The 253372-nt window shown below is 45.0% G+C and overlaps 3 protein-coding genes across 3 annotated transcripts; 1 reads left to right on the top strand and 2 right to left on the bottom strand.

The window, feature by feature from the left end:
* The first annotated feature begins 9844 nt into the window (after positions 1–9844).
* MEGF8 (multiple EGF like domains 8) lies at positions 9845–146591 on the top strand. The gene is made up of 43 exons (XM_077456617.1): positions 9845–9939; positions 30446–30660; positions 34277–34440; positions 37254–37463; positions 38834–39014; positions 41275–41363; positions 47686–47899; positions 49633–49813; positions 52251–52399; positions 53978–54097; positions 54212–54372; positions 54486–54593; positions 56435–56582; positions 56673–56836; positions 60696–60890; positions 62946–63146; positions 65081–65308; positions 65389–65507; positions 67963–68094; positions 68192–68305; positions 74782–75024; positions 75905–76089; positions 78955–79165; positions 83315–83513; positions 97225–97360; positions 98879–99093; positions 101564–101674; positions 101753–101871; positions 104772–104976; positions 108683–108854; positions 111719–111882; positions 111990–112134; positions 114467–114698; positions 115619–115748; positions 119247–119457; positions 121437–121651; positions 122817–123024; positions 125377–125542; positions 125720–125912; positions 126917–127087; positions 129461–129591; positions 136423–136555; positions 139807–146591. Exons 2-43 carry the CDS (start codon positions 30474–30476, stop codon positions 141040–141042), a joined length of 8196 nt encoding a protein of 2731 aa, XP_077312743.1. The 5' UTR covers positions 9845–9939; positions 30446–30473; the 3' UTR covers positions 141043–146591.
* A 19497-nt stretch (positions 146592–166088) lies between these two features.
* On the bottom strand, positions 166089–180843 carry LOC143933658 (uncharacterized). The gene is made up of 5 exons (XM_077456614.1): positions 180762–180843; positions 172095–172344; positions 169697–169855; positions 167233–167369; positions 166089–166303 (listed from the first exon to the last, which is right to left on the bottom strand). The coding sequence occupies exons 1-5, from the start codon at positions 180765–180767 to the stop codon at positions 166160–166162; spliced, it is 696 nt and encodes a 231-aa protein (XP_077312740.1). The 5' UTR covers positions 180768–180843; the 3' UTR covers positions 166089–166159.
* An 11987-nt stretch (positions 180844–192830) lies between these two features.
* On the bottom strand, positions 192831–241864 carry LOC143933657 (cornifelin homolog B-like). Its single transcript, XM_077456613.1, has 4 exons — positions 241706–241864; positions 208293–208410; positions 206212–206348; positions 192831–197702 (listed from the first exon to the last, which is right to left on the bottom strand). Exons 1-4 carry the CDS (start codon positions 241718–241720, stop codon positions 197613–197615), a joined length of 360 nt encoding a protein of 119 aa, XP_077312739.1. The 5' UTR covers positions 241721–241864; the 3' UTR covers positions 192831–197612.
* Between the last annotated feature and the right edge of the window lie 11508 nt (positions 241865–253372).

The following is a 253372-nucleotide window of genomic DNA, read 5'->3' as shown; positions in this document are numbered from 1 at the left end:
GAAATCCACAAGGGCTTTTTTTTTAACACTACTATTCCTTTATATTGGCTTTTAAAATTTACAAATGCAGCAATTTAGAATTTGGATGAAATGTTTAGCACTGGGAATCACTTTTTGAAAGTTAAAAAGTGCATTTTATATACAACTATATAGATCAGACCAAAATGAGGGACACATGAGGAGGAAAGAGGGACAGAGGAGCATTTCTCCAAATCAGGGACAGTCCCTCGAAATCAGGGACAGTTGGGAGCTATGCACCGCTGAGAATTATATGGGCACTAACCTTACTCATTTCATCACTAGAGGAGGAATTTGTCCAAAAAGGAGCTAACTTCTGCTTACTACTTTGCCTCTGACCTTCCTGTTACTAATCATTTCCCCATTACTGACTTACCATACCTTGCTCTGCAGTGTGTCTGCAAGTTTGTGGTTGATAACAGACCAGGTTCAGGAAAAAGTAGCAGTATTTAGGGGTGCACCAATACCATTTTTTCTTTTTTCTTTTTTTTTTACGAGTACTCGCTGATACCAATTGCCGATACCTACCGCAACAGTTTAGTTTACACTTCAGCTGTCAGCAATGGTACAAAGCATTGAAAATTTATTTACAAATAAAATATTTTTTTTTTTAAATGTGAAACGTGTAAATATGTGGTAAAGGTGTAAAAATAATAACTAACAAAGCAAAAAATTTAATAAAAACACTGCCTGTCTGCTTTTTTTTTTTCCAACCCCACTGACAGCTGAGGGAGTCATTAGTTGTTAAGGACGTGGCGGTCCTGCTCCTTAAAGTAATTGTAAAGGTTCCTTTATTTTTTTTTAAAACAACAAACATGTTATACTTATTCATTGCAAGGGTTTTTCATAGAGCAGCCCCAATCCTCCTTTTCTGGCGTCCCCCGGTGGCGTTGCTGGCTCGTCCTCTTCATCGAGTGCCTCCTCAGAGAGCCGCATTCCAGGGGGGCACTCGTGCGGGTGCGTTCCATTGACACGGACAGCAAGACTCGGCCCCGCTCCCGGCTCCTGTGTCACTGGCTATCAATCTATCCAATGAGGACCAGAGACAGCGACTGGAGCTGCTGGGCTCATTCTTGTAGCTGGAAAGATTGGATTCATGTAGGTGAGGGGGGGGGGGGGGGGCTCTAGGAGACAGCAGAAGGTTTTTCACCTTAAAGCAGAGTTCCACCCAAAAATGGATCTTCCGCTTTTTGGATTCCTCCCCCCTCCGGTGTCACATTTCAGGGGGGGGGGGGGGAGCAGATACCTGTATAATCCAGGTATTTGCTCCCACTTCGGGGCATAGATCGCTGCAGTATCTGCGGCGATCTACGCCATATCTGGCCCCTCCTCTGTCCCCCCGCTGTCTTCTGGGAGACACAAAGGTCCCAGAAGACAGCAGGGACCAGTGAGATCCCACAGCGCGACTCGTGCATGCGCAGTAGGCTGTGAAGCCGCAAGGCTTCATTTCCTGATTCCCTTACTGAAGATGCCGGCGCCTCCACCTGAGAGCCAACAGACAGAATGGCTTCGGGTGAGGACATCGCGGGCGCCCTGGGCAGGTAAGTGTCCTAATATTAAAAGTCAGCAGCCAGTGACTTTTTATAAATTTTTTTGGGCAGAACTCCACTTTAATGCATAGGATGCATTTAGGTGAAAAACTACAAGACTTTACAGCTCCTTTAACAACCGATAATTGCTGGCTTTATTTATTTTTACAATTTAGTTGTCAGTGGGGGGGATCCCACTGACAGCTGAAAGAACCGAGCCTGAAAGTATTGGTTTCAGGTAGCAGAGCATTTGCATGAGTACTGATACTCTCACAAATGCTTAGTATCGGCACCGATACCAGTATCGGTATCGGTGTAACTCTAGCAGTAATAGAGTAGCAGCAAGCGGAAGAACCGATGGAGATATTCCATAAATTACACCTGTAATGGGAATTTGTCTGCAACCAAAGAAAATAGAAGATAGACATTTTTTTCTTTAAAAAAGTTGAAAAATAGTTTCTTTATTCATAGTATTATCTTCAAAAACCAAGACTGTGGTATATTTAAAAGGAAAAAGATTGCATACATACAGTAGGTACAATTGACAAAGGATCTATGTTACAGACATGTACTTGACAGATAGTGGTATGGCCAGTTGTTAGCTGGACCCCTAAGGACTTATCACCGGAGTAAAGTTTTACTTTTGGGGAATGGTAGAGATTAGAGAAGCTGCCCTTCTTAAGCCCCGTACACACGAGCGGACTTTTCAACATCCAAAGTCTGACGGAATGATTCCGGCAGACTATTCGATCGTGTGTGGGCTGCAACGGACTTTTGATTCGCAAAAGTCTGACAGACTTTAGAAATGGAACATGCTTCAAATTTTTCCGCCAGAACTCCGCCGGACCCAGTTCCTACCGAAAAATTTGCTCATCTGTATGCTATTCCGACGGACTAAAACCGACGCTAGGGTAGCTATTGGCTACTGGCTATGAACTTCCTTATTCGAGTCCAGTCATACGTCATCACGTTCGAATCCGTTGGAGTTTGGTGTGATTGTGTGTGGCCAAGTCCGCTCATTCGGAAAGTCCGTCAGAACTCTGTCAGAACTCCGGAAGAACTCCTTCGGAAGTCTGTCGGACATAAGTCTGGTCGTGTGTACGCGGCATTACACATATCAATTGGTACCCCTATTGGGTCTCCTCATGTGGCTTTGATAGATTACTCCTCTTCAATTATGTGTTGAGTCCATGCCTAGGAAATCTGTAAGGATCATAAGTTTAGTTACAGACAGATGGTTGTGATACTTCCCTGATGAAGAACGTATTTACCTTGTGTACGAAACGCGTTGAATTTCTCCAGTTGAAGCAAACTATGGAAGCAATACCCCCCCCCCCCCCCCTGCTACCAGTGCTTTTACTACAGTGTTAGTCCTTTTATTGTCAGCCTCATTGGCAATATCATGGTAACATCTCATGATCTCAACCGTGTTGATGTCCAGTGATTTGGACTGAATTCTGTTCCTCCCACAGTCAAGTTATTATTATCCAGGTTGATTTCAGTATTCACCTGTGTGTCCGCTTCGTGTGTTGCCTCTGAAGAAGCAGTTTTCACCACGAAACATGTAAAGAATCCAACATACATTCAATACCATAGATGCCCTCAACTTCGACTGAGGATATTACTCTTCCAGCAACACCAGCTTGGAATATTAATGATTTTGGAGATGTCGCTTTAATTTACATTTTTTTATATTTATGGTTATATGTCTTCATTATTAACATGTATAAATAAAACGTTATATTTTTTAAAATTTGTGTAATCTTTCCGTACCGAGATATTCTATTCAGTTCTTTTTAATGGGTACATGAGGCGTGTCCTTCAATTTTCTCTTTGACTAATAATTCTAGGATGATGGTACCCCCCCATACCTTTGTTAGATGTGTAAACCCCTAAGGCCTATATTTTTATTTATCCTTGCCATCAATGTTAGGGGACACTTCTCCACTGACCATCAAAGTAATGGGGCACCCCTCCCACTGACTACCAATGGAAGGAGGCACTTTGCCTCTGACCACCAACGTAACGGGCATATCTCCACTGATCACAAATGTAAGGGAAAACATCTCTTATTACCATATATACCATATATAAACATGTAAGTGGGCACTTCTTCACTGATTACCAAATTAGGAGGCACTTCACTGATTACCAATGTAAGGGGCACTTTTCTACTAATCTCCAATGTAGGGGGGCCTTTTTCCACCGATGGCTAATGTACAGAGGCCATTCTCCACTGACCAACACTGTAAGTGGACACTTCTACAGCAATAAGCAGGGCAAAGAGGCACCTCTCCTGCTGACCACCAATGTAAGAAGGCATGTCTCACCTGACTACCAAGGCATGCAGGCTCTTCCCCGCTAATCACTTTGAAAGGGGGTCCTTCTCCATTGACCACCAGTTTAAGGAGCACTACACAGACTACTGATGTAAGGAGGGTGTTCTTCAGTGACTACAAATGTAATGGGCATTACATTGACCCCCCCCCCCCCCAATATGAGCGGGCATGTCCTCTCTGACCACCAATGGCAGGAGACATTACAATTTTCACCGTCTGATTTATTTCACTATTATTTGTTTCATTTTAATTTCATAATTATTACAGAAAATAGTTTTGGCATAAAGCAGAGTCAATAAAAGAAATGGAACCACTTAAGTTGGTAGTAAATAGCCACAAAAAAAAAAAAATAGAAAATTGAGCCCCCTGCAGGTTTAAGTCATAATGTACTAATATGCACCACATACTAGCACATTGTGACAGACTTACCTGCGCATGCAGCCCTCCAGCACAGTGCGGTCACAGCTCCCTGGTCCTTCCATCTTCACCAGGTCTTCCTTCCAGGTTTGCAGGCTCCAGCTGTATGAATAGCCAGGAGCCGTGATGACACCATGCAGGATGTGTGCACGGGAGCCTAGGCAGGAGGCTCTGAAGGTATGGCATTGGTAGGCTGCTGCCTGTGGGAATATCTCCTAAACCACGGGTCTTCAAACTATGGCCCTCCAGTTGTTCAGGAACTACAATTCCCATCATGCCCAGTCATATCTGTGAATGTCAGAGTTTTACAATGCCTCATGGGATGTGTAGTTTTGCAACAGCTGGAGGGCCGTAGTTTGAGGATCCCTGTCCTAAACAGTGCAAGTTTAGGAGATATTCTCTGTGGCTAAAGGTAAGCCTTATAATAGGCTTACCTGTAGAAGATATCCCAAAGTCAATCAAACCTCAGCGCCCACTCCAATACTTATGGTAATTCTAGTGATGCTGCTCTCCTTGAGCGGGGAAACTCCAAATCACTACAAAGAAAAAAGGAGGGCGCAAACACTTAGTGCATTACCTTCAACACCAATGGAAATGTATTTAAAAACGAGGAAGGAAGCTTGTCTCCTGAAACGCATCAGCTTTCCAACCGTAGCGATTTGTCATCCATGACACTGGAATTGTGTATGACATGCGTGCTATCTTCTCATCTTTGTAAGTATATCTTTGGCAGTTCAAATTTCCATTGGTGCTAAAGGTAATACACCAGGTGTTTGCGCCCTCTTTTTTTCTTTATTGGCTTACCTGTGGTACAAGTTAAAAAGTGGATTTTATTTCCACTTCAAGTGGAAATTATAAGTGCACCAAATTCTTTATTCTTTTATTTATGATTAAAGTGTTACTAAATGGCAAAGCTTTTTTTAAAATTTTGGATAGAGTAAAGAAGGGTTATAACCCCTGTCAGGTTTTTTTGCCATCTGTTTCCCATTGGGGACATTTTCCTTCACTTCCTGTCCCATAGGCAAAGCAGTAAGTGAGGGGAAATCTCTCCAAAGCGAGGAGTCCAAAAGTCAGCAGAACTAGTGCCCATTGGAAGAGTTCACCTCTATTTCTGTCCTGATGTCAACCCAAAATTTGGGATTTTCTTTTACTTTTTAGGATAACGATAAACTGGACAAATGGAGAGGGTGAATCTCTTTAACGGGAACACAGACAGCAATAGAAACTGACAGGGGTTCTAATCTAGCTCTATTCTATCAAAAACGATATATATATATATATATATATATATATATATATATATATATAGATGTATATATATATATATATATAAAACTTTAATATCTACAATGTACTGATCATGAAATGCAGCAATATGGTTAAAGCCCAACTCTGGGAAATGTAAGAATTATGCTTTGCAGTGACTCTGCACCTACACTGTAAGGACTATTGCATTATTAATCCAGGGGACAAAGAAAATAAGATCTACCTGCCCAATCCTCGACTCCTCCATAATGCTAGAACAGTCCTCTTGTTATTTTCTGCTCATTGCTCCAGTGGTCCTGACACCATCAAGATGGACAGTCCACTGCCGGAGCGTGGAGGAACAACATCTCCCAGAGAGGTGGAGGATCAAGTAAGTTAAAGTGCAAAAACTCTTGCCTAGCCTAAATGAGCAGTTAAACGTTGCTATGTGGGTGCAGTCCCACTGCAAAGGATAATTTTTACATTTCCTGGCATTGGGCTTTAAGCAGGGCCGGTGCTACCACTAGGCAAACTAGGCAGCCGCTTAGGGCGCACTGCCGTCTAGGGCACCCAGCCGCTGGTTTCCCTCAACGTCTGCATGCTCCGCAGGCTGCAGCATGTAACTTGGTCTCAGTCAGCCACTCTGTCCGACCGATGGTGTAATTAGAGGCGCAGCACAGCACCGGATCCTGGAGGACATGTTGGGGGTCTTCCAACAGAACGGAATCAAACATCTCCCGGCGCTGCACGCCTCTATAATCATCTCTCAGAGAATCACTGGTGATTGTCCCAGTACAGCCAGCTCTGCCTTACACACAATGCATTCCTTACAGCAGGGGTGCCCAACTGCTGGCACCCTGATGTGGCTTGCCACTTCCTGCTCTGGGATGTTGGGTCGGCAAGCCAAGATTGCGTGTTCCCAAATAGCCATCCCTGAGCATCAGTGTAAAGAATGGAGCCAGCACTAGAGGAAGCAGAGCCGATGCTTCCTGTATAGCGCTGGCTCCTGTCACATGGGTAGGGCAAAGGGCATGGAGTCAGGGGCAGAACCATGGGGGGTGGCAAAATGAGGTTGTGCTTAGGGTGTCAAAAATACTTGCACCAGCCCTGGCTTTAAAGCGGGATTCCACCCTAAAGTGGAACCTCCGCTGATCGGATCCCTCCCCCCTCCGGTGTCACAATTGACACCTTTCAGGGGGGAGGGGGGTGGAGATACCTGTCAAAGACAGGTATTTTCACCCACTTCCGGGCATAGACTCCCGTGGGAGTCTACGCCATTTCCTGCCCTGCCGCGCTGTCTGCTGGGACACACACGGGTCCCAGTGACAGCGCGGAGATTTCCTATTGCGCGGCGCGGCTCGCGCATGGGCAGTAGGGAACCGGGAAGTGAAGCCGATTCGCTTCACTTCCTGATTCCCTCACCTAGAATGGTGGCGACAGCAGCCGAGAGCCGAACGATCGATCGGCCTCGGCTGCCGGCATCGCTGGAACCCGGGACAGGTGAGTGTCCATTTATTAAAAGTCAGCAGCTGTAGTATTTATAGCTGCTGGCTTTTAATATTTTTTTTTTTGGTGGAATCCCTCTTTAAGATAACTATAGCACTGACCCCCGAAGGAGCTGCTGGTTTTATTTGGGCTTACCGTTACCTCCTTGTTTGCTTCTCTGTCTAGGGTTCCCGTGGTAGATGGCCCAAAGAATGTCGAAGCTGACACTGAATCTTCTTTTGGGTTATTTATTTAGAACAGAAACAGAGTCTTTCAATGAAGGGTAGAGGGTTGGGAGAGAGTTCAGGTACTTGTATTGCAAAAATGGAAGTCTTTAGAGAAAAATCCAGAGAATAGCAACCGTTTCACAACTGGATTTAACAGCCCCCGGATAGACCTCCTCTCACTAGGCCTAGCAGCCGGTGGGATGCTCGACAAAGTCTCTGCCACAGACGTGTGATGTACACTTGAGCGTTACTGAGGGACGTAGATAAATTTAAAGAGCTATCATACCGTACCAGGTTCTCTCAGCTGATCCGGTGATACCGTATGAATGTTGATCCAGGTTGCGTCCTTCAACTAAGCCTCCAGGCTACTTCAGAGAAGCCAGCCTTGCGCACGACCTTCTCCTGAAGAGTCCTCCCCTGGGGTTCTTCAGTTGCTGGGCCTCTCCATTCAGATGAGATCACCCTTGGATCAGTAGGCCCCGAAACTTCACTTGGGCCTGTCCCTGCAGTTGTGTAGCTTCGGGCCAGCCGGCCCTGAGGCTCGGGATGCATGGCCCCACACCCCAGGCCAGGAGGGCAATGGGGGCTGGGTCAGGAGGATCACCAGAACCGAACAGACAGAAAATAAAGATGGAACACCGAACCACGTGGCGTTGGTACCTTAAATACCATCTCCCAGAATGCACAGCAGGAAAACACTCCCACTGGGCTGGTTTCCGAGAGAATAATGGCATTCAATGCACCCAGCTAGACTGCATTTCTACTCTTGCTGGCGGTGACAGCGACACCTGCGGTCAAGGAGGACCCAGTGCAACTGAGATGGGCTGGTACTGAAACCAGAAATTTTGACAAATAGTCCCGAAACCCAACTGTGGTTTCAGGCAAATTAACTTTTTAAAAAAAAACATAGCGCCTGCTCGTCGGGAGCCAGCGCTACATAACATTTTTAGCAAGTGGTCCCTGAGACTTGAAAATGATTTAATGGGTTTCTATTCCTTTCAAAACCTGATAGACTTCTTTACCCAGTGAAGTTGACTTGTACTAGAAGAAAAATCCCCTGGGGGTGGATTTTTAAGGCACGTACAACAATGTTTATAGAATAGTACAAAAAATAATTTTAATAAAACACACAAAAGAAATATAGTATACAGTATACATCTAAAATACATATCTAAGGGTATACATATACAACCGGTATTTATAATGTTATACAGCACTTGATTATGCCATGTCATTACTAGGATGGGGGAGGGGACGAGGTCATGTCATTACTAGGATGGGGGAGGGGACGAGGTCATGTCATTACTAGGATGGGGGGAGGGGACGAGGTCATGTCATTACTAGGATGGGGGGAGGGGACGAGGTCATGTCATTACTAGGATGGGGGAGGGGACGAGGTCATGTCATTACTAGGATGGGGGAGGGGACGAGGTCATGTCATTACTAGGATGGGGGAGGGGACGAGGTCATGTCATTACTAGGATGAGGGGAGGGGACGAAGTCATGTCATTACTAGGATGGGGGAGGGGACGAGGTCATGTCATTACTAGGATGGGGGAGGGGACAAGGTCATGTCATTACTAGGATGGGGGAGGGGACGAGGTCATGTCATTACTAGGATGGGGGGAGGGGACGAGGTCATGTCATTACTAGGATGGGGGGAGGGGACGAGGTCATGTCATTACTAGGATGGGGGAGGGGACGAGGTCATGTCATTACTAGGATGGGGGAGGGGACGAGGTCATGTCATTACTAGGATGGGGGAGGGGACGAGGTCATGTCATTACTAGGATGAGGGGAGGGGACGAAGTCATGTCATTACTAGGATGGGGGAGGGGACGAGGTCATGTCATTACTAGGATGGGGGAGGGGACAAGGTCATGTCATTACTAGGATGGGGGAGGGGACGAGGTCATGTCATTACTAGGATGGGGGAGGGGACGAGGTCATGTCATTACTAGGATGGGGGAGGGGACGAAGTCATGTCATTACTAGGATGAGGGGAGGTCATGTCTTTCCTACAATGGGGGGAAGGGGACAAGGTCATGTGATCACTAGGATGGTTTCTAGAAAATATTTAGAATTACCCTCTCAATATGTACATAAATCTCTTAAATAACTCTTTAGCCACTTGGAGTCCCTTGGCGTGTAATGGGAGTGTCATGCAGTGGAAGGGGCGGGTTGTAGTGGGGGGGCTCCAGGACAACTTTTGCATCAGGGCCCACAAACTTCAAACTTTGCCTCTGCTGTTGTCCATGGATTTATGTATTGCAAACAAGTGGATGCTTCATACAGTATGACAATCTATTAATATTGTTTTCGATTATTATTATTATTTGTAATGAAAATACATTTTAAATAGACAGCTGCTCAGTTCACAACTGGTCCAAGCTTTGTTGCAATGCAATTGCAATGTCATGTTACCTACGCTATTATTCTGCCCCTAGGGGGCGCAAAGAGAACTGTTGTACGGACATAGCAGTTCGCGCAGTCTCCACAGGTGTCGCCCTATCCCAATCATCCTCTATCAAGCTCTAGCGCTCTGTTCTCAGGCCGTGTATTTTCCGTACAGGGGGCGGGGTGTAGCGACTCTTTCCGGTGCGGTGCGCAGCTGGCGAGTTTTGGTTCCGGTTCATGTGGGAGTCCAGAGGTGTATATAGCGGATCGAGCAGGCGGAGGGTGAGTGTGCTGGAGGTGGGGGAGGGGTGGATACAGGATTGGTACTGGTGCTGGAAAGGCTGGGACGTCCAATGGCAGCACCGTTCCCAGCATGCACCGGGAGGCTCCCCATTGTTAGGTGGTGTGGCACTGGAAGTCCCAGCAGACCCTCCAGGTTGTGTATGGAGAGCCTAGAGCCAGGCACACAGCTTCATTCACCAATGAATTGTATATAATGGAGATATTTATTGTTTCTGCCCATCCAGGCCTGGGGTTTACACAGCTCTGCCAACTTGGGATTTTTTTGGTGTGGTGCAGCAGCACTCAGACTGGGAGAGGGTGATGTAGTACTAATGGGGTGTCCTGCATGCAGATGTTCAGCAAAGGCCATGTTGTCCTGAGGGCTGCTCCAGGCTCAGCATCCTTTCATGCTTCCGATGTCGGGTGCAGGACCCCTGAGGTCCGTTACACGTCACATAATCCATAACAAAGAAGGGGTTTAGATGGAAAACTATCTTCTGTGCACAAAAGTGCAGCTTTTATCTCTGCTTTGCAGAGTGGTCACCTTCCAAACCCCGGCCTGTGATTGGATAGTGAGGGAGCAGCGGCAGACCATCAAGCTCGGGTCTCTCCTCCATTCAGCATGCATCTTCACATATCAATCCATAACAGAGAAGTGAGGCCCCCCCCCCCCACCGTGGAGGGTAAATCCATTGAAGCAGAGCTACATCACCAAAAAGCTCCACATCCAAACGCGTTTCGTCTCATAGGGTTCTATGGCTAAGCCCCACCCATGGAGTGAAATGCGTTGAAACTTTTTGGTGACATAACTGTGCTTCAATGGATTACCTTCCTGGCTTGTACCAAGGCAAGCGTCTCTCCTTCTCCGTTATGGATTGATACAGCGCCATGAAAAAGTATTCACACCCCTTGAAATTTTCCAACGTTTTGGGCGTCGGCCGACCTGTGTCCACCGACATCCACCGCTCCATGGGGAGACCGGAGCGTCCAATCACATCCGCCTGAAAAACTGACCCACCCGGCTGAAAGGGTCCTTTGTCATGTTCCAACCAAAATTGTAAATGTATTTTATTGGGATTTTATTAGAGGTCGACCGATATGGGTTTTTCTCTGGCCGATGCCGATGCCGATATTTAGAAATCATGGAGGCCGATAGCCGATATATGATGCCGATTTTTTTGGGCCGATATGTTAGGCCGATTTTATTTTATTTATTTATTTTTAATCCCCCTTGATCTAACACACCTTTTCCACTGGGGCGTTTTTTAAGGCGCTTTTGGGCTAAAAATAGCGCCTGTAAAGTGCCTGCAAAATGGCTCCCCTGCAGTCTGCGTGAAAGACAGAGTGCTTTCACACTGAGGCGATGCGCTGGCAGGATCTTAAAAAAAAAAGTCCTGCAAGCAGCACGTTTGGAGTGGTGTATACCGCTCCTCCACCCCTCCTGCCCATTGATATGAATGGGCACCACTGCCAAAGCGCATGCAATGCGATTTGGCAGCGGTGCTTCATGGGCGCATTTAACCTCTTCCTTGGCCGCTAGCTGGGTTATATGTGCCCCACTAGCAGCCAAATAGCACCGCTAAAATGATGGTAAAGAGCCGCTAAAACTTGCGTTTTACCATCAACGTCTGCCCACTCCAGTGTGAAAGCAGCCTTCATAAGTGATACAGAAAATTTCTTACACTTAAAGCGGAGGTCCACCCTAAAGTGGACCTTCCGCTCATCGGAACCCTCCCCCCCTCCGGCGCCACAATTGGCACCTTTCAGGGGGGAGGGGGTGCAGTTACCTGGATAATCCAGGTAACTGCACCCACTTCCGGGCTAGCTCTCTGCGGAAAGGGGCGTACATTACGCCCCTTTCCGCAAGTGCCCCGCTGCCTGCTGGGAAACACACAGGTCCCAGAGGCAGCGGGGACCGTCCTCATTGCGCAGTGCGGCTCACGCATGCGCAGTAGGGAACCGGGAAATGAAGCCGAAAGGCTCCACTTCCTGATTCCCATACCCAAGATGGCGGCGGCGGCAGCACTCGAGTGTCGATCTAGAGATCGGCTTCGGGTGCCGACATCGCGGGCGCGCTGGACAGGTAAGTGTCATTATTTTAAAAGTCAGCAGCTGCAGTATTTGTAGCTGCTGGCTTTAAAAAAAAAAAAAAAAAAAAAAAAAACGCGGAGTCCCGGCGGACTCCCGCTTTAAACATTTATTAAACAAAACAAACCTCCAATCAGTTTACTTGTATGTATGATCTAGATTAAAAAAAACAAAAAACCTATATATTAAATAAAAACAGGTAGTCAAAACTTTTGGACAAAAAAAAAAAAAAAAAAAAATGGGCTAACTTTACTGTTTTTATTTTATTTTTTAAATGGTGTATTTTTTTCCCAAAAAAATGCATTTGAAAGACCTCTGTGCAAATGCCGTGTGACATAAAATATTGCAACAGCCGCTATTTTATTCCCTAGGATCTCTGCTAAAAAAATATATATATTTTTTGGGGGGTCTAAGTGATTTTCTGGCAGAAAATACAGGATTTTTACTTGTAAGCAACAAGTGTCAGAAAAGATTTAGTCTTTAAATGGTTAAACTGAGAACTTCTACACACTGAGATGACTTCATTCATTCAAGTGTAAACATTGTATCATTCTGTTCTTTTCTTGGCAGCCCAGAGAGGAGGAAAGTGTTGCTATGATGACTCAGACAACTCACACTGACTTCTTACAGAACTCATTTCAAAGTCCCGCTGTAGAATCGGCTTTTTATTAACATAATCGGCCGATGCCGATTATTTAAAAAACGGCAAATATCGGCCGATATATCGGTCGACCTCTAGATTTTATGTGATAGAACAACACAAAGTGACACATAATTGTGAAGTGGAAGGAAAATGATGATAAATGGTTTTCCAAAATTGTTTACAAATAAATATGTGAAAAGTGTGGCATGCATTTGTATTCAGCCCCCTTCACTCTGATACCCCTAACTAAAATCTAGTGGAAGCAATTGCCTTCAGAAGTCACCTAATTATTATATAGAGTCCACCTGTGTGCCATTTAATCTCAGTACAAATAGAGCTGTTCTGTGAAGCCCTGAGAGGTTTGTTAGGGAATCTTAGTTTACAAACAGCATCATGAAGGCCAAGGAACACACCAGACAGCTCAGGGATAAAGTTGTGGAGAAGTTTAAAGCAGGGTTAGGTTATAAAAAAAAAAAAATATTCCAACATCTCACGGAGCTCTGTTCAACCCATCATCTGAAAATGGAAAGAGTATGGCACAACTGCGATCCTACCAAGACATGACCGTCCACCTAAACTGACCGGGCCGGGCAAGTAGAGCATTCATCAGAGAAGCAGCCAAGAGGCCCATGGTAACTCTGGAGGAGCTGCAGAGATCCACAGCTCAGGTGGGAGAATCTGTCCACAGGACAACTATTAGTCGTCTCTCCACAAATCTGACCTTATGGAAGAGTGACAAGAAGAAAGACAAGAGAAGTCCTGTTTGCAGGTTGTGAGAAGCCATGTGGGGGACACAGCAAACATGTGGAAGAAGGTGCTCTGCTCAGATGAGACCAAAATTGAACTTTTTGGTCTAAAAGCCAAACGCTATGTGTGACGGAAAACTAACACTGCACATCTCCCTGAACACACCATCCCCCACTGTGAAACATGGTGGTGGCAGCATCATGTTGTGGGGACGCTTTTCTTCAGCAGGGACAGGGAAGCTGGTCAGAGATGATGGGAAGATGGATGGAGCCAAATACAGGGCAATCCTACGCCGGGCTACGCACGAGCGGACTTTTCGACAGCAAAGTTCTGACGGAACGAATCGGTCGGACAATTCGATCGTGTGTGGGCTCCATCGGACCTTTTCTGTTAAAAAAATTTGATGGACTTTAGAAATAGAACATGTTTCAAAACTTTCCGCCGGAAACCAGTTCCTATCGAGAAAACCGTTCGTCTGTATGCAGGTCCGACGGACCAACAATGACACAAGGGCAGCTGTTGAACTTCCTTTTTGTAGTCCTGTCGTACGTCATCACGTTTAGGCTGGGTTCACACCGCTGCGGGGGGGAGACCCGGATGTGATTCGCACCGCACTGCAGTGCAAATCACATGCGATCTCTGTGCGATGCGAGTTCAGCCATACAGATAGTATGGCTGAATTCGCATCGCACCCGCCACAAACTCGCACGGGACCCTTTTTTTTGGTCTGCAGCAGAATCGGATCGCATGGGTGTTCACACCATGCGATCCGATTCCTGTCCGAGTTTGCAGATCGCACTGCGATATGCGAACTGATCTGGGGGTGTCATTAACATTTCACTGACACTCCCAGCAGTTCGCATAGGGCAGTGTGAACTGCCGGCGGGAGGCATGCGATGCGGGAACCCACCGCGGATTCGCGGCGTTCCCGCATCGCTCCAGTGTGAACCCAGCCTAAATGATCAGACTTTGGTGTGATCGTGTGTAGGTAAGTCAGTTTCAGCGGAAAGTCGGTCAGAGTTCGTTCCAATGGAAAGTCCGGTGGTGTGTACGCGGCATTAGAAGAAAACTTGTAAAAGACTTGAGACTGGGGTGGAGGTTCACCTTCCAGCAGGACAACGACCCAAAACACACAGCCAGACCTACAATGGAATGGTTCAGATCAAAGCATATTCATGTGTTAGAATGGCCCAGTCAAAGTCCAGACCTAAATCCAATTGAGAATCTGTGGCAAGACTGGAAAATTGCTGTTCACAGACGCTCTCCACCCAATCTGACAGAGCTTGAGCTATTTTGCAAACAAAAATGTCCCTCTCTAGATGTACAAAGCTGGTAGAGACATCCCCAAAAAGCTGTAATTGCAGTGAAAGGTGGTTCTACAAAGTATTGACCCGGGGGGGGGCGCTATACAATTGTACCCCCCACACTTTTCACATATTTATTTGTCCAAAATGTGGAAAATCATTTATCATTTTCCTTCCACTTCACAATTCTGTGCCACTTTGTGTTGGTCTATCACATCAAATCCCAATAAAATACATTTACATTTTTGGTTGTAACATGACAAAATGTGGAAAATGTCAAGGGGTATGAATACTTTTTCAAGGCACTGCACCTGCTCCGCGTAATGAGTTTGTACAGAGCAGCCCCAGATCTCCTCTTCTGGGGTCCCTTGCTGGGGCTCTCAGCTCTTCCTCCCCTCCATGTGACCCCACAGCAAGCCCCTTAGACACACAAACACCGGAAGGCCCTGCCCCCTCCTCACAGGATTTGATTGACAGCAGCGGGAGCCAATAGAGTCTTGTGGGGGGGGGGGGGGGAGAGCGAGCGAGCAGTGATGGATCCAGATTGGGCTGGTGGCTGGAAGAATAATCTTCAGGAGCCTGAGCATTGCACCCCTCATCCACCGAACAATGCTCTGCACATTCAAATGCAACGTAATACATTTTATTCTTTTTGCAACATGGCTACATTTTTATTTATTTTTTTAAAACAAAAGGTGGACAATTCCTTTAAGACCCCCATCAGACTTTAGATTGGTGGCTGCGTTGGTTCAGAAAAAAGTGGTGACTGTTTATGAACTGCAGTCTTCAAGTCATTCCACAGATTTTCAATGGGGTTTAACCACTTGCCAACCGCCGCACAACGATGTACGTCCTATTTTTGAAGAGCTGCTGCCACAACCGAGATATCCATCTCTTCAGTCGGCGGTCGGCTGTATGTACGATAACGGTGGTCTCCGTGGCGGATTCGCAGCGAGATCACCGCTATCGGCGGCGGGAGTGGTGCCACCCCCCCTTCCGCCGCCCTCCCGCACCTTCCGCCGCTTACCGGAGCCGTCGGTAGCGGCGGAGGCGATCGGGTCCTTTCATCTGCTGGGCATAGAGACAAGTGAGGCTAAGATGGCCCCCACTCGTCTCTATACCATAGGAGGGCGTGAGTCCGGTCGCGGGACCCGCGGACTCGATCGCCGCGGGCATCCCCGCGATCGTCTCACGGAGCGGCCGAATGGAGGAAATGCTGTGTAAACAACATTTTTCCATTCTGCCTAGCAACTAGTGACGCTGATCTCTGCTCCATGTGATTGGAGCAGAGATCAGTGTTCACTAAATGAAAGCCCAACCCCCCCACAGTTAGTAACACACCCCTAGGAACACTTAACCCCTACACTGCCACCCACTGGTTAACCCCTTCACTGCCAGTGTCATTTACACAGGAATCACTGCATTTATATAGCAGTGATTACTGTATAAATGACAATGGTCCCAAAAATGTGTCAAAAATGTCCGATGGGTCCCCCATAATGTCGCAGTCACAATAAAAATCGCTGATCGCCGCCATTACTAGTAAAAATAATAATAAAAAATTATTAATAAAAATGCTATAAAACTATCCCTATTTTGTAAACGCTATAACTTTTGCGCAAACCAATCAATAATCGCTTATTGCGATTTTTTTTACCAAAAATATGTAGAAGAATACGTATCGGCCTAAACTGAGGGAAAAAAATGTTTTTTTTATATATTTTTGGGGGATATTTATTATAACAAAAAGTAAAAAATAATGCGTTTTTTTCAAAATTGTCGCTCTATTTTTGGTTATAGCGCAAAAAATAAAAACCGCAGGGGTGATCAAATACCACCAAAAGAAAGCTCTATTTGTGGGAAAAAAAGGACGTCAATTTTGTTTGGGAGCCACGTCGCATGACCGCGCAATTGTCAGTTAAAGTGACGCAGTGCCGAATCGCAAAAATGGGTCTGGTCTTTGACCAGCAAATTGGTCCGGTCTGCAAGTGGTTAAAGAGGTTGTAAACCTCTATTTCCTGGTTGTACCTATAAGTAAGCCTTATTACAGGCTTATGTATAGGTACAGGAAATACCTCCTAAACGTGCGCCGTTCAGGAGATATTTACCTTGTAGCGCCCAATGATGTAATGAAATGTTCACTAGCGAGTGCCGGCTTCGGCGCACATGTGACTCTTGACTCCAGCCAGTCACGTGGCTCTGGAAGGAAGAGGGGCGAACATTGATGAGGCCTGCAGCGGAGACAGCGCGGGCTTCGTTGCAGGTAAGTGTCACATAATGTGCTAGTATGCGATGCATACTAGCACATTATGCTTTTACTTTGCAGGGAACAAAAAAGATAGTAAAACCCATCAGGGTTTACTTCCTCTTTAAGCCCAGGTTCACATCAGTGTGATCACAGACATCGCATGTGATTGGCACCGCAGTTGCGGGTGCGAATCACATGCAATGTCTGTGAGATGCGAGTTCAGCCATACAGTTTGTATGGCTGAACTCGCATTAGATTGACACAGAAAAAAGTGCAGGGACTCGTTTTTCTCCGCACTAAAATCGGATTGCATCGGTGTTCTCAACTATGCGATCTGATTGCGAGTTCACAGTATGCACTGTGATCGATGAACCGATCCGGGGGTGTCATTAACTTTGTATTGACACCTGCAGAGGTTCGCAGAAGCTGTGGGAGAGGAGCGGTGTGGGAACCTGCGCTGGAATCGCACTGGTTCCCCGCATCACATCCGTGTGAACCTAGTGTACTGCTGGCCACATACATGGTCAAATTCCCCAACAAATTTTCTTTTGAAAATCAGAAATTTAGTGCGTTTTGTGATCCGATGGTGCCACCATTGATTCCGAAATTCGGCCAACCAAGCCTTCAATTTCACATCATGTTGCTATAGAAATTTTTTATTTCGTGGCCGGGAATCTTTTTTTCTTTCCAGGAATTTTCTTTTCTTGCACATGCGTGTTTCTTTTTTAATTTCTCACACGATTCTCCCATCAATGATTAGAAAATTTTTAGTTTTTCAAAAAATTTCCAACATGTTCATTTTCTCAAATCTGATTGCCGCATGAAAAATCGTCTGTTGCTGCAGCCCACCAATGGTGCGAAATGCAAGCAAAAATTCTTAGATAAGATTTTCAAAAGAAAATTCTTTCGGAATTCGATCCATCTGCCTTAGTCTTGGCTCTGACTAGACCATTCAAGGACATTCACCTTTTTCTCCTTCAACCACTGTGTGGTCATTGTTGATGTGCTCTTTATGTCATTGTCATGTTGGAAGGTAAACCTTCTTCCCATTGACAACTCTCTGGCAGAGGGCAGCAGATTTTCCCCAAGAATGTGATGGTATTTTGCCCCACCCATTTTTCCTTCTATCCTGACAAGTGCTCCTTCCCCGCTCCAGAGAAACACCCCCATAACAGGATATTACCACCTCCATGCTTTATTGTAGGAATGGTGTTACTTGGATGGATTTCCTCCAGACATATTGTTTGGCGTTGAGGCCAAATAATTAAATTTTAGGCTCATCTGACCATAATAACACCTTTTTTCCATGTGGCTCATAACCGCTTTCATAAACGCTCTGCAAAGCATCCTTGCAGTGAGAACAGTCTGTATTGATAATATATTGATGCAGTTTATCTGCATTGCAGAATGCAGCAGACTTCATGGTTGCATTTGATGTGAATGAGACCTTAGGCCTTAATATATTCATTCAAATTGCTCCGGGCTTCATGTTTATACTATGGGAAGAAGGGAGGGGAACACACACACACACACACACACACACACACACACACACACTCTGCTGGCAGCAAATCTCCAGGGGGAATGATTACACAGGATCCTATGACTTGTCTGGTTGCTGTATCACCCAGAGGTTTTTTGCTGGTGGTGTCCACTCCACATATCCTCATCCGATCAGGTAATGATCATCTTGAATCTTCAGACATCTTGTGTGTTGTTATGACCTCCTCAGCAATAGTTTGTTACAGGGACAAACCCCGCTACCATGCTAATGAAGGGGGTCTTAGATTAAGGCTTTATGCAGGGACATACTAAACTGCATATTGTGATGATGGGATAATTGGATTATTGGCTGCAATACTGAGAACTCTCACTAGATGTCAGTGTACTTTATACACATATATATATGGTAATGATTCTGTTGTTTCTCAAAATATGTTATTCATTCCTGCAGTGCTTGATACAATGTTGCAAGAACCAGTTGCTAATGTTTAAAGTGGTTGTAAACCCTTACAAACCACTTCGACCTACAGGTAAGCCTAGATTAAGGCTTACCTGTAGGTCCAAGAAATATCTCCTAAACCTATACGGTTTAGGAGATATTTGCCCGAAGACAGGCACCGCTGTCTACAGGGCATGCGCCGTAGACAGCGGCGCGCAGGCGCACTGAGCGCGGCATTTCCAACAACGGAGCTGCCGCACGTGTCGGCTCCCGTGCGCATGCGCGAGAGTGACGTCATTGCGGCTCCGCCGAATGACAGCGGCGGAGCTGCGAGACCCCACCGAAAAGATGGATGCGCCGGACTACAGGGGACAGCGGTGACTTCGCTGGCTCCTGTGTCAGGTAAGTGACACATAATGGAGTATTATGCGATGCATAGTAGTCCATTATGCTTTGCCTTTGCAGGGAATGAAAGAGGAAGTAAACCCATTAGGGTTTACTTCCTCTTTAACTGTTCACTTGCTAATGGAAAAATTACATTTGACCTGTTTTTGATGGTAATATGGGTATAATTATTATTTCTCATGTGGTTTATGGGAGGAATATCATGTTAACACCCTTTCTTTTGTTTAAAAATATCAAACATGTTATACTTACCTGCTCTGTGTAATGGTTTTGCACAGAGCAGCCCAGATCCAAATCTTCTCGTGTTCCCCGCCGGTGCTCCTGGCCCCTCCCTCCTGCTGAGTGCCCCCACAGCAAGCAGCTTACTATGGGGGCAGCCGAGCTGCTGCCCTGTGTGTTCATTCAGACACTGAGCCGAGGCTCGGGCCCCGCCCTCTTGGCTCTTTTTATTGGCTCACTGACTTTGATTGACAGCAGCGGGAGTCAGTGGTGCCCGCTGTGTGTTTTAGCCAATCAGGAGGGAGAGTCCCAGACAGTCGAGTCTCTCGTGCAACATCACTGGATCGAGATGGGGCTCAGAAGTAGCTGCTAAAACCTCCAGTGTAAAAAAACAAACAAACTCTTGCGAGCTACCATGTGAAAATCCAAATGATAATTAGAGATAATTAAAGGACAGCTGCTAGCATTGACCACGTCTCATATGCTTGCGCCAAATAAGCATTTATACCAATATAATGCTGCGCTACCCAAATGTAATCAAATGATAATCGTACTAAATCCTAATATTACTGACTGCAGTTAAATATTGGTGGTGAGATTTTCCATTCCTATGTAAAAAAAAAAAAAATAATATAGTGAACATAATAATGAAATCTTATGCGATTAAAATTGGGATCATAGACAATTAAAAATTGCAATCCTATGCGATACTCCTAATGTCAACCTGTGTAGCATACGCACCTCTATATACACATCTATATACACATGTTGCATTCATATGCAACAGAGAAATATGCAACTCTGTGCGATAATTTCAATAATTGCAGTGACAACCTTTAATTTACATAAATCTATATAAAAGTGCATTAATATACAATAATCAATCTAGAAATAAACAGTTCAATTTTACATACAGCCAATGCCCCTGTGTGTAACATTTTGGTGTTTACCCCCCCGAATTAGTTTATGTACCATAAATGTGGTAAGACTTGCTTGCTATTAGACTAGAGCTAAAAGCTTTTCAATGTTTTGCCCTCTGTGTCCCATCGGGGAGATTCCCCTTCACTTCCTGTCCCATAGCCAAAACAGGAAGTGCGAGGAAATCCCAGTTTGTCACCAGAACTAGTGTCTCCATTGAAAGATTCCCCACTGTACTCTACTTATTGTTGTCTGGAGGCACAAACAACAATAAAAGCCTGACAGGTAGGGCTATATCCGCAGTGAAAAATGACCAAAAATAGTTTTATCAGCATTTTGCCAATAGAAAAAAAAGTTGCAGATAATGGCATGCTGCGTCCCATTGACTTCAATGCAAAATTACGTGCTATGGGCTTCAGTGCAAAATCCCCCCCCCCCCCCCCCCCGTTGACTTCAATGCAAATTCGCATCCCGTTGACTTCAGTGCAAAAAACGCCCCCCCTATTGACTTCAATGAAAAATCTTGTCCCATTGACGTCATTGCAAAAACACCCCTATTGACTGCAATGCAAAATCGCATCCGATTGACTTAAATGCAAAAATACCAGCCACATTAAAGCAGAGGTCCACCCTAAAGTGGACCTTCCGCTTATTGGAACCCTCCCCCCCTCCGGCGCCACAATTGACACCTTTCATCGGGGAGGGGGGTGCAGGTACCTGTACAGCACAGGTATCTGCACCCACTTCCGGGATAGCTCTCTGCGGAAAGGGGCGTAGATTACGCCCCTTTCCGAAAGTCCCCCCACTGCCTTCTGGGAAACACACAGCTCCCAGAGGCAGCGGGTCCATCCTTATTGCGCAGCGCGACTCGCGCATGCGCAGTAGGGAACCGGGAAATGAAGCCGAAAGGCTCCACTTCCTGATTCTCATACCCAAGATGGTGGCGGCAGCACCCGAGAGATGATCGAGAGATCGGCTTCGGGTGCCGACATCGCGGGCACGCTGGACAGGTAAGTGTCACTATTTTAAAAGTCAGCAGCTGCAGTATTTGTAGCTGCTGGCTTTTAAAAAAAAAAAAAAAAAAAAACGCGGATTCCCGGCGGACTCCCGCTTTAATTCAATTTTATTATTTTTGTAAAAAAAAAAACAAAAAAAAAAACATGCCTTTCGGTTTTCAAGCAAGTGCATCCTGAAATTTTGGTTTCAGTTTCAGCACCGGAATTTTCATGTCGGTGCACCACTACTGACAGGTGTTCTAATCCTTCTCCACTTTATCCAAAATGGAAAAAAAAATGCCTTTAGGCTGGATTCACACCTATGCAGTTTTAGTGCTTTTTGCATTTTGCAGATTTGCTCTACAGTCCATTTAACATGGTTTCCTATGGAACACGTTCTGTAGTACAAATCTACAAAATGCAAAAAGCACTAAAACGGCATAGGTGTGAATCAGGCCTTAGTTATAGTTTAAGGATGAGAGTCCCAAATTGTATTTTTATAAAATGATGTGTTCAGAGTAGGAGCACTCTACATCCCATGTGACCATGTGACATCACATGCGGTGTAAACCAGGGCATGGGACAGCATTACTGCAGTCTTATCAGCTGCAGCTGATAAGACAAAGGCAAACATTAGATAATCAGCACAAGTAAATACTGTGAAATACTAAAAAAAAAAACGAATGTATAATCAAGAAAACAGCAACATACAGTGGATATAAAAAGTCTACACACCCCTGTTAAAATGTCAGGTTGTGATGTCAAAGAATGAGACAAAGGTAAATTATTTCACAACTTATTCCACTGTTAATGTGACCTATAAACTGTACAACTCAGTTGAAAAACAAACTGAAATCTTTTTTGTAGGGGGGGGGGAAGTAAAAATAAAAAACTAAAATAATGTGGTTGCATACGTTTGCACACACTCCCATAACTGGGGATGCAACGTTGTTCCAAATGAACCAATCACATTCAAACTCATGTTAAATAGGAATCAGTACCCACCTGCCATCATTGAGACCCCATTCACACCTGAGGGTTTTGTAGCTTGAAGCCTGAAGCTACAAAACGCTAGAGGGGAAAAAATCTATTCTTAATGGAGATGGTTCACGTCTCCACTCCATGTCGCCTGAAGCCGAACGCCTGAAGCTCAAACAAGTTCCGGACCCTTTTTTGTCGCTGGAATTGAGCAGATTTGGGCGTTTTTCTTCTTTTAACATTGGTGACCTTTTGCCCTGCACAAAATCGCGGTAAAAACAGCCGAGGTGTGAATGCAGCCTTAGAGCCCTTTCACACTGTGCCGCCTAGGGCATCAGCGGTAAAGCGGCGCTATTTTTAGTGCCACTTTACCGTTGTTTTAGCGCACTATTCCAAAGGCATTAGATATACCTTGGAACACAGCGAAGAGAGTCACAGTCCAGTGGAGAATATATGGCACATCAGTGACATTACCAAGAACTGGAAATTTCTCCAAAAGTCTTACAAAAAAAAAAGAAGAAATCTGGTTAGGGAGGCTGCCAAGATGTCTACAGCAACAGGGTTTGCTTCCTCTTTCATTCCCTGCAAAGGTAAAGCATAATGGACTATTATGCATCGCATAGTAGGCCATTATGTGTCACGTACCTGACACAGGAGCCAGCGAAGTCACCGCTGTCCCCTGTAGTTCTGAGCGCCCATCTTCTTAGTGGATCTCGCTGCTCCGGTGCTGTGATTCACCGGAGCAGCGATGACGTGACTCCCGCGCATGCGCACGGGAGCCAACACTCGCGGCATATCGCTGCGATCTGTGGCTTACCCAGTGCGCCTGCTCGCCGCTGTCTACGGTGCATGCGCCATAGACAGCGGTGGCTGTCTTCAGGTAAATATCTCCTAAACCGTGTAGTTTAGGAGATACTTCTTGGACCTACAGGTAAGCCTTAATCTAGGCTTACCTGTAGGTCAAAGTGGTTTGTAAGGGTTTACAACCATTTTAAAGGAGCTGCAGGAATATCTGCCAAGTATTGGCTGTGTGGTACATGTGACAATGATCTCCTGTATTCTTCATATGTCTGGGCTATGGGGTAGAGGGGGAAGACAGAAGCCTTTTCTTACATAGAAAAACATCCAAGCCCGGCTAAATTTTGCAAAAGCACACCCGAAGTCTCCCAAAAGCATGTGGGAAAATATGTTATGGTCTGATGAAACCAAGATTGAATTTTTTGGCCATAACACCAAAAGAACACCATACCAACCGTGAAGCATGGTGGTGGCAGCATCATGCTTTTGGGACTATTTTTCTTCAGTTGGAACAGGGGCCTTAGTCAAGGTAGAGGGGAATTATGAACAGTTCCAAATACCAGTCAATAGACACAAAACCTTCAGGGTCTGCTAGAAAGCTGAACATGAAGAGGAACTTCATCTTTCTGCATGACAACGACCCAAAGCACACATCCAAATCAAAGGAATGGCTTCAGCAGAAGAAGATTAAAGCTTTGGAATGGCCCAGACCTGAATCTGATTGAACATCTGTGGGGTGATCTGAAGAGGGCTGTATACAGGAGATGCCCTCGCAATCTGACAGATTTGGAATGTTTTTGGAAAGAAGAGTGGGCATATATTGCCAAGTCAAGATGTGCCATGCTGATAGGCGCATACCCAAAAAGACCGAGTACTATAATAAAATTAAAAGGTGCTTCAACAAAGTGTTACTGTAAGAGTGTGCACACTTATGCAACCATATTATTATTATTTTTTTTTTTTTATTCCCTCCACCTAAAACATTTCAGTTTGTTGTTCAATTGATTTGTACAGTTTATAGGTCACATTAACCACTTGCTTACTGGGCACTTAAACCCCACTCCTGCCCAGACCAATTTTCAGCTTTCAGCGCTGATGCACTTTGAATGACAATTGCGCGGTCATACAACACTGTACCCAAATGACATTTTTTATCATTTTTTTCCCACAAATAGAGCTTTCTTTTGGTGGTATTTAATTACAGCTGGGAGTTTTATTTTTTGCTAAACAAACAAAAAAATGCAAAATAAAAAAAAATAAAAAATCATGTTTAATAGTTTGTTATAAAATTTTGCAAACAGGTCATTTTTCTCCTTCGGTGGCACCGATAGGCACAGATAAGGCAGTACTGATGGGCACAGATAAGGCGGCACTGATGGACAAAGATGGGCTCAGATAAGATGGCACTGATAGGTGGCACGGATGGGTGGCACTAAGGGGCACTGATAGGTACCACTGATAGATGGGACTGATGGGCACTGATAGGTGGCTCTGATAGGTGGCACTGCTGGGCACTGGGCAGCACTGAGGGGCACTGGTAGATGACACTGATGGGCACAGATATGTGGCACTGAGGTGCAGCACTGTTGTTGAGGCAGATTTTGGGCACTGATAGGTGGCACTGTGGGCACTGATAGGTGGCACTGTGGGTACTGATATATGGCACTGTGGGCACTGATAGGTGGCACTGTGGGTACTGATATATGGCACTGTGGGCACTGATGTATGGCACTGATGTATGGCACTAGGGGCACTGCTGGGTGGCACTTTTATTAATAACTGGCTGGTACTGGCAGGGGGCAGGTGGACACTGATAAGTTGGCTATGATCGGGACTGATGTCCCGATCACAGCTGCCGGTGATCGGCTTTTTTTTTTCTCTCGCGCTATCAGCGCGAGGAGGAAAAATAGCCGATTGCCGGCTCTGTTTTGTCACATGATCAGCTGTCATTGGCTGACAGCTGATCACGTGGTAAGGAGTCGGGATCGACCCCTTGCTCGGATCCGTGATCAGGCGAGTCTCATAGACTCACAGGGCGCGCAGGCCGCTCGCACGGGACGGCGTCAATAGACGTAGTCCCGGCACAGGAGGTCCGCGCTGTAGCCGTCATTCGGCTATAGCGCGGATCTCTAGTGGTTAAAGGTGGAAAAAGTTCTGAAATGATTTATCTTTGTCTCATTTTTTTACGTCACAGAAAGCTGACATTTTAACAGGGGTGTGTAGACTTTTTATATGCACTGTGTGCAAATACAAGCAGCTGGTGCAAAACAATGCAGAGCTCAAAGAATGTCCAGTGAAAGACTGGAAGCCTGGAGACCTGTAAACAGAGAAGGTGCTATCAGTATCAATGACAGTTTCATCTTCATTAACATGGAGCTGCTAAACATTTCCTGTCCACTGTTTACAATGTAACTAGAGAAGGTTTAATGTCACCCAATTTCAGATCCCAGATTTAGCAGCATCTTTAACCCCTTAGTGACTGAGCGTAAAGCAAATCTTAAAGCGGTAGTAAACGCCCTGAGGTTTTTTTTTTTTTTTTCATACCTGCAAGGGAAAAGGCATAATGAGCTAGTATGCACCGCATACTAGCTCATTATGAAATACTTACCTTAGAACGAGGCCCCGACATCTCGCCCGATCCACGCCGAGGGAGATGACATGTTCCCTCGGCATGTCTTCCGGGTATCGCGGCTCCGGCGCTGTGAGTGGCCGGAGCCGCGATATCGTCACTCCCGTGCATGCGCACGGGAGACTTCTTTCCGGCAGGGTCCGGCGCCTGCCGGACTTTCAGCTGAGAATCCTCTGTGGGCATGCGCCGCTGCAGTCAGCGGCGCATTGCGAGGGGAATATCTCCTAAACCGTACAGGTTTAGGAGATTTTTTTTTTTTGCCTACAGGTAAGCCTTATTATAGGCCTTATTATAGGCTTTCCTGTAGGTAAAAGTTGTAAAAAAAGACTATACAACCACTTTAACGGCTGAACAGAATTTTGCAACTTTGACATGTGTTAGTAAAACTGTACATACCATTGCATATCCAGGTGAATTATACCTTATTTTTTTCAGGACGAATTGGGCTTTCTTTTGCTGGTAAATGTTAACTGATGTCTCCTAATTTTTTATTTATTTTTTCCTATCATTATTGAAAAAATAATTTTTCTTTTAATTTAGTTGTATATTTCTTGCTATTACCATAACTTACCATCTGGCGATCACCTGCTCCGGCTGTCCGCTTTACTGCTCCGGGGATTAGAAATCCCCTCCGCTTAAAGGGGTTGTAAAGAGAATTTTTTATTTTTTTAAATAACAAACATGTTATACTTACCTCCACTGTGCAGCTCGTTTTGCACAGAGTGGCCCCGAACCTCCTCTTGGTGTCTGTCTCGGCTTCCCCCCGCAAGTACTTCTCACGTTCATGCGAGCTCCCTCGCATGGTGAGAAGTACTTGCGGGCGCGCTCCCGTGATACAGCCGGCGACTATAGCCGCTCACTGTATCACTCGGCCCCGCCCCCCGGTGGATGTGATTGACAGCAGCGCAAGCCAATGGCTGTGTTGCTTTCAATCCATCCACTTAAGCCAGTCAACAGCCAGGCTGAGCGGGCGAAGAGGATGTCGGAGGTGAGCGCAGGACTTTTGAGGGGTCAGGTAAGTAAAACGGGGGCTGGGGGGGCCGGCACTGTCAGATGTTTTTTCACCTTAATGCATAGAATGCATTAAGGTGAAAAAATGTTTACCTTTACAACCCCACAATCTCCTAAACATACCTTTTATAAAGGTACGGATAGGAGGCATTCTAATTGGTCGGTGCCGACCAGTCAGAACCCATGTAGCCTGTCCTATCAGCGCTGGAGAAGAGGGGAGAAAGCCACAGGGATTTCAAATCCCCGGAGCCGTAAAGTGGATATCCAGTGTGTCAGAACGGGAGATCGCAGGAATCCAGGTTAGCAGGACCGGGTGCGATGGGGAGGGGGTCCAGGGTAAGTTCATTGTATAGATTTTTTGTAAAGGTGAACCTTCTCTTTAAGGCTCCACTCACACTTGCGCGACTTGTCATGTAACTTTGGACATCAAAGTTTTATGACAAGTCTTTCCCCATGTTTTTCAATGATACCCATTCATATATGCGCAACTTGCAAGTTGCAGCAACTTCAGAGTAGTTCATGCACTACTTTCGTCTGACTTTCACGCAACTGGAGGGTCATAGACTTCAACACTAATCCTCAGAAGTTGCATGAAAGTCGTACCTGAATATTATACTGTCACGATCAGGGGTCAGGCTCGAAGACCAATTGCTATAGCAGTTGCAGGACTACCACTAACCAGCAGGATAGGAACACAGGCAGTCACCCTGGCAGATGACATAGGCTCACCTGAGGTGCGGAGTCTAAGTACTAACTGGTTTTCACCAGAGCTCCAGATGGTAGAGATGGATTTAGCTGCCTGTTAGTACCAGGTCGCGGTCCTCAGGATCGCCCCACCAGGAGGGGAGCAAGCCGGGGTTCAGTAGCGGATGAGCAGGTAAGGATCAAACAGAAGCGTGGTCAGTAAGCAAGCCAAAAAGGTCGGTAACGAGTTGTTGCAGGTTGGGATCAGGCAGAAGCGTAGTCATGGAACAAGCCAAGGGTCGATAACGAGCAGTAGCAAATATAAACGGCAGCAGGGAAGACGGGAGCGAGATACAGGCTGGAGATAGCACAATATTCTGGCAAGGAGGAAGTGCAGAGACATGGCTTATATCAGGAAGTTCATGGGAGGAGCAAAGAGTTCAAGGTTCAGCTGAAATCAAGGTACAAGGCAGGGTTGTCTAAAGGATCTGACAAGGCACTGTCCAGCATCTCAGATAGCTCAGAGAGAAGATTCATTGCCAGACACAGCTGAGGTCCCGGGTTCAAGTCCAGGTCCTGACATATACAATGCAACTTGTGTGCAACAGTTGTCTATTATCACTGGTCAAAGTCATCTCCAAGTTGCACCCATCCAAAGTTGCACCAAAGTTGGCGCAACTTTGGAGTCGTACAAGTGTGAATGGAGGTTAAAGTGGTTGTAAACCCTCCCCCACAACTTTGTTCCATGTAAATCAGCATACAAAACTCTCATGAACACTGCTTGTAGATATCACCTTACTTGCTTAGTATTGTTGTAATCCTTTTTGTTCTTTATAATGAAGTCACTGAGCATGCCCAGATCTCCCCTGATTTACGGCACACTCTGTGTACTTGTCTATTTATTATCAGGACTTCCTACGGAACAACTCTGAAATCCCAGGAGAATGCAGAATCATTCGGAGCTTCCTCCTACACACCATGTGACCATGTGACCATGTGACATCACATGCAGTGTAAACCAGGGCATTGGACAGCATTACTGCAGTCTTATCAGCTGAAGCTGATAAGACAAAGGCAAACATTAGATAATCGGCACAAGTAAATACTATAAAATAAAACAAGTCAGCTATGAACAGGGAAGCAGGGTTGCCATAGAAACATTGGAATGAGAAGGAGGCTTGGTTAACAGTACAGGAAGTGCTCAATGTAAGGGGCGGAAATAAACTCCACTGTGGACTCAGAAAACAATACTTAAGATGGCGCTGCCTAACCCCTGGAAACAAGTTTTTTAAAGTTTCTTTAAACAGTAAGTAATATGTTATTTGGGCTGGATTACAGTGGCTATAGGTTGATAATTACTTATTATAATGGACTAAATGAAAAGAAGCATCAGAGTGGGAGAGTTTACTTCCTCTTTAACCACTTGCCGCCCGCCATATAGCAAAATGACGGTGGCAAAGTGGTTTTAATATCCTGACCGGACGTCATATGACGTTATCAGGATATTAAGGCGCTGCGCGCCCCCAGGGGCGCGCATCGCGGCGATCGTTGTTGCGTGGTGTCAGTCTGACACCCCGCAACTACGATCTCGGTAAAGAGTCTCCGACGGAGACTCTTTACCACGTGATCAGCCGTGTCCAATCATGGCTGATCACAGTGTAAATAGGAAGAGCCGGTGATCGGCTTTTCCTCACTCGCGTCTGTCAGACGCGAGTAGAGGAGAGACGATTGGCTGCTCCTCTGAAAGGGGGGGTCTGTGCTGATCGATTATCAGCACAGCCCCCCCGAGGATGCCCACACTGGACCACCAGGGATGCCACCAGACCACCAGGGGATGCCCAGCACAAGGTATGCCACCCTAGACCACCAGGGATGCCAGCCAGTGCCCATAATGAAGGCCAATCAGTGCCCATAATGGACATCACTGATTGGCATGCATTATTGTTTGGCACTGATTGGCATCCATCCCTACAATACTTTAAATTACAATGCCGCCTATCAGTGCCCATCCGTGCTGCCTATCCATGCCCATCCGTGCCATCCTTCCGTGCCGCCTATCATGCCCATCCGTGCTGCCTATCCATGCCCATTTGTGCCACCTATCCATGCCACCTATCCATGACAATCCGTGCCACCTATGAGTGCCTATTTGTGCCACCTATCAGTGTTTATCTGTGTCGCATATCAGTGCCGCCTATCAGTGCCACTTCATTGGCGCCACCTCATCGGTGCCCATCAGTGCCGCCTTATCAGTGCCCGTCACTGCAGCCCCATCAGTGCCCATCAGTAAAGGAGTAAACTTACTTATTTACAAAGTTTTGTAACTGAAACATGTTTTTTTTTCAAGATTTTCGGTCTTTTTTTATTTGTTTAGCAGAAAATAAAAATCCCAGAGGCGATCAAATACCACCAAAAGAAAGCTCTATTTGTGGGAACAAAATGATAAAAATTTAGTTTGGGTACAGTGTAGCATGACCGCGCAATTGTCCTTCAAAGTGCGACAGCGCTGAAAGCTCAAAATTGGTCTGGGAAGGAAGGTGTATAAGTGCCCCCCGGTATTGAAGTGGTTAAGGTTAAATTTGAAGGACACTTCATTATCTAACATAGATTTCTAAAACGAAATATCTTCTACAGATTTCCGTATAACTGGAAGCTCCTGTGCTGTGTATTGGTGACCATTCGTTTGTAGTCTGTTATTTTTAAATTGGTAACTGATTAATACGTTTCTCAAACACAGATCAGTGGATTGTCTGAATGTTGCGGTGAATGTAACTTGGGTTAAAGAGTGTTTCATCATCTGAGCTGGCACTGGAGAATGTTGGTTAATTAGTAACAATTCTGAATCAAGTATTCACTCAGCTTCTGTTTTTCTGATTAATCTCATGCTTCCTTTCCAGGTCCCCTACCGAGGGATGCTGAACAGAGATGGAGGCCCACGCTGGCTTGTGGATGTGGAGCTGGCTCCCCTGCCTCCTTCTACTGTCCCAGGTCCATACAGCCACATCGGGGGACTGCAAGGGGCACCGGACAGTGCTGCGTAGTGTGCCAGGATTTGTAAGCGACGGCCCAGGAAACTATTCAGTGAACGGCAATTGTGAATGGTTGATAGAAGGTATGGAATAATCAAAGTGGTGTTCTAGCAATGTCATGTTGTATCCAAGAAGTACAAATTTGCCAAAATTGACGTAATGTGATATTAAAGAGGGAGTCCGCCGGGAGTCCGCGTTTTTTTTTTTTTTTTAAAGCCAGCAGCTACAAATACTGCAGCTGCTGACTTTTAAAATAGTGACACTTACCTGTCCAGCGCGCCCGCGATGTCGGCACCCGAAGCCGATCTCTCGATCGTCTCTCGGGTGCTGCCGCCGCCATCTTGGGTATGGGAATCAGGAAGTGGAGCCTTTCGGCTTCATTTCCCGGTTCCCTACTGCGCATGCGCGAGTCGTGCTGCGCAATAAGGATGGACTCCGCTGCCTCTGGGATCTGTGTGTTTCCCAGCAGGCAGCGGGGGACTTTCGGAAAGGGGCGTAATCTACGCCCCTTTCCGCAAAGAGCCATCCCGGAAGTGGGTGCAGATACCTGTACTGTACAGGTACCTGCACCCCCCTCCCCCCCTGAAAGGTGACAATTGTGGCGTCGGAGGGGGGGAGGATTCCAATGAGCGGAAGGTCCACTTTAGGGTGGACCTCCGCTTTAAATTAGAACTATAGGCAAAACTTTTTTTTTTTTCATTTTGGATGTAGCGAGGGAGGGTTATTACACCTCTCGGATTTTTTTTCACCATCTGTGTCTCATTTCAGAGATTTCCCTTCACTTCCTGTCTCATAGCCAAACGGGAAGTGGTAGGAAATTCCTGCAAATTAAGGATTTTCTTTGGGGACCCCACAGGTCACCAGAACGAACATTCCTATCAGAAGATTTCCCCTCTAAAGCCCTGTACACACGGTCTGACTTTCCGACAGAAAATGTGCGATCGGATAGTGTTGTCGGAAAAACCGATCGTGTGTGGGCTCCATCTGACTTTTTCCGTCTGAATTTCTGACACACAGTTTGAGAGCAGGATCTAAAATTATCCGACAACAAAATCTGAACGTTTACATTCCGATCGTGTGTAGAGAATTTCCGACGGACAAAGTACCACGCATGCTCAGAATAAATTACGAGATGAAAGCTATTGGCTACTGGCCCGTTTATAGTCCCGTCGTACGTGTTGTACGTCACCGCGTCCAGAACGATCGGATTTTCCGACAACTTTGTGCGACTGTGTGTATGCAAGACAAGTTTGGGCCAAAATCCATTGGAATAAATCCGATGGATTTTGTCGTTGGAAAGTCCAACCGTGTGTACAGGGCATTATACCTTTCTGGGGGATAGCCCCAAATTTTAGATTTTATTTTACTGATAATGACAGAACATATAGGAGATATGGGACTTTAAAGGTGCAAATCATTGAAGACAACAGTACATAATGTAAAAAAAGTATATACAAATTTTATTAAATGAACAACATCAATAAAAAAAACAGTACATACAGTATAGTCATGACCATGGATGTGTGCAAGGCATCCTAATATTGACAATGATTTACTGTGATCACGTTCATGTTTTCGACATGTTTCGCCATATGGCTTCTTCAGGAAAGAACGTGAAAATTCATTAAATACCAAGACCTATAATTTGACAACATTAGTTGTGCAATGGAAACAGAGAAAATACACATTAATAAAGCAAATATGTACAAACTGTATTTTATATATATCGATGTCTGCACTTAAAGAGGAAGTAAACCCTGATGGGTTTACTTCCTCTTTCATTCCCTGCAAAGGCAAAGCATAATGGACTACTATGCATCGCATAGTAGTCCATTATGTGTCACTTACCTGACACAGGAGCCAGCGAAGTCACCGCTGTCCTCTGTAGTCCGCCGCATCCATCTTCTCGGTGGGTCTCGCAGCTCCACCGCTGTCATTCGGCGAAGCCGCAATGACGTCACTCCCGCGCATGTGCACGGGAGCGGAGACGCGCGGCATTGCGCGGCATCTTCGCTATCGAGGATGCCACGCTCAGTGCGCCTGCGCGCTGCTGTCTACGGCGCATGCGCCGTAGAAAGCGGTGCCCGTCTACGGGCAAATATCTCCTAAACCGTATAGGTTTGGGAGATATTTCTTGGATCTACAGGTAAGCCTTAATCTAGGCTTACCTGTAGGTCAAAGTGGTTTGTAAGGGTTTACAACCACTTTAAATGAAAGGCGAAAGACCATCCCCAAACAAGAACCAAAGGGCCATACCTCATATTGTGAGTCTAGAGGCCCGAACTGTATTGAATTTAAGATGAAAAATGGAATCCGCCAAAATGCTGCATCCACACTCCAAAGTCTTCAATGATAATGGTAAACAGAACAAATAGAGAAGGTGAATCTCCTTAACGGGGGCACAGACAGCAATAAAAACTGACAAGAATTCTAATCCCTCTCCACTCTATCCAAAACTAAAAAAAAAAAAAAAACATTTTGCCTTTAGTTATACTTTAAAGCGGGATTCCACCCTAAAGTGGAACCTCCGCTGATCGGATCCCTCCCCCCCTCCGGTGTCACAATTGACACCTTTCAGGGGGGAGGGGGGTGGAGATACCTGTCAAAGACAGGTATTTACACCCACTTCCGGGCATAGACTCCCGTGGGAGTCTACGCCATTTCCTGCCCTGCCGCGCTGTCTGCTGGGACACACACAGGTCCCAGTGACAGCGCGGAGATTTCCTATTGCGCGGCGCAACTCGCGCATGCGCAGTAGGGAACCAGGAAGTGAAGCCGATTCGCTTCACTTCCTGATTCCCTCACCTAGAATGGTGGCGGCAGCAGCCGAGGGCCGAGCGATCGATCGGCCTCGGCTGCCGGCATCGCTGGAACCCGGGACAGGTGAGTGTCCATTTTATTAAAAGTCAGCAGCTGTAGTATTTATAGCTGCTGGCTTTTAATATTTTTTTTTTTGGTGGAATCCCTCTTTAACCACTTGACCTCCGGAAGGTTTTACCCCTTTCATGGCCAGGACTATTCAACACTGTTCTAATTTAAATGGTCATGCAACACTTGACATTTATATAATATTTTTTACACAAATAGAGCTTTTTTTTTTTTTTTTTTGGTGGTATTTGATCACCACTGAGTTTTTTTTTGCCATATAAATAAAATAAGCTAAAATTTTGAAAAAAGTAAACAGTGTGAGATATTTAATAAGAGACACGGTGAGTTTGTTGAAGTTAAAAAAAAGTAAAAGTAAGTATAAGAAAAGTAAAAAAAAAAAAAATTCCCAATTTTTTTATTATTATTATTTTTTTTTTGTACATTATGTCACTGGTGCAGTACACCGTCATATGACTGGTGTGGTGGTGATTAGGTATACTGACTGGTGACAGTATGTTAAAAAAAAAAAGTATAAATAATGTTCTATTCAAATTTTTCTTTTTCTTTTTTCTTTTTTTTTTTTTTTTTAAACATACTTTCATCAGAGTAGTTAAGTGTCACACTGTACTACTCTGGGGTTCAGGGCGGTAGTTTCCTGGGGAACCACCGCTGACACTGCCCGCTGCTCACATGCAGAACCATGTTTTGGATATTGATCTTGACACTAGTGAGCTTCTATGCTAACTTTAACACCCACCATGATTTGCTCAAAACCATGAATTCATCCAGCACACTTTTTTTTAATATTTTTTAAAAATTTCATTATTTCAGCACCCAACAGCAATTACCGCGTGTTGCTCCGATTTCTGTTCATGGAGACAGAGTGTACCTACGACTACCTGTTTGTGTATGATGGAGATTCCTACAGTGATCCTCTGCTAGCTAGCCTGAGTGGGAGCAGCCTGCCCCCCACCCTGGAGGCCACGTCTGGGAAGGTAAAGGGTTATGGGGCATGTCTTGCAGGAGCAGAAAGTGGGGTAGAATGTATTCACACATATAGACTACACATTGATGTAACTATTCAGAACAGCACCATAATAATATTTTTTTATCTGCTCCCTGTTTTTTTTGTGCTATATAGTCTGTATTGGCTATCTACTGTATAATATAATGGAAAGAAACAGTAAGATACATAAGTGTAGTTAGAAGGAAAGTATGGGAATTGTTTAAAATCATACTTATCTAGGTGGATGCAAAATTGGTCCAATGCTGCCTCTGTCCCCCGCTGGCTCTAAGACTGAGAACTGAGCGAACGAACACCGCTGATCACTCAGTTCTCAGAGCTCCCTGAGGTGAGAGCTGGTGACTGTCAGTCACCGGATCTCTGCTCTGCCCCCCCCCACCCTCCACACTCACTGGAACGCTGGGCTGTGAAGGAGGTGGGATCGGCTGGCTCAGGCTCTCAGCAGCTCACTGAGAGGCTGAGCTGGGTGCTGGTCCAGGCATGTGGGCGGATCCTGACCATATAGTCGTGAGCTTTCCTGAGCCTGGACCGGCTCTGTGACATCAGCCGACAGCAGACTACAGCCCGCTGCTTGCTGAGAACATTCTGCACTCCTGTGATCTGATCCACAGGAGAAGTACAGCCAAACGAGCTTTGGCTGTACTTCTCCTTTAAAGTGACCTGGTCAGTAGCATAATAAAATCCAAAGGGCGCTTCCCTGCAATAGAAGGGGTATTGCATCACATCTCCAGTGGCCTGTGTCTCCCATGGCATTGTGTTTTCTTCCTTTAAGGCTACTTTCACACTGGGACGGAGGGTGTTAGCGGTAAAGCGCCGCTAGTTCTATACATAGCATCGCTTTTCGGCCACTAGCGGGGCACTTTTATCCCCCGCTAGCAGCTGAGGAAAGGGTTAAAAGTGCCCGAAAAGCAGCGATGCCGAAGCGCTTTACAGGCGCTTCGGCAGCGCTGCCCATTGATTTCAATGGCAGCCGCGGTTTAGGAGTTCTGTATACACCGATTCCTTTTTTCAACAAGCTTGTTCCAGAGCAGTTGGTCCTTTGATCAACTGCTCTCAAACAGGGTTGGGTATATATAGATTGAAATTTGTCCAGTCTTTACTCATCTGGCAGAATTTCGATCCATCTATGGCCACCTTAAGATTGCAGCACAGGACACGGGGAGCGCAGGATACACAGGCCATGGTAGAGGTGAGTACAATAGTTCTTCTAATACAGTAATATATTGGTTTGCGAGTAACGTGGTACACGATCATTTTGCAAGACAAGCAACATTTTTCACATTTGGACTTGATATACAAGCGCTGTCTTGATATACGAGCAGTAGTTTTAATGTAAAAAAAAAAAGAATTACACGCACAATGTTATGGAGTCGGTGTTAATCCATGTAAAGCCGCTGTGTATATGTGCAGTAAAGCCGCTGGTGTACAGTATACAGAGCTGTATGTGGCCAGAGGTCCGAGTGCTTTCTGGAGAACTCAGAGACACTCCCAGCTGGGTGGGGCGGGCGCAACATGTGTTTGGAGCACCTGGAGGTGCCAACAGTTCCCGAGTGTCTCCGAGTTCCGAGCCGCTGGGAGCTGCTGTAAACTGTACACCAGCGGCTCTACTGTACATATACACCAGCGGCTTTACATGAATCAACACCAGACTCTTTAACAATGTTCGTGTAATTTTATATATATATATATATATATATATATATATATATATATATATATATATATATATAAAACTGTTATTTTTTTATTTAGTTTTTGCACCACAGAGGTACTGTACGGTACTGTGCAGTATTCCTACCATTGATACGGTACTGTATTTTTAAGTGCAGGTTAATTTTTTATTTTTAGAGCACACTTTATACTGTATTTTGTATTTCCGTAATCCTTTTCCTATGAATAAATGGTTGTGGAACGAATCATTTGAGTTTCCATGATTTTTTATGGGGAAATTAGTTTTGATATATGAGTGCTTTGGATTCCAAGCATGCTTCTGGAACAAATTATGCTTGCAAACCAAGGTATTACTGTACAGGAAATTGCCCTTTTGGATTTTGTATGTGACTGGCAGGATTGCTTTTAATTGTTTTGTAAGGACTAGAGTAGAACCAACTGTAATCATTGATCTGAACACATAGCAGCATTTGTTAATTATAAAGGGTCAACCAAGAAATTTGCAGTAGTTATAGGTAAAGTCTTGCATGGTTTTGTCTCGAGGACATTTGCACTTTACTTTGCTTTATATAGCAAACCAAACCTGTGGCCAGATGTGACTATTTGCTTGCCTTTATCTGGCCCTTGAGGCAATGTTGACACCAACATTGGGGCATAATTCCTTCCACTGAAAACAAAAATGGGGCACTATTCCCCCCACTGACATCAACTATTTCTACCCTAATACCAAAGATCGGACCTTGTTTAATCCTGCTGGACACAGTCTGCCCCCCCTAAAGTCTAAAGTACAATAAATTGGCCTTCTCTTTAGAAAGTTTGGAGATCCCTGCTTTATAGAGTAGTGCTTCAATCAGAAATGTAGGCAAATTTTTGAATTCCCTTTTAAAATGCATATATGTAAACTGTCTTACCTGCCAGGAAATTGTAATTCTGTTCAGCCAGTTATCTAATTCAGACACCAAATGAATGGGCTGCCTTAACACAGTGCGTGTCAATGTATGGCTTTAAGCGGTGCATATACCTGAACTGTCCCATAACGCCATGCTATCTGTACTTGTCTCTGAGGGGTATTGTCTAAATAGTCATTAATCTCTTCTATAAATGTTTTGTCAGATGCTTCTTCATCTATTCAGCGACGCAAATTACAACTTGCTGGGTTTTAACGCCACATACAGCTTCTCCTTGTGCCCGCAAGGTTGCTCTGGACATGGAACTTGCCAGGAAAACAGCCAATGCTTGTGTGACTCGGGATGGGGAGGAGAAGGTTGTCAGGTGCCGGACTGCAGCACCTACTGTCACCACCATCATGGGATTTGTAACCAGGTACCTATGAGTAAATGTTGTGAGCTTGCTCAATGCTTACTCATGCTAATGACTGGAAAATATTCTCTCACTGTTTCTGCAGCATGTCCTCAGTCTCCATTCACACCTGTAGCATGTCTGCAGTCACTGACTATCGTCTGCAGTATGTGTTCAGTCACTGACCATCTCCTGTAGTATTGTGGCAGTCACTGACTATGTCCTGTAGTATTCTGCGATCTGAAGTAGCATGCTTGCAGTCACTGACCATCTCCTGTAGTATTCTGCAATCTCCAGTAGAATGCAGTCACTGACCATCTCCTGTAGTATTCTGCAATCTCCAGGAGCATGCTTGCAGTCACTGACTATCTCCTGTAGCAGGGGTGTTGCTAGAGGGGGGGCACCCGGGTGGTAAGCAATTTTTCACAGGCAATGGCCTGTGTTGGCGCTTCAGTCATCAAGGCATCATGGTTGATATGGTGTCAGGGTGAATGAAGCGCATTATTTCTATTGTTACATTGTAATATATAATAAAGTGATTCAACTCACCATAATGCAGAATCGGTGGGAGCCCTTGGCGTGTCACTTGCCACCGTCACCTGCCACCAGACCTGGATGATGGCTTGCCTCATCACTTGCCACTGTCGCCTGGCACCAGATGTGAATGATTGCTTGTCACGTCACCTGCCACTATTTGCAGATTGTTACTTGCCATGGCAGCCAGTGCCGCCAAATGTGCATTGTCGCTGCATTGGTGGCAGGCTGGCAGCACTGGTCCATTTAGCAGAGGCAGTTGTTTCTGAGTAAGGGCAGGAGAGCGGTGATGTGGGGTGGACGGAGAGAGGTGACGTCTTCTCTGCTCGATTCTGCTCCCTTCTGCCTCCCTAGCGCTCTCATGCAGCCCGCCCACCCGCCACCCGGCTGCAGAGAGGCCACGGCCAGCTGGTTAGGCAGGGACTCCTGCGGCAAGAGACTCTGGGCTATGGGCCCCAGATTTGAGGCTGTATGCCCCAGTTTCTGGGCTATAGCCTAAATAGCCACCCCCTAGTGACGCCACTGTCCTCTAGTATGTCTGCAGTCACTGACTATCTCCTGTAGTATTCTGCCAGTAACTGACCATCTCTTGTAGCATGCTGGTAGTCTCTGTCCTCATACCCTGGCAACATCCACAGTAACTTACAGTTTGCTTTAGCATTATATACATTGTAAATTACATGCAACACTTTGAAGTCAGAGGCTGCATGATCAATGATTTAGTGCTCTTTTTAAATTTTACTTTTTCTTCACAATTTATGCAATTTCTACACCCTTTCTGGGTCATTTTGCTATCATCTCTTTTCTGTTTATTGGTTGTCTTTGTTACTGTTTTAACATGTAGTTGTCTCTTTTTTTAGGAGACTCAACGCTGTGTCTGTTTTCCCGGGTACATGGGGGAACAATGTGACCTATCCCTCACTGATAACCAGGGATCTGGAACCTGGTACAATGTGAGCAGTCAGGATCCAGCCTTCAGCCCTCGCACCGCTGCCGCTGGAGCCTTTCTGCCCCCAACCAATGCTCTTTATATATTTGGAGGTAAGTTTGAATGTGTGGGGACAATCCAGTTGCTAATTTTATTGGCCATAAGGATCAAACTGTTGAGTGTGAAATGTATGGATTTGGTAGTTACTGTATCTGATATGATGTCTGTATGGAGGCTGGAAGTGATCTAAAAGAATATGACAGACCACGGCTAGTTTGGCACATAAGATGAAGGTGCCCCATGCACTATATAAACCCTCCTGGAGCATAAGGCCAAAATAGCTGGCATTGAAGTAGATGACTTATATGAAGTTACAGCACATAAAGGACATTTTTTTTTATACTTTAAAGATAAAATATATATATATATATATTTTGTATATTCATTATTTAATAGAAAGCAATATTTTACATTTGAACATGCTTGCAGGTAATATCAAAATTCACTGTGGCAGAAGAGCAAAACCATATCCGGTAAAAGAATATTATGGAATACATGGTCAGGACAAATAAGAGTACCATGTGGTACATAGCTGTGAAATTCTCAATTGTTTTTAATTAATTATTTTTAAAGGAATGCATTGCTGGGCCCCTGCAGGGTCAGGGTGATCGATTTTATCTGGGTGTAAGCCAGAGACCTTGCCATAATGGATGGCCTTACTAATTGCTATGCTGCAGCCAGAATAGCCCTCAAGCCCTCAGAATTACCTGGCCGTGCTAGCCCATGCTATGTTGTAGCAGGCACACCTTGGTCACAACTAGATTGCAATCGCTCATATGTACAGTATTCCTGCCTCATCCATCAACAGAACAGAAATGCCTTTAATCAAATACAAGGTGAATTATTACTGAATCCTACAAATTATCACATTGCCAAACTCCTTTTGAGAATGCTAGTTGTCTTACTGACTTTGATCTAAATCAGGAGTGTCCAAACTTTTTAAACAAAGGGTCACTTTGGAGGGGGGGGGGGGGGGGGTGGTAATGCAACAGTGGTCAGGTGGGAGAAGAAAGTGCCCATGGTGTCATTGGGAGTAAACAATGCCCCATCATTGCTATTAGAGTAATAGTGTCCCACCATTGGTGTCAGTGGGAGGAATAGTGCCCCATAATTGATGTCAGTAAGAGGAATAGCATCCCATCATTGGTGCCAGTGGGAGTCAGTGTCCCGTCATTGGTGTCAGTGGGTGGAATAATACCCCATCATTGATGTCAGTGAGAAGAATAATGCTCCATCATTGGTGTCAGTGGGAGGAATATTGCCACCATCATTGGTGTCAGTGGGAGGAATATTGCCATCATCATTGGTGTCAGTGGGAGGAATAGAGTCCCGTCATTGATATGAGTGGGAGGAATAGTGTCATATCATTGGTATGAATGGGAAGAATATTGCCCCATCATTGCTGTCAGTGGGAGGACTGGTACACCGTCATTGGTGCCAGTGGGAGGAATAGTGCTCCATCATTGGTATTAGGCAGAGTAATAGTGTCCCATCTTTGGTGTCAGTGGGAGGAATGGCGCCCCATCATTGGTGTCAGTGGGAGGAATGGTGCCCCATCATTGGTGTCAGTGGGAGGAATGGCGCCGTATCATTGGTGTCAGTGGGAGGAATAGTACCCCATAATTGGTGTCAGTGGGAGGAATAGTGCCCCATCATTGGTGTCAGTGGGAGGAATAGTGTCCCATCATTGATATGAGTGGGAGGAATAATGTCTCATCATTGGTGTCAATGAGAGGAGTAGTGTCCCATCATTGGAGTCAGTGGGAGGAATAGTGCCCCATCATTGGTGTCAGTGGGAGGAATAGTGTCCCATCATTGATATGAGTGGGAGGAATAATGTCTCATCATTGGTGTCAATGAGAGGAGTAGTGTCCCATCATTGGAGTCAGTGGGAGGAATAGTGTCCCATCATTGGTATCTATGTGTGGCGTAGTGTGGCAACATTGGTGTCAGTGAGAAGATTAGTGCCCCTTTGTCAGTCGCAGGTACTGTCCCCCACTGTTGCTGACAGTGGGGGGAAAAAATGCCTCAAGGGCCGGTCAAAAGCAAGCTTTGGGCCACAGTTTGGAGACCATTGATTTAAATGTTCACTCACTGACCTTGAATAAGCTTGCAGCAAATGAAGTTGGAACTCCTAATTTGCATACTTGTTCTGGGTTACTGACTTTTTTTGAGCTTTGCATTAATATACTAACCAGGCACCCAGAATTTTCGAAAGGTGAGTTCACCAGTGGCAGCCAACATATTTCCCCAGTATGAGTTTATACGGGCAGCAAGCTATATAGCTTATGTATTGTAAAATGTTTTTCACAGGTTTGGATCTGAATTCTGCTCTTCAGGATATGGCCATTTATAACTTCACGTCAAACACCTGGGAGAGAAGGACATACCATCCGAGCCCGGTATGTTTTACATATAATCACTTTGTGAAAATCAGTTAAATAATCATTATTTTTTTTTTTTTTTTCAAGTAGCCTGAGAAGACTGGTATACTTGTAATAAGATAATAGCAGCGTTAAACAGCAGAGACCGTCAGTGTAATGAACTAAAATGGCTTCCCTAATATACAAATATAAATGTATACTCTATAGAAAGAAGACAAGGCTTGATTTACGGACCTAAATTGTGGGTACTGTGCCCAAAAAGGCAAGAGGAAGCAGAGGGCAAGAGGAAGGGCCAGCACTGTTGAGCCAGTTATGTTTGCTCAAATGATTTCAGGCATCAGGAGTTCGCTTTTGAGGAGGGAAGAAAAGTGGGGAGAGGGCCATATCAGCATGCTGAGACCTCTTCATTGTCAAAGAACACACAAATGATACTGCAAGATATAGAGCTCCAGCAGTGTATAGTGCTTTTGCCAAGCTGGCTATGTAGACTGGCAGGGATGTCACAAGACTGAATGAATGTAAAGTATTTTGACAAGTTAAGAGCTCACTTGTATGTATTTCAGTTCTATATTGAGCTGCTTGACAAATTCAGCTTTAGCCCTTGTACACACGGTCGGAGATTCCATCGGAATGTGTCCTATCGGACCGTTTTGTCAGATATTCCGACTGTGTGTGGTCTGCATCGGACTGTTTCCATCGGGATATCTGTCGGACCAAATTTTCCAACTTGCTGGAAATATTTTCCGACAAACTGCTCCTATCGGACATACTCCGATCATGTGTAGCCTACTCCGACGGACAAAGTGGCACGCATGCTTAGATCAAATTCCTACATCAAAGCTATTGGCTACTAGCCTGAACGTAGTCCCATCGTAACAAAATTACGCCATCACGTTCTGAAAGATCGGATTTTCCGACAACTTTGTCCGACCGTGTGTATGCAACAGTTTCGGACAAGATCCGTCGGACAAAATCCGACAGATTTGGTTGTCGGAATCTCCGACCGTGTGTACAAGGGCTTAAAGTGGTTGTAAAGGCAGAAGGTTTTTGTTCTCACTGCATTCTATGCAGTAAGGTAAAAAAAAAACCTTCAGCATGCAGCCTTCACTTCCCTGCAGCCCCTCCTAAATACATACCTGAGCCCGATCTCGATCCAATGATGTGCACGAGATCCGAGGCTCTCTCAGCTCTCTCCCTCCTCCTTGGCTCAGATGCAGCAGTGGAAGTCATTGGCTCCCACTGCTGCCAATCACAGCCAGTGATGAGGGGGGCAAGCTCTGTGTGGAGATCGGGAGCAAGCATGCACGAGTGCCCCCGTAACAAGCGCCTTGCTATGGTAGCACTAGTTGGGAGGACTCAAGAGGGCCGGTGTAGGACCCGAGAAGAGGTGGATCAGGGCTGCTCTGTGCAAAACCATTACACAGAGCAGTTAAGTGTGACATGTTTGTTATTTTAAAAAAAAAAGGGAATCTTTACTATCACTTAAAGTTACGCTTGGGAGCGAGCACGCCCGGGTGCCCCCTTAACAAGCGGCTTGCTATGTGGGCACTCAGTGCGGGGGGGGGGGGAGCTAGGAGTGCTGGTGGGGGACGAAGAGAAGAGGTGATTGGGGCTGCTGTGTGCAAAACCATTACACAGAGCAGGTAAGTATAATGAGAAAAAAAAGTATTTGATCCCCTGCTGATTTTGTACATTTTCCCACTGACAAATTATCAGTCTATAATTTTAATGGTAGATTTACTTTAACAGTGAGAGACAAAAATAGTGAAATAGTGAAAAACAACAAAAATATCCAGAAAAACGCATTTCAAAAAAGTTATAAATTGATTAACTATTCGATCCCCTATCAGTCAGCAAGATTTCTGTCTCCCAGGTGTTTTCTTTGCAGGTAACAAGCTGAGATTAGGAACACTCTCTTAAAAGGAGTGCTCCTAATCTCAGCTTGTTACCTGTATAAAAGACACCTGTCCACAAAAGCAACCAAGCTATCAGATTCCAATCTTTTTACCATGGCCAAGACCAAAGAGTTGTCCAAGCATGTCAGGGATAAGATTGTAGACCTACACAAGGCCGGAATGGGCTAAAAGACCATCACCGAGCAGCTTGGTGAGAGGGTGACAACAGTTGGTGAGATTTATTCTCAAATGGAAGACACACAAAATAACTGTCCATCTCCCTCGGTCTGGGGCTCCAGGCAAGATCTCACCTTGTGGAGTTTCAATGATCATGAGAACGGTGAGGAATCGGCCCAGAACTACACAGGAGAATCTTGTCAGTGATCTCAAGGCAACTAGGACCATAAGTCACCAAGAAAACAATTGGTAACACACTACGCCTTGAAAGACTGAAATCCCACAGCGCTCGCAAGGTCCCCCTGCTCAAGAAAGCACATGTACAGGTCTGTCTGAAGTTTGCTAATGAACATCTGAATGATTCAGAGGAGAACTGGGTGAAAGTGTTGTGGTCAGATGAGACCAAAATCGAGTTCTTTTGGACCTGCCGTGTTAAGAGGAGGAGGAATGCTGTCTATGACCCCAAGAACACCATCCCCACCATCAAACATGGGTGAGAACCTTCTTCTCTCAACCAGGGCATTGAAAATGGGCCGTGGATGAGTATTCAAGCATGACAATGACCCAAAACACACGGCCAACAAAGGAGTGGCTCAAGAAGAAGCACAATAACCGGTTCCCGACCAGCGCACGCCTATGTACGTCTGCAGAATGGCACGGGCAGGCAAATGGGCGTACCTATACGTCCCTTTAAATTTGCCTCCCTGCCATCGCGAGCACGCCGCTGGCGTCACGCTCGCGTCCTGGTCGGGACCCCCGTGAATCCGGTCGCGGGTCCCGCGATTTTTTTTTTTACCAAAAATATGTAGAGGAATACGTATCGGCCTAAACTGAGGGAAAAAACATTTTTTTTATATGTTTTTGGGGGATATTTATTATAACAAAAAGTAAAAAATAATGCGTTTTTTTTTTTTCAAAATTGCTCTATTTTTGTTTATAGCACAAAAAATAAAAACCGCAGGGGTGATCAAATACCACCAAAAGAAAGCTCTATTTGTGGGGGGAAAAAAAAGGACGTCAATTTTGTTTGGGAGCCACATCGCATGACTGCGCAATTGTCAGTTAAAGCGGGGCAGTGCCGAATCGCAAAAAGTGGTCTGGTCTTTGGCCAGCAAAATGGTCCGGGGCTGAAAGTGGTTAAGGTCCTGGAATGGCCTAGCCAGTGTTCAGACCTTAATCCCATACAAGATATGTGGAGGGAGCTGAGGGTTCCAGCTACCGAATGTCAGCCCACGAAACCTTAATGACTTGGAGGATCTGCAAAGAGGAGTGGGACAAAATCCCTCCTGAGATGTGTGCAAACCTGGAGGCCAACTACAAGAAACGTCTGAGCCCTGATTGCCAACAAGGGTTTTGTCACCAAGTACTGAGTCAGGTTTTGTGAAGGGGTCAAATACTTATTTCACTCATTAAAATTTAAATCAATTTATAACTTTTTTTAACCACTTTCAGACCGGACCATTTTGCTGGTCAAAGACCAGACCACTTTTTGCGATTCGGCACTGCGTCGCTTTAACTGACAATTGCGCGGTCGTGCGACGTGGCTCCCAAACAAAATTGACGTCCTTTTTTTCCCACAAATAGAGCTTTATTTTGGTGGTATTTGATCACCCCTGCGGTTTTTATTTTTTGTGCTATAAACAAAAATAGAGCGACAATTTTGAAAAAAACGCATTATTTTTTACTTTTTGTTATAATAAATATCCCCCAAAAATATATAAAAAAACATTTTTTCCCCTCAGTTTAGGCCGATACGTATTCTTCTACATATTTTTGGTAAAAAAAATCGCAATAAGCGATTATTGATTGGTTTGCGCAAAAGTTATAGCGTTTACAAAATAGGGATAGTTTTATAGCATTTTTATTAATAATTTTTTATTATTTTTTTTTTTACTAGTAATGGCGGCGATCAGCGATTTTTATTGTGACTGCGACATTGTGGGGGACACATCGGACATTTTTGACACATTTTTGGGACCATTGTCATTTATACATTAATCACTGCTATATAAATGCAGTGATTCCTGTGTAAATGACACTGGCAGTGAAGGGGTTAACCAGTGGGTGGCAGTGTAGGGGTTAAGTGTTCCTAGGGATGTGTTACTAACTGTGGGGGGGTTGGGCTTTCATTTAGTGAACACTGATCTCTGCTCCAATCACATGGAGCAGAGATCAGCGTCACTAGTTGCTAGGCAGAATGGAGAAATGTTGTTTACAACGGCACTTCTCCATTCGGCCGCTCCGTGAGACGATCGTGGGGATGCCCGCGGCGATCGAGTCCGCGGGTCCAGCGACCGGACTCACGGGGTCCCGACCAGCGCGGGAGCGCGCCGCCGGCGGCGCGCTCCCGATGGCAGGGCGGCAAATTTAAAGGGACGTACATGTACGCCCATTTGCCTGTCCGTGCCATTCTGTCGACGTACATCGTCGTGCGCTGGTCGGCAAGTGGTTAAATACATTTTTATGGATATTTTAGTTATTCTGTCTCTCGCTGTTAAAATAAACCTACCATTAAGATTACAGACTGGTCATTTTTTTTTCAGTGGACAAACATACAAAATCAGCAAAACCTGGTCGGTATTCGCTCCATAAGATGCAGAGATATTTTCCCCCATTTATTGGGGTGGGGGGGGGAGTGCGTCTTATGGAGCAAAATACGGTATATCATTTCACATTGCAACGAATAAGCGTATGTGGAACCGATCCATGACTGCTACTCCTTTCTGCCAGTCCCTTCACTGGTTTCCACTACCCCACTGTATAAAATTCAAAATGCTAACCACAGCATCGCCCCCAGCTACATCATCAACCTCATCCTCAACCTCAATATCGCCCCAAGTCGTCCTCTCCGCTCCTCCAATGACCATCCTCTGGAACTCCCAGCCCCTACACTGTCCGGCTTTAGGAGATCCCTAAAAACTCATTTAAAGTGGAGGGCCACCCTGAAAAAAAAAAAAAATACATTAAAAATTAGAAAAAAAATCAGAAAAAAAAATGAAAAAAAATTATTTTTTTAATTTACCAGAAATGACTGTTGCTAGGCACATCATCCTAATCTGCCTCTTCCTCCTCCGCGGAGATCTTCTTTCTTCTCTCCTCCGTGCGGCGTCTTCTGGGTAAAGGGTCGCGCTGTGTTCTGGGAACTGTGTGTTCCAGAACACAGCGCGCCCCAGTCACAAAGCGCTGCGCGACTCGCGCATGCGCAGTAGGAAACGGGCAGTGAAGCCGCAAGGCTCCACTGCCTGTTTCCCTTAGATAGAATGGCGGCGCCGGGACCCGAGAGCCAAGGGGACGGGTCGGCCTCGGGCGGCCGACATTGCGGGGCGCCCTGGACAGGTAAGTGTGCTTATTAAAGAGGGATTCCACCCAAAAAATATATTAAAAGCCAGCAGCTATAAATACTACAGCTGCTGACTTTTAATAAATGGACACTCACCTGTCCCGGGGTCCAGCGATGCCGGCAGCCGAGGTCGATCGATCGCTCGGCTCTTGGCTGCTGCCGCCACCATTCTAGGTGAGGGAATCAGGAAGTGAAGCGAATCGGCTTCACTTTCCGGTTCCCTACTGCGCATGCGCGAGCCGCGCCACGCAATAGGAAATCTCTGCGCTGTCTCTGAGACCCGTGTGTGTCCCAGCAGACAGCGCGCAGGGACAGGAAATGGCGTAGACTCCCACGGGAGTCTATGCCCGGAAGTGGGTGTAAATACCTGTCTTTGACAGGTATCTCCACCCCCCTCCCCCCTGAAAGGTGCCAATTGTGACACCGGAGGGGGGGAGGGTTCCGATCAGCGGAGGTTCCACTTTAAGGTGGAACCCCGCTTTAAGTCAGCAGCTACAGTGTTTGCAGCTGCTGACTTTTAATTGTTTTTTTTGTTTTTTTAAACCGGCCCTCCTCTTTAATCAGGGAAGCCTATCCCACACCCACCTAAGAACTGTACCCGAGCCACCCACATCAGATCATCCCCCCCCCACAGCTATTACGGTACCTTTTGTACCAACCCCCCCCCCCCCCAATCCCTTTTGATTGTAAGCTCCACAAGCAGGGCCTCCTGTATTGAACTGTATTGTCCCCCCTCTACATTGTAAAGTGCTGCGAAAACTGTTGGCGCTATATGAATCCTGTATAATAATACTAATAATGTTTGTTTAAAAAAAAAAAAAAAAAAAAAAGCGAAGCTTTACTATCACTTTAAGTAGCTATACAGTTTTATAGTGGCAGTGGTTACTAAAATTTGTGTCGCTGATTTGTACATTGATGTCTCCTTCAGTCTGCTCGGCATTCCCACGTGGTGGTGGAGTGGAATGGTACACTGATTCTGTTTGGTGGGGAGTTACCGGGAGGAAAGCTGACCGATGACACCTGGGTGTTTCTGCCTTTGGAAGAGCGGTGGACGAACCTGACCCGCTACAGCGAAATAAAGCCCCCACCTCTAGCTAACCACGCTGCGGCAACTGTAGATAACTGGTTGTATGTGTTCGGGGGTAAGAATCTGACATTCTGAGCTCTCTTCTTGCTTTGGGGAAAAAAAAAAAACATTTCTAGTTGCACACTTTCGTTTGTGTATCCCCCTAATAACCACATAGGATATAAATACACTTTGTAAATACCCTTGCAAAGCTTGTTATTACCTTGTAAAAGTAGCAATGTCATCACAGAAAGCAGAGCTGTAGGAGGGACCCAGCAGGGCCCACCTACTACAGGCTGCTTCAGAAAATGACCGAGAGGGGCGGAGATGAGAACAGTTACCCAGCAGAAGGAGTGAGCAGCAGTGACGGCAAGGAGACATGCTGGGTTGCTACATTACTTCTCATGTGTCAAAAGTGCCCCATTTGGCTTTATTTTCAATGGGTTTCTCTGCATCGCTTTTTGAATATCTGGATTGACGGAAAAGCCTCTACTGTTGAAATCCTTGCACTTTGAGCTGCAGTGTCTGGGAGGGTGAGTGTGGGAAACACAAACTAAGTGGGATTTAGCTCGCTTTGAGGAGATAAAGGATTTTTTTTTCTTTACTATGAGACGTGAGTTTGTTTTACCTGTTGATCTCCATGGTGTGTTAGCCCTTGTACACACGGTCGGACATTCCGATGGAAAATGTCCGATCGGACCGTGTTGTCGGATAATCCGACAGTGTGTGGGCTCCATCGGACTGTTTCCGTCGGAGTATCCGACCGACAAAGTTTTAGAGCTGGGCTATAAAACTTTCCGACAACATGATCCGATCGGACTTTGTCCGATCATGTGTAGAGAATTCCGATCGGACAAAGTGCCACGCATGCTCAGATCAAATTCCTAGACCAAAGCTATTGGCTACTAGCCTGAACGTAGTCCCGTCCTAACTAAATTACGTCATCACGTTCTGAACAATCGGATTTTCCGACAACTTTGTCCGACCGTGTGTATGCAACACCAGTTTCGGACAAAATCCGACGGATTTTGTTGTCGAAAAGTCCGACCGTGTGTACAAGGGCTTAGACATGTCCTTGGGAGTAAAAAAAGGTTAAAGGTGAATTTCAGGAATTCAGCCACCTTCTAAAATCTGCTAGCTTACTAAGGGTTACTTTCAAAGAGGTGCATGCCACCTTGTGGACTTACCTCTTTAATTTAAAACTGCCAGTTTTACTGAGTGGGAGGGTATAGCTATTGCTATACTGCTGGCATTCTGACAGGAGGGACACTGCCTTCACCTACAGCAGCAGAACCTCCTGTCCCTCCCCTTTCCTACACATTCACAGAAGGCTTTGTATTTTGTGAATGTCTTCACATAATACAAAACTCTCTGTGATTGGGCAGGAGGGAGGAGGAGGCGGGCAAAGTGGCTGCATAAGACCTTGCAGCTGCAAGAGCTGAGACCAGAAGGTTGAGTGTCAGAGCACCAGAAGTATAGCCATAATACTTATAAGCTATAAGTATGGTAAATTAGAGAGAGGTACATGAGGGAGGATGCACTTCATTGGACTTAAACCCCAGTATTCCAAAACCTTATAAAAGTGTAGAAAGTGTCTGAATTACGGGAGTTCAGCTTTTAACTAGTTCAGTAAGTGACCAAATTTTACTCTTCTCCTTCTTTTTCTGGCATCGATTTTGATTTGCCAGCACCATCCATTTTTTTTAATAATAACTGTTATCTTAAATGTTTAGTGTATAACATTTTTACACTTGGAGGTTTCAGTTCTACATTCCTGTTCTGTATTTTTTCTCTCTTTCCTCTTTACAGGCCGTACAACTCGAGATATCTTTTCTTCAGAGATGTACCGTTTCAATCTCATTTCCTATGATTGGGAGCAGGTCCATCCAGCTGGAGGGAAGCCACCGGCTGCTGCTGGTCATTCCATGGTGTTCCATTCTACTTCCCGAACTTTGGTGGTTTATGGTGGTCACCGACCATCCACTGCAAGGTAAGTGGAACACTTTCCTCCCCCAAGCTTCATAAGCTGTCAGATCCTTCCTTTAGCTCTTCAATGTGCTCATGGAGTTTCTGAAAAAAACAAAACTTAAAGCAGAGTTTTTTTTTTTTTTTTTTACAAATACTGCAGCTACTGACTTTTAAACCAAGGACACTTACCTGTCCAGGGTGCCCACGATGTCAGCACCCTAAGCCGATCTATCCCTCGGCTGTTGGGGGCTGCTGCCGCCATCTTCAGTAAGACCCCTTTCACACTGGGGCGTTTTTCAGGCGTTTTTCAGGCGCTTTAGCGTTAAAAAAAGCTCCTGTAAAGCGCTTGAAAGAAGCCTTATCTGCAGTCCCAATGTGAAAGCCCAAGTGCTTTAAGAGCCCTTTCACAATGTCAGCGCCCGAAAAACGCTCGTAAAGCGCCACTTAAACTAGCAGCGCTTTACCAGCGTTTTTCGAGCGTTATTGGGGCGCTTTTAACCCCTGCTAGTGGCCAAATAAAGGGTTAAAAGCGCAAACAAAACGCTGCTGCCAATAGCGTTTTTCAGGCGTTTTACAGGCGCTTCCCATTGATTTCAATGGGAAGGGGCGCTTTAGGAGCGTTGTATTCACCGCTCCAAAAGCGCTGCAAAGAAGCTGCTTGCAGGACTTTTTTTGACGCCCTGCCAGCGCAGCGCCTCAGTGTGAAAGCACTCGGGCTTTTACATTGGGATTGCAGTTGCAGCTTCTTTCAGGCGCTTTTTTTTAATGCTAAAACGCCTGAAAAACGCTCCAGTGTGAAAGGGATCTTGGTGTGAAAGCACTCGGGCTTTTACATTGGGATTGCAGTTGCAGCTTCTTTCAATCACTTTACAGGCGCTTTTTTTTAACGCTAAAGCACCTGAAAAACGCCCCAGTGTGAAAGGGGTCTAAGGGAATCAGGAAGTGAAGTCTTGCGGCTTAGCTTCCTGGTTCCCTACTGTGCATGTGCGACTCGCGCTGTGCTATTCCACTGGTCCCTGCTGGCTTCTGGGACCTGTGTCTTCCAGAAGACAGTGGGGGGGGGGGGGTGGAGAAGGTGCTGGAAGTGGTGTAGATACCCGCGAGTGGCTTGGGTATCTATGTCTGGAAGTGGGAGAAAAATACCTGTATTAGACAGGTATCTGCTCTCCCCTCCCCCCTGATGTGACACCAGAGGGGGGGAGGAACCGGAAAAGAAGAAGTTACATTTTTGGGTGGAATTCCGCTTTAAAAAAAAAATACAGATTTTTTGAGTCGCCATTTATGTAGGCAAGTGCCTGTGCTCCCTGGGACACTACTAGGGCCTGGTAGGTGATTGAGAGGAGCCTGGGGCTGTCACATGGAGGGTCCAGGGGTAAATGATTGGGTTCGTTAAGGTTTGTGTCTTCATAGGACTCCCATGGGGCTATGCCATAACTACCTCCGCAATAAAAAGGAATGGTGCCTCCTGCACAACATTTTTAATTGAGTTGAGGGAGAAAAGATTTGCTTTATAAGACCCCTTTCACACTGGGGCGTTTTTCAGGCATTTTTCATGTGCTTTAGCGTTAAAAAAAGCGCCTGAAAGAAGCCGCAACTGCAATCCCAATGTAAAAGCCTGAGTGCTTTCACACCGAGATTCCTTTCACACTGGGGCGTTTTTCAGGTGCTTTAGCGTTAAAAAAAGCGCCTGAAAGAAGCTGCAACTGCAATCCCAGTGTAAAAGCCCGAGTGCTTTCACACTGAGGCGCTGCGCTGGCAGAGCGTCAAAAAAAGTCCCGCAAGCAGTTTCTTTGCAGCGCTTTTGGAGCGGTGAATACAACGCTCCTAAAGCGCCCCTTCCCATTGAAATCAATGGGAAGCGCTTGTAAAACGCCTGAAAAACGCCTGAAAAACGCTATTGACAGCAGCGTTTTGTGGGCGCTTTTAACCCTTTATTTGGCCACTAGCAGGGGTTAAAAACGCCCCAATAACGCTCGAAAAACGCTGGTAAAGCGCTGCTAGTTTAAGCGGCACTTTACGAGCGTTTTTTTTGGGCGCTGACATTGTGAAAGGGCTCTTAAAGCACTTGGGCTTTCACATTGGGACTGCAGATGAGGCTTCTTTCAAGCGCTTTACAGGCGCTTTTTTTAACGCTAAAGCGCTGGAAAAACGCCTGAAAAACGCCCCAGTGTGAAAGGGGCCTAAAAGTCTTTTTTTTTCTTCTGACAAATCTACTTTCTTCTAATTCAAATACTTTTTTAAAGGAGCTGACAGTCTCAACTTCCTGTTTGCCACATAGACACACAGGTATTAGGAAGAAATGTAACTATACAGAATATTTTTCACTGCTGACACTAGACCATCTAGATGAGCCATATTCCCCTTCAAAACATCAGCATTGTCAGTTCCCATTGCTTGTCTTGACCAGCTCCATTTAGTCTCAAATGGGTGATTTTAATATCTTTCTGTCTTTCTTCCAGATTCAGCATACGTGTAAATACCACAGATTTGTTCCATGTGGATCTAAATTATTGGACTACTCTGAAGCCACGAGACGGTAACCGCGGTGGGCCCCGCGAGAGAGCATTCCACAGCTCCACTGTGATCGGGAACTATATGGTGATTTATGGTGAGTTCTTTGGTGTGCATCTTTGACTGGTATCCCCACTTTGCCACTATACCTTGTAGGGTCCCTCTTATTATTTAAATAATACTTACTATTTCCAGTCAGGCTTACGCTAAAGTGGAACTTGAGCCTAAAGCCTCGTACACACAATCGGATTTTCGTCCGGGAATTGTGTGATGACAGACTGTTTGCCTAAAATCCGACCGTTAGCACGCTCCATCAGACAATTGTTGGCCAACTTTCCGCCCAACAAATGTTGGATGGTAGGTTTGTAAATTTTCGGAGGACAGTGGTCTGTTGTCAGATTTTCCTATCGTGTGTACACAAGTCCGTCACACAAAAGTCCAAAGTACAAACACGCATGCTCGGAATCAATGCTTACCAAACACGACATTAGCAGAAGGTGCCCATAGGGTGGCGCTCAAGAGCTGAAATTCCTCATAGTACGTCACTACGTTCGTGTTTGTAGGGAGACAATTGTGTGCGGTTTGTATGCAAGACAAAATCCAGGCACAAGCCCTTCGGACAAAAGTCTGATGCTTTGTTGCCCAATAATCCGATCGTGTGTATGAGGCTTTAGATTGAAACATGCTGGCAGGTAGATGTATATTGCAGAAGAGACATGTATTGGTCTCTTCTGCAGTAAATACTTCGTATCTGCCTGCTAGTGTTTTTTTTTTTTTTTGATTAATACTGAACTGTGTACGGAATTCTTGGGTGCTGAGTCAAGTTACTCACATGCACGGTGAAAGTTACTTTATCCAGGGCCGGCCAATCAAGGTGCCTAAGCCCCTGTACACACGGTCTGAGATTCTGCCAACCAAATCCGTCGGATTTTGTCCGTCAGATTTAGTCTGACGGATTGTGTCCGAAACTGTTGCATACACACGGTCGGACTAAGTTGTCGAAAAATCCGATCTTTCATAACGTGATGACGTAATTTCGTTACGATGGGACTAGATTCAGGCTAGCAGCCAATAGCTTTGATGTAGGAATTTGATCTGAGCATGCGTGGCACTTGGTCCAATCAAAATTCTCTACACATGATCGGATTACATCCGACCGGCCCAGTTGGACGGGAAATATTTCCAACATGTTGGAAAATTGGGTCCGACGGAGATTCGGACGGTCGGATTATCTGACGACACGGTCCGATAAGACGCCTTCCGACGGATTCTCCGACCGTGTGTACGCGGCATATGAATGCTAAACTCAGCGGAAAACCAGGTGAAAGTTTCAGCGTCGGCAAGGGAGCTTGCAGACCTCATCAGAGTGGTTTTAATAGAGTAGATAAGGGCTAAAAAACCTTATAAGGTTATTTTTTTTATTGCCTGTGTCCCACTGGGGAGATTTTCCTTTATGTTCTGTCCTGGGCATGCAACTGCAAATAAGAGTATGGCACCCAATTGTGGGTTCATCCTGCGAGCTGTGACATGATGAGAATATTGTTATGTTTTCAAATAAAACTTCATTCATTCACAGCTGCCACTGCTTTTTTTATGCACAAGGTCTTCCGGTACTCACTGTAGCTGTTTGTTGTCATTGTACAGATTACTGACTTTACATTCTTGGTAAATACAGGTGGAAATCTGCACATTCACTACCAGGAGGAGAAGTGTTATGATGAGGAAATTTTCTTTTACCATCTCGGCTGTCACCAGTGGGTGCCCAGTGATATTCTGAGACCGCCACCTAATCAGGGTAAGATGGAAGCAAACGTGAGTTCCTGGATCTTGGAAGTGTTCTGAGTCTAGGTTGTGAGAGTGAATGATTATTTAAAAAATGAAGGTATTAATATTCTGTTTTAAAATGCAGGCCATCAGAGTTTGGGCAGTGGGCGGTACTCTCATGTCGCGGCTCTGATGAAAGGTGGAGTACTTTTGGTGGCAGGAGGATACAGCGGTACTCCTCGTGGAGATCTGCTTGCCTACAAAGTGCCTGTGCCAGGGTCTGTGTACCAGCCGCCAGTGCAAGATGTGAGTATGAAATCGGTGTAAGGGACACGGAGCTTGGACATTATGATATACCATATATTGTTATATAAATATGTGTGTGTGTGCATAAATAACCATTTTTTTGGATTTTACAGTATCACCTAGACTACTGCTCCATGTACACGGATGAGACCATTTGTTCCAAGGATCCAGAATGCACCTGGTGTCAGACGAGCTGCCAGACCCCTCAGCCTAACAAAATTGTATGATACCAGTTTTTTTCTTCCTTATGGTCTTTCACCTGTTTTGTTATTATTTGGTCACCTAATGCCATGCTGTGAATTCTAGCGGTGGCATAATATATATGAGGCTAGTTGTATGATCTTCTGGAATTTTTGTTTTGGACCAATGGATTACTTTCAATACATATTTATTAAGTTAAATAAAAAAAGAAGTTGGGTAGCTCAGAAATGTTGGATCTATTAAAGCGAAAGTAAACCCAGTTTCAAAAAACGGTTAAAGAGGAAGTAAACCCTGATGGGTTTACTTCTTCTTTGTTTCCCTGCAAAGGTAAAGCATAATGGGCTACTATGCATCGCATAGTAGTCCATTATGTGTCACTTACCTGACACAGGAGCCAGAGATGTCACTGCTGTCCCCTGTAGTCCGGAGCGTCCATCTTCTTCCGGGTATCGCTGCTCCGGCCACTCACAGCACTGGAGCAGCGATGACGTCACTCCCGCGCATGCGCACGGGAGCCGCCACTAAGGGCATATCGCCGTTAGCAGCGGCATGCTGCTACCGGCGATAGTACGCCTGCGCGGTAGACAGTGGTGCCTCTCTTTTTGTAAATATCTCCTAAACCTATACGGTTTAGGAGATATTTCTTGGACCTACAGGTAAATTTCTGGCACATGCTGGGAATGTAAGACTGCTTTCACACTGTGGCGGGAGCGGTGTCGGCGGTAAAGTGCCGCTATTTTTAGCGGCGCTTTACCGTCGTTTTAGCGGCGGTCTGCGGGCGCTAGCGGGGTGGTTTTAACCCCCGCTAGCGGCTGAAAAAGGGTTAAACCCGCCCGCAAAGCGCTGCTGCAGCGGCGCTTTGCCGGCGGTATTGCCGCGGTGTCCCATTGATTTCAATGGGTAGGAGCGGTTTAGGAGCGGTGAATACACCGCTCCTTCACCGCTGCAAAGATGCGGCTAGCAGGACTTTTTTCGCTGTCCTGCTAGCGCACCGCCCCAGTGTGAAAGCCCTCCGGCTTTCACACTGGAGTTAAAGGGGTCGGTTTTTTTCAGGTGCTACGCAGGCGCTATTTTTAGCGCTGTAACGCCTGAATACCGCCCCAGTGTGAAAGCAGCCTAACTGTCACATGGATTGTGCTCTCAACCAAACTGTCAAACCATCCAATGGCTGGTGTCATAACTGATCACTTGTGCAGTATCATGGCAGCTGAAGATTAAATAGAGGCCAAGATGGCAGCTTCCTTGGCTGAAAATGATAGGAGGGTTTATTTCCACTTTAAGGGCTCGTTCACGCCATAAGTGTGTGAAAACTGATGGGAGAACTGCGCATATTTCACTTGCAGAGACATCAGTTTACATCAGTTTTTATGCATGTTGACACCAGTTTTCGATGTGCGTGTTATGTGCTCTATTCACACCAATGTTGATGTCATGTCAGTTCTTTTCCCCTGCAGAAAACTGCATACACATTGCAGATTCCTGTGCAGAAAAAATCCACACTGTGTGGTGTGAACAGGGCACATAGAAAACCATTGTTTTGGTTTTTGTTGTGCCCTTGCAGAACGCATGCAGAAAAGCTGTCTTTGTACCATGGTGTGAATGAGGCCTAAGTGCAAGTTTAAATAATGTAGAGTATTGAGTTTATTTTTTTATTTGATGCTGCCATTTGTCTGCTTTAATCAAAACTTAGTCAAGTGAGCAATGATCAATTAAACCTTTCAGTTGTCTCAATCAGTGGAGGCCAGTGTGGGATAAAGGAATCCTAGATTGGATCTTGGATTACATCTTGATGCAAGTGTAGTGGTTGTATGAACCTTACTATATTTATCTTTGCCCTAATCTGTGTCTGTTTTTTTGGCAGTGCCCAGACAAGAGCTGCCTAGGTCTGGCGAGACTCCTCTCTGATTGCCAATCATGTCTGGCGTTTAGCTCCAACCTGACCACCTTCTCCCATGTCCCACGCTCCTTTGGCTGGTGTGTGCAGAATGAAACCTGTATGCCAGTTTCAGGTACTGTCTTTTCTTGTGTGGGATTTTCTGTGTTGCTGTCTGTTTTTAATTGTACGTAACTTTTATTTTATTTTATTTTTTTTTCATCAGAACGTTCAAACTGTCGCGTAGGTCAGATTTCAGGCACGTATGGTTGGTGGGGCACCCATAACACCTTCATCACTTCTCTGGATGATTGCCGAGTCAACAACTTCTTGCCTGGACTTCACCTAATCACCTATCAGCAGCCACGCAACGAGTCTCAGCCTGACCGGGTAACACCAATGATCTCGTAGTTCTATGATGTGTGGTGATTTGTGGTGCATGCAAAAAATGTATAATCTGCATTTAAATCGTTGAATTGCGGATTGGTCCATGGCCATCTCTATGCTCCTGGGAGGGCGTAAGTGACGTCACTTCCAACATTGGCAGATTTAAAGCAGAGACCGATGTTTTTTTTTCTTTTTTTGCTCTCATGCTTTCCAGGGTAGAGGAGATATCTGGGGTCTTATTGACCTGTCATGCCTTATGCATATTACAAGGGATGTTTACATTTCTTCTAATAGTAATAAAAGTAATAAAGAAAAACAATGTAAGAGAGTGTAAAAATAAAAAATGATCATAAAAGAAATAAAAATAATGTAAACATTTTTTTAAAGCACCCCTGTCCCCTCGTGCTTGCACGCAGAATAAAATGCATACATAGGTCTTGCCCGCAGGTGTAAACAACGTTCAGACCACGCATGTTAGGTATTGCTTTGAACAGTAGAGCAAGAGCAATAATTCTAGCACTAGACCTCCTCTGTAACTCTAAACTGGTAACCTGTAAACAAATTTAAAGCGTTGCCTATGGAGAGTTTTACGTACCTTAGTTTTGTGCCATTCCATGAATGTGCACAATTCCAAAGCGTGGAATGATTGGTATCTATTTAGTTGGTGTAACATCATCTTTTATATTTCACTAAAAATTGGCTTATCTATGCATTAAAGGGGTTGTAAACCCCTTGTGTTTTTTTACCTTAATGCATCCTATGCATTAAAGCGGAGGTCCACCCTAAAATGGACCTCCGCTCATCGGAATCCCCCCCCTCCGGCGCCACAATTGGCACCTTTCAAGGGGGATTATCCAGGTAACTGCACCCACTTCCGGGATAGCTGTCTGCGGAAAGGGGCGTAGATTACGCCCCTTTTCGCAACTGCCCGCCCCTTGCGCAAGTGCCCCGCTGCCTGCTGGGAAACACACAGTTCCCAGAGGCAGCGGGGACCGTCCGGATTGCGCCGCGCGGCTCGCGCATGCGCAGTAGGGAACCGGGAAATGAAGCCGAAAGGCTCCATTTCCTGATTCCCATACCCAAGATGGCGGCGGCAGGACCCAACAGACGACCTAGCGATCGGCTTCGGGTGCCGACATCGCGGGCGTGCTGGACAGGTAAGTGTCACTATTTTAAAAGTCAGCAGCTGCAGTATTTGTAGCTGCTGGCTTTTAAAAAAAAAAAAAAAAAACGCGGAGTCCCGGTGGACTCCCGCTTTAAGGTGAAAAAACACCTGGCAGTGACTGGCCCCCCAGCCCTCCTTTTTTACTTACCTGGGCCTTGTATTTCCATTGGCAGAGACGCGTTCTCCCTCTCTCCATGGGGTGCCTGCTCTTGTTTGGATAGATTGATAGCAGTGCAGCCATTGGCTCCTGCTGCTGTGAATCAAATCCAGTGACATGGATTTGCTAGAAAATTAGTTAGAAAATTACTTAGAACACCCAAACATTTATATATATATTTTTTATATTTTATATATATATATATATATATATATATATATATATATATATATATATATATATATATATATAAAATATAAAAAATATTTTCAGACACCCTAGAGAATAAAATGGCAATACTTGCAATACTTTGTCATACCGGTCTTACAGGCACAATTTTTTGGGTTGAATGTTTAGAGTTGCAGAGGAGGTCTAGGGATAGAATTATTGCTCTCACTCTACCGAACGCGGAAATACCTCTCGCATGTATGGTTTGAACACTGTTTTCGTATGCAGGCGCAACTTATTTTTCTTTTTCTTATTTATTTTACTTTTTATTTTTTATTTTGACACTGTCCTTTTAAAAAAAAAAAATGTGGTCACTTTTATTCTTATTACAAGGAATGTAGACATGTAATAGAAAAAAAGCATGACAGGACCTCCTAAATGTACATTTACACAAAAATGCAGTAAAAAAAAAAAAAAAATTACCTTTAAGACCATTGGGCGGAAGTGACTCTTCACATCGCTTCCGCCATCCAATGGTGTGGAGTTGAGAAAAAGAATAAGAAAAAGAAAAATAAGTTGAGCCCGCATATGAAAGTCATGTGGTGCCTTTCCTGAGTTTTGACTGGATGTTACTCAAAACTCAGGAAGAGAAGAGAGTAGAAGTGCGTTTGGAGTCTTGTGACATCACAACTCCGCCCACTGAGCTCCGGCAAAGAGACCCACCCACCGTTTCCAGAGTTTTGCGGGGCTCCTACTGCTGAAGGGAGTGACATTTGCTAGGTAGGGATGCTTGCAGGAGGCCTGCGTGTGTGTGTGTGTGTGTGTGTGTGTGTGTGTGTGTATATATATATATATATATATATATATATATATATATATATATATATATACATTAATGCTGTGCTGTTAGTTTATACTGGGTGAGTGGTGGGTTTACATCCACTTTAAAGTGGTTGTAAACCCTTACAACCAACTTTGACCTACAGGTAAGCCTAGATTAAAGCGGAGGTCCACCCTAAAGTGGACCTTCCGCTCATTGGAACCCTCCCCCCCTCCGGCGCCACAATTGGCACCTTTCAGGGGGGAGGGGGGTGCAGGTACCTGTACAGCACAGGTATCTGCACCCACTTCCGGGATAGCTCTCTGCGGAAAGGGGCGTACATTACGCCCCTTTCCGAAGGTCCCCCGCTGCCTGCTGGGAAACACACAGATCCCAGAGGCAGCGGGTCCATCCTTATTGCGCAGCGCGACTCGCGCATGCGCAGTAGGGAACCGGGGAAATGAAGCCGAAAGGCTCCACTTCCTGATTCCCATACCCAAGATGGCGGCGGCAGCACCCGAGAGACGATCGAGAGATCGGCTTCGGGTGCCGACATCGCGGGCGCGCTGGACAGGTAAGTGTCACTATTTTAAAAGTCAGCAGCTGCAGTATTTGTAGCTGCTGGCTTTAAAAAAAAAAAAAAAACGCGGACTCCCGGCGGACTCCCGCTTTAAGGCTTACCTGTAGGTGCAAGAAATATCTCCTAAACCTATACGGTTTAGGAGATATTTACCCGTAGACAGCGGCACGCAGGCGCACTGGGCAGGCCGCAGATCGTGGCAATATGCCGCGAGTGTCGGCTCCCGTGCGCATGCGTGGGAGTGACGTCATTGCGGCTCCGGCGAATCACAGCGCCGGAGCCGCGAGACCCGGAAGTCGCTCCGGGATACATGGCAGCGGCGAAGAGGAAGACGGAGGAGGGGCTTCGTTCTCGGGTAAGTTATTCATAATGAGCTAGTATGCTATGCACACTAGCTCATTATGCCTTTGCCTTACAGGGTGCGTTTTACTTCCTCTTTAAGGATCTAAATTTCTGTTTACACTTTTAGAATGCATGAATGGAGGCATCATATTCAGAAGCAAGTCAAATTAAAAAAAAGTGAGTGCTTTTGAGATGCTTTTGTCATAGCATTTTTTTTTTTTTATGTATGGAGAAGAGAAGCAGCATGGATGTAAGCAAAACTATAAACTGAACTAACTTCCTGCTGTAAAAAATAGAAAGGAGCTAGAGTTTTTTGGCAGAAGAGACATACAAAATTGTTTTCATAAAAAAATAAAAAAAAAGAACTTTGCCTTGTACTCCTTGGAGTTTTTGTTTTCCCTGCGCACTGTGGAGTGTACATCCCGACTCATTCTTAACATGCCGAGAATAGATCAAGGTGCTGCAGATGATGCAAGTCCTGTGTGCATGTGTAGAAGTCACATTGTCAGTGGCCATCCAATGGCTTCTCCTTGGCCACGTTGAGTTGCCACGTGGAATGTGTCGTTTAGCTAATGCTTCCTGCTATAAGTCAAGTTTCATTCAGGTAAAAGCCTGTCTTACATTTTGCAGGTGTCAATTGTGCGCAGTACAACCATTACATTAAGTCCCAGCACAGAGATGGATGTTTCTCTGGTGTATAAAGGATTCATATACCCCATGCTGAGCACAGGCTCCCCCCCTGAGCGCGTCTCCATCTGGGCTCGCATTCAGCGCTTCTATGTTGTGGCCCGCCTCGGGCGGTACCCTGGCAGCACACAGATACTGGTAAGTGCTAGTCGCAATAAACCAATATAAATATCCGTGAGGTGCAATAGTGCACTAACCCTTAGCAGCCAATCAAATTTCTCAGGTTGAAAAAAAGACATATGTCCATCAAGTTTAATCAAAGGGAATAAAACTACTTCTTGATCCTTCAAAGGATATCAGATACTCTCTGGATTAACAGTCTACAGCAGGGATAAGCAATTAGTGCACCTCCAACTGTTGCAGAACTACAAGTCACATGAGGCATAGCAAGACTCTGACAGCCACAAGCATGACACCCAGAGGCAGAGGCATGATGGGACTTGTAGTTTTGCAACAGCTGGTCTACAGTGTTATCTCTCTTATTATTTTTAATAGTTAGTCATATGTTGTGCATTTAGAAACACATCCAGCCTTATTTTTGTAGCAATCTACTTATTTGGCTAGAACTAGATCCCATGGAATTGGAGGTTTATTCAAAATCTAGCACTAAACCTACTCTCTGCCACATTCTAAGCCTAATCTATCTAACCCTTTAAAAAAAAAAATCACTATACTTACCTATTCTGCAGCCGCTCCGGTTCGGTCCCACAATGAGCTGTCAGCATCGGCTTCTATGCTGAGGTGGGTGCAGGAGAGGCAGCCGACAACGGAAGCCCCATAGTAACTCTGTTTTGCAATCTTTTTTGTGAACTGTATATTTATCTATGATCAACCAGCTCACTCAGATCCTTCTCCATCATTGACTCAACCAGATTGCATTTACTCATAGATTGCATAAAACATGCCTGTTTTTATCCATAAAGTGCATTACTTTACATTTATCAACATTAAACTATCCTGTTTAGATTGTAAGTCTTGTAGAGACTTCTTTCCACTACTTAGCCGTGTGCAATCTGCAGACACAGTAATGGCACCAATACTGACCCTTGGGGTACACATCTAACCTTAGACATTCAGAGTATAAATCATTAATCTCTACTCTTTGATTTCTCTTTACGGAAGTCAGTAAAATAACAATTCTATTGGTTCCTATGAGTTAGTGAACTTGGCATATTGCTACCTACACTATTTAGTAATTTCTTTCAGGATTTTATGTGTTGTCCTCTGCATCTTTTTCTGCATTGTTTCTTCTTAATGGTAAATGTTGTTCATTTGCACAGTAAATAATGAATTAGTCCATCCAAAACTTTTATTTTAAAGTGTTACTAAACCCAGGAGCCTGCATTCACTATATCTGGTCTCCCACAGTACACAGAACATGGAAATGCAATCATTTTAGTAAATATAAAATGCTAAATACCTTTTCTCGTCAGCAGTATATAGCAGTCTTTTGACTTCTATCAGTGTGTAGTTAAAGAGAATCGTGGAGTTTTCATTCTCCTACGATTGTCCTACGAGAATGCAGGACCCCTGACCCTCTGTCTAAACAGTGCTGATTGGCCCTGTGCTGATCACATGCACTCTCCCAAGAAAAAAAAAAAAAACTCTCTAGCAATACACACCAAACTTAGCATGTGCAGCTTGTCCCCTAGCTCTGTAAATATCAGGAGATCTTGTATATTGGAGACAGTGGAAGAAGGGGAGGATCAGAGAAGACAGGATCAAACAGCCTTTTTGCACAATGCAAAGGATTAACACCTTAGGTTCCACATTGAGTATAACAAGCATGCTTTACTGCATATACAGACTGATTTTATTGTTATGGGTGTAGAAACACTTTAAGGGGATGGAAGAGGTATATCACCAGAGTCTCTATCAGGCATTGGTGGTGAGAGCTTTTACAATTAGGTCTTGCTTTCCCAGTTGTATCTGACATTGAGAATACAGTAGGAGGAGTGAGACAGCAGAGTTAGGTGGGAGGTACAGAGTCTGAAGTGATAGCATGGAGGTCTCCTTGCTTTGAAAAAAAGTCACCAAGAGATATACAAAGCCAATAGATGACTTTGACCGCGAGACTTCTCTTGTAACTGAAACATCTGTTTTGAGATAATGTCATTATTGAATTTTTTTTACTCCTTTTATGACTCTGCCATAACTTTGAAATCGTTGCCATGTTTCACCTTCTTTCCTCAGGAGGAAGTGGGCCGCTGGTCAGTACACCAGGATAAGGAGAGGCGGGCTCTGCAGAGAAACAGTGGAGAGCGGCTGTTTCCTAATGCAGAACGTGGAAGCCGCTATGCAGTGCAGATTGAAGGTTATCTCAATAATACAGGAAATGGACACACAAGTGAACTGAGCTTGACATGGGACCGTACAGGTGTCCATGGTGGAAGTGTAAGCTGATGTCCTTTTCCCTTCATAAGAAACGAAGTAGCTAAAGCCTAGTACACACTATCAGTTTTTGGTTGAATGAAAAAAACCTTACAGCTCAGGTCAGAGCCGCTGTACTAACAATACAATGTTAGTACAGTGATCTCTCCTGCTGAGCTGTTGTGTTCTGACAGGGGGACAGCCCCCCACCAGAACACTCGTCTGACAGAAGGCTTCTGTCGAAGCATCCACCATACACACGGGCCAAATGTTGGCTACATTTATTATTTTTTCCCCAGAGGAGCCTGCAATCAAATACATGTGTAACACGGTAACATGTCCCAAAGGTGAACTTAGCCTTTTAAGTGTGGGCTGCTTTTCTTCGTTCGCACTGGAACTGGATCGCATGGATGTTTACACCCATGCAATCCATTACAGGAAAACGTGCTGCTGCGCTTTTGATAACTTTTAATTGACACCTGCAACAGATCGCATAAGCACAGTGCGATTGGTATGCGGTGTGGGAGAGGCACAGGAATCGCTGCGTTTCCTGCACCGCATCAGTATGAACCAGCTGATAGATATACATGGTCAGATCTAAGAATGATCCTACCTTCACCCATCATGTACATCTATTAATACTACATCCATCATGCAGCAATAGAGAGTATCAGGTTAACTCTGTTGTGTTCTCCTGCTTTATTTTAAGTATGGGATAGGCTAAATAATTACCAAATATTACCACAATCATGAATCGGCTGTTATTTCATTCCTCCCTGCTTTTGTTTTTCCAGCAGGGATACTTGGGGGTTGATTTACTAAAGGCAACTCCACTTTGCGCCACAATTGCACTTGGAATTGCAGTCGCTTTAGATCTGAAATGAGGGGAAGCTCTGCTGATGTTATCATCCAATCATGTACAAGCAAATATGCAGTTTTTTTTTATCATCCTTGCATGTCCCCCTCAGATCTACAGTGACTGCACTTCCACAAAAGTGGTTTTGCCTTTAGTAAATAAACCCCTTATCTGTCATGTAGGTCCCAGTAACGATCCGTTTGCTGTTTGAAAGTTTAGAGGGGGGCGGTTACAACTCTAACAATCCCCCCCCCCCTCTTTTTGTCCCTCCTGTGGTGGTGCTTAATGAGCATGCACACACCTGAGTAGTACACAAGTTCAGGTACTGTGCTGTTTCTCTGCAAAAAAAGTGGAAAAATACATACATGGCATAGACATGGCTGGATCTAGGAGGAGGTGTTGGGGAGGGCTTTGCCTCCATCCTCCATGGATGCTGTGCCCATTGAGCTCCTTCTCACAACCCCTTAATGCACAGGCAGCACAGCTCCTCCTCCTCACACGGCACACAGTTCAGATGGATTCTATTACAGGCATCCTCTAGCTACACACTGTGTAGCTGCATGCTATGCTGCAGTTCTGAACTGTGAAGTTCCTATATTAAAAACAGCTGTGCAGCATATCATCCAGATACACAGTGTGCAGATAGAGTGTGTCTGTAGAATTTGATCTGAGCTGTGTGCTGTGAGGGCAGGAAGGGGAGAGGAGCTGTGCTGTGTGATGTCTCTAGAGCGATCAGACAACACCAGAGTCAGGAGAAGGAATGGGGGTGGATCCCAACAAGACTGTCAGCATGAGAAGGCTGTAGCTCCTCCCACCAGTATTTACCTTGATTTTAACAGAAAGGATGGAGGATTGGAACGATTTTTATGTATTAGTAGCTCACAGGGAATAGGTGTAAGCAAAATAAAAGGAAACTCATACTTCTCTTTTATTATATTAAACTGTATTTAACATTCTGATTTTAAAAATACACCAGTGATTTAAGGGGGAATTGCGTAATAAAAGCAGGGGCCACACCTCTGATCAGGAAGTCAAAACCTCAATTTCAACAAGGTTTTTTTTATATTGAATCACTATTTACTTCTTTTTGCTTGCTGTATAGGAGATCTCTTTCCTGTTCCTGGAACCTCATCGCTCTGAAGACTGTACCTACCTTTCCTGCTTGGCCTGCCTGGCAGATCAGAGCTGCGGTTGGTGCTCCAAGACCCGCACGTGTCACCACAGACTAGGTGTGGATTGGGCAAAATTCTGTCAAGACACGCCCCTGATTCTTTCCCCGAGTCACTGTCAGTTGTGCGAGGAGTATCGTGACTGTGAGGCCTGCAGCAGTGTAAGTGCTGAGATATACATAAGCAGGTGGAGTGTCTTGGCTGTAATAGAAAGGTAATTATATTGTTGTTGTGCTCCCAGGACCAGTACTGTGAATGGCAAATACACAGCAGCAAGAAAGGAGACTCTCTGTGCAGCCGCAGAGGAAGAGTGAGCGGTTCTATAAGAGCTCCCCAGGAGTGTCCCCGTGCCTGCAATCGGTGAGTTTTTTTTGCAAAGTAATGACTTCCCATATTACCAATTGTGTTATCCTGCCGCTGTTCTACTCTGACTGTCCTATGAGGCTGCATGACCCCTGACTGTCTGTTTGGACAGTGCTGATTGGCCGTGTGCTGATCACATGCATCCTTCAAAAAAAAAAAAAAAAAACTCTCTAGCAATACACACCAAACTGAGCATGTGCAGAGTGCCTCCTAGGGCTCTGTTCTGTCAGCAGATGGATTGGGGACCGTAAAAGAAGGGGAGGATCAGAGAAGACAGGGTCAAACAGCCTTTTTACACAATGCACAGGATTAACCCCTTAGGTTCCACAGTGCATATTAAAAGCATGCTTTACTGCATATACAGACTGATTTTACTGTTGTGGGTTTAGTTACACTTTAAGTAGGGGCAGTAAGCGATCAAAGACCAGCATGCAGGTGATCCCCTCTGGATGATAGTTTAAGTGTACACAGGGGACAGTGTCTGCCTAGCTGGTATCTAATGAGAGCCAGTCAGGGTGTTAGGTGTTGGAAGTGCTGGGAGCAGTGCTTACTGTCACTGTCAAGCTGGTACCACGCTGAACAGGAAGCATAGGGTGGGGGGGTGGTAACGCGTTTTGAAGGAAACTCTTTCTTCTTTAGGGGTCTTCTGTAGGATCTCTTGATCTCTATGTCATCTACATAGAACCCTCTTGTGTTTCCAGGATGGACCCCCACCCTCTCCATTTAACACTGAAACTGTGAGCTCATCTGATTGTGTGCTTTAGTATTACTTGTTTTTTTTATGAATCCTGTGTTCCCAGTACACATTGGTATTTCTGAAACCTCTTCCTTTTAAAACGTTAGTCCTGTAAGATGCCACATTTTCATGGTCCAGCGGTCATAATGCAACTTAGCATTAGTCAGGGAATGTCCAAATGGAACCCTACTCTATGCAGGGCATTTATATAATATCCATGCTTAATGGAGGATGAACTGTGGATAATAGATGTTGAATGTCCATATGATTTATATGTATGAAAAAAATGGCCCATAAAGATGATCCGTACAACCGTTTCGGCTTTAAAATCATGCTTTTATCCAGGAAACCACAGTGTACAGTACGCAAATGCAGTCGGTTGACGCGTTTCAGCCTACCTGGCTTTAATCATAATGCTGTGTAGGCTAAAATGCATCAACTGACTACTGTACAGTACACGGTGGTTTCCTGAATAAAAGCACGATTTTAGAGCTGAAACGGTTGTGCGAATCATCTTTATGAATCATTACTCTCAGATGGACTACTGCGGATCAAGCACCTATGAGCTCTGCTGATGGGGGATTATATGGGTAGTAGTAGCACTGAAACCTTTGTTTGCATTAATGAAGAAATGGCACCTTGTTATTTGCTTTCGCATAGGAAGAGACTTACTTACACTTAAAAAAAAAAAGAAAGAAATCCTTACTTTCATTGGTTTTCATCTGCTTAATCAGAACCTCTGACATATAGCAAACCTGTGCTTCATCCCTTAAGGGCAAAGAAATAGGTTTGCTTTGATGCCAAGTTCCTTCCTAGCCCACATATCCACAATGGCTTTGTCCCCCCCATAACTCTGTTCAGCTGCTGAGAGCAAAGAAATGCAGCCCAGTGACCCAGAATTCTCTTGCCAACCAATGAGAATAATACTTGACCAAGCACTCCATGAATGGAGTAAGTTGCCTTTCCTCCATGAAACTGCTGGACATTGTCTCAACTCTCAGGAGCTGCACAGAGCGGTGGGGAGTAAAAGTAAGGTAAGTATGTGCTGCTGGGGAAAGGGGTATACAAGCAAACATATTGCCCTGCCTAGCAGGGGCAAAGCATAGGTTTACTTTAAAGTGCTTCTTCACTTTGTGAGAAAAAAAAATTGTAAATGTCAGCAACTACAAATCCTGTAGCTGCTGACTTTTAATAACAGGATATTTACCTGTCTAATGATCCAGCGTCGTCCTCACCCAGGCCGGTTTTTCACTAGCCTTTGGGTTCCTGGTGCTGGCACCTTAACTGCAAGGAGACGGCTGTACTGCTCGCGGCTTCACAGCTGCGCATGCACGAGTCGCGCTGTGCTTTGTGGATGGTCCTGCAGTTTTCTGGGACCTGGCATGTCCCAGAAGACTGCAGGGAGGGAGGAGGGAGAAGAACTTCCACTTTAATCACCTAGGTGATCCGAGCAAAAGTGGGAGCTGGTATCTGTCAAAACTAGTATCCGCCCCCTTTTGGGTGAAGTTCTGCTTTAATTCATCCCTCTTTCTCATGTCCAAGTCTTCTGTGTCTGGCAAAAGTTATTTATGTCCTCTAGTTGCTGTTGGATTTACAGCATATATGCCTCAAGGGTGGGTGGCTAAAGGAGGGCTTCACTTTAATCTTTTGGTGTTTTTCTGTCCCAAGTTTTTATCAATGTTTGGTTTGACTTTAATAGTTGTCTGTTTCTTTCAGGCGTAGGACATGCTCTGAATGTCTTTCTAACTCCAGTCACTGTGCATGGTGCCAGTCTACTGAAAGCTGCTTTTACTTTGCTGCTTATCTGGCAAAGTATCCTTATGGTGACTGCAGGGACTGGTACGACAGGTATGTACCAATCACTATATAGTGTCGTTAGACTCTTTACAATGCCTTTCTCCAAATTTCTCCTAAAACCCCCTGCCAATGTCTCTCTCCTCTGCAGTGTCCACTCTGTGCCCCAGTGTATGGATTGCTCCAGGTTTAACACCTGCCGGGAGTGTTTGCAAAACTTTGAGTGCGGCTGGTGCGGGAATACTGACAACCCGACCTTGGGGAGGTAAGTCAATGCGCATATTTATGTAGGGTCGCTTCAGAGCTACAGAGATCCATTGGGGGAGATTTCCCAAAACTGGAGTGTGCAAAATCCGGTGCAGTTCTGCATACAAACCAATCAGCTTCCAGGATTTATCATCAAAGCCTAATTGAAGAAGCTGACGTTAGAAGCTGATTGGCTACCGTGCACAGCTGCACTAAATTCTGAGTGCTCCAATTTTAGTAAATCACCCCCATTGCATCTGCTGGATCTATGCGATTGGATCATCTTGTTTCGTTGCACAGCTCAGGAAGCACTTTAACCAACTTTAACCACTTGCCGACCGCCTAACGCCGATGTACGTCATCAGAATGGCACGGGCAGGCATAAGCACGTAGATGTACGTGATTTGCCTCCCGCGGGTCGGGGGCCCGATCGGGCCCCCGCCCGGTGCCTGCGGCGGTCGGTTTTCGTTCGGGAGCGATCCCGGACGAGGGGACGGCCATTCATTCATGGCCACCCCCTCGCGATCGCTCCCGACGAATGGAAATCCCCGGTGACATCACTTCCTCTCCTGTAATGTAAACACAGGAGAGGAAGTGATGTATTCTCTCCTCCGTGTCGGTATTTTTCGTTCCGACACGGAGGAGAACGGATCAGTGAGTTGCACCAACACATCCCACACACAGTAGAACATGCCAGGCACACTCACACCCCCCCTTTACCCCCCGATCACCCCCCCAATTACCCCTGCCCCCCAGTCACAGTGACACCAATGTCATTTTTTTTTTTTTTTTTTTTTTTTTTTGCATTGGTGTCATTTGTGACTGTAATAACTGTTAGGGCAGTTAGGGTTAGCCCCCTTTAGTTCTAATGTACCCCCCTAACCCCCCCAATAAAGGTTTAACCCCGTGATCACCCCCCGTCGCCAGTGTCACTAAGGCTGGGTTCACATTGCAGCGGTTTATGAGAACGAATGTGATTCGCACCGCACTGCAGTGCAAATCACATCCGATCTCTGTGCGATTCGAGTTCAGCCATTCGCCGCACCCGCCGCACCCGCCACACCCGCCGCACCCGCCGCAAATTCGCACGGGACCCTTTTTTTGGCCCGCAGCAGAATCGGATCGCATGGGTGTTCACACCATGCGATCCGAGTTTGCAGATCGCACTGCGATATGCGAACTGATCTGGGGGTGTCAGTAACATTTCACTGACACTCCCAGCAGTTCGCATAGGGCAGTGTGAACTGCCGCCGGGAGGCATGCGATGCGGGAACCCGCCGCGGATTCGCGGCGTTTCCGCATCGCTCCAGTGTGAACCCAGCCTAATAAGCGATCATTTTTCTGATCGCCGTATTAGTGTCACAGGTGACGCTAGTTAGGCAGGTAGGTATTTAGGTTCGCCGCAGCTTTTTATAGCGCTAGGGACCCCCATATACTACCGCATAAAGCCCCCTGATTGCCCCCTAGTTAACCCTTTCACCAGTGATCACCATATAACTGTTACAGGTGACGCTGGTTGGTTAGTTATTTTTTTATAGTTTCAGGGCACCCGCCATTTATTACCTAATAAAGGTTTAACCCCCTGATCACCCGGCAGGTGTCATTTGTGACTAATAACTATTAGGGCAGTTAGGGTTAGCCCCCTTTAGTTCTAAGGTACCCCCCTAACCCCCCCAATAAAGGTTTAACCCCGTGATCACCCCCCGTCGCCAGTGTCACTAAGGCTGGGTTCACATTGCAGCGGTTTATGAGAACGGATGTGATTCGCACCGCACTGCAGTGCAAATCACATCCGATCTCTGTGCGATTCGAGTTCAGCTATACAGATAGTATGGCTGAATTCGTGTCGCACCCGCCGCACCCGCCGCAAACTCGCACGGGACCCTTTTTTTGGTCCGCAGCAGAATCGGATCGCATGGGTGTTCACACCATGCGATCCAAGTTTGCAGATCGCACTGCGATATGCGAACTGATCTGGGGGTGTCATTAACATTTCACTGACACTCCCAGCAGTTCGCATAGGGCAGTGTGAACTGCCGCCGGGAGGCATGCGATGCGGGAACCCGCCGCGCATTCGTGGCGTTCCCGCATCGCTCCAGTGTGAACCCAGCCTAATAAGCGATCGTTTTTCTGATCGCTGTATTAGTGTCACAGGTGACGCTAGTTAGGCAGGTAGGTATTTAGGTTCGCCGCAGCTTTTTATAGCGCCAGGGACCCCCATATACTACCGCATAAAGCCCCCTGATTGCCCCCTAGTTAACCCTTTCACCAGTGATCACCATATAACTGTTACAGGTGACGCTGGTTGGTTAGTTATTTTTTTATAGTTTCAGGGCACCCGCCATTTATTACCTAGTCTCACTAGTGTACCCCTAAATTTAGGGGTGTCTACTTTCTAAAATGGGGTCATTTGGGGGGGGGGGTTGTGCCATCTTGGCATTTTATGGCCTTCAAAACTGTAACGCCCTTAGAAAGCCTGAAGGCGGTGCTTGGTTTTTGGGGCCCCGTACGCGGCTAGGCTCCCAAAAAGTCCCACATATGTGGTATCCCCGTACTCAGGAGAAGCAGCAGAATTTATTTTGGGGTGTCATTTCACATATGCCCATGGCATGCGTGAGCAATATATCATTTAGTGACAACTTTGTGAAAAAAAAAAAAAGTTTGTAATTTTCCCGCAACTTGTGGCAAAATATAAAATATTCCATGGACTCAACATGCCTCTCAGCAAATAGCTTGGGGTGTCTACTTTCTAAAATGGGGTCATTTGTGGGGGTTTTGTGCCATCTTGGCATTTTATGGCCTTCAAAACTGTAATAGGTAGTGAGAAGTGAACTCAAAAAATTACGCCCTTAGAAAGCCTGAAGGCGGTGCTTGGTTTTCGGGGCCCCGTACGCGGCTAGGCTCCCAAAAAGTCCCACATATGTGGTATCCCCGTACTCAGGAGAAGCAGCAGAATTTATTTTGGGGTGTCATTTCACATATGCCCATGGCATGCATGAGCAATATATCATTTAGTGACAACTTTGTGAAAAAAAAAAAAAAAAAAAAAAAGTTTGTAATTTTCCCGCAACTTGTGGCAAAATATAAAATATTCCATGGACTCAACATGCCTCTCAGCAAATAGCTTGGGGTGTCTACTTTCTAAAATGGGGTCATTTGTGGGGGTTTTGTGCCATCTTGGCATTTTATGGCCTTCAAAACTGTAATAGGTAGTGAGGCGTGAAATCAAAAATTTACGCCCTTAGAAAGCCTGAAGGCGGTGCTTGGTTTTCGGGGCCCTGTACGCGGCTAGGCTCCCAAAAAGTCCCACATATGTGGTATCCCCGTACTCAGGAGAAGCAGCAGAATTTATTTTGGGGTGTCATTTCACATACGCCCATAGCATGTGTGAGCAATATATCATTTAGTGACAACTTTGTGTAAAAAAAAAAAAAAAATTTTTTTTTTGTCATTATTCAATCGCTTGAGGCAAAAAAATAAAATATTCAATGGGCTCAACATGCCTCTTATCAATTTCCTTAGGGGGTCTACTTTCCAAAATGGGGTCATTTGGGGGGGTTTTGTACTGCCCTGTCATTTTAGCACCTCAAGAAATGAGATAGGCAGTCGTAAACTAAAAGCTGCGTAAATTCCAGAAAACGTACCTTAGTTTGTAGATGTGACAACTTTTGCGCAAACCAATAAATATACAATTATTGACTTTTTTTTTACCAAAGACATGTGGCTGAATACATTTTGTCCTAAATGTATGACTAAAATTGAGTTTATTGGATTTTTCTAATAACAAAAAGTAGAAAATATCATTTTTTTTCAAAATTTGCGGTCTTTTTACGTTTATATCGCAAAAAATAAAAATCGCAGAGGCAATCAAATACCATCAAAAGAAAGCTCTATTTGTGGGAAGAAAAGGACGCAAATTTTGTTTGGGTACAACATTGCATGACCGCGCAATTACCAGTTAAAGCAGCGCAGTGCCAAAGTGTAAAAAGACCTCTGGTCATTTACCAGCAAAATGGTCCGGTCTGAAAGTGGTTAAAGAACGTATAAAACCTTTTAAAGCCATAGGAGTTGATTTACTAAAGGCAAATAGACTGTGCACTCCAGTTGCTCCAGAGCTTAGTAAATGAGGTGAAGCTTCACTTTGCAAAGAATACTTATCATGCTATAAAAGAACAGGAGCATTTTTTTTCATGGTTACAACCACTGTAAGATAAAGAGGAAGTCTTAAAACTTCTGGTTATACTGCTACCAGCATGCCTCATTTTATTTGCTAGTGTCTTAGGAAAATGCATGTTGTTTTTACACCTCGACTGAAGTTTTTTGATAGCACCTTTTTTTTTTCTTCTGCAGTCTTTCCTTCAATCATGACTCTGCTATGCGTCACTGCTGTAGCTTCACCTCATTGTACTGTGGCCATTCTACTGCTTTTATAGTACTGCATCTGGCCCCTGCTGAACTAGACATGCAGGGATAGACTGAAAAGGGACCTTTGTGCACTGGGTTCTATGTAGGCCAATGACTAGACTACATTCTTGTATATGTTCGCTGCAGATTGATTTTCAGCTCCAGAGTAATTTCCTCAGCACTTACCCTGCCTCTGACAACTCGCTTATTGAGTAGGCCTTAGGATTAGGCCCCTTTCACAGGGGTGCCTCCGGGGAATGGAATCCGCTTGCTCAGCGGGGGGGATCGCTCCGCTGATCCCTGCTGAGCAGGCGGATGACAGGTCTGTCTCCAGTCACTACCCTCTCTCTATGGAAAAATTGGGTGAAAACAGACTGCCTGTCCATTTTCATCTGATTTTCCAGACAGATGGAAAATATAACACCCATCCGTCTGGATTTTGCGGACAGGATCAGATCAGATAGCGGCTGATATCAGCGCACATGTCATTGCTGACATCCACCGCTCTATAGGGGAGACTGGAGGGTCCGATTCAGTGCGCCTGAAAAACTGACAGACGGACCTGATCGAACAGCCCGTGCAAAAGGGTCAAGTTCCCGTTAATATCTACTCAGTTGTGCATACCGTTTTCTACATTAAATCGACATTCAAGCAAAGAAAGTTTTGTTTTATTCGTGTTTCACTAGTATGTAGGCTGGTTAGGCCGTGCATTGGAAGCTATTTCAAATTCTTAGTTTGCTTGGCTCCTTTATTTCCCTGCAGAAAGGGTTTGCACTGTTGGAATGAGTGCTGACATGATACGCTCTGGTTGAATATGCTACGTCATACGCGGTAAAGAATGATTCCAGAGGTTTTATCCCAACCTCTTCCCAAGTCCAAAGAGGACAATCGTTCAATTCTGTATCTCAAAGCTCTGAATGTCTTCACTCAAGTCCAAAAATTCTGCATGGAATCTACCAAATCTCTCATTGCCTCCCTTCACCAGGGAGACTTTCAAATTTGAAAATAAAAATTCAGTAAAAACATATTAAACAGAAATATCTGTATTATGTTTATGTAGACATTCGTTAAAGATTTATTTTATTATATTTAGCTTCCTAGTAGACACTGCATTATTTCCAAAGAAAAGCTGAATCCTGTGCTTCACAAAGACACATTGCCTACAATGATGCTTGCACACGGACAGAATGTCGAAAGACATTTGCCAGTTCCAAAAAAACGCCCGACATTCTGCCCATTTGTATGTCAGTCTGTCTGACAGAAGCCGGCTTCTGTTGGATGTGCATGCTAGAAAACCAGCAGCCGACGACTCCCAATCAGCGCTCTCAGCCAACAACAGAGAGTGCTAATAGGAGTGTTCTGGCGGGGGGACGTCCTCCTGGAAGAGCACAACAGCGCAGAGGGGAAGATCGCTGGACTATCCTCGCATGGTTGGGACAACTGACTGAGCCAACAGTTATGCCCTGTACACACGATCGGATTTTCCGACAGCAAAACCATGGATTGTTTTCCGAAGGGTGTTGGCTCAAACTTGTCTTGCATATACATGGTCACACAAATGGCGGAAATTCCGAACATCAAAAACGTGGTGACATACAGCACGTGCGACGAGCCGAGAAAAAGGACGTTCAATAGTCAGTTCAATAGCCTTCTGCACGATTCCGAGCATGTGTGAAATTTTGTGAGATGGACTTGTGTGCACATGATTGGACTTTGAAAATTTGAGAACCTGCTCTCACACATTTGTGTGCAGAAATTCCGACAGCAAATGTTCGATGGAGCATACACATGGTCGGACTTTCCGGCAACAAGCTCACATCCAACATTTCCTATCGGAAATTCCGATCACGTGTACGCAGCATTAGTGTGTACCCTGCTTAAGAAATAAGCCCTTGTGAAAACTAGTGGTCCTTTTTATGGAAAATCTCTCCCTGGGTGCTTTTCATGATGCATTTATTCTGCACACCAGAAGTGTGGTCATGTCTTCTAAGGGAAAAAAACTCCCAGCATTCCATCCCTCTGCTTTCTGAGTGGCTCATGGTTAAAAGGTATTCAATCATTTGCCCTGATAAGTTCTTCTTTCTCCCTCAGGTGCTTCTCTGGAGATTACTCTGGTGTTAGGGGATACGCTTCATGTTACAGAGCTCTGACGCTCGCTGGACTCCCACCAGAACCTGCTCAGTGGTCGTATGCTTATTGCCCAGATGTGGATGAATGCAGGCTGGGGATGGCCACCTGTCACAAATATGCCACCTGCAGAAACACTCCTGACTCCTACGAGTGTCACTGTGACCGTGGATATACTGGCGATGGCGTCACTCACTGCAATCAAACGTAAGTTCAGATATTAAAGAAAACATGGTCATAATAGTTTGGATTTCACTTATTAATAACATATATAGTTATAAGAAAGCAAAGTACATTATTTAGGATTACCTGTCACCCATGGAATCTCCACAAGCTCTATTAGTGCACACCGGTAACCCTACTGCGCATGCACGAGGCCCTGCTCCTCTCTCCTACTGGCCCGTTGATGGATGGAGCAGGAGGGAGCTCTGCATTGATGTCATGGGCCGTGGCCTGGACTCCCAGAAGTGGGAACAGGATACCTGTCAAAGACGGGTATCCTGTCACCCCCAAAAAGTGCCAATTGTGGCACCGGAGGGGGAGAGGAGACAAACGAGCGGAAGTTCCACTATAGGGTGGAACTCCACTTTAACTTTATTTGTACTCCTTAAAATAGAACTAGGCAAAACTTTATTTTTCCATTTTGGATAGAGTAAGGGAGGGTTATAACCCCTATCAGTTTTTTTCTTGCCATCTAGCCATCTGTGTCCCATTGGAGAGATTTACCCTCACTTCCTGTCCCATAGCCAAACAGGAAGTGAGAGAAAATCCCAACAATTTAGGGGAATCACACCCCCCCCCCCCCCCCCCCCCTGTCTCCATCCACATTAGAAGATGTCCCCTGGGGGTGAATGGTCTGAGGACAACCCAGAATGTTAGATTCTATTTTACTTTCACTTTTGATGATAACTGTAAACGGGACAAATAGAGAGGGTGAATCTCCCCAACGGTGGCAGAGGTAGCAATAACAAACATAACGGGTGTTGTAATCCTTCTCCACAATGTTTTGCCTTTAGTTATACTTTAAAGTTTTCACTTTTGCCTCTTTTACTTTGACAGTGATTTATTTTTTTTGTTTGCTCACAAGGTGTTACAATGAGTGCTCCCATGGCTCTTGCAGCGGGCCTCCATTTTTCGCCTGTCTGTGTGACCTCGGATGGACTTCTAACAGCACAACTGTGACAGAAAGTGGAGTAGAGTGCAGCGTGGACTGCGGGTGTAACTTCCACAGTACCTGTGCTCATGGACCAGGAATCTGCGATGCTTGTCAGGGTGAGTGAGGGTGCGGCAAGGAGTGTGCTATGCTTCATATACTTCAGAATGCAGCATAAAGTAAGTTGTTTGGGTGGATGGCGGTTGACTGGACAGTATGTAACGCAATGGGGTTGATTTACTAAAGCTAGAGAGTGCAAAGTCTGGTGCAGCTCTTCATAGAAAGCCAATCAGCTTACGGGTATTTTTTTTTTTTTTGTCGAAGCTTAATTGAACAAGCTGAAGTTAGAAGCAGATTGGCTTCCATGCAGAACTGCACCAGATTTTGTATTCTCCAGTTTTAGTAAATCAGTCGAAGTGTATGATTTAATCTGCATTCAAAGCAAGAATGAATTTTTTTTTTTTTATTGCAGATTTGTCCTGAGCGACTTGATAACCGGTCGTGGGCCACAATGAGTGGAGTGGGCAGCTGACAGATCCAAGTCCACTCTGTATATGCAGAGCAGACAAGGACACAGCCCACTCTACTCTATGGACCCTCCAGGCCACCCAGATGGGAGGGGAAAGATCCCCTTAGTTTTTTTTTTACCGGATTGGAGGTACACGGGTGTAAACAGACAGAGGTCCGTTTACATGTGCCACTCAATAGAGGTGAATGGAGGGTCCCATTGGGTCCCCCTGAAAAACTGACAGGTGGACCCGATTGGACTGATCGCGTGAAAGAGGCTTACGGCTGCTTTCACATTGATGTGCTGCGCAGTGCACCTGTGGCTTTCCTGCAGGTTTGCTGCACTTTGCCATAGACTTCTATTACATACTGCAGGTCTGCATTCAGGAGTTTTGGTGCACTTTCAGAAAGCGCACCAAACCCACAGGTAATAACAAAAGTCTATGGCTCAGTCCAGGTAACTTGCCGGTTATAACAGAAGTCTATGGCTCAGTCCAGGTAACTTGCCGGTTATAACAGAAGTCTATGGCTCATTCCAGGTAACTTGCCGGTTATAACAGAAGTCTATGGCTCAGTCCAGGTAACCTGCCGGTTATAACAGAAGTCTATGGCTCAGTCCAGGTAACTTGCCGGTTATAACAGAAGTGTATGGCTCAGTCCAGGTAACTTGCCGGTTATAACAGAAGTCTATGGCTCAGTCCAGGTAACTTGCCGGTTATAACAGAAGTCTATGGCTCAGTCCAGGTAACCTGCCGGTAATAACAGAAGTGTATGGCTCAGTGAAGGTAACCCTTTGAATTTGAAAGCAGCCCAGTAACCACTGCAGAACAGATATGTCCATACAGTATATAAACTGTGATACTAGTTATAAACTAACCTTTAGTAACAGTCTTCTATTCAGGTATCACTGGCTGTTGCTGTCCCAGGAGGAGTAAATTTGGTATCATTCCTCCCGTGACAAAAGCCTGCACTATACAGAAAGCATCTGTTCCACAGCCGTTTGCTTCCTCTACTGCCGACTCTATTCACAATACTGAATCTCTGGGAAGGGGGGGTCGACAACCTGCGATCTAGGCTTGCTGACCTGCCATCCCAGAGCAGGAGGGCGTTGGCGACATCAGAGGGCTCCGCGAGTCATGTGTGGCCCCCGGACCACCACTTGGGCACCCCTCACTTTTAGGAAACGTACACAAATGTAGGGAGAACATACAAACTTCATGCAAAAGTAGTTTTGTCAGAGAGCACTATGCTATTTTAACTAACCATTCAAAAGCATAGGGTGAGTTTTATTTTAGTGTAAAAAAACTTTTTCCTTTCCTTCCTTAATTGTGAAAGAAAAAGCAGCGGTCAAAAGTGTAACTTAGTAAATGCCACACAGTGTTATATACTAAAATTTACTAAATATAATGCACTGTGAAAAACCACTAACACAATGTAACAAAGTAAATAATAAACGTACAGTAAAGTGAATTTGTGAAAATTCACATATAAAGCAACACCTTATATGAAAATATAATTAATTAATCCAAATCATTAGTGCAGTATCCATCCCCCATCAACCAAAGTCCATCAAAGTGAAACTTTTCAAATAAAGTCTATAAGTGATGATCCAGAAAGGAACCACAAATAAACAGTGATGACCAGTGCCTCTTAAAGTGGAAGTAAACCCATCAATTTAAACAGTTAAAAAAAAAAAAAAAGGCATGCCGGGAATGCTAACTGCACATTGGCTGTGCTCTCAGCCAAACTATCAAACCATCCAATGGCTGGTGTCATAACGGATCACATGTGCAGCACCGTGGCAGTTCAAGATTAAACAGAGGCAAAGATGGCAGCTTCCTTGGCTGAAAACGATAGGGGAGTTACTTCCACTTTAATTAGAAAAATCTTGCAAGTGAATTCCTCCACCATACCTCGGTGTCTGTGACTCCCCCTATGTGATTGAACTCACCAGCTGAGAAGCCTCAGACCTGCTTGTTTGGCTAAAATCACTTTTACCCTCTTTCCAAGGGTTTAAATGGGAGATCCCCAAACTTGCAGTTCAGACAATGGATGTAATTTTCTTGGCAGTTCATATAAACACATCCATGCAAGTAAAAAAGAGAGATTGCCTCCAATTGCGTAATAAAGTGTAAAACTCTTTAATCACACATAAAAAAATCTCACTCCAATGCACTCACATGTAAAACACTAGTGACACGCCAAAAGATAAACTTCACATCAAACTTTAAAATCTGTTTACTGGAGCATGGATGGTCACGGCGGAATTATGAATTATTTCTCACCCCCTCCTCATTTCCACCCTCACTGTGCACTTATTAGTTTTATTTTAGCCAGAATATAGCGAATGGTATGATTAAATATATACAGACGTCTTTTTGGCAGCAGCAGGAAGAACATGCAATGTAAAAGTGTTGATAAATAGGTTTATTGTCAAGGTAGTAGTGTGATGTGTGTCTGCAATCTTTTTTATACAGATTGGACACAAGGGGAACATTGCCAGGAGTGCCAACCTGGCAGCTTTGGAAGTGCCACACAGAAGCCAGGGTGCCAGGAATGTGCCTGCAACAAACACGGGACCCCGGAAATGGGCTATTGTGACCGAGAGACGGGTGTGTGCTACTGTACAGACAACACTCAGGGAGAACACTGCGAAAAGTGTGCACCCGGGTACTATGGAGACCCTAGGTACGTTGACACATGATGTGCAAGATCTGTTTCTGTGCTCTGTAAAAGGGGATCCGATGTGTCTGCATTATTCTGGGGTAAACTTACAGTGCCTTGCAAAAGTATTCGGCCCCCCTTGAACTTTTCAACCTTTTGCCACATTTCAGGCTTCAAACATAAAGATATAAAATGTTTATTTTTTGTGAAGAATCACCAACAAGTGGGACACAATTGTGAAGTGGAACGAAATCTATTGGATTTTTGAAACTTTTTTAACTAATAAAAAAATGAAAAGTGGGGCGTGCAAAATGATTCGGCCCCCTTGCGTTAATACTTTGTAGAGCCACCTTTTGCTGCGATTACAGCTGCAAGTCACTTGGGGTATGTCTCTATCAGTTTTGCACATCGAGAGACTGAAATTCTTGCCCATTCTTCCTTGCAAAACAGCTCGAGCTCAGTGAGGTTGGATGGAGAGCGTTTGTGAACAGCAGTTTTCAGCTCTTTCCACAGATTCTCGATTGGATTCAGGTCTGGACTTTGACTTGGCCATTCTAACACCTGGATACGTTTATTTGTGAACCATTCCTTTGTAGATTTTGCTGTATGTTTGGGATCATTGTCTTGTTGGAAGATAAATCTCTGTCCCAGTTTCAGGTCTTTTGCAGACTCCAACAGGTTTTCATCCAGAATGGTCCTGTATTTGGCTGCATCCATCTTCCCCTCAATTTTAACCATCTTCCCTGTCCCTGCTGAAGAAAAGCAGGCCCAAACCAAGATGCTGCCACCACCATGTGTGACAGCGGGGATGGTGTGTTGAGGGTGATGAGCTGTGTTGCTTTTACGCCAAACATATCGTTTTGCATTGTGGGCAAAAAGTTGGAGTTTGGTTTCATCTGACCAGAGCACCCTCTTCCACATGTTTGGTGTGTCTCCCAGGTGGCTTGTGGCAAACTTTAGACGAGACTTTTTATGGGTATCTTTGAGAAATGGCTTTCTTCTTGCCACTCTTCCATAAAGGCCAGATTTGTGCAGTGTACGACTGATTGTTGTCCTATGGACAGACTCTCCCACCTCAGCTGTAGTTCTTTGCAGTTCATCCAGAGTGATCATGGGCCTCTTGGCTGCATCTCTGATCAGTCTTCTCCTTGTCTGAGCTAAAAGTTTAGAGGGACGGCCAGGTCTTGGTAGATTTGCAGTGGTCTGATGCTCCTTCCATTTCAAAATGATCGCTTGCACAGTGCTCCTTGGGATGTTTAAAGCTTGGGAAATCTTTTTGTATTCAAATCCGGCTTTAAACTTCTCCACAACAGTATTACGGACTTGCCTGGTGTGTTCCTTGGTCTTCATAATGCTCTCTGCGCTTTCAACAGAACCCTGAGACTATCACAGAGCAGGTGCATTTATACAGAGACTTGATTACACACAGGTGGATTCTATTTATCACCATCAGTCATTTAGGACAACATTGGATCATTCAGAGATCCTCGCTGAACTTCTGGAGTGAGTTTGCTGCACTGAAAGTAAAGGGGCCGAATAATTTTGCACGCCTCACTTTTCAGTTTTTTATTTGCTAAAAAAGTTTAAAATATCCAATAGATTTCATTCCACTTCACAATTGTGTCCCAATGTTGGTGATTCTTCACAAAAAAATAAAATTTTACATCTTTATGTTTGAAGCCTGAAATGTGGCAAAAGGTTGAAAAGTTCAAGGGGGCTGAATACTTTCGCAAGGCACTGTACATCTGCATTAACAGCTCAACTCGTTGGAAACAGTCTAAAGACACCATTTAAACCTATTGACAAGGTGTGACAACAATTTAATTCCTTGTCAGGCCAGAGTTCCAGGCTTTTCCCCCAAACAGATTCCTGTAACCTATTCAGAATTTCCAAGTAACAATGTTGGTTTAAACAATTTTACTTAAGCGCTGATACGGACCTAACTGATAAGTGAAACTGATGCAGCGGCAACCATTTCAATTTGCTCTGATGCCACATACAAAGTAATTAATGCAATAGTAATAGTGCGCTTAAACCCAACTTATAAAAATATATAAAATATAATAGGGTGCACAACAGTGAAATACACAAATAATCTGCAGGTGTACAAAGATAAATTGATGCTGTTATATCCTTCCTCTATGGCTAGAGGTATAATAAGGGTGCACACACAGTGGTAAAAGTGAAAAGAAAATCCAGAGAAATTCCAACATAAGTCACCACCACCTAAATAATATTCCTGCTCACCTTCAGAAAAATTAAATAAAACAAAAACCAAAATGACACTTGTCAAAAACGTGGATCCTTGCTACGATGAGCTTATGTATTTCCCCTGATTCAGATGTATTGTCTCTGAGATTCATAGATTCTAAAAAATTGCTCTCAACGGAAATAGAAAAACATCATTGCGCATCATTGCGTTTAAAATGTGATCGGAGCGATCAAATTGTAAACGGCCTGGGTGTAGAAAGATGGCCGCCGATTCGGAGCTAGGCCGAAGCCGCGGCCTTTCCTACGGCCAAGACCGTGGAGCGCTCAGCGGATCGCGGCATGTGCCAATCCGAGCGGAGTGACCTGTTCGGATCACGGATCAGTGACGATCCGTTGCACAACTGGTGTGTGACCCAGGCGAGTGCAAGTAGACATTTCAGAACAGGCTTGAATGTGAATGGCTGTGGTCTCAACACCATAGTGCTATGCTGCAGGCATTATGGGAATTAAAATGTCACACCTCTTACAGTATTTACTGCTGACCTGCCAAGTGAGTTTACATTCTGTACATCCAGTCTTGTGACTTAACTGCTTGGTTACATTATTATTGCTGTCTGTGTCTTGTTGTCTTTTGGACAATCACTCCCCCTTGTGTCTTGTCCTGCTGTTATAGTGACAGGAAGTGACGTGAAATCTTGTTCACAACAATAATACTTGACAGATGTTTTTCAGTCCTCCTAAGTTTATTAAAATGAAAAAGGTTACTTTCTGGACAAACAAATGGCCACTGCCCCCACCTATAACCGTCCTTAGCACATGGAAGGGCAACGCATGCAAAACAAAACCAAAGATAGAGGGCAGGTGAGCCTGGAGGGAGCCCACCCCTCCTTAAAGGCACCCAACATATAGTACAATGGCAGCAAAGGTATCCAATGAGTCCCCTCACCAGTGTTCCAACAGTACAAACTTGACAGATGTCTATTGAAAACGAAAAAGGTTACTGGCTGGACAAACGAATGTTCATTGCTCCCACCTATAACTGGCCTGCGCAGCAAGGAGCACATGGAAGGGCAAGCATGTCAAATAAAACCAAATAAATTCTTACTCGCAACTTACCAACGAGCCTGCAACCAACCAAATTATTCTGTCTTAAGTATGTGTTAAAAATGGGGGTTTAGTTTTCACACTTTGTGCTGGAGTTGTACTTTAAAGCGGAGTTCCACCCTGAAATTTTTTTTCTATATTTAGACTCATTTAAACCTATAAAGAAACATTTGGAGGAAAACTTTTTTTTATACAACCAGAAACTCCCTGTTGCCATGTTGTCCCCCTAATCTGCCGCTTCCTGGTCCATGGTGCTCCTCGTCACTTCCTCCCTTGCCTGTGCTCCTGGGAAATGATGTGTCATCATTTCCCATGAGTCTGTGGGCAGTACTGTGATCAAAAATCGCGTTATTTCCTGACAGGAAATGACGCGATTTAGGGCGGGTCACAGCGCCGAGATGTGTTTATCTATGCTGCAATAACAACGGGATGGGACCTTCCTTCGTCACCGCCTGTTGTTATGGCAACTTTAGAAACAATCGATGCTACGGCCGCCAGTGAATCGCGCATGCGCGAGATTGGGAGGTGCATGCACCTCTCCAATGCTTTTCCAGGAAGAGGTATCGAGTGTTCTTCACATGCCCACAATCACGATGGCAACAGCCACAACAGGAGGGAGAAAATAGTGAGTATGACATTTTTATTTTTGCAACATCCAAAATGAATGTATACAATGAAACATGTATACTTGTTTTTTTTATTTAATTATTTATAATGCTAAGATCAAATAAAAATAAATAAATAAACATTTTGTCCGGAACTCTGCTTTAACCTTTTCATAATAAAAAATCTATCTAGCAAACCTTGCTTTCATTAGCAGGATTGATTCATATTTTACTACTGCATCTGTTTTCATAGGACTGGTGGGACGTGTTATCTTGAGTGCCAGGGCCGTCAGCTGCTTACCAATGTGTCTTCCTCTGCTCTGGGATCTCCCGGCGGCTCATATTGTCTGTGGGTGCTGAACGTATCTTCTCACTCTGAGCCCTGTCACCCAGAGGACAACTGCCCGAGGCTTAGCTTCAGTCTGCAGCCGGACTTCAATATTCCCTGCACGGTAACCTATTTTGTTTTCTGCTTTAAAGGTGAAGTATGCTGGATTTTTTTTTTTGTTTTCAAGTTTACCAACTAAAGTTTTATATACTTTTTTATTTTATTTTTATTCTCAATTGTTTTTACTTAAACCATGGTACTTCCATGACCTATAGCTGGAAAAGCATACTGCAGTTTTTAATGAAAGCACAGCACTGGCCTTTTTTGCAACCTGTGTATAACTGACGAAACAAGATGGCGCCATCCTTGCTAGATGAAAGGGAAGGGATTGCGTCCTTTTTATGTAACTCACTCTGCAGTCTGTGTCTTCTGAGCTCCCTTCTATTTTGATCTGTTTCATAGCATTAGCTAATAAATCTGTCTTCTGAAAACTGCTGCACCTACTTGAAGCTCGCTATGTGATGGCTGTCAGTGAGAGTTTATCATCTACTAATATGCAATTTTTTTAAATTGTTTTTTTAAACGATCATTTTTATTGAAGCTTTGCACATAACATAACAGGTCTACACCTGTTTGTATAATTACATACAAAAAACACCATATAGAAAACAATGCAGCGTGAAGCATGGATACCACATGGGTTCAAATCTGCGAGAGCCCTTGGCATATAAAATATGACAAAGAGCCTGCTTTCAAAGAATGTATTACTCAAACAAGATATATAATATTCACACATAAGCCAATATATTATAACACGACAACAGACCCAAAAACAAAAAAAACAGTAAGATTTACAAGAAAAAAAAAAGGAAAACCATATACACCGCTTTAAACTACAGTGTAATAACCTAAAAGCCTCGGTGTCAGGTCACCTGAGACCAGGTGACAGATGCACTTCGTAGGAGTCGGAAGTGCACCGCTAGGTAGTGGACCTTAGGACTGACTGCTGCGGATTGTACCCAGGGAGATTCAGGACACAGGTCTACAGGATCACTAACACAGATCCCAATGGGAGCTGGAGCATAGATTCCCCAGGGCGCGGAGTCTAAGAGCCAGCGGGTGTTCGCCAGAGCCTCCAGTGGTGAGGATGGTCTTCGCTGCAGTCTGGCTCCAGGTCGCGGCCCCTAGGGTCTCACAGCTCACGCTCACACTAGACTACAGGAGAAGGAAGCAGCAGGCTGGAACAACAAGGATAGTAAGGGGATATGGCAGAGGTCAGGGCAACTAGCAGACAGGAACAACAGAGTACACGCCAAAGGTTCAGGGTCACAGGCAGACAGGGATGGTCAGAGACATGCAAAAAGTCAAGGTCACAAGCAGACAGGAATCGTAGAGAACACGCCAAGGTCGGTAACAGAGTCAAACGTAGAGCACACGGCAAGCAGGAAACAGGAAGCCAAACACACAATGATACACAATGGTTGATCAGCTCCGATGGCTTGCAGTGCACAGGTTAATATAGGGTTCCCTGATAGGGCCTGGGGTGGAGCCATGCTTAGAGGAGAGGTTATAAAAACCACCAGGTGGAAGTGGCTGGCCTCTTAGTCTGAACACATGAGGGGAGGTAAGCAACCAGAGGAAGATCACTGTATAACCATGACATGTCTAAGTATATTAAATACGGTAAAAATCTATAATTTGTGATAGAAGGTCCCAGTGGGGGATATCCTGTATTCCTGGAGGTGGAGGGCGCTCATCTGCGGCAACTATACAGTAGTGCCGATTACCGACCTGAATGCTGTATAACTATGGAGCTGATAATATAATATTTAAGGATGGGTATAAGGAACCTTTATACTAAGCCAGGGGGCACTCCTTCGCTCAGTATCCTGTCTCGGGAACAGTGCTAGACCAGGAGTACCCAGCCAAACGTCCCAGATAGTTATACATTTTGTCAGGCATCCTCTGTGTTGATATACCAATTTCTTCCCAATTAGGGTATCATTACCAAGCCTTCATCCATTCTGTATGAGAAGGGGGTGTTGTAGGGTGTTGTAGAAAGCCATTTCTGAGCTATGAGCTTTCGAGCAATAAATAATACACAAAGGATTGCAGTGTAGGTAGGAGTTTATAGTTCCTCATCCAACCATCCCAGTAGGCAGCGCTTAGGATCCAAGGGAAGAGTGAAGTTCAGATATTATTAATCGATTCAGGAACAGCTTTCCAGTATCTAATCAGCTTGGGACACTTCCATAACATACAGGTGCATCTCGAAAAATAGAATATCACCAAAAAGTTCATTTATTTCAGTAATTCAACTTAAAAAGTAAAACTCATATATTATATAGATTCATTACACACAAAGTGCCATAATTCAAGCATTTCTTTTTTTTTTTTCTTTTTGATGATTATGGCTTACAGCTACTGAAAACCCAAAATTCAATACCTCCAGAAGATTAGAATATTGTGAAAAAGTTCAATATTGTAGACTCATGGTGTCGCACTCTAATCAGCTAATTAGCTGAAAACACCTGTAAGCCCTTTTACACACGGTCGGACATTCCGACGGAAAATGTCCGATCGGACCGTGTTGTCGGATAATCTGACTGTGTGTGGGCTCCATCGGACTGTTTCCATCGGAATATCCGACGGACAAAGTTTTAGAGCTGGGCTATAAAACTTTCCAACAACATGATCCGAACGGACTTTGTCCGATTGTGTGTAGAGAATTCCGATCGGACAAAGTGCCACGCATGCTCAGATCAAATTCCTAGACCAAAGCTATTGGCTACTAGCCTGAACGTAGTCCCGTCCTAACGAAATAACGTCATCACGTTCAGAACGATCGGATTTTCCGACAACTTTGTCCAACCGTGTGTATGCAACACCGGTTTCGGACAAAATCCGTCTGACTAAATCCTACGGATTTTGTTGTCGGAATGTCCGACCGTGTGTACAAGGGCTAAAGGTTTCCTGAGCCTTTAAATGGTCTCTCAGTCTGGTTCAGTAGGTTATGCAATCATGGGGAAGACTGCTGACTTGACAAGTGTCCAGAAGACAGTCATTGACGTTCTCCAAAAGGACGGTAAGTCACAAAAAGAAATTGCTAAAGAAGCTGGCTGCTCACAGAGTGTTTTCAAGCATATTAACGGAGAGTTGAGTGGAAGCAAAAAGTGTGGTAGAAAAAGGTGCACAAGCAACAGGGATAGCCACAGCCTTGAGAGGATTGTGACGTAAATGCCATTCAAGAATTTGAGATTCACAAGGAGTGGACTATGGCTAGTGTCAGTGCTTTAAGAGCCACCACACACGGATTTATACAGGACAACTGTCGCATTCCTTGTGTCAAGTCACCTCTGAGCCAGAGACAATGTCAGAAGCGTCTTATCTGGGCTAAGGTGAAAAAGGACTGGACTGTTGCTCAGTGGTCCAAAGTCATCTTTTCGGATGAAAGTAAATTTTGCATTTAATTTGGAAATCAAGGTCCCAGAGTCTGGAGGATGAGTGGAGAGGCACAGAATCCAAGTTGCTTGAGGTCCAGTGTGAAGTTTCCACGGTCAGTGATCGTATGGGAAGCCATGTCATCTGCTGGTGTTGGTCCACTGTGTTTTATCAAGTCCAAAGTCAGCGCAGCCCTCTACTAGGAAATTCTAGAGCACTTCATGCTTTCCTCTACTCACCAGCTTTATGGAGATGCTTATTTCATTTTGCAGCAGGACTTGGCACTTGCCCACACTGCCCAAAGTGCCAATACCTGGTTTGATGATCATGGATTCACTGTGCTTGATTGGCCAGCAAACTCACCTGACCTAAACCCTGTAGAGAATCTGTGGGGTATTGTCAAGAAGATGAGACACCAGACCCAACAATGCAGACGAGCTGAAGCCGTTATCAAAGCAACCTGGGCTGCCATAACAGCTCAGCAGTGCCAAAGGCTGATCACCTCCATGCCACGCCGCATTGATGCATTAATTCATGCAAAAGGAACCCAGACCAAGTATTGAGTGCAAACTATGCTGTACATGGACATGCTTTTCCGTAAGCCAACATTTCTCTATTAAAAATCCTTTTCTTTATTGGTCTTATGTAATATTCTAATTTTCGGAGATACTAAATTTTGTGTCTTCACTAGCTGTTAGCCATAATCAGCAAAATAACAAAAAAGAAAGGAATTCTTGAAATATATCACTTTGTGTGCAATGAATCTGTACAATATATGAGTTTCACTTTTTGAATTGAATTACTATAATAATTTAACTTTTTGATGATATTCTAATTTTATGAGATGTACCTGTATGTAGAAGGGTGCCGCTATCTATTTCACACCTTGGGCATAGAGGAGTCTCCCATCTGTGCCATTCATGCAATCTCTGTGGTGTACGATAAGTGAGATGAATAATAAAAAGTTTGGTAAGCTTTTGGGCTGGTGAGAGAGAGACAATGGGGGTTATTTACTAAAGGCAAATCCACTTTGCACTGCAAGTGCAATTGAAAGTGCACTTGGAATTAAAGTCGCTGTCGACTTGAGGGGGACATGCAAGGAAAATAAAAAACAGAATTTTAGCTTGCATATGATTTAATGATAAAATCAGCAGAGCTTCCACTCATTTCAGATCTACCCCTTAGATTTAGAGCGACTGCACTTTCAAGTGCACTTGCAGTGCAAAGTGGATTTGCCTTTCGTAAATAACCCCCAGTGAGTACATTGCCTGGTATAGACTATTCCTTATCCAAGATATTCCTTAAGTCCTCTGCCCATCGAGTTCCAAAATTAGATGACATTGCTTTAGAGACCTGTAGTATAAAGGATCTATACAATGAGGAAATTAGCCCTCTCCTGGAGGATGAGGTCACAATCTGAGTAAGAATTATGGGATCAGCTAGTGACCAAGCGGTAAGTTTAGACTGAGCAGATATGACATGTCTAAGCTGTAGGTATTGATAAAAAAAGCCATTGGGTAATCCAAACTCAGCATTCAGAGTCTAAAAATCTTTCAATAACTGGCCATGATAAAGGTGTGGAATATATTTGACACCCAACAATGACCAGCTAACAAATCCTCATAGTTTTGTGAGTTCAGAATTATTACTACCGTATATACTCGAGTATAGGCCGACCCGAATATAAGCCGAGGCCCCCAATTTACCACAAAAAAACTGGGAAACTTATTGACTCGTGTATAAGCCGAGGGTGAGACATCCCTGTGTCCATCCCTGTGTCCCGTCCATCCCTGTGTCCATTCCTGTGTCCCGTCCGTCCCTGTGTCCATCCCTGTGTCCCGTCCATCCCTGTGTCCCGTCCGTCCCTGTGTCCCGTCCGTCCCTGTGTCCCGTCCGTCGCTGTGTCCCGTCCGTCGCTGTGTCCCGTCCGTCGCTGTGTCCCGTCCATCCCTGCCTACCTGTGCCAATCTGCAGCCTCTGTGTGCCATGCTCTCCTCGTCTAACAGACGGCGGCCATTCCTCTGTTCAAAAGCCGCGCCTCCCTGTCTGTGATAGGCGGAACACTCAATTTCCCAGCAGTCAGTGTTCCGCCTATCACGGACATCCTCTCATCCTCGTCCGTAGTATGAGAATGAGCGGATGTCCGTGATAGGCGGAACACTGACTGCTGGGAAATTGAGTGTTCCGCCTATCACAGACAGGGAGGCGCGGCTTTTGAATAGTAGAATGGCCGCCATCTGTCTGCTCGACACGCTGATCGGGCAGGCAGACGGCGATGACTCGAGTATAAGCCGAGGGGGGCACTTTCAGCCTCAAAAAAGAGGCTGAAACTCTCGGCTTATACTCGAGTATATACGGTAATATTGAAAATGTGAGTAAAATTGGTGAAACCCGAGTAATTAAAATGCTTTTTAGATTTACACCAAATTCTATTGATTAAGACCAGGGTGGGGTATTGGGTTAATGCCCCAAACTTCCCTGCCTCCGGATATTCTAAAAGATTATCATTGGACAGTACTTTTGTCAGAATAGTTTTAATAGTGTTAGGTGTGACCTCAACAAGTCACCTATTTGTCAGGTTATGTTACCGTTTCCCAATTGTTAGTTAGAGTTCTTATCTAAGCAAAGAGACACGGAGGTATTCAGTATTTCTGCTCAGAAGTCCGTCGTAACTCTGACTCTGACTGACTCTGGCTCTGAGCTCTTTATTACTTCTCTTTTATAGACAGAAAAGAGCAAACATCAGCAAATGTAAAAAAACAACATTTTTGCAAAGGAAAGACAATTCTCCGGGTGTTATCAGCTGATAAGACAATCTTCTGGGCGTAGACTGCTTTTTAGGGCTGATGCGGCCTCTCCTTATGCGTACGTGACTAAAGATGACGAGTCCTTATTTTACAGAGAAGGATAGAGAAAGACAAGTATTTAGAAAGACATATTGTCAACCATTTTGTTTTGACACCCCTTAATCCTTACATTTCCCCCTTTGACATCACCCCTCCCTCTTGCCCTGGGTCCACCTGAACAAGTTCTAGTCGGCCTATATCCAGAGTACTCTCCCTGACCGCGAGTTGTCAGAGGGGTATACACCCATCCCCCTGGACAGTACCAACATCTAAAATTCAGGAAGAGTGGCTTTTCTGACAGATGGGTGATGTCAAGGATCTAAATCTACCTATCTTCACAAAAGTTCCATCTTTTCCGCATCATTTACCTTGGCTTTCTTGCAAAAGCACATGAGCAGTTTAAAGCATACATAAAAGAAAAATACGAATAAGAGCACCACTATAATCGTCATTGCTGCCTTCTTAACCCAAGAGAATAACCCTGAGAAACTAAAAGTTCCACCAAACGGATCCCAGTCGCGACCAATATTTCGGGCCTTCTCTTGTAAATTCTTTACTTCCGTACGGTGTTGTGCAATGATGTCATAATAGTCAGGTACCTCAATGCTGGTGTTATGTATCCAAGTACAGCACTCATAGTCCTCAGTAGTTTCACAGAGTCCTGTCAGTGCTGCACTCATACTTTCAATTGCTAATTCATGTAATTCTAATTGTTGTCTGATGGCTCTGGTCTCCAGATTTAACTTAGTAATGTCATCAGAGTTTTTCTCCAAAACATCATTAATAATTCCTGTATAGTTATTTAGTCTTTTCATTAAGTCTATACCCCATCCTGTCCAGGACGGGAACCAAGCCCATGCCATGTCCTTCTTCAGGAATATTTCTCTTTTACTACGATACCTGAGGGGATATCTAGGGTGCATGCTAGCTTCTAATAGGTGATCACCTCGTTCATCACCTACTACTCCCATTACTGGTACTAAACTTGCGAGGTAGCACCATCCCTGAGCTCTTCTAGGTATCCAAGTATAACATTTATCCTCACAACAGATGTATATATTATTTCCCAGTGCTACTGATCTTGAACTGATATCATTTCTATAACGAGAGGTGTATCCATAGAGGGATAAGTTGGATACTAACCACCTAACATTATTATCCACAATGTTAGTGAGGAAGTCAGATAATGTCTGGTGTGTGCTGGAATTACTGGGATAGAAGCTTCCATTTAATACGACAATGGACAAATTAAACTTGCTGTCTTGGCATTCTCCATTTCCTCCCGTTGTGTTCCCTAAGTTGAAACACCAATCAGGGGAAAAGGCGAGGCCATTTGACTTAAACATTACTGTCTCGCTGGTATTTGTTCTAATTATGTTAATGCTACTGTTAGCAAGATCAGTATAGTTTATAGGAACTGCCATCAGTGGTATACTTGCTGTGCTGGGGTGTAATTTGCTACAAATCCAACATTTCTCATATCCTGACTTCTGGGCATAAGCATATTTAAACTTCAGTAATAACATTTTTTTAGAAAATCCTTCATCCTTGTGTATTTTATTCTGTGAGGTAACCAAACTATTAGCCAGAATTACTGAAACAATAAAAAGATACATGTTGTCATTTGCCAACTGGCTCCTTTTTACAATGAGAAGCGTGGATCCAGGTAGGTTTCCCTTCCAATTTCACTGAGGTTGCTGTAATCAATAGCACCTGGAAAGGACCTTCAAACCTTGGTTCCAGTGTCTTTCTGGTATGTTTCTTTACATACACATAGTCTCCTGGTTGTAGATCGTGAGTACCTGTGACAGAATTAGGGTCTGGAAGAGAAGAATACACACTCTTGTGGATTTTAGTCAGACGCTGTTGCAACTGTATTACATACGTAGTTAAACTATCACATTGTACTTGCATACTTTGAGGAAAATATAAACCTAATCTAGGTGCACTTCCAAACAGTATTTCATATGGGGATAACCCTGTTTTTCCTGTTGGGGTGTACCTAATAGAGAACAAAGCTAAGGGTAGGCACTCAAGCCATGGTTTGTTCAACTCCTGCATAGCTTTTTGTATTTTCAGCTTGATTGTACCATTTACTCTTTCTACTGATCCTGAACTCTGTGGGTGGTAAGGAGTATGAAAACTTTGTTGAACCCCTAACATTGCCATCACATTTTGCATTATTTCTCCCGTGAAATGTGTCCCCCTATCTGATTCTATTGTTTCTGGGAGACCAAACCTAGGTATCAGCTCAGTAATCAGTTTCTTGGCGGTGGCTTTTGCCGTAGCTGATTTCACAGGATAACTTTCGGACCAGCCTGAAAATAGGCAGATGCACACGAGAACAAATTCAAAGGGGCCGCTCTTAGGCATTTGTATGTAGTCAATCTGCAGTCTCTGAAAGGGATATTGGGCCCGGACCTGATGTTTACGTGGGGTTTTCACTCTCTGTCCTGGGTTATTAATCAGACAGATTTGGCATGCAGCACAGTAGTTCCTTGCAGTACTACTGAATCCAGGGGCTAGCCATCCTTGGCTTACAATCCTATACATAGAATTGGAGCTGACATGAGTGGGTAAGTGGACAGCCGCTGCCATTGCGGGGTATAGAGAAGCGGGTAGACATATTTTGTCTCCTTCTCTCCATACATTGTCAAGGCCTGGTGCAGCTCCCTCCTTAACCCAACGGTCCTTCTCAATAGCCCCTGCTTGTTCCTGTAGTTCCATTAGCTGCTGCCATGTGGTTTCGGGCATACTCACCTGTACCGTGGCTAAGGTCTCAGGGCTTACTTCCCCTAGAGCTGCCTTCTTTGCAGTTAAATCTGCAAATGCGTTTCCTTTTGCCTCAGTTGTTTTTGCGCTCGTGTGTGCCGCTATCTTCATGATGGCTACTCTTATAACCTTTTGAAGATTGTTCAGGACTCTTTTGATTCCTTCACCATGTTTAACAGGTGTGCCTGCTGCTGTAAGGTAACCTCTAGCTTTCCATATGTGGCCATAATCATGTGCCACACCGTAGGCGTATGCGGAATCAGTGTAAATGTTCCCTTCTTGTCCCTCCAAGTGTTCTAGGGCTTTCTCTAGAGCGGTTAGTTCCGCTTCTTGTGCCGACATGTGTGCTGGTAGTGACTTTGCCTCAATTACCTGTGTGTCCGTTACCACAGCATAACCTGTGTGATATTTACCTTTGTCATCGGCAAATCTACTACCATCTATGTACAGTGTGTGTTCTGCATTTGCAATGGGTATGTCTGTGACATGTGGGAACCCCGTGGTTTCTTGTTCCATAAGTTGGAAACAATCGTGTTCATCAGATGTTATGTCCTGAAACGAAAGTGTGTCAGAATCCTGAGTATCTTGTGCTGTGTCTACACCATTATCATCATTACTCCCCCCTGTCAAATCTGTCTGTAATGGTAAAAGCTGTGCTAAGTTAAAAGAAGTGCATCGCTGAAAGGTAACATTGGGGGGTAGGAGCAAGGTGCATTGTAGACGCAGCTGCCTTGCCATTGATATGTGTTTTGGCTGGACCTGTGACAAGATGGCGTGTATGTCATGTGTGGTATGTACCACTACAGGATTGTCTAAGACAATTTCTGAGGATTTGTCAATGATAATTGACACTGCTGCAACTGCTCGTACACAGGACGGTGATCCTCTAGAGACAGGATCGAGAGCCGCCGAGAAGTATGCTACCGGCCTTTGTTTGATGTGTTGTTGTGTCAACACCCCTGTTGCGTGTCCCGTGATTTCAGCAATGTACAAATGAAATGTTTTGGTATAATCAGGGATCCCGATCGCAGGTGCCGAAATTAGTAACCTTTTTAAGGTGCTAAAAGATTCATGACCTGCTTCTGTGAGTACATAGGGTACTATTTTCAAGCAATCATATAATGGCTGCATCAGAGAACTGGCATGTGGTATCCATTGTCTACAATATGATACCATTCCCAGAAACATACGAAGTTGCTTAAAGTTGCGTGGGATATTCATTTGTCTTATGGCCTGGACTCGGTCTTCAGTGAGGTGTCGAGTACCCTGGGATATACAGTGGCCCAAAAAGACAACCTTTTTCTGACATACCTGTAACTTAGTTCTATTCACCTTGCACCCTTTTTCAGCCAGGAATTGTAACAATGATAGAGTGGCTTTTAAACAAGTATCGTTATCCGGACAACATAACAATAGGTCATCTACATATTGCAACAATACACAAGTGTCAGGCGGTAGCCATTCTCCCTATTTTTACCTTTTAAGGTTTAGTCAGTGGGGCATCAGTCAGGAGTCCGTCATAACCACTTATGGGTATGGTGTCACGGGACGTCATGTGTGGAGGGACTACTGAATCAGACAACAGACTGCGTGACGCTCCTGTGTCAACCAAACAAGGAATATGTTTACCTTCCACCTTCATCAACATGTGGAGCATTTTGTTCTCTGATTCAGCTAGGACTGGGGCAAGTCATGCGGTCGGATCGTCCCTATCATTGGTACGCCTCTGTCTGTAGTCCCTCGTGTCTCTGTCCGTGTTTCCTTCCTGTTCGTCTTTTATCCTTTTCCTACAGTCTCTTTTTATATGTCCCACCTTGTTGCAGTAATAACAGGTAAGAGGTTTACGGGAGGAATTCCCTCCTTCATTGACCCGGGCAACAGTGTTAACTCCCGGTGTCCTTCTGTGTTTAGTTTCTGCTAAATCAGCCTCTATGCCTTGTGCTTTCTGCAACAATGTTCCTCTGTCCCGTATGGCTCTCCATTCGGGAGTACATGACTTCAGTTTGTCACCTATTTGGGGTACTAGTCCTTCCATAAACTGTCGATTGAAAGCCCTAATGGTGACGGGTAAGGCTAAATCTAGACCTTCGTCAGCCATCATGCTTTCCATGTTGAGGTAAAATTCTGTAACAGTCTGACCTGGGGCCTGTTTTATGGGCGCTGTCGAACCCCTTTCCTGCTGTTTCCCTTGGCAAAATTCTCGTAACTGAGCAATAAACAGGGGTCTAGAGTCTATATGACGGGGATGTACTCCTGGCGGATCTGCCGCTGGATCCCCTTGTGGTCTATGTGGAGCAATTTCATTCATAAATTGATTAAACATTGTCAGTGTCATTTTATGTCTACATATATCTTCCCCATCTTGCCAAGTTGCTTCATGTGTCTAGTAATTGTGTCACGAATCTACAGAATGCGGCAGGTTTTGCTACGGGATCAGGAGCATTCTGTATTAATGCCATAAGAGTGTCAGCCGACCAAGGTGTCCATGTCCTCAGAACGACTTGTCGGGTCACTGTAGGTGGCTGTCCTGCTTGACCCGCATTTGGATTATTTACTTGTATTACCCTAGTCCGACTATGGACTGGAGCTACGGGCTCTGGTCTTTGAGCGCCGCAATGCACACATTCCTGTGCCCAGTCTGGGTTCTGGATACCGCATACTCGGCATACCCATCCTCTTCCTCTTAAGGAAGGATAAAGTTTTGGTCTTTCATTACCTGGTGTGGTGGTGTTATAAGGAGGTGGAGTATCTCCCGTATTTACCCTATCGCCGGGAGCAGAAGGAAGACTTTTGTGTCGGACCTTCATATCCCATCCACCCTTTTCCTGACAATACTCCCATCCCTCCTCTTTAGCCCTGTTGGAAACCTTAATTAAACATTGTATTTGTGATACCCATCTGTTCTGCAATATCTCTCCCTGTCTGTCTTTCTTTATTTCTTCCCAACCTTCTACACTTAATCCATTTTCTCCATCCATCCCCAATTTCTTGAGAATCCTATTCGTGCCCTGTGCCTTATCCTTCCCATACAACATTGTAATTATGTCTTTAACAGCATAACATTTCTGAGATTCCTCCTGGGGTTTACCATGTGTCTGGCCCATTTTGACAGTCCTGCCTAGGTGGCGTTTGGATCACTTACTAAGTGTCTCGTTGCCTTCTCCTCCTAGGGTGCCAAAATATTAAAAACCTCTCCTAGATGAGATTTCTGAAATCGAATTACCTTATATGCTAGCCAACTGACAAATATTATGACCAGACTGACGGCTACAACATATACAAGCATTCCCTTTTGGTGGCCAAACACATATGACTAGGTCTCCGGGACTTTGTGGAGACCTTATTTCCCTTCCCATTACCATGGAATCTCTCAGCATTCGTTTCTTATTCCTGCTTTATTGAGGCAGTCAGGACTTATACTTTCAACCCGTTTTTAGGCTCATGAATCAAAAAGCGTATATCAAACTTAAGTGTCGGACCCCCAAAGTACTCTTACGAGTTAAGGGCGCATTCCGTTACCCATTGGGATGATATATGTTTCAATTCACACCATACAAACAGGGCTTATCTCAGTCACAACAGACAGATGACAAGTAGACAGACAAGAAACAACGGTAACATAAGCCAAAATATTAAGTTCAAGACCCGCTTACTACAGAGGTTGGTGTTTACCTGAAGAACAATTCAGACAGATCAGGTGGGCACAAATCTAAGAAGCACAGAGTTTATAAGAAAATAAAGCTTTTCTTACCTGCGCAGGATTTGTCTGTGGTTCTTGATGTGCCCGACCATTTCGTTCCGTCCTTATGTTCGTTCGCCTCTTGTAGTTTCTTTCTGCAGGTCCCTTGTTCGCGGCGCCAGAAATGTTAGGTGTGACCTCAACAAGTCACCTATTTGTCAGGTTATGTTACCGTTTCCCAATTGTTAGTTAGAGTTCTTATCTAAGCAAAGAGACACGGAGGTATTCAGTATTTCTGCTCAGAAGTCCGTCGTAACTCTGACTCTGACTGACTCTGGCTCTGAGCTCTTTATTACTTCTCTTTTATAGACAGAAAAGAGCAAACATCAGCAAATGTAAAAAAACAACATTTTTGCAAAGGAAAGACAATTCTCCGGGTGTTATCAGCTGATAAGACAATCTTCTGGGCGTAGACTGCTTTTTAGGGCTGATGCGGCCTCTCCTTATGCGTACGTGACTAAAGATGACGAGTCCTTATTTTACAGAGAAGGATAGAGAAAGACAAGTATTTAGAAAGACATATTGTCAACCATTTTGTTTTGACACCCCTTAATCCTTACAATAGGGTCTGTGGAAGCGTGGTTTTGCCAGGCTGAAAGATGTTGGCGTTGAGCGGGCATATAGTAGTACAGCGGATTGGGAGTCGCCAATCCGCCATTGTATTTGGGTTCCTGTAGTGTTTCCAGTCTTAATACGGGGAGCTTGTTTCCGCCATATTAATGTGTGAAACACAGTGTTGATTTAGGCAGGGATCCACATTGTGTAAAGCATACAGGAGCTGTGGGGCCCAAATCATTTTTATTAAGTGACATCTACCCACTACTGACAATGGTTTTGTCCAACTGGCAGCTTTTTTGTTGACTTTTTCTGAGCAGCGGTTTAAGGTTTAGCTTAACATAAGTATCCAGGTTGGAGTGTATATGAATACCCAAGTAGCGAAATGTGTTTGCAATATGCTGTATTTCAACACATGCTACTAAGCAGAAAGATTTACTCTGTGGTGTGCTTACTTCATTTCTGTAATCCTCTCTTTACAGCATAGCTACGTCTATGTGTTTGATGGGAATCCGGCCTTCCTGGATACAGGGCTCCTGCAGTCTGATCGCAGCTTGCTCGGAGCTTTCTGTGGACGTGGACGGGGTGAAGCACCATTGACTGTTGAGGCAACTACAGGTACAGATCAGTGTTCAATTATCACATTAAAAAATGCTTCCATCTTAAATCGTACAGTACAGGACACATGCTTGATATTCATAGACCCTGGGTTATAGGCTGCTACCTTCAGAAGATTAGAATCTCTGTCAACTTGCTGTCTGTGGTTTCTTCCTTTCTGTCTAATGAGTCTCAGACAGAAAAGGAAGATAATTTCCTCCACTTCCTATTTGTCATCAGACCGAACAGAAATAAAGCAACACCCCCCCGTGTTGTTGAAGCACAGGCACCTGCAAGTACTCTGTTACTTTTGAGGTCAATCCCCATGGAGCCCCCTCGGCCTATTCTAAAGTCAAGATTAAGATCTGCTTCCTCCCAACATCAATACCCGCCCCTGTTATTCATATGTCAAATGCTAACATTTTAGTGGCTATTGGCTGATGAATGGTGGAGGGAGGGTTTACCACAATTATAAGACAGAGATTTTTCTCTTTTACAGGTTTCTTCAAATGCAGAATAGCGATACTCAGTTTAACGACTTGCCGAATGGCCTAACTGTAAATGTACGTCATTATTTTATTGTTAAATACCGGGGTTATGGCTGCAGCTAGATGCCATTACCCGGTATCTTTGTTTTCCTCAGATGGTCGGCTTTCGGAACAAAAGTGATCCCAGCGGCAGATTTGCCACAAGATTACTTTCATAAAAGGCAGCAGAGGTGCTCCTGCAATGTCCCCCCCCCCTCCCCCCACCGCCGCTTCCTTGACGTTTCTGAGCTTTCCCGGAGCCGTCGGTAAGCCCGGAACCAATCCGGTGTGGCTGATGACTAGGCAGGAAGTCTATTAAGGGCAAGATGGCCCCCACTTGGTTCTATGCCCTTGGAGGACCCGAGTGATGTCTGACATCACTTCCTGTTCTTGGGGAAAACAGGAATTATTTTATTTTATTTTTTGTTATTAAAGGCAAATTTTTTATTTTTTTTTCCTTTTTAAAGGTAAATGAGAGATCTGGGGTCTTTTTGACCCCGGATCTCTCAATAAAGAGGGCCTGTCATGCTTACTTCTATTACAAGGGATGCTTACATTCCGTGTAATAGAAGCATGACATGTTAGGTATCTATTTACTCAGCGTATCATCATCTTTCACATTATACAACAAAATTGGATTAACTTTATCATTTTGGTTTTGTTTTGTTTTTTTATGTATTTATTTCCCCAAAAAATTGTGTTTGAAAGACCGCTGCACAAATACAGTGTGACATAAAATATTGCAACGACCGCCATTTTATTCTCTAGGGTCTCTGCTATAAAAAAAAAAAAAAAAAAAAAAAATATATATATATATATATATATATATATATATATATAAAATATGTTTGGGATTCTAAATAATTTTCAAGCAAAAAATACAGATTGGTTTACTTGTAAACAACAAATGTCAGAAAAAGGCCTGGTCTTCAAGTGGATAATGACCCGCATGGTAACCTGCAATATTTACATTACATATTAATAATACATTTCTATGTATTTTTTCCCCTAGGGATCCTTGTGGTTTATTATGAAGCAAACAACACAGAGCCCTCTGGCTTTAATGCCACTTACACTGTGCATGAATGTTACCCACCTTGTGAACCCAATAAAGTGTGCCGGGGACAGAGCTGTGTCTGCAAGAGCCCACTGTCCGGCCCTTACTGCCTGCGCAATGTCTGTCCGCGGAACTGCTCCGCTGATGTTGGCAGAGGTGTCTGTAACCAGGTAAGAGACCGTTGACGCATTCCCTTTCAAAACTGATTTAAAGCAAACTCAGAAGCTGCTTTACCTGCAAAGGGAGTTTGTGATTTTCATACGTTTTCCACACTGCATAACACTGCATAGTCAGGTGGCACACACATTTCCTAAAAAGGCAATTTATCTTCTTGGTTTAGTTGTTCACCTTCCTGTGTCACTTTTTCATCTCCAGCCTTCTTGTAGTACAGTGAATAAGAATCATCACTTTGTCCAGTGGGCAGGGAGCTGAACCTGGAAGCATTGGAGCTAAACCATGAGACAGCAGAGAGGATCTTATTGACTACCAGAAAAGTCAGAACTTCTGATGTGCATTCTTGTTCAGAGCCTTAAATTACTGAAGTGGGAGGCATGAAAGCCAGGCAGCTAGCATTTTGTACAGGAGATTGCTGCAGTGGTTTACCTTCATGCTTCCTGCTAGGCTAACAATAGGGAGGGCTGCAAAGTGACTTTAAATTGAGTATTCACTCCTTGGGTCTAATCTACTGTATTTAATATCGTAACAGAAATAAAAAGCATGTGTATAAAAATGTCTCAAATCAAAAATGACTTTTGAAGGTCATGAAATATTAGCTGTAACAACCTGGTGTGCAGTCAGTCCCTAGCTTCGAATTGGTCTTGTATACTCCTACAATGAGATCTCTCTTCTATAAAGCATAACTGCCCATCTTTGTGTGTTTCAGCTCCTCCTGTTACATTCTCTTTAACTACTTCCCACCTAAACGGCCGGGTGGGGGCTTCCTCCTTCTGAGTGGACGTTCCTGAACGTCCCTCAAAAGGAGCGGGATCGTACGGCCCTGCAATCCTGATGCTCGTGTTTCCCCCGGACACAGCGCATCTCGGATCGGCAGGAGGGCTCCTGATCACATGATGGCTGTGTCCAATCACAGCTATCATGTATTAGCTGTTTAAAGAGGAAGTAAACCCTGATGGGTTTACTTCCTCTTTCATTCCCTGCAAAGGTAAAGCATAATGGACTACTATGCATCGCATAGTAGTCCATTATGTGTCACTTACCTGACACAGGAGCCAGCGATGTCACCGCTGTCCCCTGTAGTCTGGCGCATCCATCTTCTCGGTGGGTCTCGCTGCTCCGCCGCTGTCATCCAGCGAAGCCGCAATGACGTCACTCCCGCGCATGCGCACGGGTGCCGCCACGCGCGGCATATTCGCCGTTGACAGTGCCTCGCTCAGTGCGCCTGTGTGCCCCTGTCTACACCGCATGCGCCGTATACAGCGGTGCCTGTCTTTCGGCAAATGTCTCCTAAACCGTGTAGGTTTAGGAGATATTTCTTGGACCTACAGGTAAGCCTTAATCTAGGCTTACCTGTAGGTCAAAGTGTGTTGTAAGGGTTTACAACTACTTTAAATAGAGATCCGGTTGCTAGACGATCGACTTTCCTTCTCCCTCTTTTTACACACTGATCACCAGGCTAGTGTCTCTACACAGTGTCCCCAAAACAACCACACAGTAAAAACACCTGCCCCACATATTTCCCAGTAAAATCATCTGTCCCAGTGATCATCTGCGCACATCTGTCCATGATCATCTGCGCACATCTGTCTGTAATCACACCAACTATTATACACTTATCAGGATTTTTTTTATTTTTTTTTACCAAAGACATGTAGCAGAATACATTTGGCTTAAATTTATGACGAAATTTGATTTTATTGGATTTCTTTTAAAACAGAAAGTGGAAAATAGTGTTTTTTTTTTTCAAACTTTTCGCTCTTTTTTTCGCTTATATCGCAAAAAAATAAAAAACCAAGTGGTGAATAAATACCACCAACAGAAACAACAACAGTGAACAAAATGGTAAAAATTGAATTTGGGTACAGTGTAGCATGAACGCGCAATTGTCATTTTTATAGTACAAGAGCACGGAAAGCTGAAAATTGGTTTGGGAAGGAAGGAGGTGAAAGTGCCCGGTATTGAAGTGGTTAATATAAATATTCCAACAGGGAGAGTGGAGAGGAGATCACCATTATGGCCACAGTGGGTATGCTGACCCAGAAGATAAAGCAAAATCTCACCAATAGACTTCCCTAGGGAAATAAAAAATTGTCAAGTGGTTTAACTCTCTAGCATCTACCAGAGAGTAAAATATTAGTTTGAGTGGCCTGATCCGTTAATTTTATCCTGCATATCTAGAATATGATATTGTTGCCCCTATAGGTCATAATGCTGAGAAATACAGAAATTGGGCACAAAACTCCATGCATTGCATTAGCACGTGATAAACTCTAATCTAAACACAAGGGTAAACTGGAGCACTCCATACATGTAGTGGCCAACTCTTCCGTTTATTCATATGAAGGTTGGGGACTAATATATTTCTTCTGTGGAAAATTGATGGCTCCATGATGTCCTTATTCGCCATAATGGATGGTCCACTTTTAAAAATGCTTCTTTTGACGATATTTTGTGTGTCTGCAGACCCTTGGCGTGTGTTTCTGTTCTCCTGGTTATGCCGGAGATGACTGCTCAGTCTATCTAGACTCTGGAAAGATTGTGTGGGAAAGTCTCATGGACCCTCAACTCACAGCAGTAAGTGTACACCACTCCGGCATTAATTGGTGTTCTTAGCGTTTGCAGTAGTCACTGCCAAGATTATCTCTTTTTCAGGATACAGCAAGTCGCTTTCTGCACCGCCTCGGACATACTATGGTGGAAGGCCCAGATAATACTCTGTGGATGTTTGGGGGCTTGTCATTACGGGATGGAGTGCTGGGCAGCGTTTACAGGTAATCCACAGATTTATATTTCTTCAGCTTCCGCACATTATCCAGTCAGCTTTTATTTGGGACTTTTTTCTCTACAATTTCATTACATGTCCTTTAACCTCCCTGGCGGTAATCCCGAGTCTGGCTCGGTTTGGGATTTCACTAACAGGAGCGGTAACCCCGAGCCAGACTCGGGATCGCATCGCTGGGTGCAGGGAGGACACAGGGAGAGTTACTTACCTTGTCCCCTGGATCCAGCGATGTCCTCCGCGCTGTGTGAGCGAGCTGTCCTCTGCTCAATTCACACAGTGCCGAATGCCGCCGAGCTCGACGTTACGGCGCACGGGAGCGGAGATCGGCGCCAAATTCAAAAAAGTAAAAAGACACAAAACACACACAGCACTGAAATCTTACACATTACAGTACTGTATTAAAAAGTACACACCCCCTTTGTCCCTAGTGGTCTGTGCAGTGCCCTGCATGCACTTTTATATTATAAATGCTGTTTTTTTCTGCCTGAAATTTGGAGATTGTCCATAGCAACCAAAAAGTGTCCCTTTTTCAGTGTTTTAGGATTTCATTACATTATTGAACAATTTTTATTATTATTTATTATATTATAAACTTTATCATACCCGGGATGTCTGCTAGACTCTGGTTTTAACAGATTTAAGTGAGTTATTCCTAAGAATCACAGGACTACAATATAAAACGCCAAATTTCCATGCAAAATAATTGTACCGCTTTCAGCACCTAAAACCAGAATGAATCATACCGCCAGGGAGGTTAAAGGTGCACTCTGCTCAGAATTCAAAATTAAACTTTGAAATGCGCGGAGCATGGCCTGCCTGCTTAGTAGTTCAGTTTTTCATTCAGAAGTTGTGGGACTGCACCAGTCCACTCCACTCTATTTGAAATCAATATTATTAATTATTACATGTACTTTATATAGCAAGGACAATTTATGCAGCACTTTACATATTTAATGTACGTTCACATCAGTCCCTGCCATTAAGGAGCTTAGAACCTAAGGTCCCTAGCTAATGTGCCTACATGTTGCCAGTTTAGACAGAAGCCAGTTTACCTAAAGTCTTTGTAGCGTGGGAGGAAACCAAAGGAAATCCATGCATGCACAGGGAGAACATGCAAACCCTATGCAAGTAGTGTCCTTATTGGTATATGAACCATAGTGCTACAAGGCTGAAGTGCTAACCACTAAGCCACTATGCTGCCCAATCTAATGATGCTGAAACACACCTACTGGTGTGCTGGAGCACATGCTTTGCTGTATTTCATACAAGAGAAGATTCTAGGGGTGGCCCAATAAGAGTGCGTGGATGCTGGCCCCCCTTGTCCATTGTCGCCTCCCCTATCCATGTGTCCGGCCCCTTTTAGGACACCTTCACATGCATTGCAATGCAGAGGGGCTATTTTTTAAGTACCAATTAAAGCCAGAGGCTCTAATAGGCTTCAATATAGTGTGGGCTTGGGACACAGTGCGCTCTGAACCATCCAGTTGTGGTACAACGCAGTTGTAACACTAATTCTCCTCCCGGGCAATCAGGAAGTGGGTTTTGACACCATTCACCTGATTGGCTGAAAGGACAAGCAATCCTATTGGATGCCTAGGAGGAGAAGGGAGGAGCCTCATGGCAGAAGCCGCTGTGATGCAGAGAGGACACAGGAGCCACTGCTCGCCACCCTGTGGAGCCCGCAACCCACCGCCCATAGGAGCCTGCAACCCGGCCGCTGCTCGCCACCCGTAGAAACCTGCAAACCCGCTCCCCATAGGAGCCCGCAACCCAGCTGCTGCTCACTGCCTGTAGGAGCCCTCCTGCAACTGATGGGGTAAGTACCAGGTAGGGGGGGGTTGTTTGCCCCCCACCCCCAAAAAAAACCCCACCAGCCACCACTATATCTAGACTGTATAATGTCCAGGAAGTACACTTCTGCTGACCCTCTGTGTTTATCATGCAGGATTTAAGACATAGTGGTCTATTAAAAAAAAAAAAAGCAGTGGTGTGGCCTTACTGCAGCGATACGGCTGCTTTGAAAACAAAATAAACCCACATTTATGAAGCACAACGATGTGCTAAGTGCTCTACTTGCTGGGAGCGAGAAGAAGATCCACGACCTGACCTGTCAGTCATGTAACCAGCCTCTTCTGCAATCAGAGTTATCTCTGCATTAAAGCGGAGGTCCACCCTAAAGTGGACCTTCCGCTCATTGGAATCCTCCCCCCCTCCGGCGCCACAATTGGCACCTTTCAGGGGGGAGGGGGTGCAGGTGCGTCTACAGTACAGGTATCTGCACCCACTTCCGGCGTAGATTCTGCAGAAGGTACGCCCCTTTCCGCAGAATCGACGCCCCTTTCCGAAAGTCCCCCACTGCCTGCTGGGAAACACATGGATCCCAGAGACAGCGGGGACCATCCTTATTGCGCAGCGCGACTTGCGCATGCGCAGTAGGGAACCGGTAAATGAAGCCGAAAGGCTCCACTTCCTGATTCCCATACCCAAGATGGCGGCGGCAGCACCCGAGAGACGATTGAGAGATCGGCTTCGGGTGCCGACATCGCGGGCGCGCTGGGCGGGTAAGTGTCACTATTTTAAAAGTCAGCTGCTGGCTTTTTAAAAAAAAAAAAAACGGCGGACTCCCGCTTTAAGGAGATTGACCTCAGTGACTTACAGCATGTCCCAAATAGCGGCCTGCATTTTTATGAATACACCACAAAATGCCAGGTGCAATGTAGAGTAGATGGTGATGTCAGATTTTTGTTATAAATGAGGCACATAATTCACATTAAGATAATTGCAATGACTTTTCACAATTTTTGGGTTTACAGGATAGCCTGATTAGCTCACCTAATGCTTTCACTTGTTGTCCGGAATTGTCTTTATCTTTTGTGATCTCTGCTATAGATATTCTGTCTCTGAACGCCGCTGGACACAGATGTTGGCTGGAACCGAGGGAGGAGGCCCTGGACCCAGTCCTCGATACTTCCATGCGGCTGCTTATAATCCCATTCGTAATGCCATGTATGTTCTGGGAGGCCTAACAAATTATGGAGCCTACAGTGACTTTTGGGTGTTGAACCTCACCACTCTGCAGTGGCGGAGAGATTTGGTGAGTACTTGAGGTAGCTTCTGTATTTCCATAACTCTTATGCCGCGTACACACGGTCGGATTTTCCGACGGGAAATGTTCGATGTGAGATTGTTGTCAGAAAGTCCGACCGTATGTAGGCTCCATCGAACATTTGCTGTCGGAATTTCTGCGCACAAATGTTTGAGAGTAGGTTCTAAAATTTTCAGCCAACTTCACTTTGTTGGCGGAAAGCCGATCGTGTGTACACAAGTCCTCGCACCAAAGTTCACGCATGCTCAGAATCAAGTAGAAGGAGCCACACTGGCTATTGAACTTCTCTTTTCTCGGCTCGTCGTGCGGCTTGTACGTCACCACGTTCTCATGTTTGGAATTTTTGGCCAACATTTGTGTGACCGTGTGTATGCAAGACAAGTTTGAGCCAACAACCTTCGACCAAAAATCCATGGTTTTGTTGTTGGAAAAACTGATCATGTGTACGTGGCATTACTTTGTAATGTTGTTTTGTGAAACGGTCTGACAGGCAATCAGAAACATCACCGATGAAGTATTAAGCCCCATACACACTATCAGATTTCCTGCTGATTTGATTGTCTTCAGATTTTCCAAAACCATATAATTTTTGAGGTCAAACCTTAGGAGTTTAAATTTGTATGCAATCAGGAAGGCCCTTGCACTACATGGTTTTGGTAACTCTGAAGACAAAAATCTGCAGAAAATCTGATAGTCTGTATGGGGCTTTAGAATGTATACCATCAAAACAAAAACAAGCATATACATAGTTGCATTGAAGCTCTAAAGCCCCATACACACTATCAGATTTTCTGCAGATTTTTGTCTTCAGATTTACCAAAACCATGTAGTGGAAGGTCCTGCCTGATTGAATACAAATTGAAACTCCTAAGGTTTTACCTCATATTATATGGTTTTGTTAAATCTGAAGGAAAAAATCTGCAGAAAATCTGATAGTGTGTATGGGGCTTTAGGCTGCATTCACACTACAGCATTATGAATTGTGGGCAGATCTGACGCGGATTTGACAGCAATGATGTGTGAATGGCAAAACGCGGAACTTGCATTTTAAGATGCCATTCATTTGAATGACACCTCAAATCGCTGTGTGGGTCTGCTGCTATTTTCGCACGATAAAACGTGCTGCAATAGCGACAACCCGCATCCCGTGATGCATGTCGCCCAAAAATAGTTCAGGAGCTACTTTGGGGGCGACCTGTGTCCCGTGATTGTAGCACCGCAATTTGAGGTGTCATTCAAATGAATGGCATCTCAAATGTGAGTTCCACGCTTTGTCATTCACACATCAGCGCTGTCAAATCGCGGGCAGTTTCAAAGCGTCGTATGGTGAATACAGCCTTAGAGATGTCACCAAAAAAAAAAAAAGAGTATTCTTACCGACGGCGTGAAACTATTGAAATTATTATTGCAACTTAAAGGGTTTGTAAGGAGAATTTTTTTTTTTTTTTTAAATAACAAACATACTTACCTCCACTGTGCAGCTCGTTTTGCACAGAGTGGCCCCGAACCTACTCTTCTGGGGTCCCTCGGCGGCTGTCTCGGCTTCCTCCCTCAGATGCTTCTCACGTTCATGCGAACTCCCTCGCATGGTGAGAAGCATCTGCGGGCGCGCTCCCGTGATACAGCCGGCGGCTATAGCCGCTCGCTGTATCACACGGCCCCGCCCCCGGCGCTCCATGTCAGTGGATGTGATTGACAGCAGCGCGAGCCAATGGCTGCACTGCTTTCTGTCCATCCACTCCAGCCAATCAGCGGCCAGGCTGAACGGTGGAAAGAACGTCGGGGGGCCAGCGCGGGGCTTTCGAGGGGTCAGGTAAGTAAAACAGGGGGGGGCTGGGGGCGCAGGCACTGTCAGATGTTTTTTCACCTTAATGCATAGAATGAATTAAAGTGAAAAAAACATTTACCTTTACAACCCCTTTAAAATCTTACAAAATCTTTATAGCTGAAGTATACAGGCAGCCAAAAGGTCCCAAACATAAAGCAACAATCTAGCCTTACTGGTGCTTTTATGTGGAACTGAACTAAACAAAAAGACTATGTGTTATGGTTTAGGGAACATCTAGAAATATTAGTTGTGCTTAATCAGCACCCTAAAAAACCTTATTGTTCTGAAATTCCTCATGAGAAAAAGCAGTGCACCTCCTGATATGTGAGCGTGTATCCTGTGTCTGCAGCCTATTCGCTGTACATCTGCAGTGTGAGATCTAAGACACTGCTGCCTCTAACTGCCGGTCTCATGAGATTTGGTGGTGTCACTACTGTGCTGCTCACTGTTTTTTTTTCCTGGAAGCTCTGGCATGATGAAGCAACGTAATAGAGAATTTGCCTTCTCTCAAGTGTGGTGCATAAAGACAATAGACTGTCTCTGTTTCAAACAGCCACCATGCCTTGCTGCTAGGGTTGCCACCTGTCCAGGATTCACCCGGACAGTTCGGGTTTGGAATCATGCGTCCGGGTTTCAGACTGCCTGAAACCCAGACATATTATATAGAATGGACTATGGCTTTCCCAGCATGGTTGCTGGCTTCAGTTTTCTAAGCCGAGAGTGTCTGATACTCTTTCACAGCCCCTAAAGCCAGCATTATAACAAACCCCCCCCCCCCCCCAAACACACAGACAGGAGAGGAGAAAGGGCTCAATCTGCACCTTTTCCCCCCACCCCTACCCCTCTGTGTCTGCCCTCACTCCAAATTTCCAGCCCCAACTTTTTTTTTCTGAGGCATAGTGCCAGGCATTGAAGTCCAGCAGCCTCGGGTACATCTAGATGAGAGGTGCTGACTGCCAAGGGGTGAGTGAGCTCACCATCCATCCCTGTCTGTGACTGAAGTCTCCCCTCTTCTCTCTCCTGTCCCTGAGTGAGTACACTAAGGCAAATCAGGGTTCTCAGTGTTCCCCTTTACACCAGAGGCCACAGTGTTTCCCCTTACATTAGTGTCCTCTCCATACATCAGAGTTTTCAGTGTTCCCCCTTAGATCAGGGTTCCCAGAGCATCCCTTAAATTAGAGGCCCCAGAGTTCTCCCTTACATCAGAGTCTGCAGAGTCCCCCCTTACAGTAAAAGGGAACTCTGTGAGTTCAGATGTAAAAGGGGAACTCTGTGGACTCTGATGTAAAGGGGAACTCTTGTTCTTAACTTCATATGATTAGAAATGTTATTTAATAGAAAAATATATATGTATAGTTTTTGCTATAAAAAAAAATGCAGTGCGCCACTAAAGTGTTCAGGTTTGACTTGAAAAGGTGGCAACCCTACTTGCTGCCCTCCTAGGACCGGAGTAATCCTGCACTGTACTCTGGAAAAACAGAAAAAGAGGGCGCACCAGTCTATGGCATTACCTTTATACACCATTCATCCAATTAAAACAAGTAATCCACTCACAAACCAATGTAAAAACAAGCTGATCAATGCAATCCAAAACAGGTTCGCCTACTTATCACAGGAAGAAGCCACACAGGTCTAAAAAAAAAGGCTAATGCGTTTCAAGAGGTGTCCCCTCTTCAGAGCTCTGAAGAAGAGGGGACACCCCTTGAAACATGTTTGCCTTTATAGAGCTGCGTGGTAAACAGAGGAAGAGTGTCCAAGCCTGTTTCTGTCATCTCAGTATAAAAGAAAATGCTTCTACTCCAGGATTCCAGTTTGAGTTGGCCTAATGCAAGTTACTCCCCAAGTGACACCATTCTGTCTTCCTAGGATCCTCTCTTGCCAGCGGTGGCAGGTCACACACTCACTTCACGTCGTGGATCATCCTTAGTATTGATTGGTGGATACTCCCCTGAGAACGGCTTCAATAACCGTGTGTTGGAGTACAACATTGAATTAGAGATCTGGAAAGTGGGACACCATACAGGGACGCCACCAACGGGTGAGTCTTAGTGATGTAACTTTGAATGACACTTGGACCTACACTTCAAACAGCTGCAAATGTAATTTGTTTTTTTGTAATAAATAAATACCATGCATGTGACGGGAATGCAAACTTATGGGGTTTAAGTAACATTTTGACTGTTGAAGCTGATTGAAAAGTAGATATATATAATACGCACAGGGAAAAAAAATTTCACAGGCCCCTTTAACTGTACACAGTCCCCCCACCCCCATCCAGTACACCCCCCCCTGCACAATACACAGCCCCCTGCACAATACACAACCCCCATCCAATACACAGCCCCCCCATCCAATACACAGCCCCCTGCACAATACACAGCCCCATGCACAATACACAGCTCCCCATCCAATACACAACCCCCTGCACAATACACAGCCCCCCATCCAATACACTTCCCCCTGCACAATTCACAGCCCCCCATTCAATACACTTCCCCCTGCACAATACACAGCCCCCCATCCAATACACTTCCCCCTGCACAATACACAGCCCCCAATCCAATACACTTCCCCCTGCACAATTCACAGCCCCCCCCATCCAATACACAGCCCCCTGCACAATACAGAGCCCCCCATCCAATACACAGCCCCCTGCACAATACACAGCCCCCCATCCAATACACTTCCCCCTGCACAATTCACAGCCCCCCATTCAATACACTTCCCCCTGCACAATACACAGCCCCCCATCCAATACACTTCCCCCTGCACAATACACAGCCCCCCATCCAATACACTTCCCCCTGCACAATTCACAGCCCCCCCCATCCAATACACAGCCCCCTGCACAATACAGAGCCCCCCATCCAATACACAGCCCCATGCACAATACACAGCCCCCCATCCAATACACTTCCCCCTGCTCAATTCACAGCCCCCTGTCCCCAAAGGGGCTGGCAAGTGATGTTTTTCTCAACTTTAGGACTATGCAGGCAGTGCTGTCCCAGGGCCAGTAAAGGCGGGGTGGCTGGCCCTCGGGCGGTCAGGGCCACAAATGTCTAAACCATCTAGAACACTCCTCCTACTTGGCTGAGACACAGCAGCAGCGTCATCGGCTCCTGCGGCTGTCAGTCAAAGTCAGTCAGCAAATCAGGGGAGAGAGGGGGCGGCGTGGACACACGGAGCTGTGACTCGGCTCCAGTGCCCCCATAGGAAGCTGCTGACTGTGGGGGCACTCAATAGGAGGGAGGGGCCAGGAGCAGCAAAGCAGGACCCGAGAAGAGAAGGATCCAGGCTGCTCTGTGCAAAACCAACTGCACAGAGGAGGTAAGTATAACATGTTTGTTATTTTTTTTTAAAAGAAGAGACTTTGCAATCACTTTAATTGTGCAAGCTGAAGTTAGAATGCACAACTGCACCAGGTTATGTAAACTTCAGTTTTAGTAAATCAACCCTTGTGTATCTTCTAAATACAGAATGTGTGCAGTATGGCTGCTTTATTAAAGAGGAAGTAAACCCTGATGGGAGCCGACACTCGCGGCATATCGCCGTGATCTGCGGCTTACCCAGTGCGCCTGCGCGCCGCTGTCTACGGCGCATGCGCCGTAGACAGCGGTGGCTGTCTTCAGGTAAATATCTCTTAAACCGTACAGGTTTAGGAGATATTTCTTGGACCTACAGGTAAGCCTAATGCCCCGTACACACGAGCGGACTTAAGTCCGACAGACTTCCAAAGGAGTTCCGTCGGAGTTCTGCTGGAATTCCGACGGAGTTCTGACAGACTTTTCGGCCGAACGGACTTGGCCACACACAATCACACTAAACTCCGACAGATTCGAACGTGATAACGTACGACCCGACTCGAATAAGGAAGTTCATAGCCAGTAGCCAATAGCTGCCCTAGCGTCGGTTTTAGTCCGTCGGAGTAGCATACACACGAGCGGAGTTTTCGAAGGGGACCGGGTCCGGCGGAGTTCCTTCGGGAAAATTTGAAGCATGTTCCATATTCTAAAGTCCGTCAGACTTTGGTGAATCAAAAGTCCGTTGCAGCCCACACACGATCGGAAAGTCTGACGGACTCGGTCCTTCGGACTTTGGATGTTGAAAAGTCCGCTCGTGTGTACGCGGCATTAATCTAGGCTTACCTGTAGGTCAAAGTGGTTTGTAAGGGCTTACAGCCACTTTAAAACGGAATGTTGTGTAGCTGTTCCATTTTCCCCTTCACATCTATCATTCTATGGAAGAATACAGCTGAAGACAAAAAAATGCAATACATATCATTTCCAAAAAAACGGATACTATGATAAATCCTTCTTCTGTGATAGAAAACTGTCAAAGTTTAAAATGTATTTATTTATTTTGGGTACATGGGCGCTGTCTATTTACGCAGCACTTTATACATTGTATAGTCCCATCAGTCCCTGCTCTCAAGGAGCTTACAATCCCTAACTCACATTCATTCATACACTTACTAGGGATAATTTAGACAGGAGCCAATTAACCTACCAGCATGTCTTTGGAGTGTGGGAGGAGACTGGAGTACCTGGAGGAAACTCACACAGGCGCATGGAGAACATGCAAACTCCATGCAGGTAGTGCCGTGGTTGGGATTCAAACCGACAACCCCAGTGCTGAGCAGTTAGCCACTGTGCTGCCTACAAAGTAATCCCTCTGATTGAGTAATCATGGTGATCACTTGATCCAGGTCATTACCTGAGAAGGTCGGGAAGAGGTAAATTGAGTTATCTTGGTCACTTCAGCCCCCTGTTTCACTTGACTTGGTCATACCTGTTAAACCATTGCTATTTAGTGGAGAGGAGATGGCGTTGGGGATTAGACTAGGGTGTGTGTTTTTTATACTGGCACACTTATTGAATAAGCCATGTTTTTTTCCCCCCCTAGGTCTGTATGGTCATTCCACTGTATATCATGAAGCTACTGATGCCTTCTATGTGTTTGGTGGACATCGGTTCCATGTGGAGGCTGTGACACCCTCTCCTGAGCTTTACAGTTTATATTATCCTAACCTGACATGGAGCTTGCTCGCCCCCTCTCAGGGAAAAAAGGTATTGCATTCATTTGAAACATGCTGTTGGGTAGCACAGATTTTAATTTAACATCAACAGTTTTTAATTGTCTGTCTTTTGTCTTTTTTTTTTCTTTCTTTTGTTAGCCTCTTTCACACTTCTTCCATGTTGCTGCAGTACTGAAGGACACCATGGTTGTAGTTGGCGGCCGAACAGAACAGCAGGAGTACAGCAATGAGATTCTGTTCTATCAGATCCACTGCAATTCCTGGATAAGGCCCAACAAGACTGGTGAGCTGGCCATCTATAAATTACAGGGGGGGGCTTGTTTGGCACAATAAGAACTGTCTTTGTTACCTCTTATCTCTTTCTGACTGTCATTTCTCCAGGACAGGTTTGTAAAAGAAAATTAAAATGTTATGTCCTGCTTTTTCTTTTGTATTTTAAAGTGACAATAAAGTTTTTTTTTTAAATAACAAACATATCATAATTACCTCCACTGTGCAGCTCGTTTTGCACAGTGGACCCTCTTTGCTGCCCCTAGCACCTCCCTCCTTTGAGTGCCCCTCAACCAGCAGCTTGCTACAGGAGGCACCCAAGCCGTTCAGACACGGAGTCCTGACCTGGCCCCGCCCCCTCTCTCCCCTGATTGGCTTGACTGACTTTGATTGACAGCTGCGGGAGCTCCTGGCACTGCTGCTCTGTCTCAGGAGGAGTGTCCTGGATGGCTGAGGGGATCGTGGGCATTGCTGGAGAGAGAAGGGGCTCAGATAGGTAATTAGGGGGTGCTGGGGGGGGGGGGCTGCTACATACAGAAGGTTATTTATCTTAATGCATAAAATGCATTAAGGCTGGATTCACATCTATGCAGTTTTAGTGCTTTTTGCTTTTTGCAGATTTGTACTACAGTCCATTTAACATGGTTTCCTATGGAACACGATCTGTAGTGCAAATCTGCAAAATGCAACTAAAACTGTATAGGTGTGAATCCTGCCTAAGATAAAAAACATTCTGCCTTTACAACTCCTTTGAAGGCTCAAGTTTTTTTTTTACCTTCATCAGGGGCGGACTGACCATTGGGCCACTTGGGCACTGCCCGAGGGCCCCATGCCACTAGGGGGCCCCATCAGGGTTGCCAGCCTCAGTAAAACCAGGGACAGGATGTAAAAATGTGTTTTTTTTTTTTTTTACATCTGTCTCTGAAATGTCCCTTACCGACATCATTTTGGTCTAAAAATCCTGAGATTATAGCTGCCCCACCTCTCCATTACCTTCTCAGCCAATAGAAACATGTCTGTGTATACTGTGTGATTGTATACTGTGTGTGTGTGTTTGTGTCTACTGTCTGGCCCCATAATCTCTGATTGCCTGGGGGCCCCCATGATCTCCTATTGTCCGGGGGCCCCATGAGTTGTCAGTCCGCCCCTGACCTTCATGCATTCTATGTTGACCGGTGGTCATCGCTCCCGTCGGGCACATGTGCGCCCCTAGTGGCCAAAAGGCAAAGCAACGTAACATAACACTGTTTCGCCCAGCCGTGCCATTCTGCCACAGTAAAACTGCAGCAGCTAGTCAGCAAGCGGTTAATATGCAATAATTGTGTCGCTGTTCCACAAGAATACAACATCATGAAATACACCAAGGAAGCTATGACTGCAGCCTGCACATAAGTGTGATTCCCTCTGCAGGGCATCCTTTAGGCTGGGTTCACACTGCTGCGGGGGGAGATCCGGATGTGATTCGCACCGCAAATCACATCCGATCTCCGTAGCGATGCGAGTTCAGCCATACAGATAGTATGGCTGAATTCGCATCGCTCCCGCAGCAAACTCGCACGGGACCCTTTTTTTTGGTCCGCAACAGAATCGGATCGCATGGGGGTTCACACCATGCGATCCGATTCCTGTGCGAGTCGGCAGATCGCACTGCGATATGCGGACGGATCTGGGGGTGTCATTAACATATCATTGACACTCCCAGCCGTCCGCATAGGGCAGTGTGAACTGCCGGCGGGAGTAATGCGATGCGGGAAAACGCCGCGGATTCGCGGCGTTCCCGCATCGCAGCGGTGTGAACCCGGCCTTAGATTTGAGTTTGACATGAATTAGATTAATTAGTAAATCTTGTAGTTTTTGTTTTAGATTATTTTTATTTTCTTTCTAGGGTTGAATCAGATTTTGTGGTTTGTTTGCATTCCTTAACACTCTGCTTTGCTATATACAAATTCCAAAGATTTGGCTTATAACTTCGTCTTTTTTCAGTGTATTGAAATATTACATAAAAGTGAAAATAAAACAACGAGGGAGATTTACTAAAACTGGTGCACTCAGAATCTCAGAACTTCTGACTTCAGCTTTGGTTAAGCTTTGACAATTAAAACTGGAAGATGATGGTTTCTGTGCAGAGCTGCACCATATTTTGCACGCTTTAGTAAATAACCCCCACCATGTGAAGTCAAAGCAGGCTTCAATTCTCTGAGGGGAAACTGCCTTCGATGGTCTTTAATGCCCTTAGTCATATCTTCTCTGGTTTTTGTAGGTCACACTAACCTTGGCAGTTCTCCCATCACACTCTTGAAGTTTGATCCCCTATTTCTGACTTGTTGCTTTATTGTCTTCCTCAGATGTGGTCCTGGGTGTGCCATTGAATGAGTCAATAGGCCATGCAGTTGCTGTGGTTGGAAGTCGGCTTTACCTCTCAGGCGGGTTCAATGGTGTTGCTCTAGGACGCATGGTGACACTCTCTGTGCCCTCGGACCCCTGCATGTTGTTCAGTACTCCGTTGTCTTGTAATCAGAGCTCAGCAAGTTGTGTTTGGTGCCAGCAAAGCTGCATGTCGGCTGACATCGCTGAAAGGTAACAATGTAAAATACTTTTTGTCCATGTAAAAGGCACCGAAAATTTTTTGTCTCATTGTACAGAGTGTGTTTGCAAGTGCTAGAAGCTGTAATTGGCTACTTGGCTTCATAAAAATGCACTGATTACTGTATAAATGTCACTGACAGGGAAGGGGTTAACACTAGAGGGGCAATCAAGGGGTTAATTGTGTTCCCTATGTGTGTGTTCTAACTGTAGGGGGAGGGGACTGACTAGAGGAGATGACAGATCGTGGTTCCTAGCTATTAGGAACTCACAATCTATCACTCCTCACAGAACAGAGCAGGAATTTGTGTGTTTACGTCCCTGTTCTGCGTCTCATGCCCGCGACCGTCAACCACGAGCATCCCCATCACTGCAGTGCAGCGGATGCGTGTTTGCACCTCTGGCGGCGCGTGCCTGCTATCCTGCTTAAAGGAGCTGACGTATAGCTACGACAGCTCGCGGGATTGCATCGACCTGCCGCCGTATAATGGCGGCGGCTGGTCGGCAAGCAGTTAAACCTGACAATATATGTTACAATCTGATTGAACAATCTCTGAATTTGTTTGGCTCAAGTTTAGTTTACAAACAAGTTTGTAATGTGAGGACCTACCTAAATCAATTCATGAAATTTCCACGCAGTCAGGTAGGACCTTGCACTAGTTGTTGGTAAATCTAAAGGACCTGGTACTATTAAGCTGTGGCATGTGTGGTCCAGGGGAGAAACCAGATAATTGGTATGGTTAGTACATTTTTGTTTTTCATAGTCCTGAGCAGTGGAGGCCGATGGTAATTTTTTTTGGGGGGGGGGGGGCACCCCTAATGGACGGGCCGCCACTTGTCATCAGGTATATTATGATAATTTAATTCTTGCACATTAAAATATAGTTTTAATGCATTTGTTTTTTATATATCAGGCATGGCTGTCTCCAACCCTTCTGCTCATGCTTCCCGTTGCCAAGATCTGCAGATGATTGCAGGAGGTTGAAGACCTGCAGTGAGTGTCTGGCACAGCACCCTCGCTCCATGAGTGCCCAGCTAACTACGGTAGGTGTGGCGGGATTATAAATTGTACAGGGACTGTGATGAAAATCCTGCTGCACTTTATGTCTACAAGGAGGATGGTCTATACCAGTGTAGGGTGGAGACAGGTGCAAAAATTATAGTCATAAACAGGGCTTTTTTTCTCCGAGAATAGGTGCAGGAACTCCCCCCTTATGAGTCACCCCTCGTCTCTGCCCCCCTACCCACCTCCGAGCACTGTCTCTTGGCTTCACCCCCTACTGACCTCCCAATACCGCTCCTTTTAAAGAGAACCAAGTATCATTTTGTGCTACTAAATTGTATGGAATTTGATAGACCCCACCCAAGCAGCAACAGACCCCACAACAGTAACAATAGATTCCCCCAACACACAACAACAGACCTCCCCCCAGCAACAATGGACACCCCCCCCCAGCAATAAAATACAACCCCAGCAACAATAGACCCCCACAAAAAAAAAAATAGATCCCCAGTGACAATAGATCCACCAGCAGTCAGCATCAATTGACTCTCCAGCACACTTTGCCACAGAATACATTCAGTGCTGGAGGTGCCAGAACTGCGTTCCTCTCGCTGAAAAAAAGCCCTGGCCATAAATATGTGTCTTTCCAAAATCATTAAAGTTGATGTACACCCTAAGTGAATTACATGTATTTTGCTAAAGCCCTGCGTATTATAGATAGTTTTTATTTTTTTTAAAGCGGAGGTCCACCCTAAAGTGGACCTTCCGCTCATTGGAACCTTCCCCCCCTCCGGCGTCACAATTGGCACCTTTCAGGGGGGAGGGGGGTGCAGGTACCTGTATAGCACAGGTATCTGCACCCACTTCCGGGATAGCTCTCTGCAGAAAGGGGCGTACATTACGCCCCTTTCCGAAGGTCCCCCGCTGCCTGCTGGGAAACACACAGATCCCAGAGGCAGCGGGTCCATTCTTATTGCGCAGCGTGACTCGCGCATGCGCAGTAGGGAACCGGGAAATGAAGCCGAAAGGCTCCACTTCCTGATTCCCATACCCAAGATGGCGGCGGCAGCACCCGAGAGACGATCGAGAGATCGGCTTCGGGTGCCGACATCGCGGGCGCGCTGGGCGGGTAAGTGTCACTATTTTAAAAGTCAGCAGCTGCAGTATTTGTAGCTGCTGGCTTTTAAAAAAAAAAAAAACGCGGAGTCCCGGCGGACTCCCGCTTTAAATAAAGTAAAGTACTGTTTTTACGCTTATTTTCATCCTTTGTTGCATTTCAGTGCTGCTGATCCCCTGCAGAATCTTTGCAGCCACTACTGTCCAAATGCACTCCAGCAATGGCTGCATGGCATTTCTCTGGGTGGGTTTCCTGATGGTGACAGTAATGGACCATATACCTGCACAATGTGTGTGTTAAAACAGCCATCAGAAGGCTGTGTGAAAGGGGGACAATGCAGGGGCAAGTTTGGGAGACAGAGCGTTGTCACATCATAGAAAAAAGTGTCTGGACAGTGTCTTTGCAGTGCTGTAGGAGCGGAGTATACATCACTTCTAAAGCGCCTCTGCCCATTGAAATCATTGGGCAGCACCGCCGGCAAAGCGCCGCCGCAACGACGCTTTGTGGACAGTTTTAACCCTTTTTCGGCTGCTAGCAGGGGTTAAAAGCACCCCGCTAGCGGCCAAAAACTTCTGCAAAAAACTACGGTAAAGCTGACATATTATTTTCTTATTATTCTCTACCACTGCCCAGATTTAATTTAAAACTGATGTCCAGCTTTACTTTCACTTCAAATAGTTTCTTTAGGCCTAGCTGGTTCAAGCAAACCATTTTCTACACTAACACGTGCGTCTGCAGAGCACACTATATAAACTGTATGTAGCCTTCTTTACATACATTATAAAGCACTGTGTTCCGTGTGTGAGACAAGACCATCCTATCTCACATCCAGAACAAAATAGCGTCAGTCTGAGTGGTGCTCAGCCATTTACAGTGAAGAGAAAGGCAGGCTGATGACATCACAATCTCCGACTCAGCCAGTCCTTGTTGGAATAGAAAGCTCGGCCCCAACAATCTAAAGCGAAAGTGAAGCTGGACATCAGCTTTAACCACTTCAATACAGGGTACTTAACACCTTCCTGTCCAGACCAATTTTGAGCTTTCAGCGCTGTCGCACTTTGAATGACAATTGCGCCGTCATGCTACACTGTACCCAAATTACATTTTTATCATTTTTTTCCCACAAATAGAGCTTTCTTTTGGTGGCATTTGATCACCTCTGCGGTTTTTATTTTTTGCTAAACAAATAAAAAAATACCGAAAATTTGGGAAAAAATAATGTTTTTTTTGTTTCAGTTTCAAAACTTTGTAAGTAAGGCGGCACTGATGGGCATCGCTGAGGTGGCACCAATGAAGTGGCACTGATGAGGTGGCATTGATGGAGACTGATATGCGGCACTGATATGCGGCACTGATAGGCGGCACTGATAGGCGGCACTGATGGGCGACACGGATGGGCACTGATAGGTGGCACAAATTGGCACTGATAGCTGGCACGGATTGGCATGGATGGGCGGCATGGATAGGAGGCACAGGTGGGCATGGGTAGGCAGCACAGGTTGGCATGGGTAGGCGGCACAGGTGGGCATGGGTAGGCGACACAGGTGGGCATGGATAGGCACTAATAGGTGGCATGGATGGGCACTGATAGGCGGGACAGATGGGAACTGATAGGCGGCATTGTATTATAATATACTGTACTAATGGATGCCAATCAGTGCCAAACAATAATGCATGCCAATCAGTGATGCCCATTGTGGGCACTGATTGGCATCCATTATGGGCACTGATTGGCATCCATTGTGGCACTGACTGGAATCCTTGGTGGTCTAGGGTGGCATACCTTGTCCTGGGCATCCCTGGTGGTCTGGTGGCATCCCTGGTGGTCCAGTGTGGGCATCCTCGGGGGGGGGGTCTGTGCTGATAATCGATCAGCACAGGCCCCCCCCCTGTCAGAACAGCAGCCGATCGGCTCTCCTCTACTTGCGTCTGACAGACACGAGTGAGGAGAACCAGATCACCGGCTCTTCCTATTTACACTGTGATCAGCCGTGATTGGACATGGCTGATCATGTGGTAAAGAGTCTCCGTCGAAGACTCTTTACCGAGATTGTAGTTGCCGGGTGTCAGACTGACACCCCGCAACAACGATCACCGCGATGTGCTTCGCTGGGGGCGCACAGCGGCTCATAATCCTGATCACGTCATATGACGTCCGATCAGGATTATGCAACCACTTTGCCACCGTCATTTTGTTATAGGACGGGTGGCAAATGGTTAAAAAGGTCTGTTGATGGTCTCTTAAGTTAACTTCAGATGCAAAGTGATAGAATTGGGGGATGCGTGTAAAAGTATACACACCTTTGCAGCACTGCGGGTTCTTTGACATAAGAACAGGAACGTGCTCACAAAGGGTGTGAAATAAAAAGCTTAATTGTGATACATTTGAGATAAATGAATATGTCCTCTGCTTCTTACCCAGGGAGCCCCACGCTGCAAATGGTGTACAAACTGTCCAGAGGGAGCCTGTATTGGCAGTGATGGAAGCTGCACCTCGGAGAACGACTGTCGTATTAATCAACGGGAGATCTTCCTGGCCAGTAACTGCTCTGAGATCTCATGTGAGGCTTCTGATTGCCAAAAGTGCATTGCGTCAGGAAAGTGCATGTGGACCCGTCAGTTTAAACGTACAGGTAAGAAAAACTGAATAAAGACAGAAGTGGTGATCACTCTCTCCCCTTTTGTGTTTTATTTCTCTCTATCTTTCACTCTTTCCTTGGTAATAGCAGGCAGCTTGACATGGATTTTTTTTTTTTTTTAATACTTTTTACATGTGTGCGCTCGTTCTCATTTGTTTCTTCCCCTTTTTCTCCTTTATGTCTCTTTGTGTGTGTGTGTGTGTGTGTCTCTTGCTATTTTTGTTTTATATTTTTTTTCTCTTTCTCCCTCTCATTTTGCGTCTCTTGCTTTCACTATAGGGGTTATCTACTAAAGGCAAATCCACTTTGCACTGCAAGTGCAGTCACTGTAGATCTGAGGGGAAGATCTGAAATGAGGGGAAGCTCTGCTGATTTTATCATCCAGTCATGTGCAAGCTAAAATGCTGTGTTTTATTTTCCTTGCACGTCCCCCTCGGATCTACAGCGACTGCACTTGCAGTGCACTTGTAGTGCAAAGTGGATTTGCCTTTCGTAAATAACCTACTATGTTTCTTGCACAGTCTCTCTCCTCTTTTTCCATTATGTCTCTTATGTGCCTTTTTCTTTATGTATCTTGCTGTCTCTGTTAAAGCGGTAGTAAACCCGCTAATTATTTTTTTTTTTTTACCACCTGCAAAGCAAAAGGCATAATGAGCTAGTATGCACCGCATACTAGCTCATTATGAAATACTTACCTTAGAACGAGGCCCCGACATCTGGCCCGATCCACGCCGAGGGAGCTGACATGCTCCCTCTGCGTTTCTTCCGGGTATCACGGCTCCGGCGCTGTGAGTGGCCGGAGCCGCGATATCGTCATTCCTGCGCATGCGCGCAGGAGATTTCATCCCGGCCGGGTCCGACCACTGCCGGACTTTCAGCTGAGAATCCCCTTGTGCGCATGCGCCGCTGCAGTCAGCGGCGCATACCGAGGGGAATATCTCCTAAACCATATAGGTTTAGGAGATATATTTTTTACCTACAGGTAAGCCTTATTATAGGCTTTCCTGTAGGTAAAAGTTAAAAAAATGAGTATACAACCACTTTAAGTTTCTTATGAGCTCATGCTTTATCTTTCTTTTTTGTCTTTGCTCTTTCACTTTTTGATGCTTACTCTGTGATATTCCTACACCCACTTGTTTTCCTTATTGTCTTCTTTTCTTACCCTCTCATTTTGTCTATTTTTTTGCTGCCCCCCCTCTCTCTCTCTCTTTCTCGTATACACATATCCAAATTCGTCTGTTTCAGCAGGAACCAGCCAAACTTCATTCCGTGAGTAGCCCTCTCTGTTCCTCAGAAGCTGATCATTACACTGACTTCTGTCGAACAGTCCAGCTGGAGAACCAGCATTTGTTCAGCCACTGCAGGCGATGACTGCAACGATGATTAGTGTATTCTGATGGGAAGAGTGGAGGAAGTCCCCACGAGTCCCTTCTGTCAGAATACAATAGCAGGGGAGATCCCTGCATCCACATCGCTTGCATGAATATAGCAATCTAAAGCCTGGTAAACGCTAATAGTTTTTTTTTTTTTCCATTCAACCCAGTGAGTTGAACGAAAAAAAACTGACAGCTCCGGACGGACCAGGTGTACCTAACAGTCTGATGTTAGTACAGCAATCTCCCCCCGCTGAGCTGTTGTGTTCCGTCGGGGAGACCGCCCCTTACCAGAACACTCCGTTCAGAGATCTGTGCCATTGGCTGAGAGCGCTGATCGGGAGCCGGTCGGCTGCTGGTTTTCCATCATGCTCGTTCGACAGAAGCCAGCCAAGCAGCCGGCTTCTGTCGGACCAACTGACATACACAGGCTGAAGTCTCCCGACTTTCGGCCCATGTGTACTAGACATAGATTTTTTTTCTTTCAACGCAATGCTCTGGTTGAACGGAAAAAATGTAATAAAGACACACAGTATGTACCCAGCTTTGCTGTGCCTTTTATTGATTTTTCTGTGTTATCCCCTTTTATCACACTTGTAGGGGAGACCCGGCGGATCCTCAGTGTCCAGCCAACGTACGACTGGACGTGTTTCAGCCACTCACTGCTCAATGTCTCTCCAATGCCTGTGGAGTCTTCCCCACCTCTTCCTTGTCCCACTCCTTGCTACAATCACAGCACATGCAATGAGTGCCTCAGCTCCAAGGGGGCAGACGGCGGCTGGCAGCAGTGTGTGTGGAGTGTCGCGCTGAAACAGGTAACATGAGCTTGGCCAAAAAGCTGAATTATTTTCCACCTATAACAAAATTGTCTTTACTGCTATTATGGATGAGATTATTGCTGTAAAAATTAGTACAGTAAAACCTTGGATTGTGAGCATAATTAGTTCCAGAAACATACTTGTAATCCAAAAGCACTTGTATATCAAAACAACTTTCCCCATAAGAAATAATGGAAACTCACATGATTCGTTCCACAACCATTTATTTATAAGTCCTTCAGTTTATAGTCCATATAAAAAGATTATAGCAATGTGATAGGTTGTGTAACCATAAAATGTCCATTTACAAATGGAAGCCTCCACAAGGGGATTAGAAGCAAAATCCAGCAGGAGCTCCAGAGTATAAAAGAGAAGAGAGGAGCCTCTAAGTGTAGCAATATGGTTACATTTAATGAAGATACAACATTTAGCAACTCACATGGTTGATGATTAAAAGAGGCACATTTGAGTATGTTAAGCTGTCCACATAGACCAGTGATGGCGAACCTTGGCACCCCAGATGTTTTGGAACTACATTTCCCATGATGCTCCACTGCACTACAGACTGCATGAGCATCATGGGAAATGTAGTTCCAAAACATCTGGGGTGCCAAGGTTCGCCATCACTGACATAGACCGTCCTCTACACCACCGGCTCTCACCGCTATCAGTCTGCAGTCGTGATCGTGAAGACTACCCTGCATTATAGCGATCTGAAAGCGAGGCTTGAACCGCTCGTGAAGAGCATTGTGGAAAGGACAACGATGATGGCTGTGCGGAGGATGGTGTATGTGGACAGCTTTATCCCGGATCCCTGCATACTTAGATGTGCCTATTTTAATCATCAGCCATGTGAGTTGCTAAATATTGTACCTTCATTAAATATAACCATATTGCTACACTTAGAGGCTCCTCTCTTGCATTTTATACTCAGTTGCGACATGATGCTGCTTGTATATCAAGTCAAAATTTATTAAAACATTTTACTTGTCTTGCAAAATGCTCTCAAACTAAGGTTTTACTGTATTACCTTTTACTTAGGAAGTTCTTGTGGATTTGTAAGGGGTTTTAACTATATGAGCATCATATCTATAAAACAAAGTATCAGTCTTCCTCTATCATTCTTGTTGTGCCCTTAAAATTAATACTTTTCTTTATATAGTGTATGAGTCCCACATTCCTTCCAATGCGTTGTGCCGCCGGTGCCTGCGGCAGAGTCCTGAGTGGTACAGAAAGCTGCTCTCCATCCTGCTCCCGGCACACCCACTGTGCTGCCTGCATCCAACATCCCCGCTGTGGTTGGTGTGCCCGCAAAGAAGGCAATGGGGAAGGAAGATGTATGGAAGGAGGACCCAGTGGACCCACACAAGGTAGGATACATAGGGGTTAATTTACAAAAGGCAAACAAACTGTGCACTTTGCAAAGTGCAATTGCCCTCTGCAAGTGCAGTTACTCCAGAGCTTAGTAAATGAGGTAAAGCTTCACTTTGCAAAGAATAACCAATCACGTGCAAGGAAAATGTAAAAAAATGCCTTTTTGCTTGCATATTATTGGATGATGGAATTCAGCAGAGCTTTTCCTCATTTACTAAGCTCTGGAGCAACTGCTCTCGCAGAGTGCAACTGCAAAGTGCGCAGTCGATTTTCCTTTAGTAAATCAACCCCATAGAGTGATAACTGTGTACGCTAAAGGGGCAATTCATTACAAAACATCCCAGTACTTATAAATGCTAGCTATCAAAAGGGAAACAATAAAACTGCTTTTGAAAATATATATAAAAGCAAGTTACATCTAACCAACTAAGTGCCTCTGTAAAGGGTAATAACCCTATAGGAATACCAATATAGGTATATCTGAAACCTTTACTTTCATTTATATGTTAAAATTGTCAGCTAAAGTAGACGTGTACCTGTATTATATATATCAGGTGTCCACAAACTTTTGGCCACCATAGTAATCCTTTTAATGGGAATAATTTTATCAATGTGTTAAAGTGGTTTCAAAACCTTGTTTCTATGTGTAATGTGCAATTCAAGATGTTAACGAGGGCACATATACTGCGTTTAGGGCATATTTAGTTCGACTTCAACACACATTAACGCGCCTACCGCTTCAATATGATTTTTTGATGTGTTTTTGATGCTTCAGTGATGCTTGTTTGAAGCTTTAATGAAGCTTGGCAGATGCCCTGTGTGTGTATGTGTGGGGATATCTCATACCTGCAATTTCTCCAAAACAAAGGGAAGGTAAAGCTGAATTAGGGCTCATTTACACTTGTTTCGGCTTCAGCACACATTAAAACCCCTACTGCTTCAACTTGCTTTTTTTATGTGTTTTGATGTGATTTAGTGACAGGAGCTTTGACTGGCATTCAGAGAGCTTTGACAAAGAGTGTCCGAAACCATGTTTTGAAGCAAGTGTAAACGATCCCTTACTCAATTAGTAAGGGCTTGATTACACTCGGTTCGGACACGCTTTTTTAAAGCTCTCTTAACGTCAGTCAAAGTTCCTGTCACTAAATAAAATGGTTATAGTTCTGTTTACACCTTGCATTTGCTTTGCTTTTCTTTGGCTTTGCTTCAAAAATGATACTCTATGTCACTTTAGTGGTGCTTCAAAGCGTCTTCAAAGCCTCCATAGAAGCCAATGGCAAAGCTCGCTTTAAGCACCTGCAGCTTCTGAGAGGCTTTAATTTAGCTTTAGCTTCACTTTGTTTTGGAGAAATTGCAGATATGAGATATCCACACACAGGGATATCCTGGCTTTAAAATAGAATCTCAAAAGCTTGATCAAAGCACCACCGAAACATCAAAACCACATCATAAAAACATATTGAAGCAGTAGGCCCTTTGTGTGTTGAAGCCGAAGCAACTGTAAATGAGCCTTAAAAGTAGAAAGTCATCTTTTCTTAAGCCGGCCATAGATGGATCGAGTCTCGGTTGGTCGAGATTTGATCCATCTAAGCCCCTGTACACACGGTCGAACATTGTGCCAACCAAATCCATCGGATTTTGTCCGTCGGATCTTGTCCGAAACTGTTGCATACACACGGTCGGACTAAGATGTCGAAAAATCCGATCATTCAGAACGTGATGACGTAATTTCGTTACCATGGGACTACGTTCAGGCTAGTAGCCAATAGCTTTGATGTAGGAATTTGAGCATGCGTGGCACTTTGTCCGTTGGGAATTATCTACACATGATTGGAGTATGTCCGATCGAACCAGTTGGTCGGAAAATATTTCCAACATGTTGGAAAATTGGGTCCGACGGATATTCCGATGGAATCAGTCCGATGCATACCACACACAGTCGGATTATCCGACAACGCGGTCCGATAGGACACATTCCGACGGATTCTCCGACCGTGTGTACAAGGGCTATGACCAGGCTGGTTGTTCTATAGTCGATCCACCGATTGGCTTGGGCACAACCAGCCTGTTGGATTTTTTTACAGTCGATTATTGCCGATGGCTACAGTTGCTAGCAGTAATTATTGTGTTCCTCCGATCAGGAAGGCTTCTGTAGGAAAAACATAATAGCGCTGCGTGAACGATTCCCCCATCAACAGTGACGGTGGTGGAAAGAAAGAAAATCACATAATCAATTGGCTGCTTTAGAATCCTGATTTTGCAAAGTTTGACTTTAATTTTGTTCATGTCAAAGTAATAAAAGTTTTTGGTAGAAGGGGCTTAGGTACTAATTGAAGTTCTGATTTTAGGTATGGGGGAGCAGTGCAGTTCTAGGGAGTCTGACTGGGCTTTCATGTCCTGCCCGCCTGAAAACGAGTGTCTAAATCAACATCACGACTGCAACGAGACTCAAAACTGCAGCGACCTCCTTCACGGATTTAAGTGCACATGCAAGAAAGGCTATACCCTGCACACGTAAGTGAACGGCCTTAGTCTTACAAGAAATTCAGTATTATTTTAGGATGATCTGATGAATTGGCCAATGACACCAACTCGGTCATTCACTCCTCTGACTTATTCGCTTGTGTGCCTGTAGATTTTAGTGGGCGATTTTTCTTGCATCCACACATTTTCTTCTATATTGTCCTCTAGGATTACAGGTCTGTGTCACCCTGTCTGCGAACATGGCTGCGTTAATGGAACCTGCGTGGAGCCAAACAGCTGCCGCTGTGACTTTGGCTATGTGGGCGAGAACTGCTCAGTTGCCTGCCGGTGTAATAAGCACAGTGACTGTGAGGGTCTTGGAATGGAAGATGTATGTAAGCAGTGCCACAATAACACAATGGTATGTGATTTTTGTATTTTTATTATACATATGGGATGTCTGTTGTTCACATAATGAAGAATTGATGCTAGGAAAGAAAAAAATCATACTGTTAACCATAGTAACCAATCAGGGATTGTGAAACATGACCTAATTTAGTTGGGTAGTATCTTCAGTTTTTTTTTTCTTTGTATATACCCTCCACATCGAGTTGGATATATGAAATCTGAAGCAGAGAAAAGTTAGTTGTTGCCAATAGAAACCAGATTTCACTTTATTTTTCCTGTTGTAAACTGGGGCAATTTATGGACTCTCTTAGATTTTATACATGTTTTAGAATTGTTATCCTTGTCTATGTTGCCTTATAGCAACCAGTACTTAAATTGTAAGCTCACCTTTACAGAAAATCTGTAAGGTGAACTTACTCTGGATTCTGTCCCAATCGCACCCGGTCCTGCTAACTTGGAGAGCGACAATCGTCTGTTCTGACACATCGTATCACCGCTTTACCAGTCAGGGGATTTGAAATCCATGCAGCTTTCTTTCCTATTCACCTGCTGTGATAGGACGGGCTACGTGAGTTCTAATTGGTCGGTGCCGACCAATTAGAATGCTCCTAAAACGTACCTCCTGACGAGGTACATTTTGGAGATTAAGCCGAGGGGATTTCTAAGCCCCGAACCGGTGAGGTGGCTATATGATGTGGGTGATCACCATGCTCCAGGTTAACAGGACTGGGGCAGGGGGGTCCTGTGTAAGTTCACCTTTACAGATTTTTCTGTAAAGGTGAACTTGCAATTTAAATTTTGCTGTGGAGAATCAAGACTTGGTTTGTGCTGCTATGGTCATATCATCATAATATTTATCATCACCTTTATCCTTTGTGTTGGGTGCACCACCAGCTGTTTTGTGCTGTAAAAAGAAGTGCAAGATGGGAGTTCTTAGGTCAGTGATGTGGCGCACATGGGAGCAGGGTCTCTTGGGTCTGCTTTTAACATCTTGATGGCTTCTTCTGTCTCCTCCAGGGAGAGCACTGTGAAAAGTGTAAACCCCTCTTTGTGGGATCAGCTATTAATGGAGGCACATGCCGGCCTTGCCTAGATTTCTGCCGTGGGAACAGCGAAGTGTGTATCACTATGGAAGAGCATGAGAAAGCTCTGAGGGAACCAGAGAAGTATTCCTTGGATCCAGAGAAGGTGCGTGTAGAATAAATGTACACAGACACATTATAAGGGTGCTGCTTTTGGTATCTCTAATGCCGCGTACACACGATCAGACTAAATAAAACCGCCGGACTTTGAAGCGGAGGTCCACCGGACTTCCTGAACGAGCGGACCTGCCCACACACAACCGGACTTTTGGCGGGAGTCCGCCGTACTTTTGAAATGAACGGACTTGCCCACACACAGAGGAAAGTCCCTTCATTTTGAACGCGGCTCCAGGTAGACGGGACTAGCGCAGGACGTCAATGTCGCCGCCTTAGGCGGCAAGATTGACACGTCGCGGGCCCCGTCACCTGGTATGGACTTAAAGGGGCCACTGACGGGGCCAGTGACGTGTCAATCTCGCCACCGAAGGCAGCGACATTGACTTCCTTCGCTAGTCCCGGCTACCTGGAGCCGCGTCAAAAATGAACAGACTTTTCTCCGTGTGCGGGAAAGTCCGTTCATTTCAAAAGTCCGGCGGATTGTCCGCTGGACAATTTTTGAGTCAAAACTACTTTCTAAGTCTGCCAGACTTTTGAGAAAAAAAAAGTCCGTCAGAGCCCACACATGGGCGGACCAAGTCTGCCGGATAGTCTAATCGTCTATATGCGGCATTAGAAGAAAACCTGATAGTCTGCAAAAGACTTGAGACTGAGGCAGAGGTTCACCTTCCAGCAGGACAACGACCTGCAGTGAAAGGTGGTTCTAAAAGGTATTGATTAAAGGGGGCTGAATACAATCACACTTTTCACATATTTATTTGAAAAAAAATGTTGAAAACTATTTATAATTTTTCTTCCACTTCACAAATATGTGCCACTTTGTGTTGGTTCATCACATAAATTCCCCCAAAAATACATTTAAGTTTTTGGTTGTAACATGACAAAATGTGGAAAATGTCAAGGGGTATGAATACTTTTTCAAGGCACTGTATATATCAAATCAGATTGTAGTGTGTGGTCAGCTTAGTTTATAGCAGATCCTTTTTTATAAGTGTTTATAAGGCATTTAAAACCTGGCTTACAATAGCAATTAGAAAAATGAAGGCTTGTTGTTACATATTCCTCTGGGTTTTCAGACCATGTCTACGCAAACACAAGAACATTTATTTAATGAATAGAAGAACCAAATGCTGGTGGGATTTTTTTCGGTGCAAATTTTAACAAAAAAGAATCGTATATATAAAAAACAGTTTTTATTTTCCCATAATAAAATTTCACACAAGCATGTGTTACAGAAGATATCCTGATATACAAAAATTACAAAACAATGGCTGGTCCATAAAGTGGAAATATTTTTGAGGTACTTGATTATCCCGACATGTTTCGCAATAGCTTCTTCGGGGGATATACAAGCTAATGATAACAGAGACATAAGGTTATTTGAGGTCAGCACAACCATTTACAATATATTCAATACACATTTAAAATCATAAGACATTTAGGTATGAGTCTCCAGAATCAAAGCCTCAAGGGGGCGCTTACCCTCCCTCCAGGTCCACCGTCCTGTGCAAAAACACCAATCTAGATTAGATAGTAATTGGACAATTATCTTTCGTTGTCTCCTTGTGAAAACTACGGAGTAATAGGCCCTGGAGGTACACAAGGCATTAAAGAGGAGCTCCGGGCTCCTTTAGAAAAAATGAAAAGTCAGCAGCTACAAATACTTTAGGGCACTTACCTGTCCATGAATGTGTCCTCACCCGAGCTGATTGTTCTGGGGTGCCGTCGCCATCTCAGCTAAGGGAAACCGGCAGGGAAGCCTTGCGGCTTCACAGTCAGTTCCCTACTGCGCATTGGAGAGTGGCTCAGTTCATGGAGGACCCAGAGGCTGTGAGGACATCAATCTTTGTTGGTGGTGGTGGTGGTGGGGGGGGTGTTATCCTTTAATGCAGTGGTCATCAACCCTGTCCTCAGGGCCCACTAACAGGCCAGGTTTTATGTATTACCTTGGGGAGATGCAGACTAGAATACTGCAATCACTGGGCATCAAATGATATCACCTGTGATGTATTGCAGTTATCTTGCAAATCTGGCCTGATAGTGGGCCCTGAGGACAGGAGTTGATGACTAGGGATGATCTCAGGCGTGTTCGCATGGTCCACGGGCAGAGCCCGCCAGGAAGTCGGCGCAGCGCTGCGCTAATCACAGGCAGTGAGACATTGCCCGATCTCTGCAGCCGTACATCGGGGTAATGTCTCACTGCCTGTGATTAGCGCAGTGCTGTGCTGACTTTCTGGCGGGCTCTGCACGTGTTTCATGTGAACATGCCTGAGCTCATCCCTATTAATGACCACTGCTTTAATGTTTTTTGTTTTGTTTTGGTTACATTTCCCCATAAGTTGCTTGATTTTTCTTTTTCCAGATTCCCACTTGGGTGACCCAGGGCCCCACGGAAGACACAGCTGTCTGTGTGCATTGTCAGAATAACAGTCTTGGAGACAAGTGTGAAGGCTGCCTGCCCGGATACTTCCTCCTGGATAAACGCTGCACCAAGTGAGTGACATCAGACCCTTCCTGGAGGAGTTTACATGTTAACATACCTACTACAGCTAGTACAGTTATATGTGGTTTTGGCCATAGAGGATTAAAAGAGTGGAATTATGAATAATGATCAGGTTTTTTTCCCTTTTTTTTTTTCTCCTCTCCCTCGCCAACTCCTCGATGCCCCGACATTGTGGAGCATATTATCTGCTCCTAAAGAGGCGAGAGGGAATGAGTAACGTAATGTTGTAGTGGTGATGGGAGGGACGGAGAGGTGAGATCACAGGAGGGGTGAAATGGGAATTTAGAATAGGGTTAGGATAGAGGACTGTACATGGTCATCACTGGTTTTGGGAAGGGTTTTTTTTTTTATGTTTTTGTTTTATATCCTCTTGATTTTTTGTTTTTTCACTTAAAGAGTTGGGGAGAAGTAGGCCACGAGAGGCTGTTTATATATAATCACATTAGATAAATATATAATCACGTTGTATAAGCACTTTATTTTTATTCACAAAACGAATGGACATCATGGCCATTAGTGGCCTCTTATATGATGTTTTGGTGGAGGGGGAATTAATGAAAACCTTGGTAGTAGGTGGGGGTGGGTTTTTTCACAATTGGTAAATACAATATAAGATAGTTTTGCATCTAGCTTTTTCTTGTAACTACTACTCTCTTTTTATCATATACTATTGGAATATGTAATACAATAATGTATAATATTAAATGGATATGTTTAAGTATAAATAAAATAAAAAATTTGATTATAAAAAAAAAAAACATGCCTAACAGAGTCACTCAATTACTCACTGAGGTTGATTTACTAAAGGCAAAAAGGCTTTGCACTTTGCAAAGTGCAGTTGCTCCAGGGCTTAGTAAATGAGGTGAAGCTTCACTTTGCAAAGAATACCCAATCACATGCAAGGAAAGTAGAAAAAAAAAAAATGCATTTTTGCTTGCACATGATTGGATGATGGAAGTCAGCAGAGCTCCTGCTCATTTACTAAGGTCTTTGGCTCAAAGAAGGCATATTCCCATCAGGGGTTAATCAGAGGTATCCAAGCTCATAAGATGATACTCCTGGGATATACTCATGTCTCGAGTCCCATGCATCAACAAAGTTCCATAAATCATATATGAAAGAAATAGAATAGCAACATCTAGTGCTCTCTGTATAAGATTTGTTTATTAAAAGTAGATAAAATACAATACACTCACGTGGTACAGCACTGCGCTCCAGTGCTGAGTGACAAATGGAATGAAATCAGATCAGGAGAACGATCATGCACGGATCAGCGTTAGAGCAAGTGGGTGACGTCATGACTTAGGTCACGTGGTCCGTACGCGTTGCGTCCCCAAAGTTGGCAGGACTTCATCAGCGGTGACGTCAGGCAGCCGCTTTATACTGAAACAGCTGATCACACTGCTGTACTGCTTTATTTTAGTGGACAGCATAAAGCTGCGTTTGCACGGCTATTTAGCCACAGTGCAAATCCCAGTGGCAAGAATCATTCCTGCTGCTGGGTTTGACAGATGTGAACGGATAGCTGTGGTTATTGAGGCAGTATTCTGCAATGATAGGCTGTCGGTGGCCACAGCTGCAGGATGTACTTTGTCTGATCGATGGCTGTGCAAGCAAGCATACATACTGTAGCTGGACCTGCCAACAGCTTCAGCAGCCTAGGGGCACAGCAGCTCAGTGGCCACAGCTTTTCACTTACAGCTGTCTAACCCACCAAAAGCAATCAGTAGATTCCTTTACATAGTTACATAGCAGTTTAAGGTTTACCGCTTGCCGACCAGCTCACGCAGATATACTGCGGCGGGTTGGCAGTGGTGCAGGAATCGCCGTACCTGTACGGCGGCTCGCGCAGTTGCCGGTGGCGTGCTCACGCTGGGGAGCATGCCCGTGGGTCAGGCGGACTCGATGTCCGCCGGCGACCTGCAATCGTTGTACAGAGAGGCAGAACGGGGATCTGCCTGTGTAAACAAGCGGATCCCCGTTCTGACAGGGGACATTTCAGCGATCTACTGTTTCCAGTGATTGGGAACAGTGGTCTCTGTCATGTCCCAGTTAGCCCCCCCCCCTACAGTTAGAACACACCTAGGGAATACACCTAACCCCTTCTCTGGCAGTTTCATTTTTACATTGATCTGCGTATTTTTATAGCACTGATCAATGTAATAATGTCACTTGTCCCCAAAAAGTGTAATTTGGGGTCAGATTTCACCGTCGCAATGTCGATGTCCCGCTAAAAACTGCAGAACGCCACCATTACCAGTAAAACAATAAAAAAAATAATAATAAAAGCCCCTTAATCTATCTCATAGTTTGTAGACGCAATAACTTTTGTGCAAACCAATTTTTTTTATCAAAAATATGTAGAAGAATACATCTTGGCCTAAACTGATGAATAAATGTTTTTTTATATATATATTTTTTTGGGGGATATGTATTATAGCAAAACTTTAAAAAATAATATTTTTTTTTTATAATTATCGCTTTGTTTGTTTATAACGTAAAAAATTTAAACCGCAGAGGTGATCATATACCATCACAAGAAAGCTATATTTGTGGGGAAAAAAAGAATGTCAAATTTGTTTGGATACAGTGTTGCACAATCGCGCAATTGTTAAAGCGACGCAGTGCTGTTTTGTGAAAAAATGGCCTGGTGATTAAGGGGGAAAATCCTTCTGGGGCTGAAGTGGTTAACCCGCTTCTCTTCCAATTTTAGTTAATGGTCGCATGTCTTTTTAAATTCCCTTTCATTGAAAAGTTTTTCCTCTATGCTAGGGTCACCAGTACGGTATTTGTACATTGCTATCATATCCCCTCGCAAGCGCCACCTCTCCAGAGAGATTAAGTTCAATGCTTGTAGTTACATAGTTACACAGTAGGTGAGGTTAAAAAAAGACACAAGTCCATCAAGTCCAACCTATGTCTTTCCCCATAAGGGAGATCCTCTAGTGTCTAGTCCAAGGGTAGGCAATCTTTCAGGGATGGAGTTCTACCTGGACAACATCAAAGAGATTTAGGATCACTGGGGTGCAGTGCCCCCCCCCCCTTTTTTTTTCAAGAAATAAATTAACCGGCAAGCCCATAATAAAAAGTAAACACGGCGAGAAGAAAGCTTAGGAAAATCAAATAAAACAAAAGTTAATGTAAAAATATAACCGTAGTCTACCTTAAATGTTAGCTTTAGCCAGAAACTTGGCGTTCACTTTTATTCACAATTTTTTTCATGTCTTTGGGAGTAATTGGTCACCCCAAGACTGATACAGGAGTCCATCATGAAAGCAGAACCACTGGAACTGCAGGTTGACTTTCTTGACAAATTTCAGGCCTTTTCTCATATTCTATTGCCTTTGCTCAGCCTGTCATTTATTTAGGTCCTCCAGGTCTGTTTCCCCAGAGGTTCTCACCCTAGCGAGTAACTTGCGTTAGCACCCAAATGCATTACTTTACATTTTTAAACATTAACCCTTTCATGACTAAGCCTATTTTTGGAATTTGGTGTTTACAAGTTAAAATCCATATTTTTTGCTAGAAAATTACTTGGAACCCCCAAACATTATATATATATTTTTTTTAGCAGAGACTCTAGAGAATAAAATGGTGATTGTTGCAATATTTTATGTCACACGATATTTGCGCAGTGGTGTTTTAAACGCAACTTTTTGGGAAAAGGGACACTTTCATGATAAAAAAAAAAAAAAAAACAGTAAAATTAGCCCAATTTTTTTGCGTAATGTGAAAGATAATGTTACGCCGAGTAAATAGATACCAAACATGTCACACTTTATAATTGCGCGCACTTGTAGATTGACGACAAAGTACGGTACCTAAACATCTCAATAGGCGACGCTTTAAAAATTTTTTACGGTTACCAGGTTAGCGTTACAGAGGAAGTCTAGTGCTAGGATTATTGCTCTCGCTCTGACGATCGCGGCGATACCTCACATGTGTCATTTGAACACCGTTTACATACGCGGGCGCGACTTCCGTATGCGTTTTCTTTGCTTTGCGAGCTCGCGGGGACGGCGGGCGCTTTAAAAAAAATTTTTTTATTTTTTTATTTATTTTAAAATGACTAAATTGTTTAAAAAAAAAAAAAATTGATCACTTTTATTGCTGTCACAAGGAATGTAAACATCCCTTGTGACAGTAATAGGTGGTGACAGGTACTCTTTATGGAGGGATCAGGGGTCTAAAAGACCCCCCCACCCCTCCTTTACACTTCAATGTATTCAGATTGCCGAAAACGGCGATTCTGAATACCGGATATTTTTTTAAAACCGGCGCCATTGGCAGCCGAGTAAACGGGAAGTGACGTCATGACGTCGCTTCCGTGTTTACTATGAGGAGACTGGAACGAAGCCGATTACGGCTTCGTTCCAGTTCCTCCGCAGTAGCCGGAGGCGTCGGATTGCGAATCGGTGCTCCCGATCGAGCGGGAGCACCGGTAACAGCGGCGAGAGGCGGCGGGAGGGGGGGACGTCCCCTCCCGCTCCTCCGGCATAACAGCCGAGCGGCTTTTAGCCGCATCGGTTGTTATGCCTGGATAGCCAATCGCCTGCTGCAAAAAACGGTACCGGGATGAAGCCTGCAGGTGCGGGCATCATCCCGGTATAACCCCCGGAAGCCGAGTACGCAGATCTGCGTACGCTCGGCGGGAAGGGGCTAAACCTCATTTGCCATGTGGTTGTTCACCCCATTATTTTATTCAGGTTTTCCACATCCTGCAATGAAGGTATTGCCCTGCTTAAAGCGGGAGTCCGACGGGAGTTCCGCCGTTTTTTCTTTTTTTTAAAAGCCAGCAGCTACAAATACTGCAGCTGCTGACTTTTAAAATAATGACACTTACCCGCCCAGCGCGCCCGCGATGTCGGCACCCGAAGCCGATCTCTCGATCGTCTCTCGGGTGCTGCCGCCGCCATCTTGGGTATGGGAATCAGGAAGTGGAGCCTTTCGGCTTCATTTCCCGGTTCCCTACTGCGCATGCGCGAATCGCGCTGCGCAATAAGGATGGCCCCCGCTGTCTCTGGGATCCGTGTGTTTTCCAGCAGGCAGCAGGGGACTTTCGGAAAGGGGCATTCCTTTCTGCAGAATCTACGCCGGAAGTGGGTGCAGATACCTGTACTGTACAGGTACCTGCACCCCCCTCCCCCCTGAAAGGTGCCAATTGTGGCGCCGGAGGGGGGGGGATTCCAATGAGCGGAAGGTCCACTTTAGGGTGGACCTCCGCTTTAACTTTGTATCATCCGCATATACTGAGATTGAGCTATTTATCCCATCCTCTATATCGTTTATGAATGAATTAAATAGAATAGGTCCCAGGAGAGATCCTTGGGGGACCCTACTTACCACACCGGACCAGTGAGTACTTGCTATTTATTACCACCCTTTTGGAACCCGCCCCTGTAGACCGTTTTTTTTGTGGCATTTCCTCCACTGGGATTTACAACCCTAGCAACATGCCTCTGCAAATGCAGCCTTTAGATGTTGGCTCATACTTTGTTTTATCATGTACAGGACCTTTAGTGCCACCCAGAGTCCTCCTAAAGTACCTCCACGTTTCTGATAGTGGCATTCATCCCTGTCCACATCCAACAACGCAAAGCACTGCCAGTTCTGAGTGGGAAATATTATTATTATTATTATACAGGTTTTATATAGCGCCAACAGTTTGCTCAGCGCTTTACAACATGAGGGCAGACAGTACAGTTACATTACAATTTGGTACAAGAGGAATCAGAGGGCCCTGCTCGTTAGAGCTTACAATCTAAAAAGGAAGGGGCAATCGATACAAAAGGTAATAGCTGTGGGGGGGGGGGGGATGAGCTGATGGAGGAAGTAAAACAGAAATATTTGTATGTTAATACAGTATCAAAATCTGTTTATATCAATCTCCTTGTGATCATTTTTTTCTTGCAATGTTTTAGTAAAACTGTTGTAGGCCGTGTTCACCCTTTTGCATTGAGGTAATGTGCATGGTACTGCTGCATGCACCAATTCACACAATTGGTATTGCAGCAAACTGCAAAGGTGTAAAACAAAAAACGTTGTCTAGTGCAAAAATGTATTTCAATGCAAAGCTTTGCTTCCAAGTTGTTGTAAAGTCAGCAATATAAAGTTGCATTATCGACTGTAACATATGTTTCTAAAATGAGCAATGTTTAATTTTTTTAAATAAAATATTTCTAAACCTTTTTTCGGGTTGTCCTATAATGCGGTCACGTGATTACTTGCTTTTCTGTTCTCAAGCGCAAGGACTCATCTGACAGGGGCTGCTATTCCTCTGCTGGCATATGTAACTTGGCGGCTTTAACAAAGAGGAGGTTGATTTACTAAAGGCAAATAGACGGTGCATTTGCTTCAGTAAATTTGCTTAGTAAATGAGATGAATCTTCACTTTGCAAAGAATACCCAATCACATGCAAGGAAAAAAAAACAAAAATAGCATTTTTGCTTGCACATGATTGGATGATGGAAGTCAGCAGAGCTTCCTCTCATTTATTAAGCTCTGGAGCAACTGCACAGCCCCATTGCCTTTAGTTAATAAACCCCAGTGTGTCTGTACACAGAGAGTAATGACGAAAGGCGTAAACTGACCACACGGTCATGGTTCAGCAGCCATGATTGCCCAGTTTACTCCCAGGAACAGAGGCGCAAGCAGGATCAACCAGGTAATATACTACACAGAAAGGATTCATTAACATTGCAGCCTTACAGTGCTAATGATGTTGCTTTAAAGATACAGTAACAGCAGCTTTTTTTTTTTGTTAGGGTTTACAAATAGTTGCATTTCTGCCCCTCCTTTGAATTTCCGCTGTCTTCCATAGATGTCAGTGTAATGGACATGCGGATACCTGCAATGAGCTTGATGGCACAAATTGTCCTTGTAGTAACAACACAGAGACCCAGAATTGTCAGAACAGTCCCCAGAGTGACAAGAAGGAGTGCTACAAATACCAGGTACAGCCTATGCTTGATGTTGGAAAAGACAGTGTAGAAAGTGAAGTGATATAAAGCATGCAATTACTCTGATTTGACATTTATTGTTTTTATTTAGTAGAATGGAGCAAAGAGAAAAGTGTTGTAAACCTAGTAACCAATCATAATTCATCTTGTGCTAGTGTGGTTTCAGTGACGTAAAAGCTGATTGTCTGTCACAGGTTACTTCACCTTCAACATTTATTAATTTAATATAAATATTTGACACTGATCAAACAAAATATCATTTTCTTTATTGTCCATTGAGAAATACAGGAATTCTGATACTGTTGGGTTGTTTTGCTGTCTACAGGAGGCCAGAGCCATGGCATACAATAAGGGTGACCCTGACTCTGAAGACTCACTTTGTGAGTAGGCCGTGCAGGTTGAGCACCAGAACGGATCACAGAGCACATTTTTAAAATTACGTTCCTTATGGTTTCACTGCGGGAGGGGTTAAAGTGTCATTAAACCCACATCAGTAAAAACTATCAATAAAATGGTGTATTACATGCTGTTCATACTCTTAGGCCGCGTACACACGGGCGGATTGTCTGCCCAACTAAGTTCGTCAGACAATCCGACAGACAGTCCGTTCAAAATTTGAATGAACGGACTTGACCACACACGATGAGCAGACAGTCCGCTGAAAGCGTGCGCGATGACGTGTACAGCACGTACGACGGGACTAGAAAAACGACGTCCAATACACTGCAATGCAACCTTCGGCCGTGTAAATCCTTTCTGAGCATGCGCCATACTTAGTCCGTCCAACTTGCCTACACACGAGCGGACTGTCCGCTGAAACCAAGTTTGAACGGACAAAATTACGGAAATTCCGTAAGACTTTGTTCGTCAGACAGTCCGCTGAAAAAGTCCGCTGAAGCCCACACACGAGCGGATTGTCCGCTGAAACACGGTTCAGCGGACTAAGTTGGACAGACAATCCGCCCGTGTGTATGCGGCCTCAGTTACATAGTAAGGTTGAATAAAGACGCCAGTCCATCCAGTTCAACCTGAGTGAGTGTCTACAATTGTTCCTATCCCTGTACATTGCACACTCACATCGGTCCCTACCCTCAAGGAGCCCATGCAATCCAAGGTCCCCATTCATATACTAGGGCCAATTTTTGGACAGAAGCCCACAATGCATGTCTTTGGATTGTGGGAGGAAACCGGAGTACCCGGAGGAAACCCACACAGGCACAGGGAGAACATGCAAACTCCAGGCAGGTAGTGTCGTGGTTGGGATTCGAACCATGCTGCTAGGTGAGAGTGCTACTCACTACACCACTGTGCCACCCTACTCACTATGGGATTCGTTTTCTGTATTCTGCAAAAAAACTTGGTTGATCCTGCTGTTCCCTTCTATCAATGTCCCCTCTACAGTTGGCGATTTTTCAGAGCAGTGTTAGCAGCTAGTGCATATACTCAGTTTTTTTTTTTTTTTGAGTTTCTATGCTATCAACCCCTTTGGCTGAAGTGTTGGGCTGTGAAACTACCATGCAAAAAGCCGTGCGTGCACTGCGCATGCGCAGGTCGCACTGCACACTATTGGCCAGCCAATCTTCTGGAACCTGTGTTGTGTCCCAGAAGATCGCAGGCAGGGAGGGGGCCGCGTAGGCTGTCAAAAACAGGAAGGAGGAAGTGGGACAGGAGGTCCCACTAAAAAGAGGGTACCCCCCCCCCAAAAAAAAATGACATGCCAAATGTGGCAGGTCAGGGGGCGAGGAGTGCTTAAAGCGGAAGTTCTACTTTTGGGTGGAACTCCGCTTTAAGACCATAAATGCTTTCATTTGGGTCCAGAAATCCTGCATAGAACCCATCAGGTCTGTCATAGCCTCTGTCCATCAGTGAGTCTTTGGCCTCTGTGGACAACAAGAACACGTACTTGCATGTCACCATTTTTTCTGTGGGTCCCCGACACCTACATTTTGTTGGCCTTGCCATTTGGCCTGTCTTCTGGTGTTGGCTCCTCTGCTACCCTTACTGTGCGAGGAGAGCGTATGTGCTTTTGGTCTTTATGTAACGAGCCCTTCCTGGTCTTATACAGATACAAGATGGTATTGAAGCCTAGAGCTTCCTTCCTGCCCAAGATGGTTTTAGTCTTTTTCCTCAGCTAGGACATTTGATTTTCATCCCTCTGTCTATCTCCAGTTCATCAGAAGGCGATTCCCCCTTCTGGATATAGTTTAGGCTGTGCGTGTTTAATTCGCAGCTGTCGCTTTTGTTAGAAAGACCAACTCTCTTTATCATTCCTGATGTTCCCTGTAAAGGGGAAATGGCTTTTCTCTAGCCACAATTTCTAAGTGGCTCAGACGGACCACCATCCAAGCTTTGCTCTCAAAGATGTTTTTTTCCCCTTCCGGTCGAGGGGCACTCTAGATCTGTTGGTGCTTCTTTGGCATCAAGCTTAAAGCGGAGCTCCACCCTAAAGTGGACCTTCCGCTCATTGGATTCCTCCCCCCCTCCGGCGCCACAATTGGCACCTTTCAGGGGGGAGGGGGGTGCAGGGACCTGTACAGTACAGGTATCTGCACCCACTTCCGGGATAGATTCTGCAGAAGGTACGCCCCTTTCCGCAGAATCTACGCCCCTTTCCGAAAGTCCCCCACTGCCTGCTGGGAAACACACAGCTCCCAGAGACAGCGGGGACCATCCTTATTGCGCAGCGCGACTCGCGCATGCGCAGTAGGGAACCGGGAAATGAAGCCGAAAGGCTCCACTTCCTGATTCCCATACCCAAGATGGCGGCGGCAGCACCCGAGAGACGATCGAGAGATGGGCTTCGGGTGCCGACTTCGTGGGCGCGTTGGGCGGGTAAGTGTCACTATTTTAAAAGTCAGCAGCTGCAGTATTTGTAGCTGCTGGCTTTTTAAAAAAAAAACAAAAAACGGTGGAACTCCCGGCGGACTCCCGCTTTAAGGCTGCCACCTGGTCTTCTGTTCACACATTCTCTAAGTTGTACCCGTTGATTTTTCAAGCTTCATCTGTTGCCAGCTTTTGGCATAACATCCTTTAGGCAGCTCTTTGAGCTTCAGGAAGCCCCAGTTCTGTTTTTTTTTTTTTTTTTGTGGCCTTGTTAGCAGTTTCATTGCTGTTGCCCACTTTTCATTTGGAGTGCTTTTGGATGTCCTAACAGTATCAGTATTCCTGTGTCCCTCAATGGATTCCAAGAAAAGCAAATTATGGTGAGTACAAAAATCTTATTGTCTTCCTCTTGTGTTTTTCAGTGTGCGAAATGCAAGGACTCTTTCCATGGTAATCCAGTGAATGGCCGCCAATGTTACAGACTCATGACAGTAGAACAAGAATACTGCTTTGATCCAACATCTCAGAATAATTGCTTTCATGAGCCCAATATCCAAAACTTGCCTTATGGTCGCAGTGTCTTTTTTGGAGTCCAGCCCAAGTTCACCAACGTGGATATTAGAGTCACTGTCGATGTGACTTTTGGCTGTGTAGATGTGTTTGTGTCCACCTCCCCAGACAGTTTTGCTATTGAGGTTGACCCGTTAACAGGTGTCCACTTTGTCAGAGTATACAGGTTAACAGATAATGATGTTCCTGGAGGTCCAGAGCCGCTAACTGTTGCATCGGTCAATAGTAGTCGATTGTATACCGTTAACAGGTCGAGTTGGCTTCGTGAAGAGCGTCCAAAAGGGCTGATTACCTACATTACAGTTCGCAATCAGCAGACAGTACTGATAGTTCGGGGTGTCAGAGACCGCGTGGTTATCACCTACCCTCATGAGCTCCACACGTTGAAAAACAGTCGCTTTTACCTCCTCCTTTTAGGAAATTCATCGACAGGATTTGGAGAATCGCAAGGCTTGCTTTTCTTCCGTCAAGACCAAGCACACATAGACCTCTTTGTCTTCTTCTCTGTGTTCTTCAGCTGCTTTTTCCTGTTCCTGTCTGCATGTGTCTTGCTCTGGAAAGTAAAACAGTGGCTTGATGTAAGGAGGGAGCAAAGACGTCACCTGCAGGAGATGAGCAAAATGGCAAGCAGGCCATTCGCCAAATTGACGGTCTACTTCCACCCGGACGTTGAGATGGTTGGATGTCACCCTGGAGGACCAGTCCTACCATCACTTCAACATCACCACCATCATCATCACCACCATCACCGCTCCAAACCAAGAGTGAAATCCTACGACCCGTCAACCCCTCAACCTCCCTCGTTACGTCACTCTGATCCATTTTTGTCTCAGCTGTTAGGGTATACCTATTGCAACTTTAGAGTTGGACCTATCACATTAGAACCCACGGATGATGGTATGGCTGGTGTTGTCACTTTACTGTTGCAGCTGCCTGGAGGAGCCCAGGCCCCTAACAGAGCCTGCTTGGGATCAGCCCTTGTAACTTTACGCCACAACCTTCAGGAATACTGTGGCCCCAGCCATGTGGTCAGCAGTTCCCGTAAGGGACTTCTCAGCCATGAAAACCTCACTAGCATGTCCCTTTAAAGGTGGATCTATGGTTGTAGAGACAGCAACTACAGACTTTTGGAGACTATATAAGTTATAAAACAGTGTCATAACACTCCGATAAGCCGAAAACAGCTCTTATGTTTCACCACTGTGTGTGAGAAAGAACAAAAAAGACTGTAAAGGACTAAGTAAGGGCGTAATAGCCTAAGATGAACAAACTCCATTATGAACTTTTTTTTATTCGGGGCGGAGGGGGGGGGGTTATTTATGATGGTTTAGTGCAATGTGATTTTTTTTTTTTTAATGGGGTCTGGGTGGGAGTTAACAAAACACTGCTTCATAGGTCAGTATTTCACAAATTCCTAGCTGCTGTCTGTCTACAGCTCTTGTGATCAAGGCTTTTTCTAGAGAAACCTCCAAACAGAGCAGATGAAGATGTGGTGTCTGCGGTCCCTTGGCTGTTGTGACACTTCACATTCCATTTTGTACCACCAGCTAGATGCTGCAAATTCAGTCACTGGGCCTTATGATCAGTTTTCTGTACTGCAAACAATTTACATTTTTTTCCCATAGGACTTTAACAGCAAAATTGGAAAAATATCCCACGGGAAGAACATTTTAATTGTTTGTAGTATTGTTAGGGGTGATGGCAATGCACAACTCTGTATAGACCAATCCATTTTAGGATTCAGGTTTCTGTACTGTTCTTGTTGCCTTTAGCAGCCAATCCTAGCACTAGAATCAAAAAAAAAAAAAATAGAGGAATATTGACTGGTTCCCATGGCAGCAAGAACTTTTCCTTCTGTAATGTTCTTTCTATACATCTAATGTATGAAATGTTCCCGTCATCTCCGTGTAAGAAGATTTTTATCATTCCATTAGCTGCTAATCTTCCTTCGGTAAGCTGTCATAAGTTAGGGTGTGGAAACCAGAAGTAAGTCTTTTTAAGATGGCCATAGATAGATTAGATCAGTGATGGCGAACCTTGGCACCCCAGATGTTTTGGCACTCTGCAGTGTAGGTGAGCATCATGGGAAATGTAGTTCCAACACATCTGGGGTGCCAAGGTTCGCCATCACTGGATTAGATCCATACATGGGCACAGGCTGATTGCACCCAAGTCAATTTATTGGTAAACTTGGGTACAACCAGCATGTCGGATATTTAGCATCAGATTATTACTAGTGGCTAGCAGTAAACATTGTGCTCATCCGGCAAGGACAGCTCCCCTACTTACCGACCATGTGGAGAGCTACACTGGGTGCTACACCCCCGTCACTTTGCAGAAAGGTTCCTGACTGGTCAGTGCTTGCAAACAGTAATGCACCAAGAGTTGATGGTGTTCCTATAGGAATTTATGGAATAAAAATATCATTTGGGGAAACGTTCTGTGAAGAGGCACCAGTAGCTCCACATCTGATCTCCATGGAGGAACGGTTGGGGGAGGGGACTCTGCATAATGTACGGAAAAATCATTACGAAAAAGTTAAGGCAACAGTCACCAAAAAAAAAAAAATATATATATATATAGATAGATATATATATTTCAGTTATAAAGTACAGACTCATAGCCATAGCCCCATAGCCAATCCCATAGCCATTTTTTTTTTGGGACAGGTATGCGTCCAGTCTAAATTTTTCTAGAAATCAAAATCAACGCAAGGGGCTAGAGATGCACCGAAACATATCGGCCAAAAATTATGTTTTGGAGATAGAGGGGTGCCGATTATGGCGCAGAAAACGCCTGCGATTTTACTGTACCTATGCTCTGTTTTTCATCTGACTCAAAAATGTAACACAAGTGCGTTCTTGCTGCGTTTTCAATGGGGAGGTGCGTTATGGGTTTTTTTTTTTTTTTTTTGGGATGTTTTTTTTGTAATTGATCAAACCACAACGGAAACGCAATGGACCAGTGTGAAGACTTACATAGAATTTAAAGGGATGCATTTTTCTTAAACTTTTCTTGCACTAAAGGTGCCGAAACTAGCCAACAATAAATTCATATTCATTCATGATATTAATTAAAAAGTCAAATATAATACAATTATATATATAAAAAAAAATTTTTTTAAACTGTCATTTTCTGATTCGCCAAGTGCATCCTGAATTTTCGGTACCAAAATTTCCATTCGGTGCACCTCCTAACTTACAGTTTTTATGATGTCCCTTGTGTTGATTTTTCCTGTTTCAGTAGAATTCTTCCTCTGTCCCCCAATCTTCCGTTTTGACCGGAGGTTAGTACAGCTAAGGGGTTCCTTTCCTGTCGGCTTCTATGGATGGCCCAAGATCTTTAAATAAAGGAGGCGGAGGTTTCAATCACCTGCTTGTCCTCCATTCATAAATCCTGTGTCCATTCATAGAAGCTGTAGTACTGCTTCTCTGAATGGCAGGAAAGAGCGGGTATAGTCCAGCGTTATCTTGATGAGAGCGTCTGACAGCTCCATAGCTGTATTAGGGCCCTTTCACACGTGTGGACCGTTCGGTTCCACCTGTCAGTTTTTATAAGCGTGTCTGAACGGTCCCTCCATACATCTCTATGGAGCGACAGGATGTCAGCGGTGATATGTCTGCTGACATCCGATCCGCAAAATCCAGACGGATGGATATCTGGCAGATGGGATGAAAACGAACAGGTGGTCAGTAATCATCCGATTCCCCCATAGAGGAGAGCGCTTCTCTGACAGGTCCGTCCCTGCACCGTGTGCAGAGACGGACTTGTTATCCGCCGGCTCAGCGGGGATCAACGGAGCGATCCACACTGAGCAAGCGGATGGCTAAGGCTCCATGCACACTGAAGCTCAAAAAAGCTTTTCCTGGATGTCAGATTGCTGGCAGAAAACATTGGTTGGAAAACTTGTTTTTAACAGCGTTTTGTACTAGCATTTATGAGCGTTAGCGTTTATGGGCGTTTTTAATAAAAATACACCGAGAACACTCCAAAAATCCCACAGTGCATTCCAAACTCCCACAATACATTGAAAAAATAGAACGGCGAACGCTAATTAACGCGTGTTTATGAGTGTTTATCGGCCTTTGTCATTTTTTTGGCGATGAAAAACGCCACTTTGAACACGAATTTCTGGCGTTCAGAAAAAAGCCCATGAACTCCACTGCTCATTAAAGCTAAAAAAACGTGTGCATGGACACATAGGCTAACATAGAGTGGAGTTTATGGGCTTTTAAAAAAAAAAAAACGCCCAAACTCCAATAAACTGCAGTTTATGAGCTCCAGTGTGCATGGAGCCTAAATATGGATCTGCAGGTCTGAAAGGGGCCCTTAACCCCCATCGCCACTGAAGATTTGGAGTGGGGGGAGGGCTGGACCTGCAAGACAGTGAGGATTATGGCAGCTACTACAGTGATTCTGCGGTCTCACCTGGATCAGTTATGCATGGAATATGAATAATTAACATTGGCCCAAGCTGGACCGATATAACTATGCAAAATACCTAGAATTCAGCATTAGGTAATATTTTTTTCTCCTCGGTGACGTAGAAGGGGGTATCACAGCTAGATATTGGGAAGGCTACTTTACCATCAAGACCCCTTTCACACTGCCGTGCCCATAGCGTTGGCAGTAAAACGCCAATATTTTTAGCGGCGTTTTACCGTTTGATTTGCATCGCATTTTGGCCGCTAGCGGGGTGCTTTTACCCCCTGCTAGCGGCCCAGAAAAGGGTTAAAACCGCCCACAATACGCCGCAATAGCGGCGTTTTGCTGGCGGTATTGCAGCGCTTCCCCATTGATTTCAATGGTTCAGCGGTGAAGGAGCGGTAAACACACCGCTCCAAAGAAGCTGCTGGCAGGATTTTTCCTGACGTCCTGCCAGCGCACCGCTCCGGTGTGAAAGCCCACGGGCTTTCACACCGGAGACAATGGTGCAGCAGTTTGAGGGCGGATTCCAGGCGCTATTTCTAACGCTATAGCGCCTGTAAAACGCCCTCGGTGTGAAAGGGGGTCTTAGATCTGCCATGATTTGTATTCAATAATAAACCATGAAAGATCTTATGCCGTGCACGAGTGCCATCAGGATTAGAAATCAACAGCACAGATTAGGCCCCATTCACACCTGAGCATTTAAGCCTGAAGCTACAAAACGCTGGAGGGGGAAAAAAAATCTATTACACCCCTTTCATACCAGGGCGTTTTGCAGGCGCTATAGCGTTAGAAATAGCGCCTGAAATCCGCCCTAAAGAAGCTGCACCATTGTGTGTAGTGTGAAAGCCCCGAGGGCTTTCACACTGCAGCGGCGCGCTGGCAGGACGTCAGAAAAAAGTCCTGCCAGCAGCTTCTTTGGAGCGGTGAAGGAACGGTGTGTTTACCGCTCCTCCACCGCTGTTCCCCATTGAAATCAATGGGGCAGCGCTGTACTGCCGCCGGCAAAACGTAGCTATTGCGGCGTATTGCCGGCGGTTTTAACCCTTTCGCGGCCGCTAGCTGGGGGTAAAAGTGCCCTGCTAGTGGCCGAAATCCGGCGGTAAAATGCCGCTAAAATTAGCGGTGTTTTACCTCCGACGCAAAGGGCGGTGTGGTGTTAAAGGGGTCTTATTCTCAATGGAGATGGTTCACATCTCTCCAAGTTGCCTGAAATCCAAACAAGTTCTGGACCCTTTTTTATCGCTCAAATCGGGCTGATTTGGACGTTTTTCTTCTTTTTACATTGGTGGCCTTTTGCCCTGCACAAAATCAGTAAAAAAAAACGCAGCAAAATTGCAGTAAAAACGCAGCAAAATCGCGCAATTTTCTGCCTGAAAACGCTATGCTCAGGTGCGAAAAGGGGCCTTAGGAAGAGAAAGCCAGCCGTTGTAACTATATCTGTTTTTTTTCTTTAAATGGCTCCGCAGGTATCACTTTTGCAAGGGAAGGAGAGCAGACCACAGAGACTGCATACAAAAAATAAATGCAAGCAGTTATTACGATGTTTAAATATGCTGTTTTTTTTAAAAGGAACATTATGTTGTTGCTGTAAGTTTTATTTAGGGCCGGTTCACACAGCGAGGCGAGGCGAGGCGACACGGCTCGCCTCGCCTCGCTCCCGCAAGTCGCCCCCATTCAGTACTATGGAACCGTTCTGAGAGGAGCGACTCGAGTCGCTCCGACTCAGAAAAAAGGTTCCTGTACTACTTCGGGGCGACTTCGGGGGCGACTTGCATTGACTTCTATACAGAAGTCCTCTGCAAGTCGCCGCTGAGCTCCCCGCAGGTCGCGGCGAGGTAAGTCGGAGACGCCTCGCTGTGTGAACCGGCCCTTAAGGGTAAGGTCTGCTTAAATGTAAATTGTAATAGAAAAAAGAAAAAAAATAATAATAATCATGCCAAACAGTGTGATGTAGCATGGGCCATGGGCTCTATGACCTTCTTTAAGAACAGCCCTACTAGCAGCAATAGCTAATGGCAGGTGTAGATCTACAGCAGCTAGCAGTTGCCTACCCTTGTATTGCTTCAGTGTCCATGTAAACCACCCACTGTTGTCCTGCCAGAACAAGCAGCTTGTACATAGGCAGCTGTGCATGGGAAAGTATTCATTTCAATGAAGCTCGACTGTTACAAAGAGACGTGTCTGGTTAATAAACATGTCCACCATCTGTGTCTGAGGGGTCTTTACTTTTCTTAAAACGTTAAAGTTCTAGGAGGATGCTCTGGGTATGGAGAGGCATTACACAATAGGGGTTTATTTACTAAAGCAGGAGAATGCAAAATCAGGCTCACTTCTGCATAGAGACCAATCGGCTTCCAGGTTTTGTTGCCAAAGATTAATTGAACAAAGTGAGGTGAGAAGCCGATTGGCTACTATGCACAGCGGCACCAGATTCTGAGTGCTCCAGTTTTGGTAAATCTACATCTATGTTACCAAAAGTATTGGGACGCCTGCCTTTTTATATATATATATATATATATATACACACACACGAACTTTAAAGTGGTTGTAAACCCTCCCCCGCAACTTTTGTCCCATGTAAATCAGCATAAAAAAAACCCTAATGAACACTGCTTGTAGATATCTCCTTACTTGCTTAGTATTGTTGTAATCCTTTTTGTTCTTTAGAATGACGTCACTGAGCATGCCGAGATCTCCCCTGATTTACGGCACACTCTCTATGTGCTTGTCTATCTGTTATCAGGACTTCCTAGGCACACCACTGATATCCCAGGAGACTGAATCACTCTACAATCCTCTGTGACCATGTGACATCACATGCAGTGTAAACCTGGCCATTACTGCAGTCTTATCAGCTGAAGCTGATAAGACTGACAAAGGCAAACATTAGACAATCGGCAGAAGTAAATACTATGAAATAAAACAAGTCAGCTAAGAACAGGGAAGCAGGGTTGCCATAGAAACGTTAGGATTGAGAAGGAGGCTTGGTTAACAGTACAGGAAGTGCTCTCAATGTAAAGGCGGAAATACACTCCACTATGGACTCAGAAAAGAATACTTAAGATGGCGCTGCCTTACCCCTGGAAACAAGTTTTTTTTTAAAGTTTCTTTAACCACTTGCTTACTGGGCACTTAAACCCCCCTCCTGCCCAGATCAATTTTCAGCTTTCAGTGCTGATGCACTTTGAATGACAATTGCGCGGGCATACAATACTGTACCCAAATGAAATTTTTATCATTTTTTTTCCCACAAATAGAGCTTTCTTTTGGTGGTATTTAATTACAGCTGGGAGTTTTATTTTTTGCTAAACAAACAAAAAAACATGCAAAATAAAGAAAAAAAAATCATGTTTAATAGTTTGTTATAAAATTTTGCAAACAGGTAATTTTTCTCCTTCATTGAAGTGCACTGATGAGGCGGCACTGGTGGGCACTGATAAGCTGCACTGGTGGGCACTGATAGGCTGCACTGGTGGGCACTGATAGGCATAGTTAAGGCGGCACTAATAGGCACAGATAAAGTGGCACCGATTGGCACAGATAAAGTGGCACCGATAGGCACAGATAAGGCGGCACTGATGGGCAAAGATGGGCACAGATAAGATGGCACGGATGGGTGGCACTAATAGGTACCACTGATAGATTGGACTGATGGGCACTGATAGGTGGCACTGCTGGGCACTGGTAGATGACACTGATGGGCACAGATATGTGGTACTGGGGTGCAGCACCGTTGTTGAGGCAGATTGTGGGCACTGATGGGTGGCACTATGGGCACTGCTGGGTGGCACTTTTTTATTACAGAGGTGGCACTGGCAGGGGGCAGGTGGGCACTGGTAAGCTGGCCGTGATCGGGACTCATGTCCCGATCACGGCCGCCGGTGATCGGCTCTTTTTTGACAGCGCGAGGAGGAAAAATAGCCGATTACCGGCTCCGTTGTATCACATGATCAGCTGTCATTGGCTGACAGCTGATCACATGGTAAGGGGTCAGGATCGACCCCTTGCTCGGATCTGTGATCAGGTGAGTCTGGTAGACTCGCTGATCACAGAGCGCGCCGCAAGCGCCCCTCAGGGGGCGCACAGGACGACGTCAATAGACGTCGTCCCGGCAAAGGAGGTCCGCGCTGTAGGCGTCATTTGGCTATAGCGCGGGTCTCTACTGGTTAAACAGTAAGTAATAGTTCTGCAACAGCTGGAGGTCCGCTAATTGCATATCCCCGCCCTATGTCCATCCTCCTACTGTATGTGACCTGTACATTACCCCTTACCTTCTCCCCCTCCCTCTGTGTATGATGTATATATAATAATGAGGAGCTGTATCTGGCGCGCCATTAATATTATTTAATGAAAAAAAAAGATGGGTTAACCCCTTCCGAACCGCCGAACGCCGTTATACGTCTTTACTTCGAGGACGGATATCGTTGTTATGGCAGCAGCAAGCTGCCATAAACCCGGTATCCTCGTGTTCGGCCAGCGGTCCGCTGCAAGATGAATGTGGTCTCTGTGGCGGATTCGCTGCGAGATCACTTTTATCGGCGGCAGGAGAGGACCCCCCTCCCGCCGCGCTCCGGTGCCCTCTGCCGCTTACTGGAGTCGCCTGCAGTGGTGGAGGTGATCCGGTCCTCTCTGTGGCTGGGCATGGAGATGAGTGAGAGGAAAATTTCCCACACCCGTCTCCATGACACTGCAGGGCAGAAGCGAGGTCAAAACATCACTTCTACCCATAGCTCTTAAAGGGCCATTTTTAAAAAAAATTTAAATGACAATTTTTTTTTTTATTATTATATTTTAGTGTAAATATGTGATCTGAGGTCTTTTTGACCCCCCATCTCATATTTAAGAGGTCCTGTCATGATTTATTTTTCCGGGGGAGGGAGCCTCTGTCTCCTGTTCATTCATTTTCAATGCTGAGGCTCAGAAAGGGGCTTGGGAATCTGTGTCCTCAGTCCCTTTCTCTACCTCAAAGGGAAGATGTCAGGGGTTGATTAGACCCCTGATATCTCAACAAAGCCCCCCAACAGGGCTGATAAAAAAAAACAAAAAAAAATTCAATAATATTTACGAAATAAAATTGTTAAAAATAAAAACCTGACACCACCCCCATACTGGCACTGTGCACAGCCCCAAGCCCCTCCCCCAAAAAGCATTGTTAAAAAAAAAAGAAAACCAAATGAAACTGGAAAAAAATAAATACATAAAAAAAAAAAAATATTGACACCATCACTGCTCTACTGACACTGTCCACTGCCCCAACCCGCCCTCCACCCCCTTCCCCAGAAGCACCGTGAAAAAAATATTTTAAAAAGTGTTTAAAAAAATTAATTGTAAAAAAAAAAAAATAATAGATAATAAAATAGTAAAAAACAAAAAAACTGCTGACACTACCCACTACCCTACTGAGACACTGTCCATTCACCTCTACACACTGCGCACTCCTCTCCCGCACATACTACCCACCTCCATACACTCTGCACTCCTCTCCTGCACATACTACCCACCTCCATACACTCTGCACTCCTCTCCTGCACATACTACCCACCTCCATACACTCTGCACTCCTCTCCTGCACATACTACCCACCTCCATACACTCCTCTCACCCGCACTTACTACCCACCTCCATACACTCCTCTCCCGCACATACTATCCACCTCTATACACTCTGCACTCCTCTCCCACACATACTACCCACCTCCATACACTCTGCACTCCTCTCCTGCACATACTACCCACCTCCATACTCTCTGCACTCCTCTCCTGCACATACCATCCACCACCATAAACTCCAGTGGCGGTTGGTGTTTTTATTGTTTGGGGAGTGGCAAACAACCCCCCCCCCCCCCCCCCCCGGCGGCACCTCAAACCCACCCCCATTAACCCCGCTGTCTACCGGTCCACCACCACTTACCTCATCAGCGTTGGGGATCGGCAGGCACATCGTACAGCGGGACAGGCTGCGGTAGGCACCTGGCAGCGTCTCCAGTGTCCTCTTCCCTTCGGAGATCACGGCTTCAGCCGAGGCATCTCCTCCCCTCCTCCTAAGCATCCAATAAGATTGTCTGACTTTCAGCCAATCAGGAAAAGGGTAACAGACCCGCGCTTTCCGACTGGCGGAGAGGCGATTCAGTCTTAGAAAAGCGAATCTTCATTTGCTTTTCTAACACATTTGGGTGGGCTCTGAGTGCAATGCTCTGCGCCACGACTCCACCCTATTTTGAAGCCTATTAGAGCCTATAGTGATACAAGGAGATCGGTGCTACAACTGTCCTTCCACCGCAACACTCAGCCCCGACTGTCCCCCCATGTCATCCTTTGTGTCCATCTTCTCCTCCACCCCCGTGTGTTCTCCTCCGCCCCCTTGTGTTCTCCTCCCCCCCCGTGTTCTCCTCTGCCCCCCCCCTGTTCTCCTCTGCCCCCCCCCTGTTCTCCTCCGCCCCCCCCCTGTTCTCCTCCGCCCCCCCCCCCCCGTGTTCTCCTCGCAGGCTGACCGGCGCCATTTTGTAGGTGGTTCCAGGAGGAGGGAGTGAGACCCGACACAGCGCTCTCCAGTGGTAAAAGCAGAGACTACACCCCCAGCTTCTTCATCTCACCTCTATCAGAGAACTAGTAAGTGTGCTTAGGAGTGATGTCAGCTGACCGGGGGGGCGGGTCCAGTGTCGGGATGTGTGGGCGGGACCGGCTTGTGTAATGATCTGTGTGTGTTTCCTCTCCTCCTTTCTGCTCTGAGGGAACAGAAATCACCGTCCACACTGAGGAGCAGAGCTGTCCTCAGAGATCCCAGGGGCCCCGATACACTGCAGGACAGGGGCCCCCCACACACTACATGACGGCCCCGATACACTACATGACAGCCCCGATACACTACATGACAGGGCCCCCCGGATACACTACATGACAGGGCCCCCCCATAAACTGCAGTACAGGGGCCCCCCATACACTGCAGGACAGGGGCCACCCCCGATACACTGACGGACAGGGGCCCGACACCCTGCAGGACGGGGGCCCCAATACACTGCATGATAGTGTCCCTCAACTCCCTACATGACAGGTGCCCCTGACACCATGCAGGACAGGGGTCCCCCACACCGTACATGGAAGGGGCCCCCATACACTGCATGAGGGGGGCCCCACACCCTGCAGGACAGGGGCCCCCCACACCGTACATGGAAGGGGCCCTCATACACTGCATGAGGGGGGCCCCACACCCTACATGACAGGGGCCCCGATACCCTGCAGGACAGGGGCCCCCCACACCGTACATGGAAGGGGCCCTCATACACTGCATGAGGGGGGCCCCACACCCTACATGACAGGGGCCCCGATACCCTGCAGGACAGGGGCCCCCCACACCCTACATGACAGGGGCCCCCACACCCTACATGACAGGGGCCCCCCACACCGTACATGGAAGAGGCCCCTATACACTGCATGAGGGGGGCCCCACACCCTGCAGGACAGGGGCCCCCCACACCCTATATGACAGGGGCCCCCGATACCCTGCAAGACAGGGGCCCCGGGTACTCTGCATGACAGTGGCCCCCAACACCCTGCATGACAGGAGCCCCTGCATGACAGGGGCCCCGACACCATGCAGAACAGGGGACCCGGATACCCTGCAGGACAGGGGTCCCCCACACCCTGCAGGACAGGGGCCCCCCACCCCGTACATGGAAGGGGCCCCCCGATATCCTGCAGGACAGGGGCCCCCCACACCGTACAGGACAGGGGCCCCTGATACCCTGCAGGACAGGGGCCCCAGACACCCTGCATGACAGGGGCCACAATACACTGCATGATAGGGGCCCCCACACCCTGCATGACAGGGGCCCCCCATCACCATGCATGACAGGGGTCCTCTACACCCTGCAGGACAGGGCCCCCCCGATACCCTGCATGACAGGGGCCCAGTACCTTGCAGGACAGGGGCCCCGACACCCTGCAGGACGGGGGCCCCAATACACTGCATGATAGTGGCCCCCAACACTCTACATGACAGGTGCCCCAACACTATGCAGGACAGGGGCCCCCGATACCCTGCAGGATCGGGGTCCCCCACACCGTGCAGGACAGGGGCCCCCCACACCGTACATGAAAGGGGCCCCCATACACTGCATGAGGTGGGCCCCACACCCTGCAGGATAGGGGCCCCCCCGATACCCTGCAGGACAGGGGCCCTGACACCCTGCAGGACAGGGGCCCCAATACACTGCATGACAGGGGCCCCAATACACTGCATGACAGGGGGCCCGATACCCTGCATGACAGGGGACCCCGGTACTCTGCATGACAGTGGCCCCCGACACCCTGCAGGACAGGGGCCCCAATTCACTGCATGATAGGGGCCCCCAACACCCTGCATGACAGGGGCCCCCCACACCCTACATGACAGGGGCCCCCGACACCATGCAGGACAGGGGCCCCCGATACCCTGCAGGACAGGGGTCCCCCACACCCTGCAGAACAGGGCCCCCACCCCGTAAATGGAAGGGGCCCCCGGATACCCTGCAGGAAAGGGGTCCCCACACCCTGCAGGACAGGGGCCCCCACACCGTACATAGAAGGGGCCCCCACACCCTGCAGGACAGGGGCCCCCCACACCCTACATGACAGGGCCCCCCGATACCCTGCAGGACAGGGGCACCCCACACCGTACATGGAATGGGCCCCATACACTGCATGTGGGGGGCCCCCACACCCTACAGGACAGGGGGCCCCACACCCTACAGGACAGGGGCCCCCGACACCCAGCATGACAGGGGCCCCAATACACTGCATGATAGGGGCCCCAACACCCTGCATGACAGGGGCCCCCCACACCCTACATGACAGGAGCCCCTGCATGACAGGGGCCCCAACACCATGCATGACATAGGCCCTCTACACCCTGCAGGACAGGGCCCCCCCGATACCCTGCATGACAGGGGCCCAGTACCTTGCAGGACAGGGGCCCTGATACACTGCAGGACGGGGGCCCCCGACACCCTGCATGACAGTGGCCCCAATACACTGCATGATAGGGGCCCCAACACCCTGCATGACAGGAGCCTCTGCATGACAGGGGCCCTGACACCCTGCAGGACAGGGGGCCCCCACACCGTACATGGAAGGGGCCCCCGATACACTGCATGACGGGGGGCCCCCACACCCTGCAGGACAGGGGCCCCCCACACCCTACATGACAGGGGCCCCTCCCGATACCCTGCAGGACAGGGGCCCCCCAACACCCTGCAGGACAGGGCCCCCCCGACACCCTGCAGGACAGGTGCCCCCCCGACACCCTGCAGGACAGGGGCCCCCCCGACACCCTGCATGATAGGAGCCCCAACACCCTGCATGACAGGGGCCCCCCACACCCTACATGACAGGAGCCCCTGCATTACAGGGGCCCCAACACCATGCATGACAGGGGCCCTCCACACCCTGCAGGACGGGGCCCCCCTGATACACTACAGGACGGGGGCCCCGATACACTGCAGGATGGGGGCCCCGATACTCTGCATGACAGGGGGCCCCGACACCCTGCAGGACAGTGGCCCTGATATACTGCATGACAGGGGCCCCCGACACCCTGCATGACAGGGGCCCCCCACACCCTGCATGACAGGGGTCCCCAACTTCTTACATGAGAGTGGCTCCTTCCCCCCACCTGACTGGCCCCCCTCCTCCCAGCACAAATCCCCCCCATCCCTCCTACAACACTGTAAAGGGACACACCATTATTTTGGTGGGGGCAGGGGGGTTGTCGGCAGTAAAGCAGTGTTTTATCGTCATTTTAGTGGCGCTTTAAACCCACACGAGCGGCCAAAAAAGGGTTAAATGTGCTGCTGCCGAAGCGCTTTACGGGTGCATCGGCAGCGCTGGCCATTGATTTCAATGGTAGGGGCGTTTTAGGAGCGATGTATTCACCGCTCCCACAACACCCCAAGGATTCGGCTTGCAGGACTTTCTTTCCAGTCCCGCCAGCGCACCGCCCACGTGTGAAAGTACTCGGGGCTCTCATACTGGGGGGGGGGGGGGTGTCAGGCGATTTACAGGCGCTATTTTTGAACCCTTTAGCCCCTGAAAAACGCCTCCAGTGTGAAAGTAGCCTCAGATTTTCCATCTCCCTCTTTACTTTGGAGTCTTATGTTTATAAATCACTATTAATATTCTGCTGTCTTCAGAGCAATCGCTGCACATTGACAGATGAATGCCTCCGTGTTTTATAGATTCATTTGCGGTATTTGCCCCTTCTTTTTCAAATATTTATTGCACTGTTATCAGCACCTAAAGTGGCATGGATTGTATTATTATATGAATTCTCACGTTTTCGATTCATTTGCTCAATGTCACATTATTTAAATCGCCATTATTTACATCCTTGCACATCAATGTCATGTTAGCTTTGTTGCATAAACGAATTTGGCAATTACTACAGCAGCGCAGCCCCGCCATTCCATATATATATACTAATCACATTAGATACCGATAAGCTATCAGGTGCCTGCAGCAACGGGTCACTTTTCAACATTACATCTAATTCAAAGTTGGAGTATCCACTACACAGTTATTATGCCCCCCCCCAACTCACATCCCACCCCAATCCCCCCTCCTAACAGAAATCTACTCCCCCAATCGTCCCCCAAATCTACAACCCTATCCAAATTACCCTTTTCCTAGCACAAATCTTCCTCCCTACCCAAATCTCCCACAGAAATCTACTCCCCCCAATTCCCTATCCTAGCACAAATCCTTCCGCCAATCCCTCCTCCTAGAACAAATCCCCCAAATCACTTTTTCTAGCACAAATCCATCCAATCCCTCTTCCTTGCAAAAATCCTTGCAATACCCCCTTGTAGCAACAATCCTCCCCAATCCATTCTCCCAACACAAATCCTCCCTCAACCCCGCCTCCTAACACAAAAATACTCCCTCAACCCCACCTCCTAACACAAATCCTCCCTCAACCCCGCCTCCTAACACAAATCCTCCCAACCTCGCCTCCTAACACAAATCCTTCCAACCCCGCCTCCTAACACAAATCCTCCCAACCCCGCCTCCTAACACAACTCCCCCCAGCAAAAAAAAAAATCCCCTAAATCACTACTTCAAGAGCAAATCCCCCCCCCCCCCGTTCCTCCTTGTATAACAAATCCCCCCACAAATCCACAACCCCCTCCAAATTACCCTTTTTCTAGCACAAATTCTTCCTCCCTACCCAAATCTCTCAAAGCACAAATTCCCCCCCTCTTAGCAGAAATAACCACACCCTTAGAGAAAACATTCCCCGTCACGGCTCAAATCCCCCAAAACTGTCCTAGCTCATATTCCGACCCAATCCTCCTTCTAGCAAATACACCCCCCCATCCTGATTACACTTCTCAGCACAGATAAATGCCCATCCCCCTTCTCCACAAACATCCAAAGTACAAACTATTACCCCCCCCCCTTCATTGTGTACAATTTCCCTGTGACCTTCCCCTCCTCATCCTCTCCTGTCACTACAGCGCCCCTCCAGCACATTAGACAGGATCGCTCTTAGATGACATTGGAGTGTACACACACAAAGTGTGATTACTGTCCCCTATCCACATTTCCTGCTGCTTTCTGTTCTGTCGAGAAGTACCCCCCATCGAATAGTGCCCGTGCATGCGGGCGATGGTGGGGGGGATCAGATCAGTGGCCAATCAGGCCTCACATAAAATGGAGGGCACAACTGTGATCTGGGTGTAAACAGCACCCCCTGGAACCTGCCATGTCTGTGCCTCTCCATCCAGCAGTTGGTTCTGTGGCTGATTAAGGGGGTAAACTCACTCGGTGCCTTATCTGATTTAAATTAGCCTCAGAACCTGTGTAATTCATATGTGTTCAGGTTTAAAGGGATGAGGTGGCAACCCTAGGTGTGGAGTGTGAGGAGTAGAGGGGGGGATGTGAGGCATAGAGGGGGGGGGGGGTGTGTGAGGAGTAGAGGGGGGGTGTTAGAAGTAGAGAGGGTTTGGTATTTTAACACTGTTTTCATATGCGGGCGCAACTAACGTATGCTTTCGCTTCTGCGTGCAAGCTCACCGGGCACTTAAAAAAAAAAATCTTATTTATTTTACTTTTACACTGTCCTTTTAAAAAAAAAAAAGTGTCACTTTTATTCCTATTAGAAGGAATGTAAACATCCCTTATAATAGAAAAAAAACATGACAGGACCTCTTAACCCAGGGGTAGGTAACCTATGGCTCGTGAGCCAGATATGGCTCGCGAGCCACTGACCTAGAGCCTACAGCCCAAGGCCCTTTTTGGGAAGTTGGATCCCCAGTGACGCGGCGGGCACGCGCGTCCCCTTAAAGCGGCTGCCATACAGCGATTCACGCAGAGGAGCCATTCTGCCGCCGTCATTAGACGGCGGGCAGTCAGCTAGTGGTTCAATTTAATATATTCTTTTAAACTAGAGTTTGATGTCATTTCTTTAACATCTTGCAAAGAAGTAGAGGGATTGGCTGGCTATAAGGGGAGAAGGAGGTCGGATTTTTTTTATTTTTTATTTTTTGCAACGGTAGACAATATCCTAATTTTTCAGTAAAAATCAATACACATCCACTAGGAAAAGGCCTTGCTATCTAGTTTTCAATAATTCATTTCTTTGTCTTTCGGCTTCCTTGTACTCTAACATTCTCCATGAGCTCCCCCACCTCTCATTTTCCCCTTCACTTCTGTTTGTTTGGAACAAGCAGTGCACCTTTGTTGCAGTTATGTACACGGCTCTATGTACACTGCCCATAGCCTACAGCCCACAGCAGCAAATTACAAAAAAAAATATGGAGATTTGAAGGAGTCTGAAACCAGTAATGCCGCATACACACGATCAAACAATCGGGTGGAAAAGTCCAGCAAACTGAAGTCCGCCAGACAATCCCCCCGTGTGTAGCCTCCGGCATACTTTTTTGACCCGAAAGTATGGCGGACTTAGAAAGTAGTTTTGCACTCCAATCTTCCCGCCGGACTTGCATTTCGGCGGACAATCCGGCCGTGTGTGTGCCAGTCCGCCCTACTTTTGAAATGAATGGACTTTTCTCGCTCATTTCGAGCGGGTCTCCAGGTAGGCGGGGCCCACGAATGAGACGTCGCTGGCCCCGCCACCTGGTATGGACTTAAAGGGGAACCCCAACGCCGAAAAAAATCGGCGTGGGGGTCCCCCCCAGGTCCACATCAGACCCTCGTCCGAGCACGTTACCCGGCCGGCCAGGAAAGGGGGGGGGACGAGCGAGCGGCCCCCTCCTCCTGAGCGGTACCAGGCCGCGTGCCCTCAACATGGGGGGTGCCTTGGGGAAGGAGGGCCGCACCGCCCCCCCCCACCCCAAAGCACCTAGTTCCCATGTTGATGAGGACAAGGGCCTCTTCCCGACAACCCTGGCCGTTGGTTGTCGGGGTCTGCGGGCGAGGGGCTTATCGAAATCCGGGAGCCCCCTTTCATAAGGGGGCCCCCGGATTCCGGCCCCCCCCACCCTATGTGAATGAGTATGGGGTACAATGTACCCCTACCCATTCACCTGTGAAAAAAGTACAAAAAAAAAACACAACACAGGGTAAAAATAGTTTATTGCACAGCTCTGGGGGTCTTCCGTCTTCGGGGGGTCTTCTCGCCGGACTCCTCCGCTATCTTCTTCTAGCTCTTTGGAGAAAAACTTGTTTACATTGGAGGTCAACAGAGAAATGTCCCTAAATTGGTGGTTAGGGGAGAAATACCCGTTTAGATCAGTGATCAATGCAGTCATGCTTCATACATTGATAGTCAAATTGGTGGTCAGTGGAGTGGAGAAATACCCTCTTACCTTGGTGGTCAATGCAGAAATGCCCCTAAATTAGTAGTGGTCAGTGGAAAAAAAACCTCCTGCATTGTTGGTCAATTCAGAAACGCCTCTTACATGCATGGCCAATGCAGAAATGCTCCTAAATTGGTGGTTAGTGGAGAAATACCCTCTAACATCAGTGATCAATGCAGAAATCCCACTTAACTTGGTGGCCAGTGGAGAAAAAATTCTCTTACATCTGTGCTCAATGCAGAAATGCCCCTAAATTGGTGGTCAGTGGAGAAAAAACCTTTTTACTTTGGGGGTCAACGCAGAGATGCCCCTAAATTGGTGGTCAGTGGAGAAAAAACCTTTTTACTTTGGGGGTCAAAGCTGAGATGCCCCTAAATTGGTGGTCAGTTGAGAAATACCCTCTTGCATTGTTAGTCAATGCAGAAATGCCCCTAAGTTGGTGGTTAGTGGAGAAAAACCTTTTTACTTCGGGGGGTCAACGCAGAAATGCCCCTAAATTGGTGGTCAGTGGAGAAAAAACCTTTTTACTTTGGGGGTCAAAGCAAAGATGCCCCTAAATTGGTGGTCAGTGGAGAAAAAAACTTTTTACTTGGGGGTCAAAGCAGAGATGCCCCTAAATTGGTGGTCAGTTGAGAAATACCCTCTTGCATTGTTGGTCAATGCAGAAATGCCCCTAAGTTGGTGGTTAGTGGAGAAAAACCTTTTTACTTCGGGGGTCAACGCAGAAATGCCCCTAAATTGGTGGTTAGTGGAGAAATACCCTCTTAGATCGGTGATTAATGCAGACATGCTTCATACATTGATAGCCAATGCAGAAATTACACTTAAATTGGTGGTCAGTGGAGAAAAAAAAATCTCTTACTTCAGTGATCAATGCAGAAATTGGTGGTCAGTGGAGAAATACATCCTTTACATTGGTGATCAAAGCAGACATGCCTCTTAGGCCGCGTACACACGGGCGGACTATCCGTCCAACTAAGTCCGTCAGACAATCCGACAGACAGTCCGTCCTACTTTTGAATGAACGGACTTGACCACACACGACGAACAGACAGTCCGCTGAAAGCTTGCGCGATGACGTGTAGAGCACGTACGATGGGACTAGAAATACGACGTCCAATACAATGCAATGCAACCTTCGGCCGTGTAAATCCTTTCTGAGCATGCGCCATACTTAGTCCGTCCAACTAGCCTACTCACGAGCGGACTGTTCGCTGAAACCAAGTTTGGACGGACAATATTACGGAAATTCCGAAAGACTTAGTCCGCCAGACTGTCCGCTGAAAAAGTCCGCTGAAGCCCACACACGAGCGGATTGTCCGCTGAAACACGTTTCAGCGGACCAAGTCCGTCAGACAGTCCGCCCGTGTGTACGCGGCCTTAGATTGTCAGTCAGTGGGGAAATGCCCTCTCAAACTGGTGATCAGTGTAGATGTGGCCCCTTATATTGAATGTCATTAGGAAATTGCCCCCTTAAGCCCCATACACACTATCAGATTTTCTGCTGAGTTTTTCCTTCAGATTTACCAAAACCATCTAGTAGAAGGGCCTTGCTTGATTGCATACAAATTGAAACTCCTAAGGTTTGACCTCAAATTATATGGTTTTGGTAAATCTGAAGGAAAAACTCAGCAGAAAATCTGACAGTGTGTACGGGGCTTTACATTGGTAGTCTTTGGAAGAGGGAGGTCATCCTGTCACTGCTCACTGTTCAAGGAACCCCCTAGCAACATTCAAAGGAACTCTGGTTGAGGAAGCCTGACCTATTGTGATTCCAGAGAAACCCAGAAAGTAACAATTGAATACTTCTGATATTAGAAGTAATAATAATCGCACAATAGGGCTGATCTCAATGAGGAAATAAGATTTTAGAACTAAGAATCTGACCCTGCAGTTACTGATCGGGATCTGGAAGAGCTGGAAGGGCTAATGGTAGAACATCAACACTTGTATTTCAGGAATGCCTCGGGAGCCTAGCAATTGTCATTTGTGTATGTGTGTCACTACATCAGCGTGATGGAGGTTCCCTCTTTTCTGGCTTTTAACTCATCAGCAAATTAAAAGCAAACACTGTAATGTGTTTTTAGATGCTGTGCCCTAGTTTATGGCCATTATTTATGGGAGTGTTTAAACACATAAATGTTTCAGACCTAGAAGACTAATATACATTTAAAAGGATGGCAGTGCATGATGACAAGCAGCCTGGCAGGCCAGAAGATCTGAACACTAATTGTAGGCTAGTTTATAAAGAGGAAATCCGGACGGGTCTGCAAAAAAGTAAAAGTCAGCAGCTACAAGTACTGTAGCTGCTGACTTTCACAAAACAGGTACTTCCCAGTTCAGGGTGACAATCATCATTGTAAAAACTGAAATCTTCAGAACTATTTTCAGTTCTGTGCCGCCATCTTGGATTCTGGAGCTTTCGTTGACTTCCTGGTCAGTCACAGCCGGCTCCCTACAGTGCATGCGTGAGATGCATATATTGGAGGAGACTGTCCCGAAGCCTCCTGGGAAGTGTAACGTATTCCAGGAGGCTACACGTGAATAAAACAAATGTTTTATTCACTTTCAATGTGTCTTTAAACTAGATAGCACATTTAACTTCACTAGGGAGAGTCAATGCTCTAGCATGGCCCCCTCTCTTCTTGCACATCTTAACTCGCTCTTCTTCTGGGAGTGTCTAATTATTTTCTGTGCTGGTCCAGCTCCTTCACCCCTCCATTGAAATCTCTACATAACCTTTTATGTGCTGTATCTCGGACGAGGAAGCAATAGGGAATACAATAATGTGTCACTTCAGTAATAGCTCTAAATCTGCTGACATTACATCCAAGATGGCGGCACCCAGCAACAGTCTTGAGGCTTTTGAATGTCTACCCATGGTAGACTTTTACAGGTAAATGTCATGCATAAAATATGCTAATGCAGATATAACCATATGGGGAGATCTTTGTTTAAATTAAGGGGCTCTTTAAAGTATAAACTCCCCCCCCCTCCACACACAAACCCCTCATATTGGTCTTTTAAGGGGATGTTGACCATAAAGACCAGGAGTATCAAACTCAATTTCATCTCCGAATTCATCAGCATTATGGTTGCCCTCAAAGGAACGGTTGTATCTAGGTGTCCAAAGCACCCTACCCCTCCTTGCATCTAATGTCAAGAGTCCCCACCCTCCCTTATATCACAGTGCACCCACTTACCTTATTCTGATGTCAGGAAGAAGCTGGAAAGTAGGGTTGCCACTTTTTCTTCAAGCCTGACCTGGGACACCTTTGGGCACGCCAAAGAGAATAGTAATGTAGTGCACATAATGCCCCCCTCATCCTTCTGTCAGGCTCTGTTCCAAGCCACATTCCTGTCTAAATAGTACGTCTCCGGGTTTCAGATGGACTGAAACCCGGACATATGATTCAAAACCCGGATTCTCTGGATGAATCCTGGACAGGTGGCAACCCTACTGGGAAGCAGAAAGTACATGGTCTGGAGGAGGATTGGAGGAGGGCTGGAGTCAGCTGCCAGAGTATGCCGAATGCTGTGACCAGGGCAGATGGAAATGAGGGAGTGCTGTGGCTGCACAGAGAGGCACAGGATCTGTAGGAGGTGTTCGGTCCTCCTCTTTTCTGCCAACTGCTGAGATGGGGGGTGGGGAAGGGGGAGATAAGCATCTCTGCGGCTACACAGAGAAACGCAGGATCTGGCAGAGGACTTCTGTTAGGGGGACAGAGACAAGGGGGGTGCCGCAGCTGCATTGAGGGATAGCAGCTGGATTTTTAGGGGGCATCAGATCGGCCCAGGGGGCAATTCCGAGACATTGTACTGTCATAGAATGAAGGTGCCCGGGCTGCGGGACAGAGCCTCCCAAGGTGGGACTTTCAAGGGCAATCCGGGACGGTTGGGAGGTATGCAGTGTCCCTTCATGCCCCTCCAACCACCTTCTGTCACCCTTTCCAAGCAAACAACCATTACTGGTCACTGAGGTGCTATCACCTTACAGAAGGGTGTCAGATTGGCAAAGCTTAGCCCCAAAAGACAGAGGAATCTAATTCCCCGTACACACGATTGGACTATCCCAAAAGTCCGGCGGACTTAGAAAGAAGTTTTGACTCAAAATTGTCCGCCGGAATCCACCCATCTGTGTGCTAGTCCGCAGGACTTTTGAAATGAATGGATTTGCCCACACATGGAGAAAAGTCCGTTCATAATGAACGCGGCTCCAGGTAGACAGGACTAGTGAAGGAAGTCAATGTCACCGCCTCCATCGGCGAGATTGACACCATGGTTTATGGTTCATAAATAAACACCTATGAGTGATTAACTAAGTCCAATAAATCAAAAATAGTCCATTATTTATGCATGTGGGTGGCTTTTTCCTTTTGTTATCTTATTGTGTTATCTTGTAAGACTGAGCTGCAGCGATTTTTAGTTGTACTAGTGTAGATTTAGGTTTAACGCTGTATTTCTTTTTCTTTTTGATCTACTGTTACGGGGCGTAAACAAGTCTACAAAACGTTGGTTGAAGTGGTTTACAAGTGGCCAAATTTTGTAGAGCCGATCGTATTCAGGGTCTCCACAAGGAGAACAGAGTTCATTGTTGTAGAAGTGCATGAACCGCAAGATCTGCTTGCATCTTGCCCTGGCACTGGAAGCAGAGAACACGGGCATATGGTGATTTGGGTCAGTGGACCAATATGACCGCAACATACTCATTTTAACTATGCCCATGTCAAGGGATAGGCCCAGAAAGGTCTTAAATTCGGAAACCGTAATTGGTTTCCAATCTCTGGCATGGGAGGACTGGGGATTAGTGCCGATGTATTGACCAGCATATAAATTGCTTTGGTCCACAATAGATCTATAGAGATCTTTGGTGAAAAACAGCAAATAAAAATCAAGTGACGTAAAATCAACTGTTTCCATATGACTGCCAGGTTGGCCAGTGAATGGGGGAAGTACGGGTGCTGCAGAAGTGGTGGGTTCCCAATTAGGATTGGCGAATTCTGCAGGAAGGGCACTATGGGCTCAACAGGCCCGTCTTTGTCTTGGTGGCAGTGGGACACTACATGTGATTGCCGACTCGCCAGCTTGAACTGCACTTATAGGACTCGCCCCGTCACCATGTGTTACTGCAGTGCCAGTTTGACTATGACAAGGGTGTACTAGGCCACTGGTGCTTGCCAGTTCACCAGAATAGTGGCGCTAGTACTTCTCTGCTCCATACTAGAGCCCTGTGGTTCTTGCACCTCAACAGCAGAAGATCGGGTCTGGTACGCCTGACCTTGGCAGGGACCACAACGCTGTCATTAGAGCTATCTGTCATGGAGCCTACATTATCGTATTCTAAGCCTGAATCTTCCAGATGAAGGACTTCCTCTTCACCATCTGTCATGCTCAGAAACATGTAGGCCTCTACCTCGCTTGGTACTAATATTGTTTACGACAAATTCTGACCCTAACATCTGAAATCAAGAGTCATCAGACCAGGCAACATTTTATTTTATTTTATTTTTTAACAATTTTCCACTGTCCAATTTTGGTGAGCCTGTGCAAATTATAGCCTCAATTTCCTGTTAGCTGACAGGAGTGGCATCCGGTATATTGTTCTGCTTGTCTTAATTTTTTTTTTAACCTGCAAAAAAAAAAAAAAAAAGGTAAAAGTTGATTAGGAGCCTGTAAAGCATTACACCCACTAGCAGTGGATCATGGGTGCAATTCAGGGCTCCTGTAGACTGTTAGCCCACGTACACACGGTAGGACATTCAGCCAACCAAATCCGTCGGATTTTGTCCGTCGGATCTTGTCCGAAACTGTTGCATACACACGGTTGGACAAAGTTGTAGAAAAATCCGATCTTTCAGAACGTGATGACGTAATTTCGTTACGATGGGACTACGTTCAGGCTAATAGCCAATAGCTTTGATGTAGGAATTTGATCTGAGCATGCGTGGCACTTTATCCAATCGAAATTCTCTACACATGATCAGAGTATGTCCTATTGGACCAGTTGGTCGGAAAATATTTCCAACATGTTGGAAAATTTGGTCCAACAGATATTCCGACGGAAACAGTCCGATGCATACCACACACAGTCGGAATATCCGACAACACGGTCCGATAGGACACATTCCGACGGGTTCTCCAACCGTGTGTACAAGGGCTTAGTGTAAGGGGTCTGCTTGTATGATAAGGCAGTTACACAATGACAGGAACCATCAATGAACTACCTAGAGTGCTCACCGGCACTGGTAGTTCATTGAAAACTACAAGCAGTCAGCCACAAAAGCTGATGGTAGTTGTAGTTTTCCCACTCACAGAACTCTGTGAATGAATGAGGCGGGCAGAGCCCCGCACAGCCATGTTTATATTGTGACAAAGTTCGAGGAGAAGATCCCTGGCTCGCTGTCTCTAGAGGCGGCGGGTCAGGTAGGGGCTGCACAGTGGGAGCAGGTTACATATTCCCAAAAGGTGAACTTATCCTTTAACCATATTTGACAGGAGATTTCCATAAAGCGTCATCCAAATTTAACCCACCCAGACTAAGATCCAGAATCATGGTTTTTTTTTTCCATTTCAAAGGATTTATTGAGAAAAATTGAAGCATATAACAAATCAAGTAGAAATGTGTACATTATAAATGGTACAAGACTTGTCATTTAAACATATAATCATTACAACATAAACATACCAGGGTCCTCTGTGGGCAGCCATTAGTTTAATATCATGAATAAGACCCATTCAGTTTTGTGGCCTACTATGTCCTGTCGCCCTAGCCCAACTCTTGAAAATAAATTTGTTGTTACACATTTAAGCAGTAAAAAGAAATGAAAGAGCGCAGAATTATGTTTTTCCTTGTGGTCATTGGTTGTTAACCAATGTTTTTCACTACAGGAAAAGCTTGTACTATTCCCACAGGGGGGAAGAGGAAAGGTGGGCTTCTGTAATTCATCAGCCAGTGACTAAAATGCTGATTGGGATCTCAATTCAGCAAATACACTTGTCAGTTCAAAGAAGTTTGAGGCACACTGGGTTTCTGGCAGATAAACAGGTGTTTTTCAGAATGTGAAGCATTTTAAAAGGGTTAAAACTGTAGATAGGGGAAATGTGCATGTATTACAGAGATGTACTGCATGCCATACACAACTTTAAGGATTTTCTAATTATTAGGCTCATATCATCATCCTGGAGCCAAGAGGGCGACCACCGCTTGATATCTACAAGTTTTAAGCCTGTGTATTTTGTATATAATAATAATTTAGGCACCATTGGTTAAACTCTCATTAGTTACACACTGTCCTGGTCTTGGTGCCCCCCTTTTCATGCATGGAGCAGACGGCATTTTTGGTGACCAATAAGGGGCAGATTGGTAAACAGATCAGCAGCGGGTTGCAAATTCCCTGAAGAAGCTCCAAGGGGGCAAAACATGTCGGGAATATATGCCACACTATCACGTTCTATGTGACTACACCATTGTTCGGATCATGGAAAGGACAGTGGTAAAATTTTAAAATGTGTGGATGTACGATGTACTAATAAAATGTGAAATCTTTTATATCTTAAACTATTGCTTATTTTCTGGCATCCATAAAATCCCACTAAAGTGTTTTTTTGCTCTGTGAATATTCCAGGGATGTGGTGCCTGACAACCACGCCACCTAACCACATTAACATGAGAAAGCATCATCCTGGTGAGGATTCAAAAGAAAAAAATAAATAAAAATGAAATAAAAGAAAAAAAAGGAGGAAGAAGGGGGAGGCCCAATCGAGGGCAAACTCTGCTCCAATGGCCAGGAAGGAAGGATGCAATGGGGTGGGCGAGCATGGACACAGGGTGGGCAACAGCCCATCAGAAGACCACTAAAATTACATATTTAAGATGTTGGTTGGACTTACCCTGTAACATAACAGTCTCACTCAAAAATATAAATATTTATTATAAATACATAACGTTATAAATATACATAATACAACAAAAGCATGTGACCCTATAAGGGTACTGCATCTTCCATCCTCCATGGCATTGGAAATCTTCTGCGATGCCAGTCTCGTCCTTTTATTTCCCGGCCCATCTGGCAGAGAGCACATGCCAAGCAGCAGCAAACTGTACAGTAGTCGTTAAAAAGACTACCCTGTATGGACAGAGGTGTAAGATGGTAAGCGTTCCACACATCCACAATGGGGCGAAACATGTCATAGGATTACTACTCTATACTTCCACTCTGCGGGAATCCACCCTGGTTAAGTTTCATTGTCAGAGTTTACTCAGGTGGATGAGGTCTCTGCCCTCCTCATGTAAAAAGGTGTTTGGGCCTGGTGACTGGCTGTTCAGAATCATAACATAGGGAGGTCAGATGCTCCCTATAACCGGAAACCTTGCCTTACTAGAGCAATGGAATGTGGGCTCTGAGAAAGTAAAGATAGCAAATTGGCAAATATAACTTTTTAGGTGGAATGACTAAAAACAACTCGCTAGGTGGTTGGGCCCATCAGCAGACAAGGTTACTTTGCCCTGAATGGGCAAATAGGAAACATCTAAAAAAATATATAAAGTCCCCCACGGGCTCTAAGGCTGAGAACCGAGCGATCAAACACTGCCGATCATTCTGTTCTCAGAGCTCCCCGAGCAGAGAGCTGGTGTCACTGGCTCTCGGTTCTGTCCCTAAAACCCCCCACACACACACACTCATTGGAGCTCTGGGCTGTGAAGGGGGGCGGAAGCAGGCCGAGCTGGGTGCCGGTCCAGACATGTGGGCGGATCATATGGTCGCAATCTTTCCCGAGCCTGGACCAGCGCTGAGACGTCAGCCGACAGTGAGCTTCAGCTCACTGTCTGCTGAAAATGGGTCACCAGAGTACAGAACGATTTGCACTCCTGTGATCTACTGGAGAAGTACAACCAAAATGAACTTTGACTGCACTTCTCCTTTAGGGGCCCATAGAAAAATAGAGGGCTGAAGTCAATGCAATTCAAAAAGGTGCTCACATTAGGTATAAAAATGGCCCAAAAATCAGGCCTGTAGTTGGAAGCAAGAAGAATGCAAAGTTTAAATGGACTCACTGGTATTCTGTAACGCTCTCGCACTCCTGTACGCAAAAGGCACATGGCACCAGGCAGCATTCCAAAACAGCACCCCTCACCGAACAATGAAGACAAGTAGCAGGGAAATATGCAGCTGCAACAACAACCCAATAAACCTGTGAGAAAAAAAAAAAAAAAAAGACAGAATATATTATACATTTTATTGCAACCATTTAAAGTCCAACTCTAGGCAATTTATTTATTTTCAAAGTATTTAAAGCGGTAGTAAACCCGCAATTTTTTTTTTTTTACCACCTGCAAAGCAAAAGGCATAATGAGCTAGTATGCACCGCATGCTAGCTCATTATGAAATACTTACCTTAGAACGAGGCCCCGACATCTGGCCCGATCCACGCCGAGGGAGCTGACATGCTCCCTCGGCGTTTCTTCCGGGTATCGCGGCTCCGGCGCTGTGAGTGGCCGGAGCCGCGATATAGTCACTCCCGCGCATGCAACCACTTTAATCGGAGAGTGATGCGGAGGCTATCTCCACTCTTTGCATTAGCATAGGACTGCCCAAGTTGTCCTGAATGCCGAGAAATACAGGCACATACTTACCCAATAATGCCAGGGCATTGGCCCCAAACTGATTTTGCAGTAGGATGAGGACTCCATACACAGCCAATGGCATTAAAGACCATCTTCATTGTAAAGAACAACAAGAGTCATGAGGCTGAGCCAGCTGCTGGTCCAGGCTTCTGGGTTGATTCCAACCATATGATCAGGATCTTTTCAGAGCCTGGACCAGCTCTGTACTGTCAGCCAACAGTGAACTCTAGCCCGCTGTTGGCTAAAAATGGGTCACAGGAGTGCAGAAAGAACTGCACTCCTGTGATCCATCTTTGGCAATACTTTAAACCAAGATGAAAAAAGGTTATATTATGTTAGAGCAGGGGTGTCAAATTAAATTTCATCATGGGCCGCATCAGCATTGTGGTTGGCCTCAAAGGGCCAGTTGTATCTGCAAGATTTGATGTCCACCCCACCCCTTCTTACATCAGATGTCAAGAGTCCCCACCCTCCCTTACATCACAGTGCACCCCCTTAACATGTGCTGCTGCGGAGAAGCTGGGAGCAGAGCTGGAATGCAGAAATTGAAGGGTTGAGATGAGGGCTGGCATTTGTCAGAGTCTGCTGAATGTTGAGACCAGGGGAGGTGGAGACGAGGAGGCGTAAGATCTGAAGGAGAAGTTCAGTCCTCCTTTCTTCTGCTGACTGCTGAGGCAAGGTGGGGGTAGAGATGAGGGGGGTGCTGCAGCTGCAAAAGAGATGTGAGGGCCACATGAAATGGCCTGGTGGGCTGCATTTGGCCCACGGCCCTTGTGTTCAACGTGTATTAGAGCTTACCAGTCCGTAGATGCGGTGGCTTAATGGTTTTATTTTTTTTCTGGCCCCTTCCCTTTAATTTCAGCTTGTGTTCTTACCAGTGACTCACTTGCCATCTCTTAGGGTGACAACACTTCCTAAATGTACTACATCTATTGATAAGTGGCTTGACACCCCAGGACAGAGATGTTCTGCACTTGTAGTCCATAGAGGACTGGGAACAAGGTAAATGCATAGGCAGAGAGCACAGGAAGTCATCAGCTCAGAAGATTTCTGGCAGGAACAACTTTGTTTTGCATTTATCAAAACACTTTCATTGGTATATTTAACAGACTAAGAAACACAAATTTCATTACTAGGGTTTATTTATACAAGTTAGGCACTGCACATCTGAGAGTATAATTGGCTTTCCTTATAAGATGAAAGGCGCATCCAGGGTCTGTGAGGTCTCCCTGTGAAGGTCAGGCATAGGACATGCTCAGGGCTGGATTATCTACAACACAACCGAGACAAGAGCCTAGGGGTCCCAGCTACAACCTTCAAGCTCCAGTGGGATAATAACTGCTTAAGCCTGTGCACTTCCTTTCAGTTCCCAATGTATTTGTAGGTAGTTTAATGTCTGGTGGGCCCATTTCAGTACAGGCCATCGAAACAGGACTATTGTACAACATAATTGGACCACTGTTTCTATTGCAATTTACAGGCTTTTCTTTAGCCATGACAATTTACACAGCACTCTACATTCACATTAGTCCCTGTACTCAGAAGCCTAAACTCCAAGGTCCCCATCTCCCCATGTATACATATACACATTCACATGCCAAGACCACCATTGACAGGGAACCAATTAACTTAGTGGCATGGCTTTAGAGTGTGGAAGAAAACAGGGAGTACCTGGAGGGAACCCAAGAACAAGGAGAACACGCAAACTCCAGACAGATAGAATTCAAAACCAAAGGACCTCAGGGACTAGATAGCCGTTTTACCTACCAAAAGGTATTATTTGCCTAACATATGTATTTCTTCAGTATATTTAGTGGTTTGCCTGGAGTTCAGCTTAAAAGTCACTACAAAAAAAAAAAAAAAAAAAAAATCCAATTGTGTGGTCTGTACTTACATATTGGGATGTCGTCACAGCACTGTAAGAGGCCAGTACCCCATGAAATGGGTCCAAATGCCATAGGCCCTCCTCGAGGTCCCATGTAGTTTTGCATTGGTGCGCCGCCCTGCATGTTCAACACAACAGAAGTCTGTGGTTGGGGCTGCATGGTCACAGCTAGAAGAAAACATTTATACACATTACCAAAAAAAAAAAAAAGAAAGAAAGAAAGAAAGAAAGAAAGAAAGAAAGAAAGAAAGAAAGAAAGAAAGAAAGAAAGAAAGAAAGAAAGAAAGAAAAAAAAAAAAAAAAAAATTGCACACATGGTCTCCTAATGTTCTATACAGATACATTGTCTCAAAGTGGCTGCAAGTCCTCACAAGTCAGCCATGTCCTTGGTGCACTGGGCAGAATTGCTTATTGCTCTGTGATGGTCTTAAAGAAACTCTTGATTATAGATTATATTTTTTCAAATAAAAATATGTACTGTTATCCTAACTGCTTAGACTCGCCACCCCCAAATTTCAGATTCGTAATTAGTTGTCAGGAGACGTTCAGGAAATTAGGGATCAAATGCACAGAACAGCCAATGGCAAAATGACCTCACCTGCCGTAAGCAAAGATTAGTAGAGTATCTGCAGCAGGGGTGGTGGGTTACTTTTAAAACAGAGGATAACTATTTTAAATAACTATTTTAAATAAAATCAGGCCCCTCCTCCCTTTTAAACTCACATTTTACTGTGTATATAAAAACGTAGATCTATCCTCATGTGCAAAGCACAGCATATACTAAGGGGGAAGAAGGGGGTTACTAAAATCTGGTGCAGCTCTGCATAATGACCACTCAGCTTCAAACTTCAGCTTTTTCAATTAAGCCTTGATAAAACCCTGAAGCCGATTGGTTACTATGCACAGCTGCACGAAATTTTGTGTGCTCCAGTTTTAGTATATCTCCATTGCTTGCCTTCAGTCTGTCTCTCTAACTGGGAGGAACAGGAGGTGGCACCCTTCTGACTCAGTTGTGTGCGTTTGAGATATTCAGTTCTGTAAACTTTTTTTTAAATTATATATATATATATATATATATATATATATATATATATATATATATATATATATATATATATTTTTTTTTTTAAAACAAAAATTTGCTATCTGCCCGAAAAACTCCTCTAAAATTGTATTAGCTGAGATGGCCTTAAAGTGGTTAATACATCCTCTGCATTAAAGTAGAACTATAGGCATAATCCCTTATCCGATTTTTTTTTTTTTCTTCTCACCATCTGTGTCCCATTGAGGAAATTTCCTTTTACTTTCTGCCCCATAGTCAAACAGGAAGTGAGAGAAAATATCTTGGGGACACACCCCCCCCCCCCCAGGTGACCAAAAGTAGTGTCCCCATTGGAAGGTTTCCCCTCTATTACTTTTCTGGGGACAACCCAATATTTGGGATTTTCTTTCACTTTCAATAATAATGGTAAACAGGACAATAGAGAGGTAGAAGTTCCCCAAGGAGAACACAGACCGCAATTAAAACCGACAGGTAATCAAATCCCTCTCCACTCTAAATAAATATAGACACACACACATTTTAATAATTATACATTTAAAGAAAAGCCACAAAAAAAAAAAAAAAAAAAAAAAAAAAAGTTTACTTGTAAGGCCAGATTCACACTGGTGCAACATAAAAAAAAAAAAATTCACACAACTGTCGATCTGACTGCAAAGTCGGCTAGATATCGATCAGCGACTTTAATGAATGGAATCTGAATTTGATCTGACTTTAAGGGAAAAAAATAATAAAATAAATGGCGTGGGGTACCCCCCCAAATCAATACCAGACCCTTATCCAAGCATGCAGCCTGGCAGGTCAGGAAAGGGGTGGGGGTTAAAACAGACCGCATAGGGATCATGCGGCTTGTGCTCTCAAAGTCTGAGCGATTGTCCCCTCCAGTGTGAACTGGGCCACTTCAAGTGGGCTAATACTACTTTAAGACCAGGGGAGGCAGAGGCAGCACAAGTAGTACTATCTTTGTGTTGTGATCATGCAATAAGTCACCCGTTTGGACGCCATTTGTGTCGTTCCATGGTGTGCTGGCAAATATCTTCACCATCACACAGAGGCAGCACAAGGACCCAATTAGCTGTGCTGTAAGAGCACACCAACAGCAGGAGAGAGCAGAGTGACAGAAGAGGTCATTAGTGTGCCGCTTCTCCCTCACTGCCCAGTCACAGGGTAAGGGTGGGACTAGACCTGCAAATGCCACTGAAGTGCAGCAGAGAAATGGCAGGTCTTCTCTGCCAAGGGAGCTTTTGCAATGCAGTCCATATGTAGTATTGTAGACTACAAAATCCTGTTAATCATCAGCAATACAAACATACTGCAGCTACCCAACACACTACCAGTGGTACATACCAGGATGTGCAAAGAGATGAGTTGCAGTCTGTGTTGGTACGGTCGCAGACACTGGAACTTGCATGGGAACAGTAGCTGGCATCATCTGTATGGGCGTAGAATACGGGGCTTGCATCACTGGCAGTGGTAGGTTTTTCTCACTAGCCACTGGACCTTGCATGGGAGCTGTAGGTGGCACCATACGTGCTGGCGTAGAGGGTGGTACTTGTATCGACGGCAGTGCCATGTTTACCTGGTTGGCATTTCCAGCCTGGCAGAGATAATATTAGAGGTAGACTGCGATTACTATACGATACAGGAATTATATTAGTGCCAACTTTTTTTTAATTTTATTTTTATTTTTTTTAAACACTGTACATGCAACACTACCCTTGTAGGTGGGATGTAGATGACTGGGTTCCTCACTCCTGCACAGCCAGGCAACAAGTATTTTCCACTTTCATCCAGACATAAAGACAGTCTGACCTTTTTTTTTTTTTTTTTTATGGGTTATTAATTAATAAATGCCCAACTTGATAGCTCAATATAATAAAATGCTTGCTTTTGTGTTGAATACTGCTTTAATAGAGACCCACAGCAGAAAGGAAAAAACACATACATTTTATTAATATAAATCAAGCCCAGTGCCATTTTTCTTAAATGATATTGAGAAAACCTCGCTGCTTGACAGGGCTTGCTTACACTTTCATATTCCATTTTGAGAGACATAAAACTGGCCATCTTTAACCTGTTCAGCCCCAGAAGGATTTACCCCCTTAATGACCAGGCCATTTTTTGCAATACAGCACTGTGACGCTTTAAATGGCAATTGGGCGGTCATGTGATGTTGTACCCAAACAAAATTGATGTCCCTTTTTCTCCCCAAAAATAGAACTTTCTTATAGTGATATTTGATCACCTCTGCAGTTTTCATTTTTTGCGCTATAAACAAAAAAATTGCAACAATTAAAAAAAAACAAACAACAAACAAACACCACACCACACCACACCAAAAAATGTATTCATCATTTTAGGCCTATATGTGTTCTTCTACATATTGTTGGCAACAAAAAAAAAAAAAAAAATTGCAATAAGAGTTTATTGGTTTACACAAGTTGTAGCGTCAAAAAAAAAAAAAAATAATAAAAAAAAAAAAAAAAAAAAAAAAAAGCCAAAACATGATGGCATTTTTCTTTTTTTTTTAAAAGTATTTTTCTAGTAATGGCGGTGATCAGCGATTTTTAGTGGAACATTGCATTTGTGTGGGTGATTATAAACACTTTTTTTTTCCTTAAAGAATACTTTTCGTTAGTTTTTATATGTATACAAATGTATATACAGGCGGTCTCCTACTTACAAACGACTGCTACTTACAAACAGAGAGACAACAGGAAGTGACAGGAAATCTACCCCTAGGAAGGGAAATTTACTCCTGTAATGCGGCGTACACACGACTGGTTTTCCCGTCAGAATAAACTCCGAAAGTTCAGCTGAAACTGTCATGCATACTCACGATTAGGGATGAGCTTAGTGTTCGAGTCAAACACTGGTTGTTCACCCGTTCAGCGAAGCCAGAACTCTGTGGGCCGTTTGCACCAAATTCGTGTGGCGCTCAGGGCCCACAATGCACTGCACCATCACAGTGCATTGCTGGCTCACGATTGGCCAAGCATTCACTGTGACCCCGCATGCTTCGCCAATCACAGTGCCGGCAGCGAGGAGAGCCATAATTGGCCACAGGAAAGATGCCTGTGGCCAATTAATAACTTGTGTGGTGCGTGTACTAAACCCCCTTATATAAGGCCGCCAGTGCGGCAGCCTTGTGTAGTGTGTTCCGGCGTACAGGGAAAGAACTAGATAGGCAGGGACAGTGTGTTCTTTTCTCAGGCATCTGCAAGAGTTAGTGGGTGTTGTGTGCCTCCAGCACAGTAGACACCTGTATCTACCGTTTATTGCTGGTGTTCTGCAATACAGGCATCTGCAGGAGTTAGTGGGTGTTGTGTGCCTCCAGCACAATATGCACTACCCAATTGCTGGTTTTCCCCATCTCCTTGCAAGCCATTACTATGTCTGGAAAGCCAACAAGGAGAGGCAGACAGTCACGAGCCAATAAAAAGAGGGCAAGCAGGCTCTGTGTCTAGAGACAACAGTGCTGGTTGTGGACGCGGTGCATCGTCATCAGCACGTGGCCATGGGATACGCTTGTCCTTATTTTCAGCAGCTGGACGTGTTGAGCCGCATCATCATGCCGAAGACTTGATAGAGTGGATGACCAAGCCCTCCTCATCCTCTCTCACCCAGGCTCAGGGTACTAGCAGAGCAGCTGCCAATGCGTTCTCTTCCCTCGTCTCAATGTCATCTCATCAGTCACTCCTTCCCTAGACCCACCATGCCCTCCTGAGGAGTCCCCCGAACTGTTTGAGCACAGTGTTGGGTACATACTCCAGGAGGATGCCCAGCGTTTTGAAAGCTCCATTGATGATACCCAGCTAGAGGAAGGCAGCAACGTGAGTGCAGAGAGAGGGGATGCTCAAGAAGGACAGCAATCTGGCAGTCATGTTCCACCAGCTGCAGCATACTGCCAGGTTTGCTCCAGTGATTTAGAGGGGAGGGGATGACGAGGTCACTGACTCCACATGGGTGCCTGATAGGAGGGAGGAGAAGGCAAAGGCACATCTCCAACGAGGCAGGATACCCTCCAGGGGCCAGCTTAGGGGCAGCACACTGAATCACACCACAGAGCTCCGCCTGTGCAGGGCGCTGCCTCTGCACGTTATTCCAAAAAAATTTTGTGGGCCTTTTTTGAGACCAGTGCATCAGATTGCACCACTGCTATTTGCAACATATGTCTCAAGCATATCTCGCGTGGTCAAAACATCAGCCGCTTGGGTACCACATGCTTGACCAGACATAGGTTGACCTGCCATGCAGCTCGTTGGCAAGCGTACCTCAAAGGCCCACACCAAAGAACAAAGCGGACATCTCCTTGCTCCTCATCAGCTGGGATCTCCAACCCCACTAGACTTTCAGTCCTCTCTGAAACCTGCACTGAGATAAATGAAGGTGTAGAATTAGGTGTGTCACAGCCAAGTACTTGCAGGCATTCTGCTAGCAGTACACCCACGTCCGATTGTAGCAGGCAAATTTCCTTGCCCCAGCTGCTAGACCATCGAAAGAAGTAAGTTCACTCCCAGCCATCCACATGCCCAGCAGTTGAATGCTAGCTTGGCTAAACTGCTAGCACTTCAACTGCTGCCTTTTCAGTTGGTAGACTCAGTCTCCTTCCGTGAGTTTGTGCAATGTGTGGTTCCTCAGCATCAGGTCCCCAAATGCTACTTTTTCTCACGGAAGGCGATTCCGGGTCTCTACCGGCATGTGGAAGGCAATGTCCTTGCCTCGCTGCTCAGGGTGGTCAGCGGTAAGGTGCAGATTACCACTGACTCATGGTCCAGCAGGCATGGACAGGGACATTAACCATCTTTCGCGGCCCATTAGGTCACTCTTCTGGCAGCTGGGAAGGATGCAGGACAAGGTGCAGTAATGTTGGAGGTTGTTCCACCACCACGCCTCCAAAATGCTACTACTGGTTGTGACACACCTCTCTCCTCCACCCCCTCCTCTTCTTCCTCCATGGCCTCTTCCAGTGCCCTGTCCTCGGAACCAGCAGTGCTCCGTAGGAGTTCAAGTGGCTATGCAAGTACGCAGGCAAAAAGATGCCATGCTTGCGCTAGTTTGTTTGGGGGACAGGAGCCACACTGGGGCGGATGTTTTGTCAGCTCTGCAGGGGCAGGTCGAGAGGTGGTTGACGCCACGCCAGCTTAAGCCAGGAATGGTGGTTTGCGACAATGGCACCAACCTCCTCTCCACCCTCAGACAGGGACAACTGACCCATGTGCCCTGTGTGGCTCACGTCCTTAACCTGGTGGTGCAGCGGTTCTTGGGCAGGTACCCGGGCTTACAGGATGTCCTGAGGCAGGCCAGGAAAGTGTGTGAATTTCCACCGATCATTTAATGCCAGTGCTCAGCTGGCTGAGCTCCAAAAAGAGTTGAACCTGCCCAAGAACTGCCTTATATGTGACATGGCCACCAGGTGGATCTCAACGTTGGCCATGCTGCAGCGGCTGCACATGCAGCAGAGGGCCATCAATGAGTACCTGTGCGACTACGGCACCAGGACAGGGTCAGGGGAGCTCGGATTTTTTTCACCACGCCAGTGGGGCATGATCAGGGATGCATGCACTGTCCTGTCACCATTTGACGAGGCCACGAGGATGGTGAGCAGCGACAGTGCATGCATCAGTGACACTGTACCTCTTGTCCACCTGTTGGAGCATATGCTGTGTGGAATAATGGACAGGGCACTTGAGGCAGAACAGAGGCAGGAAGAGGAGGACTTCCTTGCCTCTCAAGGCCCCCTTTATCCAGACAGTGTTCCTGCTGTCCCACCCATCGAAGAGGACGAGGCACTCAGCATCAGCAGTCTTTTAGGGATGATTTACAGTCCCAAGAAACACGTGGACTTGTACGTGGCTGGGAGGAGGTGGCTGCAGATCATGTTGTCCTTAGTGAACCAGAGGACTCCGGACTGAATGCCTCAGCTAACCTACGCTGCATGGCCTCCTTGATCCTGCAAAGCCTGCGGAAGGATCCTCATATTCTTCGGATCAAGGAGAGGGACCATTACTGGCTGGCCACTCGCCTTGATCCACGGTACAAGGGTAAGGTTGCCAACCTTATCTTGACGTCGCAGAGGGAGCAGAGGATGAGACATCTCCGGGAGGCCTTGCAGAAAGGTCTGTGCAACGCGTTCCCAGAGACTGGGAGGTTACAAACTCCTGGTCCTGGACAATGTGTTGCTGAGGCTTCGGTCAGTCACAGAAGGCGCGGTGGAGAAGGTGGCCGTCTGACCGTTGCGTTTAGACAATTTTTTAGTCCGCAGCCCCAAGGTATGATCGGTTCCAGCAACCATCGCCAGCGTCTGATTTACATGGTGCAGGAATACTTAGGGGCAAGGTCAGACTTGGACACCTTTCCTACCGAAAATCCTCTGGCTCACTCAGTCTTGAGGATGGATCACTGGCCAGAGCTTGCACAGTCTGCAATTGAGCTACTGGCCTGTCCTGCATCCAGCGTTCTTTTGGAATGCACCTTCAGTGCTGCTGGTGGCTTTGTAACCCATCACAGGGTGCGCCTGTCCACCGACTCGGTTGATTGAGTGACCTTCATAAAGATGAATCAGTCTTGGATCATCCACAGCTACCAAGCACCTGAAGCTGATGTAACCGAATATTTTTTTTTGAAATGTCACATCCCTTCAAGACCGCCTAATTTGGGTACGGGGTTCCCCTTAATATCCATACAAGACCCAAAGGGGCTGGTAATGGGCAGGGGAGGGGGGGGCTACCCATGCCATTTTTCTCAATGATTTTCATTCATATTGCCGGAACCAGATATTACATTAAAACCGCAAGCAGTTTTAAATTACTTTTTTTCTGTTAAAATGTCATTTTGTGCAGGGACTGTTCTAAACACCGGAAACACGTGCCACTTCACAGGCATACTATAGACACCCCCCCGGCATAATATTTAAAGGAATATTTCACTTTTTTTTTCACTTTAATCGTCATTAAAATCAGAGCTCCCGAAAAGACGTCCGTTTAAAAAAAAAATAAAAAATTGGCATTGCTCCATGTCCCCAAACCTTTTTTAGGACAATATCTTGCATATTAGCCATTAAAATTAGCACTTTTGCATTCGAACCTTCGAGTCCCATAGACTTCAATGGGGTTCTAAAGTTTGCACAAATTTTCGGTCCGCTCGAAAGTTCTGGTGTGTACCGAACCAGGGGCGGGGGGGGGGGGGGGGGGCAGGGGGTGTTCGGCTCATCCCTACTCACGATCACACCAAAGTCCGATCGTTAATAAAGTGGTGATGTATAACACGTAGGACGGGACTAGAAAAAGGAAGTTCAATAGCCAGTAGCCTCAATCTCGTACTTGCTTCAGAGCATGCGTCATTTTTGGGCCGTCAGAACAGCGGACAGACTAGCGGTTTTCCCGATAGGAATTGGTTCCGTCGGAAATATTTAAAACATGTTCTATTTCTAGGTCCATCAGAATTTGTTAAAAAAATAAAAATAAAAAAGGTCTGATGAGCAGGCATGTACTGGCCATCGGGACTACCGGGAGTTTCCCGGTGGGCCGATGGTTTAGTGGGACACGCTGATCTAAGGGGTTCGCTGGGGACGTGGGACACCCTGATCTAAGGGGGCCGCTGGGGACGTGGGACACCCTGATCTAAGGGGGCCGCTGGGGACGTGGGACACCCTGATCTAAGGGGGCCGCTGGGGACGGGACACTCAAAATGTAAGTGGGCCAGTCTGGATGAAGTCCAGGGCCAAACTTCTGTCCCAGTCCAGCCCTGCTGATGAGGCATATGATCGAAATATACCGGACATTCTGCTCGTGTACGCGGCATAAGAGTTATTATGGGAAAAATGTGTCTCCACTGAAGCTTTATTACCAATCCTTGTTTCCACAACAACCCAAAATGTTCAAAATCCAGTTGTCATTGGGACAGAAAGTGAGGTGAAATCTTCTGAACAGAGGCACAGACAGCAAAACAAATGTTACAAATGATAACCCTTCCCTAGGTACCTGCTCCAGCTTACGAACACATTCAACTTAAAGCGTAGGGCCACCCTAAAATAAAAGATTCCATTAATATTCTTAAAAAAAAAAATAAAAAAAAAAAAAAGGGGGAGGGAGTGGGGAGGGAGAGGAGAATGTCCCCTCCTGTGGCCTGTAAGAACGATCAATCGGCTGAACTGTCGCTATGATTGTTCTTACGGTGCAGGGAATCACCAGATGAAAAAGATATCTGAATGGTGCCTGTAGCTGCAGGCATCAGTCAAATATCTCCACTCCATATGACGTTCTAGGGCTGGAAGTGGTTAAAAACGCAAATCACACTACATTCTTTCTGCAGCTTCACCATTGAAGTCTATTGAACCAAAAAAAACAAAAAAAAAAAACAAACATAATAAAAAACAAAACACACAATTTTGCATTTAAAAGTCCCTGACCCTTTCCAAAATTGCAGAGGCACAAAAATACATGTATGTGAACGTATTCCATAGGAGAAAAAAAAAAAAAAAAAAAAAAAAAAAAAAAAGTATTGGTGTGAATGAAGCCTTAAGGCTGGAATGCACTCCATGGGCAGTCCAGTACGTTTTCTTTCTGCATCAGAAATGTATGGACAGTAGATTATATGGGTTCCAATGTCCTAGTTCACACCACGCTCAGTTCTAGTGCAGAATAGAAAAGAGAGAAAAAAAAAAAAAAAAGGGGGAGGAGTAGAACATGTTGCATGTTTTCTGCACTAGAACTATATTGAAACGCAGCACATTACGTGACTGTATGGGTTATGCCTTTTACACCCGTTAGGACTAATGTGTCAAGTACTAGAAGGCTACTTTTGTCCTTGATATTTAGCGGTTCATGAATCCAGAATGTTTTTCTTGTGAATGTTTGAATACTTGTACTAGCCACAGGCAATTTTGTTTTTATATACCACATGATTTATTTTTTATAATGAGTCTTTAAAACTCAAAAATAAACAAATAAAAAATAAAATAACCCACCAACACACAAAAAAACTTTGGGAAAAAAATAGATTTAACACGTCAAAAACCATGCACGCAGAAATGCATCCGGAACGCAATCCGGATTGCGTTTTTGTGGTGTGAACTGACCTGTATACACAGAACTGTGGCAAAAATCACACTTCCCATGCATCAAGGTCTGGAGACACAACAACCAAAAAATAAAGGGGGGGAGGGGCGGGGGGCACAAGGGGGAAAATGCAGTGTATATTATATATATATATATATATATATATATATATATATATATATATATATATATATATATATATAAATATATATATACACACACACACACACACACACTCAATTATATATATATATATATATATATATATATATATATATATATATACACACACACACACACACACACACACATAGATATACATACACATACATATACACACAAAACAACAACATCGCACTGTGCTGCACTGCATTGATGTGCACAGGCACTATAGAGAATGGGATTTTGATTGCCATGCATGCTAACACAACAGCAAACGCAGGAGAAAATGCACTAGTGTGGACAGGGTCTTAGATTTTGAATCTCAGCTAAGTGAATACCAAAGTATTGCAGATTAAAAGGTGAAATTTTAAACAAAACGTACAGTCCTCCAAATGAACGGTATAAAAGGGTCCATGGCTCCATGCACATTGGGTGCAGAAGAGGCAGCAGAAAAAATTAATTGGTCATATCACATAACAGTTTATGAGAGCTCATGGGAGTCCCTTTTTTTCTAAGAGTTCCCCACTTTAAAAAAAAAAAAAAAAAAAAAATTCCACCCCACATTTATGAACACCAAGCATTTTTTTCCACCCCCTTCCTGAAAACTCCTCTTGGGTTGTTTTGTTGAGCCGGAAAACTCTCCTCTACAAAAATGCCTCTAATGTGCATGGATACATAGGCTATCATAGAGATGCTGACTCCAACACCATTTTTAATGCCCGGTGTGCATGGACCCTAACAATCCCCCCCCAAAAAAAAAAAAAGAAATCTGCATAAACTATGGAATACTCACAAACATGCTCTGCCACTAATTCACCTTCAGCTATTACACCACTCCAGCCTGCCCCATCTTTTCCTCCTTCACTAATTAGAGATAATTAACTTCAGCTACCAGCATAGCCTGGGAAAAAGGGGGCTGATATAGAATACATGGAGCAAAGTGACATGGGGGGGGGGGGTACAGTTGTCCATAGCAGCCACCCCGGGTTCAAAAGAAACAAGGAGGCTTAAGGTCTGAGCTCCTTTTCTTTACATCTATCTGCTTATTTAAGGGGGCCAAAAGTCTTCATTTATGTTTTCCTACTTTAACCCCTTTAGGTTATTTTATTTCCATTTTTTAAAATATTAACCACTTCCATACAGGGCATTTTCACCCCCTTCATGCCCAGGCCAATTTTCAGCTTTCAGCGCTGTCACACTTTGAATGACAATTGCACGATCATGCGACATTGTACCCAAATTAATTTCCATTTTCATTATTGTTTTCCCTCGCAAATAGAGCTTTCTTTTGGTGGTATTTGATCACCTCTGCTTTTTTTATTTTTTGCGCTATGAATAAAAAAAGAGTGACAATAAAAAAAAACAAAAAAAAACAAAACAATATTTATTACTTTTTGCTATAATAAATATCTAATTAAAAAAATAAAATAAAAAAAAAAAAGATAAAATTCCCTCAGTTTAGGCAGATATGTATCCTTCTACATATTTTTGGTAAAAAAAATCACAATAAGCGATTATTGATTGGCTTGCGCAAAAGTTATAGCATCTACAAAATGCGGGATAGATTTGTCATTTTAATTTTTATTTTACTACTAATGGCGGCGAGCTGCGATTTTTATCATGACTGTGACATTGCGGCAGACAGATCAAACACTTTTGACACTATTTTGGGACCATTTACATTTATAAAGCGATCAGTGCTATAAAAAATGCACTGATTACTGTATAAATTTGACTGGCAGGGAAGGGGCTATCACTAGGGGTGCTGCAGGGGTTAAATGTGTGTCCTAGGGAGTGAATCTAACTGTGGGGGGGGACTAAAAACGGGGGAGACCGATCGGTGTTCCTCTGTACAAGGAACATCCGATCAGTTCTCCTCTCCCCTGACAGGATGTGATAGGACGTGGATCACACAGATCCATGTCCCAGCTCTGTTACCAGGCAATCGCGGGTGCCCCGCGGACATTACGGCCGCTGGGCACGCGCACCTGCGTGCAAAGGCAAATCCCACTTTGGATATAGAATCTTTCTTGGAGGTCTTGATCTAAGGACTGCCTTCTGAAAGCGTTCTATCTGAGGGTTCATAGCCCTTCTGGTGTCAGTTAGGGCTGATAAGGCTGAGACCTGTACCTTAAGGGAACCAAGTCCCAGGTCTAAATCGAACCCCTTTTGTAGGAACAGGAGAATCTCGTGAACACCTAGTTTTAAAGAGTTGAATTGGTTAGTTTCCGCAAATTCTGAGAACTTTTGGCAAATCTTGTAGTAGGTGCTTTTGGTGGAAGCCTTTCTGGCCTGAAGCAATGTCTGTATTGCTTTGTGGGACCATCCCAAGTTTTCCGCTCAATTTACAGGCCCTCAAATCCAAGATGTCTGGATTTGGATAGAAGAATTCCCCCTGAGAGAAAAGGCTGTATGTGATCGGAAGTGTTAAGGGATTGAAAAAAGATATTTTGAACAATAGTGTAAACCAGGGCCTCCTTGGCCAGTAAGGGATTTCGGCCAGGATGGTTACATGTTCTTCTGTTAAGCGTTGAGGAAATCTCAGTATCAGAAGGATCGGAGGGAATGCATATCCTATCAGAAAAATCCACGGCTTTACTAGGGCATCCACCCCTGCCGATTTCCGGGCGGGAAACCTTGTGAAGAGTTGAGGTGTTTTGGCATCGAGTGGTAACACAAAAAGGTCTATTTGAGGGCTGCCCGTTGGGGGTAGATCCACCGTAAAACATTCTGGTTCAAGGACCATTTGTTGTTGTTGGTAAACTCTTTTGATAAGTGATCCGCCAGTTGATTTTCTAGAGCTGGAATATAAAATGATCTGAGATTGATGAGATTCATTTTTTGTCCCAAGATAAAATCGGAGCTACCTCGTTGGACTTTTGGGTACCAAAAAGATTTGAGAATAAATCCCTAAAAAAAATTGGTACCACTGCTTCCTAATGTATTAATGTCTGGACATACTGGAGAAGAATTTATTGTTTTTCTTTGGAACTTGGGATATTGGTGGGCAAAAATGAAGAATGGGGTAGTTGGTGCTTGAATTTCCAGTAATGCCTGTGGAGAACCATGGAAGTGATCCGCTGATCCAAAAAAGTTTGCACCCAAACCTAAGCGAAAGCCTTGAGACAAGCCCCCACCAGACCAGTTTGAGTGGGCAGGAATTCAAAAGGATTTCTGTTTTTTGGGCGAAGTAGATGTATCCTTCTGCTTTCCCATCTTTAAAAAGGTAGCCTAGGAGCCTCTCCAGCCCCTTCTATACTCTCTCCCTGGTCTGTATGATCTGGTGTCCTTGTTCGTCTGCTGAAAGGCAGAGCGAGCTGCAAACTTTTTCCTCCTGTTTCTATATTGAGGTATTTGGCCGCAATTCCCTCCTGTAACTCGATTAATTTCCGTATCTAGTTTCTCATCTAACAGGATTTTCTCGTCATAGGGTATGCGGCACCATATTTGCTTGGAAAAGGGGTCCGCCAACCATGGTTTTAACCAAATCGCTCTTCTGGCGGCCACTGAGTATATCATGGCTCGGACGGAGCATCTCAATGTATCGATAGCTGCTTCAGCTATAAAATCTGACGCCAGTTTCAATTCATCAAGGGCTTTTATAATCTCCTCTGACTCGATGCCTTGCTTGAGGGCTAACGCAACATTATCCATCCAGGCCCTTTCCGCTCTGTAGAACAAAGTCAGAGCTACTGCTGGCTTACAAGCTCCTCCAGCTGCTTGGTATGCTTTTTGAGGTCTGCATCAATTTTTCGATCGAGTGCGTCTCTAAGGGCAGAATTTTGTTCCTCGCTAGCCTTATGATAGAGGTGTCTACTGATGACAAGGAATCAAGCATCTGACTCTGCTTGGGGGTATAATTTGTGGAAACAGTTATGGGTGATCTGTCTTTTTTCCACCCTCTGCCATGTCAGTAAGTCCCTGGGCCTCTAAAAACCCCAAAAAGATCCACAGAAAAACGGGCTCCCATACTTGTTGGTACATTTAGCAGCCTAAGTACTAGGACTCCATATATAGGAGAGCATGAACCTGTAATTGTTGCACCAACATAGTGATGTGGTAAGGGCTGTTTCCAGGTGATCCATGATCCATGATTGAGGACAGAAAAAAAATGGCATATGGGGGGGGGTTGACTCTTTCTTTTATAGAGTAAAATGGGTCCTGTGGGTTGGTTGGTGGCAGAGCTACCAACCATGTGTATGCTTCCATGAAGGTACCAGGAAAAGCATTTACAGGTTATCAATTTAGTGTGAGTCATGAATTATGGCCTTAGAATTATTGTCCTCAATCAAACACGTGACAATACTTCACATGTGTGGAGCAATGGGTGTTTTACCTTTTTTATTATTATTTAAAAAAAAATGTTTAATATATATTATATATATATATATATATATATATTCTTGAAATATTCATATAATTCTTTTGTTACACGCTAATAAGCACTCTAATAAGCAAGCCCCCTATGTGATAGTATGGAGACATTGGGGCTCTATTATACCGGGTAGCCGTAGATGGGGCTTGCAGCCAGCCATTGAAGTCGATGGTTGTATGCCCCTGTACTCATGTAAACACCAATGCTTCTGCATTTACTCACACGTATGTAGGTCTTATGTGCCTGCGCAGGTAATGCCTGCATAGAAACATCAGCGTTTACCCAGATACAGGGGCATCCATACATCCTTTTACTTTTATGGCTGGTTGTATGCCCCACCTGCGACTCCCCGGGTGCAGGAAACACCAGGCATATTTTATACCTAAAAACATCCGTGTGCGTGAGGCCTAATACCATAAAATACAGAAAGCTTCTGTTCCTGCCTTCTGACATTTCCATAGCTCCAAGCTGTTCCTCATTTAATGGGATTGTAGCTTTTTTGCAACCAGATTCTTCTGTTCGTCCATCCTCCTGCACTGTCCCTGTTTTTGGTCTGCCGATTAAATCTCTATAAACAAAATCTAAGATTTAAAGCTGAATATCTACAATGTACTTATATTTGTTTTCCGTTACTCTTCCTTTCCACCCTCATCAGCATGCTAATGACATTTTAACTGCTTCAGATCCGCGCTATTGCGGAATGACGGCTACAGCATGGACCTTTCTTGCCTATTGACGTCCTCCCGCGCCCGAGCGGCCTGAGCGACCCCTTACCACATGATCAGCTATCAGCCAATGACAGCTGAACATGTGATGTAAACAGAGCCAGTAATCTGCTATTTCCTCTCCACGTGCTGACAGCGCGAGGAGGAGAAAAAAAGCCGATCACCGGCGGCTCTCAGAGGGACATTGGTCCCGATCAAGGCAAGCTCCCGCCAGCTCATCTGTGCCCACCTGTGCCACCTGCCAGCGCCACCTACCAGTGCACAATATTGCTGCCTACCAGTGCCCACAGTGCCATGCATCAGTGCCCACAGTGCCACCTATCAGTGTCACCAATCAGTGCCATTAACAGTGCTGCCTGTCAGTGTCACCTATCAGTGCCCATCAGTGTCACCTATCAGTAACACCCATCAGTGCCATCTTATCAGTGGCCATCAATGCCGCCTTATCTGTGCCCATTACTACTGTCTTATCTGTCCCCTTCAGTGCTGCCTTACCTGTGCCTATCAGTGGCACCTTATCTGTGCCTATCAGTACCCACCAGTGCCGCCTCATCAACACATATCAATGAAGGAGAAAAATGACCTGTTTGCAAAATGTTATAACAAACTATGAAACATGATTTATTTATTTTTTTCTAAATTTTCCATCTTATTTTGTTTGTTTAGCAAAAAATAAAAACCCCGGCTGTGATTAAATACCACTAAAAAAAAAAGTTATATTTGTGTGAAGAAAATGATAAAAATTAAATTTGAGTACAGTGTAGTATGACCGCACAATTGTCATTCAGTGTGACAGCGCTGAAAGCTGAAAATTGGTCTGGGCAGGAAGGGGGTTTAAGTGCCCAGTAAGCAAGTGGTTAAAATAAACCCTTAGCCCTTGTACACACGGTCGGAGATTCCGACGCAATGTGTCAGATCGGACCGTTTTGTCGGATAATCCGACTGTGTGTGGTCTGCATTGGACTGTTTCCACCGGAGTATCCGACGGACCAAGTTTTCCAACTTGTATGTAAAATTTTCAGACAAAATGCTCCGATCGGACATACTCCGATCATGTGTAGCCTACTCCGACGGACAAAGTGCCACGCATGCTCAGATCAAATTCCTAGACCAAAGCTATTGGCTACTAGCCTGAACATAGTCCCATCCTAACAGAATAACGTCATCACGTTATGTACAATCGGATTTTCCAACAACTTAGTCCGACCGTGTGTATGCAACAGTTTCGGACAAAATCCGTCGGACAAAATCCAACGGATTTGGTTGTCAGAATGGCCGACCGTGTGTACAAGGGCTTACTGATTTCTTTGCATGCCTTCTTTTAGACCCGGTGATGTAATCACTGGGTCTTTGTGTTTCTCTATGCAATGTGGGCAGATCATAGCTGGTGGCTTGGCTTGCAGGGTGCTGTACATAGCTTCGCCTCAGTACTCTTCTCAAGAGCCCCTGTAACGACATATTCGGCAACCCATCGCAGTTTGCTGCAAAAGTGACATTCCGTCGCCGCCATCTTGCTACACCCCACACTGGTCCACAGTAAGGATACACTAAGAAGGGGGAAAGTGGACATGTTGTTACACCCGCCGGAGTTTTGCATTTTACTCGTATTTATAACAGTAGTCAGTTTATATAGTGAAATACAGGACTTACAACTCCGTCTGACTACTAAGATCTTGAATTTTAAAAGCAGCGGTAACCCTGCTCATCTCACAGGTTTGATAATCTAACAGAAGTTTGCTGCTTTTAAAATTCAACATCTAAGCAGTCAGACGGAGTTGTAAGTCCTGTATTTCACTATATAAACTGACTTTACTGTTATAAATACGTGTAAAATGAAAAACTCTGGTGGGGGTAACAACATGTCCGCTTTCCCCCTTCTTAGTGTATCCTTACTGTGGATGACTGTGGGGTGTAGCAAGATGGCGGCGACGGAATGTCACTTCCGTAGCAAACTGCGACGGGTCACCGAATATGTCGTTACACCCCCAGCCCTGATGCAACCAGTGGGGTGGCTCTTGGGAGGAGTTATGCAAATATTAAAATTCCTTGATGGGAGGATATCAGTCTGGAGGTGTGGGCATTGCCAGGCATGCTGACCACCTTAGCTAATGGCCACCTTTGCTGCTGAGCCCCCATGATTGAAGAAACTGAAAATCACTGAATGAAAGGGACAATTAGACTGGGGTGAAAAGTAGGGTTGGCGCCTTTTCGTCAAGCCAAACCCGAACACTTTTGCGGCACATGGCATTTTTTTATTTTTTTGTGCAGTAAACACTATAGGATTATAAAAGACCTGGGACACATTTGGGTGCCCCAAGGGGAGTAGTAATGTAGTGCACAGAGCGTGTCAGTGGGTGTGGCCAAATTGCTCTTGCTGACATCATCCCACCCTTCAGTGATGCCAAACCGGCCCCCAAACAGCTGCCCGCAGCGGCAACAGATTTGTTTTTGACTATCTCGGTTACTTGGGGGGCCACCGCCTGGTCTGAATAATGTGTCTGGGTTTCAGGTGGAGTGAAACTCGGACACATGATTCAAAATCCAAACTGTCCGGGTGAATCCTGGACAGGTGGCAAACCTAGTGAAAAGAGCTAGATGAAGCTGAATGTCCTCCAGCCAGGAAACAAGACTGACCTAATCAGACTTGAAGAAGTTTGGAGAAGGGTGTTAGTCATGTAGTACCCACTTTTCACCACTAGATGCTCCCACCTGTCTTTAGTTCTCTAATTGAAATTGTTTTCCAATAGAAGTTCCTCCTTTTTGTTCTATTAAGGGGGGAGCAAGGCTTTGCACAAGTAGTATTCATCTTGTATATTAATGTGGTCAGTGCCATCTTGATGTCCATGTTTTTTCTATCTTCAGTATTATGTTTCTGCAGACCTCCTCCTACCTGGACAATGCAGGATGACCCCAAAGCAGGGAGGCCAGCTCAGCATTTAACATCCGGATCTTGGATGATGTATTGTGGGATAAAACAAACAATTGGACTTCTTCTGCCAGTATCTATAAAATCTTTAACCGCTTCAGCCCCGGAAGATTTTACCCCCTTCCTGACCAGAGCACTTTTTGCAATTTGGCACTGCATCGCTTTAACTGACAATGGCGCGGTCGTGCGACATTGCACCCAAACAAAATCATCCTTTTTTTTCCCCACAAATTGTGCTTTCCTTTGGTGGTATTTGATCACCCCTGCGGTTTTTATTTTTTGTGCTATAAACAAAAAAAGAGAAACAATTTTGAAAAAACTCATTATTTTTTACTTTTTGCTTTAATAAATATCCCCCAAAAATATATAAAAAAAGTTTTTTCCTCAGTTTAAGCCGATATGTATTCCTCTACATATTTTTGGTAAAAAAAAAATCGCAATAAGCGTATATTGATTGGTTTGCGCAAAAGTTATAGCGTCTACAAAATAGGGGATAATTTTATGGCATTTTTATTGTTATTATTATTTTTTTACTAGTAATGGCGGTGATCTGCGATTTTTATCGGGATTATGGCGGACACATTTGACACATTTTTGGGACAATGTACACTTATTGTGATTTTTTTTTTTTTTTTACCAAAAATATGTAGAAGAATATATATTGGCCTAAAGTGATGAAGAAATTTGTTTTTTAAAAAACATTTGTGGGATATTTATTATAGCAAAAAGTAAAAAAATATTTTTTTGTTTTCAAAATTGTTGTTTTTTTTTTTAGTTTATAGTGCAAAAAATAAACACCGCAGAGGTGATCAAATACCACCAAAAGAAAGCTCTATTTATGGGGAAAAAAGGACGCAAATTTTGTTTGGGTGCAACATTGCGTGACCGTGTAATTGTCAGTTAAAGTGACGTAGTGCCAAATTGTAAAAAGTGCTCTGGTCAGAAAGGGGGGGCTGAAGTAGTTAATCGCTTTATACTGACCTCTATACCATATATTTATTTATATATATATATATATATATATATATATATATATATATATATATACAGTGCCTTGTGAAAGTATTCGGCCCCCTTGAACTTTTCAACCTTTTGCCACATTTCAGGCTTCAAACATAAAGATATAAAATTTTAATTTTTTGTGAAGAATCACCAACAAGTGGGACACAATTGTGAAGTGGAACGAAATCTATTGGATAATTTTAACTTTTTTAGCAAATAAAAAACTGAAAAGTGGTGCGTGCAAAATTATTCAGCCCCTTTACTTTCAATGCAGCAAACTCACTCCAGAAGTTCAGCGAGGATCTCTGAATGATCCAATGTTGTCCTAAATGACTGATGGTGATAAATAGAATCCACCTGTGTGTAATCAAGTCTCTGTATAAATGCACCTGCTCTGTGATAGTCTCAGGGTTCTGTTGAAAGCGCAGAGAGCATCATGAAGACCAAGGAACACACCAGGCAGGTCCGTAATACTGTTGTGAAGAAGTTTAAAGCCGGATTTGGATACAAAAAGATTTCCCAAGCTTTAAACATCCCAAGGAGCACTGTGCAGGCGATCATTTTGAAATGGAAGGAGTATCAGACCACCGCAAATCTACCAAGACCTGGCCGTCCCTCTAAACTTTCAGCTCAGACAAGGAGAAGACTGATCAGAGATGCAGCCAAGAGGCCCATGATCACTCTGGATGAACTGCAGAGAACTACAGCTGAGGTGGGAGAGTCTGTCCATAGGACAACAATCAGTCATACACTGCACAAATCTGGCCTTTATGGAAGAGTGGCAAGAAGAAAGCCATTTCTCAAAGATATCCATAAAAAGTCTTGTCTAAAGTTTGCCACAAGCCACCTGGGAGACACACCAAACATGTGGAAGAAGGTGCTCTGGTCAGATGAAACCAAAATCAAACTTTTTGCCCACAATGCAAAACGATATGTTTGGCGTAAAAGCAACACAGCTCATCACCCTCAACACACCATCCCCACTGTCAAACATGGTGGTGGCAGCATCATGGTTTGGGCCTGCTTTTCTTCAGCAGGGACAGGGAAGATGGTTAAAATTGAGGGGAAGATGGATGCAGCCAAATACAGGACCATTCTGGATGAAAACATGTTGGAGTCTGCAAAACACCTGAAACTGGGACGGAGATTTATCTTCCAACAAGACAATGATCCCAAACATACAGCAAAATCTACAAAGGAATGGTTCACAAATAAACGTATCCAGGTGTTAGAATGGCCAAGTCAAAGTCCAGACCTGAATCCAATCGAGAATCTGTGGAAAGAGCTTAAAACTGCTGTTCACAAACGCTCTCCATCCAACCTCACTGAGCTCCAGCTGTTTTGCAAGGAAGAATGGGCAAGAATTTCAGTCTCTCGATGTGCAAAACTGATAGAGACATACCCCAAGCGACTTGCAGCTGTAATCGCAGCAAAAGGTGGCTCTACAAAGTATTAACGCAAGGGGGCCGAATAATTTTGCACGCCCCACTTTTCATTTTTTATTAGTTAAAAAAGTTTCAAAAATCCAATAGATTTCGTTCCACTTCACAATTGTGCCCCACTTGTTGGTGATTCTTCACAAAAAAGAAAAATGTTATATCTTTATGTTTGAATCCTGAAATGTGGCAAAAGGTTGAAAAGTTCAAGGGGGCCGAATACTTTCGCAAGGCACTGTATATATATATATATATATATATATATATATATATATATATATATATGTGTATAATTTTTTTTGTTTATATATATACATATATATATATATATATATTAATGCAGGGCCAGTGATCACCTCTGGTCATTCATTGCGTGTGATGGCATTGAGGGTCTGTCCACATTTTGAGGCAGAGAAGACTGGAGTGCCAACTGCCGCATGTATTCCTCTCTCTTGCATTGTACAAAGGGGGGGATTTCACAGATTGAATTTATTTGGCCAGCCTGGAGTTCAGTTTTAGATAAAAGGTTTTATAGGCGATATTTTTTTAACGCTGCATCTAAGGACTGGTAAACAGAAATATATTAAATTTTCATTGGTTTTAGATAAGCTTTTCCTTAAAGTAGTTGTAAACCCTTACAAACCACTTTGATCTACAGGTAAGCCTAGATTAAGGCTTACCTGTAGGTCCAAGAAATATCTCCTAAACCTACACGGTTTAGGAGATATTTACCCGAAGACAGGCACCGCTGTCTACGGCGCATGCACCGTAGACAGCGGCGCGCAGGCGCACTGGGTAAGCCGCAGATCGCGGCGATATGCCGCGAGTGTCGGCTCCCGCGTGCATGCGCAGGAGTGACGTCATCGCTGCTCTGGCGAATCACAGCGCCGGAGCAGCGAGACCCACCAAGAAGATGGACGCTCGGAACTACAGGGGACAGCGGTGACATCGCTGGCTCCTGTGTCAGGTAAGTGACACATAATGGATTACTATGCGATGCATATTAGTCCATTATGCTTTACCTTTGCAGGGAATGAAAGAGGAAGTAAACCCATCAGGGTTTACTTCCTCTTTAAGGCTTAGTTCACACTACTGTGGTGGCTTTCTGGCAATTTGCTGGTGACTTGAGTGCTACTTTGATGCAACTTTGAAGCGAGGGAGGGGTTACACCACAGGGAAATGCCTGTGCAATCTTCCTGTAATGTCGGATGCAAATCACATCAGTATACTGTAGATGAGGATCCGACTTGGATGCGACTTCCATTAACGTCTATGGACACAAGCTAATTAAGACAGCTCTCATTGACTAACATGGGATTTCACATGGCATGCAAATTGGGGTCGCACAAGTCGGATCCCAAGTCGCGGCAGTGTGAACCGAGCCTAAAGGGCGTCAGCGCAGATTACTATTGAAAAACACTTTCCTAGATTTTCTAGAATGGACAGGAACACTTCTTACAACTGAACTTGCTATATCTTGCCATGACATTATTACATTAACCCTTTAATGTTCTGCTCCACCGTTTTGTAGAGCACATTTTGAGTCACGCTAACTCGTTGAAAAATTTGGACTTTAAAGGGTTAACAAACAAATTAATGGGGTGGGCAACTACATGGCAAATGAGGTTTAATGTAGAAAAATGTAAAATAATGTATTTGGGTGGCAAAAATATGAATGCAATCTATACACTGGGGGAAAAACCTCTGGGGGAATCTAGGATGGAAAAGGACCTGGGGGTCCTAGTAGATGATGGGCTCAGCAATGGCATGCAATGCCAAGCTGCTTATAACAAAGCAAACAGAATATTGGCATTAAAAAGGGGATCAACTCCAGAGATAAAACGATAATTCTCCCGCTCTACAAGACTCTGGTCCGGCCGCACCTGGAGTATGCCATCCAGTTCTGGGCACCAGTCCTCAGGAAGGATGTACTGGAAATGGAGCGGATACCAAAAAGGGTAACAAAGCTAATAAAGGGTCTGGAGGATATTAGTTACGAGGAAAGATTGCGAGCACTGAGCTTATTCTCTCTGGAGAAGAGACGCTTGAGAGGGGATATGATTTCAATGCATAAATACCGTACTGGTGACCCCACAAAAGGAATAAAACTTTTTAGTGGAAGGGAGTTTAACAAGACATGTGGCCACTCATTAAAATTAGAAGAAAAGAGGTTTAACCTTAAACTGTGTAGAGGGTTCTTTACTGTAAGAGCGGCAAGGATGTGGAATTCCCTTCCACAGGCAGTGGTCTCAGCGGGGAGGGGGGCATCAATAGTTTCAAAAAACGATTAGATAAGCACCTGAATGGCCGCAACACTGTTTGGAATGTAAGCTTTTATGCTAAACCAGAAAAAAAAGACATATAATATATAGCCACAAATGAATCGTCACAGACCACACTGAGTACAAATGGCTTGTTTATTCTTATGCTTTATCATAAAATATAAAATTAAAAAACATGCAATTTTCAGAGAATAATACAAAAATATCAGCTTCTTTAAAAAGTGAAATAGTCAAAGAGTTAGGGAGATACATTATGTTATAACCATATTCCTCTGCATAGTATGTTTTTTACTCTTTGGTCTGAGCATTGTAGGTGATCTAAAGACTTACTTCTGTCAGTCCACCAACATCAATCTCAATATCTAAGAAGGCTTTAATAAAAAAAAAGAACTGTGCTATTCCCAAGTACAATATATATATATATATATATATATATATATATATATATATATATATATATATATATATATATATATATATATATATATATATATATTTTAAGGGCAATTCCACGTTAAATGACCAAAATTGGTTTGACTACACAGAAGAAGGAGAGTGCATTGTACAACCGAATTATCTATATGCCCCCAGACCACCAATCTACTTGATGTGAGAAACATCTGGGATCTCCGGCTGAATCCTTCCTCCGTGGGTTTTGACCTACAGATTACCGTGACAGAGAACCTACAAGGACAAAAGGATCAAGATGAAAGTTGCAGCTCAACAACTTTTCCAGAATGGGACTGTGTCAGATCAAAGGGTCAAAGACTTACGAGTTGTCACTCTATTCCAGCCTTTCTGAACTTCTTCAACGCAGAGGAACCCTTGAAATAAATTTCCGGTATCAGAGTACCCGTACCTAACTCATGATACATTAGTGTGATGGTAAGTGGAAAGAATGCTCCCTACACTTGTGGTCATTGGGAACAATTCTCCCCTGTACAGATAGCTAAACAGATCAATGGTGTCTGGGAAACTATCTAAAGCCGCGTACACACGGGCGGACTGTATGGCCAACTTAGTCCGTCAGACAATCCGACGGACAGTCCGTCATACTTTCGAATGAACGGACTTGACCACACACGGATGCACAAACAGTCCATCGAAAGCTTGCGCGATGACGTGTACAGCACGTACGACGGGACTAGAAATAGGAAGTCCAATACACAGCAATGCAACCTTTCGCCGTGTAAATCCTTTCTGAGCATGCGCCATACTTAGTCCGTCGAACTAGCATACTGACGAGTGGATTGTCCGCTGAAACCAAAGTACGACGGACAATATTACGGAAATTCCGAAATACTTAGTCCGCCAGACTGCACGCTGAAAAAGTCTGCTGAAGCCCACACACGAGCGGACTGTCCGCTGAAATGTGTTTCGACGGACTAAGTTGGCCAGACAGTCCGCCCGTGTGTACGCGGCTTAAGAGGTAGAATTTGCTCATTTCTCAAGGAACCCCTAGCAACCTCTGAAGGACCCCAAGGGTTCCATGGAACCCTACTTGAGAAACCCTGCTTTTCTTCCCCATCCACTGGTCCCACTGGGAAGGTTAACATGCAGTTGCTCTTTATTGTAAACGAAGAACGTAAGAACTTTAGTTTTATTTGAAATACGTTATGGTATTTACAACCTTAAAGCGGGAGTCCGGCGTTTTTTTTTTTTTTAAAAGCCAGCAGCTACAAATACTGCAGCTGCTAACTTTTAAAATAATGACACTTACCCGCCCAGCGCGCCCGTGATGTCGGCACCCGAAGCCGATCTCTCGATCGTCTCTCGGGTGCTGCCGCCGCCATCTTGGGTATGGGAATCAGGAAGTGGAGCCTTGCGGCTTCATTTCCCAGTTCCCTACTGCGCATGCGCGAGTCGCGCTGCGCAATTAGGATGGTCTCCGCTGTCTCTGGGATCCGTGTGTTTCCCAGCAGGCAGCGGGGGACCTTCGGAAAGGGCTGTAGATTCTGCGGAAAAAGGGGCGTAGCTTCTGCAGAATCTACGCTGGAAGTGGGTGCAGATACCTGTACTATACAGGTACCTGCACCCCCTCCCCCCTGAAAGGTGCCAATTGTGGCGCCGGAGGGGGGGAGGGTTCCAATGAGCGGAAGCTCCACTTTAGGGTGGACCTCCGCTTTAAGAAAAATTCCAGAGGCAGTTGCAAAATAATTTTACATTGGATCAGCTTGGACATAGTTACATAGGTCCGATCAGCCTGGGTGCCATTCAGAGACAGCTTTGTGTTCTCTCAACGATGTAACCTCCATGCCTCTCTGCCTCTTCCAATCAGAAAACAGTTTGCATTTATTGAGAGAGCGCAAAGCATTCTCCGAATGGCACTAGGTGGACAGCCTCCTGTGTTCACAATGCAGCAGGACAGCCGCTTGGCTTGGGACCAAGAAGCAAGTGGAGACTACTGTAGTAGCGGTGTGTAGCTGTGCCTACCACAGTTATTTCCAGCTTCTAGAGCAGCCTTTCCTCGACCTTTTTAACATGGAGGAACCCTTCAAATAACTTTTCAGGCTCCGGGGACCCCTGCTGATAGTTACTATAGCTACAGCTCACTGCGCCTTAGTATTTGTGGTCACTGGGAAGAATGATTCTAACATTGGTGGTCATTGCAAAGAAGTCTCCCCTACAGATAGGTAAAAAGATCATTGGTGTCAGTGGGAACTTATGAGATGCAGAAATTGCTCAAGAAACTCTGAGCAATCTCCGGAGGAATCCTGGTTTAAAAAGGCTGTTCTAGAGGGATGCCACAGGTATGGTACATGCATACTTACATTGGTGCAAGCTGGATCTATGAAAAAATATCCACAGCTACAATGCTTCTTTAATGGAAAAGTGGACTTTTATTAAGAACTCCCTAAATACCCTTGCCTCAGTGTCAGGATTCAGGGATAATAACCCTTATAACACCCCATTTTCCCTACCCATGTGCTGCATGGCCTGTTTTAAGCTGCCTAAGCATGCTCTCTATTTGGTTCAAATTTTAGGCGTACATCCTGGCTCCTGCACCAAGCTGGTGAGGGTGGCATGTCATAAAGAATATCGTCAGCCTGTGTCTTACCATCAGGGCCAAGACGAGGGGTGGGCAGGAGGGCTGGCTGCCTTGGGCGCAATGGTTTATTGCAGGGATGGGGGAGCCCTGTGCCAGTTGCTTCTGTCACAAGGCTTAGAGGAGTAGTGACAGCAATATTACTGCTAACCCCAACCCTAAGGGAAGTGGGTGGGGGGGCAGTTTGGCATCTTTGCCCTGGGCACTATCCTGTGGACTCCTGGAAAACTGGCATCATCGATTCCAGAAGTCTTCAGGCACCCTGCTACCAACAATGGGCACCACGCAGTGTCATTACTTTGTATACGCGAGACTGGGAGGTGCATGCTGGGTAGCCAGCTGCTCCAAAATTGCAGAGGAGCAGTCTTCAGATGCCCATATCTGCAATAGCTGCTGACAGAATACCCAGAGGTGATATTTAATGAAAGATTTTACAGGTACATTCTATGTGGATGGGTGTAGGAATATCAAGATTAGATGCTGCAAGTCACAAGGATGATTTTTAAACAATTTTGGATAAGGGACTGTAGCTCCTCTTTAACGGCTTAAGCAAGCCATAGAAAGAGTAAATTCCATTCCTGCAACCACAGGTTGACAGGGGAATCCCTCACACCCAGTCATTGACAGTGATTACTGCTAGCGGCTATAGCAACCACTAGCGATAATCGCATGTAAAATTCAGCAGGCTGGTTGTACCCAACATTGATCAATCAACTTGGGTGCATTCAGCCTGCCCATACATAGTTTGAATCGAATGCCCTGCACACATGGTCGGACATTCCGACGACAAAATCCCTTGGATTTTGGCCCAAACTTGTCTTGCATACACACAGTCGCACAAAGTTGTCGGAAAATTTGATTGTTCAGAACGAGGTGACGTGCAACACGTACAACGGGACTATAAAGAGGGCAGTAGCCAATAGCTTTCATCTCGTAATTTATTCTGAGCATGCGTGGCACTTTGTCTGTCGGAATTGTCTACACGTCATCAGAATTTAAATGATCGGATTTTGTTGTTGGAAAATTTTAGATCCAGCTCTCAAGCTTTGTGTGTCGGAAATTCCGAGGGGAAAAAGTCAGATGGAGCCCACACACACGATCGGATTTTCCGACAACAAGATCTGATCGCACATTTTCCATCGGAAAGTCCGACCGTGTGTATGGGGCATTTGCTGCTTCCTGCTGAAGCGGCCAAGGTTTGAACCATCTATGGCCGGACTTACTTCAAAACACAAGGATTGGTTTCCAGTGCAGTTTTTTTCCTGTCTTTAAATGCTGGATATGACAGCATACATATGGTATAGTTTAGGGATAAGAATCCTGCTGAGCCTTGGGGCCTCTCTTTCTTCCTGTGGCCCCTCAATAAGCAGAACATACAGTATATAACTTTTACCTTAGAAAGTACTGTCATTTTTATCAAAAGAACAGTAGATGCTTGGAACGGTATTCCGGCAGAGGTAGTCAGTCAGTCAACAGTAAATGTAAACATGCTTGAGACAAACAGATCTATACCCAGATACAAAAATTATAAAAAAAGTAAAAAAAAAACAACAAATTAAAAAAAGGCGAAGACTTGATGGACCATTTGTTGTTTTTTTCAGTTCTGTATATCATGGCAATTCATTTTTTGCTAAAAAAATTGCAGAAGTTGGATCAGACAGAAAAACACCAGGGGCCATACAGTTAAAACAGAGGGGCTGCCGGAAAGGAAACAAATACTATGTAGTTGGGGGGGAGGGGGGGGGGAGCACTAATTTGCTTCATAACCTCATGCACTACATCACATAAAAAAAAGCAAAGCTGAGCTATGTATATACATTCATCCTGTCTCCAACTTGTCTTGCAGGGCCTCTCATTTCCTGGCCTTCAGCTCACGTGCCATCTGACACAGCGTACAAGGTCCACAGAAGGTGAGGCACACACAGTCATTACAGATGGTGCCCTGGAATGCAAAAAAAAAAAGAGAAATTAGAAAGAATATCCAAAACAGTGATGGTCAATTTACTAGATATAGGGTGCCTCAAGCCGTACTTTATATGCATTTCTATTGAAGATTGCGATGGAATGTTGAGATACTGATGGAGATGATCAGAGATTGGTGAAGGCTCAGAGATTGGAGAAGGCTTGTGTGGCTACAGACATGTTGTAGGACATTGTTAGAGACTGGGAACATGTTACATGAGATTGCTAGAGACCAAACCCATTACAATCCCCTTACAAATTAGTGTTCCTATTACTGGCTGCTGGGAACCGAGGGTTGCACAGTAAGTTCCAAAGTCCCCTGCCGGGAGCACACAATGACTCCGTGGGACAGATTCCCCCAAAGGAATCAATCAATAGAATCAATCAATTTTCTTTCCTGCAACACGTGGTGTATGGCCAGCTTAAAGTGGCTGTAAACCCTTACTAACCACTTTGACCTACAGGTAAGCCTAGATTCAGGCTTACCTGTAGGTCCAAGAAATATCTCTTAAACGGTTTAGGAGATATTTACCTGAAGACAGCCAACTCTGTCTATGGCGCATGCGCCGTAGACAGCGGCGCGCAGGCGCACTGGGTAAGCTGCTGATCGCAGCGATACGCCGCGAGTGTCGGCTCCCATGCACATGCGCGGTAGTGACGTCATCGCTGCTCCGGCGAATCACAGCACCGGAGCAGCGAGACCCACGGAGACCCAACAAGAAGATGGACGCTTGGAACTACAGGGGACAGCGGTGACTTCGCTGGCTCCTGTGTCAGGTAAGTGACACATAATGGACTACTATGCGATGCATAGTAGTCCATTATGCTTTACCTTTGCAGGGAATCAAAGAGTAAGTAAACCCATCAGGGTTTACTTCCTCTTTAACCACTTGCTTACTGGGCACTTAAACCCCCCTCAGTCCCAGACCAATTTTCAGCTTTCAGCGCTGATGCACTTTGAGTGACAATTGCGCGGGCATACAACACTGTACCCAAATGAAATTTTTATCATTTTTTTCCCACAAATAGAGCTTTCTTTTGGTGGTATTTAGTTACAGCTCGGAGTTTTATTTTTTGCTAAACAAACAAAAAAAGATGCAAAAAAAAAAAAAAAAAAAATCATGTTTTAATAGTTTGTTATAAAATTTTGCAAACGGGTCATTTTTCTCCTTCATTGAAGTGCGCTGATTAGGCGGCACTGATAGGCTGCATTGGTGGGCACTGATGGGCTGCATTGGTGGGCACTGATGGGCTGCATTGGTGGGCACTGATGGGCTGCACTGGTGGGCACTGATAGGCATAGTTAAGGCGGCACTAATAGGCACAGATAAGGCGGCACCGATGGGCACAGATAAGGCGGCACTGATGGGCAAAGATGGGCACAGATAAGATGGCACGGATGGGTGGCACGGATAAGTGGCACGGATGGGTGGCACGGATGGGCACTGATAGGTACCACAGATAGATGGGACTGATGGGCACTGATAGGTGGCACTGATAGGTGGCTCTGATAGGTGGCACTGCTGGGCACTGATGGGCGGCACTGCTGGGCACTGATGGGCGGCACTGGGGTGCAGCACCTTTGAGGCAGATTGGGTGGCACTGTGGGTGGCACTGTGGGGTGGCACTGTGGGTGGCACTGTGGGTGGCACTGTGGGTGGCACTGTGGGCACTATGGGCACTGACAGGGGGCACTGACGGGGGGCACTTACTTTTTCTTTTATTTTACTTCAGGATGGCACTGCGGGAGGCAGGTGGGCACAGGCAGGTGGCAGGTGGTCCCTTGTATTGATGGCCGTGATCGGGACTGATGTCCCGATCACGGCCGCCGGTGATCGGCTTTTTTTTTCTCTCCTCGCGCTGTCAGCGCGAGGAGGAATAATAGCCGATTACCGGCTCCGTTCTATCACATGATCAGCTGTCATTGGCTGACAGCTGATCACGTGATAAGGGGTCGGGATCGACCCCTTACACGGATCGGTGATCAGGCGAGTCTCACGGACTCGCCGATCACAGAGCGCGCCGCGCGCGCCCCTCAGGGGGCGCGCAGGCCGCTCGTAACCAGGACGACGTCAATAGACGTAGTCCTGGTAATGTAGGTCCGCGCTAATGCCGTCATTTGGCAATAGCGCGGATCTGAAGTGGTTAAGGTTCCTATCTCACATGCATTCATACACTAGGGCCAATTTAGATAGGAGCCAATTAACCTTCCAGTAGATCTTTTGGAGCGTGAGAGGGATTTCCCCATCAAAACAGACTGTGTTGATGGGGGAAGTGAGCGTTTTAAATTGTTTCCTGCAACCCGTGGTTTCAGGAAAGAAAGTAGCTCCCTTTATACCCGACTTAAAGAGGAAGTAAAGCCAAACTAATAAAAAAATAAAATAAAAAAATAGGCCCTGCAAAGCAAAGGCATAATGAGCTAGTATGCAAATATCTCCTAAACCATGTAAGTTTAGGAGATATTTCTTGTACCTACAGATAAGCCTTAATCTAGGCTTACCTTAGGTAAAAGTGGTCTGTAAGGGTTTACAACCACTTTAAGGTTCCTATCTCGCATGCATTCCTATACCAGGGCCAATTTAGATAGGAGTCAATTAATCTTCCAGCATATCTTTTGGAGTGTGGGAGGGATTTCCCCATCAAAACTGAATGTGTTGATGGGGGAATCAAGCAATTTTTGTAGTTGTTCCATCTACAGGTGGCTTAAGGTTCCTATCTCAAATATACTAGGTCCAACTTAGATAGGAGCCAATTAACTTTTCAGCAGACCTTTTGGAGTGTGGGGGGAAACCAGAGTATCCAGAAAAAAATCCACACAAGCATAGAAAGAACATGCAAACTCCATGCAGATGTTCTGAATGGGATTCAAACTGGGGTCCCTAGTGCTGCAAGCTGATCGCCTGGAGCTCCTGTTTAAACAAATTAAGCTAAATCTGTGGTATCAAGTGTTCTCCAAGGGTTGATGGAGCAACGCTTTGGAAAGGTTCCATACGTGTATTAACATTCATTAACAGACCTAACCCCATTTTCTACAGTTTACATTAGAAAGAACACCAACACACCAATTAGGGGTATGAACAGCAAAGTAAAAGCCTGCTGCACATAGCTTGGTTGACACTTGATCCTACTTCTCTATGAGGGGAAGTAAAGTGAGAGTGGCCTGGAATTCATATTGCGGAAATCAAGAATTTGAGGCCCTAGGGCAACGTTTTTCCAGGTCCCTCCTATGGCAGCTTCAAAGGGAGAATGCAATAACAAGAAGAAAAACAAGGCTCTGACGACAGAGGACTAATTAAAAACAGGACTGGAGAGAGCAAAGGGTCAACTTCTCAAATGCTTCTCCATAGCATATGCAACCCTAGTTATAAAGACAAATGGCTGTTCATGCAGTTACGATGGCTACTGACTGTGCAGAAACCCTTTGTCTTGTCTTTGCATTCCAGATATTGGGTCATTATAAGCAGCACAATGGCTTAAGTTGTAAACATTTAGGCCTTGCAGCAGAAATCACAAATCTCACCTTCACGGTAAAAGATGAGTTTGGGCCCACCCATTCTGAATCTTAAGCAGTTGATCCTTTCATTTAAATTAAAACGCAGTGTAATTGACCAATAGGAGGGCTGGGGCCAAATGCAGCATTTAAAAAGAATGTCAACATTTGAACTTACCTTTAGGCATTGATTGTTGTAACATTTTAACTATTTTTTTTTTTTTGTGTATTTTTTAATTAGTATGCCATCCTTTCCCACCACTCACTGCCCCTCTGTACATACATAGATTCCTTTCCCAGCCAAACAATGTTGCTGCCTTGACTTCCATGAGCCTGATCATGCACTGGAGTTCAAATGGGCTACCTACATTGCAAGGGAATTTTCTCTTAGCTAAGTGAATGTGTTGAAAATTCATTTTGCACAAGATTTGTGCAAGGAAAACTTAGAAAAAGACTGTTTTTCTCTTGCACATGATTGTAAAAAATCAGCAGAGCTTCACCTCATTCACCAAGGCTAAGCTAAGGGAACATTCCCTTGTTAAAGTGAACAGCTTAATTTGTCTTTAGTAAATAACCCCTCTTGGTTTAGGTAAGGGGCTCTTGAGAGATGTAGTTCTGGGGCATGCCTATGTCATTAGGAATTAAAGAGGAAGTAAACCCTGATGGGTTTACTGCCTCTTTCATTCCCTGCAAAGGTAAAGCATAATGGACTACTATGCATCGCATAGTAGTCCATTATGTGTCACTTACCTGACACAGGAGCCAGCGAAGTCACCGCTGTCCCCTGTAGTTCCGAGCGTCCATCTTCTTGGTGGATCTCGCTGCTCCGGCGCTGTGATTTGCTGGAGCATCGATGACGTCACTCCCGCGCATGTGCACGGGAGCCGACACTCGCGGCATGTCGACGCGATCTGCGGCTTACCCAGTGCGCCTGCACGCCACTGTCTACAGCGCATGCGCCATAGACAGCGGTGGCTGTCTTCAGGTAAATATCTCCTAAACCGTATAGGTTTAGGAGATATTTCTTGGACCTACAGGTAAGCCTTAATCTAGGCTTACCTGTAGGTCAAAGTGGTTTGTAAGGGTTTACAACCACTTTAAGCTCCCTGCACGAAGTTTACAGACATGATGATGCCACAGGGTGTAATAAAATCAGTTTCTTGCTATTGGAACAAGGTAAATGACAAAATGAAGCCGTGGCATGCCTAAGAGGGGGGAGAGGGGGCTTTGTGAGTAAATTTGGGTAGTGTTGTACACTTTAAAGCGGTTCCTCACCCGAGAAGTCAAAAATTAAAAGTCAGCAGCTACAAATACTGTAGCTGCTGACTTTTAATAATAGGACACTTACCTGTCCAGCAATCCAGCGTAGTCTTCACCCGAGCTGGCTCTTTGGCTGTCTTTGTGTCCTGGTTTACTTTGGGAAGCCAGCTGTGAGGAGCCATGTTGCACTTTGTGAAGGGTCCTACAGCTTTTTGGGACCTCTGAAGTGTCCAGAAGGCTGTGGGGCAAAGTGGGGAACGAACTTCCTCTTTGAATGCTGTGGCAATCTGACAAAATGTGACGGTGAATACCTGTCAAAATCAGGTACCTGCTCCCCCTCCATAAAAAGAAGTGGCAAAATTTAAAGAAGAGGAGGGTAGGCGGAGGCAGACAAGCAGAATTTTCCTTTTCGGGTAAAAATATCTGGTTTATTTGCACACCTTTAGAGGAACCGTTGCCAAATAATGAGCAACAATTCACCAATGTATAATCAGTGAATAAATTGTAAATTGCTCCAGTCTGTCCCCAAAGACTCAGTTCTTCCCCCAATGGGTGCCACCATCTTGTCTTTCATACTGCATAGTTACTATAAGGTGAAGGTTGTCTATCACTGATAAACGCCATGGCCAATCCTGAGCCATTCATGTGTCATGGGGTTCTGCATATGTCAGTGGCTAGTGGGAGTGGCCAAATATGGAAATTAGGACTTTGTTTGTTTGTTTTTAAGTCTGAATTTGCATACAAGTAGTAGCTCTGTATAATGGGGGGTTGGTTGCTTGCTTTCGGAGGAAAAAGTAGTATGTTTAAAAGATCTTGTTGCTACCACTATGTTTTCATACTTGTGGAATGTAAAGGTTTATTTTTACCAGCTGTTAAGATAAGATTGGTGGGAAGAATATAAAAGCAACACTATGTCTACATGCCTATGAAATGGAAAACATTCACATTACCAGTCTTTATATTAGTCAAAAATTGAGTTTATTGTTGTCAATCAGTGGGTCAACTTAACTGTTTAATTTACTGAAGAGCAGAACATTAATCTAGCCAAGGAAAGCTTCATTCACTTGAATCACATTCTAGGGAAATGTGTACTTTTTTAAGATTTCTCCGAAAATATTGGCTTATTTGGCCTTGTCATGGAGGCATTCAGAGTCCAGCTGGACATAGGGATGCAATCAAAAAGGTCCAGTCAACCCTCCAACCTGTTGTTCAACTCTCTATTCTTCAGACACCCAACCATAAAGATCTGACCAAGGGATTTATTAAAGTCTATTTAAATCAACCTCCTCTACTTACTTACAAATAGATTTAATCAACCCTCCAGCATGTCTGTGTAGCTACTAGCTGCCAAAAACAATCGGGACAGTGGACCCTCCATGGTATCTGCACATTTGGAGCGGGTGTGAGCCCTAGTGTAGGAACTAACAGGGAATATAGCCTTGGGCTAGGAAATCCTATTATTCAGACAATGGGTGTTAGTCTGACCACAGTTAAATAGAGAGATTTATTGACAACCAGAGCTAGACGGTGGTCGGGCATAAATAGTCTCCCCTGTCTGACTGCCCTCCAGACTGAGCCAACTAAATAGAGAAGAACGGAACCCCTTCCGTTTGTTTTAAGTGGACTGGATCCGATCAGATTGGAAGTAGGCGGGTGTATGTGGACACAAGTGTTTACACCCGCTGGATGATCGAACCGTCCAATCAGGTCCACCTTAGAAACTGACAAGCAGAACTTATCGGGACGGTCATATAAAAGGGGCCCTAGGAATTCATTCAAGAAAAAAATTGCATCCTGTTCCTCCACATTCTCTTGTCACTGTGGTCGAAATTGAATGTCAATATGACTCCACTAATGATTAGAAAATTGAATAAATGTTCTTAATCACTTAAGGACTGGAAGGATTTGCCCCCTTAATGACCAGGCCATTTTTTGCGATACGGCACTGCGCCGCTTTAACTGTCAATTGTGCGGTCATGTGATGTTGTACCCAATCAAAAATTATGTCCCACAAATAGAACTTTCTTTTGGTGGTATTTGATCACCTCTGCGGTTTTTATTTTTTGCGCTATAAACAAACAAAAAGCGAACATTTTGGAGAAATTATTTTTCTTTTTTTTACTTTTTGCTATAATACATATCCAAAAAAATATATAAAACAACTATCTTATTCATCAGTTTAGGCCGAAATATATTCTTCTGCATGAAAATTACTAAGTGGGGAAGGGGGATGGTAGAGGGAAACAAGGGAGATTTTTAATCGGTGCGATTATAAACATCAACTTCGTTCAACTTGTGTTTATAATCGCACCGATTAAAAATCTGCCTTGTTTCCCTCTCTCATCCCCCTTCCCCACTTAGTAATTTTCATATCTATTAGGAGATGAGGTGCCTATCTTTGTACGGTGTCACTGGATAGGTTGGACCAAATTGTTTCTAATATTCTTCTGCATATTTTTGGTTAAAAAAAAACCCAAAAAAACACAATAGGAGGTATATTGATTGGTTTGCGCAACAGTTATCGAGTCTACAAACTATGGAAAAGATTTAGGGACTTTTTTTTTCTTATTGCTTTTACTAGTAATGGTGGCGATCTGCGATTTTTAGCAAGACTGAGGTGGACAAATCTGATCCCAAATGACACTTTTTGGGGACCAGTGACATTATTACATTGATCAGTGCAATAAAAATGCACCAATCAATGTAAAAATTACACTGGCAGGGAAGGGGTTTACACTAGGGGGCGATCAAGGGGATAACTGTGTTCCCTAGGTGTGTTCTAACTGTAGGGGGGGGGTGGGCTGCCAGGGACATGACAGAGATCACTGTTCCCGATCACTGTGAACAAAAGATCTCTGAGATGTGCCCTGTCAGAACGGGGATCCGACTTGTTTACAAAGGCAGATTCCCGCTCTGCCCCTGTACTAAGCGATCGCGAGTTGCTGGCAGACATCAAGTTTGCCCGACACGCGGGCACACTCCTGCAGTGGGGGGGGGAGCCGCCATACAGCTACGGCGATTCGCGCAGGAGAGCCAACCCACTGTCGTATAACAACGGCGGCTGGTCGGGAGGTAGTTAAAATGAAAATTTTCGAATGAAATTCTACTAGTGTATAGCCAGCTTTAGTCTCAGAGTCAAGACCATAGTTACTCTTTAATATCATTATTTACATAAAAAATTATTTAGTGGCACAAAACTAAAGCAGGCCATACATTACGCAACTTTCTTTCCTTCCACGGTGGAAGGAAAGAAAATAGTTCACTATCCCCATCAACACATTCAGTGTTAATGGGGGAATCCCTCCCGTAGCACTATTGTATTCTGCCAGCAGGGAGCCTTCCTGCCTTCTGGCAGAACACAGTGATTCGTTTTGCCAGCTTATAACCAGTGTCACTTATTGTTTGGGAAAAACCTGCAGGCTGGTTGTACACAATTCAATCGATGGATCAACCAGGGTGCCCATACATGGGTCAAAACTTTGCCAGTCCCTGCTGAATCGGCTGAATTTCGATTCATGTATTGTCAGCTTAAGATTGGTACCCTTAAAAAACAAATACATCATCTTCAGAAGCAGAAAAACACTGCACAGTGCTGAATTGATTGAAGACAGCATTAATTACTGATACTTTCTAGACCCATTAATCTACAGTATGTAACTTATGTGGCTTCTAGATAAAAGCTAATTCAGGTTCTATTTACAAAAATCTGCCAAATGTTACATATTAACAAAACTCTTACCGGGATGCGGTGCCGTTCCCTGATTCCTGTACGCATGGCAAGCACGGCACCACCAACCACTGGCAAGCAGCAGCATTCGCCGTAATCTGAGGCCACCCTACAAGCTAAGCATACCGGGAAGAATGTTCCGCAAAGACCTAAGAAAGATAAAAGAAAGCAAACAGAGTTAAGGATAGCTAGAAAGACCCCAAATGGAAATCCAGCTTCAACTGATACATCTTGAAATATAGAAATAAAGAAGTATACATTGTTGGGATCCCTGGAAGCCTCACATTGTATTGCATAGGAGAACAGTCATCATCTCTTGAGCGAGGTGCATACCATCTTCCGTTCGTTTTCTTTCCTGGGGGAATTTGTGACCGAAATTAATGGAAAGCGGGTGTTCCTCTCAAACCAAACATTAAGTACTTCTCTTGATGACTCCCCCTGTGATGCAGTTCCTGTTCTCCTTTGGACGGTAGAGGCTTCCAGTTTAGTAGTTTATTCTTTCAGATAATTCTTCCCGCAGATATCTATACAAACTTGTTGTTAGTATATTACTTTTCACCCCTTCCTACGGGTGACCTGGCATTATTCGGGGGATTTTGGATTGTGGACGCAGTATTTTGATGGATTTTATCTTTTATTTTAAATTCAATATAGCCCGGGCCTCTAGACTCACAACATGAGTTGTCAAACTATAGGTCTCGGTATTTAATGAACCTTCACGTTCTTTCCTGAAGAAGCCATATGGTAAAACATGTAGAAAACATGAACGTGATCACAGTAAATCATTGTTTTTTTTTAGCTCTGGCCTCTAGACTCACAACATGAGTTGTCAAACTATAGGTCTCAGTATTTAATGAACTTTCACGTTCTTTCTTGAAGAAGCCATACGGCAAAACATGTAGAAAACATAAACGTGATCACAGTAAATCATTGTTTTTACTGATGTTGTTAATTTAATAAAATTTGTACATAGTTTATTTACTTTAAATATCGCTGTCTTTAATAACTTGCACCTTTAAAGTCCAATATCTCCTTGTTTTTGTCTAAACGGGATGATGGTGCCATATTTCATGTAAACTCTGACACTGATCTCTGACCACATAACCTACCATCTTGAAATACTTGAAATATAGAGTTTAACAGGCATCTATCCCTATGCCCCCTTTAACAATGATGCAGTGAGTTTGTGAGGTTGGGCACTGATGTTGTATGAGAAGGCCTGGCTCGCAGTCTCCGCTCTAATACATCAAAAAGGTGTTCTGTCAGGTTGAGGTCAGGACTCAGTGCAGGCCAGTCAAGTTTTTACATATATATACATATATATATATATATATATATATATACATATATATATATATATATATATATATATATATACATATATACATATATATATATATGTATATATACATATATATGTATATATACATATATACATATATATATATATATATGTATATATACATATATATGTATATATACATATATACATATATATATATATATATATATATATATATATATACATATATATATATATATATATATATATACATACATATATATATATATATATATATATATATATATATACATACATACATACATACATACATACATACATACATACATATATACATATATATATATATATATATTACATAGTTGCAGGGCTGCTTTTAGAAATCACGGGGCCCCTCCGAAAATATAAAATTATCTTTAAACAAAAATGACATGGACTAGATGCCTGTCCAACAATGTCTGAAGGAGGGGGGCACATGGCGGGCCCGGACAGCGGGGCGGGGGCACAGATCCCGATACCCCTGCAGTGCAGTCAGAGAGAGAAAAAGGTGGAGAAGCTTGCAGCGTTGCAGGGTGAGCCACAAAAATCTACAATAAGGCAGTACAGCTTGCCCTCCTGTTCAGCAGGTGCCATGTCCCCCTTTTGAATTGATGGGTCCTGGGCCCGGTACAGGAGGGCTGGCTGTACTGCCTTATTAATGGCCCTGCATAGTTATATAAATAATAGATTTAAAGTATCAGTTTAAAAAAAAAGCAATACCCAAATCTGTTTAACATTAAATCCTACTTACAGACTCCAAAGTCATCACAGCAATCAAAGACATCAGAATTCCAGCTGCTGGTAGTCGATGTAGTGCTGATTAGCTGCACCATCTGAGGCTGGGTGCTCACCGGGTAAGTCATTGTAATCTGCAAACGAACAAGGGAATGGAATGTTCAAGCAGCAGCTCAACCAATTTGATCAAATAAAGTGAAATACTGCAACAGTTAAAGTCCACCAACTTTACCATCTGTGTTTTATTTTATCTTCTTACATACAGTATCTCACAAAAGTGTGCACACCCAGGGGCGTAACTATAGGGGGTGCAGCAGTTGCGACCGCAACCGGGCCCTGTGATGCAGGGGGCCCATGCAGCCCCCTCTACATATGGCTGCTCTTTAGTTGTGCATTACCCGCATGACCTGTGTCCTCAGCCGGCTCCTCAGAGTACCCCTCTCCTGCTCCATGCATTGCCGCTCAGTCCGATGTCTGTTCTCCCCAGCCAGAGTCCCGCCCACCCCGAGTCCGGCCCACACTGCACTGCATACTTCTCCTGGGTAAACAAACTTTAAGCACACAGATGCAGTTCAGCCCTATGAGAGCCGTCTCTACGGAGGACACTGCGGGCTTGTCTGCCAGCCCACCCCCTCCTCCCCCGTCATACACAGATGATGAAAGGTCTTTCTGGGAGATATGCTGATCGCCCGTCCAGCACACTGGATGGAGCCCAGGCCAACATGGATCAGTGCGCGGCCTGCAGCTTGGTCATGGTGAGTGAGAGGACCCCATCCCCCACACACCATTACATACCCCCTCCATCTCCCCCTGGGGACAGGTACCCCTTCTCACCTGGGGGCAGTAACTTCATATGCCCTGGAGAACGGGGACCCCATCCTGCCTAGGGACAGTCCCCCAATGGGGCACCTAAAAATGAAAAAAATAATAATTAAAAAAAAATACTGATACCAGTGGTGGAACTACAGGGCTCACAAAGGTCATACCTGTGACCACGCCCTGGAGTTCCACCACCAGACTCGGAGGGAAGGGCCCTGGCTGGGGTTCAGGGGGGCCCTTCATGGTTTCTTGCATCGGGGCCCTGAAGGTTCTAGTTACGCCACTGTGTACACCCCTCACATTTTTGTAACTATTTTATTATATCTTTTCATGTGACAACACTGAAGAAATTACACTTTGCTAGAATAGTGAGTGTACAGCTTGTATAACAGTGTAAATTTGCTGTCCTCTCAAAATAACTCAACACACAGCCATTAATGTCTAAACCGCTAGCAACAAAAGTGAGTACACCCCTAAGTGAAAATGTCCAGATTGGGCCCAATTAGCCATTTTTCCTCCCCAGTGTCATGTAACGCGTTAGTGTTTCAAGGTCTCAGGTGTGAATGGGGAGCAGGTGTGTTAAATTTGGTATTATCGCTCTCACTCTCTCACACTGGTCACTAAGGATGAGCTCAGGCGTGTTAGCATGGAACACGTGCAGAGCCCTCCAGGAAGTCGGCGCAGCGCTGCGCTAATCACAGGCAATGAGACATTGCCCAATCACTACAGCCGCACATCGGGACAATGTTTCACTGCCTGTGATTAGCGCAACGATGCGCCAACTTCCTGGCGGGCTCTGCACGTGTTCCATGTGAACACGCCTGAGCTCATCCTTACTGGTCACTAGAAGTTTAACATGGCACATCATGGCAAAAAAACTCTCTGAAGATCTGAAAAAAAATGAATTGTTTCTCTACATAAAGATGGCCTAGACTATAAGAAGATTGCCAAGACCCGGAAACTGAGCTGCAGCATGGTGGCCAAGACTATACAGTGGTTTAACAGGACAGGTTCCAATCAGAACAAGCCTCGCCATGGTCCACCAAAGAAGTTGAGTGCACGTACTCAGTGCCATATGCAGAGGTTGTCTTTGGGAATTAAACGTTTGAGTGCTGCCGGCATTGCTGCAGTGGTTGAAGGGGTGGGGGGTCAGCCTGTCAGTGCTCAGACCATGCGCCACACACTGCAGCAAATTGCTGTCGTCCCAGAAGGAAGCCTCTTCTAAAGGTGATGCACAAGAAAGCCCGCAAACAGTTTGCTGAAGACAAGCAGACTAAGGACATGGATTACTGGAGCCATGTCCTGTGGTCTGATGAGACCAAGATAAACTTATTTGGTTCAGATGGTGTCAAGCATGTGTGGGGGGAACCGGGTGAGGAGTACAAAGACAAGTGTGTCTTACCTACAGTCAAGCATGGTGGTGGGAGTGTCATGGTCTGGGGCCGCATGAGTGCTGCCGGTGTTCTGTCAAAAACTGTCCCCCCCATCGGATAGTGTCCGCCCCGTACTGCGCAGGCAAGGACAAGGGACAAGATTACAAAAGTCTCCGAAGATGAACGGCGCCTGCGCAATGAGTCCAGGTTCAAGCCCCACCATTCAAGTGGACATACGGTAGCACTTAGTAAGAGGCCCCCTCCTGGGCTCGCCTTCGCTTGCCACGCTTCGGGCGCGGCCTCACTTCTCTCTGCAATTTTTTATTCTGACTCTGTGTCCACTTGGATGGTGGGGCTTGAACCTGGACTCAGTGCGGAGGCGCAGTTCATGTTTGGAGACTTTCGGTGTCTCCTTGTCTTCCGTACTGAGCAAGCGCAGTACAGGGCGGACACTATCTGACGGGGAACAGTATTCGACACAACACCGGCACTGGGAGCTACAGTTCATTGAGGGAACCATGAATGCCAACATGTACTGTGATATACTAAGCAGAGCATGATCCCCTCCCTTCAGAGACTGGGCCGCAGGGCAGTATTCCAACATGATAACGACACCAAACACACCTCCAAGATGACCACTGCCTTGCTAAAGAAGCTGAGGGTAAAGGTGATGGACTGGCCAAGCATGTCTCCAGACCTAAACCCTGTTGAGCATCTGTGGGGCATCCTCAAACCGAAGGTGGAGAAGCACAAGGTCTCTTTGGAAGAGGTCTCCAGTGGCAACCTGTGAAGCTCTGGTGAACTCCATGCCCAAGAGAGTTAAAGCGGGAGACCCGCAAAAATTTTGTTTTTAAAAGTCAGCAAACTTAGGGATACATACTGGAATTTTAGTTTTTTTGATTTTTTTTTTTTTTTTTTCCATTCAAAATTTTTATTAGAAATAGGTAATGTTCACAGTAACAGAGCACGTAACGTGCGTGCAAAATCAGTACAGTCCAACATACAGTACATATTAAAACATATCACAAATATTATGCGTCCGAGTACAACATATTTCCTGGTTGAGTTTCCGGAGCAGAACCTACTCACACCATGGGAAGGTCTAACCTTCTGCTATCATGTATAAAGTATTTCTTCCCTTTCCATTCAATCAGCTGTCATATTGTTTTTAACATGTCTCACTGGAATGGTCTAAGTAAAGGGTCTTCTGTCAAGTCTAAGAAGAAAAGTAGGGTTCTGTTCCAAAGCAAGTCAGTCATCTCACGCGAGGTCGTTTGTGGGCAAATTGGTAGACCGTCCAAATTATCATAGTCTACTGGAAGCGAAAAGTGAGTAGTTGAGTAAGCATGAAGGGTTATCTACGTAGGTAGAAGAGGGGAGGGAGGGGGGGGGGGTAAAGAGACAGAGGGGTATAAGAGGAGGGGAGGGTGTAGGGAATATGATTGCCTCTCCGGCTTCCGCCGTTCATAGCACGTGGGCCCAGTTTCTCTGGGTCTCTGTGTTGCTTGCGATGCAAATGGGATCGAGTAGATCCCAGTCCGTCTTAGCCAAGGAGGAGGAGGGGTATTGTCCATGTGGTCATCTAAAGATAGTGTGCGGGTCACAAGAAACTGGACTTTAATGTGGCTGATATCTCTCTGAGTTTGTGAAATCTCTCCATTGTCCCCAAGTTCTGGCAAACTTATGTGGGGTATCTTTCGCAATGTGGATTAGGTTTTTTTGATTTTTATTCTAGTAATGGCGGCAATCAGCAATTTATAGCAGGACTGCGATATTACGGTGGATAATCTGATGCTACTGTAACTGACACTTTGTGGAAACCAGTGACACCAATACAGTGATCAGTGCTAAAAATATGCACTATCACTGTACTAATGACACTGGATGGGAAGGGGTTTAACATCAGGGGGATCAAAGGGTTAATTGTGTGCCTAGCCTGTGTTTTTGTGTACTGTGTTAGGTGCTTTTACTCAGAGAAGTGATGGATTTTGTTGCCTGCTTTGCACTTTGCAGGGACACAAAATCCATCCCTTCCCCCTGTCAGAATGGAGCTCTGCCTTGTTTATACTGGCAGAGACTCGTTCTGTGTCTGAATAATCACAGTAGAAGCGGGTCGCCGGTGTCACGCATGTGCCCCCTGCAGGCCGAAGTGCAGATTGACATATATACATGATTCTGCATAGGAAAGCCACCATGTGGCAATAAATTTGCTACATGGTGGTCAGTATCTGGTTGATGCAACTCTGTAATCATTACAACTAAATGTATTTTTGTAACAGTAACAGTGCAAGGACCTGAATTTGACCTGGTATCAGCCTCTTGCAGTCTCTATACAGCAGGGCTAGAGTGTGGGAGGAAGAAGCAGCACAAGGAGCAGTCCATGTGTTGAAAAGGAGCATGCTGATAGGTGGAGAGAGCAGAGTGACTGAGAGATGCGCTCATAAAGAGCTGCTTTTCCTATCCTTGTCAAATCATAGGTTGTGCCCAGTCCAGGATGACCCGAGGCCAGGTGAAGGGGGTTGAATGATGCTGGTCATTAGACTGAGGACATCTAGTGGCAGAAAATTGTACTGCGGGGGAAATCTCTACATCAAATGTGAACATAGAAGCAAAAGCTAGTTTAACCACTTGCCGACCGTGCCATAGCCGAAAGACGGCTACAGCGCAGTCGTGTTTCCTGGGTGGACATCCATGGATGTCCTCCCAGAATGTTGCTCTCACGCGCCCCCCTGGGGCGCACTCCCGCAAACATCCGTGACTGCCGGATCGCGGTAAACAGCCGCTGATATCGGCTGTTTACCACGTGATTGCTCTGTCAAATGATGGAGTGATCACATGTAAACAAACTGGCGTCACGTCATGACGCCGGTTCCTCCCTCCCCTCTCTGTACCGATCAGTACAGTGTGAGGGGAGAGGCGGAGAGATGGCAGCAGCGCTGTGGGCTGGATGTGTAGTGCCCACAGAACTGCTCTGTGCCAATACTCTCCCCATACTGTGCAATACTCTGCCAATACTCTGCAACACTGTGCAATACTCTGCAATACTCTGCCAATACTCTGCAACAATGAAATATTCTGCAGTACTCTGCAGCACTGCAATACTCTGCAATACTCTGCAGCACTGCAATACTCTGCCAATACTCTGCAACCCTGCAATACACTGCAATACTCTGAAACACTGTGCAATACTCTGCCAATACTCTGCAACACTGCAATATTCTGCAATACTCTGCAGCACTGCAATACTCTACAACCCTGCAATACTCTGCCAATACTCTGCAACCCTGCAATACTCTGCAACACTGCAATACTCTGCAATACTCTGCAGCTCTGCAACACTGTGCAATACTCTGCCAATACTCTGCAACACTGCAATACTCTGCAATACTCTGCAACACTGCAATACTCTGCCAATACTCTGCAACACTGTGCAATACTTTGCAATACTCTGCCAATACTTGGCAATACATTTTAATAGAAACAAAGAATTATTTATTTAATTTTTTTTTACAGAATTTTCAGTCTTTTTTGATTTATAGCACAAAAAATAAAAAACCCAGCGGTGATTAAATACAACCAAAAGAAAGCTCTATTTGTGTAAAAAAAAGGACAAAAATTTCATATAGGTACAGTGTTGCATGACTGAGTAATTGTCATTCAAAGTGTGAGAGCACCGAAAGCTGAAAATTGGTCTGGTTAGGAAGGGGGTTTAAGTGCCCAGTGGTCAAGTGGTTAATCACTAATAACCACTTAATAAGCTATTCATTTTTACCTTTTAATTTTAAGCAGAGGTTTTTAAGTGATTTTTACTATCATTTTGTTTGTAATGAGTTATTTATATTAACTGCTTCAGATCCGCACTATAGCCGAATGACGGCTACAGCGCAGATCTGCTTTGCCGGGAGTAGGTCTATTGACGTCCTCCCCTTTGCAGGATCACCACGCCCCCCTGAAGGGCGTACGTGGCACGCACTGTGATCACCTGAGTCACTGAGACTCGGGTGATCACAGGCCCCTTACCACGTGATCAGCTGTCGGCCAATGACAGTTGATCATGTGATGTAAACAGAGGATCGTAATAGTTTTTTTTCTTCTCACGCTGACAGCGGTCCCGAAAATGAAGAGCCTCATATGTGCCCACCAGTACCGCCTGCCAGTGCCACGAACCAGTGCCCACAGTGCCACGAATCAGTGCACACATTATGTAAGTACCAGCAATCAGTGCCATCTATCAGTGCCCACAAGTGCCTCCTATCCATGCCCACCAGTGGTGCCAATCAGTGCCTCATCAGTGCCACCTAGCAGTGCTGCCTATCACACCAGTGCCGATCAGTGCCCATCACTGCCACCCATCAGTGCCAGCTATCAGTGGCACCTATTAGTGCCCTTCAGTGCCACCCATCAGTGCCACCTCTCAGTGCCCACCAATGCCACCTATCAGTGCCCATCCGTGTCGCCTTATCAGTGCCCATCAGTGCAGCCTATCAGTGCCCATCAGTGTAGCCTCATCAGCCTACATCAATGAAGGAGAAAAATTACCTGTTTGCAAAATTTATTAACAAAATATAAAACGGTTTTGTATTTTTTTTTTAAAAGAATTTGGTCTTTTTTAATTTTTTTAACAAAAAATAAAAAACCCAGAGGTGATGAAATACCACCAAAAGAAAGCTCTATTTGTGGGGAAAAAATTTCATTTGGGCACAGTGCGAAATGACCGCGCATTTGCCATTCAAAGAGTGAGAATGCCAAAAGCTGAAAATTGGTCTGGGCAGGAGGGGGGTTTAGCTGCCCAGTAAGCAAGTGGTTAAACTCCAAAGCGTCTGGACAGCAGATGTCACTGATTCTGTGAGCTACTTTCCCATTTACGGCAATATCATGTTTCCTTGGAAAACACTCTAAATATAGCAAATATCTGACCCCTAGCAGGAAACTGACATTTTCAGGATTTACAGGGCGCCCTGACCCCGATTGTAAAATACTGATTGAAGATAAATTGGAACAATGTGAAAATCTTATTTTATTTTAAAAGTCCTATTGGCATTAATAAGTAATCAGCAGTGGGAAACCCAAAGGTTCTGTTTTTTACTTTATCAATAAAATTGCCCAAATCTGCTTCAAATCTTAGTGAGTTTGAAGTGGAGGGACCTGCCAGGCCTGCACAGAGTCCTGACCTCAACCCGATAGAACACCTTTGGGATGAATTAGAGAACAGACTGCGAGCCAGGCCTTCTCGTCAAACATCAGTGCCTGACCTCACAAATGCGCTTCTGGAAGAATGGTCAAACATTCCCATAGACACACTCCTAAACCTTGTGGACAGCCTTACCCATAGAGTTATGCCGTGTACACACGACCGGACTTTTCGACGGACTTGGTCCGGCGGACTGGAATCCGTTGAACAATTCGATCGCGTGTGGGCTCCAGCGGACTTTTTCTTCCCAAAAGTCCAGTGGACCTAGAAATAAAACTTGCTTCAAATCTTTCCGACATACTTGAGTCCAGTCTAAGACCCCATTCACACCTGAGCTGAACCCACTAAGCACTGAAGTACACTGTCACTTTTGTTCCAGAAGGACTTTCTGATATTAATTTCTGCTGTTGGACTTGTGTATTAACTTATATTTGCATTCTTCCATTTAGCGACTTTACAAAGTACTGTATTTACATATTGCGGCATTTATAGAAGCACGTAGCACTTTTTTACAGCATATATTGAAGTTGTGGCACCTTTATAAGCACTTAGCACTTTTTTCATTATGCGATTTGCATAAATGCACATATGCACTGTTTAATATTGTAAAAAGTGTATTGAAGTTTCTGCACTAATACATAGCATTTTTGTGATAATGTAAACCATGATTTTATAACACCTTCATGCACATTCCATATTGTTATCTGTTAGTTATTTTATATATATTGCACGTGTGGAATTTTTATTTTTATTTCTATATTTTATTTTTATTTATGTGTGTAAAATTACTATTAAGTAATTTGGTAACAAGAATTCACTTTAGTTACACTTTTTGATTTTAAATAGATCCCTGCAGGGACCAGGTATAATTATTAGCAGGTGAGTCCCCTGCAGATACTAGGTATAATTAACAGCAGGTGAGCGCCATAGCTACCCGCTTCGTATTTGTTTAAGGCTGGGTTCACACCGCTGCGGCTGGGAGACCCGGATGTGATTCGCACCGCACTGCAGTGCAAATCACATCCGATCTCTGTGCGATGCAAGTTCAGCCATACAGATAGTATGGCTGAATTCGCATCGCACCCGCTCCAAACTCGTACGGGACCCTTTTTTTGGTCCGCAACAGAATCGGATCGCCTGGGTGTTCACACCATGCGATCTGATTCCTGTCCGAGTTTGCAGATCGCACTGCGATATGCGAACTGATCTGGGGGTGTCATTAAGGTTTCACTGACACTCCCAGCAGTTCGCATAGGGCAGTGTGAACTGCCGGCGGGAGGCATGCGATGCGGGAACCCGCCGCGGATTCGCGGCGTTCCCGCATCGCTTCAGTGTGAACCCAGCCTTAGTCTTTTCAACCCTTCGGGTTGAATATGTAAGGTAGTGGCAGCCCCTCCTCTCATCACCAATCGTTTTGTTTATACGTTTTCACATTTTGGTTTTCACTTTTTGTATGGTCTTTTTGATATCAAAATTTTTTTTAGCAATATTTTAGTGTCCATAGCGCACCTTAAAGAGGGATTCCACCTACAAAAAAAAAAAAATTAAAAGCCAGCAGCTATAAATACTGCAGCTGCTGACTTTTAATAAATGGACACTCACCTGTCCCGGGGTCCAGCGATGCCGGCAGCCGAGGCCGATCGATCGCTCGGCTCTCGGCTGCTGCCGCCACCATTCTAGGTGAGGGAATCAGGAAGTGAAGCGAATGGGCTTCACTTCCCGGTTCCCTACTGCGCATGCGCGAGTCACGCAGCGCAATAGGAATTGTCCGCGCTGTCTCTGGGACCCGTGTGTGTCCCAGCAGACAGCACGGCAGGACAGGAAGAGGCATAGACTCCCACGGGAGTCTATGCCCGGAAGTGGGTGTAAATACCTGTCTTTGACAGGTATCTCCACCCCCTCCCCCCTGAAAGGTGCCAATTGTGACACCGGAGGGGGGGAGGTTCCGATCAGCGGAAGTTCCACTTTAGGGTGGAACCCCGCTTTAACCCCCTTTTCTATGGGCAGTTTATAACCTTGTACTTACGATGAGAACATCAGATAAATGCTTGTCTGTTTGTTTTTTTTGTATGCTAGTCTCATATCGAAAACGAAGAATTTACTAAAGTTATGAAAATTCTGATACGGCAGAATACAACTTTGGAAGTGATGCAATGTATTGTAATGTATGCTTTCATTCACGAGCATGCCCAATCTTGGTCACGTGATTTTTTTCGGATGAATACTGTACTGATTAAATGAAAATTGTTAGTTTTGGTATCATATGAGAACATATTTATTTTATTTTTATTTATCCCTTCAAATTATTTCGCATGAACAATCATGATAGACTCTCAAAAGCTTCGTACTATCAGATTATCGTGAGATCGCTAAAGTGGTATTTTTTGTTTGATTTTCCCATGGTGTGTACTTAGCTTAAGAATGTTCTGGTGAGAATTTTCCTACGAAATTCTACTAGTCACGCAGTGATGGTGAACCTCGGCACTCCAGATGTTTTGGAACTACATTTCCCATGATGCTCAAGCTCTCTGCTGTGTAGTTGAGCATCATGGGAAGTGTAGTTCCAAAACATCTGGGGTGCCAAGGTTGGCCATCACCGTACTAGTCTATGGCCAGCTTTAGACCCGAATAAAAAAAATAATAAAATGTTGCAACCTTCTGAAAAAACATTAGCATAATTAAAGGATTATTCGGTTATGTATAGTCTACCTCTTGAGATTCATCTTCCACCGTACAACGCCCGTACATGGAATGGCGTATTTATCAATAACCTTTGCTGCAGGCTCATTTGGCAGATGAATACCAAGGAGGGAAAGATAACAAGGATTAGGAAACGGAAGGCTGGATAACAAAGGACTCAGTGAGTGATCCTCAAAGAAATGTTAAATGGTGAATACCAAAGGGAAAGACGTTGAGCGGGGTAATTATGTTGGAGGAGAGGGCTGTTTAAGTGGGGTCTTGTCAATGCTTGTCACATGATATCTAGGAATTACGAGAGACGCCAACTCTGCAGGACCTTCAAAGGAATTCATGTGATCACTGAAGAACAGAAAATGTAGTGTTCACCCATCATATACCCTTTTTGAAGGGTTTACCAAGCGCTGACTATTCACTGGTAGATTTTTGTATGAAAAAAAAAGTAAGACATTTAGTACATCTGATAATACCTACAGTAACTTGACAGTGTTGTTCAAAACTACTTCAAAATTGTGTTTACTACTTCAAAAAGTGGAACTTTACTCTCCCAATCAACATTATTATTATACGGGATTTATATAGCGCCAACAGTTTACGCAGCACTTTACAGCTTGAGGGTAGACAGTAAAACTACAATACACTTTAATACAGGAGGAATCAGAGGGCCCTGCCCCTTATAACTTCCAATCCAGGGGATGGGAGAGGCTCAGGAGAAGTCCTGGAGGTGAGCAAGGGAGGAGGTGACAAGGGAGAGCAGGAGGTCTTGGGAGGAGTGAAGAGAGCAATTTGGTTGGTATTTTGAGACTAGGTTAGTGATGTAGCTGGGGGCCGAGTTGTGGATGGCTTTGTAAATTATTGTTAGTATCTTGAATTGAATTAGTTGGTTGAGTGGCAGCCAATGGAGGGATTGGCAGAGAGGCGTAGAAAATGTTGAGTGGTTGGTAAGGTCGATGAGACTGGCAGCAGTATTCATGATGAACTGAATAGGGGATAGCCTATGTAAAGGTAAGCCAATAACGAGGGAGTTGCAGTATTCGAGTCGAGAGAGTGGACTAGGAGCTTTGAGGTGTAATTGGTTAGGAAGAGGGATATCTTGGAAATGTTGCGGAGGTTGAGGCGGCAAGCTTTGGACAGCAATTGGATGTGGGGCCTAAAGCATAGTTCAGAGTCCAGGATTAAACCTAGGACCTTGGCATGGGAGGCAGGTTGATAGTTGAGCCGTTGCTTTTGACAGAGAGATCATGGGAAGGGGCACGTGGGGGAGGAAATCCCATGGGCTCCATTTTGGATAGGTTGAGTTTGAGAAAGTGATGTGACATCCAGGCTCATATGTCTGTTAGTACATCGATTATTTCTAATCCTTATGCTGCTAGCATTATTAAATAGATAATAAAGTACAGATATACCCCACTTTTAAGTACACAACGGGGTTTATTTACTAAAGCTAGAACGTGCAAAATCAAACTCACTTCTGCATAGAAACCAATGAGCTTCCAGGTTTTATTAGCAAAGCTTAAAGAGGAAGTAAACCCTGATGAGTTTACTTCCTCTTTCATTCCCTGCAAAGATAAAGCATAATGGACTACTATGCATCGCATAGTAGTCCATTATGTGTCACTTACCTGACACAGGAGCCAGCGAAGTCACCGCTGTCCCCTGTAGTCCGGCGCATCCATCTTCTCGGTGGGTCTCGTCGCTCCGCCACGTGCGGCATATCGCCGTTGACTGTGGCACGCTCAGTGCGCCTGCGCGCCGCTGTCTACGGCGCATGCGCCGTAGACAGTGTGCCTGTCTTTCGGTAAATATCTCCTAAACCGTGTAGGTTTAGGAGATATTTCTTGGACCTACAGGTAAGCCTTAATCTAGGCTTACCTGTAGGTCAAAGTGTGTTGTAAGGGTTTACAACCACTTTAATTGAACAAGCTGGGGTTAGAAGCTCATTGGTTTGTATGCAGAAGTGAGCCTGATTTTGCACTTTCTAGCTTTAGTAAATAAACCCCATTATGTACTTAAAAGTGGGGTATGCCTGTAGATCATATTTACTTGTTTTAAACTTTATTTACATTTACATTACGTTACTTCCTTTTTCTTGCCTAGGCGAATTATGTCAATGTACATCCCAGAAGTCTTCAGGAGGGGAGGAGAGGTTTTCTCAGCTAAGCACACACTCCAAATTACATGTCTGAGCTAAGGACAGGTGCATTCCAGGAAGCAGTGGTTGCTGGTGGTCCAGCCAGGGGTGGGGGGCAAACAAACCACCCCTCCCCAGGGGAGGCAAACAGACCATCTGACCCTCCAGTGGGTGGTACTCATGTTGGCTCTTGGCGGCGATGCATAGATGACGGATGCAGAGCCGATGAAGGGCGGCCATCTTCTGGCTCTCTGTACATACTCCCTGTCCCTGGTACCGGAATACAGTCGCTACTGCTCTCGGCCAATCGCTTCCTGATTGGCCAGGAGGAGAAGCAGGAAGACAATATTCCACCCCATTGTTACAGAAGTCCCCCCAGTGTCACAGAAGTGGGTGGGCCAACTCACCCAGGCCAACACTTTTTTGCAGCCAGTTAGAGCCTCAGGCTCTAATCATGTGCTTAAAAAACAAAAAAACCCATTGGAATCCATGCTTTCAGTGCCCTGCGTGTAGATTAGGGGGCTGGATGCATGGATAGGTAAGCGGCGCCCCTGTGTCCCATATGGAGGGGCCTCCACTACCAGGAAGTAGAAGCTACATGAATCATTTGCCCTTACTCAAGATGACTATGGCCAAAAGTGCTGGCGGGTTGTTTTTTAATGTAACTAGACTAGAAACATGGATAGTTGGGAGAGGTTTGCTTTAAATATTAAAAATGAATGAAATAGTGTTTTTGATTTGTGGTGTTTAGATGCAGTGAAGATCCACATATAACCAATAAATGGAATTTTCCAATGAAAACCACATTCACGTTTAGAAATTTGTTCACAAAAAAAAAAGTTCTATTCTGCTCCCTTGAATTTTCTCATCGCTGTGGTTGAAAGCAAAAGTCGTTTTGAACCTGGAGGACCTCAGTTATGAGGAACTGTCACAAACATAAAGGCTTTAGGGTTTGTCACTCATGCTTTGCTCTCTGCAGAGTATTCCGTGTTCTGATCGTTCTTCAGAGAGCAATCAACAGGCAGTAAAGAGGCGTTGTATCACTTCCTCACTGCCTGCTTTAACCCCTTGATCATTGCTTTAGCATGCCGCCACCACATGCATTGCGCGTGGTTGTTGGGTGCTTGCAGAGTGCCCCCATTCACTTGAATGGATTGCACTTGACAGGCACTATATGCAGCTTAACCATTGAGTTTTATGGCTCTACCACCACTAGTGTGAACAAGCCCTTAAAAATTTGTTATCCACACTCTATTCGTGGCCATTCAATGGGTAACAGCCCTGAATTGGCACTCCTCTTCTGTGTCCTGGTCACAAGTTTTAGCCAGAATGGAGATGATCAAATTATCTGAACGAATACATCACACGCTGTATGATATGATGCACCTCTTTGAAGGAAATGGGAACACTGGAACTTCCCACTTTGAAAATCACTTTTACTCCAGATATTGAAAAGGCAAATAGGCTATAAAAGTGTACATTGGACCAAGTTAAATCTAGGCTTAACAGAGCTTTCTCTCAATAACTCCCCTTTCACTAAGCCCTTGTACACACGGTCGGAGATTCCGACGGAATGTGTCCGATCGGACCGTATTGTCAGATAATCCGACTGTGTGTGGTCTCCATCGGACTGTTTCCGTCGGAATATCCGACGGACCAAGTTTTCCAACTTGTCTATAAAATTTTCCGACAACATGCTCCGATCGGACATACTCCGATCATGTGTAGCCTACTCCGACGGACAAAGTGCCACGCATGCTCAGATCAAATTCCTAGACCAAAGCTATTGGCTACTAGCCTGAACGTAGTCCCGTCGTAATGAATTAACGTCATCACGTTATGTACAGTCGGATTTTCCGACAACTTTGTCTGACCGTGTGTATGCAACAGTTTCGGACAAAATCCGTCGGACAAAATCCAACGGATTTGGTTGTCAGAATGTCCGACCGTGTGTACAAGGGCTTAGAATTTTGTCTACGCTTTTACCTACTATGTATGTATGCATATTATTTGGTTATTTGTTGTATGTCCATTGATCTTCCAATTAAAAATGTTTGTAATCAAAAAAAGAATATTGTTAATTGGAGAAAAAAGTTTCCATCCTGCTGCTTCAAATTTTCTCATCACCATGGTTGAGAGCAACCATCAACTTGACCCCACTAACCATTAGAAAATCAAACAAAGGTTCTAAAAAGGAATTTATTTTTTTTAACAACATTTTTCTCCTTAAAGCTGGCCAAAGACTGAGAATTTTATTTTCATTTGGTCTGCAGGCTGAGTTAAATAAAAATCTAATGCCGCGTACACACGACCGGACTTTTCGACAGACTAGGTCCGACAGTCTTTCCGATGGACTTTCGGTGGAGTTCCGACGGACTTCCCGAATGAATGGACTTGGCCACACACAATCACACCGATGTCCGATGGATTTGAACGTGATGACATACGACCGGACTAGAATAAGGAAATTCATAGCCAGTAGCCAATAGCTGCCCTAGCGTCGGTTTTCGTCCATCGGACTAGCATATAGGCAAACTGATTTTTCAACCGGACTCGAGTCCGTCGGAAAGATTTCAATCATGTTTTAAATCTAAAGTCTGTCTGATTTTTAGACAGCAAAGGTCCGATGAAGCCCACACACGATCAAATTGTCTGGCGGATTCGTTCCGTCGGACCTAGTCCGTCAAAAAGTCCGGTCGTGTGTACGCGGCATAACAGTATTCTCCACCCTCGCTAAACATTGCAGATGAACAAATCTTACTTTACCGCATTCCCGAACAGTGCCTGCATCCGATTGGATGCAGGTGCTATTTAAGCTGGCCATAGAGGGTTCAAATCTTGGCTGGTTCCTGCTGAACCATGTATGGCCAGACTGAAGTTACTCAAGTTGACCAATCAACTTGGGTACAACCAGCCTGTTGGATTTTACATACAATTATCGCCAGCGGCTGTTATAGTAATATACTATATAATAATCGCTGTCTTCTCCTGGCAGGGACGGCCTCCCCTACCCCCCTGCTGGGAGAACACAATCGCTCAGCGGGAGGGATACCCCTGTCAACACTGCTGGGTAGTTGCAGGAAAAAAAAATTGCTCCTCCTATGGCCAGTCATAGCTGACGAATTTCCACTCATTTAGATGTCAAATCAGCTGTTTAAAGAGGAAGTAAACCCTGATGGGTTTACTTCCTCTTTCATTCCCTGCAAAGGTAAAGCATAATGGACTACTATGCATCGCATAGTAGTCCATTATGTGTCACTTACCTGACACAGGAGCCAGCGATGTCACCGATGTCCCCTGTAGTCCGGAGCATTTATCTTCTCGGTGGGTCTCGCTGCTCCGCCGCTGTCATTCGGCAAAGCCGCGATGACGTCACTCCCGCACATGCGCACGGGAGCTGCCACTCGCGGCATATCGCCGTTGACTGCCGCACGCTCAGTGCGCCTGCGCGCCGCTGTCTACGGCGCATGCGCCATAGACAGCGGTGCCTGTCTTTCGCTAAATATCTCCTAAACCGTGTAGGTTTAGGAGATATTTCTTGGACCTACAGGTAAGCCTTAATCTAGGCTTACCTGTAGGTCAAAGTTGGTTGTAAGGGTTTACAACCACTTTAAGAACTAATAGGGTATTATTTCCCTCTTTATTGAACAAAAAAAAATAAAAAAATAAAATAATCAATTATAGTGCAACTGTGAATATACAACACCACAAGTTGTTCATAATTGTAAACTTATAATGTCCATAAATCATATAGCGACATTTCTCTAATGAATTTCTGATGTATTGATTATTAATTTCTGTTATTGTTACACTGTTATTCTTTCTCTTTAAAATCTTATTGATACTTTGTATGGTATTATTTAATATTTATATATATTTTTCTGTACTAGATTTATAAAGTGACGTTCCCTGAGGAAGCGGTGTTCTTAGTACCGCGAAACCGGTCGGATTTATGCGTCATCTCTGTACTTCCGTAAAAAACTCATTTGTTTAGAATCTGAACCAATTGTGTCCTTTGATTGGATTTAATATAATGTGGTTCTGCTACAGCAATGTCTATGTATTACTTTTTATGTGGATCAAATTATAATAAAATGTAATTGTATTTTAATGATTGTTTCAATTTAATTTATGATACCGCAATAGTCCCTGTTCCCACTGAACTAATAGGAAACTCATTTTTTGAGTTTTTCCCTTTAGCTGTTCTGAGCTATATGCCCAGTTTTTTCTTATATAGCGACATGTAAAAGTCCACTGTAGTGCTCAGTGATATAAATCCTTATTCCAAATGTGCTCCAATAATGCATAGAAGGAAATAATACCCTTATAATTCTTAGAGGATACCTAGTGCCCATTTTTTTAAATGATTTAATAATAATTTTTATTTTATTTATATAATTTAATAATTTGTATTATTTTATTTTAGGTTGTGTTTTTCACATACAGGGTTAGTATTCCCAAAATAGTTTTAATCGTAGCGCAGTTAATACACAATTTAATAAAATCAACTGTTTAGTCTACTTTTGGTTGACCTAGGTCAGTGGTGGGCAACCTGGGCCCTCCAGCTCCCTTCATGCCTCTAGGAGTCATGCCTGTGATTGTCAGGGTCTTGCAATGTCTCGTGGGACTTGTAGTTTTAAAACAGCTGGAGGGCCGAGGTTGCCTACCCCTGACCTAGGTGGTACCAACAGCAGCTCAAATTTTGGCCAGTTGAGCATCCTTCCAATTTTCTCATCAATACAAAAAACTGATTTGATCGCACTAATCATTAGAAAATCAAAAAAAGGTTCAGAGAATGAAATTTTTTGAACAACATTTTGCTCGTGTACGGCCAACTTTACTTTCAATGTGACATTATCCATGTTTGCTCTTTCATGTTTATGTTGTAGTAAATGTAGAGATTACAGACTACAGTAGTAAATTAGCTACCGGAGACAGAGTAGATTAGGTGCTGTAATGACTCTGCCTCTTTACTTAACAACTGCAGAGATAAGATATCAGCCTCATAGGGTTTTAATGGAAAAAACAATTATAATTAGAAAAGTTTTCACTGGAGTGACTATTTCAGATCAGTCAGCTGGTGATGTGGGCCCATAGATAACTTTTGATCCAGCTGTAATTATCTGGATTGGGCAAAAGTCTTCAGACTAAAAAAGACGTTTGATAAAAGTCATCTGACCCAGGTGGGAAATTATTAGATGATTAGTGGCTACATCCTACCAAAAGCATTCAGTTTTGGGGTAGTCAGGTCACCGGTGGCTGTCAGAATACCTAAACAATGGCTGCATCTGTTTGGGTGCTGCCGCTGATCGGCCAAAAGATTTTGCACCAGGCTCCTTCGTTTTTTTCCACAGGGCCTCTCACAAAGTGTATTCCCGGACAGTTAATTAGGAACTGCCCAAAATTCGCCAGCTTAAAGCGGAAATTTACAGCACAATTTGACTTATAGTCTCTACCTGTGCCCCCACCCCCAGAATAATTACAGTGTGGTGTTTTTCTTGAAAAAGGGGGCTATTTCTTTTGGGTTTCCCTCTAGCAGCACTAACCTTCACCACCATTCTGGCCTAGGCCATAATGATATTTCTTTCACTTACAGCCTCTGAGGATATCCCCGTCACATAGCCCAGGAGACTGTGGGAGCACATCCACAAAATGGCAAGGGGGGGCTGGGCTGCCTGAAACTGGGAGAGGCAGCTGTCTAAAGAGGACTATGTGGATGGCTGCAGGTCAACACTGGATCCATTGGGCAGGTGATAATGTATTTTGAAGAGAACCCAGCAAAATGGAAAAGGGGGCATGGGGAGGAAAAAAGCAGGGCGGAGAGTGCAGTTGCTCTTTAATGAGGAAGGGTGATTAGGATGGCGGTTGTGCGTTTTTTTGGGGGGGGGGGGGGGCATTTGTTGTGATTTTTAAAATTCAGCAAAATCAAAAATTTGGGCAACCCCACCCTCTACCTTCATTCTGGCCTTGACCACAAGGATGTTTCCTGCTCCCACAACCTCTTAGCCCTTGTATCAGAGAACCTGTTGGAATGTGTCCTATCGGACCGTGTTGTCTGATAATCTGACTGTGTGTGGTATGTATCGGACTGATTCCGTTGGAATATCCGTCGGACCAAATTTTCCAACAAGTTGGAAATATTTTCCGACAAACTGGTCCGATCGGACATACTCAGATCATGTGTAGAGAATTTTGATCGGACAGAGTGCCACGCATGCTCAGATCAAATTCCTACACCAAAGCTATTGACTACTAGCCTGAACGTAGTCCCATCGTAACGAAATAACGTCATCAAGTTCTGAATGATCGGATTTTCCGACAACCTGGTCCGACCGTGTGTATGCAACAGTTTCGGACACAATCACTCGGACAAAATCCAACGGATTTGGTTGGCAGAATGTCCGACCGTGTGTACAAGGGCTTAGGATATCCCCGTCACATATCCCAGGAGGCTGCAGGACAGCTGGGGGCAGAGCCCAGCATCATGGTGGGCCACGCTGTCTGAAACTCTGATGATAAAAAAGATGTCGACAAGTTCAGACAACTGAACAGCGGATCACTGCAGGACAATGCTGGATCTGCTGCGCAGGCTAGTATATATTTTGAAGAAAACCCATCATAATGGGTAAGGGGGAATGGGGAGAAAAAAAAAGCAGGGGGGAGAGTGCAGTTCCTCTTTAATGAGCAAGGGTGATTAGGATGGCGATTGTGTTTTTTTGTGGGGGGGTATTGTGATTTTGAAAATTAAAAAAAAAACTTACCACAACGACATTTCCTGCTTCCACAACCTCTTAGCCCTTGTACACACGAAGAATCCATCGGAATGTGTCCTATCGGACCGTGTTGTCGGATAATCCGACTGTGTGTGGTATGCATCGGACTGATTCTGTCGGAATATCCGTCGGACCCAATTTTCCAACTTGTTGGAAATATTTCCCGACCAACTGGGCCGATCGGACATACTCCGATCATGTGTAGAGAATTTTGATTGGACCAAGTGCCACGCATGCTCAGATCAAATTCCTACATCAAAGCTATTGGCTACTAGTCTGAATGTAGTCCCATCGTAACAAAATTACGCCATCACGTTCTGAAAGATCGGATTTTTCGACAACTTTGTCCGACCGTGTGTATGCAATAGTTTCGGACAAGATCCGATGGACAAAATCCGACGGGCAAAATCCGACGGATTTGGTTGTCAAAATCTTCGACCGTGTGTACAAGGGCTTAGGATATCCCCATCACATATCCCACTAGGCTGCAGGAGCTCATTCACAGAACAGCCGGAGGGGGCAGAGCCCTAGCGTCCTCAGGGGCTGGACTGCCTGGACGTGGAAGAGGCAGCTGGCTGAAGAGGACAAAGATGGCGACAGGCACACACAACTGAACAGCAGATCGCTGCAGGACAACGCTGGATCCGCTGGGCAGGTTAGCATGCGTTTTGAGGAGAACCCATTTATAACAGGTAAGGGGGGGATGAGGAAGACCAAAACCATGGGGAGAGTGAAGTTCCTCTAATGCCCCGTACACACGAGAGGGATTAAGTCTGACAGACCTCCAAAGGAGTTCCGCCGGAGTTCCGCCGGAGTTCCGACGGAGTTCTGGCGGACTTTTCGACCGAACGGACTTGACCACACACCATCACACCAAACTCCGACGGAGTCGAACGTGATGACGTACGACTGGATTCGACGTAGGAAGTTCCTAGACAGTAGCCAATAGCTGCCCTAGCGTCGGTTTTAGTCCGTCGGAGTAGCACACACACGAGCGGATTTTTCAAAGGGGACCGGGTCCGGCGGAGTTCCGTCGGGAAAATTTAAAGCATGCTTCATTTCTAAAGTCCGTCAGACTTTAGCTTCGCTAAAGTCCGTTGCAGCCCACACACGATCGGATAGTCCGCCGGACTCAGTCCGTCGGAGTTTGGATGTCGAAAAGTCCGCTCGTGTGTACGGGGCATAAGGGGGCAGGGTGATTAGGATGGTCCAATTGTGGTTTTACTATACAGTAGGTCCTCTTTAAGGGTTTGTTTCCAGGTTGCCAGATGTAAATTAAACAAAACAGCCCAAACTAGCTTAAAAGTACCCAAAACCACATTTACAAAAAAATAAAAACCCCCAAATAAAACGAGATATGTAATTTTTTGCATTTATTTACCTACATTTTGGGACTAATTATTGGAGAGTTAAGCTGGCCATACACTAATAGAATGTAGTTTTTCATTTTAAGAAAATTCGTTCGATTTTCTAATCATTAGTGGGGTAAAATCAACATTCGATTACGACCATTGTGGTGGGAAAATTAGAAGAATCAGGTTGGAAGTTTTTTTTTAAACGAATTTCCAATAGTGTATGTGGTTTTTGTTAGTTTAAGTCCATTAATTTCAAACATGGAATGGTAAAAGCAAATTTTGATGTGCTTCCCAATGACAATTTCAAGTCTTTGAATGTATTGGGAATTTTTGAACGCACAATTGTTCAAAAATGTATTAGCGTATGGACTGTTTTACCTAACTTATGTCTATGTCTGCGGTTGCAAACAATTACATGACAGTTAGGACTGATCGGTTTCTTTTCCTCTATTCTGTTCTATATATTTTGGTCATTCATTGGAAGAAGCCATGTAGCCAGTAATGCTGACTGGCATACATCTATATATTGTTAAATTAAATCTGCTCAAAGGCTTTTTGAGACGGGATGCAGTTGCGTTTGTGGCCAGCTACATTTCCTTTTCATAAATTACACAACTGTCCAACTGACACAACCTCTAGAGAAACTCCCTGTTGCTGGCTGTTGAAACCTATCCACTTCTGTCTCTGAAAATGCCTCTTACTATGAGCTCTGATGAACTTCTCCGTAATCTGAACTTTTTCCATTGGGAATTAAGAGAACCTGCTCTCAATCTTTTGCTGGCGGAAATTCCGCCTGCAAAAGTCAGATGGAGTATATACACAGTCGATATATCCGACCAAAAGCTCTCATCTGACTTTTGCTGGCGGGATTTCTGATCGTGTGTATGGGGCTTAATTGGAGTTTTCGTCAGAAAAAAAACTTGTTTTTTTCCGATGAAATTCCGCTCAAGCTTGGCTTGCATAGACACGGTCTCTGAACTTTCAACCGTCAAGAACGCGGTGATGAACAACACTACAAGCCGAGAAAATTGAGTTCAATGTTTCTGAGAATGCGTCGAATTGTTTCCGAGCATGCGTAGGAATTTTGCACGTTGGAATTGCTACAGACGAACGGAATTTCCGATCTGAACTTTTTCCGTCTGAAAAATAGAGAACCTGCTCGCAATCTTTTGCTGGCGGAACAGGGACACTGCATTGTATTGAAAACTCCAACTATAGAAGAGGCTACAGTACGGCAGTGCACTAAGGGACATATATAATGTGCAATCACCATACCTCCCAACTTTCGGAGATGGGAATGAGGGACACCTATTAGCAAAAGTATGTAGGCATAGGACACACCCCCTGCCACACCCCCTTAAAGGAGAATTGTATAGATAAAAAATGATTGGTTAAACCCACAAGTGCTTTTTACCACTACTATTCCTTTATATTGGCTTTTGGTATTTACAAATGCAGCAATTTAGAATTTGGATGAAAGGTTTAAGCCCTTGTACACACGGTCGGAGATTCCTACAACCAAATCCGTCGGATTTTGTCCGACGGATCTTGTCTGAAACTGTTGCATACACACGGTCGGACAAAGTTGTCGGAAAATCCGATCTTTCAGAACGTGATGACGTAATTTCGTTACGATGGGACTACGTTCAGGCTAGTAGCCAATAGCTTTGATGTAGGAATTTGACCTCAGCATGCGTGGCACTTTGTCCAATCGGAATTCTCTACACATGATCGGAGTATGTCCTATCGGACCAGTTTGTCGGAATATATTTCCAGCAAGTTGGAAAATTTGGTCCGACGGATATTCCGACGGAAACAGTCCGATGCATACCACACACACATTCGGAATATCCGACAAAACGGTCCGATAGGACACATTCCGATGGAATCTCCGACCGTGTGTACGGGGGCTAACACTTTTTGGAAGATAAATAGTGCATTTATATACAACTATATAGCTCAGGCCAAAATGAGGGACAAATGAGGAGAAATGAGGGACAAATGAGGAGAAATGAGGGACAGAGGGACATTTTGATAAATCAGGGACAGTCCCTCGATATCAGGGACAGTTGAGAGCTATGCATTCACTGAATTTGTGGCCATACTAATGAAATCACCACAGAAATATTTGCACGTTAATCTTTGAGGGCAATCACCTGTTGAAATGTGATTAAAATGCCTCTGATTTATATCAGTCTTGAATATCAGGACTAAAGGATTCGTCAACCTGGGTTCTTAAACACTAGAATAAAGACACGGACTGCTTAACGTGGGTTTAATATGGTCACAGCAGACAATTTATTAACCAGAATAAATAACGTCACAGCAAAACATACAAATAAGTATAAAATTCAGCAATGTAATTCTAACAATGCCCAACAAAAAGGGCTCTTTGAGCGTCCTTAAGGCACAATTTTAACTAGAATTGTCCATGTCCTCAACCGCACCCCAACTGGCTCGAAGATGTTACAACATCACACATACTTCCAATCCCCCCCCCAGGTGACCTAGCTCCTGGGAGAAACACCACTAACCAAATGGGAGCACCATACCTTAGATGGGCCCCACCATTATGTAACAATATAATTAATCACTGACCGCCAAAGACCCCCTGACCTGCCAACTGCTGTGACAAAATGTGAAATAGACATAATCATATTCTTCTTCTTTTATTTATATATATATATATATATATATATATATATATATACATAGAGAGAGAGAGAGAGAGAGAGATTACACACACACACACACACATATATATATATATATATATATATATTATTATTACTTTTTATATGCAGTATCTCACAAAAGTAAGTACACCCCTCCTCACATTTTTGTAAATATTTTCTTCTATCTTTTCATGTGACAACACTGAAGAAATTATGCTTTTCTACAATGTAAAGTAGTGAGTGTACAGCTTGTATAACAGTGTAAATTTGCTGTCCCCCTCAAAATAACTCAACACACAGCCATTAATGTCTAAACTGCTGGCAACAAAAGTGAGTACACCCCTAAGTAAAAATGTCCAAATTGGGCCCAATTAGCCATTTTCCCTCCCCCGGTGTCATGTGACTCGTTAGTATTACAAAGTCTCAGGTGTGAATGGGGAGCAGGTATGTTAAATTTGGTGTTATCGCTCTCACTCTCTCATACTGGGCACTGGAAGTTCAACATGGCACCTCATGGCAAAGAACTCTCTGAGGATCTGAAAAAAAGAATTGTTGATCTACATAAAGATGACCTAGGCTATAAGAAGATTGCCAAGACCCTGAAACTGAGCTGCAGCACGGTGGCCAAGACCATACAGCAGTTTAACAGGACAGGTTCCACTCAGAACAGGCCTCGCCATGGTCGACCAAAGAATTTGAGTGCACGTGCTCAGCGTCATATCCAGAGGTTGTCTTTGGGAAATAGACGTATGAGTGCTGCCAGCATTGCTGCAGAGGGTGAAGGGGTGGGGGGGTCAGCCTGTCAGTGCTCAGACCATACGCCACACGCTGCATCAAATTGCATGGCTGTCGTCCCAGAAGGAAGCCTCTTCTAAAGATGATGCACAAGAAAGCTAACAAACAGTTTGCTGAAAACAAGCAAACTAAGGACATGGATTACTGGAGCCCCTGTCCTGACGAAGCTACGCCACTCACCGTTGCAAAACGGGTTGACGTTATCACAGTCACGTGATGCCATCCAAACGATCCCCCAATCCAACAGGCATTAGGAACTGCAGCGAGATGATTGGATGATCTGAACCACGTAATGGAATTACTGCGATTCACCTTGTGAACCATCCGGCTCCCACGGCTAGCAGGCTGCGGAGTTCTCTTACCTGGTCACAGACAGCCTGGGATGCACAGCACAGATTCGCAACCTACAGGATGTGGTAATGTAGGATCGTCTTCTGCTCCATGCCTCTCATAGGAACTGCTGTGCATAGCTGTAATTGTCCAATTGCCTGCTTGATAAATTGACATACAGTCTGCCTATTATTTGGGTCTTAATTCACTGTGGCCAGCATTTTCAGATATCTATATCTGATGAATTGTCTTTCTTGTGCCTGATTGGCTTAGACCTGACTGCACTTAATATGCCAGTGAACTAGGGAACCTGAGCAACATCATACACGCAAGGGACTCTTAGCAGCATCATTTTCATCTTCAGTGTGGTGGCTGTTCATCTTATGCTAGGAGTTTCACACTCTAGAGCAGTGATGGCGAACCTTGGCACCCCAGATGTTCTGGAACTACATTTCCCATGATGCGCAACTACACTGCCGAGTGCATGAGCATCATGGGAAGTATAGTTTCAAAACATCTGGGGTGCCAAGCTTTGCCATCACTGCTCTAGACATAATAGTAGACACGAGCAACCGCCACCCACCCTTCACTGACCCTAGTGATCACAGTATTGGTTTATGTGGATATAGATGCTCCAAACACTAGCATATAGTTTGTGATCTCATTTCACAAATCCTAGTAACAGCTGCCTCTCTCATTGAGTCTAAGCCCTTGTACACACGGTCGGAGATTCCGTCGGAATGTGTCCGATCGGAGCGTTTTGTCGGATATTCCGATTGTGTGTGGTCTGCATCGGACTGTTTCCGTCGGAATATCCGTCGGACCAACTTTTCCAACTTGCCGGAAATATTTTCCAACAAAATGCTCCGATCGGACATACTCCGATCATGTGTAGAGAATTCCGATCGGACAAAGTGCCACGCATGCTCAGATCAAATTCCTACATCAATGCTATTGGCTACTAGCCTGAACGTAGTCCAGTCGTAACGAAATAACGTCATCACGTCGGATTTTCCGACAACTTCGTCCGACCGTGTGTATACAACAGTTTCGGACAAAATCCGTCGGACAAAATCTGACAGACAAAATCCGACGGATTTGGTTGTCGGAATCTCCGACCGTATGTACAAGGGCTTACACGACTTTTCCAATTGTATCTTACCTATCCCTGAAGGCCATACACACACAGATTGTCTATACATGCTTTCCACTGGAACTAATCATTGTTAACTAGACAAACGGGGTATCCCACTGAAATCTCTGTGTGTATGGTGATTTCTCGTCTGGACTTTCTGTTGTTATCTCTGTGATTTTTTTTTGTGTGTCTGTGTGTCCATTGTCTGTTTCTCACACTTCACTTTACAAGTGTGGGATCCTATTAACCAATACTGGTGAAGATGCTATCAATTATTATTATACAGGTTTTATATAGCGCCAACAGTTTGCGCAGCGCTTAACAAATTGAAGGCAGACATTACAGTTACATTGCAATTTAGTACAAGAGGAATCAGAAGGCCCTACTCGCTAGAGCTTACAATCTAAAAAGGAAGGGTCAATTAATACGAAGGGGAATAGCTGTGGGGATGAGCTGATGGAGGATGTAAAACAGGGTATTAGCAGCGGGATAGGCTCCTTTCCATAGAAGGGTTTTCAGGGATCGTATAAAGATGGATAGATTAGGGGACAGACGGATAGATTGGGGTAGGGAGTTCCAAAGGATGGCAGAAGCTCTGGTGGAATGACCAAAGAGAGCAGCTTGGTTGGTATTGTGGGACTAGGTTAGTGATGTAGCTGGGGGCAGAGTTATGGACGGCTTTGTAAATTATTGTTAGTACTTTAAATTGTATTAGTTGGGTGAGTGGAAGCCAGTGAAGGGATTGGCAGAGAGGGGTGGAGGACAATGAATGGTTGGTAAGGTGGATGAGTCTTGCAGCGGCATTCATTATGGACTGAAGGGGGGATCGCCTATGTAAAGGTAATCCAACGAGGGGGGAGTTGCAGTAGTCTAAGCAAGAGATAACCAGGGAGTGAGTTAGAAGCTTGGTGGTATCATTAGTTAAAAAGGGGCGTATTCTGGAAATGTTGCAGTGGCTAAGGCGGCATGATTTGGACAGGGATTGTGTGTGGGCCTGAAAGGACAGTTTACAATGTTTTTGTATATTGAGTATGTTTTTATCCCTCAACCTTGAATTTAATACATTTCTTTGTACTTTTCATCAGCCTTCATCACTGCCCCTTGCTGCTTTAGTAGCCACTTTCTCCCTGGGTAAATTTACCTGGGCTCTTTTTTTGTATGCTATGCCCTGTGGTCTAATGAAACCAAGATAAACTTATTTGGTTCAGATGGTGTGTGTCTTGCATACAGTGAAGCATGGTGGTGGGAGTGTCATGGTCTGGGGCTGCATGAGTGCTGCCGGCACTGGGGAGCTACAGATCATTGAGGGAACCATGAATGCCAACATGTACTGTGACATACTTAAGCAGAGCATGATCCCCTCCCTTCAGAGACTGGGCCGCAGGGCAGTATTCCAACATGATAACGACCCCAAACACACCTCCAAGATGACCACTGCCTTGCTAAAGAAGCTGAGGGTAAAGGTGATGGACTGGCCAAGCATGTCTCCAGATCTAAACCCTCTTGAGCATCTGTGGGGCATCCTCAAATGAAAGGTGGAGGAGCTCAAGGTCTTTAACATCCACCAGCTCCGTGATGTCATCATGGAGGAGTGGAAAAGGACTCCAGTGGCATCCTGTGAATCTCTGGTGAACTCCATGCCCAAGAGTTAAGGCAGTGCTGGAAAATAATTGTGGCCACACAAATTACTGACACTTTGGGCTCAATTTGGACATTTTTACTTAGGGGTGTACTCACTTTTGTTGCCAGAAGTTTAGACATTAATGGCTATGTGTTGAGCTATTTTGAGGGGACAGCAAATTGACACCGTTATACAAGCTGTACACTCACTACTTTTCATTGAAGCAAAGTGTCACTTCCCTCAGAGTTGTCACATGAAAAGAAATAATAAAATACAAAAATGTGAGGGGTTTACTCACTTTTGTGAGATACTGTACTATTGCCACCCATCAGTGCCCATCAGTGCTGCCAATCAGTGCCCATCAGTGTCTCATATTCAGTGCCACCTATCAGTGCTGCCTATCAGTATCACCTACCAGTGCCCATCAGTGCCACCTATTAGTGCCACCTATCAGTGCCTTTTAGTGGCACCTAACAGTGCCCTTCAGTGGTGTCTATCAGTGCCCATCAGTGCCACCTATCATTGCCATCTATTAGTGCCACCTATCAGTGCCTTTCAGTGCCACCTATCAGTACCCTTCAGTGCTGCCCATCAGTGCCGCCTACCAGTGCCCATCAGTGCCCACCAGTGCCTCCTCATCAGTGTCACCTATAAGTGCCTATCAGTGAAGCCTCATCAGCACACATCAATGAAAGAGAAAAATTACCTGTTTGCAAAATTTTATAAAAGACTATGAAATTTCACATTTTCGTCTTTTTAGCAAAAAAATAAATAAAAAGCCAGCAGTTATTAAATATCACCAAAAGAAAGCTCTATTTGTGTGAAAACAATGATAAAAAATTTATTTGAGTACAGTGTTGCATGACCGCGCAATTGTCATTCAAAGAGTGACAGCTCTGAAAGCAGAAAATTGGCCTGGGCAGGAAGGGGGTTTAAGTGCAGCACAGTGGTGTAGTGGTTAGCACTCTCACCTAGCAGTAAAAAGGGTTGTTGGTTCAAATCCCAACCACGACACTATCTGCCTGGAGTTTGCATGTTCTCCCTGTGCCTGCGTGGGTTTCCTCCGGGTACACCGGTTTCCTCCCACAGTCCAAAGACATGCAGGTAGGTTAATTGGCTTCTGTCCAAAATTGTCCCTAGTATATTAATGGGGACCTTGGATTGTGGGCTCCTTGAGGACCGATGTGAGTGTGCAATGTACAGAGATAGGGGCAATTGTAGACACTCACTCAGGTTGAACTGGATGGACTGGTGTCTTTATTCAACCTTACTAACTATGCAACTATAAGTGCCCAGTAAGCAAGTGGTTAACTAATAATTTTTTAGTATAATTCTCCTTTAAGAGGGTGTGTCCTATGCCTACATACTTTTGCTCATAGGTGTCCCTCGTTCTCATCACAAAAAGTTGGGAGGTATGCTCTCCAGGTTATGGCCAACTAGTGAACCCACATGATGGGGCTTAAATATCAATATCTAAAGGATCATTAAGGGGATAATATCTAGGCAGATATGTGTTGGAGTATGACTGGGACCTGATCTTGGAAACGATTAGGCCGCGTACACACGCGCGGACTGTTCGCCCAACTTTGTCCGTCCAACAGTTTCGGCAAACAGTCCGCTCAAACTTAGCATGGACGGACATGGCCACACACGACGGACGAACAGTTTGCTGAAACCGTGCGCGATGACGTGAACGGCACGTACGACGGGACGAAAAATACGACGTCCTATACACTGCATTATAGCTTTCGGCGTGAAAATCCTTTCTGAGCATGCGCGCAACTTTGTTTGACGAACAAGCCTACACACGAGCGGGCTGTTCGCTGAAACAAGGTTTCAGCGGACAGTTTTTCGGAAATTCCGAAAAATCTTGTCCGTCCAACTGTCCGCTGAAACTGTCCGCTGAAAGCCCACACACGAGCGGACTGTCCGCCCAAACACTGTTCAGCGGACAAAGTTGGGTGAACAGTCCGCCCGTGTGTACGCGGCCTTATACTTTTCTGGATTCGCATACCGCATGCTTATTTTGAAATTGTAACAACTTCTTTATTGGTTTACACCATTGGAGAACAGCTACTGGCATCAAATGGTTGCGTAATTTATATAGCCTATTACAATACTGGATTGAGATGAATGGAACTAGGGCTAGGGATATTGCGCCTTTTGCGCCTTTTTTTATAGTATAATTTCAGAGTAGACTCTGGACTTCCTGAGAAATTTATAGACCATTAAACTTTACAATTTGCACATACAGTTGTGCAACACACTGGAAACCACACACTATATAAATACGGGTAATAAAACAAATGAAAAAAATAGAGTCCATCCTGTTTTGCCCCCTTACAATTTTGACCTTTCTATGATATGTTTTGTGACCATGTGTACACTTACATGATGGCCGTAACATTCATACTTATTATATTATCTTATAAAAAAATCCTATAGACAGTAAATGTCAGTGTCCTGGATGGTTCCCAGACCTTATGCTCCACAGCTTGAATAGTGATTATTTACTACTAGATGTCTGTGGAACTTCATATAAATCCCAGCAATAACAGTACTTGACCTCAAAGAGTCAACTATTTCCAGTAACAATGGAAACAAACAGATAAAACTATCTTTATGCAAAAGAGTCTCAAACTGACACCTATACATCACACCTTCTATATGTAAGTATGTGGACATCCCTCCAAAAATGATTAAGTTCAGGTATTTTCAGTGAATTGTACTGATAATGCTGCAGCTATAGCATACAAAGACATTGTAGACTTGGGTACTTGCAATCTTGTGGCAACAGTTTGGGGAAGGCCCTTTACAATTCCAGCATGACTGTACCCCTTTGTACAAGGCCAAATCCTCCTCCTCTCCATTGCCTCTTTCTGTGGGGGGTCCCCCAAGGCCCTGTTCTTGAACCCCTTCTCTTCTCTATCTACACCTCCTCCCTTGTCACTTGATAACCGCCCACAGCTTCCAATACCACTTATATGCCGATGACACCCAAATCTATCTGTCTACTCCTCGCCTCACTCCCTCAGTCTCCTCTCGCATTACTAACTGACATATCAGCATGGATGTTGCTCTAAAACTGAGCTATTAATATTCACCCCCGCCTGTGCCACCCTCCATGACTTTTCCATCAAAATCAGCAATGCAACTATCAGTCCCTCCCCTCACGCCAGGGTACTAGGTGTAATCCTAGACTCTGACTTGTCATTTCAGCCTCAAATCCAATCATTGTCAAAAGTTTGTAGAATTCACCTCCGTAACATCTCTAAAATTCGCCCCTTTTTAACAAATGAAACCACCAAGCTCCTCATTCACTCCCTCGTTATCTCTCACCTTGACTATTGCAACTCCCTTCTCAATGGCCCCTCTTTAGTCTATCATGAATGCTGCTGTCAGACTTATACACTTTACCAACCACTCAGTGTCTGCCAACCCTCTGCTCCAATCCCTACACAGGCTTCCAATCACCCAATTAAAGCGGAGGTCCACCCTAAAGTGGACCTTCTGCTCATCGGAACCCTCCCCCCCTCCGGCGCCACAATTGGCACCTTTCAGGGGGGAGGGGGGTGCAGGTACCTGTACAGTACAGGTATCTGCACCCACTTCCGGGATAGCTCTCTGCGGAAAGGGGCGTACATTACGCCCCTTTCCGAAGGTCCCCCGCTGCCTGCTGGGAAACACACAGATCCCAGAGGCAGCGGGTCCATTCTTATTGCGCAGCGCGACTCGCGCATGCGCAGTAGGGAACCGGAAAATGAAGCCGAAAGGCTCCACTTCCTGATTCCCATACCCAAGATGGCGGCGGCAGCACCCGAGAGACGATCGAGAGATCGGCTTCGGGTGCCGACATCGCGGGCGCGCTGGACAGGTAAGTGTCACTATTTTAAAAGTCAGCAGCTGCAGTATTTGTAGCTGCTGGCTTTTAAAAAAAAAAAAAAAAACGCGGACTCCCGCTTTAAATTCAAAATACTAACCACAACATACAAAGCCATTCACAACTCTGCCCTGAGCTACATCACCATCCTTGACTCCAAATATCACCCAAATCGTCCTCTCCGCTCTTCTCAAGACCTCCTATTCTCAAGCTCTCTCGTCTCTTCCCCTCATGCTCATCTCCAGGATTTCACCAGAGCCTCTCCCATCCTCTGGAATTCGCTACCTCCACCTATCCCCTACTTTTGCTACCTTCAGGCGATCCATGAAAACTCATCTCTTCGGGAAAGCCTATCACGCCTCTAACTAATCTTTTACCACTTCCATCAGCTCATTCCCCACAGTTACAACCTTTTGTACCACCTGCCCCACCCTATTAGATTGTAAACTCTTCTGAGCAAGGCCATCTTAATACTCTTGTATTTTATTGTATTATTACTGTATTGTCTCCCTTTTATATTGCGTAAACTGTTGGCACTATATAAATCCTGTATTATAATAATAATAATCATAATAATAATAAATCCATAAATGGTTTGATGAGTTTGGTGATCTCAGACCTCAACCCTACACATTTGAGATGATTTGGAATAAAGATTGTGAGCCAAATCTTCTCTTCCATCATTGGTACTTGACCTAACAAATGCTCTTTTGGCAGAATAGGCACAAATTCCGACAGACACGCTACAAAATCTGGTGGAGAGCCTTCTCAGAAGAGTGGAGGATGTTATAGCCAGATACAGAGGACCAATTCCATAATAATGCCCTTGGATTTGGAATGAGATATCCAACAAGCACATAGAGGCGTGATGTCTATATATACAGTATATGTATGCAAGCATAGAATATAATTCAATCATTTAGAAAAAACTCATCTAATCTAAAGAAGAAAAAATTCTAAAGAGTAAAGAGCCCACCATAAAAAAAAAAACTAAAAACTAAATTGCAAATGAGGTATTACCCAGTACAGTAGATATTACATAGGAAAGAGTAAGCCCTTGTACACACGATTGGAGATTCAGACGGAATGTGTGCAATCGGAGCGTTTTGTCGGATATTCCAACTGTGTGTGGTCTGCATCGGACTGTTTCCGTCGGAATATCCGTTGGACCAAATTTTCCAACTTGCCGGAAATATTTTCCGACAAAATGCTCCGATCGGACATACTCCGATCATGTGTAGAGAATTCCGATCGGACAAAGTGCCACGCATGCTCAGATCAAATTCCTACATCAAAGCTATTGGCTACTAGCCTGAACGTAGTCCCATCGTAACGAATTTACGTCATCACGTTCTGAATGATCGGATTTTTCGACAACTTTGTCCGACCGTGTGTATGCAACAGTTTCGGACACAATCCAACGGACAAAATCAGATGGACAAAATCCGACGGACAAAATCCGACGGACAAAATCCGACAGATTTGGTTGGCAGAATGTCCGACCGTGTGTACGGGGGCTTAATATGCTACCACGGACACATACTTTTATTCTGAAAGCACGTATGCACGGAGATTCGCATGCAATGCTTGTCAGTGCAAGTTGGAGGAAAAACAAACATCGGCTAAATATTTAGAAGAACACAACCGTAGCTATTGAAAGATCTCCAGTGTCTATTGGAACTTAAAATTTATGTAAGAACTGAATTTGCAAAAATTGGCAAAAATGTATTTCACCAAGGAAAAGACTACTGCAGGTATGTAGCTAAAGCAGCAACCTGTGATTATTTGTAGAACAGCCAATTTTCCAATCTTGTCATGCTATACAATTGGCAACTTTTTAAAAACAATTTTTACATTTATTTTCAATTTTACCTAAATTTGGTCCACACAATTATGCCACAGAGGACAATTCAACTTAGATATGCTTATAAAGGTTGGATACATTTTTCGTTACTTAGTCAATGCAGAGGAGTGGTACAGGTATGATTACCACCTATCTTTTACTCATTTCATTAGGAGAAGTTGCAGATTCTCCAAGTGTGATAACAAGTATTCATAATTTAAGATAAACACGACTTCTTTGCTTAGTATAATCCCCTAGTCTCAATTTACATACCCAAACAAAGATAGACTTGGGGGGCACACCCTAAGAACGTATAACATTAGATGGTGCAGCGAGAAGACTGACAAATAGAGGAAAAGATTACAGTGCACACGTACTAAAATGACATTTAAATCCTGCAAGGCTATTTAAAACACCTGAACATTTTCAGCAAATAAGCAATAAATATGGGGATTTGGTTACACTATATGGCCACAACTTATACCCAAGCATCGTGTGGGACCTTTGCATCACCAGTGACCACCCAAAGCTAGCAAACAAAAATGTAGAGTTCTTTAAAAGCTGTTCAGAAAATATTAAGCAAGCTCTGAGCAGGTTAAACGTAAATTAAATTGCTCAAAAAAAGTGGGTGCAAAATCAGATATCTGCAAAGACAAAAACATGAAGGTTTCAAACCCAACACTATTCCTGATAGCCAGAGGCACCTGCAATCTATAAATGCCTGCAAATACATTTCTACACTTTTTTTTGCAATAAGTGTATATAGATCTTCTCTGCAAATGCAATAAATGAGTAAAGAGCTGACACTTACTTGCTGTGCAGACATGTTCCAGATGAAGGTATTGTAGAATAGGGAAACCAACTAGCTAGCTAATCCATTCATTTGAGTCACATAACCTCCCTCCCCCAACGTAGTACCTCCCTCAGCCTTCTATAAAGTCTGGGTCTGCTTATTTTCTTTACATCAACTCCCCCTCTCTCCACATTCCTCTGCCCTCTTATTTGTATTTTTTTTCTACTTGTAAGAATTGTGGTAGACTTGTTCTTCTGCTTTTCTTGACTAAAATAATAGGACGCTGACATTGAGAAGAGGTGATCACCTAAGGTTCTGCAAATTCAGTATTCTGTAATATAGTCTTAGGTGGATTACTATAAAGGCAAGATTGGTTGCCCAACACTGTATGGGGTGGGTACACTTTCCCGGTAGTTTGTTTACTTTTTTTAGAAGGTAATGGCTTCTTTTAAGATGATCGAGTGATGATACACGATACATGATCACTTTACCTGTACCTCGAAGCGTCGTTACAATATTATCTGGCGCCTTTGCATGAGTAACGTGCAAAGAATCTAATGCTACGTGAGATTCAAAAATTCAAACCCTGCACTCCATTTCCTTTGAAGTTCTTCACAAATTAAACGTCAGAAGCAAGGCAGAAATATCTGTGTACTCTTTTCCATGGTCATAGTAAACTGGTAGAGACCCATTAACTGTTGTGTGATGGTGATCACGGAGACTTGGCTTCACATTATTATTCCGGATACTGCTGTAGAGTTAACTCGACAAACTCTCTTTCAGCAAGACAGGACCAGAGATTCGGGAAAGAGTAAGAGAGGGAAGCTTTGTATATAAATTTTAAATGCCTGGTGTTCAGATACCAAGATTTTTGCTAACTATTGTTCCCCAGATTTAGAATTTTGGGCTGTGAAATGCAGGCCTATTTACTGGCCAAGAGAGTTTACGGCGGTACTCATCCTTGCGGGTTATATACCACCGGATGCAAATGCTGTAGTGGCTCTGGACCCGTTGGTGAAGGCAATAGATACATTTCAGTGTGCACAACCTGATGGGGTAATGGTGATTGCTGGAGACTTCAATCATGTAAAACTGGGGTCTGTGCTTCCGGGACTCCATCAATTTGTGAAATGTGCTACTAGAGGTGGGAATATATTAGATATGTTTTTTTTGTAACATCAAGAAAGCTTACAGAGCTATTGTGTTACCACATATTGGCCAGTCAGATCATCTCTTTCTCTCTCTCTTTCTTTTCCCGCTGTATATCCACATTAGGCAGAGGAGGGCACCAGAGATTAGGGTGGTAAGGATGTGGCCAACAGGTTCTCTTGAATAGCTGCAATACTGCTTTGAAAGGACAAACTGGGACCTATTTGAACAGTAGGATCTAAACACTGGTGCGGTGTTGAGTTTCATATTACCCTGCAAGGCCGGGACAAGGGGTGGACAGGAGGGGTGGCTGCCCCTGTCGCAATTGTATATTGCAGGGGTAGGGGGCACCTTGAGCCTAACCCTAAGGGAAAGGGGGGCGCAGTTTGGCATCTTTGCCCTGGGGGCTGGATGACCTTGTCCCAGCACTGCTACCCTGTATAGATAATGTCACAGTTTATCTAATCTGGATGACAAAGAGGGTTAGGTGTCTTTTGAGGGAACGGGATCATGCTTTTAGGGATGGTGATGGTATAAAGTACAGACAGGCTAGGGCGAACTTAAAGAGGTATAAAAGAGGTCAAATCTGATTATAAAAGCAGAATTGAGAAATATTTTAAGGAAAATAACCCATGGGAAGTTTGGAAGGGGCTACAGCATATTCTTAACCACAGAGAAGGTAAGAACATAGATGCTAAGCCAAGTATTCAGTTAGCTGAGGAACTAAATAGTTTTTTTTTCACGTTTTAAGTTTGCTGATTTTTGGAAAACACATTTTCCAGAGTTGGGTCTGGGTGACATCTTGCCTCTTGTGCAAGACGGGCATTCAAGTCCATAAATACTAGGAAGTAGGGATGAGCTTCGTGTTTGAGTCGAACATACGTTCGACTCGAACATCGGCTGTTCGCCCGTTTGGCGAATTCCGAACGTTAAGGGCCGTTCGCACCAAATTCGTGTGGCGCTCACGGCCCACAATGCACTGCGATGGCGCAGTGCATTGCTGGCTCATGATTGGCCAAGCATGCACTGTGACCCCGCATGCTTGGCCAATCACAGCGCCGGCAGCGAGGAGAGCCATGATTGGCCACAGGCAGGATGCCTGTGGCCAATCATAGCTCAGGCTGTGTAGTACATGCCCCACACTATATAAGGCCGCCAGCGCGGCAGCCTTGTGTAGTGTGTTGGCATCTGTAGCGGTTAATGGGTGTTCTGTATACCTTCAACACAGTATACACTGATCGTTATCGACCGATTTTTCGTTCTTGCTCTTCTGTAGTGGTTGTTGTCTGCATGCCCTGACCGAAGTATACACCGCTATATCCACCTATATATCTAGCGATATATCTATCTTTTATAATAGAGCTGTCAGTCAGTGTTAGGAGATTGTGCGTGCTGTCTGCATGCTCTGAACGCAGTATACACCGCTATATCCACCTATCTAGCTAAATATCTTGCTCGTTTTAAATAGAGCTCTCAGTCAGTGTTAGGAGATTGTGCGTGCTGCCTGCGTGCTCTGAACGCAGTATACACCGCTATATCCCCCTATATAGCTAACTATCTTGCTCGTTTTAAATAGAACTCTCAGTCAGTGTTAGGAGATTGTGCGTGCTGTCTGCGTGCTCTGAAAAAGACGGACGGCAAAACAAATTATACAAGCGTGATAACCCTTCCCTATGTTTTCCAAAAAGCTTAAAAATAGTTTTTTTGACTGGAGCTACACTTTAAAAATGTACCAGTTGAAAATTACAAACCGATTCAACTTAACACAACAAACCTACACAGTCCCTGTCTTGTTTGCACCGCCTGCATACTGCTGTTCTGAGTATATAGGGCCTGGGGGCCACACATATTTCCTTTTTTTAATATGGGTACGGGGTTCCCCTTAATATGCGTACAAGACCCAAAGGGGCTGGTAATGGGCAGGGAGGGCTACCCATGCCATTTTTCTCAGTGATTTTCAACCATATTGCAGGAACCAGATATAACATTAAAACCGCAAGCAGTTTTAAATGACGTTATTTCCGTTAAATGTCATTTTGTGCAGGGACTGTTCTAAACACCGGAAACACGTGGCACTTCACAGGCATACTACAGACACCCTCCAGGCACCATATTTAAAGGAATATTTCACTTTTTTTTTTTAATCGTCATTAAAATCAGTGCTCCCGCCAAAACGTCCGTTTTTAAAAGTTTTTTTTGCAGTGACCCATGTCATGGGGCAGGAGCCAGGTCCCCAAACCCTTTTTAGGACAGTATCTTGCATATTAGCCGTTAAAATTAACACTTTTAATTTTGAACGTTCGAGTCCCATAGACTTCAATGGGGTTCTAACGTTCGTACGAATTTGGGGTCCGTTCGAAAGTTCTGGTGCGAACCGAACCGAACCGGGGGGTGTTCGGCTCATCCCTACTAGGAAGGCAAAGATTCCCAATGCCATCCCAGGGAGGGTCATTAAGGCCTGTGCGGATGAACTGGCAGGTGTCTTTACTAAGATACTTAACAGATCATCAGTACCAACTTGCCTGAAATCAAGTATTATCCATAAAACCACAAATGTAGATAGATTAAAAGACAACAGGCCTATTACGCTGGTAGTGATGAAAGGTTTTGAAAGAGTGGTGTTAGGGCGTATTAAAAACAGCCTTACCAGACAATCTTGATCCTCATCAGTTTGCATATAGGGCAAACAGAAGCACGGAGGATGCTATTGCTTTTGCATTGCACGGGGCTCTAAGTCATCTACCGTCCCCTGGCAATTATGTAAAATTGCTGTTTATCAATTACAGTTCTGCATTTAAACTGTAATTCTGGACTTACTAGTTACTAAAATGCCGAAGCTAAAATTGCCAGGGTCCCTTTTTTTATGGGCGGAGCGACACGCTGACGTCACCACGGGTTTGTCCGAGTGTGTATCGGCCGATGCACCGGACTTGAGGCTCCTTTTGATTTTATGCTTGTGTTACTTTTTTTTTATACAATAAATACGTGGGTTTTACACTATCGGAGCTCTTTTGTCTTCTATGTTGCAACGTTAACGTCCGATCGGACCAACAATTGTTTGACTGGAGAGCAACGAGGAGTTGTCCACTGTCCGAAAGTCACATACTATAAGGAAACTTCGTGATTGTGCGGAGATCTGGGAGATCCATTGTTGTTACAGGCTTTCTATGACCTTCTGTAACGGGAGGTCAGGGGCATTTGGTAAGCAGACAATCCTTAAGTTTTGATGGGATCGATCACAATATATACATATGAAGATTCGTTTTATGGATGGACTTCATTTACATTTTACATCTTCTCATAGATGTTCTATATACACATTGTTTATATGGACTTGATAAATTGGGTATTTGTCTGTACCACTTTCATATGGGCACGGATTAATATTTTTTTCTAATAATATTTTTTTTTATAATCTTTGAATAATCAACATTCACGTTTTTTGTTCGCTACATGTGGGATTGTATATGGTTGATTGATGTACTCAATTGTGTTGTGATTTACAGTCGCAAATGACATAATTGTTTGGAAAAGTTTTTTCTCACAAAAATTCTTTGCACAAATGTTATGCACACTAATAATTTGGATTTAGCACAGCTCTGTAGTTGTTTTTTTTGGTTGTTTTGTTCCCTTTGTTTATGGACAAGGGACTTTTCAGTGAATCGCCCAACAAGTGGTAAGACTAGGTAAATATGTTTCCTCCAAGCACATTTTTAGTATAGGAGTGCCACAGGGCTGTGCATTATAGTCTCATAGTCAGTAAGGTTGAATAAAGACACCAGTCCATCCAGTTCAACCTGAGTGAGTGTCTACAGTTGTCCCTATTCCTGTATATTACACACTCACATCGGTCCCTACCCTCAAGGAGCCCACAATCCAAGGTCCCCATTCATATACTAGGGCCAATTTTTGGACAGAAGCCAATTAATCTACCAGCATGTATTTGGAGTGTGGGAGGAAACCGGAGTACCCGGAGGAAACCCACGCAGGCACAGGGAGAACATGCAAACTCCAAGCAGGTAGTGTGGTGGTTGGGATTAGAACCAGCGACCTTCTTACTGCTAGGTGAAAGTGCTATCCACTACACCACTGTGCTGCCCATTGAGTCCTCTCCTCTACTCATTATACATATGTGACTGTATTCATTATTTTCCAATGAATAGTGTCCTCAAATCTGCAGACGACTCTACCATAGTTGGTAGAATTCAGGGCGGCGACGAGGATTACTACAGGAAGGAGGTTGGAAGAATTGTAGGGTGGTGTGGGGAAAACAATCTATCTTTAGACACAGGAAAGACCAAGGAAGTTATACTAGATTTTAGGAAGGGTAAAACTGACCTGGCAGCGCTCTACATTAAAGGAGAATTGGTAGAGCGAGTCCCTGTTTTAAGTTCTTACGTGTTTATATTATCGAGAACTTAACTTGGTCAGCAAACGTGAGAGCTGTCACCAAGGGGTGTCAGCAGCATTTGTATGTCCTGCAACTCCTCAGGAAACATGGTCTAGATAGAAACATCCTGGAGTCCTTTTATCGGTCCTCTAGTGCTGACTTACTGTATCCTGGCCTGGTATTCTAACTGTATGCCAGCAGAAAAGGCTGAGCTCCATAGAATTGTAAACATTGCACGGAGAGTTGTGGGTTGTAAGTTTGTCTCTGTAGACGAAACGTATCAGTCACGCTGTGTTGGCAGAGCAGGAAGGATAGTGAGCAACTTGTCTCATCCTGGACATCATCTTTTTGAACTGCTGCCATCTGGCAGATGGTTCAGAAATATTAGGGTGAGGAAAAAATATTTTCAGGGTAGGTTTCTTCCCAAGAGCCATTAGGTGCATGAATGAAGTCTTCCATAAAAGATAAATAGGTAGTAGTGAAGATTAGGCACCCGCAGAGATAAATTGCTCCTGTAGTGGGGGCGGGGATGGTATGGGGACTAGGTTTGTGAGTGTGGTTACTGTTGCTTGTTTTTATTCATTGTTTTACAAATGTGAGTGTTTTATATGGAGAAATTTCGTTGTGAATTGTCGCAATGACAATAAAAAAATTATCTTAAAGTGGAGGGCCACCCTTAACTTACCAGAAATGCCTGTTGCTAGGCACATCATCCTAATCTGCCTCTTCCTCCTCCGCGGAGATCTTCTTTATTCTCTCCTCCATGCGGCGTCTTCTGGGTAATGGGTCGCGCTGTTTTCTGGGAACTGTGTGTCCCAGAACACCGCGCGTTCCATTCACAAAGTGCTGCGCGACTCGCGCATGCGCAGTAGGAAACGGGCAGTGAAGCCGCAAGGCTCCACTGCCTGTTTCCCTTACATAGAATGGCGGCGCTGGGACCCGAGAGCCGAGGGACGGATCGGCCTCGGGCGGCCGACATCGCAGGCACCCTGGACAGGTAAGTGTGCTTATTAAAAGTCAGCAGCTACAGTGTTTGCAGCTGCTGACTTTTAGAAAAAAAATTGAAAACAGCCGAGAGCCCAATGTGTAGTTATTCTACAACTGAAAGCAGTCCATACAAGAAAGTATAGTAGACAAATCAAGGAAGCATCTCATGTCTATGGCAAACAACAACCAGCCAAGAGTTTGTAGTAGACATGTGCGATTAGTTTCGTATGAAACGAAAATTCGTATGAATTTCCGAAAGATCGTATATTCGTCCGAATCCAAAATACGAATTTTTATGCATACGAATTCCGAACGAATTACGAAATTTCGTTTACGAATTTCGGATCCAGATTCATAACGAAAATTCGTAATTAATGAAAAGTTAACGAACCTAAAAGTTAAAAACCCAGGAAGTCCGGGGCGTGGCCTGACCTTGCATGGAGTAGGACGCGTGTCTCCGGAGCTCCGCCGAGTGATCCTGTCTCCCACGCTGATCCTGTGACACCACAGCACCAATACTTACCTGAACACGTCTGGAAGGTGTCCCTCCATTCCGGCGCACATGTCTCCCTCGAAATCCCAGCGATCGGCGGCAGCGAGGCTGTCACAATACCGCCGACATGTGAGTGAGAAGGGGGAGGAAAATGGCGGCGCAGAGGAGCCGGGAGGGCCGCGTGCGGCGGGAGACACGGACAGGCTTCTTGAAGCCATTACATTATGCCGCACGTCCCTTACATCCCAAATTGAAGAAGTGCAAATGGACATCTCTTTAATAAGGCAGGACTTTCAGAAACTGCGTGACCGGGTGAGGGAAACTGAGACCCGTATTAGCAATGTGGAAGACGCTCTACCGCCACTGCAAAATGACGCTGACCACATGCAGAAACAAATAGACCTCCTGCTTGCTAAGCAGGACGAAATGGAAAATCGCATACGCAGATGCAACGTCCGATTGATTGGTCTTCCGGAAGGGGCTGAAGGTAAAGACCCCACAACTTTTCTGGAACAATTGCTGATAAATACCTATGGCCGAGAGTCTTTTTCCCCCATGCTGGCGGTTGAACGTGCGCATCGTATGCCTGCCAGGCCTCCACCTCAGGGTGCACCTCCGCGCACCTTTATTGCAAAGCTCCTGAACTATAAGGATAGAGATGCTGCCCTGCGCATGGCTCGGGAAAAGGGTAACATCCCTGTAGGCAATACTAAAGTTGCAATCTTTCCTGATTTTTCTGCGGACGTCCAGAAACGCCGACAGAGTTTCCTGGAGGCCAAGAGATTACTACGTGCACAACAGGTGAAATACTCTATGCTATTCCCTGCACGCCTCAGGGTGGAGGCAGGAGACCGGGCACTCTTCTTTGAACAACCCAGGGAGGTCATAGCATGGCTGGAACGCAGAGCGCCTCAAGATGGAGCTGCCTGAGAACCTGTGGGACGGGTGAGCTTAACGCTTTTTTACTTTTCCCCTGGTGTCCTGGAACTATGGCATGTTACCTGATCTCTCTTTGCTGCTCTATTATCGCTAGGATGCTTGCATCTGTGGCGTCCGTTACTTTTATGCCCGTTCTACTTTGAGATATGCTGGACTTTCCGATTCTGGGACTTTTACGCCTGCTGATGGTGTCAACGTTCATGGAACAATTTTTTCCCTTTTTTCTTTGTGTCCCTGTTGGGGGACTTTTTCTGCAATACATACCTGTTTTATTTCAACAATTTTGGGGTTTTTTTTCTTTTTTTCTTCTTCCTTTTTCTCCCGGAGCAAGGGGAGACATGTTAGTCCTACGGACTAATCGCACGGTGCAGCGGAAAACTGCTCTATTGTCTGCTGGGACTTCTTATCGTCATGAGGGAGTTGGTCACTGGGACTGGACAGCAACTGACACTTTTGCCTCTCTACACGGGTCACCGCTGTGTGCTGTTATGCAGGGTGCTCTACTTTACCTGGCCTTCTGGTACCGGTGGCCACGACCCTTTTTCAGACTTATTGTTCTAGGTTTTCTTACTGATTTAATGAAACTGGTTTTCCCAGCCAGGCATGTTTGGTTTTTGAGGGAATATACCCGCACAAGTTGGGGTTGGTGCAGGGTAGGGTGGGGGGAGGGGGGTGGATTGGTTTGGGTTTACATGCAGAAGATTACTATCAATCAGCTGGAGTACGTAATTGGACTATGTGTTGCTTTTACAGAATGTTTTTTACAACTACTGCCTGTGCAGTCCCTGTTTGGGCTCGATCAAGCACAATTGTATTGGGGTACGCTTGCAGGAGGGCTGTTAGGGGGAAAGCTGACTGCACTCATTACTTTATATGACTCTATATGGCATCTATACGGTTTCTTACCTGGAACGTGAGGGGCCTGCGTGATAAAATTAAGCGCGCGGCAGCCTTCACGTTCCTCAAGAAGCAAAGGGCGGAGGTGATGGTGTTGGTTGAGACACATGTGGAGGGTGGACTGCAGATGGCCCTTAAGCGCCCTTGGATTGGGTGGGCATTTCATTCCACCTACACGTCTCACTCGAGGGGGGTTTTGGTACTTGTAGCTAAGTCTGTCCAATTTGAACTTTGCGAAATTCTTACTGACCCGCAGGGCAGGTTTGTTTTTCTACATGCTAAATTGTATGGGGAACCCTACCTTATTATGGCCTTTTATATCCCCCCTCCATTTAACATGGCGTTAGTTGTTGAGGGACTGTCTTTTATGTCCAGACATCCGGCGGTTCCTGTCATCTGGCTGGGGGATTTCAACACTACGCTTAATCCTTCCCTGGATAGGCTCAAGCCCCCCGAGTTGATGGTGGGGCAGGCTGGGACCACTAGGCTGTCCAGGCTTATATCCACCATTCACCTTGTGGACAGGGGCGTAACTATAGGGGGTGCAGCAGTCGCGACCGCAACCGGGCCCTGTGATGCAGGGGGCCCATGCAGCCCCCTCTACATATGGCCAGCAGCAGCATAGGCAGCTAGGGGTACCAGTGCACCATGCACACGGGTGGCTGGAGGTGGAGGGTGACTAGCAGAGCTCCATGCTCAACTATCACACTGGCTGCTGTTTAGTTGTGCATTCCCCACATGACCTGTGTCCTCGGCCGGCTCCTCAGAGTACCCTTCTCCTGCTCCATGCATTGCAGCTCAGTCCGATGTCTGTTCTCTACAGCCAGAGTCCTGCCCCCCCCTGAGTCCGGCCCACACTGCACTGCATACTTCTCCGGGGTAAACAAACTTTAAGCACACAGATGCAGTGCAGCCCTATGAGAGCCCCCCCGGAGGACACTGCAGGCTTGTCTGCCAGCCCCCCTCCTCCCCCGTCATACACAGATGATGAAAGGTCTTTCTGGGAGATATGCTGATCGCCCATCGAACACACTGGATGGAGCCCAGGCCAACATGGATGAGTGTGCGGCCTACAGCTTGGTCATGGTGAATGAGAGGACCCCATCCCCCACACACCATTACATAACCCCTCCATCTCCCCCTGGGGACAGGGACCCCTTCTTACCTGGGGACAGGGACCCCCACCTCCCCTGGGGACCGGGACCCCTTCTCACCTGGGGGCAGTAACTTGATCTGCCCTGGAGAAAAGGTCCTCATCTCTTCTGGGGACGGGGACCCCATCCTGCCTAGGGACAGTCCCCCAATGGGGCACCTAAAAATAAAATAAAAATAATAAAAAAAAACTACAGATACCAGTGGTGGAACTACAGGGCTCACAAAGGTCATACCTGTGACCACGCCCTGGAGTTCCACCACCAGACTCGGAGGGAAGGGCCCTGGCTGGGGTTCAGGGGGGCCCTTCATGGTTTCTTGCATCGGGGCCCTGAAGGTTCTAGTTACGCCACTGCTTGTGGACACTTGGAGACACAAATTCCCTCAAAAGAAAGAGTATTCATGCTTCTCGCCCACACATGGTTCTCTCTCACGTATTGACTTTATATTAATATCTCAACAACTCACTCCCAGACTCAGGGAAGTATTGTTTTGCCCCAGACTGCTTTCGGACCACAGCCCCTACTCTGTAGTGCTTGACGTACCCCTGGGTAGACCTCCACGGGCGTGGCGATTAAATCCGTTCTGGCTGACATTATTACCCGAAGATGACACTATAGAGGCGGAGTGGTTAAGATTTTTTGAGGACAATGACCACACGGCCTCAGAAAAAAAAAACCCAGGAAGTCAGCACAGCACAGGGATGGTGGGAGCCCCTCATAATGATAAATTCATCATAACGAAAATTCGTAATTGTTACGAAAAAGTTAATGAACCTAAAAGTTAAAACCCCAGGAAGTCAGCACAGGGATGGTGGGAACCCTTATGGGAATTTATATGATTACGAATTTCGGAACCAAATTAACAGAAACGTGACTGGTGTTTTGTTCACCAGTCAGAAGAAGTCAGCACAGCACAGGGATGGTGGGAACCCATCATAATGGGCACGGCGGGTGTACACTTGGAACGGGAACTCGGCACAGGGATGGTGGGAACCCCTCATAGTGGGCACAGCGGGTGTACACTCAGACCCGGGAACTCAGCACTGGGATGGTGGGAACCCCTCATAATGGACACACAGTAGGTGTACAGACCTGGGAACTCAGCACAGGGATGGTGGGAACCCCTCATAATGGACACACAGTAGGTGTACAGACCTAGGAACTCAGCACAGGGATGGTGGGAACCCCTCATAATGGACACACAGTAGGTGTACAGACCCGGGAACTCAGCACTGGGATGGTGGGAACCCCTCATAATGGACACACAGTAGGTGTACAGACCTGGGAACTCAGCACAGGGATGGTGGGAACCCCTCATAATGGACACACAGTAGGTGTACAGACCTAGGAACTCAGCACAGGGATGGTGGGAACCCCTCATAATGGACACACAGTAGGTGTACAGACCTGGGAACTCAGCACAGGGATGGTGGGAACCCATCATAATGGACACACAGTAGGTGTACAGACCTAGGAACTCAGCACAGGGATGGTGGGAACCCCTCATAATGGACACACAGTAGGTGTACAGACCTAGGAACTCAGCACAGGGATGGTGGGAACCCCTCATAATGGACACACAGTAGGTGTACAGACCTGGGAACTCAGCACAGGGATGGTGGGAACCCTATGGGAATTTCTATGCTTACGAATTTCATACAAAATAAGAAATTTCA

This window comes from Lithobates pipiens, unplaced genomic scaffold (assembly GCF_037356315.1).
Source record: "Lithobates pipiens isolate NorthernLeopardFrog02 unplaced genomic scaffold, aLitPip1_a1.2 Scaffold_27, whole genome shotgun sequence".
Classification (NCBI taxonomy): Eukaryota; Metazoa; Chordata; class Amphibia; order Anura; family Ranidae; genus Lithobates; species Lithobates pipiens.
Note: the sequence above shows the minus strand (reverse complement) of the source record. Positions and strands in the feature narration are given on the sequence as shown.

What these genes read in the sequence shown, in the direction of transcription:
- LOC143933658 (XM_077456614.1), bottom strand. An exon ending in TCATCTCTTTGCACATCCTG is followed by an intron (nt 169,856 to 172,094) that starts GTATGTACCACT and finishes GTTTTCTTCTAG; the next exon opens with CTGTGACCATGCAGCCCCAA. An exon ending in GAGAGCGTTACAGAATACCA is followed by an intron (nt 166,304 to 167,232) that starts GTGAGTCCATTT and finishes CTGTCCATACAG; the next exon opens with GGTAGTCTTTTTAACGACTA.
- MEGF8 (XM_077456617.1), top strand. Translation starts at nt 30,474, where the DNA reads ATGGAGGCCCACGCTGGCTTGTGGATGTGGAGCTGGCTCCCCTGCCTC. An exon ending in ACTGTGAGGCCTGCAGCAGT is followed by an intron (nt 65,309 to 65,388) that starts GTAAGTGCTGAG and finishes TTGTGCTCCCAG; the next exon opens with GACCAGTACTGTGAATGGCA. An exon ending in GGGTACTATGGAGACCCTAG is followed by an intron (nt 79,166 to 83,314) that starts GTACGTTGACAC and finishes CTGTTTTCATAG; the next exon opens with GACTGGTGGGACGTGTTATC.
- LOC143933657 (XM_077456613.1), bottom strand. An exon ending in CTGTGATGACTTTGGAGTCT is followed by an intron (nt 206,349 to 208,292) that starts GTAAGTAGGATT and finishes TATCTTTCTTAG; the next exon opens with GTCTTTGCGGAACATTCTTC. An exon ending in GGGAACGGCACCGCATCCCG is followed by an intron (nt 197,703 to 206,211) that starts GTAAGAGTTTTG and finishes TTTGCATTCCAG; the next exon opens with GGCACCATCTGTAATGACTG.